The sequence below is a fragment of the Stegostoma tigrinum genome, chromosome 8, assembly GCF_030684315.1.
Source record: "Stegostoma tigrinum isolate sSteTig4 chromosome 8, sSteTig4.hap1, whole genome shotgun sequence".
NCBI lineage: Eukaryota > Metazoa > Chordata > Chondrichthyes > Orectolobiformes > Stegostomatidae > Stegostoma > Stegostoma tigrinum.
Window position 1 is genome coordinate 101,512,585 of NC_081361.1, and position 232,244 is coordinate 101,744,828.

Genomic DNA, 232,244 nt, shown 5'->3' on the forward strand with positions numbered 1-232,244 from the left:
AAATGCTACACTTGTCCCCACACCTCCTCCCTCACCCCTATCCCAGGCCCCAAGATGACATTCCACATCAAGCAGAGGTTCACCTGCACATCTGCCAATGTGGTATACTGCATCCACTGTACCCGGTGCGGCTTCCTCTACATTGGGGAAACCAAGCGGAGGCTTGGGGACCGCTTTGCAGAACACCTCCGCTCAGTTCGCAATAAACAACTGCACCTCCCAGTCGCAAACCATTTCCACTCCCCCTCCCATTCTCTTGATGACATGTCCATCATGGGCCTCCTGCACTGCCACAATGATGCCACCCGAAGGTTGCAGGAACAGCAACTCATATTCCGCCTGGGAACCCTGCAGCCATATGGTATCAATGTGGACTTCACCAGTTTCAAAATCTCCCCTTCCCCTACTGCATCCCTAAACCAGCCCAGTTCATCCCCTCCCCCCACTGCACCACACAACCAGCCCAGCTCTTCCCCCCCACCCACTGCATCCCAAAACCAATCCAACCTGTCTCTGCCTCCCTAACCTGTTCTTCCTCTCACCCATCCCTTCCTCCCACCCCAAGCCGCACCCCCATCTACCTACTAACCTCATCCCACCTCCTTGACCTGTCCGTCTTCCCTGGACTGACCTATCCCCTCCCTACCTCCCCACCTATACTCTCTCCACCTATCTTCTTTACTGTCCATCTTCGGTCCGCCTCCCCCTCTCTCCCTATTTATTCCAGTTCCCTCCCCCCATCCCCCTCTCTGATGAAGGGTCTAGGCCCGAAACGTCAGCTTTTGTGCTCCTGAGATGCTGCTTGGCCTGCTGTGTTCATCCAGCCTCACATTTTATTATCTTCCCTCAGGAACAGATGATCTGGTCTTTAATTTTTCTGTTTGTGGGAGCTTGCATTGTGCACTTCTCCAGTTGTATCTCCTACATCACAATACTGACTGCTTTGGTCAATAGTGACTGTTGGATGCCAGCGAGTCATACAACACAGAATCAGACCATTCAGTCCAACTCATCCATGATGATCAGGTTTCCCAAACTAAACAAGTCCCATTTGAAAGTTGCCACCCAGGTTGACAGGGCTGTTAAGAAGGCATACAGTGTTTTAGCTTTTATTAATAGAGGGATCGAGATCCGGAACCAAGAGGTTATGGTGAAGCTGTACAAAACTCTGGTGCAGCCACACTTGGAGTATTGTGTACAGTTCTGGTCACCGCATTATAAGAAGGATGTGGAACCTTTGGAAAGGGTCAGAGGAGATTTACTAGGATGTTTCCTGGTATGGAGGGAAGGTCTTAAGAGGAAAGGCTGAGGGACTTGAGGCTGTTTTCATTAGAGAGAAGAAGGTTGAGAGGTGACTTAATTGAAACATATAAAATAATCAGAGGGTTAGATAGGGTGGATAGGGAGAGCCTTTTTCCTCGGATGGTGACAGCGAGCACGAGGGGTCATAGCTTTAAATTAAGGGGTGAAAGATATAGGACAGATGTCAGAGGTAGTTTCTTTACTCAGAGAGTAGTAAGGGAATGGAACGCTTTGCCTGCAACGGTAGTAGATTTGCCAACTTTAGGTACATTTAAGTTGTCATTGGATAAGCATATGGACGTACATGGAATAGTGTAGGTTAGATGGGCTTTAGATCGGTATGACAGGTCGGCACAACGTCGAGGGCCGAAGGGCCTGTACTGTGCTGTAATGTTCTATGTTCTATTAGACTATGTAGTGAGAGGCTTATTGGTGAGGGCACAGACGGTGGTGTGCGGCAAGCGATTTTTGAGGAAACTGTTCATTATCTGTCTGCATTTGGCCCATATCCCTCTCAACCTTTCCAATCCATATGTCCACCAGTCCAAACATCTTTGAATGTTATAACTGTACCCAAATCTGCTAATCCCTCTGGCAGTTTATTGCATTTATGCACCAGCGTTGGGGTGGAACAAGTTGCCTCTCTGGACCCCTTTTAAATCTTTCTTTTTTCATATTAAACTTTACCCTTCAGTTTTGAGCTCCACTACATCAGGGAAAGACCTTGGCTACTGACTTTATCTGTACCTCTCATGATTTTATAAACCTCTAAAAGGTTAACCTTCAACATATGTTCCAGTGGCAAAAGTCCCAGCATATCTATCCTCTACTTTTAACTCAAACCCTCCAATCCTGGCAATACCTTTATAAATCTTTTCTGCACCCTTTCCAACTTAATAATATCCTTCTTGTAGCAGGGTGATCAGAACTGTACAGAGGATGCCAAAATTGGCCTCACCCAATGTTTTGTAAAGCCCCAACATGATGTGCTAACTCCCATTTTCAATGCTCTGACCAATGAAGGGAAGCATGCCAAATGCCTTCTTCACTACCCTGTCTGCCTGAGATGCCACTTGCAGGAAAGTTTGTATCTGAACCCCTAGGTCTCTCTGTACAACAACGCTCCCAGTGCCATACAATTAGCTGTGTAAGTCCTGTCCTGGTTTGCCTTACTGAAATGTAACATCTCACATTTAAACTCCATCTGCCATTCCTCAGCCCACCAGCCCTGTTGACCAAGATCATGTTGTACTCTTAGATAACCTTCTTCACTGTCCACTATACCAATTACATGTGTATATTATCACATTTATATGTCCAGAGGTAGTGACGGGTGCTATTGAACTATAAATTTTTTTCCTCCTCTCTCACAAATGAATGCACTAACATAAACTGTTATACAATCCAGCAACTAGCTGCTGAAGACCCAGTGATCATATTTTAAAAATTGTGGTTAGAACCTAAAGCCTAGAGAACAAAGAAGAGAGTCCATCATGTAATGATGTGTGTTAGACAGCTTTCCCAGTGTAGAGTCCATCCATGCATTTTATTTATAACATGCTTTTTATGCTCTTTTGCACAAGACTTGCAATGAAATGGAAATAAATTTGACACATGCTGTCTTAACTTGCTAACAACCAGGAATATTTACAAAAGTTCAGAAATGTTATTTGTCTTATACTTTTGAATCTTCTCTAAAATCTTCAGCACAAAAAGCGATCATTTAGTGCAACAAGTTCAGGGTTTGTGCTACACTTAACATTGATTAGCACTTACTGCTCTGAATCTATTATAATCTATTTCTTTCTCCCTCGTGTATACATAAACCCTCCCATTAGCAAAAACGAGAATATATCACTGGAAACAAAGACCTGTATTTTTATGGCACTTTTCATGACCTCTGGATGTTTCAAAGCATTTTACAACTAATGAACTAGTTTCCAAGCGTAAACGTTGTTGTCATTTGGGAAATGTGGCAGCCAAATTGTGTACAGCAAGCACCCACAAATAGCAATGTGCCAATAACCAGGTAATCTTGGATATTAATATAAGAACATAAGAACTAGGAGCAGGTGTAGGCCGTTCGGCCCTTCGAGCCGGCTCCGCCATTCAATAAGATCATGGCTGATCTTTTCGTGGACTCAGATCCATTTACCCGTGCTCTCACTGTATCCCTTAATTCCTTTATTGTTCAAAAAATATCTACCTTAGCTTTAGTGATAATGGGAACTGCAGATGCTGGAGAATCCAAGATAACAAAGTGTGGAGCTGGATAAACACAGCAGGCCAATAAAGGGTCTAAGCCCGAAACATCAGCTTTTGTGCTCCTGAGATTCTGCTTGGCCTGCTGTGTTTATCCAGCTCCACACTTTGTTACCTTAGCTTTAAAATGGTTTACTGAAGTAACGTCAACTACTTCACTGGGCAAGGAATTCCTTAGATTAACAACCCCCTGGGTGAAGAGGTTCCTTCTCAATTCAGTCCTAAATCTGCTCCCTCTAATCTTGAGTCTATGCCCTCTTGTCCTAGCTTCATCTGTCAGTGGGAACATCCTCTCTAACTCTATCTTATCTGTTCCCTTCATAATTTTATATGTTGCTAGAAGATACCCCCTCAATCTTCTGAATCCCAATGAATATAATCCCAATCTACTCAGTCTCTCCTCATAAGCCAATCACCTCCACTCTGAATCAACCTAGTGAACCTCCTCTGCATCCCCTCCAATGCCAGTACATCCTTCCTCAAGTAAGGAGACCAAGACTGCACACAGTACTCCAGGTGTGGCCTCACCAGCACCTTGTACAGCTGCAATATAACCTCTCTGCTTTTAAACTCAATCCCTTTAGCAATGAAGGACAAAATTCCATTTGCTTCCTGATTACTTGTTGTACCTGCAGACCAACCTTCTGTGATTCATGGACAAGGACACTCGGGTCCCTCTGCATAGCAGCATGCTGCAACTTTTTTGCCATTCAAATAATAATCCCTTTTGTTATTACTGCTACCAAAATGTATGACTTCACATTTATTTACATTGTATTCCATCTGCCAGACCTTTGCCCACTCACTCAATGTATCTTTGTTCCTCTGCAAATTTTCACAATCCTCTGCACACTTTGCTCTGCCACTCATCTTAGTGTCATCTGCAAACTTTGACACCCTACACGTGATCCCCAACTCCAGATCATCTGTATAAATAGTAAGTAATTGCGATCCCAACACCGATCCCTGAGGCACACCACTAGTCACCGATTGCCAGCCAGAATAGCACTCATTTATCCCCACTCTTTGCTTCTTGTTGGTCAACCAATCCTCTATCCATGCTAATACTTTACCCCTAACATAATGCAACCTTATCTAATGCAGCAGCCTAGTGATAGTCTCCCTACTTTTAAATCAGGAGGCCTGGGTTCAAATCCCACTTGCTTCAGAGGTGTACCATAATATCTCTGAACAGTTTGATTAAAAATATCTGTAAGTGGGAGAATTCCCCAGCTCTCCTTCAAAATAGAAGTATGGATGTTGTGTAAAGGCTTCAGGAACCTGGAACATCCTTGTAAAGATGTCATGAAGCTGCATATCACTGGGTGTAAATAAATACCTTATTATGCCTGGATTTGGAATACTCTGAAATTCTTCTATTCATGTTATACCCTGCGATTTGAGCTCCTATTTTGCCTAATAATCTTTAATGTGCAATCTTGTTAAATTCCAAATCCAATACATCATCATGCTCTCCCTTATCAATAAAACATTTTATTCATTGAAAGAATTCCAATAAATTGGTTAAACAGGATTTTGCTTTTGCAAAAGCATGCTGACTCTTCCCAATTACCTCAAGCTTTTCCATGTGTAGTAATGACACCCTCACAGATTGATTCTAACTGCTTTTTCACGACAATCTAACAGGACTATCATGTTCTATATTCTGTTTTCCTCACTTTTTGGATAAATGGCTTATATTTTCCATTTGTTAGTAAAGTGGAACCTTTCCACAATTTAATGAATTTTGGAAAATAAATACTAACACAAACTATCTGGGCCTAGAAACTTGTCATTTAAGGCTCTTTCAGTTTGCTCAGTTTCCACCAATTTCCCCTCTCACTTCAATTTTCAGATTTTCAGGTATTACTGGGATATTTTTGTTTCATCTGCAATGAAAACAGAGGTAAATAATTATTTGCTACATCTGCAATTTCTTTATTATCTCCTACTAACTCCCCATTCTCACTCTCCAGAAGACAAACTCTCGTTTTACTGACAATTTTTCCCCTTTTTAGATACATCTTTCATATTACAGTGAGCCCTGGTTCTAGGTTTGCCCATTAGAGAAAAGGGGTTTGTCAGAACTCTTGACAATTCTATATTTCAAACAAATGGCTTCTTTCTATTCTAAACCCCAGCAGTTGTAAGCTTTGTCTGTCTATCCTTCCCTCATTAGGTAACTCACCCATTTCAGATATTAGTCCAGTAAACCTTCTGTGAAATGACTCCAAAGCGTTTACACTTAAGTAGCCAATCCTGTGTACAGTATCCAGAAATGGTTTCACCGGTGCCCCTTATAACTGAAATATAACCTCCCTGTTTATGAATTCATTTCCCCTCTTGATAATTGATAACATTCTGTTAGATCTCTCGATGACTTCCTGTACCTGAATACTAATCTTTTTTGATTCATTAATTACCATTCACCCAGGTCCCTCTGCATCTCAGAGCCCTACAATCTCTCATCATATAGATATTCTTATTCTTTTTTATTCTTTCTAACAAAGTGAGCAACAATACATTTTGCTACATTCTACTCTATTTGCTGCATCCTTGCCATGGACTCTATCAATATCTTTTTTTAACCTGGTGTCTTCTTCAGAACTTACTTTCCTCCCTATCTTTTGGCAGCAAATTTGGCACCCACACCTTCTAACCCCTGACGTGTCATCGCTATGAATTATAAACATTGAAGTCTCAGTACCGATCCCTCTGACACATGACTAATTACAGCTAGCTAACCTGAAAAGACCCATTTACACCTCCTGAGATAACAAGGTGTGGAGCTGGATGAACACAGCAGGCCAAGCAGCATCAGAGGAGCAGGAAAGCTGACGTTTTGGGCCTAGGCCTTTCTTCAGAGGTGCTGGTGTTAGACTTGAGTGTGCAAAATCGGACATCACACAACACCAGGTTAAAGTCCAACAGGTTTATCTGGAATCACAAGCTTTTGGACCGCTGCTCCTTCGTCAGGTGGCATTGCCACTTCAGCTGATGAAGGAGCTGCGCTCCAAATGCTTTGGAAGCATGTTAACCAGGGCACAGGTAAAACTCTCCTGCTCTCCTTCAAATAGTGACTTTGGGGCTCTTGTGTCCAGCAGAGAGATGGCCGTGGATTAATGTCTCATCTGGGAGATGGCACCTCCAACTGTAGCGCCCTTCGGAGTTGAGATGATGAATTTCCCCCCAAAACTGACTAATGTACTGCTCTGAATCAACACCACTTCAAAAATTGGTTGTTGCTGTTTGTACATCAAGGTATAGTCTTACGCCTTGTGAATATGCCTGGATTTTGTGGAGTTGCAAATGTGTGTGTGTACTAGTATGTGCGTGACTGTAAGTGAGCGTGTATGTGTGTGTGTGTGTGTGTGTGTCTGTGTGTGTGTGTGTGTGTGTGTGTGTGTGTGTGGGTGTGTCTGTGAGAGAGAGAAGGAGAACGTGTGAATTGGTGTGTGTGAGTATGTGTGGGTATTTGAGCATTGTGCATATCAACATGTGCATATGTGAGCGTGAGTGAGTGTGCATGTGTTTGTGTGTGTGAGAGCACGTGCGAATTGGTGTGTCTGAGTACATGTGTGTATTTGAGCATTGTGTATATGAACATAGAACATATAGAACATAGAACATTACAGCACAGTACAGGCCCATTGGCCCTCGATGTTGTGCCCACCTGTCATACCGATCTCAAGCCCATCTAACCTACACTATTCCATGTACGTCCATATGCTTGATCAATGACGACTTAAATGTACCTAAAGTTCGCGAATCTACTACTGTTGCAGGCAAAGCGTTCCATTCCCTTACTACTCTCTGAGTAAAGAAACTACCTCTGACATCTGTCCTATATCTTTCACCCCTCAGTTTAAAGCTATGACCCCTCATGCTCGCCGTCACCATCCTAGGAAAAAGGCTCTCCCTATCCACTCTATCTAACCCTCTGATTATTTTATATGTTTCAATTAAGTCACCTCTCAACTTTCTTCTCTCTAATGAAAACAGCCTCAAGTCCCTCAGCCTTTCCTCGTAAGACCTTCCCTCCATACCAGGCACAATCCTAGTAAATCTCCTCTGACCCTTTCCAAAGCTTCCACATCCTTCTTATAATGCGGTGACCAGAACTGTACGCAATACTCCAAGTGCGGCCACACCAGAGTTTTGTACAGCTTCACCATAGCCTCTTGGTTCCGGAACTCGATCCCTCTATTAATAAAAGCTAAAACACTGTATGCCTTCTTAACAGCCCAGTCAACCTGGGTGGCAACTTTCAAGGATCTGTGTACATGGACACCGAGATATCTCTGCTCATCTACACTACTAAGAATCTTACCATTAGCCCAGTCCTTTGCCTTCCGGTTACTCCTACCAAAGTGCATCACCTCACACTTGTCTGCATTAAACTCCATTTGTCACCTCTCAGCCCAGCTCTGCAGCTTATCTATGTCTCTCTGCAACCTACAGCATTCTTCGTCAGAAAGAGTAATGAGAGGCATGGATAGAGTCGATAGCCGGAGACTTTTCCACAGGGCAGGATTGACTGCCACGAGGGGTCATAGTTTTAAGGTGTTAGGAGGAAGGTATAGAGGAGATGTCAGAGGGAGGTTCTTCACCCAGAGAGTTGTGAGCGCATGGAATAGTTTACCAGTGGTAGTCGTGGAAGTAAAGCCATTCGTGACATTTAAGCGACTGCTGGACATGCACATGGATAGCAGTGAATTGAGGGGAATGTAGGTTAGGTTATTTTAGTTTTGGATTAGGATTATTCCATGGCACAACATCATGGGCCGAAGGGCCTGCACTGTGCTGTACTTTCCTATGTTCTATGTTCTATGTTCTATGTTCGTCACTATCCACAACTCCACCGACCTCAGTGTCGTCTGCAAATTTACTAACCCATCCTTCTACGCCCTCATCCAGGTCATTTATAAAAATGACAAACAGCAGTGGACCCAACACTGACCCTTGTGGTACACCACTAGTAACTGGTCTCCAGGATGAACATTTCCCATCAACTACCACCCTCTGTCTTCTTTCAGCAAGCCAATTTCCGATCCAAACTGCTATATCTCCCACAATCCCATTCCTCTGCATTTTGTACAATAGCCTACTGTGGGGAACCTTATCGAATGCCTTGCTGAAATCCATATACACCACATCAACCGGTTTACTCTCATCTACCTGTTTGGTCACCTTCTCAAAGAACTCAATAAGGTTTGTGAGGCACGACCTTCCCTTCACAAAACCGTGCTGACTATCCCTAATCAATTTATTCTTTTCTAGATGATTATAAATCTTATCTCTTATAACCTTTTCCAACACTTTACCAACAGCTGGGGTAAGGCTCACTGGTCTATAATGACCAGGGTTGTCTCTACTCCCCTTCTTGAACAGGGGAACCACATTTGCTATCCTCCAGTCTTCTGGCACTATTCCTGTAGACAATGACGAGTTAAAGATCAATGCCAAAGGCTTGGCAATCTCCTCCCTGGCTTCCCGGAGGATCCTATGATAAATCCCATCCGGCCCAGGGGGCTTATCTATCTTCACACTCTGTAGGATTTCTAATACCTCTTCCTTCTGAACCTCAATCCCACCATGTCTAGTAGCCTGTATCTCAGTATTCTCCTCGACAACATTGTCATTTTCTAGAGTGAATACTGTTGAAAAATATTCATTTAGCGCTTCCCCTATCTCCTCTGACTCCACACACAACTTACCACTACTATTATTGAGTGGGCCTAATCTTACTTTTGTCATTCTTTTATTCCTTAAATACCTATAGAAAGCCTTAGGGTTTACCCTGATCCTATCTGCCAACAACTTCTCATGTCTCCTCCTGGCTCTTCTGAGCTCTCTTTTTAGGTCTTTCTTGGCTACCTCGTAGCCCTCAAGTGCCCGAACTGAGCCTTCACATCTCATCCTAACATAAGCCTTCTTCTTCCTCTTGACCAGAGATTCCACCTCCTTCGTAAACCACGGCTCCCGCACTCTACAGCTTCCTCCCTGCCTGACAGGTATATACTTATCTAGGACACACAGGAGCTTTTCCTTGAATAAGCTCCACATTTCTAATGTGCCCATCCCCTGCAGTTTCCTTCCCCATTCTATGCTCCCTAAATCTTGCCTAATCTCATCGTAATTGCCTTTCCCCCAGCTATAACTCTTGCCCAGTGGTATACACCTATCCCTTTCCATCACTAAAGTAAACATAACAGAATTGTGATCGCTATCACAAAAGTGCTCACCTACTTCCAAATCTAACACCTGGCCAGGCTCATTACCCAGTACCAAATCTAATGTGGCTTCCCCCCTTGTTGGCCTATCTACATACTGTGTCAGGAAGCCGCCCTGCACACACTGGACAAAAACTGACCCATCTATAATACTCGAACTATAGTGTTCCCAGTAAATATTTGGAAAGTTGAAGTCCCCTATGACAACTACCCTGTCTCTCTCACTCCTATTGAGAATCATCTTTGCTATCCTTTCCTCTACATCTCTGGAACTATTCGGAGGCCTATAGAAAACTCCCAACAGGGTGACCTCTTCTTTCCTGTTTCTAACCTGTTTCTAATGAATGTGTGCATACGTGAGCATGTGTGAGTGTGCATGTGTGTGACAAACTAAAACAGATATTTCTGGAAAATCTCCCAAGGTCTGGTGGCCTCTGTAGAGAGAAAGCACAATAAATATTTCAAGTCCAGTTTCAAATCCAGTGAATGGTGCATTGTTGGACTTGAAATGTTAACTCTGTTTCTCTCTCTACAGATGCTGTTACACCTGTGAATTTGTTTCAGATCTCCAGCATCCGCAGTTCTTTGTCCTATTTTGATTTGTGTGTCTGCATCTATGAGAAAGTTTATGTATCTGTGTGAGAGCATGGGAATGTGTGTGACTGTAGATGTTGGAGGTGGCATATTTCCTTAAAATCAGCTTCATTTCTATATTACAGCAGTGAATTCACTTCGACAAACGTACACCATTGTACATTATGCACTTTGGAATGTTCTGAAGTCTTGAAAAAAAGTGATCAAAGGTCAAGATCTCTCTTTCTTTGGTATAAATTGTCGAAACTGAATTAAGATACTGCCACAATGAAAACCTCTGCAGCCCAGAGCCTTCTTGCATTAGAGTGACTTCACTGAGTTGGAGAGCTGTAGTAGATGGGGGGAGACGGTAATAGTCTTTTCAGCCTGTCTGTTCCCATAATGACTGTGAATTTGGTTCCTATTCTCAGTGTAAAGGCCCCACTATAAAGATGCAAGGCCACATAGGGAGGTAAGTGTGGCTTAATGGGAGAATTTTCTAATGTTGAAACGTGCCACGGACCATTAGGCCACAGAACTTTGACAGCTACCTTCTCTGTAATGACCATGAGAAACTGTGACGATGGCAGGGAAAGGCACTCTAGTGATTGTCAAGTGCCGGTCATTAGCTCTTTTGATCACACTCTTACCAGAAAGCCAGCAAGTTTGTGACTCCCAGCCTGTTCGATATCTGCCTGCAATCAAACATACGGTTCCCCGGCACGAGCTGTTCAGGGAAAACCAAATGGGAAAAATGTCAGATGGTCTGAAACTCATTTCTTTTTTGGGAAATGTGAGTTGGCATGTGAGCTGTAGTTTGTTTTGTTCTGTCCCTTTTACAATGAAAGAACACAGTATTTCCAGGTACACTTTTAACATGCTAAAACATTTTGCAACCAGTTCAGTAATTCTTGAAGTGTAGTTTCTGTTGTAATTTAGAAAATGTAGAAGCCACAATGGGCATGATATGATACCACCAACAACACTGTGAGACGTACGAAAACAGAAGTTGCTGGAAAAGATCAGCAGGTCTGGCAGCATCTGGGAAGAAAAAATGTAAGTTAACGTTTCAGGTCCGGTGACCCTTCCTCAGAAGTGACGGTAGCTGGGAAAACATCGGTTTATCAGCAGAAAATAGGGAGGGGTATTGGGGTAGGGGGTAAATGAAAGGATAGAGCCCAAAGAGAGAGAACAGCAGTTGGACTGACAAAGGAATTGCTAACGATCTGGTTCGGAGGGTGGATAGTTGGTAATGGTAACTGTTGGTGACTGACAGTAGGTAATGTGTAAAGGCAGGCTGTGTGATAGCAAGGCCTGCTATGTGGGGTAGGGGACTGGGAAATGGGCGAGTTTAAGTCCTAAAATTGTGCGGCCGCACTTTGAGTATTGAGATCAGAGATAATGGGAACTGCAGATGCTGGAGAATCCAAGATCACAAAGTCTTGGGCTGGATGAACGGTCCAGAACGTCAGCTTTTGTGCTCCTAAAATGTTGCTTGGCCTGCTGTGTTCACCCAGCCCCACACTTTGTTATCTCGGAGTATTGCGTACAGCTCTGGTCGCCGCATTATAGGAAGGATGTGGAAGCATTGGAAAAGGGTGCAGAGGAAATTTACCGTGATGTTGCCTGGTATGGCGGGAAGATCTTATGAGGAAAGGCTGAGGGAGGCTGTTTTTGTTAGAGAGAAGAAGGTTAAGAGGTGACCTAATAGAGAAATACAACATGATCAGAGGATTAGATAGAGTGGACAGTGAGACCCTTTTTCCTCGGATGGCGATGGCTAGCACGAGGGGACATAGCTTTAAGTTGAGGGGTGATAGATAAAGGACAGATATCAGAGGTGGGTCCTTTACTCAGAGAGTAGTGAGGGCATGGAATGCCCTGCCTGCAACAGTAGAAGGCTCGCCAAGTTTAAGGGCATTTAAATGGCCATTGGGTAAACATATGGATCTTAACGGAATGGTGTAATTTAGATGGGCTTCAGTTTGGTTTCATTGGTCACCGCGACATCGAGGCTGAAGGGCCTGTATTGCGCTGTAATGTTCTAAGTTCTAAAATTATTGAACTCGATACTGAGTCTGAAGGGCTGTAGGGTCCCCAGTCAGAAAATGAGGTGTTGTTCTTCAGCTTGCATTGGGCTTCACTGGAACACTGTAACAAGACAGAGACAGAGATGTTGGCCAGGGAACAGGATGGTATGATAAAGTGGCAGGCAACTGGAAGCTCAAGGTCTGTCTTGTGAGCTGAACGTAGATATTCTGTGAAGCAGTCACCCAGTCTACACTTCGTTTCCCCAGTGTAGAGGACTCCACATTGTGAGCAGCGAATGCGGTAGGCTAGGTTCTGGGAAGTACAGGTGAAGCGTTGTTTCACCTGGAAGGTATGTTTGGGCCCTTCGATGCTGGGGAGGAAGGATGTAAATGGGCAGGTGTTGCACCTTCGTGGGGCTGTGTGGTGCTGTTGGGTTGAAGTAAGAGTACAGCAGGGTGTCCCTGCAGAAGGTGGGCAAGGGCGGGGATGGGAAAATATGCCTGGTGGTGACATCTCACTGGAGGTAGTGGAAGTTGCACCTGATGATCTTCGGGATGTGGGTCCTGGTGGGATGGTTGCTAATGACAAGGGGGACCCTATCACTGTTGTGGGAAGGACTAGAGTGGGTGAGGGCGGAAGTGTAGGAGATGGGTCCGATCTGACTGGGGGGTCCTTTCGACAACAGTTTTGGGGAGTCCTCGTTTGAGGAAGAAGGTGGAAATTTCAGAAGCTCCCTTGTCAAAGTTGGCCTCATCAGAACATACGTGATGGATATGGAGAAACTGGGAGAATGGGATGGGGTCTTTACAGAAAGTGGGATGTGAGGATGTATAGTCCAGGTAGCTGTGGGAGTGGGTGGGTTTATAGTGAATATTAGTGGCCAGTCTATCCCAGAAATGAAAACAGAGATGTTGAAGAAGGGAAGGGAGGAGTCAGAGATAGACCTGGTGAAAATGAAGACAGGGTGAAAATTGGAAGCAAGATTGTTGAGCTTTTCCAGCTCCAGATGAGAGATGCAAGCAGTGCCGATGATAACATTAATGTATCAGAGAAAGAGTTATGGGTGGGGGCCAGAATAGGATTGGAAGAAGGAATTATCCACGTACTCCATGAAGAGACAGGCATAATCGGGACCCATGTGGGTCGCCACGGCAACCCGACTTACCTGAAGAAAATGAGAGGAGGTAAAAGAGAAGTTGCTGAGGGCGAGGACAAGGTTGGCCAAGTAGAGGAGGGTGGTGGTGGGTGGGTTCAGTTCAGGTGTTTATTCCAGGAAGAAGCGGAGACCCCTAAGACCCTCCTGCTGGGGAGAAGTCATGTAAAGAGATTGCACGTCCCTGGTAAAGAGGAGGTGCCTGGAACCTGCAAACTGTAAGTTTTGAAGCCAGCGTAAGTCGTCAGAGGAATCACAGATGCACGTGAGCAGGGATTGGCCCAGGGGAGAGAAGGCTGTGTCGAGGGAGGAAGAGACGAGTTCTGTGGGGCAGGAGCAGCTGAAACAATGGGTCTTCCTGGACGGTCTCGTTTCTGGATTTTTTGGGAGGAGGTAGAAGTGAGCTGTGTGGGATGGAGGGATTATCAGCTTGGACGGGGTGGAGGGGGAGATCACCAAATGAAATGAGGCCAGTGACCGCAGTTGATACAAATAGTTCTAAGGGTCACCGGACCCTAAACATTAACTCTTTTTTTCTCCTCCACAGATGCTGTCAGACCTGCTGAGCTTTTCCAGCAACTTTGTTTTTGTTCCTGATACAATGGCCTGATGTGCCATGGTGTGGTCATGGTCCTGATGAAGATAGGAGGAGGTATCTCAGAGCTAGTGCTGAGCCTCTGTAAAGTAGAGGTTAGTACGCCAGACTAGTGTGTTCCTACAATCTCTGGGTGGGAAGTAAATGTTGACACTCCACCTCAAACACCTTTAGAGAATTCGCAACACTGCAGTATCATTCTTGATGCCCAGCTCACGGAGTAGACAGGCCTCAATTTAAACATTCAAAATATGGACCCAGTAGAGTGCAGCACTCCCTCAATACTGACCCTCCGACAGGGCAGCACTCCCTCAGTACTGACCCTCCGACAGTGTGGCACTCCCTCAGCATTGACCCTCTGACAATGCGGCACTCCCTCAGTACTGACCCTCTAACAGTGCAGCCCTCCCTCAGTACTGACCCTCTAACAGTGCAGCCCTCCCTCAGTACTGACCCTCTAACAGTGCAGCGCTCCCTCAGTACTGACCGTCTGACAGTGTGGCACTCCCTCAGTACTGACCCTCTAACAGTGTAGCCCTCCCTCAGTAGAAACAGCTTGAGCTGGGGCACTGCCCATTGAGCTTGATTTCTCGGCACTGAATATCAGGAGAAGGAAATGCTGGTTGGCAATAGAATCGGCTATTTCTCAAAATGTTTAATATATTCCTGAGAAACATATTTGCTTTAAACTTCAAAGTTAGTTTAGTTCAAAGTTCTATCCCACCCACTCCTTTTGTGTACTGACAGTGTCTAATGCAAAATATTTTCCCAAACGTGGCCTGAGCCTACTCTGCTGCTGATAATTTGTGTCTCCCATCCGGTCTAACAGAAATGTCAATTAACACCCTTTTACCAAGTGATTTCCGACAAATTCAATCCTAAGTGCAGGATTTTTCAGGCGTGAACTCTCAGGCTCTTTGTCACTGAAATGAGATAAGAAATGTGGAGACATAAGTCATAGATGATAGGGACAGAGGGCTGCACAGTTTGGCTGTTTTCCAGCTCTGACAAACCAGGTCTGAAATAAATTCTTCAAATATCGAACAGAAGAGTTCAGCATTCGGACAAATCTGTAAATAATTTCATGAATGATTTTCACAGATTAACGGAAAATTGTGAATATAGAGATTCCAAATTAGCATTTGTGAGGGGCAAAGTTGTTGGAATTACGGACAAGTCGTTGTCAAATTTATTACAGTCTGAACAGCACTCGACTTTGAAGAAAACCAATCCCACCGTGGGTGAAATGGAAGTCAGGAATGTGTACACGTCGATCCAAAAAGGAGAAGAGGAGAATATGATCCTGTGAGCTGTGCATCTATTCTTTAAGGTAAAAAATCTGTAAAGAAACACATGATAAGCCAGTAGGAAGAGTAGGCCAGCCCATAGAATCAGAAACAAAGAAATCTCACAGGCACAAACAGTGCCCAGCTATCAAAAAAGAATACTTTTCTGTAAAAGGATTAATCACTTCTAGAAGAAGTGCCGAAGCAGGACATCATACACGGCATCAGGAAATCAGTTAGCTTCTCACAGAAAGATGGGATCATAGAGTCAAAGAGTAATACAGCATGGCAACATGCCCTTTACGTTCGTCAGTAGCTGTCTCAGGGTGGTTGTTGGTTTGTGGACACCCAAAAAAGTACAATCTGCCATTACATCTGCAACAGACCACAGGAGGAAAACACAACACAGCCAGACACACTAGTCACCCAGCCGTACATCAGGATCACATCACAGATGACAGCAAGGGGTAGTAAGAACTGTCGATGTTGGAGTCTGAGATAACTCAATGTGGACCTCTTCCTCACGTATCACCCCTTTAACCATTGGATTCAACGCGTCATTCTCCACCACTTCTGCCACCTGCAATCTGGCCCCACTATGAAAGATATATTTTCCGCCCCATCCCTATCTATCTTCCAGAGGGACCGCTCTCTAAACGGCTCCCTTGTCCATTCCACACTCCCCAATAGCTCCACCACCTCCGGCCCCTTTCCCTGCAACCGCAGGAGGTGCTACACCTGCCCCTACACCTCCCCCCTCACCGCCATTCAAAGCACCAAAAAACCCTTCCATATCAAGCAGATGCTCACCTGCACCTCTGCTAATGTTGTCTATTGTATCCATTGTTCCCGATGTGGCCTCTTCTACAACAGTGAGACCAAGCAGAGGCTTGGAGACCACTTTGTCAAGCACCTACTTGGTTCGCAACAAAGGACAACACCTCCCAGTCACGAACCACTTCAATACCCCCTCCCTTTCCCTAGACAATACGTCCATCCTGGGCCTTCTCCATGCTCCAACGAGGCCACCTGGAAACTGGAGAAACAGCACCTCATATTCCCTATGGAGGCCTACAACCTGATGGTCTCAATGCAGAGTTTACTAGCTTCAAAATCTCCCCACCCCCGACCATATCCCGAGTCTAGCATCCCCTCTCATCCCCGCCTCCTTGACCTGTCCACCTTCTCTCCCACCTACCCACTCCATTATCTACCTGCTATCACTGTCTGCACACCCCCATTTATTTCAGAGCCCCGTTCCCCTCCCCCCTTTTGAAGAAGGGTCCTGACTTGAAACATCAGCTTTCCTGCTCCTCCAATGCTGTCTGGCCAGCTGTGTTCTTCCAGCTCCGCACTGTTGTTATATTGGAACATAGAACATAGAACAGAGAACATTACAGCACAGTACAGGCCCTTCGGCCCTCAATGTTGTGCCGACCTGTCATACCGATCTGAAGCCCATCTAACCTACACTATTCCATGTACGTCCATATGCTCATCCAATGACGACTTAAATGTACCTAAAGTTGGCGAATCTACAACCGTTGCAGGCAAAGCATTCTATTCCCTTACTACTCTCTGAGTAAAGATGACCACAAGACTACTCAGACCCCTAGGTATCAGAGTAGCCCACAAACCAACCACCCTGCGAGAGCTACTGATGAACGTAAAGGATCCCATATCCACAACCAATAAAACGGACATAATATACATAATACCATGCAAGGACGGTGAGAAATGCTACATAGGCCAAACTGGAAGAAAGCTGACAATATCAACCAGCCACCAAGAGACACAACCATTTCTCACTGGTCTCAAAACACACAGAAGAAGAAGAACACAAATTTGACTGGGACAACACATCCATGATAGCACAAGCCAAACAGATACACGCACAGGAATGCCTGGAGGCCTGGTATTCTGACCGGAACTCCATCAACAAGCGCATTGAAACGGACCCTGTGTACAAACCACTGAGAAACAGAGCCAGAAGCGATGCCAAACACCCCAGCAAACCGAGGCACATAAATAACAAATGGGACTGAACACCAACCCTTTGCCGGAGACGCACTAACGGAGTTACCAAGCCCGGTGATAAAACGTCTACAATCAAACCCATCGGTTCAGTGAGCATGTCTACAGTTCTGAGGAAGGGTCACCGGGCCCGAAGCTTTAACTCTGATTTATTTAATCACAGACGCTGCCAGAACTGCTGAGCTTTTCCAGCAACTTCTGTTTTTGTTTCCAAGTCTACCATCTCAAACCCGAGCTACAAATCTTCTCAAAATCTTTTAAGGCCTATTGAGAGCATAACATGAGAGAAAGGTGTCATGCATCAGGGAAGGGAAAAGTTCAGAGAAAACATGTGACTTTCAATAATGAAAGTCCCACAAATTATTCAAAATGTGTTCTCTCCATCCATCTCTCAACTCCAAGAGGACCAGTTACTCTCATCAGCATCTCTGCTCCAATGATGTGCTCTGCTATAGAAGCAAGAAACTAGTTCCATGAGGAGCTCAACACTACTTTCATCAGAGTCTCTCAGTCAGGGCTTGTTTACCTCCTGGGGCATCGCAACACAATAGTGCACACAGACCACAAGACATGCTCCTCCTGCCTTGGACATCGCCGCCTGGGACGATAATTGAGAATGGGGAGAGGCGCAGTCTTTGTGTAATTAATATCTTCCTTAAGATTGAACAGTTACACAAGATACCCTGAAGGTCAGAGCATTGGCACCAGCTGGACCTGATGTGACTCTCTGAGCAGAATTCATAATACTCACAGCTACCACACACTGACTGTGGCACACTCTTATATCCTGGCATTCACTCTGGGGAGGATAACCTTGAAGCTTTTTCATCCAAAGCAGAAATTCCATTCTTATATCAATATCAGTCATACTCCCCCCCACGATAATAACCAATAATTCCTCCACTCAGTTGAAAGGATTCCCCTTGTATTCCCAAACAATGCAGAAAGAAATTAAAACATAGTTTGAACTGCAATCTAAAATACCACACTGTCGACATACAGGCAGCAAGAGAAGAAAATGCTGACTGATTCAGTGCTAACATCACTGTGACAGCACCTGTCATTGAAGTCAAGCAGAAGAGAGATCCAAGCAAGACAACACTGAATGCACTATGAGCTGCGTAAGCCAAAATCCAACAGACTGCTTCCGAGCTGCTGGAATGTCCATATGTCCTTCCACACTGGAAATGGTAGGGACATGTATGAAGTGATCAACAAGATTCAGCAAAAATAATAGTTCTCTCAGAAACAAAGAATGGGAGGCATTAATCACTGCAATTAACAATTGCAGAGATGAGTTGAACATTAGCTTGAGTTGTAGTCAAGGGTGAACACTGTCACTGTAGAATTTCTGGACACCAGAGAAAACCTGTCATGATAGAACAGAACATTGAAGTGTCAGTGGAGGAGTTTAGTGAACCCACTGACTCATTAGCTGTGGTTAAAGTTTCAGCTGCTGATTCTATACCATCCAAAACTCATCAGCTAGTGTTATTGTAGCATCAGCACAAACACTTCTGTCTCTGTTAAGCATAGAGCCCCAGGAGTGTGTGATGTAAAGGGATGACTACAGTGATTGCAACAATATCAGGGCATCTTCATGCTGAGCATCAGGAGAAATACATTTGCCTTTGTCAGACTTCAGACCCTGGTAATGGCATTTACCCTGAATCCCAGTGCAGTTCCAGAACGACGAGTACAGGTGCGGAGGTGGGGAGGATAGGTCAGTCCGGGGATGACAGACAGGTCAAGGGGGCAGGATGAGGTTATTAGGTAGGAAGTGGGGGTGCGAATTGAGGTGGGAGGAGGGGATAGGTGAGAGGAAGAACAGGTTAGACAGGCGGGGACGAGCTGGGCTGGTTTTGGGATGCAGTGGGGGGAGGGGAGATTTTGAAGCTTGTGAAATCCACATTGATACGATTGGGCTGCAGGGTTCCCAAGTGGAATATGAGTTGCTGTTCCTGCAACCTTCAGGTCAATTTCCTACCTACTAACCTCATCCCGCCCCCATGACCTGTCCGTACCCCCTGGACTGACCTGTCCCCCCACTACCTCCTCACCTATACTCTCCTCTCCACCTATATTCTCCTCTATCCATCTTCGGTCCACCTCCCCCTCTCTCCCTATTTATTTCAGAACCCTCTCCCCAAGCCCCTTTTCTGATGAAGGGTCTAGGCACGAAATGTCAACTTTTGTGCTCCTGAGATGCTGCTTGGCCTGCTGTGTTCATCCAGCTCCACAATTTGTTACCTCGGATTCTCCAGCATCTGCACTTCCCATTATCTCTGATTGCAGTTCCAGAACGGGAAGGTCTACAGTATGTGACTTTCCCAGTCCGACAGCTACAAGTGAAGCTCTGTGAACAAGGACACCTACAACACATTGCATTCAGCAATTTCACTAAAGTATGTGGCCATGAAAACTGAGGTGGTCTATTTAGGCTTGTCAAAACACAGAAAAAGGATTAGGCCATTTGATCCTTCAAACTTGTTCTGCCATTTAATTTGATCATGGATTCTCGTCAAATTTAGTACTGGCCCCGCTTTCTCCCCATACCGTTTGATCCCTTTAACCCTAAGAGCTAAACTTCAGTTCTTCCTGGAAACATGCAACGTTTTCAGCTTCAACCACTTCCTGTAGCAGAGAATTCCATGAGTTCACCACTGTCTGGGTAAACACATTTTTTCCTCATCTCATTTCAGCCTAGCCGAAATGTCAACCTTCCTGCTCCTAAGATGCTGCTTGGCCTGCTGTGTTCATCCAACCCCACAGCTTTGGAAACAGTTTGGTTTGACCGTCAGTACCATGGTCCCGAGATAATTGGAACTGCAGATGCTGAAGAATCCAAGATAACAGTGTGAAGGTGGATGAACACAGGAGGCCAAGCAGCATCTCAGGAGCACAAAAGCTTCCAGAGGGAGGAGGGTAACTTCTTCAGGCTAGGCATCCCTGGAAGAGGCTTCGCAGTGAGGTCAAAATTGTATCAGAGATAATGGGAACTGCAGATGCTGGAGAATCCAAGATAACAAAGTGTGAAGCTGGATGAACACAGGAGGCCAAGCAGCATCTCAGGAGCACAAAATCTTCCAGAGGGAGGAGGGTAACTTCTTCAGGCTAGGCATCCCTGGAAGAGGCTTCGCAGTGAGGTCAAAATTGTATCAGAGATAATGGGAACTGCAGATGCTGGAGAATCCAAGATAATAAAGTGTGAAGCTGGAAGAACACAGCAGGCCAAGCAGCATCTCAGGAGCACAAAATGGTCCACATTGTTTTCATACTATCATCTATCAACATTGACAACATGTGGCAGCTGGTAGTTTCATTTATCTCAGCTCCACAATCACCAAGAATCTGTCAGTTGATGCTGAAATCAACACATCCATCAGAAACCATGTAGCTGTCATGTCAAAGCTAAGGAACATTTCTCTGTTCTTTGCTGGTGGGACCTTTTGCTAAACTGACATTTTCACTTCTACAAAACTGAGAAAGGGTCACTGGACCCGAAACTTTAACTGTTTTTCCCTTCACAGATGCTGCCAGACCTGCTGAGCTTTTCCCGCAACTTCTATCTTTGTTCCACTTTGGGAACCCTGAAGTCATTAAAGGTGCAACGGAAATGCAAATCTTTTGTTTGTTTTTTATTATTGCAGCAGTGACTGCTTTTCAAAAGTGGGTTAGGGTTCATGAACGACCTTGTGTTCACCATTGTGCTGTCCTGGTGGTTTATACAGCCCTCACCCTTTGAATTGAGCCATTTTTTCTTTGCTTCAATAATTCAGCAGCTTCTTAATTCCGTGATCTGGGTCCTCAGAAAACCCCAGCTTGTTTCAAAACTGCCTTTAGCTATTGATGCCACCTCCCAACCCCCATGTCCTGTACTGAATTCCAGCTGTCCCGATCCTAGGGAAAAAAATGCCATGCTCGCAAATCAACTAAATTGGAGGAGACTTTTAATCAGCCTAATTTATAACCTCTGCCCCTCAATAAACTCTAACCTCTCCCACCCAGAGCGTCCACTATGAATGGTTACAGAAAAATAAGAAATGTTCCTGAAGGAAGGAGGTTAAGGGCCAAACAAGCCAATTATATGACTTGCCAGTGTAGTATTTCTGGTAGATATCTTGTAGCTGGTTCTTGCCTGGAGGGCACTCTAAACTCCGGTGAGTTCGAGTTGGTGGGTTTGCAGCTGGTTAGTATTATTGCATCAACTTCCCGATTAATCACAGTTATTTTCCCATTTGGAAGGAGATTGCCCAGGGATTTAATTCATAGAGGTCTGTTGCACCGATTTATATACAATGCGCAACCCCGCTATGCCAGACCATTCAGCCCGCCTAGTCCATACTGGTGTTTGTACTCTCTATCAGCCTTCTGAAGACCTACTTCATGAACATAGCCGTTCATTCCCTTCCAGCTCCTGTTTATCCAGCATTGATACTATCCCCTTCCACAACTCCCTTACGTAGTCCAACATTCCCACTACTTTCATGATAAAGGAGCTGCTCCTGACTTAATAGTTACCATCACCATCTCTAGCTGAACAGAAACCCTTTAAATCTCAAAGACATCAAGGTTATCCTACAACTGTTGTGTTTCTGAGATAATGGGAACTGCAGATGCTGGAGAATTCCAAGATAATAAAATGTGAGGCTGGATGAACACAGCAGGCCAAGCAGCATCTCAGGAGCACAAAAGCTGACGTTTCGGGCCTAGACCCTTCATCAGAGAGCTGTGTCAGAGTTGTGTTTCTGATATTTTATGCAAACTCACCAAGCTTACACCGAACTGAGAAACTGTAAGGAGGTTCAGTTTATTTGAAGACTGAATAGGATGGGTGAAGAGATGCAGCTACCTCAGGCATTCAGCACCAATGACTCACAAAATGCACCTTTGACGCTGTGAACTGACTGATAACTCATCCTGGCTCTTTGATCATTTGCATATTCTCTTAAAGCAATGTCGCAATAACAACCTTTTCACATTCTAGATAAAAACATCTCCAGCTTGTTTAATCTTTCGTGATTGATATCATTGCTCTGCTTTGGTATCATCCTTATGAATCTGCTTTTCACCTCCTCCAAGGTTCTGGCTTTTCTTCTGTGATTTGGAGACTAGAACCATGCCCTTTTCAGAGGGGGAGGGAGGGGTCCCTGGTTTATGAATGCCCGACTTACAAACATTCATACTCTTGAACCTGATCCCAAAATGGAAAGTAATTTTAAAGACGCCCTGAATGAACATTTCTTGTGACTAGGAACAACTTCTTTATGTTGACCTGCATCGCTCCGACTTGGAAACAGATCAACTTACAAATCGATGGACTGAGGAATTAAACCCTTCATTACGTTGGACTATCTCTACTCCAAGTGTGATAGGAGGGACAGAGCTGCACATTATGCTTCAACTGGGAACCAGGACAGTGCTTGGATCTGGTCTATCTAAGTTTCCATAACAACAAATGATATTTACACTTACTATTCCCTTTTGGGATGTGGGTGTTACTAACTGGGCCCATCCCTAATTGCCCTTTGAGATGGTGGTGGTGAGCAGCTTTCTTGAACTGCTGCAATCCATGTGTTATAGGTGGAGCCACCATGCTGTTAAGCGAGGGAATTCCAGGATTTTTGACCCAGCAGCACTGAAGGAATGGTGATATATTTCCAAGTCAGCACGGTATATAAAACCATGTATAAAACACTCGTTAGAGCTCAGCTGAAGTAGTGCGTACAGTTGTGGGTGCCATGTTATAGTAGAGATGTGATTGCATTGAAGGAGAGGAGAAATAATTTACGAGAATAGTCCCAGGAGTGAGAAACCTTAGGGATGAGGAGAGGTTGAAAAGGTTGGGACTGTTCTTGGAGAGAAGAAAACTGAGAGGAGTTTTGCTAGAGGTTTTGAAAATCACAAGTGGGTTGGACAGTGAATAGGGACAAACTGTTCCCATTCCTAAAATGAAAAAATAATGAGAGGAAATAGAATTAAAGTGATTTGCAAACTAAGCAAGGGTGACGAAAGAAAAATGTTTACATGTAACGAGCATTTCAGATACAAAGTGCACTGACTGTAAATGTGGTTGAAGCAGTTTCAAGAATGATTAAGTGATAACTTGGCTAGAGATGATGTTGAAGGTTATGGAGAAATGCCAGAGATTGGTACTAACTGTTGATGCTCATCTGAGGAGCCAGCACATTCACAATGGGCTGAGCGGCCTCCTTCTACACCTTAACAGTTCTGTTATTCTGTGGTTTGATGAGTAGCTTGGAGTGAAAATTGCAGGGGATAGTGGTATAGCACCTTTTTGTAAGAAAATATGTCAAGTGGCTTCATGGGAACTTTAAAAATAAAAATATGACATAAGGAGATTTTAAGCTTAGCCAAAGGTTATAAGGTGTATCTTAAAGGAGGAGAGTGTGGTGGAAGGATGGAGAAGTTTCAGAAGGATGGCGATATTGGGGCCTTTACAGCTGAAGATATGGCCACCAGCGGGTGGTGTGATTAAAATAGGAACAAAAACTGTAATCGCTGGAAACGGTCAGCCGGTTTCACAGCATCTGTGGAGAGAAATGAGCCAACATTTCAGGTGGAGGTGACCCTTCCTGAGAACTGGAGGAAGAGTCACTGGACCTAAAATAGTGGACTGCAGTGGTTCAAGAGGGCAGCTTACCACCTTCTCGAGGGCAACTAGGGACAGGCAATAAATGCTGGCCCCAGCCAGCGACACCCACTTCCCACAAAATGAACAGAAGAAAAAGCTTTGATTTCTCTCCATAGATGCCGCCAGATCAGCTGGACTTTTCCAGCAATTTCTCTTTTGGTTTCTGATTCCCAGCATCCACAGTTCTTTTGGTTTTAATTAAAATAGGACATGCTGAAGAGGCCAGAAATATAGTAGCATAGCAATCTCACATGAAGCTCAGCTCTTTTGGGGGAGCTTTGTACTGTTACATAGCAGCAATGTCAATCACAGATACATTAACGGACATAAAACAGAAACAGGAGCAGGTGGGAACACATGGTTTGGAAGGGAACTTGCAAGTGGTATGGATCTGCTGCCCCTTCTAGAGAGAAGTGGCCATGGGTTTGGAAGGTGCTAAGGATCTTTGGCAAATTTCTACAGGGCATCTTGTGGACAGTACACACTGCTGCTACTGAGCGTCGGTGGTGGAGGAAGTGGGATGTTTGTGGATGTGGTGCCAATTAAAAGGGCTGCTTTGTTCTGGATGGTGTCGGGCTTCTGCACTTTTCCAGGTAAGTAGTGAGCATTCCATCACACTCCTGGCTTGTTTCCTTGTATAAAGTGGGCAGGCTTTGGGGAGTCATGTCTCACAAACTTGATTGAGTTTTTGAAGAGGTGACCAAGAAGATAGATGAACACAGAGCAGTAGACATTGTCTAAATGGACTTTAGCAAGGCTTTCAATAAGGCCTTTAGCAAGGCATGGTAGAGCGGTTAGTAAGGTTAGATCACATAGGACCCAGGGTGAGCTAGCCAATTATCTTGGATTGTATAAGTTCTGCCCTGATTCGACCTACCAAAATGCAACACCTTGCATTTATTTAAATTAAGCCCACATCTACCTTTCCTGGACCCACAGGCCCAGTTGGTCAAGATCCCATTGTACTTTCTATCGTCCATTACATTACCAGTTTTGGTGTTATCTGCAGACTTACTCACCATGCCTCCTACATTCTAAGCCAAATTGTTTATATAAAGTGTGAAAAACAGTGAACTCAGCACTGATCTTTGCAGCGCACCGTGATCACAGGCCTGCCGAGGGAACAACAACCCCTTACCGCTACCCTCTGTTTCCTACCCTCAAGCCAATTTTGTATCCAATTGTCTAACTCACCCTGGGACCCATGCGATTTAACTTCTATAACCAGGTTATCATGTGGAACCTTTTCGAAGGCCTTGCTAAGGTGCAGACAATGTCTACTGCTCTGCCTTCATCCATCCTCTTTGTCACCGCTTCAAAAACTCAATGAAGTTTGTGAGACACGACTCCTTAAAGCCTGCCCACCATCTAAAAGACACAAGTCATGAGTGTAATGGAATACTCTCCACATGCCTGAATGACCACAGATACCATCCACATCAGGCAGCCCACTTGATTGGCACCACATCCAAAAGCACCCACTCCCTCCACCACTGACACTCAGTCATACCAGCATGGGCTCTCTACAAGATACACTGCAGAAATTTGCCAAAGATCCCATGACCACGTTCATCCAGAAGGACAAGAGCAGCAGATCCATGGAAATAGCACCACCTCCAAGTTTCCCTCCAAACATCTCACACCCTGACTTGGAAGTATATTGCCATTTCTTCAGTGTCATGGGATCAAAATCCTGGAATTTGCAATTGGGGCTAATGGGATCAAAGGTTATGTAAAGCAAGCAGGGTGAGGCTATTGAGTTGGATGATCGCCTATGATTGTGAAGAGTGGTGAAGCTGGCTCAGTGGGCTGAATGGCCTCCTCCGGCTCCAATCTTCGCTGTTATTACATTCCCCTCCTTAGGGTATTGAGGGTTAATCCACAGCAGTGCAGTGGCTAAAGGAGACAGCTCACCTGCACCTTCTCAAGGGGGCAACTGGGGACATGCAATGAAAGTTGGACCCCCATGTCTCATGAGCAAATTAAACAACAGTGACTGAGATAATCTCCTGAAATCCTCACCTGACAGAAGCGAGGCCCTGCAAATTCTGGCTTCGGGAACAAGGAATGGAGACCAGCGGAGAAACTCAGGAGGCCTGGCAGCCTCCATGGACAGCTCTGGCTTTGACCTTTGTGCCCTAAGCCTTGACCTACATCCTCATCACCTCCAAACACGATCTGCCCAATTCCCTCCCTCTACACTTACCTGTTTATATCAAGGGCTTGAATCAGGATGCATTGGAGGACTTTGGAGGTCGACGGCAAATGACTGAAATTCTGGCTGCAGTGATCCCTCATATTCCTTCACCTGGACCGTCTTGCTGAACTTATGTTGGACTTTGGTGAGATTATACCTGGTGTGCTGTATGAAGATTTTTTTCTCGTTATCTGAAAGAGGGCACAGTTACAAAGAACAAAAAACAAAGAAAATTACAGCACAGGAACAGGCCCTTTGGCCCTCCAAGCCTGCACCGATCCAAATCCTCTATCTTAAGCTGTTACCCACTTTCCAAGGATCTGTATCTCTCTGCTCCCTGCCCATTCATGTATCTGTCCAGATACATCTTAAATGATGCTATTGTGCCCACCTCTATCACCTCCACTGGCAGCGCGTTCCAGGCACCCACCACCCTCTGTGTAAAGAACATTCCACGCATATCTCCCTTAAACTTTTCCCCTCTCACTTTGAAATCGTGACCCCGAGTAACTGAGCCCCCCGCTCTGACAAAAAATTTCTTGCTATCCACCCTCTCTATACCCCTCATGATCATGTAGGCCTCAATCAGATCCCCCCTCAACCTCCATCTTTCTAATGTAAATAATCCTAATTTATTCAACCTCACTTCATAGCTAGTCCTCTCCATACCAGGCAGCATCCTGTTGAACCTCCTCTGCATCCTATCCAAAGCATCCACATCCTTTTGGTAATGTGGCAACCAGAACTGTACACAGTACTTCAAATGTGGCCGAACCAAAGTCCTATGCAACTGTAACATGACTTGCCATCTCTTGTACTTAATACCCCGTCTGATGAAGGAAAGCATGCCATATGCCTTTTTAACCACCCTACTGACCTGCGTTGTCACCTTCAGGGAACAATAGACCTGAACACCCAGTTCTCTCCGTGCATCAATTTTCCCCAGGGCTTTTCCATTTACTGTATAGTTCGCTCTTGAATTGGATCTTCCAAAATGCATCACCTCGCATTTGCCTGGATTGAACTCCATCTGCCATTTCTCCACCCAACTCTCCAATCTGTCTATATTCTGCTGCATTCTCCGACAGTCCCCTTCACTTTCTGCTACTCCACCAATCTTAGTGTCATCAGCAAACTTGCTTATCAGACCATCTATACCTTCCTCCAGATCATTTACATATATCACAAAGAACAGTGGTCCCAACACGGATCCCTGTGGAACACCACTGGTCACAGGTCTCCATTTTGAGAAACTCCCTTCCACTACAACTCTCTGTCTCCTGTTGCCCAGCCAGTTCTCTATCCATCTAGCTAGTACACCCTGGACCCCATGTGACTTCACTTTCTCCATCAGCCTCCCATGGGGAACCTTATCAAACACCTTACTGAAATCCATGTATATGACATCTACAGTCCCTCGCTCATCTATCAACTTTGTGACATCCTCAAAGAATTCTTTCAAGTTGGTAAGACATGCCCTTCCCTGCACAAAACCATGCTACCTATCACTAATAATCCCATTTTCTTCCAAATGTAAATAGATCCTATCTCTCAGTATCCAGCAGCTTCCCTACCACTGACGTCAGGCTCACTGATCGATAATTACCTGGATTATACTTGCTACCCTTCTCAAACAAGGGGATAACATTAGCAATTCTCCAGTCATCTGGGACCTCACCTGAGCTCAAGGATGCTGCAAAGATATCAGTTAAGACCCCAGCTATTTCCTCTCTCACTTCCCTCAGTAACCTGGTATAGATCTCATCCAGACCTAGGAATTTGTTCACTGTAATGCCTTTTAAAATACCCGACACTCCCCCTCCTTATGCCGACTTGACCTAGAGTAATTAAACATCTAAACCTAACCTCAACATCCGTCATGTCCCTTTCCTCAGGGAATGCCCTGGGAAAAATTGATGCACAGAGAGATCTGGGTATTCAGGTCCATTGTACCCTGAAGGTAGCAATGCAGGTGGATAGAGTGGGCAAGAAGGCACACAGTATGTCCCTTTCCTTAGCTTACAGAAAGCGCAGCAGACATTCATTAGGTGAATTCCTGGACCAAGCGAGTTACCCCTTGATGAGGGATTGAATAGTCTGTTCGTATATTCTCTGGAGTTTAGAAGAATGAAAGGCAAAATAATTGAAATCTTTAAAATTCTTACTGGGCTTGATAGTGTAGATGCAGAGAGTTTGTTTCTCCTGGACATTTTAGGATTATGGTAGAACTAAGAGTGTAAGACTCAGTCAGAGACTAGTAATTCTGCAGTGAGTAACTCACCTCCTGTTCACACAAAACCTGTCCACCATCTACAAAGCACAAGTCAGCAGTTTGATAGAATACTGCTCACTTGACTTGGTGAGTGCAGCTCCAACAACATTCAAGCAGTGACAGATGCGACTCTGAAACAAGATGCTGGAGAAAAGAGCAGTTTCAAGGCTGAAGAGATTACAAGGGAGTTGCAGTGGGAGAGAGATTCCCTGAGGTTGGTCCGGAGGGAGGAGGGTAACTCCTTCAGTTTAGGCATCCCTGGAAGAGGCTTCGCAGTGAGGTTAAAATTGTCTGGAAGATCTAGGCCCGAAACGTCAGCTTTTGTGCTCCTGAGATGCTGCTTGGCCTGCTGTGTTCATCCAGCCTCACATTTTATTATCTTGGAATTCTCCAGCATCTGCAGTTCCCATTATCTCTGAAATTGGTGTGTCTGGCACAGCTGGTGGTGAGGCAGTGGCGAAGGAGAAGTGGTCTAGGGGCTAAAGATGGCACCTTAGTTGTTGGTTGAGTGTGAGGTAGATGGTGGTGAAATGGTGAAGAAGGGACAGTGGTGCAGCCCTCATTGATGGTGAGAAGCTGGCTCACAAATGACTGACTCGCTTTAAGATATATCTTTTCTTCCTTATTCTTAAATTATTCAAAATGGTGTTGAATAATGGTGACAAATGAAAGCTTTTCACTGTATTTTAGTGTACTCTTACTGTAAAATACACTTGACATTCATTCATTCATTCATTCAAGAAGGTTGACACCATCCAAGTCAAAACAGTCCACTTGATTGCTAACCCTATTCACCATCTTTCCACCACTGGTGCAGCCAGTTCATAAAATATATGATGCACTATACTAACGTGGCAAGTTTCCTTCAACAGCACCCTCTAGTCACTTGATATCAACATCTAGAAGGTCAAGGGCAGCAGATACATAGGAACGCCACCCCCTGCAAGTTACCCTCCAAGACACTCACCATCCCGACTTGGAAATATCACTGCTCCTTCAGTGTTGCTGGGTCAAAATCCTGGAATTCCCTCCCTAGAGGCATTGCAGGTGCTCCTACAACATGAGAACTGCAGTGGTTCAGGAAGGCAGCTCACCACCACCTTCTCCAGACAATTAAAAATGGACAATGGTTGCTGACCCAACCAATGGCACCCACATCCCATGTGTCAATATAAACAGCTAAGAGATAGATCATTTAAAACTGAGATGACTGCTATTTCTTCCACTCAATTGCCTATGCTGTGGATGTTGAACGGTTAATGATAGCCCGTCTACACTGTTTTAGCTGAGATGAATGTCCTGGCATTGCCCAGGGCTGGTGGGAGGCGATCTTGGTGAACAGCTTCATAGTCCTGACTTGCACTGACATGAAGGTTACCATCCCCTCAAGGCTTTAGTTGCTAACATACAGACGCATCTCAAACATAAAGAGGATGTCGTGCATAAATAAATGTGTGTCTCGTTCCAGCCTTTGGCACTCAATAGGTTTATCAGATTTCTGATCAGAGGCTGTGCACATACTGTTAAAAGCAAAAACACTGCACATGCTGGAAACTGGAAATTAAGTAAAACATAGAATGCCAGAAATACTCAGTAGATCAGACAGCATCTGTGAAGAGGCAAACAAAGATCATGTTTGTGGTCAAAGCGTTTCCATTCGAAATTGAGTCATAACAGGTTTCAAGTAAGTATAGAGCCAGGGAGAAAGTGAGGACAATGAAAAGGGAAGGTCTGTGATGGAACAGAAGGTGGGGAGAGATTCCTTGAAAAAAAGTTACAAAGATTCCAGGCAATAAGAGGTAGCAATTCAAGGAGTCAGGAAATAAATGACGAGTGTGGAAGGGTCACCCGACTGAAATATTAACGCTGCTTTCTCTCCATAGATGCTGCCAGTCTTGATGAACTTTTCCAGCAATTCCTGTTTTTGTCAAATAATGAGTATACAAGAATTGCCAACATTAGCAAAAACATTAAGACAAGCCATTGCCCAAAAATTGAGCAGAAAGGTTCTTCTAACATAGAATGTCAGCAGGATTTGGTCTACACCCTCTGGATGTGAGAAATGTGTGAGAAATGAAGCTTTTTAGGTAAGCCTATGTTAGATTTTTAAGGGGCAGTTATGGCGATCAGTGGAGTGGTATGTTCCTCCCGTCAGATGTGGGAGATCAGGGAACAGTTGACTGTCTCCGGACAGTATATCTTCAGGATAACAAAGTAAGGAGCTGGATGAACACAGCAGGCCAAGCAGCAGCTCAGGAGCACGAAAGCTGATGTTTCGGTCCTAGACCCTTGGCCTGCTGCATTCATCCAGCTTCACACTTTGTTATCTTGGTCTCTCCAGCATCTGCAGTTCCCATTATCCCCAGTATATCTTCAGGAGGAGCGCAGATTAGTACATTTAGCTTCAGTCAGAAAGATGGATGGCCATCAGGAGAGATAAGAACGTAGTGCAGGAATTTCCTGTGGCTATTCCTGTCTCAAACAGCTGTACCGTTTTGGGTGCTTTTGAGGGGGATAGTCCCTCAGAGGAAAAGAGAACTGGCAGCTAGAATGAATCTTATGCCAAATGGGCTTTATCAAGGTTCAAAACAGTAATTGCTAGAGGGGACTGTCCTGTCAGGGGCACAGACAGGAGATTCTGTGGCAATGAGTGAGAATTCAGGATGGTATGTTGCATCCCTGGTGCCAGGGTCAAGGATGTCTCAAAACAGTGCATCAAATTGTCAAAGGGGAGAGTGAGAAGTTGGAAGTTGTTGTACACATTGCTAAGAATGATAAGCTCATGAAAGGGTTGAGGATTTGCAGAATGAATATTGGAAGTTAGATAGAAGGTTAAAAAAGCAGAAGCTCAAAGGTAGTAATCTCTGGATTAGTCCTGGGGCCACGTGCTGGTGACAGTAGGAACAGGAAGATAGTACAGATGAACGCGTGGCTGAGGAGCTGGTGCAGGGGACAGGGATTCACATTTTTGGGTCATTGGGATTTCTTGTGGGGCAGAGGAGACCTGTTCAAAAGGGAGGGGTTTCACCTGAACTGGAAGGGGTGACTTGCTAGTGCTATTCAGGGCCAATTAAACCTGTGGGAAAGAGGTGTGGAAGATTCCTAAATAGTAGTGAGAATAGAAGGATGAGGATGGTCCTGAAGTTAAACAGAGAACGTTAATTAGAAAAGACAGGCAAGAACAAGTCAGAGAACAAGGTAACTCTGAAGAATTAAGCTAATTATTTCAATACAAGGGGTCTTACAGGTAAGGCAGATGAACTCAGGGAACATGGGACAGGGACATCATAGCTATTTCAAAAACATGCTGAGGGAGGGCCTGGAGTTTAGATGCTGTAGGAAGGATAGAAAGGGAGGCAAGAGAAGAGAGGGAGGAATTAAGGAAAACATCACATCAATACTTAGAGAGGATATTCCTGAGGGATTAAACAGTGAAGCTATATGGGTAGAACTCAGAAATAAGAAAGGGATGATAACTTGATGGGATTGTAACATAGTCCCCTCAATAATCAGCAGGAAACTGAGGAACAAATATGTGGAGAAATCTCAGATTGTAAGAATAATAGGGTTGTAATCATAGGAGATTTAACTTTCCAAACATAGACTGGAACTGTCATGGTGTTATGAGCTCGACTAGAGAGGAATTTGTTAAATGTGTTCAAGAAAATGTGCTTTATTAAGATGTATATGTACCTCCTAGAGAAGGAATAAAACTTAACCTTCTCTCGGGAAATAAAACAGGGCAAGTGACTAAAGTGTTGATGGGTGAGCATTTTGGGACCAGGAATCATAATTCTACTAGTTTTAAAATAGTTATGGAAAAGGATAGGCCTTGTGTTAAAGTTAAAGTTCTTAATGGGAATAAAGCAAATTTTGGCAGGTATGAGACAGGAACTTCCAACTGTTGACTGGAGTAGACTGTTCACAGGTAAAGGGATGACTGGCAAGGGGGAGGCTTATGAAAGTGAGGTAACGAGAGCCCAGAGGCATTCTGTACCTGTCAGGGTGAAGAGTATGGCTGGTAACAGTAGGGAATATGAATAAAGACATTGAGGCTTTTGTCAGGAACAAGAAGGAAACATATGTTAGGTACAAACAACTGGCAACAAGTGAATCTCTTGAAGAGTGTGAGCAGCATAGAGGCACTTTCTTAAGAGGAGAATCAGGAGGACAAAAGCGGGGACAGGAGATAGCATTGACATATAATGTTAAGGATTATCTAAAGAGATTCTATAAATACATTAAGAGCAAAAGCACAACTAGGGAGAGAATAGGGCCCCTTAAAGATCAACAAGTTCATTTATTTGTAGAACCACAGGAGACGGGACAGCAACAGATAGGGCAGCCCAGTGGCTCAGTGGTTAGCACTGCAGCCTCACAGCATCAGGGACCCCAGTTCAATTCCAGCCTCAGGTTAGTGTCTGTGCGGAGTTTTTTGTACATTCTCCCCGTGTCTTCATGTGTTTCCTCCAGGTGCTCTGGTTTCCTCCCACAGTCCAAAGATGTGCAGGCCAGATGGATTGGCCATGTTAAATTGCCTGTAGTGTTCAGGGGCGTGTGGGTTATAGTGGGATGGGTCTGGGTGGGATGCTCCAAGGGGCAGTGTGGACTTGTTGGGCTGAAGAGCCTGTTTCCGCACTGTAGGGAATCTAATCTAAAATGCTAAGCAAACATTTCAAGTCAGTTTTTATTGTGGAGAAAGACATGGAGGCTAGGGAACTTGAGGAAACCGATGGTGATGTCTTGAAAATGATCTACATTACAGAAGGGGAGGTGCTAGAAGTCTTAAAAAAGTCATAAACATGGATAAATCTCTAGGACCTGATCAGATGTGTTCCAAGTCATTGTGGGAAGTTAGGGAAGAAATTACGGGGCCCCTAGCAGGGATATTTAAATCATTTACAGCCATGAGTGTGTGCCATAGGACTGGAGCATGGCTAATGTGGTGCCTTTATTTTAGAAAGGCTGTAAGGTGAAGCCTGGGAACTATAGACCTGTGAGCCTGGCAGCAGGGATGGGTAAGCTGTTGGAGGGGATTCTGAGAGACAGAATTTACATGCATTTGGAAAGGTAAGGAATGATTGGGGACTGTGTGTGCGAAATTGTGTCACCATATAATAGACTAATTAGTAAAGACCGCATGGGATTCAAGGAGAACTTGTCAATTGGATGCAAAATTGGCCTGGAGACAGAGGGTGGTTGTGTAGGGGGTTGTTTTTAGGACTGGAGGCCTATGAAGAGCGGTGTGCCGCAAGGATCGGTGCTGGGCCCACTTTTTGTTTTGCATTTTTATAAACGATTTGGATGAGAATATAGAAGGCATGGGTGGTAAGTTTACAGGTGACACCAAAATTGGCACTATGGTCGCCAGTGAAGAAGGTTATCTAAGATTACAAAGGGATATCAATCAATTGGGTCAATGGGCTAAGGATTGGCAGATGGATTTTGATTTAGATAAATGTGAGGTACTGCATTTTGGTAAAAGAAACAAAGGCAGGGCTTATTTGGCTAATGGTAGGAGTGTTGTCGAACAGAGGGACTGAGGGGTTCAGATACATAGGTATTTGAAAGTTGCATCACAGGTAGGAGGGGTGATTAAGAAGATCTTTGGTGCACACGTCTTTATTGCTTGGACCGTTGAGTGTAGAGATCAGGATGTCATGTTGAGATTGTAAAGGATGTTAGTGAGGCCTCTTTTTAGTACTGTGTACAGTTCTGGTCTCTTGGCTATAGGAAGGACATCATGAAATTGGGGACGATTCAGAAAAGATTTACCAGGATGATGCTGGGATTGGAGGGTTTGCGTTTTAGGGAGAGGCTTGGATAAGGTGGGACTTTTTTCACTGGAGTGTAGGAGGCTGAGTGTTGATCTTATAGAGGTTTATAAAATCATGCGGGGCATAGATAATGTGAATAGCTAAGGTCTTTTACCTGGGGTGGGGGAGTTCAAAAATAGGAGTATATATTTTTAAGGTGATATGAGAAAGATTTAAAAGGTGCCTCAGGGGAAAGATTGTCACACAGAGGGTAGTTTGTGTGTAATAAACTGCCTGAGGAAGTAGTCAATACAGTGCAACATTTAAAAGATATTTGGACAGGTACATGAATCGGGAAGGTTTAGAGAGATATGGGCCAAATTCAGGCAAATAGGACTACAATGATAACTCTACAATGATGACAATCTAAAATTGGAAAATCCTGACCTATTTTGGAAGCTGATGAAGTGCTGAATTGTAAACGGAGATTCTGCTCTTCCAGCAGCATTGGGTTTCGCAGGAGCAATGTGCATGAGGTAGATAAGTAGGAATAGGATTTCAAACCTGCTCCATCTTTCAGTAAGAGCATGGCTAAAAAAACAGAAATTGCTGGAAAAGCTCAGTAGGTCTGGCAGCGTCTGTGAAGAAAAGTCAGAGTTAACGTTTCGGGTCCAGTGACCCATCCTCGGAACTGGGGGATCATACAGTAAGATCGTGGCTGACCTGCTACCTTTGGCCGAACTTCACTTCCTGTGCCATCCAAAGGTGGCTCAGTGGTTAGTGATGCTGTCTCACACCTCCAGGCATCTGGGTTCGATCCCAGCCTCAGGCAACTGTCTGTGCGGTGTTTACACATTCTCCGCACGCCTGTGCTTCAGTTTCCTCCCACAGTCCAAAGACGTGCAGGTTAGATGGGTTGGCCATGCTAAATTGCCCGTAGTGTCTGGGGATGTACAGGCTGGGTGGATTGGCCAATGGAAATGGAGGTTATAGAAAAAGGGTGGGGTGGGTGTAGATGGGATGTTCTTTGGAGGGTTGGTGCTGACTTGATGGGCTGAATGGCCTGCTTCCATACCATAGAGATTCTATTCTATGATTTAATTCCCTTAGCACTCAAACATCTATCAAACTCTGCGTTTAATATACTCAAGCCCTCTGGGGTAGAGAGCTGTGAAGACCCACAGTGAAGGAATTTCTCCTCCCCTCAGTACTCTTTATTCTGAAACTGTGACCTCACATCAGTAGGCTCCTTAGCCAGGCCCAGCATTGAGCCTGTCAAGCTGTTTAGAATGTTACATTTCAATGAGAAATCCTACTCTATAAAATGTAACACTTGGTCTGCTACACTAACCAATTCCCTCATCTCAGGAATCAGTCGAGTCAAAAAGAGGCTTTCAAAAGTTTCGTTGCTTTCAGAAAGAGACTAAATCAGAGTGACACTGTCAGGGTGGCCTGCAGCCAGGGCCTGTGTAACACAATAATTTGACTTTTCTGTAACTCTCCTCTACCTTTGTAACCAAGGTCCTGGTGGCTAGGGGCAGAGTAGCCATCACATTGTGGTCTCTACGTGTCAGCTACCGAGACACAACGCAGGTCTAAAATGTTAACTATGCTCCAGGTTCAGTTGCGGTGGCACAGCTCGGCAGATGGTGGCTTCTTTTGAGAGGAAACAGGATAAAACTCAACATCCATTGTGTTTGAGGAAAAGTCGTTCAGAGGAGCAAATCACTCTAATTCCATTTTTCCGGCATTCACATTATGTGGAGGAAATGAAATTCAATATTGTAGTCCCATAATCAGAAACACTGCTGTTTGGTACAGAGTCCAGCCAGTTGTGTCTGGTTGCTCAAAGCGTTTACCATAAATGAGGTTATAGTTACAGAAATCATTTGAAAAACAATGTTTCGTCACTTTTACCTTGCATTTTAACTTGAAATTGCATTTTCTTGCAGTTGTACAACACCTCTCATAACTTCAAGATTTCCCAAGGCATTTTACTGACCATTTCACTTACAAAGTACAGTCACTATTGTAACGTAGGAATAAAGGCATTTCCCATTTTCACACAGCAAAATCCACAACAGCAATTTAATAATTACCAGGTCATCTATTTGTTTTATTGACCATTAGACAAAGGGTAAATATTAGACTCGTAGAATCCCTACAGAGTGGAAGCAGGCTACCTGGCTCATTAAGCCCACACCAACCGTCCAAAGAGCATCACATCCCACTACCTACCCCTGTAACCTTCATATCCCCATGGCCAGTCCACCCACCCGGCACATCTTTGGACTGCAGGAGGAAACAGGTGCACCCGGAGGAAACCCACGCAGATGCAGGAAGAACACCACACAGACAGTCGCCCGAGGGTGGAATCAAATGCAGGTCCCTGGTGCTGTGAGGCCAGGGAGGTGATGGCCAAGTGGTATTACAGCTGGACTATTAATCCAGGAAACCCAGATAATGTTCTGGGTATCTGGGTTCAAATCCCGCCATGGCAGATGGTGGAGTTTCAATTCAATAAATATCTGGAATTAAAGAATTGAATGATAACCATGAAACTATTGTCAATTGTTGGGAAAACCCATCACGTTCACTAATGTCCTTTAGGGAAGGAAACTGCCATCCTTACCTGGTCTGGGCCTACATGTGACTCCAGGCCCACAGCAATAGAACATAGAACATAGAACATTACAGCACAGTACAGTGCTGTACTTCGGCCCTCAATGTTGTGCCGACCTGTCATACTGATCTGAAGCCCATCTAACCCAGAGAGTGGTGGATATATGGAATGCTCTGCCCCAGAAGGCAGTGGAGGCCAACTCTCTGGATGCTTTTAAGAAAGAGATACACAGAGCTCTTAAAGATAGTGGAATCAAGGGTTATGGGGATAAGGCAGGAACAGGATACTGATTGTGGATGATAAGCCATGATCATAATGAATGGTGGTGCAGGCTCGAAGGGCCGAATGGCCTACTCCAGCACCTATTGTCTATTGTTTATTGTCTATTATCTATTGTCATCCAGGTCATTTATAAAAATGACAAACAGCAGTGGACCCAACACCGACCCTTGTGGTACACCACTAATAACTGGTCTCCAGGATGAACATTTCCCATCAACTACCACCCTCTGTCTTCTTTCAGCAAGCCAATTTCCGATCCAAACTGCTATATCTCCCACAATCCCATGCCTCCGCATTTTGTACAATAGCCTATTGTGGGGGACCTTATCGAACGCCTTGCTGAAATCCATATACACCACATCAACCGGTTTACTCTCATCTACCTGTTTGGTCACCTTCTCAAAGAACTCAGTAAGGTTTGTGAGGCACGACCTTCCCTTCACAAAACCGTGCTGACTATCCCTAATCAATTTATTCTTTTCTAGATGATTATAAATCCTATCCCTTATAACCTTTTCCAACACTTTACCAACAACTGAAGTAAGGCTCACTGGTCTATAATTACCAGGGTTGTCTCTACTCCCCTTCTTGAACAGGGGAACCACATTTGCTATCCTCCAGTCTTCTGGCACTATTCCTGTAGACAATGATGAGCTAAAGATCAATGCCAAAGGCTCGGCAATCTCCTCCCTGACTTCCCAGAGGATCCTAGGATAAATCCCATCCGGCCCAGGGGACTTATCTATCTTCACACTCTGTAGGATTTCTAATACCTCATCCTTGTGAACCTCAATCCCACCTAGTCTAGTAGCCTGTATCTCAGTATTCTCCTCGACAACATTGTCATTTTCTAGAGTGAATACTGTCGAAAAATATTCATTTAGTGCTTCTCCTATCTCATCTGATTCCACACACAACTTACCACTACTATCCTTGATTGGGCGTAATCTTACTTTCGTCATTCTTTAGTTCCTTAAATACCTATAGCAATGTGGTTGACTCATAGCTGCCCTTTGGGAAATTAGGGATGGACAATAAATGCTGCATGGCCAGTGATGCCCTTATACCACAAATGAATTAAAAAAAAATCACTGAGCTGCCATACTGCCCATATAGGCCCGGGCCCAAGGAGAACTTGTCTGGTACTGTGTTGAAACAGTGCTATGTGGTATTGACTGTCAATTTGAGAGGGCAAGCAGCGACTCTATTTCATTTCTCGTCTGAAAGACATGTCTCATAGATTGGAATGTCAACACTACAGGCATGTGAGATCTCTCTGTGACTGATTCCCATCCCAGTATCTTCCTTCCACCAGTGGCTACTGTGCTACCACCTGCCTGGGCCCTAAGCTCTGGAATTCCCTCCCAAACATGCTCTGCCCCTTTACCCCCTTACAAGCCAAAATTATCCTTGCAGCAAGGCCTGACGACTGGTGCCATTGAAATCTGGTCCCCAGCCTTTATCCCTCCAACATAAAACCAATGTATTTGTTGCTGGTCAGAGATAATGGGAACTGCAGATGCTGGAGAATCCGAGATAACAACGTGTGAAGCTGGATGAACACGGCAGGCCAAGCAGCATCTTAGGAGCACAAAAGCTGATGTTTCGGGCCTAGACCCTTCATCAGATAGGGGGATGGGGAGAGGGAACTGGAATAAATAGGGAGAGAGAGGGAGGTGAACTGAAGATGGATCGAGGAGTTAGCAGTTTCAAGGCCGAAGAGATTACAAGAGAGTTGCAGTAGGAGAGAAATTCCCTGAGGTCCGCCTCCCCCTCTCTCCCTATTTATTTCAGTTCCCTCTCCCCATCCCCTTTTCTGATGAAGGGTCTAGGCCCGAAACGTCAGCTTTTGTGCTCCTGAGATGCTGCTGGGCCTGCTGTGTTCATCCAGCCTCACATTTCATTATTTGTTGATGGTCCCTCTCTCCATGTGTATGTAGTGGTTTTAAAAGGGAGTTTGAGTTTTAACAGCCAGAGCCATATGTTTATAGCTCATAGCTGTTACTTGCAATTAGAATTTGATTATTTGTACTGAACAATAGTACTTGTTAAGTACAGAAATCTGGTTGTGTTTTCTATTAACCTGATTCCAACAGACAGGCAAATTGTGTTCTTTCCATATTTTGATTAAATCATTAACTTTTGTGGCAACCCTTGGAGTAGTGTGGGGCTTAAAATTTTAGCACTTTTATTCCCTTTTTTATTCATTTGTGAGATTTGGGTGTTGCTGGCTGGGCCCAGCATTTATTGCCCATCCCTAGTTGCCCCTTGGGAAGGTGGTGGTGAGCCGCCTTCTAGAACTGCTGCAGTCCTGCTGTGGGTTGACCCACATTGCTGTTAGGGAGGAAATTCCAGCCTCTTGACCCAGCAACAGTGAAGGAACGGAGATACCTTTCCAAGTCAGGATGCACTGACTTCCCCAAAGTGAGGTGCAGCATTCCAGACCTCAATTGTCCAGCTCTCTGTCCAATGGCATGTGTGAACCAGACAAGAAGGCAGCGACCTGAGGGGCAACTTAGTGTAACAGCTTCATGTATTTACTTGTGACTTACACAAAACCCCCAAGCTACATCAAGGCCCACCAAAAATGGTGGGAGAGAACCAAATACGTGCAACTGGAACTAGCTGAGTGGGCACCATGGTCAGCGTGAAAATATTTGGGCTGAAGGGCCTGTTTCCATGCTCTATTATTCTATGACTCTATGACTCTGTGTACTCTATTCAACATGTAAATAGTCCAACTCGGTAAGGGGCCACAGTGGACCTGGTGCTGGGGAATGAGCCTGACCTGGTGGTTGAAGTTTCAGTAGGGGATTACTTTGGGAACAGTGATCACAATTCCGTAAGTTTTATAATACTTATGAACAAAGACATGAGGGCCCCTAAAGGAGGGGTGTTAAATTGGGGGAAGGCCAACTATAGCAAAATTCGGCAGGAGCTGAGGAATGTGGATTGGGAGCAGTTGTTTGAGGGTAAATCCACATTTGATATATGGGATGCTTTTAAAGACGGGTTGATTAGAGTGCAGGACAGACATGTCCCTGTGAACACGAGGGATAGAAAGGACAAGATTAGGGAACCATGAATAACAGGTGAAATAATGAGACTAGCAAAGAAAAAAAAGGAAGCAAACATAAGGCCTAGGCAATTGAAAACAGATGAAGCTTTGGAAGAATATCGGGAAAGTAGGACCAATCTGAAATGAGGCATTGATAGGGCTAAAAGGGGTCATGAAATATCTTTAGAAAACAGGGTTAAGGAAAATCCCAAAGCCTTTTACTCATACATAAGAAGCAAGAGGGTCACTAGAGAAAGGCTTGGCCGACTTAAGGACAAAGGAAGGAAGCTATGCGATGAGTCAGAGAAAATGAGTGAGATTCTTAATGAATGCATTGAGTCGGTGTTCACTGAGGAGAAGGAGATGACGGATGTTAAGGTTAAAGATAGATGTTTGATTACTCTAGGTCAAGTCAGTGTAGAGAGGGGGTAAATGTTGGGTATTCTAAAAGGTATTACGGTGGACAAGTCCGCAGGTCCGGAGGGGATCTATCCCAGCTTGTGAGGGAAGCGAGGGAGGAAATAGCTGGGGCTTTAACAGATATCTTTGCAGCATCCTTGAGCATGGGTGAGGTCCCGGTGGACTGGAGAATTGCTAATGTTGTCCCCTTGTTTGAGAAGGGCAGCAAGGATAATCCAGGTAATTATAGACCGGTGAGCCTGACGTCAGTAGTGGGGAAGCTGCTGGAGAAGATACTGAGGGATAGGATCTATTCCCATTTAGAAGAAAATGGGTTTATTAGTGATAGACAGCATTGGTTTTGTACAGGGAAGATCATGCCTTACCAACTTGATAGAACTCTTTGAGGATGTGACAAAGTTGATAGATGAGGAAAGGGCTGTAGATGTCATATACTTGCACTTCAGTAAGGTGTTTGATAAGGTTCCCCTTGGTAGGCTGATGAATAAAGTGTAGTTGCATTGTGTCCAGGGTGTACTAGCTAGATGGATAGAGAACTGTCTGGGCAACAGGAGACAGAGAGTTGTAGTGGAAGGGAGTTTCTCAAAATGGAGAACTGTGATCAGTGGTGTTCCACGGATCCGTGTTGGGACCACTGTTCTTTGTGATACACATAAATGATCTGGAGGAAGGTATAGATGGTCTGATTAGCAAGTTTGCTGATGACACTAAGATTGGTGGAGTAGCAGGTAGTGAAGGGGACTGTCGGAGAATGCAGCAGAATATAGATAGATTGGAGAGTTGGGCAGAGAAATGGCAGATGGAGTTCAATCAAGGCAAATGTGAGGTGATGCATCTTGGAAGATCTAATTCAGATTGAACTATATGATAAACGGTAAAGCCCTGGGATAAACTGATGCACAGAGAGATCTGGGTGTTCAGGTCCATTGTACCCTAAAGGTGGCAACACAGGTAGATAGAGTGGTCGAGAAGGCATACCACATGCTTTTATTCATCGGACGGGGAATTGAATACAAGAGTTGGTAGGTCATGTTACAGTTGTATAGGACTTTGGTTCAACCACATCTGGAGTACTGCGTACAGTTCTGGTCGCCACATTACCAAAAGGATGTGGATGCTTTGGAGAGGGTGCAAAGGAGGTTCACCAGGATGTTGGCTGGTATGGAGGGCACTAGCTATGAAAAGAGGTTGAGTAGATTAGGTTTATTTACATTAGAAAGATGGAGATTGAGGGGGGACCTGATTGAGGTCTACAAAATCATGAGGGGTAAAGACATGATGGATAGCAAGAAGCTTTTTCCCAGAGTGAGGGACTCAATTACTAGGGGTCATGCGTTCAAAGTGAGAGGAGGAAAGTTTAAGGGAGATATGTGTGGAAAGTTCTTTACACAGACGGTGGTGGGTGCCTGGAACGCGTTGCCAGTGGAGGTGGTAGAGGTGGGCACGATAGCGTCATTTAAGATGTATCTAGACAGATACATGAATGGGCAGGGAGCAGAGGGATGCAGATCATTGGAAAATAGGTGACGCGTTTAGATAGAGGATCTGGATCGGCACAGGCTTGGAGGGCCGAAGAGCCTGTTCCTGCTCTGTAATTTTCTTTGTTCTTCTTTGACTCTAACATTACTGGCTTTCTTCAGGCTTCAGATATTTCATGAGCAGTGTTAGACTGCATCACAGCCTGGTACCAGCAACTACTCTGCCCAGGACTGAATGAAACCACAGATGGCTGTGTGCATAAACCAACCTGCCATCCATGAACTCCATTTACACGGAAAGGCAGACAACATCATCAAAGGCTCATCACACCCCAGTAATGATCTCCTACAACCTCTTCCATCGGGCAGAATATACAGAAGCCTGAACACAGACACAAGCAGATTCAAGTACATCTTCTTTCCAGCAGCCATCAGACTGATGAATGGACTCTATCCTCAAATAACATAACCTGTGGTCTAACCTGTGCGCCTCCAAGTCTTTTTCATCGTTACACCCTTTGCTTTCTGTGATCCCCCTGTACTGCTCGTAAACAAGGCTTTACACTTTGTTTCAGTACACGTGACAATAACATCAATCAATCAATCGATCAGTTAATCAGCTCACACATCACCTGCCCTTCCAGCTGTCTAAGTGCTTCTCCCTGTATCGTTCATTCCCACAAGCTTTCAACTGCTCAAGAATCAATTCAAACTTCATCATCGGGAGTTGCGATGTCATCTTGCGTTCATACAGGAAATTGGTGATGCTACTTTTGGAATGCTGCGTACAATTCTGGTCATCCTTCTGTGGGAAGGATGTTGTTAAACTTGAAAGAAGGCAGAAAAGATTTACAAGGACACTGCAGGGACTGCAGGGCTTGAGTTAGAGGGAGAGTCTTAATAGGCTGGGGCATTTTTCTCTGGAGCATCGGAGATGGAGGGGTGACTTTACAGAGGTTTATAAAGCCTTGGGGGCATGGATAGGATAAAGCCAATGCTCTTTTCCCTGGGATGGATGAGTCCAAAACAGGTGAATGTATATTTAAGGTTCAAGGGGAAATATTTAAAAGGGGCCCAAGGAGTAACTTTTTCACGCAGTGGGTGATGAGTGTATGGAATGAGCTGCCAGAGGAAGCGGTGGAGGTGGGTACAATTACAACATTTGAATGGTATCTGGATGGGGACATGAATAGGAGGGGTTTAGAGGGATATGGACCAAATGCTGGCAAATGGGACTTGGTCAGATTGGGATATCTGGTTGGCGCAGGTGATTTGGACCGAAGGGTCTGTTTCAGTCTGAGGAAGGGTCACTGTTGACCTGAAACGTTAACTGAGGTTTCTCTCCGCTGATGCTGAACTTTTCCAGCAATTTCCGTTCTTGGCTGTGTTTCTGTGCTGAATGGCTCTATATTTCTCTGAGTCTATGATTGTACACCACTCCACTTTGTACTTGCAACAAATCATTATATGTAGAAGTATCTAAGTATCCAGATTAACTGTTTTCTTAATAATATTAGAATGGCTTTGAAATGTCTGAAGGTGTGGTCCAGCATTTGGACCATAGCTTTGGTTGCCTTGGCAACAACAGATGAGTACATATATACCTCTGTCAACACAGTGTGGAGCTGGAGGAACACAACAGGCCAGGCAGCGTCAGAGGTGCAGGTAGTTACTTTTTGAGTCAGGACTCTTCTGCAGAAAAAAAAGTATACCTCTTAAAATGCTGTGAGGGTTTCTGTCACTACCCTGCCAGCATACCACCATCACCACACCACCTCCCCCCCCCACCCCACCCTACAGGCATTGAGATACAGATCCTACCACCCTCTGGGTGAAAACATTTTTCCTCACATCGTCTCTAAACCTCCTGCCCCTTACTCTAAATCTATGTCCCTGATCTTCGGTCCCTCTATCAAGGGCAGAAGCTTCTTCCTGTCTGTACTATCCATATGCCTCATAATTTTATACATCTGAATCATGTCTCCTCTCAATCTCCTCTGCTGTAAGGATTGGAATAATAAAGTGGTTGTGTTTGAATGGCATGGGCAAAAGGGCGTTTTTCTGCGCTGTAGTTCTCAATGACTCTATGGCCAGATCCTGCAAGGTGTTGTGTTTTGGTAAAGCAAACCAGGGTGGGGCTTACACAGTCAATGGGAGGGGGAGTGTTACTCAACAAAGAGATTTAGGGGTACAGGTTTATAATTCCTTGAAAATAGAGTCACAGGTAGGCAGGGTGTGGAAGAAGGCTGTCAACATGCTTCCTTTCATTGGTTAGAGTCACCCTACTGTAGACAGAATATTATTAAAAAAGAAAGAGAGCAGAAAAGACTTACTTGGATGCTACCTGGGCTGGAAGGTTTGTGATATAAGGAGAGGTTGGCTTGGCTGGGACTTGTTTTCTCTTGAAGCTAAGAGACCATAGGATGACCTTTCAGAGGTGCATAATATCACAAGAGGCATAGATAAGGTAGATAGCAGACGGATTTGTCCCAGGGTAAGGGAGTCTAAAACTAGAGGGCATAGGGTTAAGGTGAGAGGAGAGGGTCCAGAGGGGCAGTTTTCTCAAACAGAGGGTGGTGAGTGCCTGGAACGGCCTGCCAGAGGTGGTGTTGGAAGTGAAAACAATTTGGTCATTTAGGAAACATTTATTCAGTACATGGATGGGATAGGTATGGAGACCAAATGCAGGCAAATTGGGCTAGTTTAATTGTGAAAACTGGGTGGTACAAGCAAGTTGGGCCGAAAGGCCTTTTATCATGCTGTAGACACTATGAGCTGAATAGGCTCGTCCTCTTTCTCTTAATTTGTTTGACTGTCTGCACAATCTTCAGAAGAACAATACTCTCTGAGCCGTCGACTTGGAAAGATGACTCACTCAGTTTGTTTCGATGATTTGTTGGGATAGGAAAGTCTCATTTTATTTGTATAGCTTTTCTCTCTCTCCCTTTGTGCAAAATTTAAAGGCAGATTCTAACCTCCACCCCACCCATTCTGCAGATTCACCAAACCCCTCTATCTCCCTGCAAACTGTCCAGCCTGTGCTCTGGTTTGTCTGTCGATGAGACACAGCTCTCTGCCTGAGACTTGCTGAAACAGACATTTGATTACAGGCAGTGCCGTCCAGCTGATAGCTAGGAGAAATCAGAGAGCTCTCCAGAAATTGCTTCATCATTCTCTACAATGTCTGCCACTTCACAATCAGCCAAGTATCGCTGTTCAAGCAATTGCGAGGCATTTAAAACAATCATCAAAGCTTTTCCTACCCACTGCATTCTGACAATTTTTTTTGTGTAGCAATTGCAGTGACATTTAGAGAATCGATTTAAAGGGAAGGAAAAACTTGCTTGTGAACTTTTATTTTCAAATTTTAACCCTGTTGATCTTCGTTTGCAGGGTCATAAGGGATGGATAGCACTAAAGTCTGTGATTCACTCCGATATCTGAAGTATGCATGAAAATATTTGCACTGAATTTTACTTGCTATTTGATTACCTTCATGCGAAAAGGGAAATTTGGGCAGAATGGTAGAGGAAGGAGCAAGAATGTGAGATGAATTCTCATTGCCAGGTCCTTTATCCTGGGACAGGACCATTGGCAAAGTTGCAGGAGCTGTTTAAGTAAACAGTTTAGGTTTTTGGTTACCGCCAGTGGAAAAGCATCAATATCTTGCTTCAAAGATGGCATTGCCACTCCCTGTCCCATCTCCAAAGGCCCATGATACACACCACCAGACACTTGCTGGGACTGACCTCGGTTCCTCAACCTGGAATCCCCAGATTCCACTTACCCAAATGGCCATCAGTGCTCCTTCGACCTCCAGGTAGAGTTTCAGGAATGGTAGGCATCAATACAATGTCTGCTAGGTTCCCAGCCTCTCCACAGCGGAGGCAGAACCCAAGTGCTTGGTTCTCTTATGGGGAAGTCATTGAGCTGCTCCTTCAGTACTGAACCCCCAACAGTGCATACATCACAGTGCCTGGGAACCAGGTTCAATTCCAGCAATAGGTGACTGCCCGTGTGGAGTTTGCACATTCTCCCAGTGTATGTGGAGGTTTTCTCCGAGTGTTCTGTTTTCTTCCCACAGTCCAAAAATGTGCAGGTTAGGTGGATTGGCCATGCTATGAAAAATGCCCCATAGTGTCCAGGAGTGAGTGAGTTAAGTCTTGCAGTAAAGTCCTGCATGAGGATAGGATGGATCCAGGTGGGTTGCTCTTTAGAATGACAGTACAAACCTAATGAGCCAAATGGCCTCTATTCGCACTGTTGGGATTTTTTGAAAACTGTATGATGTCCTCCAGGTGCCGTCTCACCAGACCCTTGTACAGATTGTTGTATACCACTTCCCTAATTTAATACTCGATTCTTTTGGCTCTTTGGGTAATTATTCACAGGTCTCTGAAGGTGGAAGACCATGTGAATAGGATAGTTAGGAAGGCATATGGGACACAAGCTTTCATCAGTCGTGGCATACAATATAAGAGCAAGGAAGTAACTTTGGGGTTGTACAGAGCGTTGGTCAGGTCACAGTCAGAGTACTGTGTGCAGTTCTGGTCATCACACTGTAGGAAGGATGTGATTGTACTGGAGGGTGTGTAGAGGAGATTCACCCGGGATGTTGCCTGGAATGGAACATTTCAGCGTTGAAGAGAGACTGTACAAGTTTGGGTTGTTTTCTTTGGAGCAGAGAAAGTTGAGGGAGGAACCTGAAAGAGATACGTAAGATTATGAGGAACATGGACAGAGTAAGTAGAAAGCAGTTGTTCCCCTTAGCTGAAGATAAACTGAAAGAACTGCAGATACTTTAAGTCAGAGACAAACATAGAAGTTGCTGGAAAAGCTCAGCAGCTCTGGCAGCATCTGTGGAGAGAAATCAGAGTTAATGTTTCGGGTTGAGTGAACCTTCCTCAGAACTGTTTTGGGGAAAGGCCACTCGACTCAAAATGTTAACTCTGATCTCTCTCCACAAATGCTGCCAGACTTGCTCTAGCAATTTTTATTTTAATGTGAAAGACATGAAGTTTACAGGAAATTTGAGGAAAAATCTTTTCATCCAGAGAGTTGTGGGGGTCTGGAATGCACTGCCTGGAAGGGTAGTTGAGGGAAGAAACATTACAAAATTTAAGGAGTCCTGGATGAGCTGTTGAAGTGTCATTACATTTTATTATATTATCTTATTGCAGGAAATTGGGATTCGTGTAGGTCATAGTATACTTTTGGTGATACAGACTTAATGGGCCGAGTAGCCTCTTTTGTACTGTGTGATCCTATGATTCCATGACTCTGTTTGAAAACTGTTCACATCAGTTAATGGAAGAGGGCCAGCTCTAACAGGCGAGATGGGTGATAATAACTGTTTGTGTATGTAGGAGCTGATTTGTGTCAACAGCCTATCTTGTGTTGTGTTGTAGCAAGAAATTGTTTCATCCTCAGGTAGAAGCATGGCATAAATATTGTGAATTATGCCAGAACCCACCCAAAACAGATAATAGAGCAGGTGCTGCAGTGTGATCGCAGTATAAACCAAGTGGTGAAAGGAGCCCAGCTACATTACACCAACATTGTGCAGGCAGAGCCTCTTTCTGGACAAGACTCAGCGCACATGCACTGACATGACAGCCAGCACTCCAGTAGTGAGCCTGATTTTTATGTGATGCAAGTAAAAGCAGAACAAAGCTCATCCAGCTGGAAGTCCTCTCCTCCAGCCCTTGTTTCACACTGTGTATATCACCACACCACAAACTCTGTCCTCCATCTCTCCCCATCAGTGCCCCCAGTACACAGCCTGTACTGTAACCTCCACCATCTCCTCCTCCATCCACACCCGACATACATGGAATAACAGAGCAGAGAAGGGAGCCATTCTGTCAATCGTATCTGTACCAGTTTCTTGAAATTATTGAAAACCAGGTAAGGGCAGCAGATCTCCTTCCCTAACAGACATTTCGTGAACCTGGTAACAATCTGAGAGCTTCTTCGGCACCATTTTAATGAGGTAAATGAAATACCTACTGGTGGGTCAATGACTAAAGGATTCAGGTTTAAGACAATTGGCAACGTACCCAGAATAATGAGCACTCAGACCGTTACTCAGCAAGTTGTGATCTGGAACACAGTGGAAGAAAATTCAATCCGAACTTTCAAAAGAGAATTGTAGAAATTCTGGAAGGAGGGATATGTGGAACTTTGGAACTCTCTGCCACAGATGGCGGTAGGGGTGCGACAGTGAATATTTTTAAAGCAGATGTAGATTGATCCCAGACCAGCGAGGGACTGGAAGCACATCGAAAGGGGAGAGTATGGGCGGACTAGGACCAGAACAGATTGCTGGTGATCATCACTCCCAGCAACCTGACATGCTAGAACATAAGGGAGGCGATGGCCTAGTGGTATTATCACTGGACTGTTAATATAGAGACCCAGATAACATCCTGGGACCCAGGTTTGAATCCTACCACAGCAGATGGTGGAATTTGGATTCAATAAAATATCTGGAATTAAGAATCTAACAATGACCAGGAGCCCATTGTTGATTGTCAGGAAAGATCCACATTCACTAATGTCCTTTAGGGAAGGAAACGTCCATCCTTATGTGGTCTGGCCCACTTGTGACTCCAGACCCACAGCAATGTGATTGACTCTAAACTGCCCTCTGGGCAATTAGAGATGGGCAATAACTGCTGCCTGGTCAGCAATGCTCATATCCTGTTAATGCATAAAGAAAAAGATCTCCACCTCAGCTCCTTTGATGCAGACAGGGGGGTGTGCCCTCTGTTCAATGACCAGCTCCTTTGTTTTGCTGATGTTGATGGACAGATTGTTGTCTTTACACGATACTGCTAAGCACTCAAGCTCTTTCCTGTATTCTGTCTTGTTGTTGTTTAAAATCTAATCTACAATGGTGGTGTCATCAGCAAACAAGGATTTCAGAAAAGCATTTGATAAGGTTCCCCACGGTAGGCTATTACAGAAAATACGGAGGCATGGGACTGAGGGTGATTTAGAGGTTTGGATCAGAAATTGGCTAGCTGTAAGCAGGCAGAGGGTGTGGTAGATGTGGAAAGTTCATCCTGGAGTCCAGTTACTAGTGGTGTACTGCAAGGATCTGTTTTGGGGCCACTGCTGTTTGTCATTTGTATAAATGTCTTGGATGAGAGCGTAGAAGGATGGGTTAGTAAATTTGCAGACGACACTAAGGTCAGTGGAGTTGTGGATAGTGCGGAAGGATGTTGCAGGTTACAGAGGGACATAGATAAGTTGCAGAGCTGGGCTGAGAGGTGGCAAATGGAGTTTAATGCAGACAAGTGTGAGGTGATGCACTTTGGAAGGAATAACAGCAATACAGAGTTCTTGGCTAATAGTAAGATTTTTGGTAGTGTGGATGAGCCGAGATATCTCGGTGTCCATGTGCATAGATCCCTGAAAGTTGCCACCCAGGTTGATCGGGTTGTTAAGAAGGCATACGGTGTGTTAGGTTTTATTGTTAGAGGGATTGAGTTTCAGAGCCATGAGGTTATGCTGCAGCTGTACAAAACTCTGGTGTGGCCGCACTTGGAGTATCGCGTACAGTTCTGGTCACCGCATTATAGGAAGGATGTGGAAGCATTGGAAAGGGTGCAGAGGAGATTTACCAGGATGTTGCCTGGTATGGAGGGAAGGTCTTATGAGGAAAGACTGAGGGGCTTGAGGCTGTTTTCGTTAGAGAGAAGAAGGTTAAGAGGTGACTTAATAGAGACATACAAGATGATCAGAGGATTAGATAGGGTGGACGGTGAGAGCCTTTTTCCTCGGATGGTGATGGATAGCACAAGGGGACATAACTTTAAATTGAGGGGTGATAGATTTAGGACAGATGTCGGAGGTAGGTTCTTTGCTCAGAGAGCAGTAAGGGCGTGGAATGCTCTGCCTGTAACAGTAGGAGACTCGCCAAGCTCTGGGCCTGTTGTGCCGGAAGATAAATTGCAAAGGATCAAGGCACTCAGGTAGGTTGGAGGTGATGTGAGCCATGACATTCTGGGTCTTCTGGGATTAATCAGAGTATCTGGAAAATTTAGAGGTTTTTTTATTTTAATGCCCTCCCTACTGGCCTCTCTAACATGAAGTAAAAACAGGCCATTCAATAATAACTTCCTGAGGCAGTCAAGTGTGTGTCAGAGTCTTACACACAGGACAGAACAAATTCTGTAAATAAATGTTTACAAGTCCTGCATGAAGGAACAGCAGACAACAGTTCTCCTTCAGTGCGATTTATAACTCAGAGGCAACCATGTTGACTCGGCTAGGTACATTCTGATTCTGATATTCCACTTCGGGAGTTTACAGCTCAATGGCCTAAATGCGGATTTTACCAGTTTCAAAATCTCCCCACCCCCAGCCTCATCCTCTGACCAACCCTCTCTCTCACCCCTGCCTCCTTGACCTGATGCAACCTGACTCAACCTGTCCATCTTCTCTCCCACCTCACTGACCAATCCCCACCACTGCCTCCCTGCACTCACCTATCACCATTTCAAATACCTTCCATAACCCCAATCCTCCTCTCTATTTATTTCAGAGCTCCCTTCCACCTCACCATTTCGGAAGAAGGGTCCCAACCTGAAAAGTCAGCTTTCCTGCTCCTCTGATGCTACCTGGCCTGTTGTGTTCCTCCAGCTCCACCCTGTGACTCCACCCTGTCTCCAGCATCGGCAGTTCTTACTATCTCTGAGCAGATTCTGATTCATTGTTTTAGCGTATGACAGGACATGATGATGGTTACAGAGTTTTCCCAACACATACCAGGTTTCTAAACATTCTTCTTATTCACTGACAACCAAGAAAAGAAGGCCTAAAAACAGAAATTGCTGGAGAAACTCAACAGGTCTGACAACATCTGTGGAAAGTGAAGCAGTTAACGTTTTGAGTCCAGTGACCCTTTTTCAGATCTGAAGATTCAACAGACCCGAAGCATTGACTGTGATTTCTCTCCACAGATGCTGCCAGATCTGCCAAGTTTTCCCAGCAATATCTGTTTTCGTTTCACATTTTCAGGATCTGCAGTTCTTTGGGTTTTTTTGGTTAGTAAGAAACAATAGAGCACAGGCTCCCAGAGCCATTATTGGGACGAAGTGTGGACTGGAGCCTTACACTCGTCAGAATATTGTACCATTTACAATCTTAGTCCTGCTCCTCGGGAAGGAGGTTCTGACCTCGGAGAGTCTGCCTACCAGATTTACCAGGGAGTAAAGAGTTAAACTCTGAGGATTTATGAGATATATTGAAGCATCTCTGGTTGTCTCACCTGAGTGATTATTGTTCAAAATCTGATCCTAACCCGTAAGAAACATAAAAGAAAGACTTGCATTTATATAACGCCTTTTAGAACATAGAACAGTGCAGCACAGGACAGACCCTTTGGCCCATGATGTTGTGCCAACTTTTTACCCTAAACCTAAGGTCTATCTAACCTCAACCCCTACCTTATACTATCATCCATATTTCTATCTAAAAGCCGCTTAAATTCCCCTAACGAAGCCAATTCCACTACCCTCTCCGGCAATGCATTCCATGCCCCTACCACTCTCTGAGTAACGAACCTACCTCCAACATCTCCCCTATATCTACCTCCACTCACTTTAAAACTATGTCTCCTTGTAATAGCTACCTCCACCCCAGGAAAAAGTCTCTGGGTGTCCACTCTATCTATGCCTCTGATTATTTTGTACACCTCTATCAAAGAGGTAGCTCCACCTCCCCCTTAAGGATCTTGAAGACACAATCCGAGACATGACGGACACTGGCACCTGGGAGGCAACATACCATCCATTTATCTCGTTCACGTCCACAGAACCACCTGTCTGTGTGTCTTACTATTGAATCCCCCACTACAATTGCTCTCCTATTCTCCCCCCTTCCCTTGTGTGCCACAGGGCCAGGTTCAGTGCCAAAGACCTGTCCGCTATGGCCTTCCCTTGGTAGGTCGTCCCCCACAACAGTGTCCAAAACGGTCTCCTTGTTATTGAGGGGAATGGCCACAGGGGATCCCTGCACTGTCTGGCTATTTCCTTTCCCCTTCCTGACAGTCACCCAGCTACCTTTTTCCTGTACCTTGGGTGTGCCACCTCCTTATAACTCCTCCCTATCACCCCCTCAGCCTCCCGAATGATCCGGCGTTCATCCGGCTCCAGCTCCAATTCCCTAACATGGTTTTTGAGGAGCTGGAGTTGGGTGCACTTCTTGCAGGTGAAATCAGAGGGGACATCAGCAGTGACCCTTAGCTCCCACATCCTGCAAGAGGAGCATATATCTGCCCAGCTTCCATTCCCTCTACTCGAGATATCCAGAAGAATTTTAAAAAAGCCTCACCTTACTGAACCTCGACACAGTTTTATTTTGGTTGGAGGAGGAGGATGGGTGGGCGACACGACTCGTGTAACATTTCATGTTTAGCCAATGCCCGATTTTTTCTGTTTCTTCCCGGCTCGCGTTCCCTCTACACACACCCACCACTGAAAACAAGAGGTTCTCTGCTGCACGAGGTAAGATTTTATACAGAGAGAATACAAAAACTTTTGTGTCCATTGGAATCTTAGAGAGTCTTGCAACCAATGAAGTAGTTTTGGAGTGTAGCTACCCGTGTATTGAATTATGACAGTTAATTTGTACGCAGACAGCTCCCACAAACTTCAATGTAATAGCGACTGGATTATCCATATTGGCGTGACAATGATGGAGTAACCAACATCGGCTGGAACATTAGGAACACTCCCAGTTCCTCTTTGAAAAATTGCCTTAGGACCTTTGATTTCTGCTAGAACAGTGAATTGATCCTTATTTTAAAGTCTTATCCAGAAGACTAGCAGCTCCAACAATGCAGCCCTCCATCAGTACTGCATTCAGATGTCAGTGTGGATTTCTACACTGAAACCCTGGAGCAGAAGCTGAGCCCCAGGATTCTGTGACTGAGCAGCAACTGAGCTCTGGCTGTTCCAGGAACTTGAGCAGAGAGGATGGGGAATGGTTTATTGAGAAATCATCAGGATACAGATGTTGAATTACAATGACAATGCAAATAAAACAAGCCACTATTATTCATGCCAAATTTATAACTATTAAAGTAAAAATTAAGGATTGCACAATTGTGAACATTTCAGTCTACAAACAATCACGATTACAAATTTGCAGGTGACACAGTGCTGGGTGGGAGGGTGAGCTGTGAGGAGGATGTAGAGCTGTTGCAGTGTTAATCAAACAGGCTGAGTGAGTCGGCAGATGTATGGCAGATACACTATAATGTGAGTAAATGTGAAGTTATTCACTTTGGGGGCAAAAACAGCAAGACAGATTATTATTTAAATGGCAATAGATTGGGAAAGGGGGAGATACAACAAGATCTGGGGGCCCATGTTTCTGAAGGCAAGCATGTTTCTACAGTAGGTGGTGAAGAAAGCAAATGGTATCTTGGCCTTCATAGTCAGAGGATTCAAGTACTGGAACAAGAATGTCTCACTGCAATTATACAGGGCATTGGTGAGATCATGCCTGGAATATTGTTTGGAGTTTTGGTCTCCTTATGTGAGGAAGGATGTTCTGGCTACAGAGGGAGTACAATGAAGGTCTATCAGACCGATTCCTGTGATGGCAGGACTGATATGTGAAGAGGCTGGATCAGTTAGGGCTATGTTTACTGGTATTTAGAAGAAAGACAAGGAATCTTGTGGAAAACTGTAAGATTCTACCAGAACTACAGGAAGGATTTTCCTAATGACAGGGAAATCCAGAACTAGCGTCACAGTGTCAGCATACAGGTACACCATTTAGGACTGAGATGAGGAGAAATATCTTCACCAAGAGAGTAGGGAGCCTGTGGCATTCACTGCCACAGAAAGTAGTTGAGACCAAATCATTGAATGGTTTCAAGAAGGAGTTAGATATAGTTCTTAGTGCTAAGGGAAACAAAGGGTCAGGGGGAGAAAGCAGGAATAGGGGACTGAGTTAGATGATCAGCCATGATCATATTGAATGGTGGAGCAGGCTCGAAGGGCCAAATGGCCTACAGCTGCTCCTATTTTCCATGCACGTATCTTATACATTGCAAAGTGCAGAGGAATTTAATTTCAGGAATAAGAGTGAAAAGCCTGCTGGGATATGCATCTTATAGTAAAGTCCATTGATCACATGATCTCAGGTCAAGTTCATCAAACTCTCAGTCAGTTACATACTATTTATAAAGTGGGGCTGTCTCATGAACTGTGTTTTTCTATACTTTATTTGTCAAATGGTGACCTTTTTCAGTAATTGATTGTATATTTATTTACTTCTGTGAAATTGGCATACACAATCTAGGTCAGAGAGTGAAGTTTTACAGTGGGTGTTAAAGGAGTGGACTTATACAGTAAATGGTGCAGTAAAACTGAGGAGTGTTATGGAACAGAGGGACCTAGGAGAACAAGTACATAGTTTGTTGAAAGCAATGTCACAAGAGGACAGGGTGGTGAAGAAGGTGTTTAGCATGCTGGCCTTCATCGGTCGAAGCATTGAGAGTAGGAGTTGGGATGTTATGTTACAGTTGTATATGTGGTTGGCGACACTGCATTTAGAGTATTGTGTACAGTTTTGGTCACCCTGTTATAGGAGAGACATAATTAAACTGCACAGTGCTTGAAGAAGATTTATGAGGATGTTGCCAGGCCTGAGTTATTGGGAGAGGTTGGCCAGGATAGGACTTTATTCCTTGGAACGTAGGAGCTTGAGGAGTGGCCTTATTGCGGTGTGTAATATCATGAGGGGCACAGAGGAACATTGAGAAGCTACTTGAGGAACATCGAGAATTTTAGAACTGGGACAGTTTGGAGAAATAGGGAGAAGCAGTGCCATGGAGGAATTTAAAAGCAAAGATGAGAATTTTGAAAATAAGGCCTCACAGGAAAAGGAGTCATTGAGGGTGAGTGAGCACAGGGAGTGAGGGGTGAGCAAGACTTAGACTGTGTGTCCCTCTCTCTCCTGCTCCCCCTTCACTCTCCACTTGCACCCCCACCCCCCAGCCAGCCCTGAATATTGCCATGCCTGCATGGTATCATTTACATGAGGTAATAGCAAGGCATTTACCTCACCGGAACCATGTCATAATTGCAAACACAACACATCTGTCACCTGAAGTGACTAACAGAGTCCAGATGCTGCAGATGACTCTCAGATTTCAGAAGCTGCTTGCGGTTAGGATCACGCTGTCATATTCGAGGGCGGAATGTTTATTTTTGTGTCAACGTTTGAGAATATTCTTTTTCAATGAAAAGGAGCAGTGAAAGATCATTGTATTGTGGAGATGAAAGGAGTGAAGTACAGTTGTTGATTTGGTTGTTAACGAGTCTAATTATAAATCTCTGGCTGTCATTTCAGTGCAATGTAAAAATGGGACTGCCACACACACACTGTGATTTACAACCTTAACATCAAGTTCATAAAGCTAAGCACAGCAATGTCTTCACTCGTGTAACGCACACGTACAAGTTGCTTTTGTAACCACCCTGAAGGAATAGGTCATTATATCAGGAATGTTTGCCTGCCATGCTGAGCATTTCTGTCCAATCATTTGCATCTGTCAGTCACTTATAGAAACATGCAAATGAAAACTACACAATCTGATTCTTTTGGAGAACAGAGTGGGGGGTCGTACAGTAATTGGAGAAGGATGAGAGGGGAGCTAAGGAACAAGGTTTTTATCCAGAGAGTGGTGAAGAACAGGATTTACTGTCTGACTGAGAGTCCAAAACCCTCACCACAGTTAAAAAGTACTGGGATCTTCAGTCATGATACTGTAACCTACAGGGCAATGGGCCAAGGGCTGGAAATATAGAACGTAGAACAATAGACCATAGAACAGTACACCTCTGACATCTCCCCTATATCTACCTCCACTCATTTTAAAACTATGCCCCCTCGTAATAGTTACCTCCACCTGAGGAAAAAGTCTCTGGCTGTCCACTCTATCTACACCTCTGATCATTTTGTACACCTCTATCAAGTCACCTCTCACCCTTCGTGGTTCTAAAGAGAAAAGCCCTAGCTCTCTCAGCCTTTCCTCATAAGACTTTCCCTACATTCCAGGCAACATCCTGGTTAATCTCCTCTGCACCTTTTCCAATGCTTCCACATCTTTCCTGTAATGAGGTGACCAGAACTGGACACAATACTCCAGATGTGGACGAACCAGGCTTTTGTATAGCTGGAGCATAACTTCCCGGCTCTTGAACTCAATCCCTCTATTAATGAAAGCTAACACACCATACGTCTTCTTAACAACTATATCCACCTGGGTGGCAGCTCTCAGGGAACTGTGGACATGAACCCCAAGATCCTTCTGCTCCTCCACTACCAGGAATCTTTCTGTTAACACTGTATTCTGCTTTCAAGTTTGTCCTTCCAAAATGAATCACCTCACACTTTTTAGGATTAAACTTCATCTGCCATTTCTCAGCCCAGCTCTGCATTCTATCAAAGGCCCTTTGTAACCTAGAACAGCCCTCCGCACAGTACGCAACATGAAACACCTTTGTGTCATCTGCGAACTTGCTAATCCACCCTTCCACTCCTTCATCCAAATCATTTACAAAAATCACAAGTAGAAGAGGACCCAGAACAGATCCTTGTGGTACACCACTCGTAACTGAGCATCATGTTGAATATTTTCCATCCACAACCACCCTTTGTCTTCTCAGGGTCAACCAATTCTGAATCCAATCTTCCACATTTCCCCCTATCCCTTGCCTCCTTCCCTTTTGCATGAGCCTACCACAGGGAACTTTATCAAAGGCCTTACTTAAATCCATGTATACCACATCCACTGCTCCACCTTAATCCACGTGTTTGGTCACCTCTTCAAAGAATTCCATAAGGTTTTTGAGGCATGATCTACCCCTCACAAATCCACGCTGCCTTTCCAAGTGATCATAAATCCCGTCTCTCAGAGCCCTTTCCAATAATTTACTCACCACTGACGTAAGACGAACTGGCCTGTAATTCCTAGGGTTATCCTTATTCCCTTTTTTGAACAAGGGAATGACGTTCGCCTTTCTCCAATCTTTCGATACTCTACCCGTGGACAGTGAGGTCAAAAAGATCATCGCCAGTGGCCCTGCGATCCCTTCCCTAAAATATAGATGGAATAGCTCTTTAATTTAACCAGTACTTGGGTGATGGGCTGAATGGCCTCCTCCAGTACTGTAAATGGTTTTGATGTTTTCTAGTTTCTATGATTATGGTTCTTCATGTTAATCACAGAAATATTTTCACTCAGACAACACACATCTCACAACTTCATTCAATTCACTCAGACATAGCGAGAAATCCATCATACTATCAGAGATTTATTTTTGTTGTTTATTGATGAGGTGCGAGTGACTCTAACAAGGAGTGCATCAGTGGCCCATCCCTCATTGCTCTTGAGAAGGTGTTGCGCTGCCTTGTTGAATTGGTACAGTCCATCACGTGTAGATACACCCAGGTGCAGTTATGACCTGAGTTCCAGGGTGTTCACTCAGCGGAAGAAAACGATATATTTCCAAGTCAGGATGGTGAGTGGCTCGGAGGGGAACTTGCAGGGGGTGGTGTTCCCATGTATCTGCTGCCCTTGCCCTTCAAGATGGTTATGATTGTGGGTTTGGAAGGTGCTGGTGAGGAAGACTTGGTGAGTTGCTGTTGTGCATTCTCTGATGACAAAGCCATGCGCACCGTTGGGGGGAGAAAGGAATGAGGGAGTCAATGATCAGTACTCCATCCAAAATTCTGAAATGGAGCTGAATGTATATCTACATTGAATCACAAAGAGCAGAAGAGGCTTCTTCGCACATCAGGTCTGAGCCACCAAAAATATAAACCCCCTGCAGCGCAGATAGGGACCATTCAGCCCATTGAGTCTGCACTGACCCTTGAAGGACATCTCCCCCCAACTCAGTATAATCCCGGCCACCCCCTCATAAGCCTGCATTTCGCATGGCTAATCTATCTAGCCTACAAATCCCTGAACACAAAAACTAAGTTGCTGGAAAAGCTCAGCAGGTCTGGCAGCATCTGTGAAGGAAAAAAAATTGAGGAAGGGATACGGGACCTGAAACATTAACTGCTGAGCTTTTCCAGAAACTTTGTTTTTGTTCCTAATTGACAGCATTCACAGTTCTTTCACTTTTTAAATCCCTGAATGCTGTGGGCAATTTAGCATGGCCAATCTACCTGACTTGCACATTTTTGGGCTGTGGAAGAAAACCCATGCAGACACGGGGAGAATGCGCATACAGTTACCCAAGGATGGAATTGAACCAAGGTCCTGATACTATGAGGCAGTAATGCTAACCACTGAACCATCAAGCTGGCCTAGATTTAACATATTACTGCCTACAGTAGTCTCACTTTCCCAACCAGGCCCATGACCTTAATTTCAAGTGTTCATCTCAGTACTTTTCCAAATTCTGATGAAGACCCACTGGATGTGAAATGTTTACTCTGCTTTCTCCCCAAAGATGCTGCCAGACCTGTTGAGCTTCACCTGCAGTTTCTCTTTTCACTTTTTAAGGCTGTTTCCCACCTCAAGTACCCTCCCAGGCAGCGCAGCCCAGACATCCAGGGCCCTCTGGACGAGAAAAGATCTTCCTCAAATTGCCACTAAACGTCCTGCCTATCGCTTTAAAAGAGCACCCCCATTGGTATGACCCTTCAGCTAAAGAGGCAACCAACTTTCTATTCATCCTGTACATGCCCCTTCATTAATAACTTTTCAGGTATCGAGATAGTCCGTGCTTGTATGCAACAAGATCTCAAAGACATTCAGAATGGTCTCACAAATGGTCAGTGACTCTTACCTCTTAAATTGCCAGGCAATGATTAGCATCAGCAATAAAGATTCTAATCATCTTTTCTTCATTCAATGGAGTTACCATCACTGAATCCCCACTATCAACATCCTTGGGGTTACCATTGACCTGAAACTCAACTGGATCAGTCACAGAAAACAAAAGCAGCTACAATAGGAGGCCAGAAGTTGGGAATATTGCGGCAAGTAACTCACCCCCTGACTCCCCAGAGCCTGTCCCACCATCTACAAGGCACAAGTCAGGAGTGAGATGGAATACTCCCCACTTGCCTGGATGCGTGCAGCCCCAACAACACTCACGTTACTGTCACCACGTAAGACAATGCAACTTGTTTGATTGGCACTCGATCCACAACTTCCAACATTCACTTCCTACTGATGTTCGAGGGCAACAGCACAAATCATCTCCAACTCACCAAGAGCCCTTCCTTAACCCCATTCCAAACCTGTTGCCTCCACCATCTAGAAGATTAATTGATTTCATTTGATTTATTATCAGATGGACCAGGATAGATTGTTGATGATATTTTCTCCTCGGATCATGAAGCTCTCGAACCGCCTCTGCCTCAGCACCCCAATACAGACAGGGGCTGGTCCTCCACTTGACTTCCTGAAGCCAATGACCAGTTCCTTCATTTTGCTGACATTGAGGGAGAGATTGTTGTCTTTACAGCCTGCCACTAAGCTGTCCATCTATAAGACCATAAGACATAGGAACAGAAATTAGGACTTTCAGCCCATCAAGTCTGTTCTGTCATTCAATCATGGCTGACAAGTTTCTCAATCCCATTCTCCCACCTTCTCCCCATAACATTTGATTCCCTTAACAATCAAGAACAAATCTCTGTCTTAAATATTGTCAGACCTGGCCGCTACAAGCAGTGAATGCCATAGATTCACTACTCTCTGGCTGAAGATGTTTCTCCTTACCTCCATTCTCAAAGGTCTTCCCTTTACTCTACTACTGGTGCTGTTGGGTCCTATCAATGGAAACATCTTCCCAACATCCACTCTGTCCAGGCTGTTTAGTATTCTGTAAGTTTCACTTAGATCCCCCTCTCCTTCTAACTCCAACAAGTACAGACCTAGAGTCCTCAAATATTGCCCATATGTTCAGGCTTTCATTCATGGGATCATTCTCGTGTACCTCCCTTGGACCTGCTCCAGGGGCCAATACATCCTTCCTGAGATATGAAGCTCAAAATTACTCACAATATTCTAAATATGGTCTGACCAGAATCGCCTCAGAAGTATATCCCCGCTTTTACATTCTGGTCTTGTCGACAAAAATGCCAACATTGCATTTGCCTTCCCAGCTGCTGACTCAGCCTGTAAGTTTACCTTCAGAGAATTTTGGGCTAGAACTCTCAAGTCTCTTTGTAATTCAGATTTCTGAATTTTCTCTCCATTTAGGAAACTGTCGATATCTCTATTCTCCCTACTAATGTTCATGATCTCACACTTTCCCACGTTGTACTCCATCTTCCACTTCTTTGCCCACTCTCCTAACCTGTCCAAGTCCTTCTGCAGCCTCCTCACCTCCTCAATACTACCTGTCCCTCCACTTACCTTTGTATTGCCTGCAAACTTAGCCAGAAGTCCAACAGTTCCTTCATCGAGGTCATCAATGTATAAAGTCCCTGTAACACCATGGCGCCTTATCTTACTCAGCAGCCTCCAGTGCAGCACCTTGTCAAAGGCCTCCATGAATCCCAGGTAGATAACATCCATTAGCCCCCCTTGGTCTACCCTAGTCATTACTTCCTCAAAGAATTCTAGCAGATTTGTCAGGCATGAGCTACCCTTGATGAAACCATGCTGACTTTACCCTATTTTGCCACGCACTTCCAAATATTCAGAAATCTCAACCTTCACAATGGGCTCCAAAATCTCACCAACAACCAAGGTTAGGCTAATCGGCGTCTAATATCCCATCTTTTACCTTACTCCATTCTGAAACAGGGATGTTATATTAATGATTTTCCAATTCTCTGGGACGCTCCCTGACTCTGGTGATCCCTGAAAGATCACCGCCAGTGCATCTACTATCTCTTCAGCTATCTCCTTCCGAACTCTGGGATGTAGTCCAGCTGATCCAGGTGATTTATGCACCTTCAGGCCTTTCAATTTTTCTAGCATTTTCTCCTTGGATATTGCTGCCATGCTGACCTCTGCCCCCTGACTCTCTTGAACGTTTGGGATGTTACTATTGTCCTCCACTCTGAAGCCTGACACAAAGTACTTTTTCAGTTCCTCCACCATTTCTTTGTTCCCCATTACTACTTTTCCAGCATTATTTTCCAGTGGCCAATGTTACTTTTGCCTCTCTTTTACCTTTTATCTATCTAAAAAAATCCCTTGCAATCTTGTTTTATATTACTGGCTAGCTTACCGTCATATTTCATCTTCTCCCTCCTTATTTTTTAATTTGTCCTCTGTTGGTCTTTGTAAGCTTCCCAATTCCCTGGATTCCCACTGCCCTTCACCATATTTCTATTGCTTTTATGCTATCCCTGACTTCCTCAGTCAGCCATGGTTGCCTCACCCTCCCTGTACCATGCTTCTTTTCCCTAGGGATGAATTGTCGCTGTGTCTCCTGAATTACTCCCAGAAACCCCTGCCATTGCTATTCCACTGTCTTTCCTTCTAGGCTTCTCTTCCAGTCAATTCTACCCAGCTCCTCCCTCTTACCTCTGTAGACACCTTTATTCAGCTGTAATACTGTTACATTTGATTCCAGTTTCTCCTTTTCAAATCATAGAGTAAATTCAATCATATTATGGCCATTCCCTTCTAGGGGTTCCTTCACCTTAAGCTCCCTTATCAAGTCTGCCTCATCGCACAACACCAAATTCAGTATTCTCTGTTCCCTTGTGTGCTCCTCCACGAGCTGCTCCAAAAAAACCATCTTGTAGACATTCCACAAACTCCTTTCCTTGCAATCCATCACCAACATAATTTTCCCAGTCCTCCTGCACATTGAAGTCCCCCCTGATCACTGTACCTTGCCTTTCTTACATGCCTTTTCTATTTCCTGGTGTATAATGTGCCCCAGCTCCTGACTACCGTTTGGAGGCCTGTAGAAATCTCCTGTTCTGGTTTTTTACCTTCATGGTTCCTCAACTCTCCCCACGCAGATTCTACATCATCTGACCCTACTTTGTTTCTTGCTACTGATTTAATTCCATTTCTTACTAATAAAGCAACTCTCCCCCTCGGCCCACCTGCCTGTCTTTTCAATAGGATGCATATCCTTGGATATTTAGCTCCCAGTCCTGATTCCCTTGCTGCCACATCTCCATGATGCCCACCACGTCATGCCTACCAATTTTGATTTGCACCGCAAGCTCATTTATCTTATTTTGTATGCTGTGTGCATATAGATACAACATCTTCAGTCCTGTATTGACTGTCACTCTTCTCATTGCCATTCCTTTATTTGATATGCTTGAAGTCAGATTCCTAACTCTTTCCAAACACTGCATCCTATTTTGTGTTCTGGAGACTTTAATAACTTCTCCTGAGATCTCCTTCCTTTTCATTTTTCCTGTACACTGTCTCACGTCTGTTTGAGATCCAACCCATTATGGCGATGTCATCAGCAAATTTATAAATGGAGGTAGAGCTGCATTTGCTCACACAGTCGTGAGTGTATAAGGAGTATAGGCAGGGGCTGAGCACACAGCCTTGTGGGGCACTGGTGTTGAGGATTATTGTGGAGGAGATGTTGTTGCCTATCCTTACTGATTGCGGTCTGCACGCCAGGGAGTCCAGGGATGGGGAATTGAACACTAGAGGGTGCAGGTTTAAGATGAGAGATTTAAGAAGTACCTGAGGGGCAGCTTCTTCATGCAGAGAGTGATACATATATGGAATGGGCCGCCAGAGAAAGTGGCTGAGACAGGTACAGCAGCAATGTTTAAAAAACATTTGGATAGGTGCATGGATGGGAAGGGTTATAGGGATATGGACCAAATGCATGCAATTGAAACTAAGCTGAGTGGACACTATGGTCAGCATTGGAGATAACAAAGTGTGAAGCTGGATGAACACAGCAGGCCAAGCAGCATCTCAGGAGCACAAAAGCTGATGTTTCGACTATTGTCAACATGGACCAGTTTGGGCTGAACGGCCTGTTTCCATGCTGTAATTACTCTATGACTCTATGGCTCTATCCTGTCGCAGAGTGAGGAGCACGGTCCTAGGTCTTGGAGTTTGGAGATAAGTTTGGTTGGAACTATGATGTTGAATAATTAGAGACTTCAGGCGTTTTCTACTTGTAGCAAGGAAAATTAAGAGCTGACTTTATTGAAGTGTTCAAAATTATGAACAATGTTGACCGGGTAAAGAGGATATTCTATTTCCATTGGTTGGTATGTCAGTAGCTAGGGGGGTCACAATTTCAAGATGGTCAGCAAGAGAGCTTGGAGTGAAATGAGGAGAAACCTCTTTACTCAGAGAGTGAAGATAATGAAATGTGAGGCTGGATGAACACAGCAGGCCCAGCAGCATCTCAGGAGCACAAAAGCTGACGTTTTGGGCCTAGAACCTTCATCAGAGAGGGGGATGGGGTGGGGGTTCTGGAATAAAGAGGGAGAGAGGGGGAGGCGGACTGAAGATGGAGAGAAAAGAAGATAGGTGGAGAGGAGAGTATAGGTGGGGAGGTAGGGAGGGGATAGGCCGGTCCAGGGAAGACGGACAGGTCAAGGAGGTGGGATGAGGTTAGTAGGTAGGAGATGGAGGTGCGGCTTGGGGTGGGAGGAAGGGATGGGTGAGAGGAAGAACAGGTTAGGGAGGCAGAGGCAGGTTGGACTGGTTTTGGGATGCAGTGGGTGGGGGGGATGAGCTGGGCTGGTTGTGTGGTGCAGTGGGGGGAGGGGACGAACTGGGCTGGTTTTGGGATGCGGTGGGGGAAGGGGAGATTTTGAAGCTTGTGAAGTCCACATTGATACCATTAGGCTGCAGGGTTCCCAGGTGGAATATGAGTTGCTGTTCCTGCAACCTTCGGGTGGCATCATTGTGGCACTGCAGGAGGCCCATGATGGACATGTCATCTAAAGAATGGGAGGGGGAGTGGAAATGGTTTGCGACTGGGAGGTGCAGTTGCTTATTGCGAACCGAGCGGAGGTGTTCTGCAAAGCGGTCCCCAAGCCTCCGCTTGGTTTCCCCAATGTAGAGGAAGCCACACCGGGTACAGTGGATGCAGTATACCACATTGGTAGATGTGCAGGTGAACCTCTGCTTAATGTGGAAAGTCATCTTGGGGCCTGGGATAGGGGTGAGGGAGGAGGTGTGGGGGCAAGTGTAGCATTTCCTGCGGTTGCAGGGGAAGGTGCCGGGTGTGGTGGGGTTGGAGGGCAGTGTGGAGTGAACAAGGGAGTCACGGAGAGAGTGTTCTGTCCGGAAAGCAGACAGGGGTGGGGATGGAAAATTGTCTTGGGTGGTGGGGTCGGATTGTAGATGGCGGAAGTGTCAGAGGATGATGCGTTGTATCCGGACGTTGGTGGGGTGGTGTGTGAGAACGAGGGGGATCCTCTTTGGGCGGTTGTGGCGGGGGCGGGGTGTGAGTTGTTAGGATTTGGAATGTGCTGCCTGGGAGAGCGGAGGTTTTGGATTCCACAGGACGTTTCAAAAGAGAGCAGGAAAGTTGAAAGTGATGACGTTAGAGGGCTATGGAGATAGGGCTGGACAGTGGGACTATCTGGGTAGCTTTTTTGGGAACCGGTACAGACACAAGGCATCAAATTGCCTCGTTCTATGCTTCAATATTCTATGATTCTGCCAGACAGCAGTTGGATGGAACATTGGCTCCTGCAAGTTTTGCTCCAAATCACGCACCATCCTGACTTTGAACTATATTAGTTGTTCATTCTCGGATGCTGGGTCAGCTTTTTGATTCTTGCTTCCCAATAGCACAGTGGTTGTGCTTACACTAGATTGAAAGCAGAGGTTCAAGGAAACAGCTAACCACTGCCTTCTCTAGCACAGCTAGGGTAGAGAGTAAATGCTGCGGCCGTTGATACCATGGTGGATATATTGGGCCATGAGCTTCCAGACAGCGGCTGAATACAATCTGCTGCCATTGCTGATGATCCTCATGGATTCCCAGTTTCCATTTGCTGTCCCATCGAAGCCTGTGCTATCTAGCATGCTGAAAGCCTGGCAGTTATGTACTTTAGAACCTGACCCGCTCGATCAATAATGCTCACTGTTGGGCCCCTCTTGGTGATGTACATTGACGTTTTACACCCACAGTTCATTCTGTGCTGTTTGGTACGCTCAGTGTTCCCTCTATTCGGTGTTCATTATGGAAGCATACTCATTCATCAGCTGGTGTTGGGGGCTGGGACAAGGGATTCAAGGTGGTAGGTACACAGTATTCAACAGGAAGTTTCCTTGCCATGAGACTTCATGTGATCCAGAATTGATGTAGAGGGCTCCAAGGGCAACTCCCACCTGAGTGCCACCACCTCTGCTGGGTCTGTCCTGTTGGTGGCATAAGACATGCTCAGAGGTGGTAATAGTGGTGTCTGGGGCATTGCCCGAAGGTACGATTCCATTGCTGATATTAGTCTGTTGCTTGATTCATCTTTGAGACGGGTTCTCCCATTTTGGTATAAGCCCCTAAAGCTATTGGTGGGCTTGACAGAGACGATATGCCCTTGTAATCACTGGTACTTCATTTAATTCTAGGTACCTCTGATTTTTCAACTTTTCTGCAGTGATTGATGTAAATGAATGTCTCGCTTGGCCATTTCTGAGGGCGGTTGAAGTAGCTGTGTGTCCAGAGTCATGTGTAAAGCAGACCAGGTAAGGTTAGCAGATTTTCCTCCCTAAAGGACATGAGTGAAATGGATAGTGTCTTTTTAAAACAACAGTCTGGTAGATTCAGTGTTATTGAAGCTAGCTAACAAAGAGGAAGTTCTTTGAGAAGGCTTTCCAATTAACCCCACTTTGCCTGCTATTCCACATCGCCCTTCAAGCTGTTTTCTCTTCAGGATATTTCACAATTTCCCTTCAAATGTTGCAATTCAATCTGCTCTCTTTCCACATAGATGATAATCTGTGCAAAGACCAAGATATACTTGTATAAATGCAGAACGTCACATAACCTCAGGGGGCCTAAAGTTTCATATAGCCCAGGAAATGTTGCTGAAGTGTGGTCACTGTCAAGGCGCAGAAAATGAGGAATCCATTTGTGGACAGAATGTTCCCAAATTGGTAACAATGACCAGGTTATCTTTCTCAGGGATACCAGTTGAAGAATACATCTTGGGGAATATTGAGTGACCTCCCCTGCATTGTTGAAGACCCGAGAAACATCCCACAATAACAGTAAATGACGAGGTTGAACGAACTCAAAATCACAGAACAAACTAATGGAACCACTGTTTGACAAGTTGTTGGGCCCTGATGGATTTCATCCTCGGTTCTTAAAATGAGGTGGTCAATGAGGGAGTGGATGGGTTGATGTTTGGAGCCTGTAAAGGTTCCATCAGCCTGGGAAATAATAAGTGTAACACATCAATTGGAGGGAGGTGGTGGCCGACTGGTGGTTGTTGCAGGACAAGGAATCCAGGAAAACCCGGGGCATGATCTAGGCAAATGGGTTCAAATCCCATGATGGTAGATTTAGTTTAAAAAAAATTGAATTAAAATTCTAATGCTGACCATGAAATCGTTGTCTATGTTTCACTATTGACCTTAAGGGAAGGAAATCTATTGTCTTCATCTGGGCTAGCCTTCATGTGACTCCAATATAAGAGCAATGTGGCTGTCCTTTAGCTTTCGTCCGAAACGCCTGAGCAAGCCGGTCAGTTTTATTCACGGCCACAAAGTCAAAGAAACTGGAAACGGCAACGTCAGGGACAGCTCTGTCGATCTTGCAAAGTCCTCCTCACTAACATCTGGGGGTTAGTGCCACCATTGGGAGAGCTGTCTCACAGACTGGTCAAACAGCAGCCTGACAGTGTCATACTCACAGAATCATACCCTACAGACACCACCATCACTGTCCCTGGGTATGTCCATACCACCGACAGTTCAGGCCCAGCAGAGGGGGCAACACAGTGGGATACAGTTGGGAGGGAGTCCTCAACATTGACTCTGGACCCTACAAAGTCTGATGGCTTCAGGTTAAACATGGTCAAGGAGACGTCCTGCTGATTATTACCTACCACCATCCTCCTGCAGCTCATAAACCGGTGCTCCTCCACATTGAACAAAACTTAGAGGAAGCACTAAGGATGACAAGGACACAAAATGTACTTGGGGGGTGTGGTCCCACCTTCACATTGAGGAGTGCTGTGTGGCGCTATCATTGTGCTAAATGGGACAGACATTGAACAGATCTACCAGCTTGAGACTGGGCATCCATGAGGTGCTATGGGCCATCAGCAGCAGCAAAATTGTACTCCAGCACAATCTGTAACCTCATGGCCCGGCATATCCCCCACTCAACCATTTCAGTTGAGCCAGGGTATCACCCCTGGCTCAACAGAGAGTGCAGGAGGGCATGCCAGGAACAGCATCAATTTTTCAAATCCACAACCACTTACATGTAGAAGAACAAGGGCAGCAGATACATGGGAACACTACCCCCTACAAGTTCCGCTCCAAGCCACTCACCATCCTGACTTGGAAATTCATCACCATTCCTTCAGTGTCACTTGATCAAAATCTTGGAATTTCCTCCCTAAGGGCATTGTGGGTCAACCTACAGCAGACGGAGTGCAGCGGTTCAAGAAGGCAGCTCACTCCCACCTTCTCAAGGGGCAACTAGGTTAGGAAGTAAATGCTGACGCAGCCAAACTCCCAAGGATGTATTAAAAAAGTAATTCAGGAAGTAAATGAGGCACTAAAAAGGAAAAATAGGTCATTTAAAAAAAAAATCACTCCTGGGGCATGGGGTGTCACTGGCTGGACCAGCATTTATTGCCCAGCCCTCGTTGCCCTTGAGAATATCGTGGTGAGCTGCCTTCTTGAACCGATGCAGTCCATGTGCTGGAGATTGACTCACAATGCCATTAGTGATGTTGTTGCATTTGAACACGGACTGCTTTAGTATCTGAGGAGCCACAAATGGTGCTGAACATTGTGTAATCATCAGCGAACATCCCCACTTCTGACTTCAAGATGGTGGGAATGTCATTGATGAAGCAGCTGAAGATGGTTGGGCTGAGGACACTACCCTGAGGAACTCCTGCAGAGATGTCCTGGAGCTGAGATGATTAGCCTCCAACAGCCAGGAATATGTTCCTATCTGTTAGGTATGACTCCAACCAGCAGAGAGTTTGCCCCCTGGGTTCCCATTGATTCCAATTTGCTAGGGCTCCACCTCTGCTGGGTCTGTCCTGCTGCTGGGTCAGGGCATATCCATGGATGGTGATAGTGGTGTCTGGGACATTTCCTGTAAGATGGGTAGATAATGGCCTAGGAGTATTATCACTAATTATTAGCCCAGACCCAGATAATATTCTGGGGACCTAGGTTCAAACCCTGTTGTGGCAGAGTTTGAATTCAATAAAACATCTCGAATTAAGAGTCTAATGATGACCACGAATCCATTGCCAATTATCAGGGGGTGGGGGAACCTATTTGGTTCAAGCATGTACTTTAGGGAAGGAAACTGCCATCCTTACCTGGTCTGTACTACATGTGACTCCAGACCCACAGCAATGTGGTTGACTCTCAATGACGAGTCTGTGAGACAACTCTCCCAGTTTTGGTTTGAGGCACTTAAACAATCTCAATGGATTCTGGAAGAATTGTGAGAAGCAATTCCTGTTTTATTGTTTGGTTGGCGCTCTTTGAGGGAGTAAATTACACTGTGGTTAAGGGGGATTCCTGTACTTAGATTTGCTGATGGAATGTATATGGTCCTGTGTGAAAGGTTAAGCAGAAACAAAAGGAGCTGATGATGTAGTTGGTGAGATACTGGTAGGGATAGAGGAGGAGCTGGCTGGTTGAATACAGGGAGAGTGCAGAAATGGGTTTGTTTTGGATTGGCTGCTTGCACTAATTGGGGTTTATCCAGGGATTTGTTCTGGCTCCTGCACTTTTCACAATTTATATTGATGACGTAGAGGAAAGAAGTGAAGCTGTGGTACCTGATCTACTTATACCCCTGAGAAGGAAAAGATCCACTTCACAAAAAAACAGCCATTGGAGATGAGGGACAGTATAAACTCTCATAAAAGGCAGGGCTTACAAAAGTACAAAAACAGCACAGATCCTACTGAATGGGAAAGATATAAAGACCAGAAAAGGGTCCCTTAGAGGTTATAAGAGCTATTAAAAGGGATTATGAAAGGAAACTTCCCAGAGATATCAAAATCAATAAGAAGAAATGATACTGTTATACAGCGGGAAAGCAGGACAGAGTGGCACTCACTCAGTACTGACCAACTTGACAGAGCGGCACTCCCTCAGTACTGACCCTCCGACAGTGTGGCACTCCCTCAGTACTGACCCTCCGACAGTGCGGCACTCCCTCAGCACTGACCCTCTGACAGTGCAGCACTCACTCAGCAGTGACCCTCTGACAGGACGGCACTCCCTCAGCACTGACCCTCTGACAGTGCGACACTTCCTCAGTCCTGACCCTCCGATAGTGCGACACTCCCTCAGTACTGACCCTCTGACAGTGCGACACTCGCTCAGTACTGACCCTCTGACAGTGTGACACTCCCTTAGTACTGACCCTCTGTCATGCGGCACTCCCTCAGCACTGACCCTCCGACAGTGCGGCACTCCCTCAGTACTGACCCTCTGACAGTGTGACACTCCCTCAGTACTGACCCTCTGTCATGCGGCACTCCCTCAGCACTGACCCTCCGACAGTGCGGCACTCCCTCAGTACTGAACCTCTGACAGCGCAGCACTCCCTCAGCCCTGACTCTCTGACAGTGCGGCACTCCCTCAGCACTGATTCTCTGACAGTGTGACACTCCCTCAGTACTGATCCTTTGATAGTGTGGCACTCCCTCAGGACTGACCCTCCGACAGTGCGGCACTCCCTCAGTACTGACCCTCTGACTGTGCTGCCCTCCCTCAGCACTGACCCTTCGACAGTGCGGCACTCCCTCAGTGCTGACCCTCTGACAGTGCGGCACGCCCTCAGTACTGACTCTCTGACAGTGTGGCACTCCCTCAGTACTGACCCTCTGACAGTGCAGCACTCCCTCAGTACTGACCCTCTGACAGTGCGGCACTCCCTCAGTACTGACCCTCTGACAGTGCGGCACTCCCTCAGTACTGACCCTCTGACAGTGCGGCACTCCCTCAGTACTGACCCTCTGACAGTGCAGCACTCCCTCAGTACTGACCCTCTGACAGTGCGGCACTCCCTCAGTACTGACCCTCTGACAGCGCAGCACTCCCTCAGCCCTGACTCTCTGACAGTGCGGCACTCCCTCAGCACTGATTCTCTGACAGTGTGACACTCCCTCAGTACTGATCCTTTGATAGTGTGGCACTCCCTCAGGACTGACCCTCCGACAGTGCGGCACTCCCTCAGTACTGACCCTCTGACTGTGCTGCCCTCCCTCAGCACTGACCCTTCGACAGTGCGGCACTCCCTCAGTGCTGACCCTCTGACAGTGCGGCACGCCCTCAGTACTGACTCTCTGACAGTGCGGCACTCCCTCAGTACTGACCCTCTGACAGTGCAGCACTCCCTCAGTACTGACCCTCTGACAGTGCGGCACTCCCTCAGTACTGACCCTCTGACAGTGCGGCACTCCCTCAGTACTGACCCTCTGACAGTGCGGCACTCCCTCAGTACTGACCCTCTGACAGTGCAGCACTCCCTCAGTACTGACCCTCTGACAGTGCGGCACTCCCTCAGTACTGACCCTCTGACAGTGCGGCACTCCCTCAGTACTGACCCTCTGACAGTGCGGCACTCCCTCAGTACTGACCCTCTGACAGTGCGGCACTCCCTCAGTACTGACCCTCTGACAGTGCAGCACTCCCTCAGTACTGACCCTCCGACAGTGCGGCACTCCCTCAGTACTGATCCTCCGACAGTGTGGCGCTCCCTCAGTAGTGACCCTGTGACAGTGCGGCACTCCCTCAGTACTGACCCTGTGACAGTGCGGCGCTCCCTCAGTACTGGACAACAATCGTTTGACCAGAACCAAGTGTCTCTATATTACAGTGATCATGTAATGCTGTGCAGTTTTCACCTGACTGGTAAAAAGTCAACAACAGAATTTTTATGTTTTGTTTTGCTTCTCTGTAAAAATTCAGGGAACGTTTCGGCCACTGACTGAAAGCCAGTGAGAGCAGAAGACATTAGATACCACTTTCTACACTCGGGAGGTCAGAGCTAAAAGTTCCCAGCTGGGTTTAACATTCTGAATCAATCGGGAAAGCCTCTGATTGCTCAGGAGAAGACAGTGAATATGTTGAACATTCCACCCCCCTCCACCCCACCACCTCTACATGAAAATCAGAAGGAGCTGAGAAAGACTCAAATCAACAGAATAATGGGCTGCACTTCACAATCAGACAAGTGCTCCTTACTTTGTAATTCTAGCGTTTATAGCTGATTACAAAAGGACCTGCCTTATTCTGATCTTTTAAACAAGTATTCATTTTTAAAAAATTATAATAATTTTGCTAACAATTTTAAGACTAATTATACTTATTTCAGGAGGGATTTAGAGAGATATTTATTTATGGTGCTCTCTGCCTGATTATTGCAGTGTTTTAAATGTCGAAGTGTAATTATGACTCGTAAAAAGCAAAATGCAAGGCTGATTCTGGTTATCTAGAGAGCAAGGTTTTGAAGGTGAGTCTCAACATTGGATTTATCTGGAGGAGTAAAATCTTCAGCCAAAAAGACAAAAATATTCAATCACTGTGAAAAGGACTCATAACCGTTCCATAAAGCCATGTTAATGAGCCACAAACAGACTCATACATTCAGCATGACCCTCCGCCTTCTTTACGGTTTTGCATAGAACAAGCTTAAAGATGGGCCAGGAATGGCTGTTATGTTGAGACTGGATGAAAAAAAAACAGCAGGTGCTGGACATACTCAGCAGGTCCAGTTCATATGGGCTGAAGGCTTATGAAGTTTGGGCAGGAAAGCGGAGTTGAGGCTGACATGAGCCATGGTTATATCAAATAGTGGAGCAGGTTTGAGGGGCTGAATGGCCTATTCCTGCTTGCAGTGCTTATGTTCAGGTGTGCAGAGAGAAATAACATCAATGCTCCAAGTCAATACAACTCTTTTTCACAGTCTTAGGCTTGATTTCAAAGTTTACAGAAGGCACTAAGCCGGGGGGAATTTTAAAAGGTGAAGAGAGCAGCAATGTGAAACTCCAAAAGGGCACTGATAAGGTGGTGGAATAGGTGGCGATGAGGTTCAGTGCAAAGAAATGTGAGGTGGTGTACTTTGAGTGGGAGAAACATTGAAAAGGAGCTGCAAGAGCATAGACACCTGGGGGTACGTGTGCACAGATCTTCAAAGGTGGTAGGACAGATGGAGAGATCAGTGAATAATGCACACACTGCCCTCAGCTTTATTAATAGGTGTGAGGAGTACAAGGGCAAAGAGGGGATGTTGAACTTTTATGAGACAACTGTTCGACCTGAACTGCACTATTGTGTCTAGTTGTGGGCATCACATTACGGGGAATATGTGAACACATTGGAGAGAAAGTGCAGATGCAATTTACAAAAATGGTTCCAGGGATGAGAAATTTCAGTGATGAGAATGGATTGAAGAAGTTGGGACTGTTCTCACTGGAGGGAAGAAGGCTGAGAGGAAATCTGATAGATGTTTTCAAACTCATGAGCAGTCAGCACAGAGTAGATAAGGAGAAACTGTTCCCACTTAGAAAAGAAACATGGATAAAATGGTGTTGATTTTAGAGTGATGTGCAAATGAAGCAAAGGTGATGTGAGAAAAAATGCGGTCTCAAAATGAATAGTTAGGGATAAGAGTACAACACCTGGGCTGTAGCGGCTTAAAGAGGCAGCTGACCCCCACCTTCTCAAGGGCATCTCGGGACGGAAAGTAATTACTGGGCCAGCCGGTGAATAAATAAAACAAAATAGTTCTTGTAAGTCACTGTATCAGGGTCACAGAATCTTTAGGGTAGAAGGGAAGCATTTTGTCCGCGAAGTTACTGCAGTATGTTGAGGATGTAGGTGGAATGATGCCGTCATGAATCCCCTGCCCTTGCCTGGGTGAAAAAGTCTAAATTGGGAATGGAAGTAACTGCAATGTCTTTAACAAGCAGAATGTGTGATGTTGTATGAGTGAACGTAGTTAGTCCGACTAAATGACAAAGAGTAATGTGAGCCACAAGCTCCAAAGATCTGTTTTAGCCCCACCGAACGAAGTCTCTATGTTATCATCGGGGGGTGGGGGGGGGGGGGTGTGGTGGATGATGATGTGCAGCCTCCAGCATTAGCCCTTTCAGAAGCCCTCTCTTATTCAACAGAGGAATGTCAGGTAGCGTAATGGGGCTAATGCTTATCCATCATTCACGTTAAACAACCTTTTTTAAAATTCATTCCTGGGCGTAGATATTGCTAGTCAGGCCAGTGCTTATTGCCTATCTGTAATTGTCCAGGTGGCAGGTGAGAGTCAATCACATTAAGGAGGGTCTGGAGTCACATATAGGGTAGACTAGCGGGAGGGATGGCAGAATTCCTTCATAAAGGACTTTAGCAAAACATCAGACATCACATGTGGACACATTGAGCTTTTAATTACAAAAAAGAGAGGCGTACAACCAAAAGATAGCTTTAAATTCAGTGCCTGTGTGTAAAGAGAAACCCTGGAGTATTTCATGCCATTTAGTTCCACTTACATGAGGAGGGATGTAGTTGATTTGGAAACTGTTCAGAGGACGTTTACTACATTGATTTCAGACGTGAGGAATTTGCCTTATGAAGAGAAATTAAGCGGATTAGGCCTATACCCTCTGGAGTTTAGAACGCAGGTGTCGCTGTCTGGGCCCAGTATTTATTGCCCATCCCTAGTTGCCCTTGAGAAGGTGGGGGTGAGCTTCCTTCTTGAGCTGCTGCAGTACACCTGCTGTAGGTTGAACCACAATGCTCTTAGGGAGGGAATTCCAGGATTTTTCACCCAGTGGCAGTGGAGGAACGATGATATATTTCCAAATCAGGATGGTGAGTGCCTTGGAGGGGAACATAAAGCATAGAACATTGAACAATACAGCACAGTACAGGCCCTTCAGCCCACAGTGTTGTGCAAACCCATTATCCAACTAAGATCAAACTACCCCACATATCCTACATTTTACTATCCTCCATGTGCCTATCCAAGAGTCACTTGAATGTCCCCAATGTATCTGACTCCACGACCACTGCCGGCAGCGCAGTCCACACACCCACCCACTCTCTGTGTAAAGAACCTACCTCTGACATCTCTCCTAATCACCTTCCTCCAATCACCTTAAAATGATGACCCCTCGTAATAGTCGTGTCCATCCTGGGAAAAAGTCTCTGACTATCCACTCTGTCTATGACAACAAAAACAAAGTTGCTGGAAAAGCTCAGCAGGCCTGGCAGCATCTGTGGAGGAGAAAACAGAGTTAACGTTTCAGGTTTGGTGACCCTTCCTCAGAACCACTCTATCTATGCCTCTCATCATCTTGTACACCTCTATCAAGTTACCTCTCATCCTTCTTCGCTCCAGTAAAAAAAGGTCTAGCTCCCTCAACCTTCCCTCATAAGGCCTGCCCTCCAGCCCAGGCAGCATCCTGGTAAATCTCCTCTGCACCTCACCCTCCAAGCTTGCACTGACGTGCTGCCTGTCACAACTAAAACCCCCTACCCTTCCAGGGACCATATCCCTCTATTCTGCATTTAAGTTCGACCTTCCAAAATGAATCACTTCACTCTTTTTTGGGTTGAATTCCATCTGCCACTCCTTTGCCCAGCTCTGCATCCTATTCATGTATTTGTCAAGACACCCGTTAAAAGTCACTGTTGCATCTACTTCCACAACCTCCCCCGTCAGCGGGCTCCAGGCACCCACCACCCTCTGTGTAAAAAACTTGCCTTGTACATCACCTTTAAACCTTGCCCCTCACACCTTAAACCCATGACCCCCAGTAACTGACTCTCCCACCCTGGGAAAAAGCTCCTGACTGTTCACTCTGTCCATGTCCTTCATAATCTTGTAGACCTCTATCAGGTCGCTCCTCAACCTCCACTGTTCCAGTGAGAACAACCCAAGTTTCGCCAGGGATAATGGGAACTGCCGATGCTGGAGAATCTGAGATAGTCCAAATATTCAAGCCCACCCCCCCCCACCCCCCAACCTCCCCATCACCCCTCACCAGAGTAAGTGATTCCCCTTCTTTACTTATCCATCCCCTTGGTTGATCACAACAACTTTGATTTACAAAGGAGCCCACGCTTGTGGATGCCTGTCGCCTAGACCCAAATGAATTTGTTTTAAAAGGAGCAAATCTAACCAGCATTCTTGAGTTAGCAAGGAGTGAATTTATAAATTACTACACTGGAAAATACAATCACACAATGAAAAAACAAGATAAATCCGACCCTGGCCAATTACTGCCCCTTCAGTCTACTGGAAGGTGTCACCAACAGTGTTACCGAGCAGCACCTGCTCAGCAATAAGAGATAACAAAGTGTGGAGCTGGATGAACACAGCAGGCCAAGCAGCATCTCAGGAGCACAAAAGCTGACGTTTCAGGTGTGGACCCTTCTTCAGAAAGGGGGGCGGGGAGACGGTTCTGAAATAAATAGGGAGAGAGGGGGAGGCAGATCAAAGATATATAGAGGAGAAGATAGGTGGAGAGGAGACAGACAAGTTAAAGGGGTGGAGGTGCGGCTTGAGGTGGGAGGAGGGGATAGGTGAGAGGAAGAACAGGTTAGGGAGGCGGAATTCGAGCTGGGCTGGTTTTGGGATGCGTTGGGGGGAGGGGAGATTTTGAAGCTTGTGAAATCCACATTGATACCATTGGGCTGCAGGGTTCCCAAGTGGAATATGAGTTGCTGTTCGGTCAGTTCGCAATAAACAACTGCACCTCCCAGTCACGAACCATTTCAACTCTTCCTCCCATTCCTTAGATGACATGTCCACCCTGGGCCTCCTGCAGTGTCACAATGATGCCGCCGGAAAATTGCAGGAACCAGCTTCAAAATCTCCCCTCCCCCCACTGCATCCCAAAACCAGCTGGTCAGCTACCTTCTTGAACCGCTGTAGCCCGAGCTGTCAGCTGCATTTCTTACATTTCAACAATCACTTTGTGAAAATTAATTCATTGACTGCAAAAATTCTCTGAGAATGTTTGAGGTTTTGGAAGGTGTTTCTTTTTCTTTTATTTTGCACAGTGCAGTGATGACACATAACAGGTGAATGGAAAGTTTCCCTGGTCAGAGTAAGGTATTGGCTTCATTCATTCAGCACCACACAGAGTCCAGCACAGAACCCTCTGCACAGATTCTGAGCCATCATTAGATTCAGTCACTTTACTGGAGCTTAGTGGAAGTAAATTGCCAAGAGGAAAGCCCTGACAATTGGGATGCAACCAATTAAATCATTTCTCCTCATCACTGAGCTTGGCTTGGGAATGGTGCCATTTGCATTTGACTTACTAATGGCTTCTAGCTGGCAATTAGCTAATGAGAAATGATTACTGAGTTTGATCAGAAACCCTGAACTGGAGCATCACTGGCACGTGCCTGGACTTTAACATGATTCATTTAATCCTGACTAAGCTAAGCAAAAGAACACAATAGGCTTCAGAACAAGAGACTGCGTCTTTAACTACTGAGATGATGGGATGACATGGGTTGAAGGAAATGCTCATGCAAGGCAAGTAGCTAATAGCAGAATAGTGACATCACAGCACAAGGAGTTGGGGAATCAGAGGAAAGAAATGTTTAGTGATCAGATGAGTGAGTGCTTTGTTTGTCCAGATCAGGCACAGGTCTTGCAACAATTTCTGGTTATTTTAGATCATTGTCTAATGCAGAGTGGCAGGTCAGGCACTACAACCTCATTGAATGGATATTCAACTTGTATCCTTTCTTCTTATTCACTTAGGAAATGTGGGGATTGTTGGCTGGGCCCAGCATTTATTGTCCATCCCTAGCTGCCATTGAGAAGTTGGTGGTGAGATGCCTTCTTGAACCGCTGCAGTACACCTGCTGTAAGTTGCCCTATATTGCCCTTAGGGAGGGAATTCTGGGAATTTGATCCAGTGAGACTGAAGGAACGGTTATATTTCCACTTGAGGATGGTGCGTGGATTGGATTGGAGGGGAGCTTGCAGGTGGTGGAGTTCCATAGCCAACATGGCTTTGTGCATGGGAAATCCTGTCTCACTAAGTTGATTGAGTTTTTTGAAGAGGTGACAAAGATTGATGAAGGTAGAGCAGTAGATGCTAGACTCCAGCAAGTTATTCTATGAGGTTCCATGTGGTATACTAGTTGGCAAGGTTAGATCACTTGGAATCCAGGGGGAGTTAGCTAATTGGATACAAAATTATCTCAAAGGTAGGAGACAGATGGAGCTGGTGGAGGGTTGTTGTTCAGACTGGAGGCCTGTCACCAGCAAGGATTGGTGTTGGATCCACTGCTTTTTGTTATTTGTATTTGTGATTTGGATGTGAATATAGTTGGTATGGTTAAAAAGTTTGCAGATGATGCCAACATTGGTAGTGTACTGGACAGTGAAGAACATTATCACAGAGTACAAAAGGACCTTTGATTAGATGAGTCAATGGGCAGATGGAGTTTAATGGAGATAATTGTGAGGTTTGCATTTTGGAAAGGCAAACCAGGGCAGGACTTATACAATTAATGGTAGGGCCCTAGGGAGTGTTGCTGCACAAAGAGACCTAGGGGTGCAGCTGCATATTTCCTTGAAAGTGGAGCTGCAGGCAGATAAGGTAGTGAAGAAGGCATTTGGTATGCTTATCTTTATTGGTCAGTGCATTCACTATAGGAGTTGGAAGATCATATTGTGGCTGTACAGGACTTTGGTGAGGCCACTTTTAGAATACTGCTTTCAATTCTGGCCACCCTGCTATCAGTAAAATGTTGTTAAACTTGAAATTGTTCAGAAAAGATTTACAAGGATGTTGCCAGGAGTGGAGGGTTTGCACTTTATGGAGAACAAGTTGGGGCTATTTTCCCTGGAGCATCGGAGGCTGAGGGATGACTTTATGGAGGTTTGTAAAATAATGAAAGTCATGGATACAGTAACTAGCCAAGGTCTTCTTCCCAAGCTAGGGGAATCCAAACTAGATTGCACAGGATAAAGGCGAGAGGGGAAAGATTTAAGAGGGACGCGAGGGGCAACTTCTTCACGCAGAGGGTGGTGCATGTGTGGAATGTGCTGCCAGAAGAAATGGTGGAGGCTGGTACAATTACAACATTGAAAAGGCATTTGGATGAGTATATGAGCAGGAAAGGTTTAGAGGGATATGGCTCATAAGCTAGCAATAGAACTAATCAGTTTAGGATATGTTGTTAGCATGGACGAGTTGGACTGAAGGGTCTGCTTTCAGGCTGTATAACTCTACTAAAAACAGAAAGAACTGCAGATTCTGTAAATCAGGAACAAAAACAAAGCTGCTGGAAAAGCTCAGCAGGGGAAAGTGAAAGAGAAAAGTGAAGGTGAAGGAGAAAACAGAATTAACATTTTGGGTCCAGTGATCCCTTCTCAGAACTGATGGTGGCTGGGAAAACGTCAGTTTATATGTAGAAAATGGGGAGGTGCGTGGGATAGGGAGGAAACGATAGGATAGGATAGAATCCAAAGAGAGAGAGAGAGACAGTTGGACAGACAAAGGAGTTGCTAACGATCAGGCTGGGAAGGGGAGTAGTTGTTAATGGGGACTGTTAGTGACTAACAACAGGGGGAGTGTAGTGGCAGGTTAAGTGGTAACAAGGCCTGGTGTGTGGGGTGGGGGGCTGGGACATGGGAGAGCTTAGGCTCTCAATATTGAGTCCGGAGGGCTGTTGGATGCCCAAGCGGAAAATAAGGTGTTGTTTCTCCAGCTTGCATTGGGCTTCTCTGGACACTGTTGCTGTTGCGTATAACTATTATTCTATCTGCTGCCCTTCTCCTTCCAGATGGAATTGGTTTTGGGTTTGAAAGGGATTGCCTGAGGTCATTTGGTGAATGTCTGCAGTGCATCTTGTAGGTAGTACAGTCGCTGCTACTGAGCGTTGGTGGTGTAGGGAGTGGATGTGTATGAATGTACGAACAGGGAACAAGAATAAGCCACTCAGCCCAACGAGCCTGCTCCACCATTCAATGAGATCATAGCTGAGCTGATTTTAACTTCAACTCTTGATCCTTGCAATAGTCTTACATCCCCTTACTCATAAAGAAACTACCTCCGTCTTAAAAATATTTAACGATTCTGCATCCACTGCCTTTTGAAGAAAAAATGTCAAAACCCTCCTGAGAGAAAAAACAAAACATTCCTCATCTGTATTTTATGTGTGCCCAATTATTTTTAAACAGTGACCCCTCAATCTAGACTCTCCCACAAGAGGAAACATCTTTCTGCATCTACCCAGTCAAATTCTCTCAGGATCCCTCATCATCCTCTCTGTTGAAGGGTCTAGGCCCGAAACGTCAGCTTTTGTGCTCCTGAGATGCTACTTGGCCTGCTGTGTCCATCCAGCTTCACACTTTGTTATCTTCTCTGAGAATCTTATATGTTTCTGTTATATCACCTCTAACTCTTCTAAACTCCACAGCATTCCAGATATTAGTCTAGGAAACCTGGAATGAACTGTTTCCAAGGACCAGTTGTAGGTATGGTAAGCAGTACCATACACAGTACTCCAGATATGGTCTCACCAATGTCCTGTCTGACTGAGCATAACCACTCTACTCTTGTATTTAACTCCCCTCTCAATAAAACAACAATTTATTAGATTACCTAATTACTTGCTGTCTCTGCATACTAACTCACTTTGATTCATGTATTCGGATACCTGTGTCTGAGAGCTCTGCAAGCTTTCACCATTTAAATAAAGTGCAAATTTTATATTCCGTCTGCCAAATTGTTCAGTTTTGCATGTCTTCACATTGCACTTCATTTGACAAAGTTTGTTCACTCACTTAACCAATCTATGTCACTTTCCTACCTAACGTATCCATATGTAAATCTAGCTACCTTACCATTGAGCTCTTCATCCAAATCATTTCCATAAATTGTAAAGGGTTGAGGACCTATCACCTGTGGTTCACCCCTCATGATATCCTGCCACTTATTCCTACTCTCTGACTTGTGCCTTGTAGATGATGGACAGGCTAATGGGAGTCAGGAGGTGAATTACTTACTGCAGGGTTCCTCACCTCTGGCCTGCTCTTGTAGCCACTGTATTTGCATAGCGAGTCCAGTTCAGTTTCTGGCCAACAGTGTCCCCAGCACTAAAAATGTTGTTAGTCGATAAAAGTTGTAACATGTGGGGAACCAGTGGAGTAATTCCAGAAAGGTACAGATCTTCATGTTCACCAATTGGGGATCTGTTTGACAGAGTCCAATGAGAAGCTACCATTGGTGGCCAGGCTAAAATAAAGGGTTACACGGTTAGTGTAGGGGGATCGGTCTGGGTGGGGTGTTGTTTGGAGGGTCAGTGTGAACTTGTTGAGCCAAATGGCCTGTTTGCATAGCGTAGGGATTCTATTCTGTGGGCATAAGCAACACAGTGAAATGCTGTGAAGAATGTTAGGCTCTGCCAGCTGAGAGCATGCGGCTGGAGCTGCAGAGTGAATTTTCAGTTATTGAAGGGCAGCAGCTATTGATTTTCATAATCATCTTTAAAATAGGTTGAGGATTTCCAATTAATCAAACGACAACCAAACCTTTAGAAATGTGTCATAGGTTAATTGCTCCATGCGGGTTCACAAAGGAGACAAAATTAGAATCTGCTGGGAAAGCTTAGCAGGCTTGGGAGCGTCTGTGGAGAGAAGCCAGTCAATGTTTCAGGTTGACTGACCCTACGTTACTCGACCCAAAACATTAACTGTGATTTCTGCCCACAGATATTGCCAGACATGCTAAGCTTTTCCAGTAATTCAATTTTCATCTGATTTAAAGCATCTGCAGTTAGACCATAAGACATAGGAGTGGAAGTAAGGCCATGCGGCCCATCAAGTCCACTCTGCCATTTAAATCATGGCTGATGGGCATTTCAACTCCACTTCCCTGCACTCTCCCCGTAGCCCTTGATTCCTTCTGAGATCGAGAATTTGTCGATCTCTGCCTTGAAGGCATCCAACGTCCCAGCCTCCACTGCAGTCCGTGGCAATGAATTCCACAAGCCCACCACTCTCTGGCTGAAGAAATGTCTCTTCATTTCCGTTTTAAATTTACCCCCTCTAATTTTAAGGCTGTGCTCACGGGTCCTAGTCTCCCGCCTAACGGAACCAACTTCCTAGCGTCCACCCCTTCTAAGCCATACATTATCTTGTAAGTTTCTATTAGATCTCCCCTCAACCTTCTAAACTCTAATGAGTACAATCCCAGGATCCTTAGCCGTTCATCATACGTTAAACCTACCATTCCAGGGATCATCCGTGTGAATCTCCGCTGGGCACGCTCCAGGGCTAGTATGTCCTTCCTGAGGCGTGGGGCCCAAAATTGGACACAGTATTCTAAATGGTGACTAACAAGAGCTTTATAAAGCCTCATTACTGAGGGAGTGGTGTACTGTCAGAGGGTCAGTGCTGAGGGGGTGCCGCACTGCTGGGGGTCAGTGCTGAGGGAGTGCCGCACTGTTGGGGGGGTCAGTAGTGAGGGAATGCCATGTTGTCAGATGGTCAGTGCTGATGACTGTGTGCTTTCAGATGGAAATGTTAAATTGACACTCCATTTTGTCAAACGGGAGCTAAGAAGTGTTTCTGAGTTCATGAAAAGAGAAAGAGTGGGGAGTCCTTCTATGACTTCATTAATATTCATCCTTCAACCAGTGACAGAATACCAGATGATCTGTTGAAAAGCAGGATGCTGTGTGATGGAGCTTTCTTCACACCAGTGGCTACAGTTAATAAATAAGATTTATGATTTATTCAGGAAATTCCAGTTAGTTAACATGGTACATGCTTACAGTGAACTTAAATAATTGCCATAAAAATATTGGAAGTAAACGAGTTGCTTTACAAGGCCCAATGTCCATGTCTTTTCTTGAGTTGTTGCCTAGTTACTGCAACTTTGCACAAAATTGTCCCAGGGTACTGGCTGTAATGACTCGGTTATCACTGTTGCTTCCCTTGTGAATATTCCTGATTGCTCATAACTGTTGGAAATCATTGCTCAGAAACTGAATTGGAGTGGCCAGATATCCTGGGGCTACAACAGTAGGTCAGAGGCTGAGAAGTTAATAATTCACCTCCTGACGCCCCCCCCCCCCCCCACCACAAAACCTCTCCACTTTCTACAGGACACAAGTCAGGAGTGTGATGGAATACTCCCCACTTGCCTGGATGGGTGCAGCTCCAACAACACTCAGGAAGTTTGCGGTTTCACACTCCATATACAAGCGTCCACTCCCTCCACCACCGACACTCAGTAGCAGCAGTGTGTACCATTCACAAGATGCACTGCAGAAACTCTCAAATCTCCTCCAACAAGGTAATTTGCACATTGCAAATCCACAACTATCATCTGAAAGAACAAGGACACACATTTTGACTTGGAAATGTATCACTGATCCTTCATTGTTATTGTATCCACTGGAGATTCCCATCTAATGGCACTGTGGGTGTCCCTATAGCACATGGACTGCAGCAGTTGAAACTGGTGGTGAACTGTCTTCTTCTCGATGGCAATTAGGAATGGGAGATAAATACTGGACCAGTCAGCAGTGTACAGAGCCCATTAGGAATATAACAAATAGGTGCTTATTGCCTTCATATCTTGATTTTTAAAAATGATGTGGCTAATGGCATTCACATCCTATGAATGACGTTTTAAAGAAAATCTCGTGTGTTTCTACCATATCCACCTTTTCACTTAAACAAAATAGTTTAATGCTTTGATTTTCATTCACTGCAATTGTCCTCCACCAATTTATTGCCAGTGCATATTCAAGGTCAAAAAGCGAACATTTTTACCACCCAGTGAAGATTCTGTTACATACAAAGCCATAATTTTCTCTCCCCAACCCCCAATATTAATATATATTGTACAGTCTTTTACATAATTTTCTAGGGGTGACATATTTCAGCACATTGCTTGAAGGGAAACTTGGCTGACATGTGTTTTTTATGAAGTATCAGACATTGATGTCGAAAGAAACTAATTTATTAGTGTTACATTACCTCTCTGGTCTTGTTAAAGACATCTACAATATTAACCACATTCCAATAATGTTATAACTGAACCATGACAGAAAACTATAATCACAATTGCACTTGAAATTGAGTTGTAAAGTCAATTTCTAACACTCCTCCACAGCACCATTTGTCTTCTACTGCTTGCCATCCCCAAATCATGGGTTGCCAAGTTACCTTCTTTTGGACCGTTCTGCAAAATAAAACTCAAATCCCATAGCTAAAAGTTGCAATCTGTTGTTTCTCCACTTTCATTCTTTGATCTGGATTTATATAGCACCTTGCAAAATCACAGAATGCACCAAAACCCTTTGCAGTCTAATCAAGCTGCTCACCATCCTGACTTGGAAATATGTCACCAATCCTTCAGTATCACTGGGTCTAATTCCCTCCCTAAGGGCATTGAAGGTCAACCTATAGCACATGGGCTGCAGCAGGTCAAGGCAGCAGCTCAACACTACCTTCTCCAGGGCAACTAGGGATGGGCAATAAATTCTGGCTGTTGCCAGCAACACCCACATCCTATGAGAGTAGGAAAAAAAAACCCAGTTCCAATGACCCATTATAGTTCTCAACCCATATCATGTAGCCCAATCATCCTCATACTCCTTGCCAACTCAATGTCCACAATTCTCTCCAGGTGGATAAGCATATGGATGTTAATGGAATAGTGTAGGTTAGATGGGCTTCAGATCGGTATGACAGGTCGGCACAACATCGAGGGCCAAAGGGCCTGTACTGTGCTGTAATGTTCTACATGTCTATATATAATCCCCCAAAGTGACAATCAATCATTTCATTAGGTCCTGGTTTTTGGTGACTTTGCTTGTTTGATATCTTTATGTTATTCTGTGTCAATATTTTTTTTCACAAGTTTACAAAGTCCTTAAAGCTTGTTTTTGCTTTATATGATATGGGTATCACCAGCATTTATTATCCATCCCTAATTGTTGCTTATGTCCTATGCTGGTCAGAACAGGTAAGGACAGTAGACTTCTTTTCCTAAAGTGCTTTAGTGAATCGGATGGGTTTTTATAAGCAACACGTATATATTTAAGGTGCTTAATCCCCAATGTGTCAAAATTTCCTCTTGACATACTGTATATTTTCAACATTTGAGAGAGTGGTCAGGTTTTTGAATTTGTTGTTTTTGCTGTCAAGGTAACTTGATGACAAATCAACAAGCCATGTGTTAGTCTTGGGCCCATGGAACTTATTTCCTGGATTAAAACATAACTGGCAAAAGGGTCAGATGGGAGATGAGAATTTTAATTTTAATAAGTACACGAGTTGTTATCCAGAATGCACAGCATGAAAAGGTAGAAGAAGCAGATGCAGTGATAACTTTTTAAAAGGAACTGGAGCATTGTTTGAAAATGACAAAATTAAAAAAGTAGAATGAGCCAGAAAATAAAATTAGAGAGTAAAAGAAAATCAATCATTCAAAAAATCAGCTAAAGCATGAAGGGCGATATTCAGGTGGTTTTCTGCACAGTAAAAGGGTCACTACTTGAGAGAATGCTGCAATACAGGAGGCTCTGCACTGTCGTAGCAGCAAAAGCAGAGATGTGCTACACTGCTGGGGGCACCACTGAGGGAATACCATTCTACTGAAGCATCTGTACCAAGACACCACTGCACTGGTGAAGATCAAGCAATGTTTTTAAATAACTCCAAGTTACACTGCATGTATTGTGGAGACAAGTCAGGAATTCATTGGACAAATCAAGTATTGGAATAAGTCCAGGAACAGGAGAAGGCAATTCAGCCCATCATGCTTGCTCCATCATTTAATATGATGATGCAAGATTGAACATTTCAATGCCTATTATCCATGCTAACCATAATACTTTGCACCACTGGTGATCAGAAATCTATTTACCTTCCACTGCCCTCTAGGGTAGAGGATTCCAAAGACTCATTATCTGTCACGTTCTTGCCCAAATCCTCCTGAAAACATTTTTTGTTTTCCTCACAACACATTCCTGCTTAGCTCTATCATCTGCAAATGTAGAAATATTACATCTGGTCTCCATCTCCAAATTAATGATATATTTGGTGAACAGCTGGCCAGTGAGAAAAGCCAATTTACTGTCTGTCACAGGAAAGCCTGTTCACCAGTTTCAGTAGCCAACCTGACGCAGGGATGAATTAATGGAAATGGTTGGTCTTAACAATAGAATGAAAATGAGTTTGGAAACTCATCTCAGGGTCAAACTTGATGTTAAATTTGCGAACAGATTCAGACTATTGCTAGGGAGAGGAATGGGGTGATAGGTTTAAACAAGGTTTGAAAACAGCAGTTGTTCTGCTAATCTATCACTGCATCAGTGTCCAGTGCTATGCAGCAGTGAGACTGTTACAGAATCACACCATCTACTGGTTTAATAGAAAAGCATATAAAAAGCTAACTTTACTTCCTGGGAAACTCAGTAAATCTTACTCCGTTGGTGCAGTGCTGATTTCAGGGAATCTAACAAGTTGGTCAGGCTGCAGAAAATGATTATTTAAACTTTATTTAAAAATGTGGACAATACCATTCAAGATTTAAAGTAATTTAGTAGCTGACTGGACACCAGGATTAGTAATCATAGAGTATCTATTCAAATTACATGGAACAGTTTGATCATTTAAATTCAGTACAAAAAATTGAAAATGTAAAAAACTGTGACCAGTAAAAATGACAAGGCTCCTCTATTGTTGTAAAAGCTCAATTTGGTTTAACAAAAATACTTCTTTAAAAAGAAAGGAACCTGTTGTCCTCTCTGATGAAGGGTCTAGGCCCGAAACGTCAGCTTTTGTGCTCCTGAGATGCTGCTTGGCCTGCTGTGTTCATCCAGCCTCACATTTTATTATCATAGTGAAGGCAATCTATTCCTGCCTCCAGAAGAACTGTGCTGACAGTAAATGTTGGTCCTATCAAATGACACATACCTCCTGATGAATTGTGGAATAATATACTACAAAGAGGGCCTTATGGCCCATCATGTCTGTGCTAACTCATTGAACAAGCATTCCAAATAATTTTATTCCCCTACTCTTTTGCTGTAGCTCCACAAAATATTTCAAGCACTGATCCAATTCTGAAGCTACTGAACCTGCTTCCATCACTGGTTCAGGCAATGCATTACAAATCACAGCAACTCACTGCTTCAAAAAAAAAAAGCCTCATTTTCTCCCCCACAGTTTTTCTTCTGCCAATTCCATCCAATGTGTCCCTCTCATCATCGACTTTCCTGCCATTGGAAACAGTTTCACCTTCCTTATTCTGTCACATGCTTTTCATGATTTTGAACAGCCTGATTAAATCCTCTTCAACCTTCTGTGCTCTAACAACCATCCCACCATCTCCAGTCTCCACATTCACTGAAGGCCCTCAACCCGTGGTACCTCAAAAAACATAAAAAGGATAGAGGAAGAGAAAATAAATTCAGGTACAGCCCAAAAGTGAACAATTATATTAATGGCAGTATTTTGATTCAAATAAATAGTGCAACAAAAGCAACTTTGGCTTCTGTGCGCGAAAGCTAAGTTCATATATCACAACAAAACTAAGTAGCCATCAGCCATATGTTGTATACAAACAGTAAGCTCAGTATTTATTTTTGGAATTGTGCAGCTGATGTGTATCCATGGACTGCTATTTCCGACACTAAATGCCCAATTATCCTCATAATTGGAACAGTAAAAAGGTGACTGTCTTGTTGAATTTTAGTGAACCATCAAACCATCCAGCATGCTTCACAAAAAAAAAGAAAAAGCTCAAAAATGTCTTCAGCATTGTAAACAAAAATACAATAGTGGTTTATAATTCAAACCAGAGCTATGGTTTGACAATCCTCTGGGCTTTTGCTCCACTTCTGCACGGTGACGGACCTGAAAGGTCACACCTGCCAAATTAAACCAAATTACATAAATCACCAACAGAATTGACTCCATTGGCTGTGGAGTTGTGAAGGGTGCAATGCAAGCACCAGTCCTTCCTAGTTTTCTATTTTCACAATACTGGGACTCGTCAGGGAACATATGCTTCCCTTTTAAGTTTCACTCTCTCTCAACTTCTCCATGGTATCAGACTTTTTTGACGCCCCCTCACCCACATTCTTCTGAGCCTGTGTACTGTTTACGTTACCCATTTCCTAGGGGAGAATTAATCGCCTGTTACTGAGTTGTTCTGCTTGATTACATCACCACCCAATCTTCCTACAATGAACCCAACTGTGTTGCAGTCACCATTCCCCAATTTTCTTCTACTTTCCATTAGCTATTTGTTCCATTTCCACTGCAGAACTTAATCAAGCAATGCTTCCTTCCTGGTTGGACTGGACATGCAGTGATTTAGGAAGCAGTGTTGCGTGTATGCTGTAAAATAACATGTCACACTTTAACCTTTATTCATTTGGATATCTGGCTCCAAATATTGGGATTCCCTCCCTGAACTTTCCATCTTTTTAAGACATTTCTTAAAACCTAACTCTTCAACTAAACTTTGGTCACCTTTTAATGTTTCCTTGTAATATGGCACCTGATTTTATTTGATGACACGAAGCATCTTGCACTGTTTTACCAAATTAAAAACACTGCATAAATGTGAATTGGTGGTGTCTTAAAGGGCAGACAAAATTAATTATACTTGTTTTGCTGGGAATGCATTTGCAAAGTCAAGCAAATATACTACTTCCTGCACTAGATCTCACATTATTCAAGAATGAGAGTAGAAGCTGTTCAACCCCATCATGCCGTGGTGACTCACTGAAAGAGTCAATCAGTCGCACAGGCTTTCCCTTTTCTCATAGCCCTGAAAATGTTTCCATCTTTCAAGTATTTAATTTAAATATAACAAAGGAACATGTGAGACATACGTTATTTAAACACCTTCATCTTATGTTGCCTTCACCAAATGAACACTTGCAGAAATTTTCAATCAACATGACCTGAAGTGTCAGAGTCTCACCTAGCTAACGTTACTTAAAATGTTCAATTTGTTTTTAAATGTATAAGGATAAAATTTACATCACCAAAAAAAGTCTGGAAAAAAACAGACCCAAATAACTGGCGGGGGTGGGGGGGCTGCAGAATCAGAACTTTGATTAAATTATCTCAATTGTTGATGGATAAATTATTTTTGGAGACAGCAATTGAGTCCTTCAGGCTCTCCAACTGTGTTGTGCGCAAGGGCTGCCGTTTTCTTCAATTTCATTCCGAGGATTAAAACATCATGATCATGTGGTGCCCATCAGAAATAAGAGGTCACTCTCGCCATCACTGTTGGTTGTAATCCCACCATTTCCTGTGTCCTTCTTGGTAGCTTTCTGTCTTCTTCTGCGTTCGTACACATTGGCAGCCGTGCTCACATTTTCATCCAGTTGTCCAGCATTCTCTGGAGCACTTAGAGCAGCTACAATACCAGCATAAAACCTAAAATTCAAACAAGAATCATAATGGTGAGGAGGCGGTTTAATAAGACTTAAAAAGAAAAAGGTTGTTTCCACTGGCAAGAGAACTGATAATTAAACACCAAAGATTTAACTTCTTTTGACAATTATCAAGGTGGAGAGATTTTTTTTGAATGAGAGATTTGGACAGTGCTACCTGAAAGGACAGCGGAAGCAGATTTAATGACAATTTTCAAACAGGAATCAGAGAAATCCTCAAAAGAGGAAAAATTAATGTGGAGGAAGATGTGGAGAGTACAACAAATTGGACAATTCTTTCAAAAATTGTTGGCGATAGTACGATGGCCAAATGGACTCCTTCAGTTCAGTAAGAGTACTGAAGTACCCCATATAAAGGCACTGAGATGCTGGAAAACTCCACACATACCCACAAAATTATGACTGCAAATCAAAGATTTTAATTGTATCACCCTAATTTTTGATTTATTAAAACATTTGTAAGTCATGTGGCTTGGTGCTTTAATGTCCCAGTGTGTAATAAAAATCGGTGTGTCTGCTAATACCTGACTGCTGTTCTCTGCCACCTTATTACAGTGTGCAATTCCTTTAAAGGCTTATGTACATTTCCGTTAAAAATGACACGTTGTATCGTGATGTGGCCTGCTTGTTTTTCTTATGGCACATTTCTGATTGCTACATAGTTTACAGGAAACACCAGTTAAGACATGACTGAATTTGGAATTTTCTACGTAATCGGTTCCAATATCATAGGAGGGAAAGATAAGTAACTAAGTTGTTGGGATTGTTGAAAAAATTCAAGTTCAGGGAGGAAAATCTGCTATCCTTACCTGGTCTGGTCTACGTGTGACTTCAGTCACATGCCAGTCCAGTTGTGTTTTTTTTAAATTGGTTCATGCAATGTGCCTATCACTGGGTGGGCCAGAATTTATTGCTCATCCCCACTTGCCTTCAGGTGATTACTTTAACCTTCCTGAACCTCTGCAGTCCACTGGTGGTAGATGCACTCACAGTGAGGGCTGTTAGAAAGGTGTCTAATTGCCCAATGAGCTGGGTAAGCAAGAAACTTAATTGTAAAAGGAAAACAAGAGATAAATGTTTGCATTGTCAGTGACGCCTACGCCCCCAGAAAGAAATGAAGGAAATGAAACCAAGGTTGATGAGATCAAAGCGTTTTTAGAAGGCATTATTCACAAGGAATAATTTACAGAGTTGTAGGACTATGCTGGATAGCTCTTTCAAAGAACTGGCACAGGTAGGACAGACTGAATAGTCCCCTCTGCTGCACAGATCTGTGATTCTAAATTAATCTTAATGAATGGTCAACTTGCACAAGTTCATCTGGAACAGCTTGTCTAGGTCATTATGGCCAGGGCATTCGCATGTGTTGTAGATTAAAAAAAAAGACAGAAATATCATCACACAAAATCATAACTCATTTTAATTAAATTCACAAGTCAGTATCCCATACTTCTATAAAATTAGGTAATGAAAACACTTGTGTTAGCTGAGGCTCAGTGGGTAGCAAATTCTCAGAGACAGAATATTGCAGGTTCAAGGCTCATTGCAGAGGCTTCAGTTCAAAAGTCAGGCTGCTACTCAGTGTTACACTGATGGAGAGTTCATCCTTCAGATGGCACATTAAACGAACATAGTGTCTTCTTTCAGTCAAAGCAACATGAAAGATACTAATGGACATATTTTGAAGAACAAGAGAGTTCTCCTTGGTGTCCAAGGCAACAGTTACCCCTCAAAAGTCACAAAAACACATCATTTGAACACTGTCTTATTGTGGGATCTTGCTGTGTGTGAATTAGCTGCCACATTTCCTGTAAGAGTGCAATATAAACGATTTTAACATTGCCATAAAGTCCTTCGTCCAACTCATACACATGGACCAAATTTCCCAAACTAAATCTGCCCCATTTGCCTGTACTTGGCCTACATCCTATCAAACTTCTGCTATTCATCTACCGATCTAAATGTTTCTTAAATGGTTGTAACTGTACCTAAATATTTCAGTATCCAGAGATAGTGGGAACTGCAGATGCTGGAGAATCTGAGATAACAAGATATGAAGCTAGATGAACACAGCAGGCCAAGCAGCAGGAAAGCTGACGTTTCGGGCCTAGACCCTTCTTCAGAAATGGCTAGGTCTAGGCCCGAAACGTCAGCTTTCCTGCTCCTATGATACTGCTTGGCCTGCTGTGTTCATCCAGCTCTACACCTTGTTATCTCCATATCTAACCTTGCGTCAGAGGATAACCAAGAGACACAGGAGGAGAAGTAGTCATTTGGTCCATTGAGCGTGCTCTGCCACTCAATAAGATTGTGACTGATCTTAATTCCACTTTCCTGCCATTTCCCCACAATCCTGGATTCCCTAATTGATTAAAAGCTTGTCTATTTCTCCCCTGAATATACTTAACAACACAGACTCTACAGCACTGTGCAGTAAATAATGCCACATCTTCACTATCCTTGGAGAAGTTCCTTCTCATCTGTCTTAAATGTGTAACACTGGAGATTATCTCCTCCGGTCGGTGACTTTCCAAATATCAGCATTTACCGTGTTAAGCCCCCATTTAATACTGTATTCTTCAATAAGTTGTCTCATTCTTACAAACATTAATAAGTAAGAGCTGAACTTGCATAATCTTTTAGAAGACAGTCCGTCTATACCTGGCATCAGCCTGGTGAACCTTCTCTGGATTGACTCCAATGTTAGTATATCTTTCCCCAGATAAAGAACCCAAAACTGTCCACAGCATTCCAGCTGTGGTTGGACTAGTTTCTTGTATATTTTAGCAAAACGTCCCTACTTCTTTACTCCATTTTCTTTGAAATAAAGGCCAGCATTCTGTTTGACTTCTCTATTATTAGCTGAGCTTGGAAATGGACATGTTTGCGGTTAATTTCTGACTGCACATTTCACCACCTTTTACTTCATTCTGCAAAAGATCATGAAAGAAGTCATCTTACAAGGTTTTAAAAACAGTTTGACACTTATTGCTTCCAACATGCATGCTCTTGGGTACAGCAGTCTTTTGTGATTCATGTACAAGGACTCCCTAAATCCCTTTGCTGCAGCTTTCTGCAGTCTTTCCCCATTTATATATTCAGGTCTCCTGCCAAAGTACATTACCATACATTTCCCACATTCTACTTCAACTGCCAAGTTTTCACTCAATCTGGTTATGTCCCTTTGTAGGCTTTGTGTCATCTGTAAACCTGGTGGTAACATTTCTGTCCTCCAAAACGTATATTGTAAATAATTGTGGCCCCAGCACTAATCTGAGGCAACTCATCATTTACAGGTTGCCAGCCTGAAAATGCCCACCTTCATCATAATTTTGCCTTCTATTCATTAGAAAATTCTCTATACATCACAACATACTGGCTGAAGATTGCTGTGTTCAGGAACTACCCTGGGGAATATTCTGCCGTAACTTCCTAGAGATGAGGTGATTGATCTTCAACACTGTTCCTCCGACAGAGCGACAGTCAGTCAGAACGACTCCCTCCCCCACTCCAACCACCCACAGTGCAGAGATAATGGGAACTGCAGATGCTGGAGAATCCAAGACAACAAAATGTGAGGCTGGATGAACACAGCAGGCCAAGCAGCATCTCAGGAGCACAAAAGCTGATGTTTCGGGCCTAGACCCTTCATCAGAGATGGGGATGGGGTGAGGGTTCTGGAATAAATAGGGAGAGAGGGGGAGGCGGACCGAAGATGGGGAGAAAAGAAGATAGGTGGAGAGGAGAGTATAGGTGGGGAGGTAGGGAGGGGATAGGTCAGTCCAGGGAAGACGGACAGGTCAAGGAGGTGGGATGAGGTTAGTAGGTAGATGGGGGTGCGGCTTGGGGTGGGAGGAAGGGATAGGTGAGAGGAAGAACAGGTTAGGGAGGCGGAGACAGGTTGGACTGGTTTTGGGATGCAGTGGATGGAGGGGAAGAGCTGGGCTGGTTGCAGCACTGTCTCGGCCCTGAGCCCCACGACAGTTGTACGCTCCCTTGTTGCTTGTGAATTTGGCATGCAACTTAAACCAAAGACCTCGGACTCCAAAGTGAGATTGGTATCCAGAGCTAGATTTGCACAATTAAATTCATTCTCTGCTCTCTCCTACTGCTTGAACAGACTTCACTAGCTTACAACTGCCATTCTACCTTTCTCTCCTCTTTTCATTTTCCTCCATTTTCTGATTAGCCACTTGCACAAGGTATTCGATGTACTCCTCACTCACCAATACCGTTCCTCGATGGGACAAAGGAACTTCCAGGCAATGTGTGCTGCGAACAGCCTAGTGACAAGAGAAAAACAAATTACAAAGCAATTTGAGATTCAATAGAAGGTGTTTACGTGTAGCATGTTTCCATTAAAGTAGTGACACTCACCTACGTCTTTTTGGGAGATGCTTAAACGTGTGCTTATACAGTCTTCAAATTACCCTACCTTTCCCCGATCTTTGCTCTTTCCAGTTATGTCATTCAACTTACCTCAGAAGGGCAGCTAAACACAGAGCTTGGGGAAGTTTAAAGCTCTTTCAAAATGTAACCTCATTTGAATTTGGGATTTATCACAACTCACTGTTAAAGTTAAGATGTTTTCAGTCTTTATCAGGATGAACGACCTCCCTACTTGAAAGATCAGATCACACCAGGACTCCTGTAGTCAGATCTGGTCTCCACAGTGATAGTGACCTTGGAAAATGCCCAGTTAAGAGCAATAAGATGGATTACTTGTTTAAAGAACCTCGGTAACTCAGAAGAGTACATGATCCTGGTACATTTAATGCAGAGCGGTCATTACTTAACAGTGACCTGATAGGTCTATAAAATAATGCACGTGTATAGATTGACCTATTGATAGTCTTCCTCAACGTAAAATTGGAAGAAATTAAGGGACATAAATTTAAACCATTAAGAGTAGGACTGAATGTTGGGAAGATCTTCATTTTGCTGGGAGTTGGGAACTTCTCAACTTGTTTCTGCCTGATGTAATGGCTGCTGACTCTGCCTGTTGGTTTGAGAGAGAGCTGGATCGGTTCTTGACTGACATCTCATTGTTCCTGTGCTCTTCTGCACTGGTTCTGAGCATCAGACAGATGGTGAGAGAGGGGGATTTTCTTGAAGGTGGTTCCTTGTTTTAGCTCTAGGGCAGGAAGAAAAAAAATCAATGAGGAATCAGGTGCTATCAATAGGAGAGGCTGTTGTCAGGCCAGGTGAAGTTGAGGTGAAGCTTGTGCTCCTGAGATGCTGCTGGACCTGCTGTGTTCATCCAGCCTCACATTTTATTATCTTGGATTCTCCAGCATCTGCAGTTCCCATTATCACTGAAGCTTTTGTCATGTGTGTCAGTGATAGTGTCTTAGTTTTACAGTTGGCCAGGAGCCACAGAGGATTTGAATGCTCCAACTTTCCCAGAGTAATTACTCAGTTAAGTGAATCAGAACAGAGATCTGGGCCAACATGTTGACTCTTAATTTAGATATGAAGTAACTTCAACCACTCCATTGTATTCAAGGTAGTTCTCCACTATCTTCTTGGGCAATTTAAGGACAGCACTGCAGCAATATTCACAACCCAGTGTGCTGCAAAAGCAAATATAAGTAACGCTTCTGGATCTACCTTTGCATAGCTTTCCACCGCCACTACATGTTCCTTGCTAACTTCCAGTAACAAAGCAGACTGCAGTCCAGAGATGTAATTCTGCTGACAGCTTCCAAACCAACGAACAAGTGTTTAGAGGATTAGCTGACAGAATTGATTAACCATCCTGCCATCTAGTGGCACAGTGAGTAAGTGAACATTTGCTCTTCATTTTACACATAGCTTCTATAGTGACAATTATCAGACTGAAAGCTTAGAATTAGAAAGATCTACAGCATGGAAACAGGCCCTTCGGCCCAACTTGTCTATGCTGCCTAGTTTTCACAATTGATCTAGTCTCATTTGCCTGCATCTGCCTCCAAACCTATCCTTCCACAATTAATCAACATATTGAGAAGCAATGGAAAATGATAGTTTTCGCCAGAAGGTCCATACAGGGCACAAGACTCGACTGGAGGCCATGGTCTAGCACTGCCTCAAAATCAGACACCAACAGCAGACGGAGGGCACTGTTACAAAGCTGCAGAAAAAATGAGATAACACGTATGAAGAGTTCAATGTGTTCGAGCAATCTTTAGAAAAGATTTCCAAAGCATTCATAGGTGAAGTTGGTGATCTGAATAATTCAGCTTTCACAGTGTGTATATGTCAGTGGGCATTAAATGTTCAATTTAAGGTTGAAGTTAATACCTCATCAGGCCAGATACCAATGCTACAGAAGTTGAGCTTACAGGCTACAAGGATGAGACTGTGTGGCGTCGGTGGAATAACAGTAAAGAGCACACAACTGCAATAGAATATTTGCCATAAACTTGGAAGACAAACCTCAACCCTAACCTTAACACCATATGGCAATATTAGCAGCAAAATTAAGCAACTGTAGCTCTTTGTCTATGATGTCAAGGTGATTGCCAGTGATGTTTACATTGATGGCAGCTTAATTTGATAGTAAACACCAATGTTTAGCTTAACGATGACTTCAATAACAATGAAGAATGCAGAACAGAAAGTTGCTTCTTTAGTAAGATGTAAAGTTATGAGTTAATGAGGGAAGTTCAATTGATATAGTTTATATGGATTGAGCAGAGCTTTTGACAAGGTCCAACGAAGGATACTAATTGACAAGGTTAAAGCACATGGAATTCGGGGAAACTTGGTGAGATGGATCAAAAACTGGCTTAATAATAGGCCACAAAGCGTACTGGTGGAGGGTTGTTTGAGTGACTGGAGGCCAGTGTCCAGTGGTGTACCACAAGTATCAGTACAGGGACACATTGTTATATACATAAATCATATAGATGAAAATGTTGGGGGGTTGTTAAGTAAGTTTGCAGATGACACCAAGGTTGGTAGAGTGGCTAATAGCAAAGATGGTTGTAGGTTACAGAAATATATAGATGGGCTGATCAAATGGGCAGACCAGTAGCAGATAGTATTTAACCCTGTTAAGAGCAAGGTGATGCACTTTGGAAGAAACAAGAGTGAATATTTAATGAATGGCCGGACACTGGGTAGCTTAGAAGAACACGGGGATCTTGGGTAATTATTCTCAAACCTCTTAAGTCAGCAGAGTGTGAACAGGATGGTTAGGAAGCAGGTATATATGGAACACTTGCTTTCATCAATCATGATACAGAGTATAAGAGCAAGGAGGTAATGTTGGAGTTGTATGTAGCATTGGTCAGGCCACAGCTAGAGTTCCATGTGCAGTTCTGGTTACCACACTACAGGAAGAATGCGATAACACTAGATGGGGTAGAGAAGGTTCACCAGGATGTTGTCTGGGATGGAGAGATCGAGCGCTAAGGAGAGGCTTGGATTGTTTTCTCTAGAATAGAGAAGACACAGGAAACATGATTGAGATGTATAGGATTGTGAGGGGTATGGACATGGTGAGTACAGAGCAGCTGTTCATCTTGGTTGAGGGGTCAATCATATGAGGGCATAAATTCATAAGATATAGGGCAGAATTAGGCCAATCAGCCCATCTAAGTCTGCTGTGCCAGATGGTCATGGTTGATATGCTCCTCAGCCCCATTTTCCTGCCTTCTCCTAATAACCCATTACCAATTTAAAATCTGTCTAACTCCTTAAATTTATTCACTGTCCCAGCACTGACCACATTTTGGGTAGCCAACTCCATAGATTCGCAATCCTTTGGGAGAAGTAGCTTCTCCTCAAATCTGTTTAAATTTGCCACCGCTTATCCTAAGATTATGACCCCTCAGCCTAGGATGCCCCACAAGAGGAAGCATCTGCTCCACATGTATTTTATCTTTCCCCTTTATCATCTTGAATACCTCAATTTGATCTCCCATCATTCTTCTAAATTCCAGGGAGTATAGGCCTAAGCATTTAAATCTCTCTTCATAGGGCAAACCCCTCATCTCTGGGATCAATTTAGTGAACCTCCTCTGAACTGCTTCAATACCACATCTTTCCTCAAATTAGGGGACCAATCTTGTAGACTTGCTTGCCAAACCAGTTGGTTCAGTTGGAAACATTTTGTCCCCCTGCTAAGTAACTGACAATGTTACCTAGCAGGGTAATGAAACATTTGCCGAGCCTGCAGGCTCGGCGAGCATGTCTACAACTTCATCCACAACTTGAGCTACAAATCTTCTCGAAAACTTCAAGAGAACCAAAACTGCACAATATTCCAGATGCAGCATAGTTTTAGGGTACAGGGCAAGAGATTCAGAGGGCATGTGGGTTAAAACTTCTTCACTCCATCTGGAATGCACTGCCTGGGAAAGTAGTGGTGGCCAGAAGCCATACAAACTTTAAAAAATATTCAGATGAGCTCTTCAAATACCATAACATTCACGGATGAAAAAAATTGAGATTAACACGCCTTTAAGTGTAGTTATGTCAGTGCAGATTTGACGGGCTGAAGGGCTTTTTCTGTGCTGTATGAATCCATGAATAGATTTCCCAGTAAATGTACTTGTAAGATGCAAAAGTATTTGTAACATTTAATGATGCGATAATGCCATATAATAATGTCAATGGAGTTGTACCCAAAGGTCTGCATAAATGCTGTGGATACACCAGTGGAAGCAGGCAGAATTTAAATTCAAATAATAAAAAAACCTCTGGAATTAAATACCTTGACTAATGGTGATTACAAAACCATATGGATTATTGGTAATCCTCACCTGGTTCACTCATGTCCTTTAGGGAAGCAAGTCTGCTCTCCTCACCTGGGGATCTGACTTAAGTGGGACTGCAAACCCAGAGCAATGTGGTTGACTCTCAAACACCTTCTGAAATGATCCTAGCAAGCCATTTATTGCAGGGACCTTTAGAAGTAGTGACAAATGTCAGCCTTGTCAGCTACATCCACAACTCATGAAAGAATAAAATGAAATTCTATTAGCCAGTGCATGTTTAACTTTCAGCCTTCATCTATGGAGCGGATAATAATAAAACTAAAATGTGCAAATAACTTTTAATGCAAGACCACATTACCATCATTACTTTGCCTTTTTTGCCAACCGTGATCCCAGAGTTCCTGAAGCCAGCGCTTATAGCGACAGAGTGCTGTAATCCAGAACAGTTGCCAGTCAGTAAGACAGTAAAATAAACTGTCCTGATTTAAAGTAGGTTTTTAAAAATAACATTTTGACAGACAATGCACTTATGTCACACAGAAATCCCAGAACAGAAACAAGCCATTTGGGCCATCTAGTCTATGCCCTGTTGATGCTCCAAAAAAGCCTTGTCCAAAACTTTATCATGCACTCAATCATCATTTCCTTTTAGTCCTTTCTATCTCATCTGTCTATCTAGCTTACTTGTAAATGCATTTATACTAATTCCCAAATCATTTTAATATTCCCATTACATTGATTAGATCAACATCTTTAAGGTGACAATTGGCCAGAAACTGAATTGGATAAGTCATATAAAATCTCTGGATACAAAGGCATACTAGGAATTCTACAACCAGTAAGGCACATCGTGGCTCCTCAAAGCCTGTCCAAGACCTACAATCCACAACTAAGGAAAAGGATGGAATACTCTCCACTTGCCTAGATGAATGTAGTTCCAGTAACACTCAAGAAGCTTGACGCCATTCAGCATGCTTAATTGGCAACATATCCCCAAATACTCAGCATGCCGCAACCCCCAACCGTTCTTCAGAAATGGCCTCGGTCTAGGCCCGAAACGTCAGCTTTCCTGCTCTTCTGATGCTGCTTGGCCTGCTGTGTTCATCCAGCTCTACACCTTGTTGTATCATCTATAAGTTCAAGGTTAGCAGATACATGGGGATACCACCGCCTGCAAATTCCCCTCCAAGCCACTCATCATTCTGATTTGGAAATGTATTGCTGTTCCCTCATTGTTGTTGAGTCAAAATTCTGCAACTCCCTCCCCAGTGACATTGTGGGTCTACCTACACCAAAGAGACAACAGAATTTCAAGAAGTTAGCTCACCACTCCGTTCTCAACAGCAACTAGGGAAGGGCAATAAATGCTGGGCCAGTCATGATGCCTACATCCCATAAATGTTAAAAAAATTAGAGCACTCCTCATTCCTTTAAACTCAAAAGGAATACAAACCCAAGTTACATAATATTTTCTCATAATTTAATATTAAAGGCTTCTTGTCATTCGGGTGGATCTGCTTTGCAGCTGTCCAAGGCCGTTATATCCTTCTTGAATTGCAATAGCCTGGCTTAGGTGGATCAGATCAAGGCAAGGTATGCTAAAGCTTCACTTCTTTTTTGCATTCCAGAATTTTTCAGACAAATGGCACCATTTCATTTAGTGTGCACGATTACCTTTTCTACAATGAAGCAGCAAGGGGTTTGGGTCTTGGGTACCTCAGCAACCGATTCTTACCAAGAGCTGTGCATCCTCTATCTTCCTGCACTGGACATGGAGAACAAATGGCTCAAATTTAAACACTGCATTACCCTCTGCTTTTTGCAGCCCTGCAATCTAAATGAGAATGGAGAAAGAACAAAACGCATAAACAGAAAAGGTAACACTAGTTCACACCAAAAATAAATCTAAACTTGTTCCTGAATATTAGTACAATTCTATATGTCATAAAACTCTGAAAAAGACAGAGATCCTAGGGTTTAAGAACTTCAGTGAATGAGGTGAGGCTGGGGAAGGTAAAATTGCTCTTCTGAGAGCAGGTTAAAAGATTGATGAGAGGTGTTCAAAATCATGAGGGTTCTGACAGAGTATGCATGAGGAAACAGCTTCCAGTGGCAGAGGGGTCTTTATCCAGGGGATATTGTTTGAAGTTGACTGGCAAAAGATGCAGAAGTAGGAGAAAAACGTTTTTATGTAGCAAGTAGTATCTAGAAACCACAATCTGAAAGGATAGTAGGGGCAGATCTGAGGAGGAGCAAAGGGGCAGTGAGGCACAGGCAGCTAAATCATTAAGGTTAAGAAACTGTTAGTAACCTGTATAGGATCTTGTGCTTTATAAAGCATGACATAAAGTACAAAAGCAAGGCTGTGATGAACATTGCTAAACATAAAGCTCTGCCCGAGGCCAAACATGTGTCTAGTTCTGAGCACCATACTTTGAAAATGATCTAAGGCATTAGGGAGGGCACAGAAAAGATTTACAAATATGGTTTCAGGGACCAGGAACATGGGTAGATTGGAAATTTCAGGTCATTCTGCTTCAAGAAGTTTGAGATAAAATTTCATTGAGGTATTCTAAATCATGAGCGTGTCTAATCACAGCAGGTAGTGAATAACTTCTACTAAAGCAACTAAAGGTGATTAACTAAATAACCAGACGTAACTTGAAGAAAAGCTTTTTAAAGGAGCAAGTGGTGAGAATCTGGAATGCATTCCTTGAGAGTATGATGGGCGCAAGCTGAATTGAGGCTTTCAATAAAATTGGATAATTTCTAAGATGTGTTTATTCATAGGACAGTGAACGACTGGTGATTTATTTCCAAGACAGGATGGTGAGACTTGGAGGGGAGCTTGTGGGTGGTAGTGTTCCCATCTGTCTGCTGCCCTGCCCAGGTAGAAGTAGAAGGTGTTGACAAAGTAGCCTTCATGACCTACTGCAATGCATCTTGTTGGTGGTACACACTGCTGCGACTGTTTGCTTGCTGTCAAGGGAGTGAATGTTGAATGTGATGGAGGCAGTGCGATAGCCAATGAGGTTGCTTTGTCTTGGAAGGTGCCCTGCTTTGTGTGCTGTTGCAGGTGTGCTCATCCAGGCAAGTGGGTAGTTTCCCTTCACACTCCTGACTTGTGCCTTGTAAAAGGTACAAGGAATCGCAGCTAAGTTCTTTACTGCAGAATTCAGAGTCCCTGAACTGATCTTATAGCCAGAGTATTTATGTAGCTTGTTCAGTTTAGTTTCTGTTTAATGGTAATTTTTCCTTCTATTCATTTGTGGGAAGTGGGCGTCATTGGCTGGCCAACATTTCTTGCCCATCTCTAGTCGCCCTTGAGAAGGTGGTGGTGATCTGCCTTCTTGAACTGCTGCAGTCCTCCTGCTGCGGGTTGACCCACAATACTATTAAGGAGGAATTGTGACCCAGTGACAGCGAAAGAGTGTTGATATATTTCCAAGTCAGGATGGTGAGAGGCTTGGAGGGGAACTCACAGGCAATAGTGCTCCCATATGTCTGATGCCCTTGTCCTTCTAGATAGAAGTGGTCATGGGTTTGGAAGGTGCTGTCTGAGGATCTTCAGTGAATTTCTGCAGTGCATTGTGTAGATGGTCAATAGCAGTTGTATGTACTATCAGTGGTGGAGGGATTGGATGTTTGTGGCTGCTTTGTCCTGGATGGGGTCAAGCTTCTGGGTTGTTGTTGGGGCTGCACTAATACAGGCAAGTGGGGAAGTATTCCTTCACACTCCTGATTACTGCCTTGTAGATGGTGGACAGGCATTAAGGAGTCAGGAGGTGAGTTACTTGACACAGTATTACTCGCCTCTGGCCTGCTCTTGTAGCCACTGTGTTTATGTGGCGAGTCCAGTTGAGTTTCTAATCAATGATAACACCCAGGAAGTTGATTTGGGGGGAGAGAGAGCGGGGAGGAGAGAGAGCGCGAGTGCGAGAGTGAGAATAACGCCATTGAATGTCCAGGGATGGTGTTTCCATCACCTCTTATGGGTGATGGTCACAGCCTGGCATTTGTGCGGCGCTAATGTTACGTGTTGGTCCAAGCCTGGATATTATCCAGACCTTGTTGCATTTGGACGTAGCCGTTGATACTGAAGTGGTCTGTCAGTCTCAAGTCACCTCTAGAATTCAAGATAACAAAATGGGGAGCTGGATGAACACAGCGGGCCAAGCAGCATCTTAGGAGCAGAAAAGTTGACATTTTTGGCCGAGACTCTTCATCAGAAATGGGGGAGGGGGGGGAAAAAAGAGGGTTCTGAAATAAATAGGGAGGGGGGGGAAGGCAGATCAAAGATGGATAGAAGAGACAGACAAGTTATAGAGGCTGGGATGGAGCCAGCGGAGGTGAGGATGGGTCAGTCCGGGGAGGCCAAATTGGGAAGGATTGAATGTGGACTGTAGCCCATTGGGGGTGATCTAGTTCCATAGCAGGTACTAATAAAGGTGATGTGGCTGTAGTACCTGGTTTGCTTCAGGACATGGTCGAGCAGTTTCAAGGCTGAAGAGATTACAATTTTAATCTCACTGTGAAGCCTCTTCTAGGGATGCCTAAACTGAAGAAGTTACCCTCCTCCCTCTGGACAAACCTAAGGGGATCTCTCTCCCACTGCGACTCTCTTCGGCTTGAAACTGCCTGATTATGTCCTGAAGCAAACCAGGTACTACAGCCACATCACCTTTCTTAGTACCTGCCTACAGAACGAGATCACCCCCAATGGGCTACAGTCCACATTCAAGCCTTCCCAATTTGGCCTCTTCGCTTTGTTATCTCGGATTCTCCAGCATCTGCAGTTCCTATTATCTCTGGCTCAATTTTAACCTCCAGAATTCAGCTCTTTTTTTCCATGTTTGAATCAAGGCTGTATTGAGATCACGAGCTGAGTGGCCCTGGCGGAACCCAAAACCGGGCATCATTGAGCCAGTTATTTCTGAGCAGGTGCTGCTTCATAGTGCTGTTGATGACTCCTTCCATCATTTTACCGATAATTGAGCATAGGCTGATGGGGCAGTAATTGACCAGGTTGAATTTGTCCTCTTTTTGTGTGCAGGACATACTTGGGCAATTTTCCACATTTTTGAGTAAATACCAGTATTGTAGCCACACTGAAACAGCTTGGCATGGGGAGCGGCAAGTTCTGGAGCATAAGCGTGCAGTACTATCACTGGAATGTTGTCACGGCCCACAGGCTTTACAGTATCCAGTGTATCCAATCATTTCTTGGTATCACATGGAGTGAATTGAATTGGCGGAAGACTGGCATCTGTAATGCTGGGAACAATGGAGGGGGCCAAGACGGATTATCCACTCAGCACTTCTGGCTGAAGATCGCTGCGAATGCTTCAGCATTATCTTTTGCACTTATGTGCTGGGCTCTTCCATCACTGAGGATGGGGATATTTGTGAAGTTTCCTCCTCCAGTGAATTGTTTAGTTGTCCACCGCGTAACAGGACAGCAGAGCTTAGATGTGATCTGTTGGTTGTGGGGTCATTTAGCTTTAACACTTGTAGCTTTTGCTGTTTTGGTGTGCATGTAGTCTTGTTTGATGACCTCACCAGGCTGACATCTCATCTTCAGGCATGCCTGGTGCTGCTCCTGGCATACCCTTCTGCACTCTCCATCGAGCCAGGGTTGATTCTCTGACTTGATGGTAATGGTTGAGTGGGATTATGCTGGGCCATGAGGTTGCAGATTGTGCTGGAGTACAATTCTGCTGCTGTTGATGGCCCACAGCACCTATGGGTACCCAGTCTTGAGTTGATGGATCTGTGCCAACTCTGTCACATTTAGCACAATGATAGTGCCACACAATACAAGTTATTCTTGAGGTGAAGGCAGAACTTTTGTCTCCATAAGGACTGCGCGATGTTCATTCTTACTGAAACTATCATGGACAGATGCAACTGCAGTTGGCAGATTGGTAAGGATGAGGTCAAGTATGTTTTTCCCTCACCACCTGCCGTAGACCCAGTCTAGCAGCTATGTCCTTTAGGAACTGACCAGCTCGATCAGGAGTCCTGCTGCTGAACCACTCTTGGTGGTGGGCATTGAAATCACCACCCAGAGTACATTTTGTGCCCTTGCCATCCTGAGCGGTTCCTCTAAGTGCTGTTCAACATTGAGGAACACTGATTCATCAGCTGATGGTATGTGGGAATCAGCAGCAAGTTTTCTTGCCTATGTTTAGCCTGAAGCCATGAGATTTCATGGGATCCAGAGGCAATGTTTAGGAGTCCAAGAGCAACACCTTCCCAAATGTATACCACCTCTGCTGGGTCTGTCCTGCTGGTGGGACAGGACATATTCAGGGATGGTGATGGTGTCTGGCACATTGTCTGTAGGGTATGATTCTGTGAGTATGACATCAGGCTGTTGCTGGACTAGTCTGTGAGACAGCTCTCCCAATTTTGGCACTAACCATCCAGATGTCAGTGAGGAGAACTTTGCAGGGATGAGCTGTTGCTGCCATTGCCTTTTCCAGTGCCTAGGTTGATGCCAGGTGATCCCTCTGGTTTCATTTCTTTGAGAGTTTGTCGTGATTGGGTCAGCTTGCAGGTCATTTCTGAGGGCAATTGAGAGTCAACCACATTGCTGTGGCTCTGGAGTCACATGTAAGCCATATGAGGTGAGGGTGGCAGATTTGCTTCCCTGAAGGACATAAGTGGACCAGATGGGTTTTTACGACATTCAGCAATGATTTCATAACGATCACTAGATTCTTAATTCCAGACATTTTTAAAAATTATTGAATTCAAATTCCACCAACTACCGTGGTGGGATTCAAACCTGGGTCTCCAGAGCATTAGCTGGATTTCTGGAATAATAGACTAGCGATAATACCACTCGGATGTAACTGATTTAAAAAATGATTGTGAACAGAGGTTTGATAAGATCAAACGCAGAGAAACAATTTCCTTGAGTAGTGTTTTATCAAGAAAATTGAACAACACAGTGTGTATAAGAAATAGTATAATGCACCAAACAGTGGCGATAATGTCGGGTACAGCATAAACAAGATTAAAAATTAAGGTGAGAGGGGAAAGGTTTAAGGGAGATACGCATGGACAGTTCTTTATGCAGAGGGTAGTGGGTGCCTGGGACGTGTTGCTAGCAGAGGTGGGCACAAAAGCCTCATTTAAGTCGTACCTAGACAGATACATGAATGAACAGGGAGCAGAGGGACACAGATCCTTGGAAAATAGGCGACAAGTTTAGACAGAGGATCTGGGTCGGCGCAGGTTTGAAGGGCCGAAGGGCCTGTTCCTGTGCTGAAATTTTCTTTATTCTTTTTGTTCTTTTAAAAAGACAGTTATAATGGGTGTGTCCATTTTGCACATAGAGACTCATAAGTCAGCACAAATACTTTGGAGGATTAATTCCTGGATTGTGTCAGAGTGAGTTTCTGAAACAGTATGTTTCAGCCAACTAGGAATTTTGCTATTTTGTATTAAAGAAATACTACAAGGCCTAAAATAGATATTCGATTCACTAAGGCACAAAGGGAAAGGTAAATCAAAATGGTGAATGAAAGAGTTAAATAATGCATTAGATCAAAGGAAGTGGTGCATATGAATTTAAGAAATAATGGGAAGCCTAAATATGGAGCAATTTAGGGATTAGCAAAAAAAAAAGGCAAAGAAGCTAACAGATAGGAAAACGATGAATTCAAGCCTGAGAGGAACATAAAAGGAGGACTGGAAAAAGCTCCCGTCGATATGTGAAAGGAAGATTAGCAAGGATAAATGAGGGACCGTTAAGGTGGCAACACAAGGATTAACAGTGGCGAACAGAAAAACAGGCGAGAAACTAGGCAACTACTTGCATCTACCTTCATGGAACTAAATACAATAAATCCCCCAGAAATACTAGGCAACCAAGGTACTTGTGTAACTGCAGAAATTAAAGTAGTTAGTATCAGCAAAAAGTAGTAATCAAAAAATTTAGGCTCGTAAATTCCTTGGACCAGGTGAGCTTCATTCTAGAATGCTCATGGGAGTAGCAGCAATTTCTGAGTGGAAGGCAGAGTATATATATACACACACACACACACACAGTGTATACTATATCCTGTTTAACCATCATACTTGTTACTTTCTCGACAAATCCTAGTAAATTTGTCAGGCAAGATTTCCCCTTCACAAAGCCATGCTGACTCTCCTTGATTAAGCTAACTGGTCCATAGTCACCCTTTTGAATTTTTTTTCCCCATTGTTTTCTAAATAAAAGGTTTTATATTGGCATTTTCCAATCCTTTGGGACTTTCTCAGAATCCAAAGAAATCTTGGAAGATTCCTACCAATGCATCCACTATCTCTGTAGCTACTTTTTCCAATATCCTATGTTGCATCCCATCGGGTCCAAGAGACTCATCAGACCTTTAGTCCCATTAGGTTCCATTAAACGTTTTCTCTTGCGATAATTACTTTAATTATTTTCTGTTTCTTTTGCCCAAAATTTAGTAGTTTTATAATGCTATTAATGCTTCTACTATGAAAACTAAGGCACAGTGAATTAGTGATACAGGTGTTGAAGAAAATTCTCTTTCAGGCAAAACCAGAGATACAAAGGAGAACGAAATGTTGGCAACTTACCACATCTTCTTTCTGACATTTCTGATGAGTCACAAATAACCACGAACAATTCTGTTTATGCACTTCAGTTTGATCAGAGCCCTAAGCAAATCACAAGTATGTCACAGATTACTTGGTTGCACTAATCCATCAAAAAAGACAGTGCTACGTTAAACAACTAATGTGCCGGATCACTCTGTGAAGACAGTTGTTGCCAGCAATAATTTATTTTTAAATTCACAGAATAAGGGCGTTGCTGGTTAGGCCAGTATTTATTGCCCATCCCTAACTGCCCAAGAGGGCAATTGAGTGAACCACATTTGTGGATTTGGAGTCACATGCAGGCCAGGTCACATAAAGATGGCAGTTTTCTTCCCAAAAGGGAATCAGTAAACCAGATGGGTTTTTATAAACGATAGACGATATCATTAAACTCTTAATTCCAGATTTTTTTTTCAAATTGAATTCAAATTCCAACATCTGCCATGGAGGGATTTGAACCCGGGTCCCCAGAATATTGCCTGGGTTTCTGGATTAACAGTCCAGCAATAATACCACTAAGCTGTTGTCTCCCTTTAAAGTTCTCAGGTTAAGACATGCTTGGCTAACAGCATGAACTCAACTGTGGCTCAGTGGGTTGCACCGTCCCTCCCACTCACACAATTATCAGTTTTCCCTAATCCCCAAATTACACGGCCACCACTCCTACACTTTGGAAGGCAGGAAAATAATAAGACTGGTGAATATGGTTCAACCACATTTGGAATACTGCATACAGTTCTGGTCATCACATTCACCACATTACCAAAAGGATGTGGCTGCTTTGGAGAGGGTGCAGAGGAGGTTCACCAGGATGTTGCCTGGTATGGAGGGTGCGAGCTATGAAGAGAGGTTGAGTAGATTAGGATTATTTACATTAGAAAGATGGATATAGACAGGGTGGATAGCAAGAAGCTTTTTCCCCCTCCCAGAGTGGGGGACTCACTTACTAGGGGTCATGATTTCAAGATGAGAAGGGAAACATTGAATGGAGATATGCATGGTCAATTCTTTATGCAGGTGGTGGCGGATGCCTGGAACGCGTTGCCAGTGGAGGTGGTAGAGGCAGGCACGACCGCGTAATTTAAGATGTACGTAGACAGATACACGAATGGACAGGGAGCAGAGGGATACAGATCCTTGGAAAATAGGTGACAGGTTAGACAGAGGATCTGGATCGGCACAGGTTTGCAGGGCCGAAGGGCCTGTTCCTGTGCTGTAATTTTCTGTGTTCTTTGAGGCATACTCCTCCAACTTGCATATTTCATAAGAACATAAGAATTAGGAAGAACAGGCCATTTGGCCCCTTGGGCCTGCTCTGCCACTCGATAAGATTGCAGCTAATTTTTTTCAGGGACTCGGCTGCACTGACTTGCCCACTCACCATAACTCTTCATTCGTTTACTGTTCGAAAACCTATTTTGGACTTTAAAACATTCAATGAGGTAGCCTCAACAGCTTCAGTGGGGAGGGAATCCCACAGATTCACAATCCTGTGTGTGAAGAAGTTCTTTCTCAACTCCGTCCAAAATTTGCTCCCCCTTATTTTGAGCCTACTCCCCCTAGCTCTAGTTTCACTCACCAGTGGAAACATCCTCCCTGCTTCAATCTTATCGATTCCCTTTGTATTTTTATACATTTCTAGAATATTCACCACCCCCCAACTCATTCTCTAAATTCAAAATTAGTACAATCCCAGTCTGATGAAGGGTCTGGGCCCAAAACGTCAGCTTTTGTGCTCCTGAGATGCTGCTGGGCCTGCTGTGTTCATCCAGCCTCACATTTTATTGTCTCGGATTCTCCAGCATCTGCAGTTCCTGCTATCTCTGCTCACAATCCCAGTCTACTCAGTCTTTCCTCAATAAGCCAATACTCCCAAGTCTGAGATCAACGTAGTGAACCTCTGCACCCACTCCAGTGCCAAGGCACGCTCTCTCATGTAAGGAGAGAAAAACTCACCAGCACCTTAAAAAGCTGCTGGTGCAGCATCAGAAAAAAAACTATTTCAAACTGGAGTTCCAATGGGACCAGTACGTTTCATTACAGTGTTACAGGTTTTTCTCTTTCTTCAGCTGTACAAATTGTGGGCGGACACCCTAAACCTTCCACTTCACCCCCTCCCACCCAGCTCTCCGCCCCTCAGGCCGTTCTCACCTAAAGTCCACGTAATGTTTCCGAAAAGGCACAGAGCTCTGACCGGAGTTTCTAGAACACGGAGGCTGAAGAGTGGGTATGCAATCCATCCGCCGCCCCCCCCCTCACCGCCTGCAGCCCCCCCTCCAGCCCTCCCACCCCCCTCACTGCCTGCAGCCCCCCCCCACCTCACTGCCTGTAGCCCCCCCATCCCCTCCAGCACCCCCCTCACCGCCTCCAGCACACCCCCCCCCTCACCGCCTCCAGCACACCCCCCCCCTCACCAGCACACCCCCCCCCTCACCAGCACCCCCCCCTCACCAGCACCCCCCACCTCACCGCCTCCAGCACACCACCCCCTCACCGCCTCCAGCACCCCCCCCCCACCGCCTCCAGCACACCACCCCCTCACCGCCTCCAGCACCCCCCCCTCACCGCCTCCAGCACCCCCCCCTCACCGCCTCCAGCACCCCCCCCTCACCGCCTCCAGCACCCGCCCCTCACCGCCTCCAGCACCCACCTCACCCCGCCTCTCCCTCACCGCCTCCAGCACACCCGCCCCCTCACCAGCAACGCCCCCCTCACCAGCAGCCCCCCCTCACCGCCTCCAGCACCGCCCTCACCCCCTCCAGCACACCCCCCCCTCACCGCCTCCAGCGCACCCCCCCCCCTCACCAGCGCCCCCCCTCACCGCCTCCAGCGCACCCCCCCCCTCACCAGCACCCCCCCCCCTCACCGCCTCCAGCGCACCCCCCCCCTCACCAGCACCCCCCCCCCCTCACCGCCTCCAGCGCACCCCCCCCCCTCACCAGCACCCCCCACCTCACCGCCTCCAGCGCACCCCCCCCCCTCACCAGCACCCCCCCCTCACCGCCTCCAGCGCACCCCCCCCCTCACCGCCTCCAGCGCACCCCCCCCTCACCGCCTCCAGCGCACCCCCCCCCTCACCGCCTCCAGCGCACCCCCCCCCTCACCGCCTCCAGCGCACCCCCCCCCTCACCGCCTACAGCACCCCCCCCCTCACCGCCTACAGCACCCCCCCCCTCACCGCCTCTCCCTCACCGCCTCCAGCACCCCCCCTCACCGCCTCCAGCACAACCCCCCCTCACCGCCTCCAGCACACCCCCCCCCTCACCGCCTCCAGCACACCCCCCCCCTCACCGCCTCCAGCACACCCCCCCCCCTCACCGCCTCCAGCACACCCCCCCCTCACCGCCTCCAGCACACCCCCTCACCAGCACCCCCCTCCGCACCGCCTCCAGCACCCACCCCCTCCAGCACACCCCCCCACCCCCTCCAGCACACCCCCCCCCTCCAGCACACCCCCCCCCCTCCAGCACACCCCCCTCACCAGCCCCCCCCCACCCCCCCCCAGCACCCCCCCCACCCCCCCCAGCACCACCCCCCACCCCCCCCAGCACCACCCCCCACCCCCCCCAGCACCACCCCCCACCCCCTCCAGCACCCCCCCCACCCCCTCCAGCACCCCCCCCCACCCCCTCCAGCACCCCCCCCCACCCCCTCCAGCACCCCCCCCCCTCCAGCACACCCCCCCCTCACCAGCACACCCCCCCCTCACCAGCACACCCCCCCCCTCACCAGCACACCCCCCCCCTCACCAGCACCCAGCACACCCCCCCCGTCACCACCTCCAGCACCCCCCCTCACCAGCACCCCCCCTCACCAGTACCCCCCCTTCACCAGCAACCCCCTCCTCACCGCCTCCAGCACCCCCCCACCCCCTCACCGCCTCCAGCACACCCCCCCCACCCCCTCCAGCACACCCCCCCCTCACCACCCCCCCCAGCACACCCCCCCCTCACCACCCCCACCCGCACCCCCCAGCCCCACCACCCCCCAGCCCCAGCCCCAGCCCCAGCACCACGCCCCCCGCACCCCCCAGCCCCACCACCCCCCAGCCCCAGCCCCAGCACCACCCCCCCCCGCACCCCCCAGCCCCACCACCCCCCAGCCTCACCACCCCCCAGCCACAGCCCCAGCACCACCCCCCCCGCACCCCCCAGCCCCACCACCCCCCAGCCCCAGCCCCAGCACCACCCCCCCCGCACCCCCCAGCCCCACCACCCCCCAGCCCCAGCCCCAGCACCACCCCCCCCGCACCCCCCAGCCCCACCACCCCCCAGCCCCAGCACCACCCCCCCCGCACCCCCCAGCCCCACCACCCCCCAGCCCCAGCCCCAGCACCACCCCCCCCGCACCCCCCAGCCCCACCACCCCCCAGCCCCAGCCCCAAAACCACCCCCCCCGCACCCCCCAGCCCCACCACCCCCCAGCCCCAGCCCCAGCACCACCCCCCCCGCACCCCCCAGCCCCACCACCCCCCAGCCCCAGCACCACCCCCCCCGCACCCCCCAGCCCCACCACCCCCCAGCCCCAGCCCCAGCACCACCCCCCCCGCACCCCCCAGCCCCACCACCCCCCAGCCCCAGCCCCAGCACCACCCCCCCCGCACCCCCCAGCCCCACCACCCCCCAGCCCCAGCACCACCCCCCCCCGCACCCCCCAGCCCCAGCACCACCCCCCCCCGCACCCCCCAGCCCCAGCACCACCACCCCCCAGCCCCAGCACCACCCCCCCCCGCACCCCCCAGCCCCACCACCCCCCAGCACCACCCCCCCCCGCACCCCCCAGCCCCAGCCCCAGCACCACCCCCCCCCGCACCCCCCAGCCCCACCCCCCCCGCACCCCCCAGCACCACCCACCCCGCACCCCCCAGCACCACCCCCCCCGCACCCCCCAGCACCACCCCCCCCCGCACCCCCCAGCACCACCCCCCCCCGCACCCCCCAGCACCACCCCCCCCCGCACCCCCCAGCCCCACCACCCCCCAGCCCCACCCCCCCCCGCACCCCCCAGCCCCACCACCCCCCAGCCCCAGCCCCACCACCCCCCAGCCCCAGCACCACCCCCCCCCCGCACCCCCCAGCCCCACCACCCCCCAGCCCCAGCACCACCCCCCCCGCACCCCCCAGCCCCACCACCCCCCAGCCCCAGCACCACCCCCCCCCGCACCCCCCAGCCCCACCACCCCCCCCCGCACCCCCCAGCCCCACCACCCCCCCCCGCACCCCCCAGCCCCACCACCCCCCAGCCCCAGCACCACCCCCCCCCGCACCCCCCAGCCCCACCACCCCCCAGCACCACCCCCCCCCGCACCCCCCAGCCCCAGCACCACCCCCCCCCGCACCCCCCAGCCCCAGCACCACCCCCCAGCCCCAGCCCCACCACCCCCCAGCCCCAGCACCACCCCCCAGCCCCAGCCCCACCACCCCCCAGCCCCAGCACCACCCCCAGCCCCACCACCCCCCAGCACCACCCCCCCCCCGCACCCCCCAGCCCCCAGCCCCAGCACCACCCCCCCCCGCACCCCCCAGCCCCACCCCCCCCGCACCCCCCAGCACCACCCACCCCGCACCCCCCAGCCCCACCCCCCCCCGCACCCCCCCCCCCCGCACACCCCAGCACCACCCCCCCCGCACCCCCCAGCCCCAGCCCCACCACCCCCCAGCCCCAGCCCCAGCACCACCCCCCCCCGCACCCCCCAGCCCCACCACCCCCCAGCCCCAGCCCCAGCACCACCCCCCCCCCGCACCCCCCAGCCCCAGCCCCAGCACCACCCCCCCCGCACCCCCCAGCCCCACCACCCCCCAGCCCCAGCACCACCCCCCCCGCACCCCCCAGCCCCACCACCCCCCAGCCCCAGCACCACCCCCCCCCGCACCACCCCCCCCGCACCCCCCAGCCCCAGCACCACCCAGCCCCAGCACCCCCCAGCCCCAGCACCCCCCAGCCCCAGCACCACCCCCCCCCGCACCCCCCAGCCCCAGCACCCCCCAGCCCCAGCACCCCCCAGCCCCAGCACCCCCCAGCCCCAGCACCACCCCCCCCCGCACCCCCCCCCCCCGCACCCCCCCCCGCACCGCCCAGCCCCACCACCCCCCAGCCCCAGCACCACCCCCCCCCCCGCACCCCCCAGCCCCACCACCCCCCAGCCCCAGCACCACCACCCCCCGCACCCCCCCCGCACCCCCCAGCCCCACCACCCCCCAGCCCCAGCACCACCCCCCCCCGCACCCCCCAGCCCCACCACCCCCCAGCCCCAGCACCACCCCCCCCCCGCACCCCCCAGCCCCACCACCCCCCAGCCCCAGCACCACCCCCCCCCCGCACCCCCCAGCCCCACCACCCCCCAGCCCCAGCACCACCCCCCCCCCGCACCCCCCAGCCCCACCACCCCCCAGCCCCAGCCCCACCACCCCCCAGCCCCAGCCCCAGCACCACCCCCCCCCGCACCCCCCAGCCCCACCACCCCCCAGCACCACCCCCCCCGCACCCCCCAGCCCCACCACCCCCCAGCACCACCCCCCCCGCACCCCCCAGCCCCAGCACCACCCCCCCCCCGCACCCCCCAGCCCCACCACCACCCCCCCCCGCCCCACCACCCTCCAGCACCACCCCCCCCGCACCCCCCAGCCCCAGCACCACCCCCCCCCCGCACCCCCCAGCCCCACCACCACCCCCCCCCCGCACCCCCCAGCCCCACCACCACCCCCCCCCGCACCCCCCAGCCCCACCACCACCCCCCCCCGCACCCCCCAGCCCCACCACCACCCCCCCCCGCACCCCCCAGCCCCACCACCACCCCCCCCCGCACCCCCCAGCCCCACCACCACCCCCCCCCGCACCACCCAGCCCCACCACCACCCCCCCCGCACCACCCAGCCCCACCACCACCCCCCCCCCGCACCCCCCAGCCCCACCACCCCCCAGCCCCAGCCCCAGCACCACCCCCCCCCCGCACCCCCCAGCCCCACCACCCCCCAGCCCCAGCACCCCCCAGCACCACCCCCCCCCGCACCCCCCAGCCCCACCACCACCCACCCCCGCACCCCCCAGCCCCACCACCCCCCAGCCCCAGCACCACCCCCCCCCGCACCCCCCAGCCCCACCACCCCCCAGCCCCAGCCCCAGCACCACCCCCCCCGCACCCCCCAGCCCCCAGCCCCAGCACCACCCCCCCCCCGCACCCCCCAGCCCCAGCACCACCCCCCCCCGCACCCCCCAGCCCCCAGCCCCACCACCACCCCCCCCCGCACCCCCCAGCCCCCAGCCCCACCACCACCCCCCCCCGCACCCCCCAGCCCCACCACCCCCCAGCACCACCCCCCCCCGCACCCCCCAGCCCCACCACCCCCCAGCCCCAGCCCCAGCACCACCCCCCCCCCGCACCCCCCAGCCCCACCACCCCCCAGCCCCAGCCCCACCACCCCCCAGCACCACCCCCCCCCGCACCCCCCAGCCCCACCACCACCCCCCCCCGCACCCCCCAGCCCCACCACCCCCCAGCCCCAGCACCACCCCCCCCCCCCAGCCCCAGCCCCACCACCCCCCAGCACCACCCCCCCCCGCACCCCCCAGCCACAGCACCACCCCCCCCCCGCACCCCCCAGCCCCAGCACCACCCCCCCCCGCACCCCCCAGCCCCAGCACCACCCCCCCCCGCACCCCCCAGCCCCCAGCCCCAGCACCACCCCCCCCCGCACCCCCCAGCCCCCAGCCCCAGCACCACCCCCCCCCCGCACCCCCCAGCCCCCAGCCCCAGCACCACCCCCCCCCGCACCCCCCAGCCCCCAGCCCCAGCACCACCCCCCCCCCCGCACCCCCCAGCCCCCAGCCCCAGCACCACCCCCCCTTCGCACCCCCCAGCCCCCAGCCCCAGCACCACCCCCCCCCCGCACCCCCCAGCCCCCAGCCCCAGCACCACCCCCCCCCCGCACCCCCCAGCCCCCAGCCCCAGCACCACCCCCCCCCCGCACCCCCCAGCCCCCAGCCCCAGCACCACCCCCCCCCCCGCACCCCCCAGCCCCCAGCCCCAGCACCACCCCCCCCCCGCACCCCCCAGCCCCCAGCCCCAGCACCACCCCCCCCCCGCACCCCCCAGCCCCCAGCCCCAGCACCACACCCCCCCCGCACCACACCCCCCCCGCACCCCCCAGCCCCAGCACCACCCCCCCCCCCGCACCCCCCAGCCCCCAGCCCCAGCACCACCCCCCCCCCCGCACCCCCCAGCCCCAGCACCACACCCCCCCCGCACCACACCCCCCCCGCACCCCCCAGCCCCAGCACCACCCCCCCCCCGCACCCCCCAGCCCCCAGCCCCAGCACCACCCCCCCCCCGCACCCCCCAGCCCCCAGCCCCAGCACCACCCCCCCCCCGCACCCCCCAGCCCCCAGCCCCAGCACCACCCCCCCCCCGCACCCCCCAGCCCCCAGCCCCAGCACCACCCCCCCCCCGCACCCCCCAGCCCCCAGCCCCAGCACCACCCCCCCCCCGCACCCCCCAGCCCCAACCCCCCCCCGCACCCCCCAGCCCCAACCCCCCCCCGCACCCCCCAGCCCCACCCCCCCGCACCCCCCAGCCCCAACCCCCCCCCGCACCCCCCAGCCCCACCCCCCCCGCACCCCCCAGCCCCACCCCCCCCGCACCCCCCAGCCCCACCCCCCCCCGCACCCCCCAGCCCCACCCCCCCCGCACCCCCCAGCCCCACCCCCCCCGCACCCCCCAGCCCCACCCCCCCCGCACCCCCCAGCCCCACCCCCCCCGCACCCCCCCAGCCCCACCCCCCCCCGCACCCCCCAGCCCCACCCCCCCCCCGCACCCCCCACCCCCCAGCCCCACCCGCACCCCCCAGCCCCACCCCCCCCCGCACCAACCCCCCCCCGCACCCCCCAGCCCCACCCCCCCCGCACCCCCCAGCCCCGCACCCCCCAGCCCCACCCCCCCCCGCACCCCCCAGCCCCACCACCCCCCAGCCCCACCCCCCCCAGCCCCACCCCCCCCCGCACCCCCCAGCCCCACCACCCCCCAGCCCCACCCCCCCCAGCCCCACCCCCCCCCGCACCCCCCAGCCCCACCACCCCCCAGCCCCACCCCCCCCGCACCCCCCAGCCCCACCACCCCCCAGCCCCACCCCCCCCAGCCCCACCCCCCCCGCACCCCCCAGCCCCACCACCCCCCCGCACCCCCCAGCCCCACCACCCCCCAGCACCACCCCCCCCCGCACCCCCCAGCCCCACCCCCCCCCCGCACCCCCCACCCCCCAGCCCCACCCGCACCCCCCAGCCCCACCCCCCCCCGCACCAACCCCCCCCCGCACCCCCCAGCCCCACCCCCCCCGCACCCCCCAGCCCCGCACCCCCCAGCCCCACCCCCCCCCGCACCCCCCAGCCCCACCACCCCCCAGCCCCACCCCCCCCCGCACCCCCCAGCCCCACCACCCCCCAGCCCCACCACCCCCCAGCCCCACCACCCCCAGCCCCACCCCCCCCCGCACCCCCCAGCCCCACCACCCCCCAGCCCCACCCCCCCCCGCACCCCCCAGCCCCACCACCCCCCAGCCCCACCCCCCCCAGCCCCACCCCCCCCGCACCCCCCAGCCCCACCACCCCCCCGCACCCCCCAGCCCCACCACCCCCCAGCACCACCCCCCCCCGCACCCCCCAGCCCCACCACCCCCCAGCACCACCCCCCCCCGCACCCCCCAGCCCCACCCCCCCCCGCCCAACCCCCCCGCACCCCCCAGCCCCACCCCCCCCCGCACCCCCCAGCCCCACCACCCCCCAGCACCACCCCCCCCCGCACCCCCCAGCACCACCCCCCCCCGCACCCCCCAGCCCCACCACCCCCCAGCACCACCCCCCCCCCGCACCCCCCAGCACCACCCCCCCCGCACACCCCAGCCCCACCACCCCCCGCACCCCCCAGCCCCAACCCCCCCCCCGCACCCCCCAGCCCCAACCCCCCCCCCAGCCCCACCCCCCCCCCCCGCACCCCCCACCCCCCCCGCACCCCCAGCCCCACCACCCCCCAGCACCACCCCCCCCGCACCCCCCAGCCCCACCCCCCCCCAGCCCCACCCCCCCCCGCACCCCCCAGCCCCACCCCCCCCGCACCCCCCAGCCCCACCCCCCCGCGCCCCACCCCCCCGCACCCCCCAGCCCCACCCCCCCCCCCGCACCCCCCAGCCCCACCCCCCCCGCACCCCCCAGCCCCACCCCCCCCAGCCCCACCCCCCAGCCCCACCACCCCCCAGCCCCAGCCCCAGCACCACCCCCCCCCCGCACCCCCCAGCCCCACCACCCCCCAGCCCCACCCCCCCCCCGCACCCCCCAGCCCCACCACCCCCCAGCCCCAGCCCCACCACCCCCCAGCACCACCCCCCCCCGCACCCCCCAGCCCCACCACCACCCCCCCCGCACCCCCCAGCCCCACCACCCCCCAGCCCCAGCACCACCCCCCCCCCGCACCCCCCAGCCCCACCACCCCCCAGCCCCAGCCCCACCACCCCCCAGCACCACCCCCCCCCGCACCCCCCAGCCCCAGCACCACCCCCCCCCGCACCCCCCAGCCCCAGCACCACCCCCCCCCGCACCCCCCAGCCCCCAGCCCCAGCACCACCCCCCCCCGCACCCCCCAGCCCCACCACCACCCCCCCCGCACCCCCCAGCCCCACCACCCCCCAGCCCCAGCACCACCCCCCCCCCCGCACCCCCCAGCCCCACCAACCCCCAGCCCCAGCCCCAGCACCACCCCCCCCCGCACCCCCCAGCCCCACCACCCCCCAGCCCCAGCCCCACCACCCCCCAGCACCACCCCCCCCCGCACCCCCCAGCCCCACCACCACCCCCCCCCGCACCCCCCAGCCCCACCACCCCCCAGCCCCAGCACCACCCCCCCCCGCACCCCCCAGCCCCACCACCCCCCAGCCCCAGCCCCACCACCCCCCAGCACCACCCCCCCCCGCACCCCCCAGCCCCCAGCCCCAGCACCACCCCCCCCCCGCACCCCCCAGCCCCAGCACCACCCCCCCCCGCACCCCCCAGCCCCCAGCCCCAGCACCACCCCCCCCCGCACCCCCCAGCCCCCAGCCCCAGCACCACCCCCCCCCGCACCCCCCAGCCCCCAGCCCCAGCACCACCCCCCCCCGGCACCCCCCAGCCCCCAGCCCCAGCACCACCCCCCCCCGGCACCCCCCAGCCCCCAGCCCCAGCACCACCCCCCCCCGGCACCCCCCAGCCCCCAGCCCCAGCACCACCCCCCCCCCGCACCCCCCAGCCCCCAGCCCCAGCACCACCCCCCCCCCGCACCCCCCAGCCCCAGCACCACCCCCCCCCCCGCACCCCCCAGCCCCCAGCCCCAGCACCACCCCCCCCCCGCACCCCCCAGCCCCCAGCCCCAGCACCACCCCCCCCCCGCACCCCCCAGCCCCCAGCCCCAGCACCACCCCCCCCCCGCACCCCCCAGCCCCCAGCCCCAGCACCACCCCCCCCCGCACCCCCCAGCCCCCAGCCCCAGCACCACCCCCCCCCGCACCCCCCAGCCCCCAGCCCCAGCACCACCCCCCCCCCGCACCCCCCAGCCCCCAGCCCCAGCACCACCCCCCCCCGCACCCCCCAGCCCCCAGCCCCAGCACCACCCCCCCCCGCACCACCCCCCCCCGCACCCCCCAGCCCCCAGCCCCAGCACCCCCCAGCACCACCCCCCCCCGCACCCCCCAGCCCCACCACCCCCCAGCACCACCCCCCCCCGCACCCCCCAGCCCCACCCACCCCCCGCACCACCCAGCCCCACCCCCCCCCCGCACCCCCCCCCCGCACCACCCAGCCCCACCCCCCCCCGCACCCCCCCCCGCACCCCCCAGCCCCACCACCCCCCAGCCCCACCACCCCCCGCACCCCCCAGCCCCACCACCCCCCAGCACCACCCCCCCCCGCACCCCCCAGCCCCACCACCCCCCAGCACCACCCCCCCCCGCACCCCCCAGCCCCACCACCCCCCAGCACCACCCCCCCCCGCACCCCCCAGCCCCACCACCCCCCAGCCCCACCCCCCCCGCACCCCCCAGCCCCACCACCCCCCAGCCCCACCCCCCCCCGCACCCCCCAGCCCCACCCACCCCCCGCACCACCCAGCCCCACCCCCCCCCCGCACCCCCCCCCCGCACCACCCAGCCCCACCCCCCCCCCGCACCCCCCCCCCGCACCCCCCAGCCCCACCACCCCCCGCACCCCCCAGCCCCACCCACCCCCCGCACCCCCCAGCCCCACCCCCCCCCCCGCACCCCCCAGCCCCACCCCCCAGCCCCACCCCCCCCCAGCCCCACCCCCCCCCGCACCCCCCAGCCCCACCCCCCCCAGCCCCACCCCCCCCCAGCCCCACCCCCCCCCGCACCCCCCAGCCCCACCCCCCCCAGCCCCAACCCCCCCCGCACCCCCCAGCCCCACCCCCCCGCACCCCCCAGCCCCACCCCCCCCAGCCCCAACCCCCCCCGCACCCCCCAGCCCCACCCCCCCCGCACCCCCCAGCCCCACCACCCCCCAGCACCACCCCCCCCCGCACCCCCCAGCCCCACCACCCCCCGCACCCCCCAGCCCCACCCACCCCCCGCACCCCCCAGCCCCACCCCCCCCCCCGCACCCCCCAGCCCCACCCCCCAGCCCCACCCCCCCCCAGCCCCACCCCCCCCCGCACCCCCCAGCCCCACCCCCCCCAGCCCCCCCCGCACCCCCCAGCCCCACCCCCCCCCGCACCCCCCAGCCCCACCCCCCCAGCCCCACCCCCCCCCGCACCCCCCAGCCCCACCACCCCCCAGCACCACCCCCCCCCGCACCCCCCAGCACCACCCCCCCCCGCACCCCCCAGCCCCACCCCCCCCCGCACCCCCCAGCCCCAACCCCCCCCGCACCCCCCAGCCCCACCCCCCCCCGCACCCCCCACCCCCCCGCACCCCCCAGCCCCACCACCCCCCAGCACCACCCCCCCCCCGCACCACCCCCCCCGCACCCCCCAGCCCCACCACCCCCCAGCCCCACCCCCCCGCACCCCCCAGCCCCACCCCCCCCCCGCACCCCCCAGCCCCACCCCCCCGCACCCCCCAGCCCCACCCCCCCCCCCGCACCCCCCAGCCCCACCCCCCTCCGCCCCACCCCCCCCCCGCACCCCCCAGCCCCAACCCCCCCCCGCACCCCCCAGCCACACCCCCCCCGCACCCCCCAGCCCCGCACCCCCCAGCCCCACCCCCCCCAGCCCCACCCCCCCCCGCACCCCCCAGCCCCACCCCCCCGCCCCACCCCCCCCGCACCCCCCAGCCCCACCCCCCCCCAGCCCCACCCCCCCCCGCACCCCCCAGCCCCACCACCCCCCAGCACCACCCCCCCCCCGCACCCCCCAGCCCCACCACCCCCCAGCACCACCCCCCCCCGCACCCCCCAGCCCCACCACCCCCCAGCACCACCCCCCCCCGCACCCCCCAGCCCCACCCCCCCCGCACCCCCCAGCCCCACCACCCCCCAGCACCACCCCCCCCGCACCCCCCAGCCCCACCACCCCCCAGCACCACCCCCCCCCGCACCCCCCAGCACCACCCCCCCCGCACCCCCCAGCCCCACCACCCCCCAGCACCACCCCCCCCCGCACCCCCCAGCCCCACCACCCCCCAGCACCACCCCCCCCGCACCCCCCAGCCCCACCACCCCCCGCACCCCCCAGCACCACCCCCCCCCCGCACCCCCCAGCCCCACCACCCCCCAGCACCACCACCCCCCGCACCCCCCAGCCCCACCACCCCCCAGCACCACCACCCCCCGCACCCCCCAGCCCCACCACCCCCCAGCACCACCACCCCCCGCACCCCCCAGCCCCACCACCCCCCAGCACCACCACCCCCCGCACCCCCCAGCCCCACCACCCCCCGCACCCCCCAGCCCCACCACCCCCCAGCACCACCCCCCCCCCCGCACCCCCCAGCCCCACCACCCCCCAGCACCACCCCCCCCCGCACCCCCCAGCCCCACCACCCCCCAGCACCACCCCCCCCCCGCACCACCCCCCCCCCCGCACCCCCCAGCCTCACCCCCCCCCGCACCCCCCAGCCCCACCCCCCCCCCGCACCCCCCAGCCCCACCCCCCCCCCGCACCCCCCAGCACCACCCCCCCCCAGCACCACCCCCCCCCCCCGCACCCCCCAGCACCACCCCCCCCCCGCACCCCCCAGCCTCACCCCCCCCCGCACCCCCCAGCCCCACCCCCCCCCCGCACCCCCCAGCCCCACCCCCCCCCGCACCCCCCAGCCCCACCACCCCCCAGCACCACCCCCCCCCGCACCCCCCAGCCCCACCACCCCCCAGCACCACCCCCCCCGCACCCCCCAGCACCACCCCCCCCCCGCACCCCCCAGCCCCACCACCCCCCCGCACCACCCCCCCCCGCACCCCCCAGCCCCACCCGCACCCCCCAGCCCCACCCCCCCCGCACCCCCCAGCCCCACCCCCCCCCCGCACCCCCCAGCCCCACCACCCCCCAGCACCACCCCCCCCCGCACCCCCCAGCCCCACCACCCCCCAGCACCACCCCCCCCCGCACCCCCCAGCCCCACCACCCCCCAGCACCACCCCCCCCCGCACCCCCCAGCCCCGCACCCCCCCCCGCACCCCCAGCCCCACCCCCCCCCGCACCACCCCCCCCCGCACCCCCCCGCACCACCCCCCCCCGCACCCCCCCGCACCACCCCCCCCCGCACCCCCCCGCACCACCCCCCCCCGCACCCCCCAGCCCCACCACCCCCCAGCACCACCCCCCCCCGCACCCCCCAGCCCCACCCCCCCCCCGCACCCCCCAGCCCCACCCCCCCCCCGCACCCCCCAGCCCCACCCCCACCCGCACCCCCCAGCCCCACCCCCACCCGCACCCCCCAGCCCCACCACACCCCCTCACCGCCTCCAGCAGCAGCACCCGGCCCGAACACGAGCTGGTGGTGCTGAAGCGCTCCGACCGGTTGAGCGTGTCCACGACGGCCGCGATCTCCGGGTCCACTCCCCCTGCGCGGCTCCGGTCGCTGCCGGGCCGCAGGCGCTGCTCCTTCCGCTCGCGGAACCTGTCCATGGCGGGGCTGGAGGCGGTTACCGGGGAGACCGTTCGCGCGCCGCCAAGCGAACGTTAACGGCCACAGCACGAGCTCCAGGGACGGCGGCCTCCGGGGGACATGCGCAGAGCGCGACCGGCACTTCCGGTGGTCGTTGTCTTTCCAATCGCCTCGTGTTTATTTAACTCCCGACGCGGAGTCCGGTTATATGTTGCTGCTGTCGCCGTCACCGTACAAATGAGCTTCTCGAAAACCGTAAGAAACTTCCCGGATTTGAAGAAAGTTGCTCGTTCAGAGACACAACGGGTCGGGCTCCCTTTCAAAGATGAAATAAATCTTTTCCCCGCAGGGCTTGGCCTGCTCCCATTGTCGGTTTCCGAGAGGCTGAAATGAGGAGGAGGCAGCGTTTCCAAGGTCAGCGGGGTCGGTGAGCAGAGGGAGGTAGATTGAGGGGAAAATAAATACCCAGAGAGGGGAGATGAAGGGGATTTGTCGGCAAAACAAGAGGTGGCCATTCAGCCCATCCTTGTTTGCACCAGCCGTCTGAACTCAATGACAGTTTGCTGCCTTTCCCCTCACTTCTTACACACTATTTCTATCCAGTTCCCCCGTGAATGCCTCAACTGAACTTGTCACCCCTACATTTCCAAACAGTGCATTCCTCGCCTCAACTACTCACCGTGTGAAATCATAGGCCCGAAACGTCAGCTTTTGTGTTCCTGAGATGCTGCTTGGCCTGCTGTGTCCATCCAGCTCCACACTTTGTTATCTGGCATCGCCTTTGATTCTTTTGCAAAACACTTTAAAACATGGACCAGTACAGCACATCAATGTCTGTGCCCACCATGGTGCCATTCCCAACTAATCTCTGCGACCTGCACTATGCTCCATGTCCCTATCATCCTGCCTGTCCGTGTGTCTGAATAAATGCCTCTTAAACATTGCTACCATGTCTGCTTCTACCACCTCCTCTGGCAGTGCATTCCGGGCACCTATCACCCTCGTTCCAATTCTAACACAAGCTCGGAATTGCACAGAGTGGGCAGTAGTAGAAATAGGGGAGGGCGATTGGTTGTGGCAGAATCACCTGCACCTGTCCTGTTTCAATCTACAAAGTCAGAAATCACACCACACTGGGTTATAGTCCGGCAGGTTTTTTTTTGAAGACGCAAGCTTTCAGAGTCTGAGACAACAAAGTGTGGAGCTGGATGAACACAGCAGGCCAAGCAGCATCAGAGGAGCAGGAAGGCCGACGTTTCGGGCCTATATCAACACAGAACTTGACCCAATGTGTAGAGAATCAATGGCTGTAGCCAGGGAAGGAATCCCGTTGAGAATGCAGTTTAGATGCAAGGATGAAAGAAAGGACAGTTGAAGAAGCAGGATGAACGATTATCTTGGAATTAAAGAGACTGTTCTACCTTTGAAACAATCGGCATGTATCCACAACAGGCAGTATGTTTTCCTGTGTGTGACTGCTGATCTCTGAGTTAAACTTTGGCAGGTCCTCAACCCCTGCTATATAGGTTATAGCTACTTACAGTCCCCAAAACATCGCTTAATATTATTTCCCCAGGAGCTGGTCACCCTGCCTTGAAAATCCAGATCAGTTGGTCACCCTGTCCCGGAACAGCAGTGTGGGGAGTCCCCTCTTATTGTTGGGCCACATACGGATGCTCTCACCACGAAGAGAAGGAGCTGGAACAGCACACGGTTATTCGGCATGAAGTAGGCCTGTCATCACCCACTTTGAAAAGCATGCTGATACTCAAGCCCCAACAAAAGTTCCCAATTTTGCAGTCTCTGTTGGACTCAGACTGAAAGAAATCACTGACCAGGTTTCTGCCCTTCACAAGAAACTACTGTTTATCACAAAGTAATCAATCCTAACCAGAGTCAAACGATACTACGAAATATCAACCTGTAACTTCACTAGTTGAAAGCTCCTTCTTAAACCCCTACATATAAATACAGACAAACAAACAAACTTGGATGTTATGAATGGAGGGAAAAAATATTGGAGAAACACAGTTCTATTGCACCAGTCCACAGGCAATAAGGAAACCCTTTAACTTCAAATTCTGATTTCAGTTATTTCTATTCCTTACTGCAAAAACTGGGCAGTTGGTACACAAATCGTTCAATATTTCTGTCACTGGTTAGAAACAATAGCTTGTAGCAGATAGTGAGAGAAAATAGTGAGTTATTCCAGATTTTGGCTAATTCACTGAATAGAAAGGTGGAGAAAATCTTTCTCTGTTGCGTTCTGGAGGATGTTGACCCTGTATTATCCATACATTCTCTGTTCACCTGCCCAGGAACTGGAGAGTTGTTATCATGTCCCCCACCTTGCACGCTCCACAGCAGGTCGGTTGCCTACCGGGCACAGCATGCTATCGGTCTGTGTTGCAGTAGTGGCCCAGCACAGTGTTCAGTTTGGGATTATGTTTGGCATGGACTGGTTGGACCGAAGGGCCTGTTTCTGTGCTGTGTGACCCAGTGACTCTATGACTCTGTGTTCTTGACTATTGGTTTCCACAACTCCTGACTATGCAGATCAGTCAGCAGTCTGCCACTGGGTAAAGCTTGCTGTGCACATATTCAAGATGCTGTGGCACCAGGGACATCTTCCCCCACTGCTTGAACAAAGTAACAGTGTAAACAAAATGCAGAATGAGGTCCAACAACTTGCCTTTAAAATGCAGCAACCTTTTTTGTAGTCCTAGGTTTATAGCAGTATTCTTTTTTAATTTTGTTCTACAACCCAAATTAAAGAAAAAAAATTTTTAGAAAGTGTACTTATTAATTGGGAGCAATGGTGTTATGAGCACGCTCTTCCAAGTAATGGTGGTAGGTTTGGGACTGGCCTGGAGAAAGGAGAGAATGAGGAGACTGACTCTGATGATACTTCCCCAACAACTTTAAAAGTCTGTATGTACAGATTTTGTTGTTCAGCCATTTTGAGCACACTGCTCACAGAAACTATCTGAGAAGCATCTTTGAAGAAGTACTGGACTGCTCTGCAGTCTTTGCTTTCACCCAGCTAGCAGTTGTTTGTCTCATGAGTTCTGGAACACAGCCTCAGCCATTGCAGACAAGCCTGGTATCAGTTACCTCCATCTGCAGTCACCCCTTGGGGACCAAGGAATAGCCAAGAAATTGATCGAATACAAAATGGCCTTGCCTTTGTTGGTTTCAAGATCTTCTGAGTCTCAGTCTTTTTTTAGGTTCATAGTATTACCTTAAAGAAACTTAAAATATGGTGCATATTTAGGGAGGATTGGCTTCTGGATTAGAACTATCGTCCTGGCTGAAATCTCACTCTGGAAATAAGCATACTGTGCTACCTGTTCCAATAATTCCTGAATAGTGGGCCAAACAGTGTGAAATCGCACACTATGAGACAACTACACAAGGTGAATGTAACTGCAACAGCAAGGGATCTAAACACTTTTCATCACTATCATAAAAAGTATGACTAGACAATTTTAAATCCATTCAACAGTGGGTGTTGCTGGTTAGACCAGCATTTATTATCCATCCCTAAGTTTCCATAAGACATAGGAGTGGAGTAAGGCCATTCGGCCCATCAAGTCCACTCCGCCATTTAAATCATGGCTGATGGGCATTTCAACTCCACTTCCCATCACTCTCCCCGTAGCCCTTGATTCCTTCTGAGATCAAGAATTTGTCGATCATTGCCTTGAAGGGATTCCTGGAGAAGGTGATGGTCAGCTGTCTTCATTCCAAACTATTATAGTCAAATGGATAGTAAATTTAACAAAATCCAAAAGATCACATAAATCAACAGTTTTGTAATATTTCTCATTTATGTCAAGTGTTTGTTGGGATTATCTTATGGCGGGAATTGTTCCATCATACAGAATGTGTATCAACGATGTACATGTAGGAGAACAACCAAGTTTGTTTCCAACTAACATTCAGTGTAAATTAATTGCAATTAAACTAAATTCAATTTGCAGCTTAAATTACAGAATTAGGCAGGGCTGTGTAAATAAATCATTTTGGTACCCCTGAACCATGAAGGTAACAATTTGTGTGGGCAAGTGTAATTTTCATATAATTTAATGTCCTGACTGCATATCTGTTTTCAGTGAAAATAAGGGAATAGCAGTGAATCAGAAAGCACTATTTCAAGGTGAAAAAATGCTGAAGGTGTCGCCATGGGGTAAAAATATTTATTCTACTGCTTCCCCCTCCCCCCAACTCAATCATCTTCAGCACTGCTTCCGAAAACTTGCACCACCACATTCTTTCACCCCGGGTAAATATCCTCAGTTTTGATCACAGCAGTTTGGCAAGTGCCGTTTATTTCTCGTAAAGAATTAGCCATGCTGACTATATAAGGCAACTGGAAATGAGAGAGAAATACCATTAAATCCGTTCTCAGCATAATTAAAATCTCAAAGTAGATGCGTAGTGCTTTAACATGATTTGAGCTGTAGAGTTGTACTGCATAGAAACAGACCCTTCGGTCTAACTCATCCATGCGGACCAGATATCCTAAATTAATTGAGTCCCATTTAACATTTGGCCCATATCCCTCTATTCTGTTCATATACCCATCCAGATGCCTTTTAAATGTTGTTATTGTATGAGCCTTTGGCAGCTAGTTCCGTACATGTGCCACTCTCTGGACAAAAAAGTTGCCCGTTTGGTCCATTTTAAATCTTTCTCCTTTCACCTTAAACCTCCAGTTTTGGACTCCCCCACCTCAGGGAAAACCTTGGTTATTCACCCTATCCAGAATCCTCATGATTTTATAAACCTCGATAAGGTGATCTCTCAGCCTCCGATGCTCTAGGGAAAGTAGCACTAGTCTATTCAGCCTCTTCCTAATGAATAAACCCACCAACCCTGGCCACATCCTTGTAGATTTTTTCTGAACCCTTTCAAGTTTCACAACATCCTTTCTATAGCAAGGAAACCAGAATTGCACATAATATTCCAAAAGTGACCTAACCGATGTCTTGTAGAGCTGCAACATGACCTCCCAACTATACTCAATGTACTGACCAATAAAGGCACGTATACCAAACACCTTCTTCACAATTCTATCCACCTGCAACTCTACTTGCAAGGGACTATGAACTTGCTCTCCAAGGTCTCTTTGTTTGGCAACACTCCTCAGGACCTCACCATTAAGTGTTTAAGCCCTGCCCTGATTTGTATTTTAAAAATGCAGCACACTTATCCAAATTAAGCTCCATCTACCAGCCCTTGGCCCATCAGCCTATCTGATCAAGATCCTGTTGTACTCTGAGGTAAGCTTCTTCACTGTCCACCTCACCAATTTTGGTGTCATCTGCAAAGTTACTAACAATACCTCCTATGTTCACATCCAAATCATTTATATAAATTTTGAAAAGCAGTGAACCCAGCAACAATCTTTGTGGCACACCACTGGCCACAGGTCTCCAGTCTGAAAAGCAATACTGCATCACCATAATCAAAACTTAAATGTGTAAACTGTGGCACAGTTGTAGTGCTTCAATCAAGTCAAATAATGTGTATCCAAACCCATTCCAGAATGGCAACAGAACAAATTGCATTCATGTAGTACCTCAGCACTTTCCCTCTGGCAGTCCAGCATTCCACCAGTACTAACCCTCTGACAGTTTGGCACTCCTTCAGTACTGACCCTTTGACAGGGCAACACTCCCTCAGTACTGACCATCTGACAGTGCAACACCCCCTCAATACTGACTGTCCGACAGTGCAGCACTCCTTCTCCACAGTGCAATGCTCCTTTGGTACTGTCTCTGTGTCAGTAAGAGCTCTGTCTATCTCTTTCTTGAAAGCATCCAGAGAGTTGGCCTCCACTGCCTTCTGGGGCAGAGCATTCCATATATCCACCACTCTCTGGGTGAAGAAGTTTTTCCTCAACTCTGTTCTAAATGGCCTACCCCTTATTTTTAAACTGTGTCTCCTCTGGTCCTGGACTCACCCATCAGCGGAAACATGCTTCCTGCCTCCAGAGTGTCCAATCCCTTAATAATCTTATACGTCTCAATCAGATCCCCTCTCATCCTTCTAAACTCAACGCTCCCTTGGTACCGTCTGTCTGACAGTGCAGCACTCCATTGATATTGACCCTCTGGCAGTGCAGTGTTCTTTTAGTACTGTCTCTCTGACAGAACAGTTCTCCTTTGGTACTGTGTCTCCACAGTGCAGTGCTCCTTTGATACTGTTTCTCTGACAGTGTAGCACCCTTTGGTACTGTCTCTCCACAGTGCAGCTCTGCTTTGTTTTCCCTCTGTGACATTGCACTGCTCCTTCTGATGGTGCAGTGCTCACTTCAATATAACTGTCAATAGACAACACGTGCTGGAGTAGGCCATTCGGCCCCTTCGAGCCAGCACCACCATTCATTATGATCATGGCTGATCATCCACAATCAGTATCCTGTTCCTGCCTTATCACCATAACCCTTGATTCCACTATCTTTAAGAGCTCTGTCTATCTCTTTCTTGTAAGCATCCAGAGAGTTGGCCTCCACTGCCTTCTGGGGCAGAGCATTCCATATATCCACCACTCTCTGGGTGAAGAAGTTTTTCCTCAACTCTGTTCTAAATGGCCTACCCCTTATTTTTAAACTGTGTCTCCTCTGGTCCTGGACTCACCCATCAGCGGAAACATGCTTCCTGCCTCCAGAGTGTCCAATCCCTTAATAATCTTATACGTCTCAATCAGATCCCCTCTCATCCTTCTAAACTCAAGAGGTGATGTCAAATTTCAATTTTTTTTTGAGGGAGTATTCCTGATTTCCATGAATCCTTTGTGTGTAGAAGTGCATCCTGACATTATCTCAGGGTCTAGGCCCGAAACGTCAGCTTTTGTGCTCCTGAGATGCTGCTTGGCCTGCTGTGTTCATCCAGCCTCACATTTTATTATCTTGGCTTATGTGTTGTGGTCCTTAGGACCTGAGCTTATGATTTTTTTGATTTTGGCTCAAGCTGGGAATGTTCCCAGCTAACACTGGTTCCGTCTGACCTTATTTGGGTTGTTTGTCATCGAACCCTGAGGGAGCAGGTACAGTTTGCTGTCCTGGTAAATTTGAAGAGAAAAGTAACTAAAACATCTCCTGTCTGCTACTTGAAGGAAAATATACAAAATTTGGTAGGTTAATCTTAATCTTAACAAACCCTAATGAATAAGTTTTGGAGAATGAAGTTCTTACTGTTGAAAACAGTCCTCCGATGTTAAGTGCAAAATCTATGGCATGTGATTTTTGGCCTGTGTTTCTGATTTAATGATTAACTTGTCAGTTTTTCTGTAGCCACGATGATTTCTTTTTTTAAGGAAAGAAACAGTCTGAGTGAGAGAGAGTTCTTGAAAGTTATAGAAGTTTGTTTTCATTGAAAGAGCTTATCAATGATTAATTTTGTTTCTTTTGCTGAGGAGAATTTCATGGCAGCAGCTTTGCAGATGTCTTGGCTGAATCTGGGTATATCCTTTATTCATTCATGGGTTGCGGGTGTCAGTAGCTAGACAGTATTTGTTATCCATCTCTAATTGCCCAAAGGGTAGTTCAGAGCTACTCACATTGCAGAGGGTCTGGAGTCACATGTAGTCCAGACGATGTAAGGATGACAGTTTCCTTCCCTAAAGGACATGAGTGAACCAGATGGGTTTTTCCCAACAATCAGCAATGGATTCACAGTCATCATTAAATTCATAATTCCAGGTATTTATTGAATTTTAATCTCACCATCCACCATGACGGGATTCAAACCCATGTCCCCAGAACATTATCTGGATCTCTGGATTAACAGGATAATACCACTAGGCCATGTGGTAGATATAAATAATTTAGTTTATTCAATTTTATATTTTTTGTTTCAGAGATAGTAGGAACTGCAGATGCTGGAGAATCTGAGATAACAAGGTGTAGAGCTGGATGATCACAGCAAGCCAAGCAGCATCAGAGGAGCAGGAAGGCCGATGTATTGGGCCTAGACCCTTCTTCAGAAATGGGGGAGGGGAAGGAGGTTCTGAAATAAATAGGGAGAGGGTAGAGGCAGATAGAAGATGTATAGAGGAGAAGATAGGTGGAGAGGAGACAGACAAAGCGAGGCGGGGATGGAGACAGTAAAGATGAGTGTAGGTGTGGAGTTAGGGAGGAGATAAGTCAGCCCAGGGAGGACGGACAGATCAAGGGGGCGGGATGAGGTTGGTTGGTAGGTAGGAGACGGGTGGGGCTTGATATGGGAGGAGGGGATAGGTGGGAGGAAGGACAGGTTAGGGAGGCAGGATGAGCTGGGTTGGTTTTGGGATGCGGTGGGGGGGGGGGGGGGGGGGGGGGGGGGCGGTGTGGTGGTTGGTGAGATCTTGAAGCTTGTGAAGTCCACTTTGATACTATTGGGCTGCAGGGTTCCCAAGCAGAATATCACAAGATTTATTGGAACTGCTGTACAGAAAGTTGGATTATTCAAACAGTTTTGAATTCCCATATGTGGTTTAGAGGAACATTTTTAAAATTTATTCATGGGATGTGAGCATCGCTGGCTGGGCAGCATTTATTGTCTGCCCCTAATTGCCCCTTGTGAAGGTGGTGCTGAGCTGCCTTCTTGACCCACTGTGGTCCAAGTGTTATAAGTAGACCCACAATGCTGTTAGGGATGGGAGTTCCAGAATTTTGACTAAACAACACTGATGGACTGCAAATATATTTCCAAGTGTGAGGCCTGAGGGGAAATTGCAGGTAGTCATGTTCCATTGTATCTCCTGCTCTTTTCCTTCCAGATGATTTTAGTTGTGGGTTTGGAGCTGAAGCAGATCTGCTTTTCCACAGTACCTTTCTTGACCTTGGGTTGTTTTTATCATCAGTAAGTGTTTTTAGAAACAGGGATGTCAATTCTGTCAGAGATAGAAATCACTGCACACTCTCAAAAGGGGATAGATCAAATACTGTGTTGTAATGATGGCCATTAAAGGGTCAATATTGACCTGGCTACCAGAAAGATAGCCCGGATACCCTCACTCTTCTGAATAAGGCTGTAGAATCTTTGTCATTTAAAGTGGACAGACAGGGCTTTTGTTTAACATCTCATTAAAATGATGGGAGTTCTGACAGTAAAGCAAAATATGTAGTACCACATTGTAGTGGTGGTGTCAGCCTATATTAAAAGCTTTTGACTGGGATTGAACCTATAAACTCTTCACCCAAAGGTGAAATTCCTACCCAATGAATTAAAGTAAACATGTTAAATTACATGCAAATTATTGCAGATGTTTAACAGAAGTTTGGAAAGGTTTACAGAAATTTATATACAGACGTTTAATGCGATAACTAATTAAATCTTAGATTATCATGACGTCTAGAACATCAGCTGCATCCTTCATGCGTGCTGTGCGGGTCTATAAATTTGGTGGACCATCAGAGCTCAAGCTGGAATTGGATATTCCCATACCTAGCCCAAGTGAAAATCAGGTAAGATGCATATTTTTACTGAGCACCATAATGACCAAGAGAGACTTTATAGTACCGTACAACAAGGCTTGTTTCACTCCTAGTACTGAGGCTAAATTTAGATGAAATTGACAAGTTCCGTTAGACTTGGGTTTACAAAGAGAAAAGCAAAAACACATCTTGTCCCTGTTTCTTTTATTTGAGAAGATTCTAAGCAATTTAAGTTTGAACAATGGCAACTCAAACATTTAAGGGTTTCAAGCCTGTAAAAAGAAGCTTGGTTGGATTGCATTCTGAGTACTGTGCTAATTTCTGGTCTTAATGTTATGGAAATGACACAGACACTGGAGAGGGTACAAACATGTTTCTTAAATAGGATACCAGAAAGGACAGATTTTAATCAGAAAAGACACTATAGACTGGGGCTGTTTGGTTTACAAAAAAGGGAAACTTCTTGGGTACCATCAGAGATTTAGAAATTACTGATAGAGTTGGGTAGGTTAGATGGAGGCCACCAATTATTGATAGTCACTAAGAAATCCAAAAGAGTATGCAAAAGATAATTCTTCATTTAAAATATGGAGAGACTGTGCAACTCTACATATCAAGGAGTCAGTTAATTAATAGCATAGATACATTTAATGGGAAGATAGGCAACTTTTGAGGTGTCATGCTAGAATTCAGGCCCCACTACTCCTGAAATCTTCACAAAGGTTCTTAAAAGCTTGCAAAAAATTGTCCAATTTACTGCCTTAAGTTGACAGAAAGTATGGACCAGGCCCCTGTACTTAACAGGAATGACTATTTATTACTGGTAATTAAACTCCAGCCATCGGTAAGTCATTACATGCTAATAGCAAATAACTAATATTAATCCCCTTATAAACTTCCCTTACACAGACATAGACACATACCAGAAACAAAACATAGATGTTAGGAACAGAGGTTAAACTAGGCCTCAGTTGCCATACTTTCTGACATGATACGTTTCTTGGTCTTCCTTCTCTGGATGCTTCTCCTGGTTCACAAGAGGCTAGAGTGGATAGTTCACTTGTGATAGGTCTCTGTATTACTCATTATAAGTCACTACTTACAGCAAGTGCTGGAGGAAAAATAAAATTGCTTTCTTCGGGCTTAAAGTAGCTTTTGCTGCAGACAACAGGGAGACTGAGAACTGCTGAGCTGGTGGAGGCCTGAAGGTTCCTTAGCGTCCTGTTCACAGCATCAAGATGTTCAGTTCCTTGAGAACCAATCACACAGCTGCTGGCAGGCAGGAAGCCTGTCATTGATAATTGGTCATGAGTCCACAGACCAATCAGCTACTTGTACCAATCAAAGCTCTATTTGTACACAACCCCATGGCTCTAGCTCATCTTCATCCACGCTTCAACCACTAGGTGACGTATTAGGTTACTTGCTTTCAAAAGGGTTTTAAAACAGTTATTTTATTGTGTCAGTCAATGGTGAAAAATACAATAAAATAAAGATACATGGTCTTTACAGAGGGAGAAAGGAACAAGTGGTTATGGTGGTTGATTTAGATGAAAAAAAGGAAGAGTTTTAAAAAAAATTAAGTTATAGAACATAGAACAATACAAATCCCTTGTACAATCCCATGCTGTTGTGCTGACCTATTATCCTACTCTAAGATCAAACTTCCCTGCATACCATACATTTTACTATCATCCATGTGCCTATCCAAGAGTCGTTTGAATGTCCCTAATGTATCTGACTCCACTACCACCGCTGGCAGCGCAGTCCACACACCCACCCACTCTCTGTGTAAAGAACCTACCTCTGATACCTCCCCTGTATCTTCCTCAATCATCTTAAAATTATGCCCCCATTTAATAGTTATTTCTGCCTGGGAAAAAGCCTCTGGTTATCCAGTCTATCAATGCCTCTCATCATCTTGTACACCTCTATCAAGTCACCTCTCATCTTTCTTTGTACCAATGAGAAAAGCCCTAGCTCCCTCAACCTTTCCTCGTAAGACCTGCCCCATTCCAGGCAGCATCCTGGTAAATCTCCTCCGCATCCTCGCTAAAGCTTCCACATCCTTCCTGTGATGAGGCTGCAAGAACTGAACACAATATTCCAAATGTGGTCTGACCAGGGTTATATAGAACTGCAGCATAACCTCACGGCTCTTAAACTCAATTCCCTTGACAATGAAAGCCAACACACCACATGCCTTCTTAACAACCCTGTCAACTTGGGTAACAAATTTGAGGGCTTTATGGACGTAGACGCCAAGATCCCTCTGTTCCTCCACACTGCCAAGAATCCTGCCATTAACCCTGTATTCTGCGTTCAAGTTCGACCTTCCAGAATGAATCACTTCACACTTTTCTGGGTTAAATTCCACTTACCACTCCATTGCCCAGCTCTGCATTCTGTCAATGTCCCGTTGCAACCTACAACAGCCCTCCATGCTGTCCACAACTCCACCAACCTTTGTGTCATCGGCAAACTTACTACCTGACCCTTCCACTTCCTCATTCAAGTCATTTATAAAGATCACGAAGAGCAGAGGTCCCAGAACAGATCGCTGCGGAACACCACTGGTCACCGAGCTGTAGGGTGAATACTTTCCATCCACTTCGACCCTCTGTCTTCTGTTGGACAGCCAATTCTGTATCCAGACAGCCAAATTTCCCTGAATCCCATGCCTCCTCACTCTCTGAATGAGCCTACCACAGCGAACTTTATCAAATGTCTTGCTATGGTCCATACGCACCGTATCCACTGTTTGACCATCATCAATGTGTTTTATCACATCCTCAAAGAATCCAATAAGGGCTGAATAACCTCTTTCTGCACTGTAAGTTTCTATGATTAATTTCTAAACCTGCAGGGTACAGTTTTAATTCTTGGAATCCCAGTGAATGTTCTGGCAACACAAGTTTGAATCCCACGTATAATAAAAAAACTATACAATAAAACATTAGCCTATGAAACCAATGGCATATAAAGAAAGCCTGGATGGATTTGGACTGTATTCTCTGAAGGGGATCTCAGACACCTATCAGATTGTAAGCCTGTAAAAGCAGGAATGATGTTCTCAGAGACTGGGGAGTCCAGCAACAGGGTCACAGTTTGCAGATACAGGATAAGCCTATAGATGAGAAGAAATTTCTTTACCCAGAGAGTGATGAGCCTGTGGAATTCTCTGTTACAGAAAGCAGTTGAATGATTTCAACAAGGGGGCAGATATAGTTGTTACGGTTAACGACATCAAAGGGGATAGGGAGAAAGCAGGAACGGGTTTTGCATTTGATGATGAGCCATGATCATATTGATTGGTGGGGCAGATGGACTCAGTGGGCTGATTGGCGTACTCTTTTCTCTATATTTAATGTGACCATGTAACCACTATGTAACCACTTTTGTTCATCAGAAAAGCCATCTAATGTCCATCAGGGAAGGAAATGTGCCAGTGTTACACGATTTGGCCATATGACTCCAGACTCACAGCAATGGATTGATTCTTAGCTGTTCCTTGGGCAATTAGGGATGGGCAACAAGTGTTGCGAGTCAGCAAAACCAACATCCTATGAACAAATATAGTAAAAAAGTACTGAAGAGATTAAGTTGTGTTAAATCTATATATAACATTGCCTCAGTCACATCTGTAATATTTTGTCCATTCTGGGAGCCGCATTGTAGGAAGCATGTTCAGTTCTAGTGTTCGTCACTATGACTAGCTTTATATTCTTATTGACTGAATTGAAATTCCACTAGCTGTCATGCCTGGAGAACATTGGCCAGGGCCTCTGGATGACTAGTCCACTGACATTCCGACAATGACACTGCATCCCCCTGGCTTTGAGGAATTGGCAGTAATTTTATGCCCATTATCTGTGGTGGGCATAAAAACCTCATTGATGAATGTATATTAATAATGCTAGGATGTGCAACAGAGCCATTTGCTTCACAAGGCAACAATTTTATGATGAGGTTTCACTTTTGTTGAAATATCAAGCATTTAATCAGGTGGCACGATGGCTCAGTGGTTAGCCTGACAATGCCAGGGCCCCGAGTTCAATTCCAGTCTTGGGTGACTGCCTGTAGAGTTTGCACATTCTCCCCATTTTCCTCCCACAGCCCAAAGATGTGCAGGTTAGGTGGATATGCAATGCTAAAATGTCTAAAGTGTCCGTAGATGTGTGCAGACTAGATGAATTAGCCATGGTAAATGCAGAGTTATGGGAATAGGGTATGGGTTGGGGTCCAGGAGGGATGCATTTTGGAAATTTGGTGCACACTTGATGGGCTGACTGACCTCTTTCTGCACTCTAGGTTTCTATGATTAATTTCTAAACCTGCAGGGTACAGTTCTGATTCTTGGCTTAGAGCCATTATATGAGAATTTGTTGGTTTTGCCATCATTCTTATGGATTTCTTTAGTCATGGATGAGAAACTGATTTACATTACCGTTCTAAACATTTTTACTTGTTTAGCTGAAAGCCTGATAATCCAATATAGTAGAGGGGAAGTCCGAGACACGTAATTGAAATGGGTGTAGAATAGAAAATGCTCACAGGACTGAGTTCCATTGAGGTCATGACCTGAACCTGTTTAGCTCAATTAACAACTCAAAGGATAGGACAGGCACGTGGAATTGAAGTGAAAGGTCAACCGTAATATTATTGAATGATGGTCTATTTCTTCTGTTCGAATACCTGACCTAAAGATGCAGTGCAAAAGATGCAGTGAAACAGTTATAAAATACCCAATGCAAGATTTCAGAGAAACACTCAAACCAGCTAATACCTGCAGTTTATAGCCAATACTAACAAGTGACTTTACTTCTTATTTGCTTTGTGTCTTTTCTATTTTGTCCTTTATTCTCAAGCATAATTATGTTACAAACTACTCAAAAGGTACTTTTGATGTAAAATTGTGAAGAAGTTTGGAAGACCATGGATAATGAGCAAGTGAAAATTGAATAAAATAATAAGTTCTGTCGAGAAGTCAACATAGAGGTGAAATGCTGAATGTCTTCCACTATGCTGTGATTGTATAATTAAATTAGATGCTGAGCACCTAAAGTTCCCCACATAAAGTTTTCCAAAACTCGGTTTATTGAAGGACTGACTATCCTTTTCGACCCAGACTTTGGCCAGCAGATTTTCTGACCCCTCTACTGTTGGAGACTAATGATGCCCTTTGCCTTCTTAGGTTCTAATCAAAATCTATGCTTGCGGAGTAAATCCAGTTGAAACTTACATGCGTGCTGGAACCTATCCTAGGAAACCACCCCTGCCCTGGACACCTGGAAATGATGTTGCGGGAGTTGTGGAACAAGTGGGACAATTTGTCAGCAAATTTAAGGTTATTTGTTGAATTTTTGATAGTGTTAAATTGATTCTGCTATCCAAAAAATTGACTTGAATTTTTTTTTTGAAAGACTGTTTTGTAGCAGGCTTATTTTTCTCTTAAAAACTCTGAACGTGCCATGGACAATAACTTGTGTTTGTGTTAAAAAAAAAGTGTGGAGCTGGAAGAACACAGCAGGCCAGGCAGCATCAGAGGAACAGGAAAGTTGACTGTTTGGGTCGGGACCCTTCTTTAGAAATGGGGAGGGGGAAGGGCGCTAAGAAATAAATAGAGCGGAGTAGGGCTGGGGAGCGTTGATGGGATGGTGATAGGAGCGTGCATGTAGGCAGTGGTTGGGATTGATCAATGAGGTGGGAGTGGCAGATAGAGGAGAGAGAAGATGGTCAGGTTGTATCAGGCCAAGGAGGCGGGGATGAGAAGGATGAGGCCGGTGTGGGGAGATTTTGAAACTGGTAAAATCCATATTTAGGCCATTGGGCTATAGGCTCCCAAGGCGGAATATGAGGTGCTGCTCCTCCAGTTTGTGGGAAGCGCCATTGTGGCACTGGAGGAGGTCCAGGACCGACATGTCACCCAGGGAAGTGTTGGAAGAAAATTATTCCAGCAAGTGATTTTATGTGAAATGGTAATAAGCTGCATGTGGGGTATTAAGACTGAGCAGAGTCTTGGGTGAATCAGGTTCAAAGAATTTTGGATAGTTAAACCATGGTATGCAAATTTGATTTTTTTTCCCCCTTTGCTGTCCTTTTTTTAAATTTAAAAACTTCTAAATTACTATGATGTAGTTACATTGAGCGTGAAGCAGGCTAATCAGCCAAGTTGGTTGTAGCATTAGGTTTCCTGTGACCTGCCAGAAGCCGGGAGATGCAAAGTTTCAACACCACTTCAGACAGGAGGATGCAATTGTAGTGTGGCATGTTTGCATAGGTAGTTTTCATCATTACAGTGGAATTTATATTGAAAACATGTTATTAGATGGTGTGCACAAGCTTGACATTTTTAGCACATTATGGAGCATTGTTTTTACCAACATGTAGTTTTGGTCAATTGGGAAATTTTTAAACAATTTGAACAGATTTAAAATGAACCTCTTTTCAATAAATCTGTCCTTGCTCCAACATAGAAAGGGGACCGTGTTTTCACATGTGGAACCATCACTGGTGGATATGCCGAATATACAGTTGCTTCAGATGACAGAGTTTATCCCTTGCCAGAAAACCTTAGCTACAAGCAAGGATCAGCTATTGGAATTCCTTACTTCACTGCATATCGAGCGCTCTTCCACAAGTAAGGCAACCGTAAATATACAGTACCATTAAAAATAACCATTTGGTCCTTTGAGTCAAATCAAGTGATAACAAGATCATGGTTAATTCGTCCCAATCACACCTTTCAGCAATATCCTCAGATCCCTGAATTCACTTAGCATCCAAGAATTTATTGTCTTTTGATTTGAATATACTCAGATGACTGAATGACCCAACTCTCTGGGATGGAAAATTCTTATAGTTTACACGGCTCTGACTGAAAAAAACTCCTCTTCACTCAGATAACAAAGTGTGGAGCTGGATGAACACAGCAGGCCAAGCAGCATCTCAGGTGCACAAAAGCTGACGTTTCGGGCCTAGATCCTTCATCAGAAAAGCTTTTCTGGCCCGAAACGTCAGCTTTTGTGCTCCTGAGATGCTGCTTTGCCTGCTGTGTTCATCCAGCTCCACACTTTGTTATCTTGGATTCTCCAGCATCTGCAGTATCCATTATCTGTCCTCTTCACTCAGCCCCAAATGGCTGATCATTTGAAGTCTACTTGCAACTGCACAAATACAGCATGACTTGAATGATTTTCCTGAAAAATCGCAACTAATATTTACCATAAGACCATAAGAAATAGGAACAGGAGTAGCAGTTCAGCTCCTCGAATCTGCTCCACCATTCGATAGGATCATGGCTCATTCGGCGCACCTCACATCCACTTTCCTGGCCTCTTGCCTAATCCTTGATTCCCCAACTGACTATGAATCTATCCATCTCAGTCTTAAAAATACACAAGGACTCTGCCCTGGAACTCTGTGTAGCAAGAAATTCCATAGACTCTCAACCCTGTAAGAAGAGAAATTCTTCCTCATGGCAGCCTTAAATTGGCGTCCCTTAATGCCGTCTTGTCCTTGAATCTTCCATGAGGGTAAACATTCTCTCAGTATTTACCCTGTCAAGCCCCTTAAAAATCCTATACTTTTCAATGGGATGATCTGTCATTCTTCTAAATTCTAATGAGTAGAACCCGGGGATCATCCTTGTGAACCTTGTCTGAACTGCATCCAATGAAATGATATCTTTCCTTAAATAAGGGACCAAAATTGGCTTGGTGTTCCCAATGCGGTTTCAATAGTATCTTGTACAGTTGCTGTAAGACATCCCTACTGTTAAACTCCAACCCTCTTGAAACAAGGACCACTATTCCACGAACCTTCCTCATTACCTGCTGCACCTGTGTAATAACTTTCTGCATTTCATGCACAAATATGCAAAAGTCCCTTTGTATTGCAAATAACATTTGTGTCACACAAATGCCAGGCAATGACCATCTCCAATGAGAGATAATCTAACCATTGGCCCTTAACATTCAATGGCATTACCATCATTGAATCCCCAACTGTCTTCATCCTAGTTACCAGTAAACAGAAACTCAACTGCACTAGCCATATGAATACAGTGGCAACAGGAATGGGTCAGAGGCTAGAAATATTGCAGTGACTAAGGTACCTCTTGACTCCCTAAAGGCCGTTCATCATCTGCAAGGACCAAGTCAGGAGTGCGACGGAATAATCCCACTTTCCTGGATGAGTGTAGCTCCAACAACACTCAAGACGCCTGACACCAGTACGAAAAAGCCCATTTGATTGGTACCACATTCATGAACGTCCACTCCCTCCATGATCGATACTCAGTAACGGCTGTGTATAACATTTACAAGGTGCACTGGAGAAATTCACCAAAGCTCTTTAGATAACATTTTGCAAACCCACAACCACTTCCATCTAGAAGGACAAGAGCACTAGATACATAGAAACACCACCACCTGCAAATTCCCTTTCAATCCATTCGCTATCCTGACTTGGAAATATATCATAGAATCAGAGAGTCATACAGCACAGAAACAGACCTTTCAGTCCAATCAGTCCATGCCAAACAAAATGCCAAACTAAACTAACCCACCTGCTTGCTCCTGGCACATATCCTTCCAAAACTTTACTATTTGTATACTTATCCAAATGCCTTTTAACTATTATAACTGTACCTACATCCACCACTTCCTCAGGAAGTTCATTCCACACACAAACCACTCTCTGTGTAAAACAAGAATTGCCCCTCGTCCTTTTTAAATCTTTCTCTCATTTTAAAAATAGAACCATTGGTTTTGGACTCTCCCACCCTAGGGAAAAGACCCTTGCCATTCACCTTAGCTATGCCTCTCATTATGTTATAAACCTCAGTAAGGTCACCCTTCAATCTCCTACCCTCAAGTGGAAAAAGTCCCAGTCTTTCCAGTCTACTTTTATATCTCAAACCCTCCATTCCTGGCAACATCCTTTTTTTTTCGGGTAATTAAAAGCAGTTCAGATGATGGAGCACACTAATTAATGTTGATAATTATGAAATATTTTGCTTGTAAATAATTCAGATTAAGTCCTTCCGTAATCAAACAGAAATTCACAATCACACTGCACTATGTGGTCAGGCTAACTATATCTTGTAAATTGAACTTCACATTCTGTAGTCAAGAAGATGTATTCCATTTTCACTTTTGATTATCTGTGGGTTTTATTAGCTATTTTATATTGGATAAAATAAAGTGAACAGAGAGGAATTGACAAGGATTTGCCCAGGCAAGAAATCTTGTAATAATTCAGAACATGGGAACCAGAAGAGACCATTCAGCCTTTTGAGACTTGCCTCATTAGGTTCAAACATGGTTGATCTGTATCTTATTGTCATTTATTCGACTTGATTCTGCAACCGTTAGTAGCTCAACTGAACAAAAATGATTAATTTCAGTTTTGAAAATTTCAATTGGTGCCCAACTGCAAAGGTTTTTCGAGGGAGAGAAGTGTGAAGTGCTTCCTGATGTAGCCCCTGAACAGTGGTCTGGCTGTAATTTTAAGACTCTGTTGCCTTGTTTTGGATTCTCCCACCAGAGGAAATGGAGAGAAACTCTGCTCTATTGTATCCTTTAATTGTCCTAGATATCTCAATTCGATAAGGACTTCATTTTCTGTGCTGGAAGGAATATGATGCTCTCTCTGATGAAGGGTCTAGGCCCGAAACGTCAGCTTTTGTGCTCCTGAGATGCTGCTTGGCCTGCTGTGTTCATCCAGCCTCACATTTTATTATCTTGGAATCTCCAGCATCTGCAGTTCCCATTATCTATGATTCTAAACGGTGTGGATTTCCACTCTTCCTGGATTTGCTGCCCAATCTCTATTGTTTTGTCAGAAGTCACCTCAGAAGAAATGGCACTGCTGCCATCCAAATATTGACCAGTCACCAGCTTTGGTTTCAGTTTTAGATGCAGACCAAACGGATATCCTCTCATTGGAACTCCTTTCTCTTTCAGAGCCCATGTGAAGGCTGCAGAAACTGTTTTAATTCATGGAGCAAGTGGAGGGGTAAGCTGCATCACTGCTTACCCAAACTGGATTTTCCTAAATGCTTGGAACTTTGAACCAAATCATATTTTTCAGGATTGCCAAAGCTCTCTCTAACAATGTCTATGCTGCACGGCAATTTTTTCCCCAAGGTCAGGCTGCCCTGGACCTTCTAAGCAAATTGCAATACCTTGCTTTGACTCTCTCAATTCCAAGCTCCTTCGTTCAGACCTTCTAGTCTCCAGATAGTTGGAGATTGGCCGTACTCTGAAAAATGCACATTTGAATCCCCAAGACCACCAACCCTTTTGGATTCACTCCAGCAGCTTTTCCTTCCACCCCCAAAACTGCCAACAACTGTTCTGCCATAATTTACCCCACATTTACCTACCACTTTACCCCTTCTCCCATGTGTCACCCGACCCTATGCCACCCAACTTTCAACCTTCTCCTCTTCTCAACTTACCTTACAGGCTTACCTTCTCTAAGCTTTTTTAACGTGCTTCCAAGACCTTTTAAACTTGAAATATGACAGCTGGTGTGGTAACAAAGGGGTGAGGGGGTTCTAGCAAGCTGACTATATGGATTCTTGGCCTACAGTTTCAACTGGGAAAGCTCCTCATCTGGAGGTTTTCTGAGGGAATCCCTCCAAAGGTGAATGTGTATATTTTTGTCCAGCAAGGTAAGAAATAGCATTTCTACATTGATACATATGTAGGGCAGGTCTCTTTGACTCCTCTTGGTCCTTCCCCCAGTCCCTCCTAGAACACTCAAGCCAGCACCGACACATTTTGCCCTTCCATATTAAAATTGTCTACACTTACAAGATTCGTATCCCTCTATTCCTTTCCTATTCATGTCTTCGTCCAGCTGCTCCTTGAATGCTGCTATTGTGTCTGCTTCCACCACATCCTCTGGCTGCGCATTCCAGACATTCACCACCCTTTATGTGAGAAATATGCCTCTCACATCTCTTTTAAACTTCCCCCCTCACACCTTGAACCTGTGTCCCGGAGTAATTGACCCCTCCACCCTGGGAAAAAGCATCATACTTTCCACTCTATCCATGCCATTCACAATCTTATAAACTTCTGTCAGGTTGCCTCTCAACCTCCTGCATTCCAGTGAAAACAAATGACCCGAAACACCAACTTTCCTGTTCCTCTGATGCTGCCTGACCTGCTATGTTCCTCCAGCTCCACACTGTGTTGTCTCAGTCTACCCAACCTTTCTTCATAGCTAAAATCCCCCATACCAGGCAACATCCTGGTAAACCTTTTCTGCACCCTCTCCAAAACACTCTCATCCTTCTGGTAGTGTCGTGTTCAGAACTGTACTCAATATCCCAAGTGTGGCCTAACCAAAGTGCTAAAAGCTGCAGCGTAACTTGTCTATCCTTATACTCACAGCTCCTTCTGATGAAGGCAAGCATGCCGTAGGCCTTTTTTACTACCTTATTTACCTGCATCTTCAGTGATCTGTGGACCTACACATACAGATCTCACTGCATACCAATACTCCTGAGGATTCTGCCATTCACTGTATAATTTCCACCTGTACTTGATGCTCCAAAATGCAACACCTCACATTTGTCTGGATTAATCTCCATCTGCAATTTTCCTGCCCATGCCTCCAACTGATCTTTATCCTGCAGTATCCTCTGACAGTCCTCCTCACTATCTGCAACTCCACCAATCCTTGTATTGTCCATAAACTTACTAATTTGACCAACTATATTTTCCTCCACACATACATACCCCTCTCCCTTTTTTCTGCCTATAAACTGACGTTTTGCCAGCCACCATCAGTTCTGAGGAAGGGTCACTGGACCCTAAACGTTAATTCTGTTTTTTCCTTCACAGATGCTGCCAGAACTGCTGAGCTTTTACAGCAACTTTGTTTTTGCTCCTGATTTACAGCATCTGCAGTTCCTTCAATTTTTGTTTACATTTTCCTCCAAATCGTTTATGGCGATTATGAACAGCAGACATCCCAGAATGGTTATCTGTGAAACACCACTTGTTCCCATCCTCCATCTGAAAAGCATTCTTCCACTGCTACCCCATGTCTCCTGTGATTAAGCCAGCTCTGTGTCCTGTGGATGATTCGCTCACCGAGCTGATTTGTTAGTTTGCAGATATTTCATTACCCTGCTGGTTAACATCATCAGTGCAGCTTCCAATGAAGTGCTGTTGTGTTTTCCCACCTGGTATTTAAACTCAATTGGAATTGGTTACCTCACTTCTGGTTTTTCTGTGCACTGCCGAGTATATAGGGTCCAATTCTACATGCTTATTGATAGAGAACCAAGCCTCTTGAAATTGCTGTGCTTGTCTGTGTTTGGCCTGTCCTAGGATCCTGATGTTGTCCCAATTGAACTAGTCATTCTCCTTATCCATGTGAATGAAGACAAATGAGTACTGGTCACGTCTTTTTGTTGCTAATTGGTTGTCATGCATTCTTGTGGCCAGTTTCCTTCCTGTCTGTCCAGTGTAATGTTTGTTTGCAGTCTTTGCTTAGAATCTTTTATATTACGTTGGTTCTGTCCATGGTGGTCAAGGGGCCTTTGGTTCAAGTTAGCAGTTGGTGTAGGGTTGACTTAGGTTTGTGTGCCACTCTGATGCCCAAAGGTCGTGGGAATCTTGTGGTCAGTTTGGATATGTCCTTGATGTATGGTAACGTTATGAGTGTGTCAGGGCATACTGTATCTTCCTGTGAAGATTCACAAACCTACATCAACCCTATGCCAACTGCTAACTCAAACCGATTTCCATGGACAGAACCAACGTGATGTACAAAATTCCATGCAAAGACTGCACCAAACATTACATTGGACAGACAGGAAGGAAACTGCCCACAAGGATACATGAACACCAATTAGCAAAGAAAGGACATGATCAATACTCACCTGTCTTCATTCACATGGACAAGGAGAATGACCAGTTCGTTTGGGGCAACATCAGGATCCTAGGACAGGCCAAACAGAGTCAAGCATGGGAATTCCTGGAGGCTTGGTTCTCTACCGAGAAGTCCACCAATAAATACATAGAATTAGACTCTATATGTACAGCACTGCACAGAAAAACCGGAAATGAGGTAACCAATTCCAACAGACCCCAGAGTTTAAATACCAAGTGGGGAAACACAACAGCGCATCATCGGAGGCTGCACTGATGATATTTCCCAGCAAAACAGTGAAACATCTGGGAACTAACGAACTAGCTTGGTGAACCAACCAACCACAGCATTTACAACCCGAGCTACAAATCTACTCAACAACCTCAGTTCTGTATCCATCTTGCCAGGTTACCCCGATACCATTTGACTTCACCTTTTGTACCAGTCTGCTATGAGGGACTTTGTGAAAGGCTTTTTTGAAGTCCATATAGACAAAATCAACAGATTTTCCCTCATCAACCATCTTTGTCACCTCCTGTATCTTAATGATATTTCTGAGAGATAATAAAGCTCCAGGCACTATACAGTGGGGGACTAGTCCATAGACTTGTGCAATTCTTCTATATTCAGATTGGTTTCACAGGTTAGCGCATCATCGAGGGCCAAAGGGCCTGTACTGCGCTATGTTCTGTGTTCCATATGTCTATGTAGTTGGAAGAGGAAAGCTTAAAAATGACCCAAACTTCGTACTTTTCAGACTCAGATGAAAAAATGTTTCAAGTCACATAATGTTGTTGCACAGAGGCCATTTAGCTGGTTGTGTCTGTGATGCTTCTTTGCTATTTATCTTTCTGCATTGTTTTTCTCTCAAAGCCCTCCATCTTCCTGAATTCAAAATACCTTCCCTGAATTGTCTGTGTCTCAAACTCTTCCTGTGGAAAAGCAGCCCATGTTCCAACCAAATTCATATGTCCTCTCATCCTGTCTCCGTAATATTTACGGCAATGTTTCAGTCGATGTTTATTTGTAACTCCTGAACCAGAGGGCTTATCCTTTCTCTCCTCAACCCAGGCAAATCCTTCCCTTTTTTTTGATAAAACCCATGAGGTGAAGTAAGAGCTGGGAATCCAGAGGCCAGGGCTAATGATGCAGAGACATGAGTTCAGATTTAATCCTGACAGCTGAAGAATGTAAATCCTGTTAATCAAATATGTTTGGAATACACAGTTAGTCTCAGTATTAGTGACATAAAATGACTGATTGTTGGAAAAAACTTATCTGTTTCACATGTGTACTTGAAGGAAGAAAAAAATTGCTGCCCTTATTTGTCCTGACCTGTCCATGACTGCAGACCTGCAGCAAAATAGTTCATTTTTAACTAACTAATGAAGTGCTGAGCAAGCCACTCAGGTGTATCAGACAGCTACACTTGAAGAAATTTAAGAAGACTGCTCACCACCATCTTTTCAAAGGCAGTTTAGGATAGGAAGTCAATGGTAGTCTTGCCAACACCTACAACCCATGAATGATTTTAAAAAGAAATAGTCGAGTCAATCTATTGCAGTATTTTATTGTAATTGTAATTTCCCAATCCTGCTATTATAAATGTTAGAACCAGAAAATACAAGTATAAACCATTCATACCATTCTGCAGTGACAACTCTTTGAAAGAGCTACGAATTATCCCTGATTATTTAATTTCATGAGTCCTTTGTGATGTTCTGTATCACATAATCACCCTATGTGATGTTCTGTAAAATTCCTCCATTATTTTTTCTGATAATGCTGATGAGTCACTTTCTCTAAATCATTTTGCACAATCCCATTGGTTTATTAATATCGTGTAATACAGTCTTGGTGCTGCTTTCCCTGATTTACATGTGCATGCACTAAAACAACCTCAATTTGAAATCAGAAATGCAGTCAGGAGGTAAATAGTAAGTGGAATTTCTGTGCGTGCTTCCTTACAGTGATTAGAGAATGGAGGTATTGTGTTTGGCTGGAATGAATTGGCTCGTGAAATTGAGAACCTACTTCCATGAAAAGTAGTGCATAATTGTTATGCTGAATTTCAGGTTGGGATAGCAGCCTGCCAGATTGCCAGAGCCTATGGCCTGAAGGTTCTCGGGACAGCTGGGACTCAGGAAGGACTTAGTCTGGTTCAAAAGAATGGAGCTCACAAGACTTTCAACCACAGGGAGACTGGCTACGTTGATAAGATCAAGGTACAGATCCAACACTTCAAAATCTCCATTGGTCATGCATTTCATAGTAGTTACATTTCTAAGACTTCACAGTCTCCATATGATAAAAGTGAGCAAAGTGAATAAAGAATTAGTGTTGCTAGCTTTCGTGTCAGCCTTAATTCTGTCTCCTTGCACTCAGGATTAGAAGGATGGTGTTGCTCACATCTTTGTTCCTGTCTGTAGCATTGCAAGCAATCGACAAGAGCTTGCATTTATACAGCTCATTTCAAACCTCAGACATCCAAAAGTGCTTTACAGTTAGTGAAGTACTGTTTGAAATGTAATTACAGTTAGAGTAAAGAGAAATGCAACAGCCAATTTACACACAGCTAGTTTCCATAAACGGTGGACAGATAATCTATTTCAGTGATTTTAATTCAGAAATAAATTTGGGCCCAAGGACATTGGGGAGAGCACTACTATGGTGTGCCAAGCATGATGCCAAATGAAACTGATCCCGTCTGCATGCCCTTGGTCCATATTCCCTCATTCCTTGCATATTCATGTGCTCATCTAAAAGTCTCCTAAATGCTCCTATTGTATTCGCCTCCACCAGCACCCCTGGCAGTGCGTTCCAGACTCCTGCGACTCACTGTGTAAAAAAATTTGCCCCTCATGTCTCCTTTGAACTTGCCCCTTCTAATGTTAAATGTATGGCCCCTAGTATTAGACATTTCAACTCTGGGAAAAAGATTCTGACCGTAAACTCTATCTGTGCATCTCATAATTTCACAGACTGCTGTCAAGTCTCCCCGAGCCTCTACGGCTCAAGAGACAACAACTTGAGTTTTACTGTGCGTCTCCTTATAGCTCATACCCTCTAAAATCAGGTTGCATCCTGAAAACCTCTTTTGCACCGTGTCCAAAACGTCCACATCCTTCTGATGTGATGAGCAGAACTGAACATAGTACTCTAAGTGTGGCTTAACCAAAGTTTTATAAAGCTGCAACGTGACATCCTGACTCTTGCACTCAGTTCCCTGACCCATAAAGACAAGCGTGCCATACGCCATTGTTACCACCCTATGTACTTGCTTGACCACTTCAGGGAGTTATGAACTTGAACCCTACGATTCCTCTGGACATCAATCCTGTTCAGGGACCTGCCATTAAGTGTACACTTTTCCATAACATTTGATCTCCCAAAATGCAGCACCTTGTACTTAATCGGAAGTAGGAGCATTTTTCCTGACCCAGGATCAAAAACTCAGGAAGCAGGCAGGATTCAAGCAAGTGGAAGATGTTTATTCAAGCAGAAACTGGTTTGTGCAGGAGAGGGCCAAACGATTGTCCCCGAATCTAGCTTTGGAAAATAGATCAATGACAAACCCTCGCTTTTATAAAGAAATACAGCATTTTTATACATTTTGTGTTACAGTAATCAAATACAACGTAGTCTTCATCCTTCCCCTTAATTCAAACACCCAATCCTAATCAGTCATGGGCACTTAAATGGACAGCCCCAGGTTCCAATGATTTTAGCTTACATTGTAATTTCTAGGCCTTGGGATCTTCCCATGTATCCTGTTCATTCACATTCCATGTATCTAATGGCTGTACTTTTTCTGATCTTTCTCAGGCTTGTTTATCTGTAAGGACAGCTCAAATTCTATAACCTATTGTAGTTTGGAGCTGACTTTTGTCACCTTCAGTTACTTGTTTTATTTTCCCACTGCCCCAATTACATAATGCAAAAACAAAAAGTTAGTTTTAACTAATTGCTGTAAGGTTAACTTCTGTTCTAAAGTTAATTATAAGTGTAACGTTATTCAATGACTTCTACTGTTAGTGTTTTGTAATTTATGGGTTGTAATCAATCTATCTTGTTCCGGGCTGTAAGGCTAGTTAATCTTTACATCTAAGCTTACATCTTTTTTTAAGGCTTGTGTTATATCCTTGTTATGTATTGAAACCAAATTCCATGATTGGTGCATTTCTAGCTTGAAGCTATTTAATATTGTTGGTAGCTTCAAAGAGGCAATTATTTATGATGAAATTACTTTAACTGTTATCCTTGCAGCTGCTTGAGGACTTAATCTAGCACCTGACATTATTCAATTACTGGGACTATCATCCTTTCATTAATAAAGCTTGGTCATTTATCTGTCCTAAGGCAACCTTTTATCAGAACTGTCTCGGATGGGAACATACAGTGTTATTTTACTGACCTTCTAGCGATTCTGTTCAAAGTTACCATTATATTTCACAATGTGAGCAGACCGCTTTGTTTTAGAACATAGAACATAGAACAATACAGCGCAGAACAGGCCCTTCGGCCCTCAATGTTGCGCCGACCTGTGAACTAATCTAAAAGCTCTTCCCCCTACACTATCCCGTCATTATCCATATGCTTATCCAAGGACTGTTTAAATGCCCCCAATGTGGTGGCGTTAACTACATTGGCAGGCAGGGTGTTCCACGCCTTACCACTCTCTGAGTAAAGAACCTGCCTCTGACATCTGTCTTAAATCTATCACCCCTCAATTTGTAGCTATGCCCCCTTGTACAAGCTGAAGTCATCATCCTCGGAAAAAGACTCTCACTGTCCACCCTATCTAATCCTCAGATCATCTTGTATGTCTCTATTAAATCCCCTCTTAGCCTCCTTCTCTCCAATGAGAACAAACCCAAGTCCCTCAGCCTTTCTTCATAGGGCCTGTGTTCCAGACCAGGCAACATCCTGGTAAATCTCCTCTGCACCTTTTCCAATGCTTCCACATCCTTCCTGTAATGGGGCGACCAGAACTGCACGCAGTATTCCAAATGATGCGGCACTAGCGTTTTGTACAGTTGAAGCATGACATCACTGCTCCAGAACTCAATCCCTGTACCAATAAAACCTAACACACCGTAAGCCTTCTTAACAGCACTATCATCCTGGGTGGCAACTTTCAGGGATCTATGTACATGGACACCAAGATCCCTCTGCACATCCACACTACCAAGAATCTTTCCATTGACCCGGTATTCTGCCTTCCTATTATTCTTCCCAAAGTGAATCACCTCACATTTATCCATATTAAACTCCGTTTGCCACCTTTTGGCCCAATACTGCAGTTTATCCAAGTCCCTCTGCAACCTGCAACATTCTTTCACACTGTCCACCACTCCACCGACTTTAGTGTCATCTGCAAACTTACTAACCCAGCCACTATGCCTGCGTCCAAGTCATTATAAAAATGACAAACAGCGGTGGTCCTTGAGGCACACCACTAGTGACCTGACTCCAGGCTGAATATTTTCCATCAACCACCACTCGTTGCCTTCTTTCAGAAAGCCAGTTTCTGATCCAAACTGCTAAATCTCCCTCAATCCCGTGCCTCTGTATTTTCTCCAATAGCCTACCATGTGGAACCTTATCAAAGGCTTTACTGAAGTCCATGTACACCACGTCAACTGCCCTAGTCATCCTCTTATTCCTGACATACCTATATAAAGCTTTAGGGTTCTCCTTTATTCTACCTGCCAATGTCTGCTCATGTCCCCTCCTTGCTCTTCTTAACTCTCTGTTTAAATCCTTCCTAGCTAATCTGTAACTCTCCATCGCCTCATCTGAACCATCTCGTCTCATCATCACATAAGCCTCCCTCTTTTGCTTAACAAGAGACACAATTTTTTTAGTAAACCACGGTTTCCTTACCATATCGTTTTGCTCAGCTTCTAGCTGCCATCTTGTAAGCAGGCATGGGACGCTTAATGTATTCAGGTATAAGTCACCTTACGTAGTCAGGTACAGATCACCTGTACAGCCCCCACTATCAATGTGCTTTGGAGTTGACATTGACCAGAAATTAAACTGGACTATCCATATAAATACAGTGGTTACAAGGGCATGTCAGAGGTTAGGAATCCTGCAGTGAGTAACTGACCTCCTGACTCCCCGAATCCTGCCCACCAGCTACAAGGCACTAATCAGGAGTGTGATGGAATACTCCACACTTGTTTAGATGGGTACAGCTCCCACAACATTCAAGAAGCTTTACACCAACAAAAACAGAAGTTGTTGGAAAAGCTAATAAAATGTGAGGCTGGATGAACACAGCAGTCCAAGCAGCATCTCAGGAGCACAAAGCTTATCAGTTTTGACAGCATCTGTGAAGAGAAGTCACAGTTAATATTTCAGTCCTGTGCCCCTTCCTCAGAACTTGACACTATCTAGGACAAGATAATGAAATGTGAGGCTGGATGAACACAGCAGGCCCAGCAACATCTCAGGACCTGCTGGGCCTGCTGTGTTCATCCAGCCTCACATTTCATTATCTTCGATTCTCCAGCATCTGCAGTTCCCATTATCACCATCTAGGACAAAGCAGCCCGCTTGATTGGCACCACATTCATAAGCATCCACTCCCTCCACACTACTGCTCAGTAGCAGCAATATGTATTTCTTACAAGATGCACTGGGCAGCAAGGGCAGCAGACATATGGGAACACCACCACCTGCAAGTTCCCTTCCAAGTCAGTCACGATCATGACTTGGAAATATATTGCTGTTCCTTGGGGCACTGGTTCGAAATGCTAGAATTCCCACTGTAGCAGCATTGTGGGTCGACCGAGAACACATGGACGGCAGTGGTTAAAGAAGGCAGCTCACCACCACCTTCTCAACGGTCAACTGGGGAACAGCAATAAATGCTGGCCAGCCAGCAATACCCAAGACTCATGAGTGAATTAAAAAATAGTTCAATGGAGCCATAGATTCAGAAAGATTTATAGCACGGAAACAGACCCTTCGGTCGAACTCGTCCATGCCGACCAGATTTCCTAAATATATCTAGTCCCATTTACCGGCATTTGGCCCATATCACTCTAATCCAATCCTACTCATATACCAATCCAGATGCCTTTTAAATGTTGTAATTGTACCAGCCTTCACCACTTCATCGGGCAGCTCATTCCTTGCACGCACCACCCTCTATCTAAAAAAATTGTCCCTTAGATCTCTCCTAAATCTTTCACCCCTCACCTTAAACCTATGCCCTGAAGTTTTGAACTCCCCCACCCTAGGGAAAAGACCTTGTCTATTTACCCTGCCCATGCCCCTCATGATTTTATAAACCTCTATAAGATCACCCCCTAGTCCTCGATGCTCCAGGAAAAATAGTCACCATCTATTCAGCCTTTCCCTATAACTCAAACCGTCCAAACCCCGGTAACCCTCCAATCTTTTGGCATTTTCTCCAGATAAGTTTGGGAGGAACTAGAAGTCAATAATATTAGGTGAAAGAAGCTATGTCAGAATAATTACTTTCAGTTGGAACAGTGATGGGCGAAAAGACCCTTTATTGTTGTTGAATTTCTCATTCTTAATATTATTTGTCTTCCCCCTCTTGCTAAATGAATATTTTTCAACAGTATTCACTCTAGAAAATGACCATTAAATGAATATTTTTCAACAGTATTCACTCTGGAAAATGACGCTAAATGAATATTTTTCAACAGTATTCACTCTAGAAAATGACAATGTTGTGGAGGAGAATACTGAGATACAGGCTACTAGACTAGGTGGGATTGAGGTTCAAAAGGAAGAGGTATTAGAAATCCTTCAGAAGGTGAAGATAGATAAGTCCCCTGGGCCGGATGGGATTTATCCTCGGATCCTCTGGGAAGCCAGGGAGGAGATTGCCGAGCCTTTGGCATTGATCTTTAACTTGTCATTGTCTACAGGAATAGTGCCAGATGACTGGAGGATAGCAAATGTGGTTCCCCTGTTCAAGAAGGGGAGTAGAGACAACCCTGGTAATTATAGACCAGTGAGCCTTACCTCAGTTGTTGGTAAAGTGTTGGAAAAGGTGATAAGGGATAGGATTTATAATCATCTAGAAAAGAATAAATTGATTAGGGATAGTCAGCACGGTTTTGTGAAGGGAAGGTCGTGCCTGACAAACCTTATTGAGTTCTTTCAGAAGGTGACCAAACAGGTAGTTGAGAATAAACCGGTTGATGTGGTGTATATGGATTTCAGCAAGGCGTTCGATAAGGTTCCCCACAGTAGGCTATTGTACAAAATGGAGTTTAATGCAGATGAGTGTGAGGTGATGCACTTTGGTAGGAGTAACCGGAAGGCAAAGTACAGGGCTAATGGTAAGATTCTTGGTAGTGTAGATGAGCAGAGAGATCTCAGTGTCCGTGTACACAGATCCTTGAAAGTTGCCACCCAGGTTGACAGGGCTGTTAAGAAGGCATACAGTGTTTTAGCTTTTATTAATAAAGGGATCGAGTTCCAGAAGCAAGAAGTTATGGTGAAGCTGTACAAAACCCTGGTGCGGCCGCACTTGGAGTATTGTGTACAGTTCTAGTCACAGCATTATAAGGAGGATGTGGAAGCTTTGGAAAGGGTGCAGAGGAGATTTACTAGGATGTTGCCTGGTATGGAGGGAAGGTCTTACGAGGAAAGGCTGAGGGACTTGAGGCTGTTTTCATTAGAGAGAAGAAGGTTGAGAGGTGACTTAATTGAAATATATAAAATAATCAGAGGGTTAGATAGGGTGGATAGGGAGAGCCTTTTTCCTAGGATGGTGACGGCGAGCACAAGGGGGCATAGCTTTAAATTGAGGGGTGAAAGATATAGGACAGATGTCAGAGGTGGTTTCTTTACTCAGAGAGTAGTAAGGGAATGGAACGCTTTGCCTGCAACAGTAGTAGATTTGCCAACTTTAGGTACATTTGAGTCGTCACTGGACAAGCATATGGACGTACATGGAATAGTGTAGGTTAGATGGGCTTGAGATCGGTATGACAGGTCGGCACAACATCGAGGGCCGAAGAGCCTGTACTGTGCTGTAATGTTCTATGTTCTATTTCTGTCTCTTGAGCTCTTCACTACTGTCACAATCATAGTTCACCAAAACACAAATTCTATTCTGTTTAAAACTACCTTTTAGCACCCAAACTCCCTTTCCTCTCATAGCCCCCCGAGCAATACATTGTGATCAACTAATCAGTAGCGGTGGACTACATCTGTGCAGCACACACCATCACAAGTGACTGAAAAGGTGGACTGTGACCATAGAGCTGTTCACTGTGAATGATCTTCTATACAAGGTTTAGGTCAAACAGACTGAGCTTCTTTGTTGTTTTGTTTACTGTTCAAATATTTGTTGCTGTTTCAAATCAATGAAGTTCACTATTAAGCCAAGTAGTAACATTATGTGGATTGAGATTCGACTGCACACACAGTGTAAAATCTAGGTTGATGTTCTAGAGCAATATTGTGGCAGTGCTGCACTCTTAAGATATGCTGGCTTTCAGATGTTTTGGGTGAGGTTCTATTAGCTCACTCATGTAGTTATAAATTATCCCCAGCACTATTTTGAAGAAGAACAGGGGAGTTAAAACCAATATTTATCCAGCAGCCAGCGTCACCAAAACAGTTCTACTGAGAGGATCATTACTGTCTCGTGGGATCTCTGTGCAGACATTAATTATAATTATAATCCTACATTATAATAGTCACTGCACTTCAGAAAGAATATAATGGCTGAAAAGTGCTTTGGGACTCACTGAGGTTTTGGAAAGCTCTGCAGTGCTACAAATTTGTTTTCTCTTACCACTGTTACAATTCTTTATTCAATTGTACTTTTTGTTCTGCTAAACTGACCACGTAGTTTATTGATCTAATTGAATTGTACGCAAGAACTGAGAGGGTCGCACCAAAAATAAACCAGATCTGGATCAGTTGGCTTTTATGTATCTAACTCTTAACCTCACTCTCTCTGTCAAGGATTACACTAATGGTCAAGGAGTGGATGTGATCATTGAAATGTTGTCCAATGTGAATCTGAGCAATGATCTACAACTGCTTGCAACTGGTGGGCGAGTGGCTGTAAGTACCACATCCTTCAACATTGCAACAGGAATATGCCATTCAGTCCAATTTGTATTCCAGTACAATTCATGCTACATATAACCACTTCTCTTCATCTAATATGCTGTTTGGTTAGATCATAGCTGATCTTATCTGTGTTACCAGTAGTGGTTCATAACTCTTTATCATAACCAACAAAAATCTGCTGATCTCCATTTTAAAAGCTCCGTTGATGTCAAATTTCAATTTTTTTTTGAGGGAGTATTCCTGATTTCCATGAATCCTTTGTGTGTAGAAGTGCATCCTGACATTATCTCAGGGTCTAGGCCCGAAATGTCAGCTTTTGTGCTCCTGAGATGCTGCTTGGCCTGCTGTGTTCATCCACCTCCACACTTTATTATCTCTCAACTACCAAGGTCTGATTTTAATGTCACGTCTCCTTTCAGAAAATCCTGGAAACATTCAAAAGGTTGACAATGTCTGCAGGGAGAGAAATACAATCACTGTTTCAGATTTTCAAAACCAACATAAGATAAGAAATATAACAATTTTAAAGCAAGCACAGACATGGGGAAGGGTCTAGGCCCGAAACGTCAGCTTTTGTGCTCCTGAGATGCTGCTTGGCCTGCTGTGTTCATCCAGCCTCACATTTTATTAGCCTGGATATGAAGTTCGCTTGAGTGACAGGAAACATGGAATCATAGAATCCCTGTAGTGTGGAAGCAGGCTATTTGACCCATCAAGTCTAAACCTATCCTTTGAAGAGCATCCCACGCAGACCCAACCACTACCCTATTTCCTGTAGCTAATCCACCTAGCTTGAACATCCCAGGACATCATGGCAATTTAGCACGGCCAGTCCACCTTATCTACACATCTTTGAACTGTGAAAAAAAAACTGGAGCCCATGGAGGAAACCCACACAGACATGGGGAGAATGGAGAAAACCTTGACCAAGATCTTTGCATCTTATGAGCCACAGGGGAGGTCCTGGATGACGAGTAAGTAGCTGATATTATTCTTCTATTCAAGAAGGGAAATAGAACATAGAACATTACAGCGCAGTACAGGCCCTTTGGCCCTCGATGTTGCACCGACCCGTGAAACCAAACTGAAGCCCATCTAACCTACACCATTCCGTTATCAACCATATGTTTATCCAATGACCATTTAAATACCCTTAAACTTGGCGAGTCTACTACTGTTGCAGGCAGGGCATTCCACGCCCTTACTATTCTCTGAGTAAAGGACTCACCTGTGGCGTCTGTCCTATATCTATCACCCCTCAATTTAAAGCTATATCCCCTCGTGCTAGCCATCTCCATCCGAGGAAAAAGGCTCTCACTGTACACCCTATCTAATCCTCTGATCATCTTGTATGTCTCTATTAGGTCACCTCTTAACCTTCTTCTATCTAATGAAAACACCCTCAAGTCCCTCAGCCTTTCCTCATAAGACCTTCCCTCCATACCAGGCAACATCCTGATAACTCTCCTCTGCACCCTTTCCAATGCTTCCAATTCCTTCCTATAGTGTGGTGACCAGAACTGTAAGCGATACTCCAAGTGCGGCCGCATCAGGGTTTTGTACAGCTGCAACATGACCTCATGCCTCTGAAACTCCATCCCTCTACCAATAAAACCTAACACACCGTATACCTTCTTAACAACCCTATCAACCTGGGTGGCAATTTTCAGGGATCTACGTACATGGACACCAAGATCTCTCTGCTCATCCATACTACCAAGAATCTTAACATTAGCCCAGTACTCTGTATTCCTGTTACTCCTTCCAGAGTGAATCACCTCACACTTTTCCGCGTTAAACTCCATTTGCCACCTCTCAGCCCATCTCTGCAGTTTACCTATGCCCCTGTGTAACCTGCAACATCCTTCCGCACTATCCACAACTCCACTGACTTTAGTGACATCTGCAAATTTACTAACCCATCCTTCTACGCCCTCATCCAGGTCATTTATAAAAATGACAAACAGCAGTGGCCCCAAAATAGATCCTTGCGGTACAACACTAGTAACTGAACTCTAGAATTAATATTTCCCATCAACCACCATGCTTTGTCTTCTTCCAACTAGCCAAATCTTGATCCAAACCGCTAAATCACCCTCAATCCCATGACTCTGTATTTTATGCAATAGCCTACCGTGGGGAACCTTACCAAATGCTTTACTGAAATCCATATACACCACATCAACCACTTTACGCTCTTCCATCTGTTTGGTCACCTTCTCAAAGAAGTCAATAAGGTTTGTGAGACATGACCTACCGTTTACAAAACTGTGTTGACTATCCCTAATCAAGTTTTTCCTTTCTAGATTATTATAAATCTTATCTCTTATAATCCTTTCCAACACTTTACCCACAACCAAAGTAAGGCTCACTGGTCTGTAATTATCAGTGTTGTCTCTACTCCCCTTCTTGAACAAGGGGACAACATTTGCTATCCTCCAGTATTCTGGCACTATTCCTATAGACAATGATGACATAATGATCCAAGCCAAAGTCTGTGCAATCTCCTCCCTAGCTTCCCAGAGAATCCTAGGCTACATCCCATCCAGCCCAGGGGACTTATCTACTTTCACACTTTCCAGAATTGCTAACACCTCCTCCTTATGAACCTCAATCCGGCCTAGTCTAAGAGCCTGTATCTCAGTATTCTCCTCAACAACGTTGTCTTTTTCCTGTGTGAATACTGATGCAAATTATTCATTTAGTGGTTCTCCTATCTGCTCGGACTCCACACACAACTTCCCAGTACTGCCCTTGACTGGCTGTAATCTTACTCTCGTCATTCTTTTGTTTCTGACATGCCTATGGAAAGCTTTAGGGTTTTCCTTGATCCTACCTGCCAAAGACTTCTGATGTCCCCTCCTGGCTCTTCTTAGCTCTCTCTTTAGGTACTTCCTGGCTAACTTGTAATTCTCAAGCACCCTATCTGAGCCTTCACGCCTCATCTTTACATAAGCCTCCTTCTTCCCCATGAGGAGAGTTTCAACTTCTTTAGTAAACCACGGTTCCCTCGCTCGACCACTTCCTCCCTGCCTGACAGGTACATACTTATCAAGGACACGCAGTAGCTATTCCTTGAACAAGCTCCACATTTCAATTGTGCCCAGCCCCCGTAGTTTTCTTCCCCATCCTGTGCATCCTAAATCTTACTTAATCGCCTCATAATTGCCTTTCCCCCAGCTATAACTCTTACCCTGCGGTATATACCTGTCCCTTTCCATCACTAAAGTAAACGTAACCGAATTGTGGTCACTTATCACCGAAGTGCTCGCCTACCTCCAAATCGAACACCTGGTTTGGTTCATTACCCAGAACCAAATCCAAAGTGGCCTCACCTCTTGTTGGCCTATCCACATACTGTGTCAGGAAAACCTCTTGTTGGCCTATCCACATACTGTGTCAGGAAACTCTCCTGCACACATTGGACAAAAACTGACCCATCTAACGCACTCGGCCTATAGCGTTTCCAGTCAATATTTGGAAAGTTAAAGTCCCCCATCACAACTACCCTGTTACTTTCGCACCTACCCAGAATCATCTTGGCAATCCTTTCCTCTTCATCTCTGGAACTTTTTGGAGGCCTATAGAAAACTCCTAACAGTGTGATCTCTCCTTTCCCATTTCTGACCTCAGTCCATACTACCTCAGTGGACGAGTCCTCATCAAACGGCCTTTCTGCCACCATAATACTGTCCTTGACTAATAATGCCACACCTCCACCTCTTTTACCACCTTCCCTGATCTTACTGAAACATCTAAACCCTGGAACGTGCAACAACCATTCCTGTCCCTGCTCTACCCATGTCTCCGAGGTGGCCACAACATCGAAGTCCCAGGTACCAGTCCATGCTTCAAGTTCACCCACCTTATTCTGGATGCTCCTGGCGTTGAAGTGGACACACTTCAAACCACCCTCCTGCCTACCAGTACACGCCAGTGACCTTGAAACCTTATTTATGACTTCACAACTCTCAACCTTCTGGACACTGGAGCTACAATTCAGGTTCCCATCTCCCTGCTGAATTAGTTTTAACCCTCCCGAAGAGCAAAAGCTTTTGCTCTTCGGGAGGGTTAAAACTAATTCAGCAGGGAGATGGGAACCTGAATTGTAGCTCCAGTGTCCAGGAGGTTAAGAGTTGGGCTTCAGGATATATTCAGGAGGAATTAGTTTAATTTGGCATGTTTGGCACAACATCGTGGGCAAAGGGGCCCATTCCTGTGCTGTACAGTTCTGTGTTCTAGCGTGGAAACTCCACGTAGACAGTCACCTGAAGCTGAAATCAAACCTAGGTCCCTGACACAGTGAGGCAGCAGTACTAACCACTGAGCTTAGATGGGCTTCGGGATATTGGTACCCCTCTGGTTCAGGTGTAGACCATCCCTTTCGTAGAGGTCCCACCTACCCCAAAATGAGCCTCAATTATCCAGGTATCTGAATCTCTCCTTCCTGCACCATCCCTGCAGCCACGTGTTCAACTGCTCTCACTCCCTATTCCTCACCTCGCTAGCATGTGGCGTGGATAATCCAGGAAATTACAGATCAGTGAGTCGGACATTGGTGGTTGGGAGCTATTGGAGAAAATTCTTATGGATAGGATTTACATGTGATTGGAAAAGCATGGCCTACTGAGGGACAGACAGTATGGCTTTGTGCAGGGCTGGTCATGTCTTACTAGCTTGATTAAATTTTTTGAGGAGGTGACAAAGGTGATTGGCGACGGTAGAACAGTGGATATTGTTTGCATGGATTTTAGTAAGGCTTTCAAGAAGGACTGTCATGGTAGGCTCAACTAGAAGAATAAGATGCATGGGATCCATGATGGCTTGGCTACATGGATTCAGAATTGGCTTGACCCGAGTAGATGGAGGGTAGTGGTGGAAGGTTGTTTCTCAGTCTGGATGTCTGTGACCAGTGGTGTTCAGCAGGAATCCAAACTGGGACCTCTACTGTTGATGATATATATAAATGACTTGGATGGAAGTGTAGATGGCTGGGATTAGTAAATTTGCAGATAATACAAAGATCAGCGGAGTTGTGGATAGTGTAGAATGTTTCAGATTACAGCGGATATAGATCAGTTGCAGTTAGGAGCAGAAAAATGGTAGATGGACTTTAATCCGTATAAATGTGAGGTGCTGCATTTTGGGAGATCAAATGTTAAGGAAAAATATACTGCTAATGGCAGGACCCTAAACAGCATTGATGTCCACAGGGATCTTGAGGTTCAAGTTCATAACTCCCTGAAAGTGGCCACGCAAGTACATAGGGAGGTAATGATGGCATATGGCATGCTTGCCTTGCTGGTCAGGGAATTGAGTGCAAGAGTCAGGATATCATGTTGCAGCTTTATAAGACTTTGGTTAGGCCACACTTGGGGTACTATGTTCAGTTCTGCACGCCACATTATAGGAAGGATGTGGACACTTTGGAGAGAGTGCAGAAGAGGTTAACCAGGATGCTGCCTGGATTAGAGGATATGAGCTATAAGGAGAGGCTGGAAGAGCTTGGGTTGTTTTCTCTTGAGCAGCGGAGGATGAGGGGTGGAAGCCTATAAAATTATGAGTTGCACAGGTCAGTATGACAGTCAGAATCTTTTTCCCGGATATGAAATGTCTAATACTAGGGGGCATGCATTTAACTTGAGAGAAGGAGTGTTCAAAGGAGATGTGAGGGGCAAATTTTTTACACAGAGAGTGGTAGAAGTGTGGAACATACTATCAGGGGTGGTGGTGGAGGCAGATACAATAGAGGCATTTAAGAGACTTTTAGGTAAGTACATGAATATGCAAGGAATGGAAGGATATGGACCAAAATACTGATTGTGGATGATCAGCCATGATCATAATGAATGGTGGTGCTGGCTCGAAGGGCCGAATGGCCTACTCCTGCACCTATTGTCTATTGTCTATTGTCTAAAGGCAGGTAGGAGGAATTAGTTTAATTTGGCATGTTTGGCACAACATCGTGGGCAAAGGGGCCCATTCCTGTGCTGTACAGTTCTGTGTTCTAGTGTGGAAACTCCATGTAGACAGTCACCTGAAGCTGAAATCAAACCTAGGTCCCTGACACAGTGAGGCAGCAGTACTAACCACTGAGCTATTCTGTTGCCCTTGGTTGTTTCTCAGTCTGGAGGAAAGTATAAATTATGGTTCTTGCCCTGATTAGGTTTGTACAGCAATGGTTGTGCTTCTAACTCAAGATTAAATTGTTGTCAGAGGCTGTCGTGGCATTGTGGTAGCATCACTACCCCTGGGCCAGAAGCTCAAGATTCAAGTTCCACCTGCTTCAGACATCTGTCATAACTTGTCTGAACAAGGTGATAAGAAAAATATATGCTACAGTTCTTTGGGCAACACTGCTTTTCTTTATCAATGTTAATTGATCCACTTTTGGGTAACCAAGGTGGAAGTTTAAAATAGTATCAGAGATAATGGGAACTGCAGATGCTGGAGATTCCAAGATAATAAAATGTGAGGCTGGATGAACACAGCAGGCCAAGCAGCATCTCAGGAGCACAAAAGCTGACGTTTCGGGCCTAGACCCTTCATCAGAGAGGGGGATGGGGGGAGGGAACTGGAATAAATAGGGAGAGAGGGGGAGGCGGACCGAAGATGGAGAGTAAAGAAGATAGGTGGAGAGGGTGTAGGTGGGGAGGTAGGGAGGGGATAGGTCAGTCCAGGGAAGACGGACAGGTCAAGGAGGTGGGTTAGGGCACCTCCTTGACCTGTCCGTCTTCCCTGGACTGACCTATCCCCTCCCTACCTCCCCACCTACACCCTCTCCACCTATCTTCTTTACTCTCCATCTTCGGTCCGCCTCCCCCTCTCTCCCTATTTATTCCAGTTCCCTCCCCCCATCCCCCTCTCTGATGAAGGGTCTAGGCCCGAAACGTCAGCTTTTGTGCTCCTGAGATGCTGCTTGGCCTGCTGTGTTCATCCAGCCTCACATTTTATTATCTTGGAAGTTTAAAATATGTAGTTGATGCAAAACTTAGAAATATTGTGAACTGTGACGAAGATAGTCACATAATCACAGAAAACTTACAGGCCGTTCAGCTCATCATCCTTTACCACCTCTTCAAATGCGCATCATTACCTTGTGACAACTTTCTGTTTTTTCCCCATAGCCTGTTACATCACTTTTATCAAATAATTGTCCAATGCCACCTTCAGTTGAATCTGCCTAGCAGTGTTGAGCCTGGAATGTTATAAAGTGCCTCACTTGAAAGTGCGGTGTTCTTCTTCAAGTTTAGGTTGTTTTGTTTGGGTCTTACAGGAAGCCAAGGACAGGTGGGTCAGTGTACAAATAGAGCAAGGAAGTGAAATGAAAGACAACTGGAAGCTTGTTAAACTTCTGACTTACTCTCTATAGATTCTGCCTGTTCTGCTGAGTATTTCTATCAATTTCTGCTTTTATTTCTGATTATGGATAGCATCCACAATATTTTGTTTTTGAAACGGGTTAGCTAAAAGGAAACTATCCAATCTTTTTAATCAACTTGAACACCTTAATTACTTACGAAAATACAGGCCTTTTCTTTCCAACCTGCTCCTCGTAGATTTAACCTTTTTAATGCAGTATAATCATGATGTACTTGTGCTTTACCTTCTCCAAGGCCAAAGTAGTCTTCATGAGGTGCAGTGCTCAGACCTGAACACTGCTGTCCTTAAAATAGTGTGATTGACACTTGGAACTGTTTTAATTTTACAGATTGTAGGCTGCAGAGGTAGCATTGAGATAAATCCCAGGGATATCATGCCTAAGGAGTCCAGCATCATTGGGGTTGCATTCGGCACAATAACTGAGGTAAGAAGAGCACTTTTCAAATGCTTGCTTTACAAACCAGAGGGTACAGTTAATGCACATATACATAAAACACCTGTACCTTATTTTGCTCTGTTTTGTCTTCATGTTCTGTTAACTAAACAGTTAATACAATAATCAAAATGCCAGGTAGGAATTTACTACCAGAACAGTAATAAATAAAAATCTTGCTTTCTGCTTTGAGTTTAAACACACTCACAGACAATTGTCCTTGCTAAATTTGTACCTTTAGACATTCTTCTCTTCTTACAACCAGAAGCACATCCCAGGCTTATACTAAATGTATTACTTATCTTTGTGCTTGCTGACTTCCTTTGGTTCCTAGTTTAAAATAACTCAAGGCTTTGGAGTAGATTTGTAGCTTGGTTTGTGGATGTTGAGGTTGGTTGGCTCACCAATCTGGTTTGTTGTTCCGCAGACGTTTCATTACCCTGCTTGGTAACATCATCAATGCAGCCCCTGATGAAGTGTCGGTGTGTTTTCCCGCCTGGTTTTTAAACTCTGGGGTCCGTTGAGCTGGTTTACCTCACTTCCGGTTTTCCTTCATAGTGGAGTCTATATGGGGTCGAGTTCTATGTGTTTATTTTTGGCTTTCTTCATGGAGTACCAGGTTTCTAGGAATTCCCATGCCTGTCTCTGCTTAGCTTGTCCCAGGAATTTGGTAGTGTTCCAGTCGAATTGGTGGTCCTCCTTATCCATGTGGATTGAGATGAGTGAGTATTGGCCATGTCTCTTTGTAGCCTTGTTAGTTTCCTTTCTGATGTCTGATGTAGTGTTTCCCACAGTGTCTGCAAGGAATCTTATCATGACATTGGTCCTGTCCATAGTGCGGCGTGGGCTTTTGGTTCGGGTGAGCAGCTGTCGTAGGGTTGATGTGGGTTTGTGTGCCACTCTGATGCCCAGCAGTCATAGGAGTCTTGTAGTTAGCTTTGATGTGTTCCTGATAAGTGTGTCAGGGCATGTATTATCTTCCTGATGTCGTTCGTGTAGGCATCTTCTGACCCAGTTTTTTGGATATCCATTATCCTTGAAAACCTGGAAGAGGTATTCTTCTTCCTTTTGGCATAATTCTGTTTTGCTGCAGTGTGTTTTTGTCCGTTTAAATAGTGTTCACATGCAGCTTCATTTGTGTGTGTTAGGATGGCTACTACTGAAGTTCAGTGCCTGGTCCGTGTGCGTGGTTTTTCTGTGTACTTTCATTTGCAGTTCCCCATTTGTCTTGCACTCTACCATGACGTCCAAGAATGGGAGCTGTTTGTTCATTTCTGCCTCTCTGTTAAATTTTATTCCGGTGTGGGTATTGTGTATTAGTTTGTGTGTCTCCTCTAGTTTGGTCCTTTTAATGACTCATCACACTACCTTACATCAGGAACACATAGGAACAAACCACAAGGCTCCTACAAACACTGGGCATCAGAGTGACACACAAACCCACATCAACCCTACGACAACTGCTCACCCAAACCAAAGACCCACTCCCCACTATGGACAGGACCAATGTCATGATAAGATCCCCTGCAGAGATTGTGAGAAACACTACATCAGACAAACAGAAAGGAAACTAACAACAAGAGAACACGGACACCAATTGGCTACAAAAAGACATGACCAATACTCACTCAACTCAATCCACATGGATAAGGAGAACCACCAATTCGACTGGGACAATGCCAAAATCCTGGGACAAGCTAAGCAGAGACAGGCACGGGAATTCCTAGAAGCCTGGTCCTCCATGAAGAAAGACATCAATAAACACATAGAACTTGATCCCATATACACTCCACTACTATGGAAAACCGAAGTAAGGCAATCCAGCTCAATGGACTCCAGAGTTTAAAAATCAGGTGGGAAAACACATCAGCGCTTCATCGGAGGCTGCACTAATGATGTTACCCAGCAGAGTAATGAAACTTTCAAATTGTGGGACAGCCATAGCTCATTGCTCAGTACTTGGACACAAGTTTCACTCCAGGCATTGAGAACAAAAATCTAGCACAGCACTGCAATACAGCACTGGAAGATTGCTACACTGTTGGAGATACTGTCTTTAAGGTGAGATGATCATCTGAGCTCTCATCTGATTTCAGGCAGGCACAAAAGATCCCATATGGACTATTTTAATAAAAAGCAAAGGCATTGTGTCCTGTCCAATATTCATGCCTCAATTAACACCACAGAAACAGATTACTTGATTATTCTAACATTATTATTTGAGTGCATTTTGCATGTGCACATAAGTTGCCTTGCTTCCAATACAGCTATCCTATGTTTGGAACTCCTAATATGTGCCTGCAACAAGACATGCTGTATGAAAAGCACTTTCCCACAAGAAAGTGTGTGATAAATGTGGGTTCAATTCCTGACTGAGAAACATTTATATTAAAAGTCTATGTTTCCTTGAAAATAACAGGCACAAAAATCTTCTCACAAACTTTTAATAACTTGTTAACTCTTCTTGCTTACCTCCTAGCCACTGCTCTCCATTCACTAACCCTACTCTCACTGCTTCCATCTCTTGATGTTTCTGCTCACTCCCTCCCTTGACCTCCCATAATGAGCAGCAAGAAGGAAGCATTGAAGTTCACAGAGTGTAGTGGGAGGCAAGGAGGGATCAGGTAAGGGAAATGGGAAGCAGTGAGGGTTCGGGAGAAATAAGTGGGAAGCATTGACAGGTGAGAAATAGGAAGGAGTGATCAGGAAAGAGAAGTGGGAAGCACTGAGGGAACAGGAAAAGGAAATGGGAAGCAGTGAGAGATCAGGAAAAGGAAGTGAGAAGCACTGGGGAATTGGGAAATGGGAAACACTGAGGGTTTGGGAAACAGAAGTGGGAAGCAGTGAGGGATCCGAAGGAGGAAGTGGGAGGCAGTAAGTTTTGGGTAAAGGGAAGTGGAAAACATTGAGAGGATGAGGGGAGTGGGTCTAGGTGGGATGCTGTTCAGAGGGTCGGTGCATATTTGGTGCGCTGAATGGCCTCTTTCTGCCCTGTAGGGATTCTGTGATTCTTTGACCCTTTCTGTTTATCATAGGAAGATCGATTGGAGTCAGCAGCTGCATTCTTTGCAGGAATGGAGATGGGCTGGCTGAAGCCAGTGGTGGGACCAGAATACACGCTGGAGAATGTGGCTCAGGCTCATGAGGACATCATTAAGGGTCCTGGAACAATGGGCAAGATGATTCTTGCAATATAAGATGCAGGAACAAAAGTCTACCATTGAACCTGATGAGACTGCTGCAATGAGATCATGGCTGATCTGATAATCCTCATCTCCACTTTCCTGCCTTTTCCCTATAACACTTGATTCCCTTCCTGATTAAAATTCTGTCTGTCTCCACCTTGAATATAATTCGTAACCCAGCCTCAACAGCGCTGTGTATTAAAGAATTCCACAGATTGACTATCTTCTCATAGAAATTCCTCTTTATCTCTGCCTTAAATGGGCCACCCTTATTCTGAGATTATGCCATCTCATCCTAGACTCTCCCACGAGGGGAAACAACATCTTCCATTTATCTTGTCAAGCTGCCTGGAATCCAGAAACAGTATCCTTCTGCCCCACTCCAAGGGCCCCACTAACTGAAACCCATTCCACCACACTGATCATCAAGCCACACATTTCACATCTTGACTATATTTACACAATGCTAGGTTGCGAATACCTCAGGTAGTAATCCTGATATTATTAGCTTGGAGATTCTATTTTTTGATTTAGCTCCTAACTGTTAAAAGTCTTTTAGCAAAAACTCCTTTCTAGTCATGTCAATGTTGTTAGTACCAATGTAGATGTACAACAACCGGGTCCCTCCCCTCCCAGGCCAACTTCCTTTCTAGCTCTGAGGATATTATCCTTAACCCTGGCACTTCAGGAATCATGCTAACAGCTGAAGGGGACAGTATATATCCCCTAAAGATACTGTCCCCTATCACTACTACCTCCCTGTGTCATCTCCCCACAAGAGGCTCACTCTAGCATGTGGTATGGTCAGGTTACTAATCTTCTCTGCAGTCTCCACTTCCATCCATACAGCTTGCAAGAACCTCACCTTTTGGACAATTGCAGGTGAGAGGCTTGTTGACAGGTGCTCCAAGCCTTCAAGCCTGTTCCATCATTCAGTAAGATCATGGCCGATCTGATTTTAACTTCATCCCCTCAATAATTATTCATTCCCTTGGTCATCAAGAATCTAATTACCACTGCATAAAAATATCTAAAGATTCTACATCCGTTATCAATGAAGAAGAAAGGAATTGCATAGACTGACAACCTCGCTAAGGAACTGTCCTTCCCCTTGTCTCTGTCTCAAATGGGCAACCCCTTATTTTTAAACAATGACCCCTAGTTCTAGATTCTCCCACGACAGGAAACACTTAGTCAAAACCTCTCTGAGCTTGCATGCTTCAATTAAGTCATCTCTGATTTTTCTAAACCCCAGAGACTACATGCCTAACCTGTCTTGCCTTTCCTCATAAGGCAGTCGGCTCATTCCAGGTGTTGTTCTAGCCTTCTCTGAACTGCTTCCACTGCATAAACAACCTTCCATAAGTATGGTAACCAGTCATGTACGCAATACTCCAAATGCAGTCTTACCAACGTCCTGTTTAACTGAGGTATAACCCCCCAACTCTTGCACTCATTTTCCTTCCCAATAAACCAAAATGTTACATTAGCTTAAAGAGATAACAAGGCGTAGAGCTGGATGAACACAGCAGGCCAAGCAGCATCAGAGGAGCAGGAACGCTGCCGTTTCGGGCCTAGACCCTTCTTTAGTTTTTTCTGCAGAGGGTCTAGGCCTGAAATGGCAGCCTTCCTGGTCCTCTGATGCTGCTTGGCCTGCTGTGTTCATCCAGCTCTACATCTTGTTATCTCAGATTCTCCAGCATCTACAGTTCCCACTAGTTCTGTTACATTAGCTTTCATGATTACTTGCTGACCCTGCATGCTAATGCCCTGTGACTCATGCGCAAGACGTCCTGATCTCTCACCATTTAGGTAACATACATTTTTGTTCTTTCTGCCAAAATAGACAATTTCATGCTTTCCCACATTGTGCTCCATTTTTCAGATCTTTGCTCACTCACTCACTTAGCCTATCTATATCCCTTTGTTGGCTTCTTATGTCCTCCTCACAACTAACTTTCCTGTCTGTGTAACATCAGCAAATTTAGCTGCCAAACCTTTGATCCTTTCCTCCAAGTTTTATATATATAATTTAATTACAAAGAGTTGATGCCCCAGTACTAATTCCTGTGATTTGCCAATAAGAAATAAAGACTGGAGTTTGGTTCTTGGAATCTTTCTCAACAGAAAATAGCCCCCTAAGTTGAAACATTGTGGATGTATAACAGTAAAGTGAAATAATATTTGAAATAAAATATAATTCTACATATAGAAGAAATTTGAACTCGAGTAACACAGTGACAATGGCTGTGAAGCTTGTTTGTTGGGTTGAACTGAGGTGGAACACAAATGAAGTTAAAAGGGGCAGGATTGTTAATGACTACCAGACTCTACCATCTGTTTATAAAATGAAAACAAATCTTGCAATAAGTGATGTAGAGAGTCCGTGTTTGCTGCTGGTGTGGTTCCAACATGGTGTTGTTGTCACTGAAACACGAAATGACAGCGAAATGTTATTAATCACATGTTTCAAACAACATTGAAATGATACAGTGGGGCTAATACTGTAAAGAGATGCGAGGATGTTGTTTTGTGAGGCAATGTCAGCATCTAGTCACACCTTGATCTTTATGTAACACAGAGGAGTTCTGTGCCCTGCTGGCAAACAATGTAATAGAGAATATATGCAGTGTTCCTGATTGTGATGTAGTGAAACAACATTAACTAAATCAATATTGAGTGAAGAATTACTACTGTACTCGGTTTTAGGATACCACTCTATTAACTTTCTCACTGTTTGCAATCACAGCTTTATCAATCCCATACACATAAGACTCCTGCTCTTCTGTTCCTGTCTGCTCTGAATCTGGTCTTAGCCCACATTGGTATTAGCCAGGCCACATTTGGTGGATATTGAAATAAAATGAATTATTTTCAGCACCACCTATTTGTGAATATATTGGAATAAATGACTATTTTTGAATGATTTGCAATTTTTGATCATTTCTTAATAAAAGTGTATCAAAGATCTGTGCTAACTGTGTGGGGCATTTATACACAAGCATGGAACAATGAATCAAAGTACAAAAACTGGCAGAAACTCAAAGTCAGGTCAATCTGCATGAGAAAAGTTAAATAACTGGCAAAGTCTCAATTGCAATGATTTGTCAGGGTTATCCCATCACTCCCTCTGAACAGTTCACACAAAATCATTTTATTTCAGAAGAAGAGAAAATTACGGCAATATATAGAGTCAGAAATGGTGCAAGAGAGATATGCACACGGACTGAAATGGAGTTTGAGAGAGGAACAGATATGGAATGAGAGAAAGACACAAGGAAAGACATTGAGGTACAAAAGACAGACAGGGACTGATATGGAACGAGTGAGAGGGACAGAAATGGACACACACAAATATATAGAGAGCAAAAGATACAAACAAGAGGACAGTCAGAGAGCCAAAAAGGTAATGATGGAGAGTTAGGTATCTGATGGGGTACAGAGAGGGACCTTAATCTAGTATACAGGGATGATTAGGTCAGTAAGAAATAATTTAGTGAGGGTTACTTGATTATTGTAGGATGACTTGGTTACAATGTAGGGAATAGTTAATAGTGGGACAATGGGATATGTGGAAAAGGGTTTAGGTTCTTTGAAAGTGATGTTGTCAGTCTGAGGAAACATGATTTTTGACAATGAAAGACATGAATAGAATTCCAAAACTACTGAATATCAAAGGCATACAGTGTTTTAGCTTTTATTAATAGAGGGATCGAGTTCTGGAACCAAGAGGTTATGGTGAAGCTGTACAAAACTCTGGTGCGGCCGCACTTGGAGTATTGTGTACAGTTCTGGTCACCGCATTATAAGAAGGATGTGGAAGCTTTGGAAAGGGTGCAGAGGAGATTTACTAGGATGTTGCCTGGTATGGAGGGAAGGTCTTACGAGGAAAGGCTGAGGGACTTGAGGCTGTTTTCATTAGAGAGAAGAAGGTTGAGAGGTGACTTAATTGAAACATATAAAATAATCAGAGGCTTAGATAGGGTGGATAGGGAGAGCCTTTTTCCTCGGATGGTGACGGCGAGCATGAGGGGGCATAGCTTTAAATTGAGGGGTGAAAGATATAGGACAGACGTCAGAGGTGGTTTCTTTACTCAGAGAGTAGTAAGGGAATGGAACGCTTTGCCTGCAACGGTAGTAGATTCGCCAACTTTAGGTACATTTAAGTCGTCATTGGATAAGCATATGGACGTACATGGAATAGTGTAGGTTAGATTGCCTTGAGATCGGTATGACAGGTCGGCACAACACTGAGGGCCGAAGGGCCTGTACTGTGCTGTAATGTTCTATGTTCTATGAATAATCAAGGATCAAAGGATGGGGAGAAATAAAGGCAATAACTATTGCTAGAAAAGTAGCGCTAGGGAAACTAATGGTGCTTAAAGACTGACAAGTCCGCTGGATCTGTAGGGATACATCGTAGGATATGAAAGGAAGTAGCTATAGAGATATTGGATGCACTGGTAGTAAACTTCCAATAATCCTTTTGGAAAAGTCCTAGAAGATTGGAAAACTGTCAATGTAACACATATTCAAAAGGGAAAGGAGCCAAAAATAACTATCAGCTGCTTAATTTTCATTGGGAAAATGCAGCATTTTATAATAAACAGTAGAGTATTTAGAAACACATAATAGGATCAAGCAGAGTCAGCATAGCTTCATGAACAGGAAATCAGGCCTGACAGACTTATTACAATTCCTTGAAGAGATACCAACCAGGATAGATATGTGGAGAGATTAGGATAGATAGGTGGAGAGATAGTAGTAGGGAACAGGGAAATGGCTGAAGAACTGAATAATTACTTTGTGTCAGTCATCATGGTGGAAGACATGAGTCATCTCCCAAAAATTTAGGAGAATCGGGGGCAGAGCTGAGTATGGTGGTCATCACCAAGGAAAAGGTGCTAGCTAAACTGAATGGCCTGAAAGTGGATAAATCGCCTTGACCAGCTGGACTACACTCCAGAGTCCTAAAAGAGATAGCTGAAGAGATAATGGAAGCGTTCGTGGTGATCTTTCAGGAATCGCTAGAGTCAGGGAGGGTCCCAGAGGACTGGAAAATCGCAAACCTGACACCCTCGTTTAAATAGGGAGTAAGGCAAAAGATGGAAATTTGCAGGCCAATTAACCTAACCTCAGTCATGGGTAAGATTTTAGAGTCCATTGTAAAGGATGAGATTTCTGAATATTTGGAAGTATATGGTAAAGTAGGGCAAAGTCAGCATTGTTTCATCAAGGGGAGGTCATGCCTGACAAATCTGCTAGAATTCTTTGAGGAAGTAATGACTAGGGTAGACCAAGGGGGGCTAATGCATGTTATCTACCTGGGCTTCAATGAGGCCTTTGACAAGGTGCTGCACAGGAGGCTGCTGAGTAGGATAAGGGCCCATGGTTCTAGAGGCAAGGTGCTAGCATGGCTAGAAGATTGGCTGTCTGGCAGAAAGCAGGGAGTGGAGATAAAAGGGTCTTTCTCCGGATGGCAGCTGGTGACAAGTGGGTTTCCACAAGGGTCAGAGCCGGGACCACAACTTTTCACTTTGTACATTAATGATCTCGATGTACATTAATGTGGACATTCTGGCTAAGTTTGCAGATGACACAAAGATAGGTGGATGTATTGAGGAGGTGAGGAGGCTGCAGAAGGATTTGCACAGGTTAGGAGAGTGGGCAAAGAAGTGGCAGATGGAGTACAAAGTGGGAAAGTGGGACGTCATGCACTTTGGTAAGAAGAATAAAAGTATGGACTATTTTCTAAATGGGGAGAAAATACATAAGGCAGAAGTGCAAAGAGACTTGGGAGTTCTCAAGGTAAACTCAAGGTAAACCTGCGGGTTGAGTCTGTAGTCAGGAAGGCAAATGCAATGTTGGCATTTATTTTGACAGGACTTGAATATAAAAGCAGGGATGTACTCCTGAGGCTTTAAAAGGTTCTGGTCAGGCCACATTTGGAGTATTGCGTACAGTTTTGGGCCCCATGTCTCAGGAAGGATGTACTGACTCTGGAGTGGGTTCAGAGGAGGTTCACCAGAATGGTCCCAGGAATGGAAAGCTTAACATATGAGGAACATTTGAGGACTCTGGGACTATACTCATTGGAGTTTAGAAGGATAAGGGGGAATCTAATTGAAACTTACAAAATACTGGATGGCCTGGACTGAGTGGATGTTGGGAAGATGCTTCCATTGGTAGGAGAGACTAGGCCCCGTGGGCACAGCCTTAGAGTAAAGGGAAGATCTTATAAAACGGAGATTAGTAGAAACTTCTTCAGCCAGAGAATCTAGGTAAATCTATGGAATTCAATGCCTCAGAAGGCTGTGGAGACCAGGTCATTGAGTACATTTAAGACTGAGATAGTTAGGTTCTTCATTGTCAAGGTCATCAAGGGTTACGGGGAGAAAGCGGCAGAATGGAGTTGAGGAACTTATCATCCATGATTGAATGGTGGAGCAGACCCAATGAGCTGAATGGCCTAATTTCTGCTCCTATGTCTTATGGTCTTATAAAGGGGAATCAGCGGATGTAACATATTTGGATTTCCAGAAAGCATTTGTTGGGTCGCCGTTGATTTACTTGATGTCCCCTCGGTGTTGTGGATAATGTACGAGCATCAATAGAGGATTGATTAACCAATATAAGACACAGTTGGGATAAGGAGCATTTTCAGGATGACAACCTATAACTCATGGAAGTGCTACAGCAATATTCAATGTTTATTAATGACTCAAATGATGATACTGAATGTGCTAATGCCAAGTTTGCGAATGGCACAAAAACAGGTATAATGGCCCCAACAGTCTATGAGGTGATATAAAAGTGTTGAGTGAATGGGTAAAACTTGGTAGATGGAATATAATATGTGAAAAATATAAGGTTATGCACTTTGGCAGAAAGAATGAATGACCTAAATATCATTTAGACGCGGAAAACTACAGCACAGATGGATTAGAGGGTGCCCATGTATAAATCACAAAAAGCTAGCATCCAAATTCAACAGGTATTAGGGAAAGCAAATGAAATATTGGCTTCTATTTCAGAGAAAATAGAGTAAAAAAATAGACCGCAGTTGAATTACTGTGAACAATTTTGGGCACCTGATATAAGGAAAGATATATTGGCATTTGAGGCAGTCTAGAGAAGGTTCATGAGGCTGATCCCAGGTCTGGAAGGACTCTATTATAAGGAGTGGTGAGGAGATTTGGCCTATACTCATTGGATTTTGAACAATAAGCATTGATTTTCTTAAAACATACAATTACTTAGGGGAAACTAGACAGATTAGATGTGGAAAGTTTGTTTACCTTTGTCACAAAATCTAGGATCAGAGAGTATAATCTCAGAATAAGCCAGAGATGAAGATTTAAGACAAAGATGAGGGTGATCGCTTTCTGTCAAAGGACTGTCAGTGAATCTGTGGAATTTGTTATCACAGTGGACTGTCAAGGCTGTGTCGTTGCTTATATTCAAGGCTAAGAGAGACAGATTTTTAATCAAAAATGGAATCAAAGGTCATGGGGAAAAGGCAAGAAAGTGGAGTTGAAGATTATCAGATCAATCAGAATCTCACTGAGTGACAGAGCAGTCTCAATGTGCAGAGTGGCCTATTTCTGTTACTATATGTTATAGTCTTTTCTCAAGAAAAAGAGAAGTCTGTGGGAGTGACCTGATAGAAGTCTTTAAAATTAAAGACAAGATTGATGTAATTGACATGGAGAAAATCTGGCACAAGACAGTGACTACACAATTCAGGAGAATTTTTCAGAAAAGCCTTTACCTGAAAGTGATGAGAATATGAAACTCATTATTGTAGGGAGTGTTTGAGAATTGTATTGATATATTTAATGGAGAGTTGAATAAAGTAATGAAGGAGAAAGGAAAATGAGAATACAGTGATAGGTTGTGAAGAAGACAAGTACGAGGAGGTTTTTAGAACAGAAACCCCAGCACAGAGCTGCTGGACTGAATGGTCTGTTTCTACATTCTGAAGATTGACGCATTGGAAAGGTTACATGTGATCAAGCAAAGGTGTTTGAAAAACTGCAAACCAAGTGCTAATTTGTGCAGCTATTTATTGTACTGTTCAATATATTTATGAATTGCAGAGCAGTGTTCTCGAAGTTATCGAAGTTTATCTTCATAGCACAATGATAGATTGTTCCTTCAGCGATTGCTTGAACTGTTACTGCCAGGACTGGAAGGCCATTCATAAAAGGCGTGCACGGTCTGAAATATAAGTCAGGGTCAGTGTGGACTTGTTTTGATCAGTGATGGGACATGTACTAGATTGTTCATCCTCTAATATGTTAGCTCTGAGCCACTGAGCAGCATTGCCACCTCAACATCAGACAATCCAGGCTGACACAACAGTGCTGTGCAATGGTGACGTAATGTTGCACATTTGGAGATTTCAGAGGAAGTTAGACTGGAGACTTCTGCCCTCTCACATGGAAGTCAAAGAAGAACAGGGCAGTTCTCCACAGTGTCCTGGCCAGCATTTATTCCTCAACCAGCCGTTGTTGGGATTTAGCTCTGAGCAAGTTGGCTGCTGCATTTCTTACATTTATAATAGTAGTTATCCTTCACAAGTGCTTTCATGGCTGTAAAATGCTTGGGCTATAGAAATGCCACCTCTTTTTCTGTATGTCTTGAATTTTTCAATTTGATCTTTATGTCTGAATCAGCACACTTGCTCAAAGTGTAGTCTTAGGCTGCTAAGTTGCAGTCAATATTCAGGACACACAAGTGCCATACAATGATCATCTTTAATGGACAATTCAAACAGCTCACCTCCACATTCAATAGCATTGTCATCACTTTAATCCCCACCATTAACAGCCTGGGGCTATCAATGAACCCTTAGCTGCAGTGGGCTGAGCAGCCTCCTTCTGTGCCAACATAAATCTCTGACATTATTGGAGTGATGTGGAGGTGCCGCTGTTCGACTGGGACGGACAAAATCAGGTGAAGTGACCTGGTGAAGGAGTAACGCTCCGAAAGCTTGTGATTTTAAATTAACTTGTTGGACTACAACCTGGTGTTGTGTGACTTCTGAATTCATTGGAATCCAATGGCTACAAGAACTGGTCAGAGGCTGGGAATTCTGCAGCGAGTAACAGACCTGACTCTTCAAAATCTGCCTACCATCTGAGAATGGTATCATACTTTTACTATTTAGGTTAAAGATTCAAGACTGGGGGACGACGACACATTTTTAAGGTGAGAGGAGAGATTTAAAAAAGACATGAGGGACAAATGTTTTACACAGAGGGTGGTTCGTGTGTGGAAAGAATGTCCTGAGGAAGTGGTGGATGTGGGAACAATTACAATGTTTAAAAGACATTTAGATAGGTACATGAATAAGAAAGGTTTAGCGGGATATGAGCCAGGAGCAGGAAGGTGGGATTATTTAACTTTGGGATTATGTTCGGCAAGGACTGGTTAGACCAAAGGGTCTGTTTCCATGCTGTATGACTCTACCTCTATATAGAGGTAAAGGGCGCTGAAGGACTTGGTTTGATTTAATACCTTAAGGAGAGATTTTTGTTGAAGTAGCATTAGGAGCATTTAAGCGGCTCTTCGATAGGCATATGGATGATAGTATAAGGTAGGGGTGGAGTCAGGTAAACCTTAGGTTTAGGGTAAAAGTTCGGCACAACATCGTGGGCCGAAGAGCCTGTACTGTGCTGTACTGTTCTATGTTCTAACACAAAAGAGCCCCTTTAAATTCAACTAATAATGTGTCAATTAGTGGACTTCAAAAAGAGGTATGAGGAGAGACTTCTGGGACACTGAGTATGAGTATGGAAGGAGTCTTGACATTTTGTAACTTGCTTTCTGTAATGAATCTAGTATTAATATTGGTATCTGGTTTTCTTACTCACCAACTGGCTTCAGAATTAAGTCACAAGTCAGGAGTGCGATCTCCATTTGCCTGGAAATGTGCAGCTCCAACAACACTCAAGAAGCTGGACAGCATCCAGGACAGCGCAGCCGCTTGATTGGCATCACATCCACAAGCATCCACTCCCTCCCCCATCAATGCTCAGTAACAGCAGTGTGTACTATCTACAGGTTGCATTGCAGAAATTCACCAAAGACCTTCAGACAGCACCTTCTAAACCTACATCTACTTTTGTCGAGAAGAACAAGGGTATTAGATACATAGGATTACCACTGCCTGCAAGTTTCCCTTTAAGCTACTCATCATCCTGACTTGGAAATATATCACTGTTCCTTCAGAGTGGCTGGTTCAAAATCATGGAATTCATCTTTAATAGCATTGTGGCTCTGCACATGGACTACCTCTGTTCAAGAAGACAACTCACCACCAACTTCTCAAGAGCACCTCGGGGTGTGCAATTAATACTGACCAGCCAGAGGTTTACAGTCAGAGAATGATTATTTTTTAAAAGGGGTGGGATGTGCTGTGCAGTAATATGAATGAAGCACAGCACTATGTGTATAGATGGGCCAGACAGGTTTGCTCTTCTAGGTCAATGTTACCTGAATTAGGGTCAAACGCTGGTTCTCTAAATGTTCTAGGATGAAAAACTTTGCTTTTGTTAGGTTTAAGGTTTGGAGTGTTCTCCATTTTCCACTGTGAAATAGGTGGGTAAAGGCCAGAAGTTATTTCATTGGCTTCACACCGATCCTAAACAAACAGAACGTAATGTGAACAGGTTATTCAATATAGAATTGTTCATTGCGTAGAATGTATCAAAATAACATATACAGCTGAGAAAAGAATAGAAGGAAAAAATAAATGCATGCAATCTGAAACAAGAAATGCTATGTCCGGAGTTTGAGCAGCCTCACAGCAAAGAGGATGGATAACTGTTTCTGGTAGAGGTTGTTCATCAAAAGTGACACCACGGCACTGAAGTCTCAATCCAGATCACATACAGAAGCACCAATGTGAAAGTTCAAAGCCAGCTTCAAACTCAGAATGTAGGAACATAAGAAATAGCAGAAGTAGGCTATTTGGCCATTCAACAAGATCATGCCTTAACTTCTCTTTCATGCAATTTACAATGCACAGACCTGAACTCCCCAGTATTTCAAAGATCAATCTACCTCCTTAAATACTTACAGTGAGCTAGCCTCCACAACTCTTTGCGGCCGAGAATTTGAGACAACCAACGTGCCCTGAAGGAAGAAATGCCTTTGCATTTCAGTTTTAAATTAATGCCCCTTCTTCCAAAAACATGTCCGACAGTTTGACATTCTGTCACTAATGGAAACATCCTCTCAACATCTGCCCTGTCAATCCCGTTCACTATCTTGTACGTTTGACTAAGATCACCCCTCCATCTTTTAAACTCTAGTGAATAAAGATCTCATCTGTTCACCTGTACTTGACAATTCAGTCCTTTCATCCAAGAATCAGACAAGTGAATCTCTTTTGAACGGTCTTCAGTGTCAGTATATCCTTTCTTAAATTCGGGACCAATACTCCAGGTGCAGCCTCGCCAATTCCTTATACAGTTTTAACAAGACCTCCCTACTTCTAAGCTCCAAACCCACTCACAATAAGAGCCAGAACAGTTCACAGTCTTCCAAATGTAATCTAACTAATGTTCTGAATAAGCCATTGCCGGTCTTGAAACATTAACTCTGTTTCTCTCTCCATAGATGCTGCCAGACCTGCTGACTTTCTCCAGCATTCTCTCTGTATGTTTCTGACCAGTGCCTTGTTTAGTTTTAGAAGACCTCCCTAATTCTTGCTGCATCTGCAAGCTAACATCTTGTGTTAAACATAGAACATTACAGCACAGTACAGGCTCTTCGGCCCTCGATGTTGTGCCGACCTGTCATACCGATCTCAAGCCCATCTAACCTACACTATTCCATGTACGTCCATATGCTTGTCCAATGACGACTTAAATGCACCTAAAGTTGGCAAATCTACTACCATTGCAGGCAAAGCGTTCCATTCCCTTACTACTCTCTGAGTAAAGAAACTACCTCTGACATCTTTCACTCCTCAATTTAAAGCTATGCCCTCTCGTGCTCACCGTCACCATCCTAGGAAAAAGGCTCTCCCTATCCACCCAATCTAACCCTCTGATTATTTTTGATTTTTTTTGTACTCAATACCTCGTCCGATGAAGGAAAGCATGCCCTATGCCTTCTTGACCACTGTACTGACCTGCGTTGCCACCTTCAGGGAACAATGGACCTGACGCCCAGATCTCTGCAGTACTGCATTAATACCTTCCTTACTAACGAAGCAATCAAACTTCCTATTTCTTTTTATGTCTTCCTGCAGAACAAATCCTTGAATATTGAATTCCTAGACTTGGTCACCTTGCAATCATGTCTCTGTAATAGCTGTCAAGTAATATTCATTCTTCTTATTTTAGCTATCAATTCATTTATCTTTGTCACAAATACTGCAGCATTCAGATAAAGAGACCTAAACTTTGATATTTTACTGCTAGTACTCTCTCTCTCTCATTCTCATTTCTGTCTCCATTCTTCTGCTTATAGTTTCTGCCCTTCTGTGTCACATTTTGATTATTGTTCTCATGTTCACTATTCTGCACCTCTGCTCTCTCCATTCTTTTGGAGTTTTTAAGCTTCTCTTCAATTGAAGCCTCTCCTCCACTGATCAGTTCAAAGCTCTATCTATAACTTGAGTTATTTGATTTGCTAGGACATTGGTCACAGAATGGCTCAAATGAAGCCTGTATCAGTAGGAAAACTCTCTCTTTCCCCAAGACTGTCGCCAAACCCCAATGAATCAGAGCCATTTCTCCTAGACCAATCTCTGAGCTATGCTGAGTTACTCTGAGTTACTACTCGAACCTTATTTGCTCTCCTTCAATTAGCAAGTGGTTCAGGTAGTAATTAGGAGATTATTAACTTTGCAAACCTTCTTGTTAACTTGGTCCTGGGCTGCTCATATTCACACAGCAGAACCTTGTTCCTAATTCTGTCTATGTCACTGGTACCAACATGGACCATCACATCTGGATCCTTCCCCTTCCATAGCAAGTTCCCCTCCAGCCTGGAAGAGTGCTCTTCAGCCTTGGCACCAGTTAGAAAAATGCAGCCTTCAGGACTCTCAGCATTTGCTGGAGAGAACACTACTTCTTCCCCTAACTATGCTACTCCACTGTTACTGACATTTATTTTCATACTCCACTTGAATGGCTCTCTGAACCACAGTGCTGTGGTCAGTTCACTCATCCTTGTTACATTCTGTGCCCTTGTCCACACCCAGAGCGAGATTCTTTTTCCAACACTAAATTCTAGATCTCCTTATCTGCTTCACTCACAGTCACACCATCCTACCCCTGACCACTGACGATATTTGATGTAATTAATCTCAGGTCCAGTTACCTCCCCCTCTCCCTGATCTGTGCAGTGTTCACAGCTCAAACTCCAGCTCATCAGCATGCAGCCAATGTTTGTTGAGTTGCAGACTCTTGCTACACATAAGGGCAAAATGGATTGTACCACTGCCCAGGCTCCAACTATCGCAGCTGCTACACCTCAGCTGCCCAGTTTATGGTATTCTATTTCATTCATTAATTTGGATCTTCAATGCAAATTTCCAAACTGTACTCTCCAGCTGCAACAATATTTTCTGATTTAAGCCACTTGGTTAATCAAAAGACATAGGGAAGTGATACTCACCAATCACCTATGATTTCCTGTGACATTACACTTCAGCTCTTAAAGGTTGAAACAGGTTGAAGGGGGCTCTCTGCTGCTGGATACTATTCTAACTGTTACTTCCCTTCTCAGGTGCTTCCACTCTTCTCTTGATGAAGCTGCTGACCCTTTCTCTCACATTGTTCGAGAAGCTACTGTTCTTGTTCCCTCTCTCTCTCACACACACACACTCTTTATGAAGCAGGGGTCCCTGCCCTCTCTCTGTCTCTCTCTCTCTATATAGTCTCTGCACTCTCCCCATCTTTATGAAGCTACTGAACTTCTCTCCAATGTTGTTTGAGAAGCTGTTGTTCCTGCTCTTGATGAAGCTGTAGTCCCTGGTCTCCCTCTCTCTGTCTCTCCCTTTATGAAGTTGCTGTCCCTGTTCTTTTTCTCTCTAAGATGCTGTCCCTGTGCTCTTTCCTGCTCGTTATGAAATTGCAATCTCTGCTCTCTCTGACAGTGCTTTCACATCTCTCACACTGTTTAAGAAGCTACTGTCCCCACACACTCTCCCACTATTTATAGATTGTTGTTGTCCCCATTCTCAGTCTTTATGAAGCTGCTGTCCCTGTTGTCACCCTCTGTCTCTTGCTCATTATGAAGCTGCTGTTTCCGTGCTCCCTCCTCCTTTTTATGAGGCTTCTGTTGAGAAGTTAACCTTAACCTTATTGCAGGTGTTTAGCTGGAGAGCTGTCCTCTCCAGTCTACAGGGTGGGTCTGCTTGACTCTGGCTCAGAAAGAAAAGCTCCTGCTTAGCAGTGATAATGCTTCACTTCTCTCAATGCAGCCTCAGCCGTGACTGCAACTTATCAGTGACACGGTCGAGGGCGTTCTCGATCACTGCGGGGGGAAGTTGCGGTCCTTGAATAACGAGGACATCTGGGATGTACGGGAGTATCAGTGGGCTTGTAAGTGGCTGTTGAACAGCCTTCTGACTGCCCACCAGGGCGTGCTCTCCACATCAACACAGGGACACACCTTGCCATTTAAAATCCTTTGTATCAACCAGCAAAGGCAGAAATAGCTCAAGTAATCAGACGTACCTCCAGCAAATCAATCTGCAGCTTGTTTTTATCTATCTGTAACTGGATAGAGTTGCACCGGCCATCATCCTTACCTCTGCTGCCTGCTACCTAATTAATCAACAAGACAGTTTCATTACTGATGTACTGAACACATTGATAATTAAAGGAATCTACGTAACAAATCATCCCAGGCAGTTTAAAACATCTCTGAAGAGTAAGAGGGGGCTCAATTTTATAATTTTTCAATTTGTTTTGTGATTACAATTAATTAAACAAGGGCAGCACAGTGGCCTCACAGTGGCAGGGACCCACGTTTGATTCTAGCCTCAGGCGACTGTATAGAGATTGCATATTCTCCCCGTGTCTTCTGTGGGTTCTACCGGGTGCTCTGGTTTTCTTCCACAGTCCAAAGATATGCAGGTTGGGTAAATTGGCCATGTTATATTGTCTGTAGTGTTTTGGGATGTGTGTGGGTGGGCTAACCATGGGAAATGTGGGATTACAGGAGGTTGGGTCTGGGTAGGGTGCCCTTCAGAGGAATGGGGTGCACTCAAGCTGAATAGCCTCCTTCTGCACTGGAATAATTTAATGGTTCTAACACCAATAAAAAAGCATTCAAATTTTACACCACCAACAGCTCTCTGGGTAAAACCTGCTGCATTTCATGAGCTGCTTATCGTCTCCACCAGCCGCGCTGACTGTGGTGAAAATGTAACAGCAGAGGCAGCAAACTGATTCAACTAACACAGGCACAACCATTGGACTGGATTTGGAAATAAAACAGAATGCATCTCAGTGCAGGTACACAGTCCCACCCTGTTATCTGACGCGCCGTCCCACCCTGTGATCTGACACACAGTCCCAACCCAGCGCGCTGATATACAGCCCCACCCAGTGCTCAGACACACAGTCCCAACCAGTGCTCTGAAATACAGTCCCAGCTTGTACTCTGATACACAGTACTGCCCAGTGCCCCTGATACACAGTCGCACCCACTGCCCCTTGATACACGTCCCAACCAGTGCTCTGATATACAGTCCCACCCTGTACTCTGATACACAGTACTGCCCAGTGCCCCTGATACACAGTCCCACCCAGTGCCCCTGATACACGGTCCCACCCAGTGCCCCTGATACACGGTCCCACCCAGTGCTCTGGTACATGGTGTCATGTCTCAAAGTAACGTGATTTTGTGTGGTAAAAAAGGTGCAACACTGACTTACCCACACACTGCCATCCTCCAGTACATGGATCCCACGGCTGCATAGCTCGACACTCAGCTTTTTTGTTTGCTCATAGTTGTCATTACGTGAACCTGGAACTCTGGTTTTATGAAATAAAATGTAAACAAACTATAATATTAGTGATTCAGTCCTGGTTTCTACAAAGAACAAGCTTTAATAAAACGACAACAGTGATGAGAGAATCTGGGACTGTTTTACTTTCAGCAGCAATGCTGAAGGAGAGATATAATTACGGTGCTCAGAATTACAAAGCTTTTTGTTCAGGTCAATGAGAAGAAGCTGTTGCAGGAAGCAGAAGCAATGCGGGTCAAAATAAATAAGCAAAAGCCCCAGCCAGGGAGATGAGAGGTATTGTTATACACAGCGAGTTGTTGGGATCTGGGTCAACACAGTGTGGAGCTACAGGAACACAGCAGGTCAAAGTCAACATTTTGGGTTAGGACTCTTCATCGGAACTGCATGGGGCAAAAGCAGCACATTCAATAGTAAACTTTGAAGGGGAACTGGAGAAATGTTGGAAAAAAATAAAAACTTACAGAGCAACAGGGACAGGAGAGTGGGACTAATCAGATAGCTGTTTCAAATGTAAATATTCAAGAATAAATATGATGACCAAAGGATCTCTTTTTGTGTTGTGAGATTTGATGATGGAACAAAGTATCAATGAAAGTTGCAGGTGCTCTTGGTGAAATCTTTGAATCTCACAAATAGGTAGAATGTTAGAAGTCACACAACACTAGGTTATAATCCAACAGGTTTATTTGAAATCACAAGCTTTTACAGCATAGCCTCTTTGTCAGTTGAAGTAAGAGAGAAGCACAAAGACACGGAATTTATAGGCAGGGAGATCAATGGGCAAAGACAAGTTGAATAATAAGTCTTGGCTGGTGACCAGAAGTGTCAGACAGTGTGAGTAAAGTGTCAACAGCTGAATAATAAGTAATGGGATGACCTATAATTTAATTAAAGGAGGCAGAGAGATAATTACAAAAACTTTTAAAAATAAAGTGGTGCTGGAGACAAACCAAACGGCAGGAATAACAAGGTAGGTATAAGAGTCGCATGGTGGGTGCGTAACCAAAGTAGTAAGTAAACCAAAACTGTACAAACCCATTAAGGTAGAGAGATCACAATAATTTACCAAGGTGATGGTGTCAAAGCAGGACAGTAAGGAAGAGTTTACAGATACAGAGCAGTACAATGGGGTCACACGTAGCGCGACATGAACCCAAGATCACAGTTTAAGCTGTCTTCATGGGTGTGGAACTTGTCCATCAGTTTCTGCTCAGTGATTCTGTGTTGTTGTGTATCTCGCAGTCTGCCTTGGAGGATGCTCACCCAAAGATCGGAGGCTGAATGTCCTTGACCCACTGAAGTGTTCCCCCATTGGGAGGGAATATCCCTGTCTGGGGATCATTGTGCAGTGTCCAATCATTCTTTGTCATAGAGTCTGCACGGTCTCACCAATATACCGTGTCCCAGGGCATCCCTGCCTGCAGCATATAGGATAGACAACATTGGCCAAGTCACATGAGTATCCGCCATGTACGTGGTGGATGGTGTTCCCACGTGTGACGGTAGTGTCCATGTCGATGATCTGGCATGTCTTGCAGAGGTTGCTATGACAGGGTTGTGTCGTGTTGTGGTCGATGTTATCCAGAAGGCTGGGTAGTTTGCTGTGAACAGTGCTCTGTGTAAGATTTGGTGGTTGTTTGAAGGCAAGACTTTTTTTTTCACTTTATTCATTCATAGAATGAGGGCATTGCTGACCAGGCAGCATTTATTGTCCATTCCTAATTGCCCAGAGGGCAGTTCAGAGTCAACCACATTGCTGTGGGTCTGGAGTCAATGTAGACCAGTCCAGGTAAAGATGGCAGTTTCCATCCATAAAGGACATTGGTGAACTAGATGGGTCTTTCCAACAATTGACAATGGGTTCACAGTCCTCATTAGATTCTTAATTCCAGATTGTTATTGAATTCAAATTCTACCATCTGAAATGGCGGGATTCGAACTTGGATCACCAGAATGTTATCTGGGTCTCTGGATTTCAATTTCAGTGATAATACCCCTAGGTCGTCACCTTCCCCATTTAGAGGTGTAAGGATGATCTTGATGAAATGCTCATCGTCACCGATGGTATTTGAAGGCTGCGAAGAACATGGAGTAGTTTGCATGGAGTATTGGACAATTAAGAGTACTTTGTTGCTCATTTCCTGGGTCTGTTTTTTGAGGAGTTTGTTGAGGTTTTTCATTGTGGCACGTTGAAACTGGTGATTGGCAGTTAAGCATCATATCCTATTCCAATGAGGGCGTCCTTCAAAATCTTTAGGCGGCATTATCATCTGAGCAGATCCTGTGTACGTACAGGGCTTGCCTATAGGGATGGGTCCTTTAGCATGCTTAGAATGGAAGCTAGAGAAGTGCAGCATCATGGGTGCTATCATTTCATATTACAAAGGTGACGAGATCTTCAACACTTGGATCAAGTCTACTTACCAAAGCAAATCGTCTGGAGTAAGCAACAACCTCCTATTATGATGCAGCCTGTACCCAACTCTGTGAACTCTGACCAGGGGCAGGCCAAGTGTAATAAAAACATGTTGGAATGTTGGCCAGCTGTTTCCCTTGCTGACGTAGAGATTCAACACTGTTGCCAAGGCTCTGAAATTCACAGCCACCAAGAACAGGTTTCCCTCCTACTCGATAGGGAGAACCTCGTTTCTCATCACACACCTCAAACCATAATGCTGTGTGACATGATGGCATAAGACACCCAACAGAAGTTGTGTTTTACTGAGAACTTAGTGGGTAGGACACGTGTGTCACAAAGGTGCAACCTCGAGCAAAAAATCAGCTCAAGCTGACAATCCGAGGGCAATAGTGGGAGTCTGATACTGTCAGAGGGTCAGTACTGAGGGAGTGCCTCACTATCGGAGGGTCAGTACTGAGGGAGTGCCTCACTATCGGAGGGTCAGTACTGAGGGAGCACCGCACTGTCAGAGGGTCAGTACTGAGGGAGTGCCACACTGTCAGAGAGTCAGTGCTGAGGGAGTGCTGCACTGTCAGAGGGTCAGTACTGAGGGAGTGCCTCACTGTCGGAGGGTCAGTGCTGAGGGAGTGCCGTACTGTCAGAGGGTCAGTACTGAGGGATTGCCACACTGTCAGAGAGTCAGTGCTGAGGGATTGCCACACTGTCAGAGAGTCAGTGCTTAGGGAGTGCTGCTCTGTCAGAGTGTCAGTAATGATGTAGGCATTGCTGGCTGGTCCAGCATATATTGCTCGTCCCTAGTTGCCCTTGAGAAGGTGGTGGTGAGCTGCCTTCTTGAACCACTGCAGTCCACCTGCTTTGGTTGACACACAATACTATTAGGGAGGGAACTCCAGGATTCTGACCCAGAGACAGTGAAGGAACAGTAATATATTTACAAGCCAGGATGGTGAGTGGCTTGGAGGGGAACTTGCAGCTGGTGGTGTTCCCATGTATCTGTTGCCTTAACACCCTAGATAGCAGAAATCTCAGATTTTGAAGCCAAGGTGACCCTATAGCACAGTTCGTAGATAGTACACACTGTTAGCTCTTTGCATCAGGCGAATGTTTAAGATTATGCTTAAGGGTGTCAATCCAGTAGGCTGCTCTGTGCTGCCTAGTATCATGTTTTCTGAAGTATTTATCCTGTTCTTTATTTCATCAGTTTTAAGATTTTTAACTGGCCCCATGGTTCAACAGTACGAAGAAAATATGAAACACATTCAACGTCCAGGAGGCGTAGATTTATGGTTTCGGGAGGGAGGTTTGAGGGGATGTGAGGAAAGACATTTTCAGGCAGAAGGTAATGGGAATCTGAAACTCGTTGCCTGTAAAAGTGATAGAGGCAGAAATCATAATAACATTGAAGAAGCACTTTGATGTGCACTTGCAATGTCACGGCAAACAATGTGATGGCCAAGTGCTGGGAAATTGGAGTACAATTGTTAGGTGCTTGTTTTTGACTGGCACAGATTCAGTGGAATGAAGGGAATTTTCTGTGCTCTATACTTTCGTGATTCTATGACTAAGGATGGAATTTTAAATGTGAGGTGCTGCTGGAATAGGAGCCAATGTAGATCAGGAAGCACAGGAGTGGGGGTGATGGGTGAATCTGCTCTAGTGTGAGTTAGTAACAGTATCAAATTCTGCAGAAGTAGCCTTGTAATAAATGAAAACAAATGAAAAGATTTGCATTGCCAGTGTTAAAGGTAGTGGTTGACTCAAAGGCAGTTCACTTCCATCCCCTTCTGGAGCGCAGTCACTGTTTTGAATGTTAGTGAGTGAAGCAACGCATTATCTACTGGCAGGATCCCAGAAATGGGAAACATTCCAAAGGACCACACCACCTGTGTTTTGGTGATGTGGGTTCAAGAAAACATGTTAGTCTGGACACTCTGCTTCTTAAAACTGTTGACCAATCAAATTGTACACACACAATTCTGATATAAAAGAAGGATGACTTGTAATTATTTGCAACTTTGAACGTAGGTAAAAAGTTTCAAGACATTTTAGGCAATCATATATCAGACAGAGTGCTGACATCAGAAAACATAACTGAAGACCAGAAATTTTAACATGAGTTTTAAGGAATGTTGAAATAGAAAAATGGTGAGATGGAAAGGCTGGTGGAGCTTACGGTCCAGGCAACTGAATGTATGACCACTAATCATCAAGTGTTAAAAATCAGAGATGTTGTTGCAGACCAAAACTGGAAGAATTTTCAGAGGTAGGGAGGAGAGAAGCCATGAATAGATTTGAACTCAAGAATGAGAATTTTAAATCACTGTGTTAGTAGATGGTGAGTTAGTACCAGGCATCGACCACAAGGATAATAGGTATTCATTTGGAAGTTAATCAACACCTCAACTTTCTTCTTGTCAAGAATCCACGGCTCCATCGCTGAATGATCAGCACCGGAGAGTGATGGGCAAGGATGTTGTTGATGGTAGACAGCAGAGTTCTGAAGTGGGCCAACTCACTCTGCCAGGTCGAGATCTGTGTGAGAGGTATAAACACCATCAGGGATTCCACTTCAGTGAAAGATCAAAGTGCTTGTTCACACAGAAACAGCAATTCATATCTACACAACACCTTTAGTGTACTAAACCAGGCTCAGGCATTTTTGAGGCTTGTAATCACACAAAAATCACACATTGAGCAAAAGAGAAAACAAAAGGAGAAGAACTCAAACAAAGAGCCAAAATAATGAATCTTAAGGAGCATCTTAAAGATGGAAGAAAGGCCAAACTGGAAGAGCACAGAGACATCTGAGGAATGTTTGCGAAAGGAGGTTACAGAGAAAGACAGGGGTGTAGCGTCTGGAGCAGGTGAGAGAGCAAGGGAGAGGTGTAGGGACTGGAGGTGGTTACAGAGATTGGGAGGGATGTAGGGACTGTAGGGATTCCAGAGATAAGCGTGTAGTAACTGGAGGAGGTTACAGAGATAGGGATGATTGTGTAGGTGCTGGAGGAGGTTACAGAGATAAGAAGGGGTGTACAGGCTAAAGGAGGTTATGAAGATAGCGAGGGGTATAGTGAAGGACACTAATGTCTGTTAGGGAAGGAAAGTGCCATCCTTAATTGGTCTGCCCTAAATGTGACTCAGACCCACAACAATGTGGTTGACTCTTAGGGATTGGCAATAAATGCTGCCTAGCCAGTGATGCTCTCAACCCATGAATGAACAAAGGAAAAGAGCGGCAGGAGGAGATTACAGAGATAGGGAGGGGGTGTAGGGGGCTGGAGGAGATTACAGAGATAGGGAAGGGGTGTAGGGGCTGGAGGAGGTTACAGAGATAGGGAGGGGGTGTAGGGGGCTGGAGGAGATTACAGAGATAGGGAGGGGGTGTAGGGGCTGGAGGAGGTTACAGAGATAGGGAGGGGTGTAGGGGCTGGAGGAGATTACAGAGATAGGGAGGGGGTGTAGGGGCTGGAGGAGGTTACAGAGATAGGGAGGGGTGTAGGGGCTGGAGGAGGTTACAGAGATAGGGAGGGGGTGTCGAGGCTGGAGGAGGTTACAGAGATAGGGAGGGGGTGTAGGGGCTGGAGGTGGTTACAGAGATAGGGAGGGGTGTAGGGGCTGGAGGAGGTTACAGAGATAGGGAGGGGTGTAGGGGCTGGAGGAGGTTACAGAGATAGGGAGGGAGTGTGGGAGCTGGAGGAGGTTACAGAGATAGGGAGGGGGTGTAGGGGATGAGGGGGTTACAGAGATAGGGAGGGGATGTAGGGGCTGGAGGAGATTACAGAGATAGGGAGGGGGTCTACAGACTGGAGGGGGTTACAGAGATAGGGAGGGAGTGTGGGAGCTGGAGGGGGTTACAGAGATAGGGAGGGAGTGTGGGAGCTGGAGGAGGTTACAGAGATAGGGAGCGGGTGTAGGGGCTGGAGGAGGTTACAGAGATAGGGAGGGGGTATAGGGGCTGGAGGAGGTTACAGAGATAGGGAGGGGGTGTAGGGGATGAGGGGGTTACAGAGATAGGGAGGGGATGTAGGGGCTGGAGGAGATTACAGAGATAGGGAGGGGGTCTACAGACTGGAGGGGGTTACAGAGATAGGGAGGGAGTGTGGGAGCTGGAGGAGGTTACAGAGATAGGGAGGGAGTGTGGGAGCTGGAGGAGGTTACAGAGATAGGGAGCGGGTGTAGGGGCTGGAGGAGGTTACAGAGATAGGGAGGGGGTATAGGGGCTGGAGGAGGTTACAGAGATAGGGAGTGGTGTAGGGGCTGGAGGGGGTTACAGAGATAGGGAGGGAGTGTGGGAGCTGGAGGAGGTTACAGAGATAGGGAGGGGGTGTAGGGGCTGGAGGGGGTTACAGAGATAGGGAGGGAGTGTGGGAGCTGGAGGAGATTACAGAGATAGGGAGGGAGTGTGGGAGCTGGAGGATGTTACAGAGATAGGGAGGGTGTGTAGGGGTTGGAGGAGGTTACAGAGATAGGGAGGGGGTCTACAGACTGGAGGGGGTTACAGAGATAGGGAGGGAGTGTGGGAGCTGGAGGAGGTTACAGAGATAGGGAGGGAGTGTGGGAGCTGGAGGAGGTTACAGAGATAGGGAGCGGGTGTAGGGGCTGGAGGAGGTTACAGCGATAGGGAGGGGGTGTAGGGGCTGGAGGAGGTTACAGCGATAGGGAGGGAGTGTGGGAGCTGGAGGATGTTACAGAGATAGGGAGGGAGTGTGGGAGCTGGAGGAGGTTACAGAGATAGGGAGGGTGTGTAGGGGCTGGAGGATGTTACAGAGATAGGGAGGGGTGTAGGTGCTGGAGGAGGTTACAGAGATAGGGAGGGAGTGTGGGAGCTGGAGGAGGTTACAGAGATAGGGAGGGGGTGTAGGGGCTGGAGGGGGTTACAGAGATAGGGAGGGGGTGTAGGGGCAGGAGGCGGTTACAGAGATAGGGAGGGGGTGTAGGGGCTGGAGGAGGTTACAGAGATAGGGAGCGGGTGTAGGGGCTGGAGGAGGTTACAGAGATAGGGAGGGGGTATAGGGGCTGGAGGAGGTTACAGAGATAGGGAGGGGGTGTAGGGGATGAGGGGGTTACAGAGATAGGGAGGGGATGTAGGGGCTGGAGGAGATTACAGAGATAGGGAGGGGGTCTACAGACTGGAGGGGGTTACAGAGATAGGGAGGGAGTGTGGGAGCTGGAGGAGGTTACAGAGATAGGGAGCGGGTGTAGGGGCTGGAGGAGGTTACAGAGATAGGGAGGGGGTATAGGGGCTGGAGGAGGTTACAGAGATAGGGAGTGGTGTAGGGGCTGGAGGGGGTTACAGAGATAGGGAGGGAGTGTGGGAGCTGGAGGAGGTTACAGAGATAGGGAGGGGGTGTAGGGGCTGGAGGGGGTTACAGAGATAGGGAGGGAGTGTGGGAGCTGGAGGAGATTACAGAGATAGGGAGGGGGTGTAGGGGCTGGAGGGGGTTACAGAGATAGGGAGGGGATGTAGGGGCTGGAGAAGATTACAGAGATAGGGAGGGAGTGTGGGAGCTGGAGGATGTTACAGAGATAGGGAGGGTGTGTAGGGGTTGGAGGAGGTTACAGAGATAGGGAGGGGGTCTACAGACTGGAGGGGGTTACAGAGATAGGGAGGAAGTGTGGGAGCTGGAGGAGGTTACAGAGATAGGGAGGGAGTGTGGGAGCTGGAGGAGGTTACAGAGATAGGGAGCGGGTGTCGGGGCTGGAGGAGGTTACAGAGATAGGGAGGGGGTATAGGGGCTGGAGGAGGTTACAGAGATAGGGAGTGGTGTAGGGGCTGGAGGGGGTTACAGAGATAGGGAGCGGGTGTAGGGGCTGGAGGAGGTTACAGCGATAGGGAGGGAGTGTGGGAGCTGGAGGATGTTACAGAGATAGGGAGGGAGTGTGGGAGCTGGAGGAGGTTACAGAGATAGGGAGGGTGTGTAAGGGCTGGAGGATGTTACAGAGATAGGGAGGGGTGTAGGTGCTGGAGGAGGTTACAGAGATAGGGAGGGAGTGTGGGAGCTGGAGGAGGTTACAGAGATAGGGAGGGGGTGTAGGGGCTGGAGGGGGTTACAGAGATAGGGAGGGGGTGTAGGGGCAGGAGGCGGTTACAGAGATAGGGAGGGGGTGTAGGGGCTGGAGGAGGTTACAGAGATAGGGAGGGGTGTAGGGGCTGGAGGGGGTTCCAGAGGTAGGGAGGGGGTGTAGGGGCAGGGGGAGGTTACAGAGATAGGGAGGGGGTGTACGGGGCTGGAGGTGGTTACAGAGATAGGGAGGGGGTGTAGGGGCTGGAGGAGGTTCCAGAGATAGGGAGGGGGTGTAGTGTCTGGAAGAGGTGACAGAGATAGGGAGGTGGTGTAAGGGCTGGAAGAGGTTACAGAGATAGGGAGGGGGTGTAGGGGCTGGAGGTGGTTACAGAGATAGGAAGAGGTGTAGGGGCTGGAAGAGGTTACAGAGATAGGGAGGGAGTGTAGGGGCTGGAGGTGGTTACAGTGATAGAAGAGGTGTGCAGGCTAAAGGAGGTTACAGAGATAATGAGGGGTATAGGGGCTGGAAGAGCTTACAGAGATAGGGAAGGTGTAGAGTCTGGAGTAAGTCACAAGGATAGAATGTTCCTACGCTAGTTTCCAAACAGTGAAAACAAATCCCTGTGCCAGTTTCTAAATTCAGCGCTTCATTTCCTCAGATAGCTCCCACCAAATACCCACACCCTTCACCCACACTGGGCTCTCAATGATTTATTTATTGGGTCGACTATTTTTCTAAAGAATCGACATATACAAGTCTCAGGCTTGGCAAAGACTTGATCTGAATGGATTGGGAAAAAGTACTTGCGCTGCAGGACTCTTGTGTGACTTGCATAAACATAATTGGCAAAAAAAAGCAGAGAGGGAAGAAGTTTCTTTTATTGCTGTGAGTTGTTCTAATCTGGATTGCATTCCTGAAGATGGTAGAAGCAAATTAAATGAGAACAGGAAGAGGAGGAGACCATTCAGTCCCTTGAGGCTGTTACTAACAATTAATTGGATCATGACTGATTTGAACCGCAGATGAGTTTTCACACCTTTGCTCCATATGCATTGATGCCTTCTAAAAGGAGTGACAGCATTATGGTTATGTCAATAGCCCAATAATCCAGAGCCCTGACTAATGCTGTAGCGACATGAATTCATATCACACACTCCCAGCAGGACAGGTGCAGAGGTGGCAGCACAGTGGCCTACAGTCAGGGCATTGCCCTGGGAGTCCTCAACATTGTCTCTAGAAACGATGGAGTCTCATGGCTTCAAATTAAAAATGTGCAAGGAAATGTCCTGCCAATTACCATGTACTACCCTCCCTCGGATGATGAATCGGTATCCCTCCATGTTGAACAACACTAGAACATGCAATGAGGGTGACAAGGACACAAAATGTACTCTGGGTGGGTGATTTCAAAGTCCAGCAGTACTACTGATCGAGCTGCTTGGGTCCTAAAGGACATTGTTGCTAGGCTGGATATGCAGCAGGTGGTGAGGGAACCAAGAAGAGGGGAAAACATATTTGACCTCACTCTCACCAATCCACCAGCTGCAGATGCTGTCCGTGTCAGTTTTGGTTAGTAACTACCACATAGTCCTTGAGGTGATGAAGTCCTGCCCTCATATTGAGAATACCCTCCATCATGTTGTGTGGCACTATCACTGTGCTAAATGGGACAGACTTAACAGATCTAGCAACTCAAGAGTGGGCATCAATGAGACGCTGTGGGCCATAACAGCAGCAGAATTGTATTCTAGCACAACTCGCAACCTCATGGCCTGGCATATCCCCCACTCAACCATTACTGTCAAGCCAGGGGATTCACCCTGGTTCAATGGAGTTTGCAGTGGGGCATACCAGGAGCAGCAGCAGGTGTACCTGAAAATGAAGTGTCAACCTAGCAAAGATACACAATGGGCCACAACATGAGCATCAAGCAATGGACTAAGTAATTTCAAATGGGTCAGATCCAAGTTCTGCAGTCCTGCCACGTCTAGTCATGAACAGTGGTGGTAATAAGTCACCATCGTCTTACCAAACCATAGGACTGCTCTTTCATTAGAGAGAGAGACAACTGGTGATGATTTAACCTAAGGGTACATGCCTCAGGTGAGAGGAAGAGTTTGGGAAGTGAAGTCCTTCACAGTAACCTCAGCAGTTACAAGAATTAAATCCATGCTGTTGGTGTATCTCACCAGCTGTCCAGCTAACTAAGCTAACCATTGGGTGGGATTTGAACCTAGGTTCCCTTGAACGTTTTCTAGGTCTCTAGATTATGAGTCCCAATGACACTGTCGTCTTCCTAATGATTCCCAGAATGACCTAAGTGTACTTTTAAAGATATTGGTCCCTTTTTTCTAAATTATATTCTGATTTTCAACCTGTTCAAAATTAGTTGTTTTCTTCTCCACACTAGATATAAGCACCAACCTTTGGAGGGGCAGTGAGATGAAAAAACAAATGTAGACTTAAAGCTCTGAAAGATTTCCTTCGCAGGCAATCCTCAATGATCTCCTCATCTGCGATGACAAAGTGATCCAATGCTTTGAGAGACAAAATGCCGTTGACAATGTGATGCCGATAATTTGGAACCAGACTGACTGGGGTGTCAAACAGGGTGAGAACAACAAGACTTGGGCAGGAAAACAGGGATTTGACAGTTCTTATGTCTCCAATGATGTTGTCATGGAGAAAGAGGACCTGCAGAAACTTCAGATCGGACCAAAAGTATCCATCTGGGAGATTAATGATCTGATAGTGGAGGAAAAATAAACATATTAGTGTATCATTGATAATGGGAACTGCAGATGCTGGAGAATCCAAGATAATAAAGTATGGAGCTGGATGACCACAGCAGGCCAAGCAGCTTTTGTGCTCCTGAGATGCTGCTTGGCCTGCTGTGGTCATCCAGCTCCACACTTTATTATATTAGTGTATCAGTCAATTATAGGGCTGTGGAGAGGGAGTGGGGAGTAGTAATAATTAGTGCTTATACAAGGGAATGGACCCATCCCCATAGAAGGAGACTTGGATGTGGTACAGAGCAAAATTTGAGATGACTATATTGGGGCATTCCTATTTTGGAGTGACCTTGAAGAAACTAAGATCAGTGTACGATCAGATGCCTACTGCGGTGTGTAGTCATTTAGGCCAAGTAAGGGATCAAAAGGCTAACTGTTGGCTCGCATCAGTCTGTGTGGCAACCTCCCCCTGATCTACTGTGTCCCAGGGTCATCAGAAATATGAAAGCAGCTTCCTGGCAGCAGGCAGGAGAGCCACTGGTGCCAACTTTCACTGCAGCCTTGGCCATAATCCATTCTGTGGAGGAGTTTTTCTTTCTATGGCCTGTGCAAACTTTGGGCCTTCTGTTTTTTGGCAATATTATTCAGTTTTCAAGAAGATTTGTAGCTCAGGTTGTAGACATGTTCCCCAAACTGGTGGGTTTGGTTCCAATAGTTTCTTCACTGCTAGGTAACATCATCAGTGCATCTCTGATGAACGTTGGCATTCTGTCCCACTTGTTATTTATATGCCTCGGTTTGCTGGGGCGGTTGGTACCACTTCCGGTTCTGTTTCTCAGTGGTTTGTACACAGGGTCTCATTCAATGTGTTTGTTGATGGAGTTCCGGTTAGAATACCAAGCCCCCAGGAATTCTCTAGCATGTCTCTGTTTGGCTTGTGCGATTATCGGTGTGTTGCCCCAGTTGAATTTGTGCCTCTCATTGTCCTTATGTAGTGAGACAAGTGAGAATTGGTCGTGTCTCTTGGTGCTTGTGTATCCATACTGTCAGTTTTCTTCCCATTTGGCCTAAGTAATGTTTCTCCCAGTCCTTTCATGGTATTTTGTATATTATACCAGTTTTGCTGGTTGTGGGTATGGGATCCTTTATGTTCATCAGTAGCTGTCGTTGGGTGGTGGTTCGTTTGTGGGCTACTCTGATACCTAGGGGTCTGAGTAGTCTTGTGGTCATCTCTGAAATGTCCTGTACGGTAGGGTGATTAGTGAGTCTGGCTGTGTCGTGTTTTCCTGTTGTGATCTGTATTGGAAGTAATGGTGGATTGTGCTTTTCGGGTGTCCATTCCCTTTGAAGTCTCTGTACAGGTCCTGCTCTGCTTTGCATAGTTCTGGGTGGCTGGCACCAGTGGCTCTCCTGCCTGCTGCTGTCAGGAGGCTGCTTTCATATCTCTGATGACCCTGGGACACCGTAGGTCAGGGGCAGGTGGCAACACAGACTGATGCGAGGCAATAATTAGATTTTTTAATACCTTGGCTTAAATGACTACACACTGCTGCAGGCATCTGATGCTACATTGACCTAAGTTTCATCAAAGTCACTCTGAAGTAGGAATGCAGGAGCCTGGAACTATACAACGCAGTACAGGAGCACCTCTACAGAGTCTTCAAAAGGAATGGATACCCGAAAAGCACAATCCGCTGTTACCCCAAGACAGACCACAGCAGGAAGACACAACACGACCAGACACACTAATCACCCTACCTTACATCAAGGACATTTCAGAGATGACCATAAGTCTACTCAGACCCCTAGGTAACAAAGTATAAAGCTGGATGAACACAGCAGGCCAAGCAGCATCTTAGGAGCACAAAAGCTGATGTTTCAGGCCTGGACCCTTTGGCGAGGCAGGTTCAATTAAGGCATTTATCAGGGCACTGAATGATTATTTTGAGTAATTGTGCTTCAGAGTATGGGGAAAAAGCAGGAAATTATCAGTCAGTAATTAGGCTTGTTTGACAGACAGTGCAACCATTAGTGCCAAGTAGCCTCCTTCTGCGTTTTAACAATCCTGTGAAATTTGGTTGAGTTATTTGAGAAACTTACTAGGTGTTTGGACCAGGACAATGTACTTACTGTAATATACATGGATTTCAGGAAGGCTTTTGACAAGGTTCTACGTGAGACTGATTAGGAAGCTAAGGGCCTGTGAGATCCAGGTCAACCTGGATTTAAAACTGGTTTAGAGGCAGAAAGCACACGATGATGGTCAAAGTGTGTTTTTGTGACTGGAAGCCTGTGCCTAGTGGTGTACCACTGGGTTAAGTGCTGGGTCCCTTACTGTTTGTTGTATGCATTAATGATCTGGCCATGAATACAGGAGGCTGGATTAGTAAATTTGCAGATGACATGAAAAATTATGTGGAGCCCTGAATGTCCTTGGGCACCTTCTCCTCCCAATTAAATCTTTACAGTGAATGCATGTAAAATGCACTGCATTGCTGGTTAAGCACACAAGGATGTACAGAGATCTTATTGAGGAACAAGTCTTTTGACTGTTCATGCTAATAAATCTCATTCAGTAACTCTTACTGTGCACCGCTAAGTAGGTGTACCGTTCAGGTTACGATTTAATAAATACTTAGATGACTTTCCAAGGTAATCTGTGATATCAGAAATCATGTGTTAATGCCCAGCTAAAATGTTGGTTATGTATAGCTCAGAGCATGTTGCTCTGTAGCCTTATCAGGCCTGACCTAGTGTCAAGACCCAAAGGACTCACATTAGAACCTGAGTCAAGATCACCAATATTTCACACTCAGATACAAACCTTACAGATTCTGGAACTTCCAATCATGTGATATTGTTTTTATTGAACATACACCCACATCCTTTACCACTTACATGGTTTCCATGGAGATCCAGCTTGATTAAATTGGGACAGTTTGCGAGAGCATCGATTTTAGTGATGTAATTCCTGGACAGGATGCAAATCTTCAGAGCAGAGCAAAGAGGCAAGCTGCCCAGGTTTTTCAGATAATGTCTAGACAGGTTTACTACCGCAATCTTATCCAATGTCTTCTCCTTCAACGTACTGTCCATCGCTCCACATGACAGGATTAATGATTTTGAAGGAGACACAAGGTGGCTTCTGTCTAGCCTCAGATCTGTGAGGATCTGTGGAATATACAAAGCCATCAACTTGTCAGAAAGAAAGCTGAAAAGATTCTGTCTTCTCGCTTTCTCTTTTAAAACAGCACATCATCTAGACTGACATTACAATGCAGTAGTGAAACGAGGACTATATTGTCGAGAGTGATCAAAGTTGAGGTCCTGCTCATTACCTGATTGCTGTGTGTTGGAGCTTTTGTGTTGCATTGTCATGTGGTTTACTTTTAACTGTAATTAGAGCAATTAGGGATGCTGGACTAGCTAGTGATGCCCACAACCATGAATGAATAAAATTAAAAATCCTAGATTAAATAGTGACTACACTTCAAAATATGCTTCATTGGCTGTGTGTTCTGGAAACGTGAAAGGCACGATATATAAGCTTTTTAAGCAATTGAAAATGTATTTGGGGGTGTGGCAAGTGATGTAGACTACAGGTCGAAGTTAGAAACTGGCTTAATCAGACCAAAGTTGGCAATGTGAAGACATGAGATTTCATCATGAGAATCAAGCTGTTTAATCTTCTTGTAGGTGACAGATATGTAACTATGGAGGAGCAGAGCAATTCATGTCTCTAGGTGCACAATTCATCAAAAGCTACTGCATCAGCACAAAAAGACAAAAGAAATTTTGGCCTTCCTCTCAAGATTCTGGAAGACAAAGGAGATGATTCAGTTAGGCAGAGTTTTATCAAGATTCCTGCTTTATCAAGATTCTGCATAGGATCTCAGGAAACCTATGTCTGAGCCTATGTTACATGGACTGCAGTGGTTCGAGAAGATAGTTTTAAAAATTCATTCACAGGATGAGGGCTTCACTGGCAAGGCCAGCATTTATTGCCCATCACTAATGGCCCAGAAGACTGTCAAAAGTTTGCAGCCGCATGTTGGCTGAACTGGGTAAGAATGGGAGATTTTTGTCCCTAAACGACATTTTTGAACCAGACTGTTTCCTATAACAATCGACAGTGGTTACACGATTACCATTCGGCAAGATCTGAATTTCAGACTTTTAGTAGATTAAATTTCATCAGGTGCCATGGTAAGATTTCAACCCATGTCGACAGAATATTAGTCTAAAGTTCTGGACTGCCAGTCCAGTAGCATTACTACTAGTTGACAGCCTGTGCAAGCACAGTTAGGGATGAATGATCTTGCCAATTACATCCACATCCTGTGAATAAGCAAAAGAAATATAATCATAGAGGGCACAGTGTAGAGATTCAACAGAATAACATGATGGGCAAAAAGGATTAAATTCTGGGGATTGGTGGTATTAATTTGATTTGCATTCCCTGGATTTCAGAAGGTTGATGGGTGATCTGATAAGTTCTCCTTCTGCCCAACCAAATTTAACTCCTCAAATGGAAGAACTCAGAATAAGAGTTTATAACATTAAAATTAAAGGATGATGACCAGAAGCATTCTTCTCGCACAAATGGAAATGGAAACCTGGAACTCTTTCACCCACCATGCAAAAGGCTGTGAATCATGGGAATCTATCCTTACATTTCCTATCTTGCTGCCAAATTACTTCACACGGCCCCATTCTCTTCATCTCTAAAACCACTCCCAGTCACAAACACTTCCAAGATCTGTGTTATATTTGAATTTCTGCCTTTGCTGCAACTCTGATTTTGAACCACTGCAGTTGTGCTTCAGCTGTCAAGCCCTAAACTATGTAAATCCCCATCTGTAAGGCATCCTTTAAAAATATCTCTGACCAAACTTAAAGTTACCCATCTTGTAATTTCTTCTATATGGCATATGGCAAACCTTTGAAAGTGTTCCCATTGTACCTTTTACTGCATTAAAAGTGCTACTGTTGTATTTTCAATGATCACTGGTTCTTTGACTCAGACACTTTATATCTGGAAGGCAAGCAATGTCACCCTAAATGTCGCAGCTGCTCATGAAATGTTACTTTCTTTTAAAATAAAGCACAATCAAGAGACAGTGAATGTGCACAAAGAAAGTTGGCCCTCCGTGCATTTCATTTCCATCTTCAGTGACGGTATAGTTAAATTAATTTGAGAACCTGTTTGAATAACCGTCCAACGTATTACCTTTAGTTTTTGAATTGCTCCTCGTCTTCCCCATGTTAAGCCAGATTGAATCAGCACCAGGACATTGATAAATTGATTCCCACCACACAAATAAATAAAACCCCAGCATCAAAATCTACGTTGCCTTTTAATAACATCATTCCCGAAGTGGACACGAGGATCTGGAAGTTATATTTGCACTTGAGCAGTAGTTTAAACTGCGAGGAGCCAATGAAGTATTTTTGAAGGATAGTCGCCTGAAACGCAGAAAGGTAACACCGAATCCGTGCGCAGAAAGAACCCCGTAAACAAAACAGTAATGACCAGACAGCCATAACCTGAGGGGTAAGGTTACCAGGATGAGGATGAGGGGCACTGGGTTAGGGGCTGTTGAGGGTAACAGGGGCAAAGGAGACGGGGGATGGAGGGGCGGGGGTTAGAGTATCTGAGGCCCGGGTCAATCCTGGGGACTCGGGAAAGTGGGGGTGAGTTTGGGGCGGTGGTGGCGGGGTTTGGGGTGTCTGCGGCCGGCGCACTGCCCCACACTCGCCTTACTCCTCTCCGGCTGCTCCCGAGGCGCCGCCATGTCTGGTCAGCGGTTGCTATGGAGAATCAGGGCAGTAACTGCGCAGGCGTGGAATCAACCATCATCACAACAGCCACGTTCTGCAACGTCCGTAAACAATCACAGTCATTGCCTCTGGGCACATGAAGCATTTATCCATGTTTAGTAGTTGGATTGTATGTTCCCGATTGTGTATGTTGAGGTGCCTATTGTATTAATCTCAGTGTCTTTCATCACCAACCCCAAAGCCTCCAGAGCGGATGGTTCTTCCCACGGCGCTGACCCTGTGACCCTGGGACAATGGACGATGCGCAGAGGCTGCGGAACGCGACCCGGAGGCGGCTGCGGGACTTCCAGAAGATTCGAGGTGGGGGCAGGGACCCTAACGCTGTCCCCGGAGTACCCCCTCACCCTCACCCTCACCCAGCACCCGGAGTACCACCCCATCCCTATCCGGACCCCCACCCCCACCCAGCTCCCAGAGTACCTTCCCACCCTCACCACTCACGCTGCTCCCGGAGTGCCTCCTGCCTCACCTTCACCCCCACCCCTTCACCCCGAACTCGCCACCTCACCCTCAACCTCAATCCCCCTCACCTCCCTGCACACCATCAAACCCACCTCACCCTCACCCTCACCCCCATCCCCACCTCCTCACCCTCACTTCCCCACACAGCCCCACCCTCACCCCATCAAACCCACCGTCACCCTCACCGTCACCCTCACCTCCTCACCCCCACCTCTTCACCCTCATCCCCACCCCACCCCACCCGACGTCCCCACCCCACCCTCTCCCTTCAATCCCCCACCCTCTCCCTCCCCTTCCAAAGTTAAAACTTACAATTTTAATAATCTGAGCAGAGCAAGGGGACAAGATTAATTGATGAACCTTCAGGCAATAATGATCATAATATGATAGAATTTCATTTAAGTTTGAGGGTGAATAATGTGGGTTTAACATTGTGTCTTAAATATAAACAGATACAAGGATATGAAGATAAAGGTGGTTTAAGTGAAGTGGAAAAATAGCATTAAAAGGCCGATAGAGAAGCAGCAGCAGGCATTCCAATAAGAGTTTCTAACTTTCAGCAAAGACTTTGCAAAGGATGTACCATCCATTGCTAACAAAGGAAGTTAAGTTTCAAGTTGAAAGAAAAAAACACTCAATGCAGACAAGATTAGTCATTGATCAGAGGGGAGGAAATTCCAACAGTCTGGGAAAGTTGTTGAACTAAAAGTTGATAAATCCCAAGGCATGATAGCCTCCACCCTTAAAAGAAATGTCTACAGAGGTGATAGATGAGATAGTAGGAACTGCAGATGCTGGAGAATCTGAGATAACGAGGTGTAGAGCTGCATGAACACAGCAGGCCAAGCAGCGTCAGAGGAGCAGGAAAGCTGACATTTCAGGCCTAGACCCTTCATCAGAAAAAGTGTTCTTCAGCTCTACGCCTTGTTTGGAGGGCATGTGAGGAAACCTTTCTTTACTCAGACTGATTGGTTTCTGGAACTCCGTGCCTGTCAGGCTGGTAGGGGCACAAACCTTCATAACGTTTAAGAAATATTTAGATGTACACTTGCAATGCCAAGACATAATGGGCCAAGTACCAAACAATGTGATTAGAATAGTTAGATGGTTGTTTTCGACTGGCACAGACTCAGTGGGGCAGAAGCATCTTTTTCTGTGCTTTGTTGCTTTCTGTGAAACAGGGCAAGCGTTGCCCTTGTGATATTTTCACTAGATTGTTGATCCAGGTAATTTTCTGGGGACTCAGATTTGAATCTCGTCATGACAAATGGTGCAATTTGACTTTGGTAAAATCTAGAATTAAGAGTGTATGATTGTTGATTGTTGGAAAATGTCCTTTAGGGAAGGAAACTGTTATCCTCATTTGTCTGGCCTACATGTGACTCCAGACCGACAGCAATGTGGTTGACTCTTAACTGCTGACTAGACAATAAATGTTGACCTAACCAGCAATGTTCACTAGCTATATATGAATTAAAGAAAATATCTCCGTTACTCAGTGACTCCGAAGAACAGATAAAATGAATAAAGGGAACCTGTAGCTGTGGTATATTTGGATTTTACAAAGGAATTCTGTAGTCTATTCAAAGGCATTCATTAATTGGATATGAGTGACACTGGCTATGCCAGCATTTATTGTTATTTAAAAAAAGAAATCGTAGAACACTGACACAGATTTAGATTGATTTTTCTGGTTGCTAACATATTTGTCTTGACTCCTGGCAATTGACAGGTCATTACTAAATAACGGCTCCATGTGTTATTGCTTCCCTGTCACTTTCCCCTTATAATTTTTTTTTGCCTTTTTCTGAAGGAAAGAAGGTGACACCTGGTGAGTTCTGGGACATCGTGGTCATTACAGCTGCTGATGAGAAACAAGAACAGGTGTTCAAGCAGCAAATCCGCAACAAGCTTGGGCAGAATGAGCTTCCCCTTGGTGTGCAGTACCATGTTTTTGCTGATCCTGTTGGGCCAAAAATTGGTAAGTCCTGTATACAAAAAAATGACCAAGGATGTTAAGCAAAACTTAGCAATTACAAGTTCAGCCTCACCTAGTGTGTTGTACCATGTTCTGGGCACTGTGCTTTCAGAAGAATGTCAGGATTTTGGAGACGGTGCAGAGGATTTGTAGACTGGGGGACTTCACTTAGTGTGGTGAGACTGGACAAGCTTAGATTGTTCTCCTGTAGAATTACGTAATATTTATAGCATAGAAATAAGCTGTTCAGCACAACTGTTGACGTCAGCTGCTCCCTTTGGTATTGAGTTACAGAGTCTTGGAGCCATAGAGATATACACCATATAAACAGACCCTTGGTCCAACCCATTCACGCTGACCAGATACCCTAAATTAACATTCCCGCATTTCCCTCCAAACACTTTCTATTCATAGATAATGGGAACTGCAGATGCTGGAGAATCCAAGATAACAAAGTGTGGAGCTGGATGAACACAGCAGGCCAAGCAGCTTCTCAGGAGCACAAAAGCTGACATTTCGGGCCTAGACCCTTCATCAGAGAGGGGGATGGGAAGAGGGAACTGGAATAAAAAATTTAGATGAAAAAAATGATGAAGGGTCTAGGCCCGAAACGTCAGCTTTTGTGCTCCTGAGATGCTGCTTGGCCTGCTGTGGCCATCCAGCTCCACACTTTGTTATCCTTTCTATTCATATACCCATTTAGATACCTTTTTAAATGTTAGAATTGTACCAACCTCCACCACTTCCTCTGGCAGTTCATTCCATATATGCACCACCCTCTGCAAGAATAAGTGGTCCCTTTGATCCCTTTTGAATCTTTCCTCTCTCCCCTTAAACCTATGCTATCTGGTTTTGGACTAGTCTACCCTGGGGAAAAGAAATTGACTACTCACCCAATCCATACCCCTCATGATTTTATAAACCTTGAATAGATAACCCCTCAGCCTCTGCTCCAGCAAAAATAGCCCTGTCCTGTTCAGCCTCTCCTTACAGCTCGAACTCTCCAATTCTAGCAACATCCTTGTAAATCTGTTCTGAACCCTTTCAAGTTTAACAACATTCTTCCTATAGCAAGGAAACCAGAATTGAATGCAGTATTCCAAAAGTGCCCTAACTAATGCCCTGAGATTATAAGGTGTTAAACTGGATGAACACAGAAGGCCAAGCAGCATCAGGCCTAGCCCCTTCTTCAAAAAATCCTGTTTAGTTGCAACATGACCTCTCAATTCCTAACTCGATGCAAAGTGTTCTGCATTGTCACCACTGTTTGGGTAAAGAAAAAGCTTCCTTTGAATTTCCTATGGATCTATTGGTCACTGTTTTATTCATGACATACAGGTCTGATCTTTCCTAAGGGAACAGGAACAACAACTTATATTTATTCATGTGAGGCCTTGACTAATTAAACTGTCGCAGAGTGCTTCAGAACAGCATTAGAAAACAAAGTATGATACGGAGCCACACAACCAAAACCGTGGCCAAGGAGGTAGGTTTGAAGGTGCATGTTAAAAGGTGAAAGGAGAAATTGAGAGATTTATGGAGGGAATTCCACAGTTTAGCCCAGGCAGGTGAAAGTGTGACTGTTAATGGTGGAGGGATTACAGGAATAAATTGACTCCTTTGGCAAACAGGTCATAATTTAATAAGAGAAAGTAAGAACCGCAGAAGCTGGAGTCAGAGATAACACAGTGTGGAGCTGGAGGAACACAGCAGGCCAAACAGCATCAGAGGAGCAGGAAAGTTGACGTTTTTGGATCAGGATCCTTCTTCAGAAAGAAGGATCCTGATCCGAAAACATCAACTTTCCTGCTCCTCTGCTGCCTGGCCTGCTGTGTTCCTCCATCTCTAAAGTGTGTTATCTCATAAATTAATAATATTGTCTAAAAGAACCAGAGGGTAAATGAGAACATCTCTCCCTAAAAGCATCATTAAAATCTGAAATGCACTTTGTAAAGGTAGTGGAATTAGATTTCATTGTTACTTTCAAAAGGAAATTGGACATGTAAAATTGAAGTGAATTATTTTGCAATGTCATAGAGAAATAAGCTGGAGAGGTCACAAGTGGATCAGGACTAACCTGTTCATCTACAGTAAAACAGTAAAGTGGTGGCTGATCTTCAAATTCAAATCCACTGTCCTACTTTACCCTCGTATTCCTTGACTTTGTTAAGCCTAACCTGTGATTTAAAGTATTTGAGAGGATTTGTAGCTCGGATTGTGGATGAGGTTATAGAGTTGTTCATTGAGCCAGTGTGTTTGGTTGTAGACATTTCATCTCCCTGCTGGATAACATCGTCAGTGCGCCTCCGGTGAAGCGTTGGTATTCTGTCCCACTTATTATTTATGTGCGTTGGTTTGCTGGGGTGATTGGCATTACTTCCAGTTTTGTTTCTCAGTGTTTTGTACATCAGGTCTAGTTCAGTGTGTTTGTTGATAGAGTTCTGGTCGGAATGCCAGGCCTCCAGGTATGTCTCTGTTTGGGAGAGATAATAAGAAGGGTCGAGGCCTGAGACGTCAGCTTTCCAGCTCCTAAGATGCTGCTCGGCCTGCTGTGTTCATCCAGCTGTACACCTTGTTATCTATGTCTCTGTTTGGCTTGTGCTATGATGGATGTGTTGTCCCGGTCAAATTTGTGTCCTCCTTTGCCTGTGTGTATTGAGACCAGACAGATTAGAAACGTTACATGGGCCAAACTGGAAGAAAACTGATAAGGCAACATGAACACCAATTAGCCACCAAGAGACACAACCAGTTCTCACTCTTTAGTGAGCCAGCATGCTTTTGATGGTTGATATGTCCACCTTTTTTTTACATGAATGGAGTAGCTCTGTCAAAGAGTGGCCATGTTAATTTGACAATAAAACTGTCCAACCAAAGAGGAAGTTTGTAAGTCAAGCCCATTCTTCCCTTGGTAATGTATGGAATATTAAACAGTAAACAAAGTTAAGAAGCCATGTTTGAGACTTGATGGCTCAGTGATCAGACAGTATAAAAATGAACAAAAGAACGTAATAACATTTCAAGTCCAGTGGAAAACTTTTCATAACTTCAGGACATAAAGTATTAACTCTGATTTTCTGTCCACAGATTTTGCCATACGTGCTTCAACATTTTCTCCGTTTATTTCAGATTTCTAACATCAGGAATATTTGGCTTTTGTTTGAAGAAAAGTTGTTTATGAGTATGTGTTTTTGCACAGGAAATGGAGGGTCTACACTCCTTGCTCTTCGTCGATTAGAGGAACTCTATGCAGACAAGTTGGATAACTTCACCATTCTTTTAATTCATGCTGGTAAATGCTGAAAATCATCTTCTGTGGATTAAAAGGGGGATTATATAAGTTAAGCATGGGAAATATAAGATGATCTGAGGTACTGATTTCTGTTCAAGTTTTAAGTCATGATTCCCAGACAGTCTATTGTCTTGGGTATTGATCATTCAGTCCTGAAGTCTACGAATAATCCAGTTATTTAGAGATAACAAAGTGTGAAGCTGGATGAACACAGCAGGCCAAGCAGCTTCTTAGGAGCACAAAAGCTGACGTTTCGGGCCTAGACCCTTTATCATTGGTGGTCCGCCTCCCCCTCTCTCCCTAGAGGAAAAGATAGGTGGAGGAGAGTATGGGTGGGGAGGTAAGGAGGGGATAGGTCAGTCCGGGGAGGACGGACAGGTCAAGGGGGCGGATGAGATTAGTAGGTAGGAAATGGAGGTGTGGCTTGAGGTGGGAGGAGGGGATAGGTGAGAGGAAGAACAGGTTAGGGAGGCGGGGATGAGCTGGGCTGGTTTTGGGATGCAGTGGGTGGAGGGGAGATTTTGAAGCTGGTGAAATCCACATTGATACCATTGGGCTGCAGGGTTCCCAAGAGGAATATGAGTTGCTGTTGCTGTTCCTGCAACCTTTGGGTGGCATCATTATGGCACTGCAAGAGGCCCAGGATGGACGTGTCGTCTAAGGAATGGAAGGGGAGTTAAAATGGGTTCACGACTGGGAGGTGCAGTTGTTTAGTGCGAACCAAGCGGAGGTGTTCTACAAAGTGTTCCCCAAGCCTCCGCTGGGTTTCCCCAATGTAGAGGAAGCCACACTGGGTACAGCGGATGCAGTATACCACATCGGCGGATGTGCCGGTGAACGTCTGCTTGATATGGAAATTCATCTTGGGGCCTGGGATGGGGGTGAGGGAGGAGGTATGGGGTCAAGTTTAGCACTTCCTGCGGTTGCAGGGGAAAGTGCAGGGTATGGTGGGATTGGAGGGTAGTGTGGAGCAGACAAGGTAGTCGCGGAGAGTGTGGTTGAGAGAGTGACTTTCCATCTATCTGTCTTCAGTCTGCCTCCCTCTCTCTCCCTATTCATTTCAGAATCCCCTCTCCATCCCCCTTTTCTGATGAAGGGTCTCGGCCCGAAACATCAGCTTTTGTGCTCCTGAGATGCTGCTTGGCCTGCCTTGTCCATCCAGCTCCACACTTTGTTATCTCGGATTCTCCAGCATCTGCAGTTCCCATTATCTCTGATCCCAGTTATTTAGCGAGGCTGTTCTGCTAGCCAGCAGCCAGCCTTGGCTGAGTGGATAGTACTGACATCTCTTGAATCAGAATAAGTCCCAGACCAGACACTTGGGTCTGTATTGCAGCTGGTATTCCTAAAGCAGTACTGAGAAAGTGCTCCAACATCCCAGGGTCAGCACTGAGAGAATGTTGCATGGTCGAAGGGTCGGTACTGAGGGAATGTTGCACTGTCAGAGGCCCAGTACTGAGTGAATGCCATCGAATCAGAGGGTCACTGCTGAGGGAGTGCCGCATGGCCAGAGAGGCAGTGCTGAGGGAGCTCTGCACTGTCAAAGTGTCAATACTGAGAGAATACTGACTGCACAGTCAGAAGGTCAGTACTGAAGGCAGCTGTAATGTCGGAGGGTCTACACTGAGGGAGAGTTGTTCTGGCTGAAGGGCTGTCTTTCGATAGCCTTTCAGATTATGTGAAAGTTCCTATGGCAATATTGGAAGGATATTTGTAATATTTAAATGTAAGGCATTTTCATCTCGCAAGAAGACCATTTGACCCATCATGCCTATGAAGGAGTTATTTATTTAGTCTCGTTGCATCTCTTCCGGTTCCCCCTAATCCTGCAAATATTTGTCATTAAGTATTTATCCAGCTCTTGTGCTTAGTTCTTTTGGCAATTACTTAGAATCTGAATCCTTTGGTTACCAAACTCAAAGCATGAAGCCCATAACTATAATAGCGGTATTTTATTCAAGAAACATATTCACCGCCCAAGGCCTGAATTGCAGTGTGATAGGTATAAAAAAAAGCACTGTACTAATAACAAGCACATCGAAGGACATATCACATGCTGATTCACAAGCTGTCTCAAAAGAAACATAAACCTGTGTTTATAGATATTAGGAACTGCCGATGCTGGAGAATCCGAGATAACAAAGTGTGAAGCTGGATGAACACAGCAGGCCAAGCAGCATCAGAGGAACAGGAAAGCTGATGTTTCATGTCTGGACCCTTCGTCAGCCTTCCTGCTGCTCTGATGCTGTGTTCATCCAGCTCTACACCTTGTTCACCTGTTTTTTAATGCCATTAAAGCAGTATATAATGTCCCAAGGCCCATAAATGTTTTTCCTTTATTCATTCATGGGATGAGGGTGTTGCTGACCAGGCAGCATTTATTGCCCATCCCTAATTGCAGTTGAGTGTCAACCACATTGCACTAGGGTCTGGAGTCACATGTAGACCAGACAGGGTAAGAATGGCAGCTTCCTTCCCTAAAGTGCATTAGTGAACCACATGGTTTTTCCAACAATCAACAATGGATTCACAGTCATTGTTAGATTTTTAATTCCAGATATTTATTGAATTCAAATTTCACTATCTCCCATGGAAGGTTTTGACTCCAGGCCCCTAGAACGTTTTCCGGGGCTCTGGATTAGCAGTCCAGCGATACTACCACTCGGCCATTGCGTCCCCTGTGCAATCCAGTCAAAATTTACCATTGAGTCTGGTGACTGAAAACTTGCCTATCGAGATAAAGGGTGCTTTAAACTGAAGAGAGAAGTGAAAGGTTTAGGGAGGACTGCCCATGAAGGCAAGGGTGCCAATGATGTGGTGATAAATATTCAGAATGCACCTTAGATGTTTAGGGACCATTCCTGGGATTAGGGCCTGGAGCTGGTGACCGAGATGGGAACGGGTGTATGGGCTGGTGGAGATGACAGAGATGGGGAGGGGTGTACGGGCTGGAGGATGTGACAGAGATGGGGAATAGTCTGGCTATGGTGGGATTTGAAAAAAGAGTGAACTTGGGTACTTAAATCCATTTTTAAGACATGTTTGTCTACTGTGATTTGATTCCTTTTTTTGTTGCAGGAGGTTATAGCCAACGTTTGTTAAGTGCCAGTGCACTAGGAAAGATTTTTACCACTCTTCCTTTGGGCAACCCTGTTTATCAAATGTTGGAGCTCAAGCTTGCAATATATGTCGACTTCCCCACTCACATGAAGCCTGGGGTTCTGGTGAGCTGTGCCGATGACATTGAGCTTTATTGTCTGGGTGAGACTGAAGCTGTATGCTTTGACAGACCTGGTTTCACTGCCCTCGCTCATCCTTCCTCCTTGTCCATTGGCACCACACACGGTGTCTTTGTGTTGGAGCCTGATCAGATGGAGGCCGTACAGAAAGAGCTGGAGTATAAAACATGCTGTCGCTTCCTTCACAAGCCCAGTGTGGAAACGATGCAGAAGGCAGGAGCTATCTGTGAAGCTAGCCGTTGTATCAGGCGTGACCGAGACACTGAGGATGTGGGCTTTGTCTACACAGATAGCATCTATTACTTTGACCGTCAAACAGCTAAACAGTTGCTGGTGATCCTTGGAGAAATTGGCCCTCTTAGGTGTGAGATTGATGCGTATGGTGACTTCCTGCAGGCTTTGGGGCCGAGGGCCACATCAGAGTATACCAAAAATACAGCTAATGTCAACCAGGAGGAGCAGGAGCTGGTGGCAGTTCGGCAGAAAATCTTCTCTCGTCTCCAAGGGACATCGCTTAATCTGGCCATGTTGAATAATTCAAAATTCTATCACCTAGGCACCACCCAGGAATATCTATACCACTTGACAGCAGATAGCACCCTGAGAATGCAATTGGGGCTGCTGTCTGAGTCCACTGGAATTGGTCAGTTCTACCCCGAGGATTATGGACAAGTTCCCTGCATTATCGAGAGCCTGGTAGGATTGGATTGTGACATATCTCCTGGTAGTATAATTGAGTATTCCCGGCTGGGGCAGGGCACCTGTGTGGGCTCCAACAGCATCATCAGTGGATGCAGCATCAGAGCGAATACCACCATCCCCCCTGACACCTTCCTGCATACACTCTGCGTCCCAGAGGGCTTTGCCACCGTGATCTTCGGCACTGGAGACAACCTCAAGCGTACGGCCGCATCCCTGTTGGAGATCCACCAACTGCAGCTGCTGGGTATCAATTTCGAAGAGGCTACTGTGAGCCTAGGCCTGAAGATCTCCCAGGATCTATTCTCTGGCAGTGGAAAAATCTGCCCTAGTCTGTGGAACGCCAGGATCTTCCCTGCCCCATGTGCGACAGCAGAAGACTCGGTGACGGCGGTACTGGAGATGTTTGAAGCCTTGCGGGGTGAATCAGTCCCTCAGTTGGCAGCTGATGTCCAGTTGCTCTCCGTTGAAGAAATACTCCAACGCAAGGATGTGATGAGCATGCTGAGTTTCAGAAAGCAGCTTACTGAAGAAATTAGTCAGAGGAGAAATTCTGGTGAAAACACAAAACAGGCTTTATAATTCATGTTAATAAAATGTGAGGCTGGATGAACACAGCAGGCCAAGCAGCATCTCAGGAGCACAAAAGCTGACGTTTCGGGCCTAGACCCTTCATCAGAGAGGGGGATGGGGTGAGGGCTCTGGAATAAATAGGGAGAGACGGGGAGGCGGACCGAAGATGGACAGTAAAGAAGATAGGTGGAGAGAGTATAGGTGGGGAGGTAGGGAGGGGATAGGTCAGTCCAGGGAAGATGGACAGGTCAAGGAGGTGGGATGAGGTTAGTAGGTAGCTGGGGGTGCGGCTTGGGGTGGGAGGAAGGGATGGGTGAGAGGAAGAACCGGTTAGGGAGGCAGAGACAGGTTGGACTGGTTTTGGGATGCAGTGGGTGGGGGGAGGGGGAAAGAGCTGGGCTGGTTGTGTGGTGCAGTGGGGGGAGGGACGAACTGGGCTGGTTTAGGGATGCAGTTGGGGAAGGGGAGATTTTGAAACTGGTGAAGTCCACATTGATACCATTAGGCTGCAGGGTTCCCAGGCGGAATATGAGTTGCTGTTCCTGCAACCTTCGGGTGGCATCATTGTGGCACTGCAGGAGGCCCATGATGGACATGTCATCTAGAGAATGGGAGGGGGAGTGGAAATGGTTTGCGACTGGGAGGTGCAGTTGTTTGTTGCGAACTGAGCGGAGGTGTTCTGCAAAGCGGTCTCCAAGCCTCCGCTTGGTTTCCCCAATGTAGAGGAAGCCACACCGGGTACAGTGGATGCAGTATACCACATTGGCAGATGTGCAGGTGAACCTCTGCTTAATATGGAAAGTCATCTTGGTGCCCGGGATGGGGGTGAGGGAGGAGGTGTGGGGGCAAGTGTAGCATTTCCTGCGGTTGCAGGGGAAGGTGCCGGGTGTGGTGGGGTTGGAGGGCAGTGTGGAGCGAACAAAGGAGTCACAGAGAGAGTGGTCTCTCCGGAAAGCAGACAGGGGTGGGGATGGAAAAATGTCTTGGGTGGTGGGGTCGGATTGTAAATGGCGGAAGTGTCGGAGGATGATGCGTTGTATCCGGACGTTGGTAGGGTGGTGTGTGAGAACGAGGGGGATCCTCTTTGGGTGGATGTGGCGGGGGCGGGGTGTGAGGGATGTGTTGCAGGAAATACGGGAGACGCGGTCAAGGGCGTTCTCGATCACTGTTGGGGGAATGTTGCCGTCCTTGAAGAACTTGGACGTCTGGGATGTGCGGGAGTGGAATGTCTTATCGTGGGAGCAGATGCGGCGGAGGCGGAGGAATTGGGAATAGGGGATGGAATTTTTGCAGGAGGGTGGGTGGGAGGAGGTGTATTCTAGGTAGCTGTGGGAGTTGGTGGGCTTGAAATGGACATCAGTTACAAGCTGGTTGTCTGAGATGGAGACTGAGAGGTCCAGGAAGGTGAGGGATGTGCTTGAGATGGCCCAGGTGAACTGAAGGTTGGGGTGGAAGGTGTTGGTGAAGTGGATGAACTGTTCGAGCTCCTCTGGGGAGCAAGAGGCGGCGCCGATACAGTCATCAATGTACCGGAGGAAGAGGTGGGGTTTGGGGCCTGTGTAGGTGCGGAAGAGGGACTGTACCACGTAACCTATAAAGAGGCAGGCATAGCTGGGGCCCATGCGGGTGCCCATGACCACCCCCTTAGTCTGTAGGAAGTGGGAGGAGTCAAAAGAGAAGTTGTTGAGGGTGAGGACGAGTTCAGCTAGGTGGATGAGGGTGTCGGTGGAGGGGGACTGGTCGGGCCTCCGGGACAGGAAGAAGTGGAGGGCCTTGAGGCCATCTGCATGCGGAATGCAGGTGTATAGGGACTGGACGTCTATGGTGAAGATGAGGTGTTGGGGGCCAGGGAATTGGAAGTCCTGGAGGAGGTGGAGGGCGTGGGTGGTGTCACGGACGTAGGTGGGGAGTTGCTGGAACAAAGGGGAGAAAATGGAGTCCAGGCCCTCCGCTTCTTCCTGTCCCGCAGGCCCGAACAGTCCCCCTCCACCGACACCCTCATCTGCCTAGCTGAACTCGTCCTCACCCTCAACAGCTTCTCTTTTGACACCTCCCACTTCCTACAGACTAAGGGGGTGGCCATGGGCACCCGCATGGGCCCCAGCTATGCCTGCCTCTTTGTAGGTTACGTGGAGCAGTCCCTCTTCCGCACCTACACAGGCCCCAAACCCCACCTCTTCCTCCGGTACATTGATGACTGTATCGGCGCCGCCTCTTGCTCCCCAGAGGAGCTCGAACAGTTCATCCACTTCACCAACACTTTCCACCCCAACCTTCAGTTCACCTGGGCCATCTCCAGCACATCCCTCACCTTCCTGGACACCTCAGTCTCCATCTCAGACAACCAGCTTGTAACTGATGTCCATTTCAAGCCCACCGACTCCCACAGCTACCTAGAATATACCTCTTCCCACCCACCCTCCTGCAAAAATTCCATTCCCAATTCCTCCGCCTCCGCCGCATCTGCTCCCACGATAAGACATTCCACTCCCGCACATCCCAGATGTCCAAGTTCTTCAAGGACGCCAATTTCCCCCCACAGTGTCCCTCACACCCCGCCGCCGCCACAACCGCCCAAAGAGGATCCCCCTCGTTCTCACACACCACCCCACCAACCTCCGGATGCAACGCATCATCCTCCGACACTTCCGCCATTTACAGTCCGACCCCACCACCCAAGACATTTTTCCATCCCCACCCCTGTCTGCTTTCCGGAGAGACCATTCTCTCCGTGACTCCCTTGTTCGCTCCACACTGCCCTCCAACCCCACCACAGCCGGCACCTTCCCCTGCAACCGCAGGAAATGCTACACTTGCACCCACACCTCCTCCCTCACCCCTATCCCAGGCCCCAAGATGACATTCCACATTAAGCAGAGGTTCACCTGCACATCTGCCAATGTGGTATACTGCATCCACTGTACCCAGTGTGGCTCCCTCTACATTGGGGAAACCAAGCAGAGGCTTGGAGACCGCTTTGCAGAACACCTCCGCTCGGTTCGCAACAAACAACTGCATCTCCCAGTCGCAAACCATTTCCACTCCCCCTCCCATTCTTTAGATGACATGTCCATCATGGGCCTCCTGCAGTGCCACAATGATGCCACCCGAAGGTTGCAGGAACAGCAACTCATATTCTGCTTGGGAACCCTGCAGCCTAATGGTATCAATGTGGACTTCACCAGTTTCAAAATCTCCCCTTCCCCAACTGCATCCCTAAACCAGCCCAGTTTGTCCCCTCCCCCCACTGCACTACACAACCAGCCCAGCTCTCCCCCCCCCCCCCCCCACCCACTGCATCCCAAAACCAGTCCAACCTGTCTCTGCCTCCCTAACCTGTTCTTCCTCTCACCCATCCCTTCCTCCCACCCCAAGCCGCACCCCCATCTACCTACTAACCTCATCCCACCTCCTTGACCTGTCCGTCTTCCCTGGACTGACCTATCCCCTCCCTACCTCCCCATCTATACTCTCTCCACCTATCTTCTTTACTGTCCATCTTCGGTCCGCCTCCCCCCCCTCTCCCTATTTATTCCAGAGCCCTCTCCCCATCCCCCTCTCTGATGAAGGGTCCAGGCCCGAAATGTCAGCTTTTGTGCTCCTGAGATGCTGCTTGGCCTGCTGTGTTCATCCAGCCTCACATTTTATTGTCTTGTGTCTTTGCACAGATTAGTGGGGGCAGTGCTGATCAGGTGAGACGAAGAAGTGTCAGGTAGAGGATAATGAACAGCTCAGATCGCTGGTCTAAGTGACCTTTTTCAAAAATCATTGTATTTCGGTATCTTTACTACTGAACATGAACTTGGATACACCGGGCATGATTTCAGAGTTTTCCGTGGGCAAAAAAGTGATTTGTACAGTGTTAAGAAAACAAAAAACAAAGAAAATTGCAGCCCAGGAACGGGCCCTTCAACCCTCCAAGCCTGCACTGATCCAGATCCTCTATCTAAGCCTGTCGCCTATTTTCTAAAGACCTGTATCTCTCTCTGCTCCCTGCCCATTCGAGTATCTGTCTAGATACATGTTAAGTCATGCTATCGTGCCCACCTCTACCACCTCCGCTGGCAACGCGTTCCAGGCACCCACCACCCTCTGCGTAAAGAACTTTCCACACATATCTCCCTTCAACTTTCCTCCTCTCACTTTGAACTCATGACCCCTAGTAATTGAGTCCCCCACTCTGGGAAAAAGCTTTTTGCTATCCACCCTGTCTATATCTCTCATTGATTTTGTAGGCCTCAATCAGGTCCCCCCTCAATCTCCGTCTTTCTAATGGAAATAATCCTAATCTACTCAACCTCTCTTCACAGCTAGAGCTCTCCATACCAGGCAACATCCTGGTGAACCTTCTCTGCACCCTCTCCAAAGCATCTACATCCTTTTGGTAATGTGGCGACCAGAACTGTACGCAGTATTCCAAATGTAGTAGAACCAAAGTCCTATACATGTAACAAGAAGTAGCAGGAACAGAGAAAACTTGGGCTATATCTACAAAAAATCTTTGATGATGAAGGGATAAATTCTTTGAAAATTATATGGAATCTTTTTTGTTTATTATTAGAAGGATAGAGTTCAGCTTGTACAAGGGGGCATCGCTACAAATTGAGGGGTGATAGATTTCAGACAGATCTCAGAGGCAGGTTCTTTACTCAGAGTGGTAAAGGCGTGGAATGCCCTGCCTGCCAATGTAATTAACTCAGCCACTTTGGGGGCATTTAACCAGTCCTTGGATAAGCATATGGATAATGATGGGATAGTGTAGGGGGATGGGCTTAGATTGGTTCACAGGTCGGTGTAACGTCGAAGGCCGAAGGGCCTGTTCTGCGTTGTATTTTTCTATGTTCTAAGTAGAAGTTATGCAAATCACTGCTAGAGCCTCATCAGGAGGACTTTGTGTACTTCTGGGCTGCACTTTGAGAAGGATCTCAAGTTAGAACATAGAACATAGAACAGTACAGCACAGAACAGGCCCTTCAGCCCACAATGTTGTGCCGACCATTGATCCTCATGTATGCACACTCAAATTTCTGTGACCATATACATGTCCAGCAGTCTCTTAAATGACCCCAATGACCTTGCTTCCACAACTGCTGCTGGCAACGCATTCCATGCTCTCACAACTCTCTGCGTAAAGAACCTGCCTCTGACATCCCCTCTATACTTTCCACCAACCAGCTTAAAACTATGACCCCTCGTGCTAGCCATTTCTGCCCTGGGAAATAGTCTCTGGCTATCAACTCTATCTATGCCTCTCATTATCTTGTATACCTCAATTAGGTCCCCTCTCCTCCTCCTTTTCTCCAATGAAAAGAGACCGAGCTCAGTCAACCTCTCTTCATAAGATAAGCCCTCCAGTCCAGGCAGCATCCTGGTAAACCTCCTCTGAACCCTCTCCAAAGCATCCACATCTTTCCTATAATAGGGCGCCCAGAACTGGACGCAGTATTCCAAGTGCGGTCTAACCAAAGTTTAATAGAGCTGCAACAAGATCTCACGACTCTTAAACTCAATCCCCCTGTTAATGAAAGCCAAAACACCATATGCTTTCTTAACAACCCTGTCCACTTGGGTGGCCATTTTAAGGGATCTATGTATCTGCACACCAAGATCCCTCTGTTCCTCCACGCTGCCAAGAATCCTATCCTTAATCCTGTACTCAGCTTTCAAATTCGACCTTCCAAAATGCATCACCTCGCATTTATCCAGGTTGAACTCCATCTGCCACCTCTCAGCCCATCTCTGCATCCTGTCAATGTCCCGCTGCAGCCTACAACAGCCCTCTACACTGTCAACGACACCTCCGACCTTTGTGTCGTCTGCAAACTTGCTGACCCATCCTTCAATTCCCTCGTCCAAGTCATTAATAAAAATTACAAACAGTAGAGGCCCAAGGACAGAGCCCTGTGGAACTCCACTCACCACTGACTTCCAGGCAGAATATTTTCCTTCTACTACCACTCGCTGTCTTCTGTTGGCCAGCCAATTCTGTATCCAAGCAGCTAAGTTCCCCTGTATCCCATTCCTCCTGACCTTCTGAATGAGCCTACCATGGGGAACCTTATCAAATGCCTTACTGAAGTCCATATACACCACATCCACAGCTCGACCCTCATCAACTTTTCTAGTCACATCCTCAAAAAACTCGAAGGTTTGTAAGGCATGACCTACCCTTCACAAAGCCGTGTTGACTGTATTTGATCAAGCCATGCTCTTCCAGATGGTCATAAATCTTATCCCTCAGAATCCTTTCTAACACCTTGCAGACGACAGACGTGAGACTTACTGGTCTATAATTGCCTGGGATTTCCCTATTTCCCTGCTTGAAGAGAGGAATTACATTTGCCTCTCTCCAGTCCTCAGGTACGACTCCAGTGGAGAGCGAGGATGCAAAGATCTTCGCAAGTGGCGAAGCAATTGCATTTCTCGCTTCCCAAAGCAGCCGAGGACAAATCTGATCCGGGCCTGGCGACTTGTCAATCTTAATGTTTGACAAAATTTTCAGCACATCAGCTTCCTCTATCTCTATCCATTCCAGCATGCACACCTGCTCTTCAAAGGTTTCATTCACTACAAAGTTCGTTTCTTTCGTAAAGACAGAAGCAAAAAACTCATTTAGGGCTTCCCCTATCTCCTCAGGCTCCACACACAAGTTCCCTATGCTATCCCTGATCGGCCCTACTCTTTCTTTGATCATTCTCTTATTCCTCACGTAAGTGTAAAATGCCTTTGTGTTTTCCCGGATTCCTTCTGCCAAGCCTTTCTCGTGCCCCCTCCTGGCTCTCCCCAGACCATTTTTGAGCTCCTTCCTTGCCTGCATGTAATCCTCTCTAGCTGAACTTGACCCTAGCTTCCTCCACCTTATGTAAGCTACCTTCTTCCTTTTCACAAGAAGCTCCACCGCTCTCGTCATCCAAGGTTCCTTAATCTTACCCCTTCTTGCCTGTCTCAGAGGGACATATTTACTCATCACTCGCAACAACTGTTCCTTAAACCGTCTCCACATGTCTATCGTTCCCTTACCATGGAACAACTGCTCCCAGTCCATGCTTCCTAACTCCTGTCTAATCGCATCATAGTTTCCTCTTCCCCAATTAAATATCCTCCCATTTTGCCTAATCCTCTCCTTCTCCATAGCTATGTAGAATGTGAGGCAGTTATGGTCACTATCACCAAAATGCTCTCCCACCACAAGATCTGATACCTGCCCTGGCTCGTTTCCGAGCACCAAGTTCTTTTGAAAGGGGGCAGAGTGCGTTTACCAAAATGGGAGCAGGAATGAAGTGCGTGTGAAGCTGGATGAACACAGCAGGCCAAGCAGAATCTCAGGAGCACAAAAGCTGACGTTTTGGGCCTAGACCCTTCTGTTTTTGAGAAATTGATTTTCACATTTGCAGCCCTTTTTAAAAATTAATTTCAACCAATTAACATTCCCCAGCATTTTTTGTTTTGATTTGCCAATTTGAAGTTGCCCCTTCAGCAGGTCTGTTTGTACCCAGTGCTGAAAAGCATGTCAAAATTGGTTTCCAAAAGCCCAACAGTGTAAAAAGCAAATTAATTTGCAGCATCAAGGTAACCATCAGATAAGGACTACTTTAATGCACATATACTTCACATTGAGGTAATTTATTTTCCAAGCTAATGTACCAATTAGCATGCTATTTTTCTTTCTTAAATTCTTTCATGGGATAGGTGTGTAACTGGCTGGGCCAGCATTTATTGCCCATCCCGAGTTGTCCTTGAGAGGGTGGTGATGAACTGCTGCAGTCCAGGGTAGCACAACGGTTCCGTAGCTAGCTCTGCACCCTCACAGCACCAAGGACCTGGCTTTGATTCCATCTCAGGTAACTGTCTGTATGGTATTTGCACAGTCTCCCCTTGTCAATGTGGGTTTCTTCCCACAGTCCAAAGATGTACAGGATGGGTGAATTGGCCATGTTAAATTGCCCATAGGATGTGCAGGCTAGGTGAAGTAGCCATGGGAAATGTAGGGTCACAGGTAGGGTCGGGTTGGTGAAACTTGATGGGCTGAATGGCCTCTTTTCGCACTAGAGATTCTATGTGCATACAGTGACATCTGTTGCCATTTGATCTTTAATAAGGTTAAAATTGGAATCCCAGCGCACAGAAGCTTCCTGGTTCCATTATTGATACACACCATTTTGTAAAGCTGGGTACAACATACTTAGCTCAATCCAAAAACCCAAGGATGGTGTGCCCGATTTAGAACACCCTCCTGTGAAGTGAGTAGTGATACCAGCAGAGAAATCAGCCAGAATAATTGATCCAACTTACCCAATCACAGTTCCCTCCCTCCTCTCCTTATTGCTACTCCTGCAATCATTGATCCTGTCTTTGGAGAAGCAGAAGGGGGACATGTAATTGGAGGAGATGGAGTGGTCAATCTAAGAGAAACAGAATCCACGTATGAATGAATTAGGAGTAGGATTTGGCCCTTCGCCCCCACAAGCCTGCTGTTGATGGCTGATCTGATTGTGACCTCAGTTGTACCCCTCAAAACCCTTCCTTCAAATTTATTACAGGAGGAGCAGCTCCTAGATTCTGCCTGTCATGTAAGGTTGAAGGGAAGGGGTGACCTCTATTTAGTTATCCTATGATTGATTGAACTTTCTGAGGACTAGGTGTGTTTTCATGGATAATAAAGAGAAATTGTTCCCATTGACCAAAATGTCAGTAATGGGCAAACAGTGATTTAAATAATGTGGTGGGTTATGTTCTAGAATACACATTCCATCCTAACTTTCAAAGTGAATTGGATAAAATACCTGTGAAGATAAGATTGAAGGACAGTGGAAAAAGAGGCAGGGAGTGCGACTGTTTCGACAAGCTGTCACAATCACAGCGGTATGATTGACCTCCTGTGCTGCATCATTGTATGATCTTTCAAAAACTTTGTAAAATAAAATGTTGTTTTTGATGTTTTTATTTTTGGCTCTGTATCTGGCTGGTTTTAGTTAAACTGTCATTTTCTCTTTACGTCATGAAGCACAGTGAAGATCCCCTCTTCACTGGACTATAACTATCACTCGGATAGCTGGAATGGTCAATGTAGCCTTCATTAAATTATTTCATCCTCTCACTTTATGACTAATTGGACTCAGCTATTAACATAGTGATATTGCTGTTAATTACTCTTTACAGTTCCTCCATATCCATGCCTTGGTTCTTGCGCCATAACCGTCTCTTGCCATGCACATATTCTTTTTGCCACTTAACTCCTTTCCATTCCATTCCGGAGCTGCCATTTTCTTCTTTATTCCCTTCTTCCCCCATATCCCCGGTTCTAAATAGGATGTTCTATCTTGAACTTCTTCTAGATTTGATGAACGGCCATGATCTGAAACATTATCCTTAATCTCTCCACAGATGTTCAGAATCACAAAAATCTTACAATGCAGAAGGAGGCCTTTCGGCCATATTGGATTTGGTAATTGGTAATGAGACAGGTTTACTAAATTACCTCAGAGTTAAAGATCCCCAGAGGAAGTAGTGATTATAGCATGATAGAGTTTCATATGCAAATTTAGAGTGAGTGGGTTAGAAACAATAATGTTCAACTTAAATAAGGGGAATTTCAATGAAATGAAGATAGAGTTAGTTAAAGTGAACTGGGTGAATAAATCAGCAGGAAAGGCGGCAAGCAGTCAGTGGCTAGCAGACATTTAAGGAGGTATTTCAATACTCTGGGCAAAAGTATATCCCAGTAAGGAGGAAAGATCTTAATGGCTGACTACGAAGTTAAGGCGAGTGTTAAAATTAATGACTAAGTATATAAAGAGACAAAGGTTAGTGATAACCTCAAAGACTGGGATAAATTCAGAACCCAGCAAAGGACTAAAATGATAATTAGAATGGAGAAAATAAGCTACAAGGGCCAAGCTCATGAGGCCGAGAAAGACTGACAATAAGAATTTCTGTAAATATGTAAAAAGGAAGAGAGAGATCAAAGTGAACATCAGCTCCATAGAAAATGTATTTGGGGAAGACAGAGCAAAGAAATGGTCAAACAGTTTAAACATATTTTGTGTAAGTCTTTTATGACGGAAGATGCTTCAAACATCCCATTATTACTAAACAATGTGTGGAGGGAATTAGGTGCCATCAGTTGAGAAATACTGAACAAACTGATGGGAATAAGGGAGATAAATCTACTAGCCCTGACAACTTGCATTCTGGGATTCTAAAAGAGGTAGCTGCAGAGAATAATTTTCCAAGGATCCTTGTATCCTGGAGAGCTGCCAAAAGATTGGAAAACTGCCAACGTGATAAACGTATTCAAAACAGGGAGGCAAAAAGCAGGTAATGATAGACTGATTAGCCTAACATCTATTGTTGGAAAGATATTGGGATTGTACTACAGCTCACCCCCCTCCCCAGTAGTCAGTGGGAAATTGAGAAACAAATCTGTAAAGAGATCTCAGTTATCTAATAATAATAATAGTGGTTATGGTAGAGGATTTTAACTTTCCAAGGATAAACTGGGACTGCCATAGTGTTAAGAGCTTGGACAGAGAGGAATTTAAGTGTGTACGAGAAAATTTTCTGATTCAATGTGAATGTATCCACTAGAGAAGGTGCAAAACCTGACCTACTTTGTGAAGTAAAGCAGGGTAGGTGACTGAAGTGTCAGTGAGAGGGCACTTTGGGCCAATGGGTTCTGTGTATATTAAGAGTAAAAGGGTGGCTAGGGAGAGAATAGGCCCCCGTAAAGATCAGCATGAGGGTCCATGTGTGGGGCCACAGGAGATGGAGAAGATGTTTAATGAATTTTTCTCCTCAGTGTTCACTGAGGAGAGAATCATTGATGCTAAAGGAGTAAGAGAAACAAGTGGGGGTGTTTTGGATAGCATACATCTTAACCAGAGAGGAAGTGTTTACAGCTTTAAAGTGCATTAAGGTGGATAGATCCCCTGGACCTGATCAAGTCCATCCTCGGATGTTGTGGGAGGCGAGGGAAGAAATTGCAGAAGCCCCTGCAGAGATTTTTATTTCATCTTTAGCCACTGGTGATGTTCCAGAAGACCGGTAGGTGGCTAATGTTGTTCCATTGTTTAAGAAAGGTAGCAAAGACAAGCCAGGGAACTACAGGCCAGTGAGCCTGACATCAATGGTAGGGAAGTTATTGGAGAGGGTACTGAGGGACAGGATCAACCAACATATGGACAGTCAATGTCTGCTTAGGGATAGTTAGCATGGATTTGTGCATGGAAAGTCATATCTGACAAATCTTGTAGAGTTTTTCGAAGAGGTAACCATGAGTTGAGGGTAGGGCAGTTGATGTCTATATGGATTTTAGTAAGGCCTTTGACAAGGTCCCCCAGAGCAGACAAGTTATAAAGGTTAAGTCATGTGGGATCCAAGGAGAGTATTGCTAATTGGATTCAAAGTACGTTTGATGGCAGGAAACAGAGGGTGATGGTTGAAGGTTGTTTCTCAGATTGGAGGTCTGTGGCTAGTGGTGTGCCACAGAGGTCAGTGCTGGGAGCTTTGTTATTTGTTATTTACATAAATGACCTGATTGCAAATGTACAAGGCATGATTAGTAAGTTTATGGATGGTTCAAAATTAGGAGGTATCGTTGATAGCAGGGAATGTTATCAAAAATTACAGAGGGATCTTGATAGATTGGGAAGTGGGCTGAGGATTGGCAAATGCAATTCAATACAGGTAAGTGTGAGGTGTTGCACTTTGGGAAGTCAAACTAGTAAATAATAATGTCCTGAGGAGTGTTGTGGAACAGAGGGACCTGGGTACAAGTACATAGTTCGTTGAAAGCAGCATCACATGTAGACAGGGTGGTGAAGAATAGACAATAGACTATAGGTGCTGGAGTAGGCCATTCGGCCCTTCGAGCCAGCACCACCATTCATTATGATCATGATGATCATCCACAATCAGTATCCTGTTCCCGCCTTATCCCTATAACCCTTGATTCCTCTATCTTTAAGAGCTCTATCCATCTCTTTCTTGAAAGTATCCAGAGAGTTGGCCTCCACTGCCTTTTAGGGCAGAGCATTCCATATATTCACCACTCTCTGGGTGAAGAAGTTTTTTCTCAACTCTGTTCTAAATGGCCTAGCCCTTATTTTTAAACTGTATCCTCTGGTTCTGGGCTCACCCATCAGTGGAAACATGCTTCCTGCCTCCAGAGTGTCCAACCCTTAATAATCTTATACGTCTCAATCAGATCCACTCTCATCCTTCTAAACTCAAGAGTATACAAGCCCAGTCACTCCAATCTTTTGACATATGATAGTCCCGCCATTCCGGGAATTGACCTTGTGAACCTACGCTGCACTGCCTCAATAGCAAGAATGTCCTTCCTCAAAATTGAAGACCAAAACTGCACACAATGCTTCAGGTGCGGTCTCACCAGGTCCTTGCACAGCTGCAGAAGGACCTCTTTGCTCCTATACTCAATTCTTTTTGTTATGAAGGCCAGCATGCTATTAGCTTTCTTCACTGCCTGCTGTACTTGCATGCTTGCTTTCATTGACTGATGTACAAGAACACCTAGATCTTGCTGTAATCTGCCTTCCTGTTCTTGCCACCAAAGTGGATAACCACACAGTTATCCACATTAAACTGCATCTGCCAGCATCCGTCCACTGAAGAAGGAATTTAGCATGTTGGCCTTCATCAGTCAAGGCATTGAGTGTTGGAGCTGGGACGTTATGTTATAGTTGTATAATTTTTTGGAGTGTTGTGTACAGTTTTGGCCGCCCTGTTATAGAAAAGACATATTTAAACTGGAAAGAATGCAAGGAAGATTTACGAAGATGTTGCTAGGAGTACAATGGGATCTTGATCAGATAGGCCAATGGGCCGAGGAGTGACAGATGGAATTTAATTTAGGTAAATAAGTGGTGCTTCATTTGGGAAGGCAAATCAGGGCAGGACTTATACACGTAATGATAAAGTCTGGAAGAAGTTGCTGAACAAGGAGATCTTCGAGTGAACGTTCATAGTTTCTTGGAAGTGGAGTCACAGGTAGATGGGATAGTGAAGAAGCCATTTGGCACGCTTGCCTTTCTAGGTCAGGGCATTGAGTATGGGAGTTGGGAGGTCATGTTGCGGCTAGGTTAGGCTACTTTTGGAATACCATGTGTGTTTCTAGTCTCCCTGCTATAGGAAGGATATTGTTAAACTTGAAAGCTTTAAGAAAAGATTTACAAGGATGTTGCCAAGGTTGGAGGGTTTGTGCTGTAGGGAGAGGCTGAATGGGCTGATGTTATTTTCTCTGGATCAACAGAGCTGAGGCGTGACCTTATAGAGGTTTATAAAATCATGAGGGGCATGGATAGGGTGAATAATGAAGGCCTTTTTCCCCAGAGTGGGCAAGTCCAAAACTAGAGGGCATAGGTTTAAGGTGAGAAAGGAAAGATTTAAAAGGGAGCTAAGGGGCAACTTCTTTCACACAGAGGGCGTTGTGTGTATGGAGTGAGCAGCCAGATGATGTAGTAGAGGCTGGTACAATTACAACATTTAAAAGGCATTTGGATGGGTATATGGCTAAGACTGGTTTAGAGGGATATGGGTCAAATGCTGGCAAATGGGACTAAACAAATTTAGGAAATCTGGTCTGCATGGACAAATTGGACCAAAGGATCTGCTTTCGTGCTGTACAACTCTATGACTGTGACTCTTTCGAGCATTTGGATAATCAATCAAATCAAGCAGAACAAGCGTGGCTTCATGAAAGGAATGGCATGCCTGAAACTAGAGCTTTTCAAGGAAGTCTCAACAAGAGTGGTTAGTGAAGCAGCAAATATGTTGCATTTGGACTTCCAGAAGGCATTCAACAAGGTGCCTCAGAAAGATGTCAGAAGAGCCCATGCTGTTGGATGTAATAGGATGTAGCATGAATAGAGATTTGGCTCATGTGTAGGAAACAACAAGTGGCAATAAGGGTTTTCTTCAGGTTGGTAACCCGTAACTATTGGGTTCCATAGGGAACAGTGCTGGGACCCCAACTCTTTCCAATATATATTAATAACCTGGAGGAAGGAAGTAAATGTACTGTATCCAAATTTGCAGATGACACAAAACACAGATGGAAAGGCAGGTTGTGAAAGGAATATAAATAGGGAGATATTAATAGGTTAAGCAAATGGACAAAAATTGTCAAAAGTAGGATAATCTGGGAAAATATGAAGTTCATGTTGGAAGGGAAAATAAAAGATGTTGTTTCAATGGCAAAAAACTGCAGAAAGCTGCAACACAAAGGGGCTTGGGGGAACTGTGCCCGAAACAGAAACCCAGCACATAGGTGCAGCAGGGAATCAGAATGCTAATGGAATGTTGGCCCTTATTTCAAGGGGGTTGGAGTATAAGAGTAGGGAAGTCTGACTGCAGCTGTACAAGGTGCTGTGAGAATACCTCTGGAGCACTGTAAGCTGTTTTGGTCCCCTTATTTATGGAATGGAATAAGATATTGGTCCATTGGAGGAAGTTCTCAGGAGTTCCACAAGGATGAAGCCCAGCATAGAGAGATTGTCTTATGAGCAAAGGTTAAATGAGTTGGGACTTACTGGAATTTAGCAAAATGAGAGGTGATTTAATTGATATGTATAGGATTCTTCAGGGGCTTGACAGGGTAAATGTTCATTGGAGAGTTTAGGACCACAGGACATAGTCTCAGAGTAAAGGGGCACCAATTTAAGACTGAGATGAGGAGGAATTTCTTCTCTCAGAAGGTTGAGAACTTCTTGCTCTTCTCAAGTTCCTTGGTACAGAGAGCTTTAGGGGCAGAGTCCTGGTGTATATACATAGCTGAGATTGATCAAGAATCTATCAGTGAATCAAGGGTGATGAGGAAAGAACAGGAAATGGACATGGGAAGTATTGGATCAGCCGTGATCCAAATGAATAGTGGAGCAGGCTTTAGAGACTGAAAAGTCTGCTACTGTTCCTAGATTTTATAGTCTCATGGTGCCTGCACCAGCTCCTCAAATGAACTTCATTTCCTTGTCAATCTCCTGTTTTTTTTTCACCTACTATTGTACATTATTTTTATCAAAATAATCATCTAATTACCTCTGCAATGCCTCCATTGAACCTGCCTCCACCAAATTTCCACACAGTGCAATCCATACTCCTACCACACACTGTGTGAAAAAGTTTTTATTTATTATATCATCCTTGCTTCTTTTGCAAATCATTTAAAATCTCTGCCATCTTGGTCTTGTTTCTTTTGCAAGCAGGAACAGTCTTTCCTATCTTCTCTATCCAACTCATGATTTTGGAAACCTCAATCAAATCTCTCAGCCTTCTACCCCAGGAGAACAGTCCGAATTACTTCAATCTATCTTCAAAACCAAAGTACCTCATTTTTGTAAATCGTTTCTGTACTTCCCCCATATGTTCCCTCACCTGCGATGTCTTATTTTCAGATTCCTACCATCTGTATTTTCCTTTATTAAATGGTTCCCCTCCTGGGTATTTACATTTACACATATACCCTTTTATGTCCCTCTGTTTATCTTGCTATTACTGTACTCAGTCTCTGTTTTTATTAATAACTGTATTAATGTGGTATTTGTTGGCTACCAATATATAAAACCCTGTAGTCTTCTTAACCACTGCCTTGAAATTCAATCTCAGAAAGAGAAATAAAACGGAAAATCTCCATTGGCCCAGCAGCAGCTCAAAAGAAAAATCAAATACGCTAGCATTTTACCAGGTCTCTTAAGGATGGATTGGGAGGTGGGAATGCTGGCAGAATAACATGGAAAACCATCTCATCCACATGAGGCCCTATTTGCCAGTGATGGGAAAGGTGGCCACCTACATGCAGACCAACTGATTCATTTATATGGCCAATTAAGGGTTTTGTCACTCCCATTTGCCTGCCCTGGGAGGACCAGTCACTACCTGGCCAGGCAACAATGTCAATCCTAGCTTCCTTCAACAGTTTACAGGGCGTGTCTTTCATTTTGGTCACTCTGTGACCCACAGAATATTCCCCTGGTGGCAATGACCATCCCTATGTCAACAGCACAGTCCCTTATGTGACCTATCACCTCATTCACTGTCTCCCATTGCATGGTCCTTCTTACTTGGCACGAGTGCCTCCTGAACACTGTCTTTGAGGGCATGCAGCAATTGATATGCCGCCATCCTCCGGGTCAATTTTACCTTTAACTATGTCACTGCCAAGCTGACAATAAACTGGGAAACTCTTAGGGAGTCATTTACAGTGCATAGATTGAGTCCATTTTAGCTCAGGTAAAGTGCTGGGGACCTGGGTTCAAATCGCACCACGGCAGTTGGTGAAATTTGAATTCAACAAATTCTTATGATGACCAGGAAACCATTGTCAGCTATTGTGGAAAACCCCAATCTGATTCACTAATGTCCTTGAGGGAAAAGAATTTTCATCCCTGACCCCAGATCCACCAACATGGTTGACTCTTAGCAGCTTTCTGGGGCAATTAGTGATGGGCAATAAATTTCCGTCCAGTCAGTGATGTCCACAAACAGAAAAGAATCCCCTATTCTTTGCTCACCAATCTCCCAATTTATCCTTCCACCTCCTAAGGTTCATGCACATTCACCTCCAGTACCCATATTCCAAGTTATTTCAGAATCTTGTATGTTTTGGCAAGATCATCTCTAATTCTTTTGAACTTCAGAGAGTAAAGCTTCATTTCATTCTGCCCTTCATCATTGGATAACCCTCCTATTGCTGAGATCAATCTAGTGAAATTTTGTGGCAGTGTTTCTGGGAAAGATTTCCTTACCTGTGTGCTGGAACTTGCATAAATACCAACATTCCCCTGCCATCTTGTTTGCTTATATCCATATGCCAGCTTGTATTTCCTGTGTAATTCCTCTGATTGGGACATTTAATACATTCTTAGCATTTAAACAATATTATATTTCCTTATCCTTCCTACCCATAGTTAATAGCTTCACATTTCCACATATGCCATATTAATGCCCATTTGATTCATCTCCCTATCTTCCTTCGGAGCTCCTTTGGTTCTCTCCTCAGTTTACTTTCCTACCTATCTTTGTTTGATCAACAAACTTGTGCTCTTTTCCCTTCTTCTAGATTATAAATGCAGATTTTAAATAGCTGAGGCCTGAGCACAGATATTTCCATCATTATGAATTGCTTCAAGAGGTTAGTGATGGTACAGACTAACTCCGGTCTCCCAGATGGCTTTGATGCACTACTATTGTGATAGGTCCATGGCAGATGCCATATTCCTGGTCCTGGCCCAACACCAACCCTGGAACAGCTGGATAACAAGGACTATGTTCATCAGACTCCTACTTATTGACTTTATCATAATTCCAACCAAAGTCATCCCCAAATTCTGAGACATAGGACTCTGTTCCCGCCTGTGCAACTGCATCCTTGACTTCTGACCCCCAGACTGCAATCAGCAAGGATAGACAGCCCTTCCTCCATAATAATCCTCAACAACGATGCCCTGCAAGGCCACGTACAGAGTTTCTTCATATATTCACTATACCCTCATGAGCGTGTGGCCAAATTCAGCTCCAACTCCATTTGCAAGTTTGCTGATGACGCCTTCGCGGTGGGTTGGATCTCAAACAACAAGAAGATAAAATACAGGGAAGAGAGAGCTTGGTGGCATGGTATAAAGACAGCAATCTCGCCCTCAATCTCAGCAAATTGAAAGAGAGGTGGAGGTGGTTGAGCACTTGAAGTTCCTAGGAGTAAATAATACCAACAATCTGACTTGGTCTATCCACGTCAACATTGCATACCAATGTACAACAATGCCTTTAGTTTCTCACAAGTCTAAGGACATTTGACGGGTCCGCAATGAATCTTACCAACTTTTAGTGATGCATCATAGATAGCATCCTATCCAGATGCATCACAGATGCCGATTTCTCAGCAAAAAACCCAAACAAACAGACAAAACATGCCCAGAAACCATAACTACTCTCCCCTACATCAAAGACATTTTGGAAATGACTGCCAGATTACTCAGACCTCTTGGCATCAGGGTAGCCCACAAACCCACCAACACACTAAAACAGCAGCTAATGAACTTTAAATACCTTATACAGACAACAAGCAAAACGAACGTCATTTACAAAATACCTTGCAAGAACTGTGACAAACACTACATTGGACAAACTGGCAGAAAGCTAGCCACCAGGATACATGAACATCAACTAGCCACAAAACGACATGACCCACTATCACTCGTATCCTGACATACAGACGAGAAAGGACATCACTTTGATTGGGACAACACATCCATCCTAGGACAAGCCAACCAGAGACATGCATGAGAATTCCTAGAAGCATGGCATTCCAACCGGAACTCCATCAACAAACACATTGATTTGGAGCCAATCTACCATCCCCTGAGAAAAAGAACAGGAAATGACGTCACCAACACAGGAAATGACATCACCAACCCAGGGAAACCTAGACAGATAAATAGAAAGCGGGACATAACACCAGCGCTTCACCGGAGGCTCACTGATGATGTTACCTAGAATGGTGACGAAACGTCTGAAAACGAACCTTCCAGCTCAGCGAGCAAACTCACATCCTGATGCATCACAGCTTGGTTTAGCAACTGCTCTGCCCAAGACTGCAAGAAATTACAGAGAGTTGTGAACACAGCCCAGTCCATCGGGAAAATCAGCCTTCCTTCCATTGACTCTGTCTACACTTCCCACTGCCTTGGAGAAGCCACCAACATAGTCAAAAACCCCTTCCACCCCGGTTATACTCTATCCCACTGTCTTCTGTTGGGCAAAAGATACAGAAGTTTGAAAATATGTGCTAACAGTTTTAAGAAGTTTCTTCTCTGCTGTTATCAGACTTCTGAATGGACCTCTCATATACAACTGTTGATCTTTCTTTGCACCTTCTCTGTTGCTGCAAAACAGCACTTTTCACTGTATCAGTTAATGTGACAATAATAAATCAAATCAAATCATATCAAATCAATATTCTTGTAACATTTAACTAATCACAATCTACCAACCTGAATAGGATAGTTAGGAAAGCATTCATCAGTCATGGCACAGAGTATAAGAGCAAGAAGGTCACGCTGGAGTTGGACAGAGTATTAGTCAGGCCACAGTTGGTGTACTGTTCGCAGTTCTGGTCACTTTATTACAGGGTGGGCGATGGCCTAGTGGTATTATCACTGGGCTATTAATCTGAATTATTATGAATTCAAATTATTGCCCTCTCAAATGGCTGTGCACGCCATTCAGATGTACCAATCGCTGCAAACTCTCAAAGAAATGAAACCGGAGGGATCACCTGGCATTGAATTCACCACCGGAAAAGGCAGCAGCAGACACATCCCTGTGGACTTTGCAAAGTCCTCCTCACTAACATCTGGGAGTTAGTGTCACCATTGGGAGAGCTGTCTCACAGACTGGTCAAACAGCAGCCTGACAGTGCCATACTCACAGAATCATACCCTACAGACACCACCATCACTGTCCCTGGGTATGTCCTGCCCCACTGGCAGGAGAGACCCAGTGGAGTTGGCGACACAGTGGGATTTAGGTGGGAGGGAGTTACTCTGGGAATCCTCAACTTTGAGTCTGATGGCTTCAGGTTAAACATGGGCAAGGAAACCTCCTGCTGACTACCATGTATTGCTCTCCCTCAGCTGGTGAGCCAGTACTCCTCCATGCTGAACAACAATTAAAGGAAACACTGAGGATGCCAAGGGCACAAAATATAGGCTGGGTAGGGATTTCAAAGTCCACCACCAAGGGTGGCTGGTTGGGTCCTACAGGACATAGCTGCGAGACTGGGTACCAACAAGAGGGAAGAGAATACTTGACCTCATCCTTGCCAATCTCGCAGCTACAGATGCATCAGTCCATGACAGTATCGGTAAGAGTGACCATCGCATAGTCCTTGTGAAGACAAAGTCCCACTTTCACATTGAGAGTAACCTCCATCGTGTTGTGTGGCACTATCAAAGTGCTCAGTGGGACAGACTTCACACAGATCTAGCAACTCAAGGCTGGACATCCATGAGGCGCTGTGGGTCGTCAACAGCAGCAGAACTATACTCCAGCACAATCCGTAACCTAGATAACAAAATGTGGAGCTGGAAGAACACAGCAGGCCAAGCAGCATCTTAGCTTTCATGCTCCTGAGATGCTGCTTGGCCTGCTGTGTTCATCCAGCTCCACACTTTGTCATTTTAGGTTCTCCAGCATTTGCACTTCCCATTATCTCTGATACAATCTGTAACCTCATGGCCCAGAATATCCCCTACTCAACCATTACCATCAAACCAGGGGATCAACCCTGATTCAATGGAGAGTGCAGGAGGATATGTCAGGATCAGCACCAGGCATTCCTGAAGATGAGGTACCAACCTGGTGAAGCCACCAAACAGGACTACTTGCTCATCAAACAGAGAAAGCAGCAAGTGAGAGACAGCGCTAAGTGATCCCACAACCAATGGATCAGATCTAAACTCTGCAGTCCTGCCACATCCAGTTGTGAATCGTGGTGGATAATCTAACAACTGGAGGAGAAGGCTCCACAAATATCCCCATCCTCAATGATGGAAGAGCCCAGCACATCAGTGCAAAAGATAAGGCTGAAGCATTCACAGCAATCTTCAGCCAGAAGTGCCAAGTGGATGATCCATCTCGGCCCCCTCCAGTAGTCCCCAGCATCACAGATACCGGTCTTCAGCCAATTCGATTCACTCCATGTGAGAGAAATAAACAGTTGGAGACACTGGATACTGTAAAGGCTATGCACCCTGACAACATTCCAGCAATAGGACTGAAGACCTGTGCTCCACCACTTGCCGCTCCCCCGGCCAAGCTGTTCCTGTACAGTTACAACGCTGGTATCCACCCGACAATGTGGAAAATTGCCCAGGTATGTCCTGTACACAAAAAGCAGGATAAATCCAACCCGACCAATTACCACCCCCATCCGTCTCCTCTCGATCATCAGTAAAGTGATGGAAGGTGTCAGTAACAGAGCTATCAAGCAGCATCTGCTCAGCAATAACCTGCTCAGTGACGCCCAGTTTGGGTTCTGCCAGGGCCACTCAGCTCCTGACCTCATTACAGCCTTGGTTCAAACATGGACAAAAGAGCTGAATTCCAGAGGGTGAGGAGAGACTGACAGCCCTTGATATCAAGGCTGCATTCGATTGAGTGTGGCATCAAGGAGTCCTGGCAGAACTGGAGTCAGTGGGCATCAGAGGGTAAATTCTCTGATGTTTGGAGTTGTACCTGATGCATAGGAATATGGTGTGGCTGTTTGGGGTCAATCATCCCAGCTCCAGGACATCTCTGCAGGAGTTCCTCAGGGTAGTGCCTTCGGCCCAACCACCTTCAGCTGCTTCATCAATGACCTTCCCTCCATCATAAGGTCAGAAGTGGGGATGTTCGCCAATGATTGCACAATCTTCAGCACCATTTGTAATTCCTCAGATACTAAAGCAGTCCATGCTCATGTACAACAAGATCTGGACAATATCCAGGCTGGGGCTGACAAGTGGCAAGTGACATTCGCGCCACAAAAATGCCAGGCTGTGACCATCACCAATAACAGACAATCTAATCACCATCCCTTGACACTCAATGGTGTTACCATCACTGAATTGCCCACTATCAACATCCTGGGGGTTATCATTGACCTGAAACTCAACCTGTCTTACCACATAAACACAGTTGCTACAAGAGCAGTCCAGAGGTTAGGAATACTGCAGCGAGTAACTCACCTCCTGACTCCCCAAAGCCTGTCCACCATCTCCAAGGCACAAGTCAGGAGTGAGATGGAATACTCCCCACTTGCCTGGATGGGTGCAGCCCCAACAACACTCAAGAAGTTTAAAACCATCCAGGGCAAAGCAGCCGCTTGATTGGCACCACATCCACAAACATCCCACTCCCTCCACCACCGATGCTTAGTAGCAGCAGTGTGTACCATCTGAAAGATGCACTGCAGAAATTCACCAAAGATCCTCTGACCTTCCAAACCCACATTCTCTTCCATCTTGGAGGACAGGGCATCAGATATATGTGAATGGCGCCACCTTGAAGTTCCCATCCTAGTCACTCACCATCCTGACAAGGAAATATATCACCGTTCCTTCACTGCCAATGGGTCCAAATCCTGGAACTCCCTCCCTAATGGCATCGTAGGTCAACCCACCGCACAGGGACTGCAGCGGTTCAAGAAGACAGCTCACCACCACCTTTGCAAAGGCAACTAGGGAATAAATGGTGGCCAGCAGAATAAATGGGCAATAAATGGTGGCCAGCCAGCAATGTCCATATCCCACAGATGATTAGAAAAAAAATGGAAGGACGTGGTAATACTTGAGGTGGTACAAAGGAGGTTCATGAGGATGTTGCCTGGGATGGGGAAACTGAGCTATCAGGAGAGACTGGATAGGTTTGGGTTGTTTTCTTTCGAGCAGAGAACACTGAGAGTGGACATGATTGAGGTGTATAACGTTATGTGAGGTATGGAAAAGGTGAATAGAAAACAGCTCTTCCCTTGGTTGAGGGGTCAACTATGAGAGGGCCAAGATAATAAAATGTGAGGCTGGATGAACACAGCAGGCCAAGCAGCATCTCAGGAGCACAAAAGCTGACGTTTCGGGCCTAGACCCTGGACACCACCCCCAGGCCTCCTACCCTCCCTCGACCTCTTCAAGAGGGATGCCTAACTATGAGAGGGCATTGTTTTAGGGTAAGGAGCAGAAGATTCAGAGGGAATTTGGGAAAAAAATGCTTTTTCACTCAGCGGGTGGTGGGAATCTGGAACACACTGCCTGGGAGCGGAGGCTGGAAACCTGACAACCTTCACAAAATATTTGGATGAGCTGTTTAAATAACATAACATTCAATGATTTCTGAGGAAGTGTCACCAGACCCAAAATGTTAACTCTGATTTTTTTCTTCACAGATGCTGTTAGACCTGCTGAGCGTCCCACAACTTCTGTTTTTGTAACATTCAAGGATATCAGACAAGTGCAGGAAATTGGGATTAGTGTGCCTTTAGTGGTAATTATTTTTTGTTCAGACTTGCTTGTCCAAAAGGCCTTTTCGGTGCTATATGAATCTATGAAAATAACCTATTTTTTCCTGCTCTGTTTTCTGCCCATTAATGAATCATCTATCCATGTCTATATTATATTTTAATACGTATATTTTCTTTTACTCATTCTTTGGATATAGGCATTGCTGGTTGGGCCAGAATTTATTGCCCATCCCTAATAGCCCTGGGGGCAATTGAGAATAAACCGCATTTGCTGTGGGTCTGGAGTCACATGTAGGTCAGACCAGGTATAGATAGCAGTTTCCTTCCCTAAAGGACATTAGCGAACCAGATGGGTTTTTCCAGTAATTGACAATGGATTCATGGTCATCATTAAACAAATTTTTATTGAATTCAAATTCCACTATATCGTTGCTATATAAATGCAAGCATTTACAGTTTCATGAGTGCAACTCAACAGCACTGAAGAGACTCAAGTATAAGGCAAAGCAGCCTGCTTGACTGGCCATCCTGTCAGCTGCCTGAAACATTCACTCACTCTCTCACCAATAAACAATAGCAGCCCTGGGTACTGCCCACAAGATGCACCGAGGATTTTCTGACAGCAGCTTCCAGTAAGATGGCAGTGGAGGAGTTCGCTCCAGCCAGAGCCTCTCCACTCAATCCATTCTTCTTCTTTTTCTTTGTTTTTCTCCCTGTCTCCTCCCTTCTCTCTGTCTTGAACACCTGGCCTCGGCCTCTGACCCCCGGCCTCCAAAGCGGGTTCGGTAGTTGGCAGAGACACCAACAGCTTTAGCGGGGACGTGGATGACCAGTGGGCAAAGAGGGGATGCCAGCAGCCAAAGTGGGTCACAAGCAACCAGTGGGCAGTGGAAAACAGGTGTGGCGGCCTGGTGCAGGAGCCTGGAGCGTTTTGGCAACCAGTAGTCAGACCGTGTGGAGGTCTCCTATGCTGGTCTGATGCAGGGGGCTTTTGGAGAAAGACTGTGGTGTTTGTATTTTTAACCTTGGTTCTTGTTTTTTCTGATGTGTGGTTATAATGCCTATAGCTGTAATGTCACTTTATTTTCTTTATTTCTCTCTTCTGTAACTAAGGATTGTACCTAGGTACATTTGTGCCTAAAATGACACTGTAAGTGGTGACTTGTAAACTTTTCATACAACTCATCTGAGCGCATGTGACAATGAAGCTAATTCAGTTCAATTCAATTTCAATGCAGCTACTTCAAGTGTCTCGGACAAAAGCGCAGACAAATTGGAGATCCTGAATGCGACAGGCTACACTGACTTGGGTCTGTAACAGAGAACCTCTTGTGAAGCAGTGGTAGTGGTCCCCTCACTCTGGGCCAGGAGGCCCATGTTCAACTCGTACC

At 46.4% G+C, this 232,244-nt stretch overlaps 4 protein-coding genes across 8 annotated transcripts; 2 read left to right on the plus strand and 2 right to left on the minus strand.

The window, feature by feature from the left end:
• Positions 1-82,494: 82,494 nt before the first annotated feature.
• Positions 82,495-121,565, minus strand: tyw3 (tRNA-yW synthesizing protein 3 homolog (S. cerevisiae)). The gene is made up of 6 exons (XM_048538915.2): positions 121,049-121,565; positions 106,105-106,185; positions 99,245-99,343; positions 97,868-97,939; positions 92,954-93,087; positions 82,495-88,787 (listed from the first exon to the last, which is right to left on the minus strand). Exons 1-6 carry the CDS (start codon positions 121,214-121,216, stop codon positions 88,592-88,594), a joined length of 750 nt encoding a protein of 249 aa, XP_048394872.1. The 5' UTR covers positions 121,217-121,565; the 3' UTR covers positions 82,495-88,591.
• Positions 121,082-167,566, plus strand: cryz (crystallin, zeta (quinone reductase)). 3 transcript variants are annotated; one of them, XM_048538912.2, is made up of 9 exons: positions 121,090-121,451; positions 130,525-130,650; positions 135,815-135,967; positions 137,097-137,260; positions 140,589-140,640; positions 145,593-145,742; positions 153,487-153,588; positions 161,309-161,404; positions 164,449-167,566. In XM_048538912.2, the coding sequence occupies exons 1-9, from the start codon at positions 121,317-121,319 to the stop codon at positions 164,608-164,610; spliced, it is 1,140 nt and encodes a 379-aa protein (XP_048394869.1). In that variant the 5' UTR covers positions 121,090-121,316; the 3' UTR covers positions 164,611-167,566. The 3 variants fall into 3 exon arrangements, with proteins under 3 accessions (XP_059504167.1, XP_048394869.1, XP_048394871.1); XM_048538914.2 differs by lacking the exon at positions 121,090-121,451 and adding an exon at positions 128,233-128,336; XM_059648184.1 differs by lacking the exon at positions 153,487-153,588 and having other exon boundaries at positions 121,082-121,451.
• A 5,081-nt stretch (positions 167,567-172,647) lies between these two features.
• LOC125456544 (leucine-rich repeat and IQ domain-containing protein 3-like) lies at positions 172,648-197,577 on the minus strand. 2 transcript variants are annotated; one of them, XM_048539754.1, is made up of 8 exons: positions 197,521-197,577; positions 194,660-194,932; positions 191,451-191,771; positions 185,419-185,552; positions 180,506-180,605; positions 179,301-179,390; positions 175,099-175,246; positions 172,648-172,818 (listed from the first exon to the last, which is right to left on the minus strand). In XM_048539754.1, the coding sequence occupies exons 1-8, from the start codon at positions 197,554-197,556 to the stop codon at positions 172,799-172,801; spliced, it is 1,122 nt and encodes a 373-aa protein (XP_048395711.1). In that variant the 5' UTR covers positions 197,557-197,577; the 3' UTR covers positions 172,648-172,798. The 2 variants fall into 2 exon arrangements, with proteins under 2 accessions (XP_048395711.1, XP_048395713.1); XM_048539756.1 differs by lacking the exon at positions 191,451-191,771.
• fpgt (fucose-1-phosphate guanylyltransferase) lies at positions 197,527-207,881 on the plus strand. Of its 2 annotated transcripts, XM_048539751.2 has the most exons (4): positions 197,527-197,902; positions 199,878-200,045; positions 203,242-203,334; positions 206,413-207,881. In XM_048539751.2, the coding sequence occupies exons 1-4, from the start codon at positions 197,836-197,838 to the stop codon at positions 207,852-207,854; spliced, it is 1,770 nt and encodes a 589-aa protein (XP_048395708.1). In that variant the 5' UTR covers positions 197,527-197,835; the 3' UTR covers positions 207,855-207,881. The 2 variants fall into 2 exon arrangements, with proteins under 2 accessions (XP_048395708.1, XP_048395709.1); XM_048539752.2 differs by lacking the exon at positions 197,527-197,902 and having other exon boundaries at positions 199,945-200,045; positions 203,172-203,334.
• Positions 207,882-232,244: the final 24,363 nt, after the last annotated feature.

Coding starts and splice junctions, on each gene's coding strand:
- LOC125456544 (XM_048539754.1), bottom strand. CDS start 197,556: ATGGCGGCGCCTCGGGAGCAGCCGGAGAGGAGTAAG. Junction 185,553..191,450: donor ATCTCACTGCCCCTCCAAAG/GTTGGTGCTTAT, acceptor CCTCTCACACAG/ATCTCGACCTGGCAGAGTGA. Junction 179,391..180,505: donor TGGAGGATGGCAGTGTGTGG/GTAAGTCAGTGT, acceptor TTGATTAATTAG/GTAGCAGGCAGCAGAGGTAA.
- tyw3 (XM_048538915.2), bottom strand. CDS start 121,216: ATGGACAGGTTCCGCGAGCGGAAGGAGCAGCGCCTGCGGCCCGGCAGC. Junction 97,940..99,244: donor TAGAGGATGCACAGCTCTTG/GTAAGAATCGGT, acceptor TCTGGATTACAG/CACTCTGTCGCTATAAGCGC. Junction 93,088..97,867: donor AAAAAGGCAAAGTAATGATG/GTAATGTGGTCT, acceptor TCTTGTCACTAG/GCTGTTCGCAGCACACATTG.
- fpgt (XM_048539751.2), top strand. CDS start 197,836: ATGGACGATGCGCAGAGGCTGCGGAACGCGACCCGGAGGCGGCTGCGG. Junction 197,903..199,877: donor GGACTTCCAGAAGATTCGAG/GTGGGGGCAGGG, acceptor CTTTTTCTGAAG/GAAAGAAGGTGACACCTGGT. Junction 200,046..203,241: donor TCCTGTTGGGCCAAAAATTG/GTAAGTCCTGTA, acceptor GTTTTTGCACAG/GAAATGGAGGGTCTACACTC.
- cryz (XM_048538912.2), top strand. CDS start 121,317: ATGCGCAGAGCGCGACCGGCACTTCCGGTGGTCGTTGTCTTTCCAATC. Junction 137,261..140,588: donor TATCGAGCGCTCTTCCACAA/GTAAGGCAACCG, acceptor TTTCTCTTTCAG/AGCCCATGTGAAGGCTGCAG. Junction 145,743..153,486: donor GCTACGTTGATAAGATCAAG/GTACAGATCCAA, acceptor CTCTCTGTCAAG/GATTACACTAATGGTCAAGG.